This window comes from Strix aluco, chromosome W, assembly GCF_031877795.1.
Source record: "Strix aluco isolate bStrAlu1 chromosome W, bStrAlu1.hap1, whole genome shotgun sequence".
NCBI classification, from domain to species: domain Eukaryota; kingdom Metazoa; phylum Chordata; class Aves; order Strigiformes; family Strigidae; genus Strix; species Strix aluco.
In genome coordinates this window covers 27,532,042-27,820,399 of record NC_133970.1, presented here as the reverse complement: position 1 = coordinate 27,820,399, position 288,358 = coordinate 27,532,042, and the positions used below count along the sequence as shown (strand labels likewise).

Here is a 288,358-nt window from a genome sequence, read left to right as displayed (position 1 = left end):
AGCCAGGTGGAGGAAAGGGATAATTGGATTTACTGAATGGTGTGGATCCGATGGCCTGGCACATCAGACCCACAAGAATATAAGGCCTTGGTAGATACTGGCGCACAGTTCACCCTGATGCCATCAAGCCACAGTGGGGTTGAACCCATCTGTATCTCCGGAGTGACAGGGGGGTCCCAACAGCTGACCCTCTTAGAAGCTGAAGTGAGCTTAACTGGGAAGGACTGGCATAAGCACCCCATTGTGACTGGCCCAGATGCCCCGTGCATCCTAGGTATAGACTACCTCAGGAGAGGGTACTTTAAAGACTCAAAAGGGTATTGGTAGGTGTTGCGGGAGGATATCGGACTTGCACAACACTATGAGAGGTATATCCAGCAAAGCTGTTTATTTTTCTAACAGTACATACTTATGCTCTCGCCAAAGCTCTTACTTCATAATTAGCAAATCAGCAATTAGACAGCTATCAACCTTTTCTCCTATCAGCATAAGACCACTCTCACACGCACTGTGCAGACCAATCACCTTCTTGTTCACGCGCTGTTCACATGGCGGTAACTTCTCACAGTTCAGTACTTTTCCACAGTTCGGTGTTGCAGCTGCCCGTTGTTTTCCGCTGCCACCTTGGCACAACTCAGCAGTTTCTTATCTTTCTCCCAAGGCCTGTTTCTCATCAAAGCCTAGCTGTTGATTCAGAGGCTGTGCAGGGCTGACAGGCCAACGCCTCCCACATCTCCCCCTTCTTTGTTTTATATCTGCACCTGCAAGACTTGTTTCAGAGCTTTATCAATGAAGGTTTAGACAAACTCCAAAAAACACAGTATACCTAAAACAATTCTACAAAAGGCTAAAAATAAAACAGCAGTTACAGTTACTAGTTGAAAAGAGTAGGACAGTCTTTTCAACATCACATTTCCAGGACACTGGGATACACTGGGTTGACTGAGGACCACAGCTGATTTCATTTACCCGGCATGTTCTCATATGGCACAGTTCAGCACTCTCGTCAGACCCATCCTCGCAGTCCGGATCCCCATCACACTGCCATCTGTTAGGCACACACTGACCACTGATGCACACAAAATCAGATTCAGCACACGTCTTCTTCACACAAGCACTCTCATCACTGCCATAAAGCATATGACTGAGTATTACAAAATAAGGAAGATACAGAATAGTACACTTAGTTAATGGGGTACTAACAGTCAGATCCGCAATTGCTGGGGAACCCTGGATGCAGCGAGAATTTAGAGTGCCCTTCCTCGCAAACCGGAAATCCTACGCGATGCGTCCATCCGTAGGTGAGGCATCCAACATCGCTGCAAGCAGGTCCAGCCTCATATATCTAAATCAGCAGGCCAAAATAACTGGCACTTTTCTTTGAGCGGAAACATCTGATTTCATCCTCCTGTTGGGTTCCACCCAGAGCCTGGCCACCACTCAAGGGGGAAAACCAAGGGAGTTTCTAATAAGGTTAAACACTTGAGTTCTTAATTCTTAACATGGCTAAACAAAGAAAGTTGAATACACATTCTTATAGCATTTCATCCTTATTAATAACTACATTTTGTCTAAGCTGCATCTTTCACTAGTGACTAGTAAGCCTATATATTTCATTAAGGAGTTGCAAGTACTGTTAGCCTTTTCTCTTAAAAGAGTTGGCAACTGTAGTGTGATTAAGGACAGAGATAGTGTATTTTGTCCTATTGCAGTAGCAAGCATTACCCATACATTCTGCTTGAATGATCAGTTGAAGAGACCGCAAACTGTCGGCACAGGGGCATCCACAGCACCCACAGCCGGCTCCTGAGTGTCCACCAAAAGCTGCCTCTCACGCCTCAGGTATGGTCGCACACACCTTGCCAGTAACCACCGGGGACCGTGACCTGTGGAGACACAAGCATAACCTCTTCCCCAGGTTATTAAAGGATATGGTCCTTCCCAGTTACCACTCTCCAGGTTTTCTGCTAACACTTGAGCCTTGCCCTGGACTTCTTGTTGATCTGGTATCTGTGACGAGAAGTGACGCAATATTGGTGGCACCTGTGAGACAGGGGAAATGTTTAAAAAGTTCATGGCATATAATGCCTTATTTAGCCTTTCGTGAGGTGTAGATTGATACCCTCCATCTCCCCCTTTTTGTTGTTGCAATAGACACTTTAGCGTGCCATGCGTACGCTCCACAACGGCCTGTCCGGTCAGTGAGTGGGGAATGCCGGTCAGATGCTTGACTCCCCACTGTATGGCAGGACGCAAACACTGCTCCAGAAAAGGTATCAACAGACACATGAACATATTTTAACGTTCCAAATGCAGCAAAGTGAGTGACGTCAGATTGCCATAATTCTGAGGAGGTGAGTCCCCGAGGGTTGACACCACTAGCTGTTGAAGAGAGGGAGTCCTTCTGGCATTCAGGGCAAGTCGCAGTGATGTCTTTAGCCTGATGCCTTGATAAAGAAAACTGGTTTTGTATTGCCCTGGCATTTTGGTGGAAAAAATGCATGTGAAAGCCGAGCTTGCTCAAAGACATTTGTATTAGCCACTGTAACATGTGCATAGTAACCGGAACAATGATACACACAGGTTCCTGACCAGCAAGTAATAGTAGGCGCTGCCTACCTTTCATGATCAGTTTGCCAAACATTTCTGGACGAGTAGTGACCGTCTTGTGCATTTGGTGTGACAAAAAAATCCATTCAATAATAACAAGAGGGTCACTAAGTGTTTCATCCCACTGAAACAGCAGAGCATAGGGCTGCCCTGGAGGGTTAAATAATACCAGTTGATACGGATGGCCGGGCACACATCGCGATGCTTGTGTTTCTGAGATGGCGTTAGCCACACGGTGGAGATCTTGTTTCGCTTTCTCTGTAAGTACTCTGGGTGATGTCAGTGAAGGATCTCCTCACAAAATATCAATCAAGCTATGCAGATCATCATTAGTTAGGCCCAACAACAGCCTTATCCAATTTATGGCTCCCAACAGTTTCTGTAAATCATTTAAAGTCTTAACATCAGTTTTAAGTTTAACCTGTTGCGGGACAATGGTCTGTTCACAAATTCTCCACCCCAGGTACTGCCACGGTGATGATCTCTGTACCTTTTCAGGTGCTATTTGTAACCCCATTTGAGATACTGAGTCTTTGGTTAAAGCAAGAGCCTTTTCCATGATCTCCTGTGTTTCTGCTGCTATGAGGATGTCATCCATATAATGATATATAACAGCCTGGGGGACCTGCATTCTAACAGGGCTCAAAGCCTTTGCAACAAACCACTGACACATCGTGGGACTATTTTTCATGCCTTGTGGTAAAACAACCCAGTGGTACCGTCTTGCAGGTTCACTGACATTAATACTGGGAACAGAGAAGGCAAATTTAGGTGCATCATCCGGATGCAAGGGAATGGTTAAAAAAAAATCAATCCTTTAGATCAATTATTACAAGATGCCAGTTTCGGGGAATCATTGTTGGGGAGGGCATTCCTGGCTGTAACGTACCCATATCCTCACAACTTTTCCATTGGCAAGGGCCACTGACCCACCCACACAGGTGATTCTGTTTTCCAGGTTAGTTTCAGGGTTAGTTTCAGGGTGGGCTGTGCTGCAGTGGCGATTAAGACAAATTTGATCCAATTTGAGTTCCCCATTGAGCCATACAGTCACGACCCCATGATGTAATAGGGGTTTCCAATATAAATGGACGAATATTTTCTCCCCTGTTTTCTGGGCCCCTTACATGAATGAGACCTTTGCTTTGAAATGTTACAGCATGACCACCAACCCCAACAAACGCTTGAGTTACCCGAGCTAACGGCCAATCTGCTTACAGATATTACCGTCACATCCACACCAGTATCTAAAATGCCTGTCAGTTCAACAGATCCTTCTGCTTTAGTGAGGGCACATTTTACCAGAGGTCGACCTTGTGTCACTTTCTGAGCCCAAAATACTTGAGGAGTACCTGTTCATCCAAATCCTGAGTCACCCCGGCTTCTCGGCATACTATTAGGGGGAGCCGCAGTAAAATAAACAAGCTGAGCAATTGTTGACCCTTTTGTTACTGAACACGGGGGTCCAGGGGTCCAGGCCACAATTCTGATTTCCCCTTCATAATTGGCATCTATGACCCCTGGTAAAATGAACAACCCCTGTAAGGTTGTAGATGATCTTCCCAGTAATAATGCACTTTTTCCATTTCCCAATGGTCCATATGCTCCTGTTGGTATCAAGGCTACCGTGGTATCTAATGATGTTACTGACTCGGAGGCTGCTAGGTCCACGCCTGATCAGTATCGACTAAATTATTACAAATCACCACTGATTGCAATATGTTATTAGTGTCTTTTTGTTCACACTTGAGCCTGGAGGTCCCCCTGTCTTCTTCCAGTGTTTTAACATACAGCCTAGGGGACTCTTTTTGACTATTCCCCCACTCTGGCCGCTTCCCATCTCGTCTACTTTACCTTAAAACGCTACCTGATTAAGCTGACAATATCCCCCTCAGGCAGATGGTACAAAGGTGCACTCTCCCCACAGAGTATGCACCTAAATTCAAGACAACAATTATCACAGAATTACTGCCTCCCGCTAGAGGAGATATTTCACCTATGACACTTCAAACACTGAGCCCGAACAAACAGGAAGCTCCGATGACCCAGCGGGCGGGCACTAGGGCGCTCTGTACTAAGGAATGTTCACTGGTCCTGCACTACCCCCCCACTGGTACAGAGTCTGCCCTGCGCTTCGTTCCTCTCCAGCCGCTTCCATCATGGGATAACGGAACTGCGGGTCAGAGAACTCCGCACTCCGCAGCTGCAGCTGGGCTGCGTCTCACACCCGCAGAACAGTCACACACCCACACAAAGGGGCCCTTACACTTATTACTCACACAACATAAAATGACAAATACTACAAACATCAAAACACCATTAAGAATATATAAAGCCATTGCTAGTTGATTATGTGGTGTGCCCCAAAAATTCCCCCTTCTTTGTTTTTAAATCAAGGCCTTTAGTGCACTGACCATCAGAAAGGTTTAAAGTTAGTCCTTTTAGAATGGACAAGGGACGCCGCATCACAGTGTCAGCATCTTCTGTAAAAACTGCCGCTTTTGGTGTTTGGGGGAGGTGGGACGGACGATCGTGCGGTGCCAGATGGCCGCAGACAGTTGCTCCGCGACAGGAGGGCTCAGGGAGGCCCGGGGCCGCTGCTGCCAACTCCGTGCTTTAACAGAATCACCTGTGTGGGTGGATCAGTGGTCCTTGCCAATGGAAATTTTGCGCCACCTTAATATATCATTATATGGATAACTTCCTTATATCAGCAGAAACACAGGAGATCATGGAAAAGGCTCTTGCTTTAACCAAAGACTCAGTATCTCAAATGGGGTTACAAATAGCACCTGAAAAGGTACAGAGATCATCACCGTGGCAGTACCTGGGGTGGAGAATTTGTGAACAGACCATTGTCCCCCAACACCTTAAACTTAAAACTGATGTTAAGACTTTAAATGATTTACAGAAACTGTTGGGAGCCATAAATTGGATAAGGCTGTTGTTGGGCCTAACTAATGATGATCTGCATAGCTTGATTGATATTTTGTGAGGAGATCCTTCACTGACATCACCCAGAGTACTTACAGAGAAAGCGAAACAAGATCTCCACCGTGTGGCTAACGCCATCTCAGAAACACAAGCATCGCGATGTGTGCCCGGCCATCCGTATCAACTGGTATTATTTAACCCTCCAGGGCAGCCCTATGCTCTGCTGTTTCAGTGGGATGAAACACTTAGTGACCCTCTTGTTATTATTGAATGGATTTTTTTGTCACACCAAATGCACAAGACAGTCACTACTCGTCCAGAAATGTTTGGCAAACTGATCATGAAAGGTAGGCAGCGCCTACTATTACTTGCTGGTCAGGAACCTGTGTGTATCATTGTTCCGGTTACTATGCACATGTTACAGTGGCTAATACAAATGTCTTTGAGCAAGCTCGGCTTTCACATGCATTTTTTCCACCAAAATGCCAGGGCAATACAAAACCAGTTTTCTTTATCAAGGCATCAGGCTAAAGACATCACTGCGACTTGCCCTGAATGCCAGAAGGACTCCCTCTCTTCAACAGCTAGTGGTGTCAACCCTCGGGGACTCACCTCCTCAGAATTATGGCAATCTGATGTCACTCCCTTTGCTGCATTTGGAACGTTAAAATATGTACATGTGTCTGTTGATACCTTTTCTGGAGCAGTGTTTGCGTCCTGCCATACAGTGGGGAGTGTCCTGATCCAGTGTCGGGGGAGGTTTCGATACGATCTCAAGAGCGACATTAAGACACAAACGAGGTCAAATGCCGTATACCCAAAAGAGGTTTTTTATTATTAAAGAAGTGAAGAGGGGTAGCGATAGTACAGAATGGAAGGAAAAGGCAGAAATAAAGCAAGGATGCAGGATAGGGCTGCAAGAATTGTCACCACCATGGATCCAGCGGCGTCCCGTTGGTCCTCAGTCTTCAGTTCTTCGGTGGTGGTGCGCACGGATCTGGCTTCGATGGTGGATGCACACTGAGAAAATTTTCTGCTGTCTTTTTAAGTTTATCGTATCTGCTGATTAACATATCTGCCCACCTTTAGTTTTTTTCTCTCTGATCCAACAAGTTTTGTTGCATCTGGCTTCAGAGCAGGAACATTTGCCTCTTGTCAGTTCGTTAGCAATGCATGCATGGGGTCTGGCCTACACAATAGATCCACAAACGGCTACAGGATGCCGCAACTCAGCACAGGTCTGCCCCTTTGAGGCTTGTCTAAAGAGTCCGGACAATGCAACCGCAAAGAAGTGGGGGGGTCCATCCTTCAATACACTCTCCCTTCTCTGGGCGACATCCCCCAGAACAATTCACAGGCCGCAGCAGCTTCTCTTGGAGGTTTGCACAGACACAAGCAAGCTTTGAGACAGTCATAGGCCATTTCAATCTCTCACAGGGAGTCAAGCATCTGACCGGCATTCCCCACTCACCGACCGGACAGGCCATTGTGGAGCGTACTGTGGCAGGTGCATCCGCCCAGTGAAAACAGAGCTTCCTGGTTGTTGAAACGTGGCAGCTTTTGGCTGTCTTTGTTTTCAGGGTCTCGCGGTAGTTGAGACCTTTGACCAATGGGAGCCGCTATTGACTACAGGTCAGATTCGGTCTGGGTATAAACGGAGTCCCCTGGGGGAGCCATTTTGAGCTCGTCCCCTGGAGCTGCACGCTGCGGTCAGGACTCTTCCCTTGGGTCAGGACGCTGCCCAAGGAAACTCGTCGAGGTGCCTTGGGTTGGGACGCTGCCCTGAGCAGGTCCTCGAGGTTGAGAGTCCTCATTTTCCAGGTGAGTGATAGCGCGTTCTGGGTTGTTGTTAAACCCTAGGTAGTGAGGTTTTGTTTACGTTTTGGGTTCTCGTTAAACCCACGAAGTGAAGTTTGCGTTCGGGGTTCCCGTTAAACCCCTGGGGTGTGAGGTTTTGTTTACGTTTCAGGTTCCCGTTAAACCCCAGGAAGTGGAGTTTGCGTTTGGGGTTCTCGTTAAACCCCTGGGGAGTGGGGTTTTGTAAAGTCTTTGGGGTTATTGTTAAACCCCAGAAAGTTATTCTGTCCTCCTCTTGCGGACATCCGGATCTGTAATATACGGAGGGCTGATTGGTGGTTTTAGAAAAAATAAATTTATTTATTTTTTTAAATTGGTGGTGGGTTGCTTATTTAGAAGGCTCCGTAACACGTACGCATGGCACACTAATGCATCTATTACAACAACAAAAAGGGGGAGATGGAGGGTATCAATCTACACCTCACGAAAGGCTAAATAAGGCATTATATGTCATGAACTTTTTAAACATTTCCCCTGTCTCACAGGTGCCACCAATATTGCGTCACTTCTCATCACAGATACCAGATCAACAAGAAGTCCAGGGCAAGGCTCAAGTGTTAGCAAAAAACCTGGAGAGTGGTAAGTGGGAAGGACCATATCCTTTAATAACCTGGGGAAGAGGTTATGCTTGTGTCTCCACAGGTCACGGTCCCTGGTGGTTACCGGCAAGGTGTGTGCGACCATTCCTGAGGCGTGAGAGGCAGCTTTTGGTGGACGCTCAGGAGCCGGCTGTGGGTGCTGTGGGTGCCCCTGTGCCGACAGTTTGCGGTCTCTTCGACTGATCATTTAAGCAGAATGGATGGGTAATGCTTGCTGCTGCAATAGGACAAAATACACTATCTCTGTCCTTAATCACACTACGGTTGCCAACTCTTTTAAGAGAAAAGGCTAACAGTAATTGCAACTCCTTAATGAAATATATAGGCTTACTAGTGTAATAAAACATTGTAACCAATTTGCCAAGTTAAACAAGACAGGTACGTTACACTTGAATGGTTTGTAAATGTCAAACCCTAATATCCTGCTGCCTGAAATATTGTAAAAAATAGAATATGGTACCCTGTATGGATCTGAAATGATTTGTGATCACTATAACCTATATTATAATTATGATGAATGTTTGAATATATACGGGTAAAATATAAAGTGTGCTATTCGCTTGGAACAATGTAACCACCTCCTAGAAACCCCCACCCGGAGATAACATGTAACTGTTCTTTGAAAAAGCCCGCCGAAAGACGGGATCATGAGGCTTCCAAAAGATCCAATAGGAGAAAAGCGTGCCAAGAGACCAAGGCTTCGAGACTTTCAAAAGACCCAACAGGAGGAGGACACGTACCCCAGCAACTCAAATGACCCTATGGAAGAAGAGCAGGACAACTATCTGACGAAAAGGGATTGGTTAAGACGGCGGCAGAAGAATACAAAAGATTCTGGTTTTTTTGAACTCGGGGTGCGTGTGGCAGAGTTACGGCTCTCCGCGCACCCAGCGCTGCTTTGCCTATTGCTTCCTACCCAAAATTGATTGAACCCAAATAAAATTATATTTTTATAAGAATTGGCTTTCCGTGATTATAACACTAGTCACTAGTGAAAGATGTAGCTTAGACAAAATGTAGTTATTAATAAGGATGAAATGCTATAAGAATGTGTGTATTCAACTTTCTTTGTTTAGCAATATTAAGAATTAAGAACTCAAGTGTTTAACCTTATTAGAAACCCCCTTGGTTTTCCCCCTTGAGTGGTGGCCAGGCTCTGGGTGGAACCCAACAGGAGGATGAAATCAGATGTTTCCGCTCAAAGAAAATTGCCAGTTATTTTGGCCTGCTGATTTAGAGGCTGGACCTGCTTGCAGCGATGTTGGATGCCTCACCTACGGATGGACGCATCGCGTAGGATTTCCGGTTTGCGAGGAAGGGCACTCTAAATTCTCGCTGCATCCAGGGTTCCCCAGCAATTGCGGATCTGACTGTTAGTACCCCATTAAGTAAATGTGCTATTCTGTATCTTCCTTATTTTGTAATACCCAGTCAAAGACTGTCCTAGTCTTTTCAACTAGTAACTGTAACTGCTGTTTTATTTTTAGCCTTTTGTAGAATTGTTTTAGGTATACTGTGTTTTTTGAAGTTTTTCTAAACCTTAATTGATAAAGCCTTGAAACAAGTCTTGCAGGTGCAACTGTAAAACAAAGAAGGGGGAGATGTGGGAGGCGTTGGCCTGTCAGCCCTGCACAGCCTCTGAATCAACAGCTAGGCTTTGATGAGAAACAGGCCTTGGGAGAAAGATAAGAAACTGCTGAGTTGTGCCAAGGTGACAGCGGAAAACAACGGGCAGCTGCAACACTGAACTGTGGAAAAGTACCGAACTGTGAGAAGTTACCGCCGCGTGAACAGCGCGTGAACAAGAAGGTGATTGGTCTGCACAGTGCGTGTGAGAGTGGTCTTATGCTGATAGGAGAAAAGGTTGAGAGCTGTCTAATTGCTGATTTGCTAATTATGAAGTAAGAGCTTTGGCGAGAGCATAAGTATGTACTATTGGAAAAATAAACGGATTTGCTTGTTATAACTCTCATAGAGTTGTGCAGGTCCGATATCCTCCCTCAACAATCATGGGCAAAACAGACTCGACTTGGGGAAGATTAATTTAATTTCTTGCCAATTAAAAATAGAGTAGGATGTTGAGAAACAAAGATAAAACTGAAAACACACACCCCCCCTTCTTCCCAAGGTCAACTTCACTCCTTCATTCCTGACTTTTCTGTCTCCTCCTCCCCATCTTCAAGAACTACTCCAGTATGGTTACTTTCCATGGGTGCAGTCTTTCAGGAACAGATTGCTCCAGTGTGGGTCCCCCATGGGCTGCAGTTCCTGCCAGAAAAACCTGCTCCTGCATGGGCTCCTCTCCATGCGCTGCAGTTCCTGCCAGGAGCCTACTCCAGCGTGGGCTCTCCACAGGCTGCAACTTCCTTCTGGGCACATGCACCTGCTCCGGCGTGGGGTCCTCCACGGGCCGCAGTGTGGATATCTGCTCTGAGGTGGCCCTCCGTAGACTGCAGGGGGACAACCTGCTTCACCATGGTCTTCTCCATGGGCTGCAGGGGAATCTCTGCTCTGGAGCCTGGAGCACCTCCTCCTTCTCGTTCTCTGACCTTGATGTCTTCAGGGTTGTTTTCTCACTCCTCTCTCCCAGCTGTTGTTGCGCAGCACTTTTTACCCTTTCTTAAATATGCTTTCACAGAGGTGCCACCAGCTGCACTGATTGGCTCATCTTTGGCCAGCTGGCTAGAAACAGAGGCCACCCCTGCACCTCCCCCCCCCCCCCCCCGCTACCAAAACCTTGCCACATAAACCCAATACACCAACGCTCACCTGAACTTTAGACTTGCAAGGGACATCAAGGGCAAAATGAATAACTTCTACTGTAGGAAATATCGTAGCAACATTGTATCAACAGTGTAGCAAATATCAATGTGAAACCTTATAGGAGGGGAAGGTGATTTTATTTAAAATAAAAAATGAAACAGAACAAGTGTCAGTCACAGTCTCACACTCACAAGCAGCACAGTAAGTGTCCAAGAAGTCTGTCCAGCAGTCAGGTACCTGTCAGGGTCCTGAATGCACTAGTAGGCCTTAATAGCCCTGACCGGCCTTAATAGCCCTGACCAGCCTCAACTGAGGTTTCCACCCACACCACCTACCCATGGGCCCAGAGCTCCATTTAAGCTCAGTCATGAGCCATGGGTCTTCTGTCCCTGCCTGAGCTACATTGTAGAAGTGCCTGTCTCCAGCTCAGACACAGCCATGGCTGTGCCAGGTTATGGCCCCCCATTGAACTGGACCCTGAAACATGTGTCACCAAAATGGGATAAAAGAACTTATCGACACCAATGTGATGTAGATAAGCAGACACTCCTTTATTAACGGCCGGGTGCACAGGGGAGTCGTCTCACCAACAGCGCACACCTAACTCGTGTAGCATGCTGATTATATTGGATAGAGTAATGCATATTAATCAAGTTCTCATACATAAACATGCTAATTCGGTAACTCATTTTCATAGTCCCACCTCTTTCCGGTCATGTGCACTTGAGTCCTGAAATGAGTCGGGGGGCTGCTTTTGCGACCACCACGGAATACTGACTCAAAAGAAAGACCCCCCAATGTCCTTGACTCAAGGACTTTGGCTCACATTGCAATTTTAACATGCTTCGAGGCCCTTTCACAATACAGCTTTTAAAACACCTGGTCTACAGGGCAATAAATCATGCTTACTAAACAGTCTAACAATGGTACCTCGTCTAGCAGCGTAACTGGTTGTATGGTTACTTTAAAGTAAATGCAACATCTCTATGACTACTTAAAACATTACACCACTATCTTTTATAAAAACCGATATTTCTGTGAGATTCCATTTAATTGATTAGTCCTAACCATTCCTTATCAAAATCACCAAAAATCATCAACTCAAATTAATAACAAATCAGTAACAATCAGTAACACATGGACTGACTTCCTGGCTTGACCTCGGACCTGCCTCATCATCATGAACTTGCCCGATGATCTAGACTCTTGGTTGACTCTTCTTGGGTCTGCCTTGGTTGGGTATTGTGGGACTGGGCCCTGGCTGGTGAAACAAAGTAATTGACTCAACAGTGAAGTTTTTTTTACTGTTAAGCAGGTATTCTTTATTAGCAGCGCTGGGGTCGCCCTGGGGATTCTCCACCATAAGGGCTCCTCCGAACTAGCAAGGGACATCAGTTTACATACACACAAATCATACATATTCATTAGATTTCCTGGAAAGGGGTGTCTTATGATAATGAGCTCCCAGAATTCATTTACATAGTCCAAGCATGCGTAGTAAAAATAGAGTGAGGGTCTTTGGTGGTCGAGGGAAGAAGTAAGTAGTCTTCTTCACGGTGTTCGCTAGTTGACCTTCTTTCCAGAGCATGTGCTGTGAAGTAAAGTCCAGGTGCCTTCTTCCTAAATCAGCAAAATCATCCTCCCTATGATAGGATCTCTGTGTCCTTCTGTTCGAGTCCCCCTTATCTTGGTTTGCCCATTCTAGGAGTTGCCCAAGTGTCCGTTGAAGGCTTTGAGTCTGCTATCAGTGATTTACATAGGGAGCATTTTAATCTTGTCTAAACAGACAAAGAGGCCTAGGGAAACAGTTAAGGAGTCCTTGGGAAACAAACAAAGCAAAACACAAGCAAAGCTTTCATGCATCATAGTTTAGTCTTAATCAATGATTGTCAGAAATTCATTTGTTTGAGCCCTTTCACTGGCAAGGCCTCTATCCTGCTGGCCTTGTTATCATGCCTAGCTCCTTGCTCCCCATCCCTTAGGGAGCAGCTAGCCCTCCTTGCTCCCTGACAGCACCAGGGCTATGCATGTTCAAGCCATCTGTCCAGCAGTCAGGCAGCAAGATGCCAGATGTTAGGTGATGACATGGAGGACAAGGAATTCCAGCTGTCAAGTCCTTCTAATGCATCCTGGGTTATTCTTAGGTTAGTGACCGTGTGCAGGTTTTGGATGTGCCTTTTTGTACCCTTTTGGAGCTGACCATGATCAGTGTCTCCAGCCTATCCCAGCCCTGTGATTGCCACAGGTGAGCAAACAACAACCTGTGCTGGATCTGGATACTGGGATTTATTTAAGGAACAACGAAATTAGAGCTTTTTACCCTACTTGGTTATCTTACTCACTCACTCACTCACTCACTCACTCTTTCCCCCCCGCCCCCCCCCGCCCCAGCAGTACATTCACTATGACTCTACTTCCCTTCTCATCTGGAAGATCACTGCTGGTCCAGAAGGGTTGAGCAGAAAGTCATGTCGGTTTTGTGCTGTGCAGCTGCCCCCAGTTACCAGTCTCAGACATTACTGGCCAAGGCTCCTGCATGTCCCTCTGCATTTGTCTCCACGCATCTCCCTGATCTCCCCCACTTCCAGGTTCTTTCCTCCAGCCAGGATCTTGACTTTCTTCTTTCCAGGCCCCTGATTTGTGGAAACAGACTCTACAACTCGAATAGAGTTATAAAGCAGGTATGTTTACTCCAGTGCCGGGGTGCAAGGGGATTTCTCCACAAAGAAGCTTGCACACCAACAGCACATTTTACCAAAAACTTATAGAGTGTGGATATACATACTCGTTGGATTACATAACACAAACATACATATGCATAAGTAAGGCTGGGTTAGTTCGAAAGGCTGGTGTCAGCAGTTTATGTTCTCTTTGCACCTGCGCATTGCCTCCTGGTGGTCATCTTCGGGGGTCTTTTGGAGGAAGGCTCACAGTCTTTCTCACCTTGTACTTTTCCTCGGAGCATGCGCAGATTGTCTTAGCCAATTTCTTGAATAAAAAGAGTGGTTCCCGCTGGTTTACCACCTCTATCTTATCTAAAAGCACCAGTATATCGATTTCTACCGCCCATATATGGCTATCTATCCATTACAAAGACTAAACTAGTTAGAGCACATCTGCTTTCCAAGGACAAGAAACATATTTTTGCCGAACATAGTAATTCTTGGTAAGTTTCCACAGAAAACTGCTTTGTTTTGATGAACACAGTAGCAGTAGCCCTTGGTAAGCTTCCACAGAACAGTCAGGGCAAGCAGGATTATTAAGCAATGTTCAGAAATCATTATAAGTTGCTATAAGTAAATAAGCTGCAAAGCAGGTGATCATTTCCTTGTATCAATTCCCCCCTTTTCTTTTTCCTAAGCAAATTCTTTTGCTATATCAAAGCAGGTATTTGAGTACATATCTAACAATTGATCTTACCTAGAATTAGGGAGATATTCTGTGTTAATGTATAATGTGTGTTAGAGTCCCACGTACTTACGATCCCTCCCCATGGTTTGATCATGTTGATAACTAACGTCCATCCTTTTGTTGGATTCGGAGCCTCAGGGGTCCAGTCGATTTTGATTCCCATTGCTGTTTGGGGGCTCCTTTAACTTGAGTGTGATGTTTCCACGATGATCGTTCTTTAATCTTGATGGCTGTATGTGAAGTTAGTAGCACCTGAAACAGACCTTCCCATTTTGGTTCCAGAGGTGAATCTGAAAAAGATCTTATATATACATAATCACCAGGTTTAATGTTGTGTACAGGCCTGTCCAGACCTCGAGCCCTGGTCCCTAGGACCAATTTCTATATTTCTCGCAGCTTCTTTTGTAGACTTATAATCCGTTACTATTTCATCTCCAACCTGGGTTGATGTTCCTGCCCGTATCATATACGGTCTGCTATATACTATTTCAAAAGGACTTAATCCCTCCTTAGTTCTAGGTTTGGTTCTGAACCTTAGAAGGACTAAGGGCAATTCTTGGGGCCAGGATAAGCTAGCTTCCTGGCCTAGTTTTACTATGTGTAATTTAATTAAAGGATTCATTTTTTCTACTTGACCACTTGCTTGTGGATTATATGGGGTATGTAATTGCTAATTTATTCCTAAAAGTTTACTGCTGGATAATTTTTGCCACAAAATGTGATTCCCGATCTGATGACATTGTTGCTGGAACTCTAAACCTTGGTATTATTTCTCGTAACAATACCTTAGTTACTTCTCTGGCTTTATTAGTTCGGCAAGGGAATGCTTCTGGCCACCTGGAAAAGGTATCTGTCAGGACCAAAAGGTACCGAAACCCCCCTTTTCTTGGGAGTTCAGAAAAATCAATCTGCCATTGTTGTCCTGGGTAATTTCCTTTCCTTATCCACCCGGGTTGGGTCTTCAGTCCTGTTTTAGGATTATTTTGTAAACAGATTTCACATTGCTCTGTCACCTGCTTGGGCAACTATACGTTCCTCTACCCCTCCCCCCTCCCCCATGGGATTTTCTGTGTTCTGCCATCACTATAGCCCATAATAATGCAGATGGTACTGTTATTTTACAGTAGGTAATGGCCTCAAATTGCACCAGGGAAGGTTTAGACTGGATATTAGGAAGCATTTCTTTACAGAACGGGTGGTTAGGCGTTGGAATGGGCTGCCCAGGGAGGTGGTGGAGTCCCCATCCCTGGAGGTGTTTAAGAGTAAAGTTGACTTAGCACTTAGGGATATGCTGTAGTTGGGAACTGTCAGTGTTAGGTCAATGGTTGGACTGGAGGATCTTTAAGGTCTTTTCCAACCTAGACAATTCTGTGATTCTGTGATTCTGTGATTTTAATAGTTCATAAAGGGGTTTTACCATGAGTCCGTAGTTATATATCCACAGGTGACACCATCCAGTCATTCCTAGGAACGTGCGGAGCTCTTTAGCTGTCTGTGGTCGAGGGCTCTGACAGATGGCCTCCTTCCTCGCAGTTCTAGGGTCCGTTGACCAGCCGTGACCTCGTATCCAAGGTAAGTTACTTGCCGCAGAGCTACTTGAGCTTTCTGTGGAGAGACTTGATAACCATTAAGTCCCAAAAAATTGAATATATCATCTACATACTGCAGAACTTTCCCGATTCCATGCGACCGCTCCCATTGCTCCAGGTCTTTAGGTAGTTGGTTTCCAAAAAGAGTGGGGCGGGCTATTTTTAAATCCTTGGGGTAGCACAGTCCATTTTAATTGCATCTTCCTTCTGGATTCCGTGTTTTCTTATTCAAATGCAAACAATAACTGACTTTCGGAGCTCAAAGGCAAGCAAAAGAAGGCGTCTTTTAAGTCCAGTACAGTAAACCAAGCCAATTCAGGTACTAATCTGATTAATAGTGTATATGGGTTTGTTACAACAGGATGCAGATCTCCTCCTCTCTTATTGCTGTATACTCTCCATGCTACGTCCAACAAGGTCTCCAAATTCCTACTCTGTTGGGGTCACCATTAGCCGGGGTCCTTATTTCTCCATGCGGGAACAGGAATGACACAACACCAATGCGATGATCAGTTCGTCCATCTTTATTTTTCCATCCTGGTTACATTTATATCCTACTAAGTTCCGTACACGCACTCATCTATCTTCTAATAGGCTACAGGTCATCTACACGCGCTGTTCACGCGCCTCTACAAGCATTTGCATTGGTTAATTGCAATTAGCACGTAAAGCCCAAAACTTGCCAAAACTCCCTTATCTCATACCCTGTTTTGCTCAGACTTGTGTGCTTTTGCTGACCACAGGTGTTTCTCACTTATCTGCTATCTTGTGTGTTTTTGCCAGCCTTATTTTGCTGGCCTTGTCTTCGTCCTTGCATTCTTCTGCCTGCACTAACTTCCCTCCAGTGCGGCCCAGACTCCTACACTACTCTCTGGCAGTTTCAGCTTCTGCAACTTCTTTCCAATGTCACGTGCTGATTGCCCTATAAATAATGACACTAACTGTTGTATTCCCACCTCTGATCCTGGATCTAAGGGTGTGTGTCGCCTCATGGTATCCCGCAGCTTATCCAGGAATTCTGATGGAGTATCTTTAGGTCCCTGTCGAACAGCGTATAGGGCCGAACAGATAATTGCTTTCGGTATAGCCCGTTCCATGCCCCTTAAAATCCAATCTCTATATGCATTTAGCAATCTCATATGGGCTCCTTTCTTGGGGTCCCAACGTGAGTCCTGTAAGGGGAAGTGATCTTTTATATCTTCTCCTGTACTTCTGAGGTGATCAGTAGCCAGATCCTGGGCTGTTTTTAATATTAATTGTTTTTCAGTTTCTGTCGTGTGATCCAATAATAATTGTATATCACTCCAATCTGGATCATGTTGTTTTATTAGAAACTGAAAATGCTTGGTCACCCCAACAGAGTCGCTTCGATAACCCTTCGCTACACTTTTCCAAGTTTCGAGATCAAAGCAAGTGAACAGGACTTTTATTCTGACAGGGCCCCCATCTGGCCCTATGGCCTCTCTCAAGGGAGCTGGCACCACTGCTCATTTCTCCGGTTTCTCCCGTCTCCGAGTGTGAGAGGATATGGGGCTATGAGGCAGGGAGCCTGATTCCGAACTTTCACTCTCCTCCTGCCGGCTTCCTAACGGTGGTTTATAGTACTCTGGTAAATCCTTTATTTCGGCCCCTTTCTCTTTCCCCAGTTTTGTGCATCTCTGTCCTATACTGCATGATGAACAACATCTTTTCAACTTCCCTTTCCCTTCCTTCTTATTTTCTTTTTCCAGTGCCAGCAGTAGTGGATCTCGTGGGGGTGCCAGGCCACACTCTGTTTGATATTCAGGATGGTCTCAGAGGGTGAAAAACATGTCTGCATAGGAGACTTCATCCCACTTCCCTTCCCTCCTTAAAACCAGCATCAGTTGTAGCAGGGGGTTATAATTCAAGGACACATTAAGGGGCCATTTTCCCTCTCATCCAATTTATATAGGGGCCACCACTGATTGCAATATTTTATTAGTGTCTTTTTATTCACACTTGCACCTGGAGGTCCCCCTATCTTCTTCCAGTGTGTTAAAATACAGCCTAGGGGACTCTTTTTGACTATTCCCCCACTCTGGCCGCTTCCCATCTCGTCTGCTTTACCTTAAAACGCTACCCAAGTAAGCTGACAATATCCCCCGCAGGCAGATGGTACAAGGGTGCACTCTCCCCACAGAGTATGCACCTAAATTCAAGACAACAATTAACACAGAATTACTGCCTCCCACTAGAGGAGATATTTCACCTGTGACACTTCAAACACTGAGCCCGAACAAACAGGCAGCACCGATGACCCAGCGGGCGGGCACTAGGGCGCTCTGTACTAAGGAATGTTCACTGGTCCTGCACTACCCCCCCACTGGTACAGAGTCTGCCCTGCGCTTCATCTATCATCTCTGAAAAGTCATGGTTGTGTCATTGGAAAGGGGGAGGTTCCTGATGACTAGATGAAGGCAAATGATGCATCCATCTTCAAAAATGGCCAAAAGAACAATCTGGGGAACTACAGACTTGTCAGCCTCACTTCAGTCCTTGAGAAAGTCATGGAGCAAGTCCTCTTGGAAAACAGTTCTGGGCACATGAACAAGGCGGCTATTGGAAACAGTCATCATGGATTTACCAAAGATAAATCATGCCTGACCAGCCTGATTGACTACTTCGATTAAAATAGTTCAGGTCATGGACATTTACCTCGACTTTATCAAGGTTTTTGACATTGTCTCCCACCCTATTCTTGTATCCAGGTTAGTATGTTATGGTCTGGATGGCGGGGAAGGGGGGGCAACTAGATTGGTGAAAAACTAGTTGGATGGTCGAGCTCAAAGGATAGTGGTTAATGGGTCATATTCTACCTGGAGGGCAGTGACAAGTGGAGTACTGCAGGGGTCTACCCTGGAACCTGTCCCGTTGAACATCTTTATCAATTACCTGGAGGTGGCAACAGAGTGCACTCTTGTCAAGTTTGCAGATGATGCTCTTAAGGACAGGGCCGCCATTCAGAGAGACACAGACAGGCTGGAGGAATGGGCCCATGGAAACCTCATATAATTCAACAAGAATGAGCACCTAGTCTTGCACCTGGGAAGGAAGAACCCCTTGCAAAGATACAGGCTTGGGACTGCCTGGCTGGGGAGCAGCTTTGCTGAAAAGGACCTGGGAGCTCTTGATAGACAGCAATCTGAACATGAGCCAGCAGTGTGCCTTGGCAGCAAAGGTGGCCAACAGCATCCTGGGCTGCATTAACAGTAGCATAGCCATTAGATCAAGGAAAGTGATTATCCCCCTTTACTTAGCACTCATTAGACCACATCTGGAATACTGTGTCCAGTTTTGGGCCCCGTACAATACAGGAAAGACATTGATCAACTGGAGCATGTCTAGTGGAAGGCCACTGAGATCATCAGGGGCCTGGAGCACATGCTCTATGAGGAGAGACTGAGGGAACTGGTCTTTTTCTGCCTGAAGAAGAGAAGGCTTGGGGGGGGGGAGCTAACAGTAGCCTTCCAGTACCTACAAGGAGGCTATCAAGAAGGCGGAGCCAGGCTCTTCACAGTAGTGCATGGTGGGAGAACAGGAGACAACGGGCATAAGTGGAAACAAGAGAGGCCCTGACTGGATAGAACGAGAAACTTTTTCACTATGAGGATGGTCAAGCATGGGATCAAGGTGCCCAGAGAGGTTGTGTGGTCCCCATCCTTGAAGGCTTTCAAGACCAGACTGAATAAAGTCCTGAGCAATCCGGTCTAACCCCATAGCTGACCCTACTTTGATCAGGAGATTGGACTAGAGACCTCCTGAGGTCCCTTCCAACTGGAATTTTACTACGATCCTATATTAAGGAGAGTTAAGTCCTGTTGTGTTCTCTTCCTCTCTGGAATGCCTGTGAAATACTTAACTGGGTTCAGTAGTAGAGAAATATATTTTGCTATCTGCAGTTTGCAGCTGGACAGCTGTTGCTTTTGCAGATGTAGGGAAAACACATAAGATATTTTTTATCACAAGGAACTAGTGGCCTTGGACAAAGGTCCGACAACATGTTTAGTGCTAGTTTGCTCTGTATAAGGAAGAGACATAAAAACAGCACATGATGGAATAAAAGTGGGGAAGCTCCTGTCAGCTTGAGCCTTGATACAGACAGGACTATGCAGCATGCTGTACACCAGAAGAGAGATCCATCTGATGCCATCACCTCGGGGCTCCCGGTATCAGAAGTGACATAAGACACCATCTAATTCAATTACTCTCATCAGTTCCATATAGATTCTGTTTTTGTGTCAATAAACAACCTCTTGCTCACATTCTGGATGTGGTGTGCTGTTTCCTTGAAGCCTCATTGTCTGCCCAATAGCTAGACAGAACAGCAGATAACCTGAGAATAAAACGCAAGTGTTCCAGACAGTAGTATTAGGGCCAAGAAAGGAGCTTCCGTCAGCTGATCTATTGCTCATTTTTTACTAATACTTATCCCACTGTATACTACAACAGACTTAGACTTCACTATATCATAATTAGAGCATACAAGAAAAAATAGCTAGTGTTGCATAACAGCTAGTTTGCCTGTGTCAGCAACTGCAGGTAGGCTCTATGAGAACTAGTTATACCAACTCATTTACTTGGTGTGGGAGGCATTGGCCTGCCAGCCTTGCACAGCCTGTGAGAAAGTGCTAGGCTTTGATGAAAAACAGGCCTTGGAAGAAAGATAAGAGGCTGCTGAGCTATGCCAAGGTGGCAGGGAAAAACAACGGACAGCTGCAACACTGAACTGTGGAAAAGTACCGAACTGTGAGAAGTTACTACCACGTGAACGAGAGAGTGATTGGTCTGCACAGCGCGTGTGAGAGTGGTCTTATGCTGATAGGAGAAAAGGTTGAGAGCTGTCTAATTGCTGATTTGTTAACTATGAAGTAAGAGCTTTACCGACAGCATCCGAGAGCATAAGTATGTACCATTGTAACAATAAACTCTCTTTCTTTCTGGATTTCATGGAGAGTCCGTGCCTCAGTTGCCACAACTTGGTTTAGTCAAACTATTATTCTAAAATGCATTCCAAACCCTGTGTGTGATCAGAGCAATGCAGCAGAGGGCCAAGTAAACAATAGAAGATCTGGCTCAAGGAGCATACAAATAATAGACTCCTGTAAAAACATGTGAAGCAAACATTTATACTGATATTTGAGGTACAGACTCTCCCTTGAAATAGCTCAGCTACAGGGTACATGTTTATGGACAGAGCTGCTATAAAAGCAGCAAGTTTGAAAAGTTTGGTAGAAATTTTGGATTGCAGAGGCTCTGACACCAGGCTTGTTCTAGGAATAGCATTTGGACCTAAGATTCTAAACCAGAAGGCTTTTAAAGATCTTCCTGTTTCTCAGTACTTAAGTTGATAATATCAGAAATCATTCACTTCATAAAAAGAGCTTCAGTTTAGCAGTGTATTAAATACCTGCCAAAACCTGACTTACAGGTGCTTGGCTCTTAACTGTGATCAAGCTTTTTGTTGAAAGCAGAGTCTCATCCCACCCACTATACCTGAAGGTCCCCTTTTGTTCTCTTCATCTAATACAAAGGAGGAGGGCTTTGAGATCGGCTGATGGAGGGATATGCTAAGCAGTGGCCCGATCCCGCAAATGAAATAACCCCATGGAGGGCCTGGGAAGAAGGGAATAATCAATTGAAGTTGCTTGGGCTGCTGGAGTGTATTCACAGGTGAGAAGGGAGGGACCCTGAAAAGGTGGTCATCACTGACACCATGGCCCAAAAGCTCTGATGGCTAGACACAGTTACTAACACCCCTCTGGTATCACCTGATAACCTGGTGGGATGCCTTGCTGATCAAGGAGTGACCTATATGTACCATACTGGAGGGAGCATGCCAGATTAGCAGCATGGCCAAGGATAATACCGAGGATCTGGTAGTATGTTTGTTGGAAGACCCAGTTGTCATTCCCTTGGTAACCCAAGTAATTTGCTGAAAGCAGAAGTAATTTGCTGTATGCAGTGTATGTAGAGTTTATAATGTATGCATATTAAGATTGTGATTGTTACTGACTGTTACTGATTTGTTATTGAGTTGATGATTTTTGGTGATTTTGATAAGGAATGATTAGGACTAATCAATTAAATGGAATCTCACAGAAATATCGGTTTTTATAAAAGATAGTGGTGTAATGTTTTAAGTAGTCATAGAGATGTTGCATTTACTTTAAAGTAACCATACAACCAGTTACGCTGCTAGACGAGGTACCATTGTTAGACTGTTTAGTAAGCATGATTTATAGTCCTGGAGACCAGGTGTTTTAAAAGCTGTATTGTGAAAGGGCCTCGAAGCATGTTAAAATTGCAATGTGAGCCAAAGTCCTTGAGTCAAGGGCATTGGGGGGTCTTTCTTTTGAGTCAGTATTCCGTGGTGGTTGCAAAAGCAGCCCCCCGACTCATTTCAGGACTCAAGTGCGCATGACCGGAAAGAGGTGGGAATATGAAAATGAGTTACCGAATTAGCATGTTTGAGAACTTGATTAATATATATTACTGTATCCAATATAATCAGTATTGTACACGACTCAGGTGTGCGTTGTTGGTGAGATGACTCCCCTGTGCACCCGGCCGTTAATAAAGGAGTGTCTGCTTATCTACATCACATTGGTGTCGATAAGTTCTTTTATCCCGTTTTGGTGACAGTTTCTGGTGACCCAGATGGGACCTCGCTGAGAGAGATCGGAGGAGTCGGGGACCTGATCGGTTCCAGCCGGCACCGAGGAATTCTCGGGGATACCCATCGATCCCCGATCCATAAGGCTCTTTGCGACATCCCCTGGAATTGGTAAGACACTTCTTATTTCGCTTGGTTTGGGAAGTCTGCCTGTCAGACGCGGTGAAAGCTGCGCAGGGTTGGACAAAGGGTTTGGAAGCCTAGGCGTCTGCCCATAAGACATAAGCGAAAGCTATTGCAGAGCTGGAAAAATTTGGGTATTGGAAAAGCCTATATGCTATAGGCTTTTATTGGTATTTGTATTTTGGTATTAAAAAAAAAATCGGAAAAAAAAATATAAAAAATATTGGTGGTGTTTGTGTGAGTTTGAGACGTACAAATAAGTATGAAGTGAGTGCAGAGTTCTGATCCACGGTTCTGCTATCCCGCGAGGGGTGCAGCCGGAGAAGAACGAAGAGAAAGATTGAGTGATTGTGTGTATGTGAATTTTAAAATATTTTGAAATGACATCTAAACTAACACAATTGTTCGAGAGTAAGAGTTTTGGTAATTTGGCTTTTGATGAAAAGGTACCGAAGATTTCCCCATTAGGATGTCTGTTAACACACTGGGGAGAATTACATGATGACTTATATAAAAATCAAATGATAAGAGTATTGTAATTATTGGTGGCCTTTATATGTTTTGGAAGATCAGGAAAAGTGGCCTGCCACTGGAACTTTAGAGGAGGGTTTGTGAATTCTGGGAACCGAGATTTTAATGCACCCCTAGGAATAAATCAGTGTGCTTACTGTAGAGAAGAAGGGCATTGGAAACGAGAATGTTGAAAGATGAGGGGCGGTCAGCAAGAGGCATCAGGAATAATGATGAATGAAGGGGACTGGAGGGGAACCCAGCTGAACCTCTGGTTGTAATTAAACTGGGAGAAAAAGAGGTTAAATTTTTTAGTAGATACAGGAGCAACATTTTCAGTATTGAATACCTGTAAAGGAAAATTGGGAATGAAAACAGCACGCATAAGGAAAGCAACAAGGAAAGAAAAACCAGGCCATTTCTACAACCCCTGTATTTAAAATTTTGGGAACAAAATAATTACGCATAAATTCTTGTATGCAACAGAACATCCGATACCCTTGTTAAGAAGGGATTTGTTGTCCAAATTAAATGCACAAATTGTTTTTGAGGAAGGGGAACTCTTCCTAAAAATACCTGAGTCAAAGACAAGAGAAATCCTAATGATACAAGAAAGAATAAAAGAACAAGAAATTCCACAGCAAATAGGTCTAGCAGTAATCCCTATAGTATAGGAAACAGATAAACCTGGCAAATCAAAATTAACACTACCTGTGAAAATACAATTGAAGGAGGGTGCAAGACCAGTAAGGATTAAACAGTACCCGATTAAACCAGAAGTTAGACGGAGAATTAAGAAATGATTGACAAGTTTTTGGAATATAAAATCCTTGAAGAATGTGAATCTAAATATAATACTCCAGTTTTACCAGTTAGGAAACCTTCAGGTGAATATAGGTTAGTAACAAGATTTAAGAGCAGTGAATCAGATAGTTAAGGGCATTTATTCTGTAGTGGCAAATCTATATATATTGTTGACAGCATTAAAAGAGACCCATCAGTGGTTTACAGTGCTTGATTCAAAGAATGCTTCCTTTTGCATACCTCTGGAGAAAGGAAGCAGAAAATTGTTTGCCTTTGAGTAGGAAAATCCACAAATGGGACACAAAAAAAAAAAAAAATGCAATTGACATGGACAAGACTACCCCAAGGATTTAAAAAATAGCCTGACCATTTTTGGAAATCATCTGTAAAAGGAACTTGAAGTATAGAAACAGGATGATTCACAGCAATATGTGGATGACATACTGATTGCTACAGAAGAAAGATCCACCTCCATAAAGGTAACAATAGAACTTTTAAATTTTCTTGGACTAAATGGGTACAAGGTATCCAGAAATAAAGCCCAAACAGCAAGCCAGCCTGTAATATATCTGGGCTTTGAGATATCAAAAGGACAGCGGCAATTGGGAACAGACTGTAAGGAAGCCATTTGTGGCATACTGGAGGCAAAAAATGTTCATGAACTAAGGGCCTTTCTGGGAATGGCTGGGTGGTGTCACCTTTGGATAATGAATTACGGTCTAATAAGTAAGCTGTAGCGGCCAAAAAAAAAAAATGAGTCAGAGTGTTCTTCTTTCTTTCTGCAGGGCAGGAGCCGTTTTCTTTCTTTATTCTCTTTTTTTCCTCTTCTTACAACAATACATACTTATGCTCTCGTTAAAGCTCTTACTTCATAATTAGCAAATCAGCAATTAGACAGCTCTCAACCTTTTCTCCTATCAGCATAAGACTACTCTAACACGCGCTGTGCAGCCCAATCAGCTTCTTGTTCATGTGTCGGTAACTTCTCACAGTTCGGTACTTTTCCACAGTTCAGTGTTGCAGCTGCCCGTTGTTTTTCCCTGCCACCTTGGCATAGCTCAACAGCCTCTTATCTTTCTCCCAAGGCCTGTTTTTCATCAAAGCCTTGCTGCTTCTCAGAGGCTGTGCAGGGCTGACAGGCCGATGTCAACTTGCCTTTCTCCCACATCTCCCCCTTCTTTCTTTTACAGCTGCACCAGCAAGACTTGTTTCAAAGCTTTATCAATTAAGGTTTAGACAAACTTCAAAAAACACAGTATACATAAAATAATTCTACAACATCACTGCCATAAAGCATATGACTAGGTATTACAAAATAAGGAAGATACAGACTAGCACACTTACTTAATGGGGTACTAATATTCAGATCCGCAATTGCTGGGGAACCCTGGATGCAGCGAGAATTTAGAGTGCCCTTCCTCGCAAACCGGAAATCCTACGCGATGCGTCCATCCGTAGGTGAGGCATCCAACATCGCTGCAAGCAGGTTGTGGAGGTTTGAACTCAGCTGGCAGCCAGACGCCACGTGGCCGGCTGTTCACCTCCCCCTCCCCCCTCTGGTAAGATAGGGGAGGGACAAAAAAAAGAAGAGAATTCGTGGGTTGAATAAAAAGAAAGAATTTACTAAATATAACAAGAGAACAACAGTAACAATAGTGAGTGCAAAAAGAAACGGGTAAAACGCAGCAGTGGCTTACCGAGCGCGGCGACCTCCCCCCCCCGCCCCCCCCCACCCCCAGCAACAACACGGGCCCGACGAGCAGACGGTGCGCACGAGAGAGAGCGAGAGAGAGAGCCTACTCACTTCAATCCCTGGGCATGACATCACATGGTATGAAATAATCCAATGAAAATTAATTCCATCCTGGTCGAAACCAGGACAGTCTCCACCCCTTATTCCATACCATTGACGTTATGCTCAGGTTTCCAAATACATCTTAAGGAATCTCAACCTCCTTTTTTTCCCAGGTCTCACAGATATCATTCCCTCAGTCTATGGGCCATTCTTCCACAATGTTTGCTGAGTTCATTTAGTCCATAACGTTGGGTTCCATCTGTTATGACAGTCTATAAGGCTGAGGAATGAGGTGGAGTTGGCTCAGTCGGTGGAGCAGGAGGCTTTGGATGTGGCACGGGGATGTTGCAAGGCACCAATTGCCATAACAGGGTTATTTGACAGTTTGATTCATTGCCTATTCTCACCTAAAATCAAATCTCCCTGAGGCACACATCGGACCTCTCCATCCTTCTGCATTACCCACCAAGTGCACCCGGGTCCTTGGGCAAAAGTAATCCCATGCATGGATTTACCTTTACCCAATGCAGGAGTAACCCAGACGGCCTTCCCCAACATATTCCTAATGCGCACTACGGGGGCTTTATCCCCATCCACGGTATGTAGGAGGTTTGATTGAGCCGGGCCAGCTTGCTTGGCAGATCCTCTGGTATTGACTAACCAGGTGGCTTTTGCTAAATGCGTGTCCCAGTGTTTGAAAGTTCCACCACCCATTGCTCTCAGTGTAGTTTTCAGCAATCCATTGTATTGCTCAATTTTCCCAGAGGCTGGTGCATGGTAGGGAATGTGATATATCCACTCAATGCCATGTTCTGTGGCCCAGGTGTCTATGAGGTTGTTTCGGAAATGTGTCCCATTATCTGACTCAATCCTTTCTGGCGTGCCATGCCGCCATAAGGCTTTCTTCTCAAGGCCTAAAATGGTGTTTCGGGCAGTGGCATGGGGCACGGCATAAGTCTCCAACCAACCAGTGGCTGCTTCCACCATTGTAAGCACATAGTGTTTGCCTTGCCGAGTTTGTGGGAGCGTGATATAATCAATCTGGCAGGCCACCCCATACCTATATTTTGACCATCATCCTCCATACCAAATGGGCTTTAACCGTTTGGCTTGCTTGATCGTAGCACATGTCTCACATTCATGGATTACCTGTGCAATAGCATCCATGGTTAAGTCCACCCCTCGGTCACGAGCCCATCTATATGTTGCATCTCTTCCCTGATGGCCTGAGGAGTCATGGGCCCAGAGAGCCATGAATTGTTCACCCTTATGTTGCCAGTCCAGATGTACTTGAGACACCTTAATCTTGGCAGCCTGATCCACCTGTTGGTTGTTCTGATGTTCTTCAGTGGCCCGGCTCTTGGGTACATGAGCGTCTACACGGCGTACTTTCACAACCAGATTCTCTACAAGCAGCAATATCTTGCCATAATTCAGCAGCCCAGACGGGTTTGCCTCTGCGCTGCCAGTTGCTCCATTTCCACTGCTGTAACCACCCCCACAGCGCATTTGCCACCATCCATGAGTCAGTATAGAGGTAGAGCACTGGCCACTTTTCTCACTCAGCGATATCCAAGGCCAACTGGATGGCTTTCACCTCTGCGAACTGACTCGATTCACCTTCTCCTTCAGCAGCTTCAGTAACCCGTCATGTGGGGCTCCACACAGCTGATTTCCACCTTCGATGTTTTCCCACAATGCGACAGGACCCGTCGGTAAACAGGGCATATTGCTTCTCATTATCCGGTAGCTCAGTATATGGTAGGGCCTCTTCAGCACGTGCTACCTCTTCCTCTGGCGCCATTCCAAAATCTTTGCCTTCTGGCCAATTTGTGATCACTTCCAATATTGCCGGACGGCTGGGGCTCCCTATTCGAGCTTGTTCTGTGATTAATGTGACCCATTTACTCAACGTGGCATCAGTTGCTAGGTGTGTAGAGGAGACACTCCCTTTGAACATCCAGCCCAACACTGGCAGTCGGGGAGCCAGGAGGAGCTGTGCTTCAGTCCCGATCACCTCTGAAGCAGCTCAGACCCCTTCATATGTTGCCAGTATCTCTTTTTCAGTTGGAGTATAGTGGTCTTCTGATCCTCTGTATCCCTGACTCCAAAACCCCAGAGGTCGACCCCGAGTGTCCCCTGGTGCTCTCTGCCAGAGACTCCAGGTAGGGCCATTCTTCCCGGCTGCAGTGTAGAGCACATTTTTAACATCTTGCCCTGTCCGAACTGGCCCAAGGCCTACTGCATGAACTATTTCCTGCTTAATTGCTCAAAAGCCTGTCGCTGCTCCGGGCCCCATACAAAATCATTCTTTTTCCGAGTCACTTGATAGAGAGGGCTTATATCTGACTGTAATTTGGAATGTGCAGTCTCCGGAAACCCACAACACCCAAGAAAGCTTGCGTTTCCTTTCTGTTAGTTGGTGGGGACATAGCTGTTATTTTATTAATCACCTCCATTGGAATCTGACGACGTCCATCTTGCCATTTTACTCCTGAAAACTGGATCTTTTGTGCAGGTCCCTTGACTTTACTACGCTTTATGGCAAAACCAGCTCTCAGAAGGGTTTGGATTATTTTCTCCCCTGTCTCAAAAACTTCTTCTGCTGTATTACCCCATATAATGATGTCATCAACGTACTGTAAATGTTCTGGGGCTTCACCTTGTTCCAGTGCAGCATGGATCAGTCCATGGCAAATGCTGGGGCTGTGTTTCCACCCCTGGGGCAGTCGATTCCAGGTGCATTGGACACCCCTCCAGGTGAAAGCAAACTGTGGCCTGCATTCTGCTGCCAGAGGGATGGAGAAAAGTGCATTGGCAATATCAATCGTGGCGTACCACTTGGCTGCCTTCGACTCTAGTTCATACTGAAGTTCTAACATGTCTGGCACGGCAGCACTCAGTGGTGGCATGACTTCATTCAGGCCACGATAGTCCACTGTCAATCTCCACTCTCCATTAGACTTTTGCACTGGCCATATGGGGCTGTTAAAAGGGGAGTGCGTCTTGCTGATGACTCCTTGGATCTCTAGCTGACAAATCAGTTTATGGATAGGGATTACAGCGTCTCGATTGGTGCGGTATTGCCGTCGGTGCACGGCTGTAGTGGCAGTTGGCACCTGTTGTTCTTCAACCCTCAGCAATCCCACAACAGAAGGATCCTCTGATAGACCAGGCAACACAGACAGCTGTTTAATTCCTTCTGTTTCCAAGGCAGCTATACCAAAAGCCCACCAATACTCTCTTGGGTCCTTAAAATACCCTCTTCTGAGAAAATCTATGCCAAGAATGCATGGAGCGTCTGGGCCAGTCACAATGGGGTGTTTTTCCCACTCTTTTCCACTTAGGCTCACCTCAGCCTCCAATACAGTCAGCTGTTGAGACCCCCCTGTCACTCCTGAAATACAAACGGGTTCTGCTCCTTTAAAATTTGATGGCATTAGGGTGCATTGCGCACCAGTGTCCACTAGAGCCTTATACTGCTGGGGGTCAGATGTGCCAGGCCATCAAATCCACACAGTCCAGTAAACTCGGTTGTCTCTGTCCTCCGCCTGGCTGGAGGCAGGGCCCCTCTAATGTTGATCATAATACTCACTAACCACAAATGGGTTAGTGTGGTGTGCATGGATTTCAGCCTCATCTTGATCACTCACTTCTTGTGAATACAAGTCAGGAGTTCTTCTCATAGGATCATGAACAAAGTCGACCTTTCTGCTCCATTTGGGCACTTGATTACTGGAAACCGGAGCAGCATTTCTCCTGAAAGGACCACGTTCTGTACTTGTTCTTCCTTCCAGCTCACACACCTGCTTTTCTAGGAGGTAGGTAGGTTTTCCATCCCATTTCTTCATGTCTTCTCCATGGTCACTCAGGCAATGCCACAGCTTCCCCTGTGGTGTGTACCGGTTCTCTCGAGTAGAGAAACGATTGCTCCTGATAGCTGAGATTCTGGTCCATGCAGGTGGGGAGTAGGACATGTTCTCCTTAAGTTGCTGGACATCTTGAGATAATTTGTTCACAGCCGCGATGATGGGGGAATAGAGACTTTCTTCATATTGTCGTAGTCGGTGAGCCAGTTCATTCACTGTTGGTCCCTCTTCGTCTGTCCAGTCCATTAGTGCTAACGCATTGGCATATGATGAGGGTGTGCTCCGTACAAAAGTCCTCCACATGGGCCGGGTGCATCAGACTTCATCTGGATCTGTGGGTAGCCGTGCATTATCTGGGTCATAGTAAACTACCTCCCGCACAGCTAGCTCCCTCATGTATTGAATGCCTCTTTCCATAGTGGTCCGCTTACTTGGTTGACATGTCAAGTCGTCCTTGAAGGGATACCTCTTCGTCACACTTGACAGAAGTCGCTTCCAAAGACTGAGATTTTGTGTTTCCTTTCCAATGGCTTTGTCAATGCCCCCTTCCTTAGACAGGGATCCCAGCTGCCTCGCCTCCCTGCCCTCTAGTTCCATGCTACTGGCCCCACTATCCCAGCACCGCAGCAACCAGGTAGCGAGTCGCTCAGCTGGCTGGTGGCTGTAATCTTCTCTTATGTCTCACAACTCACTCAAGGACAAGGATTGGGTGACTATCACTGGCTCTGCCTCCTCCTGTTCTCGTGATGTACACTGCGAGGAGATTTTCTCATGTATTTCTTCTTCTGTATGGGAGCAACTGACACTGTCGTGGGTTGGTTCTCTGGTTCAGCTGCAGCGCCTGTCCTCAGGCTTGTAGTGGCTGCAGTTTCTGTTACTTGGTTACTCTTAAATAGTAGCTTAACCATAAACAAAACCTGAACCACATGCAGGAAAACACTAAGTCCTAACAGCACGGTGACCATGTTTATGTCAACATTCCACAGATATTTGAACCCCCCAAATTTCTCAAACACAACTGTAAATAGCCCCAGGGCTGATGACTGCACGCTATCATAGATTAGCATCACATAGAACAACAGAAACAAAACCTTAACCCACCTCTCATGGAAGGTGAGCAACAGCATGGGAAACAGTATTGCAAATGAGGTGATAAGATATTAAGGAGCCAAGCAATCCACATTTTACCCGTTTTGTTGCTATCTCAAACAAAAAGAAAAGCCTCCGTGTACCAGTTGGGCACCAAAAACTGTGGAGGTTTGAACTCAGCTGGCAGCCAGATGCCACGTGGCCGGCCATTCACCTCCCCCTCCCCCCTCTGGTAAGATAGGGGAGGGACAAAAGAAGAGAATTCGTGGGTTGAATAAAAAGAAAGAATTTACTAAATCTAACAGGAGAACAACAGTAACAATAGTGAGTTCAAAAAGAAAACAGGTAAAATGCAACAATGGCTTACCGAGCGCAGCGACCGCCCCCCCAGCAACAACATGGTCCCGACGAGAAGACGGAGTGCGGCCTGCGGGCCAGCGAGAGGGGTAGAGAGCGAGAGCACGAGTGAGAGAGCCCGCCCACCTGGGCATGACATCACATGGTATGAAATACTCCAATGAAAATTAACTCCATCCTGGTCAAAACCGGGACATTACCGTAAAAGCCGGCAGAGGAACTCTCGGAGTTTTAGCAAGCAGGCATTCTTTATCGCAGCGCTGGGCGCACACGCGAATAGCTTTGCAAAAAGTGAGTGCACCCCAGATCTATAAGCAGCAGCTAATATACAGTGAGATCATACATATTCATAACTTTTCTGAGAAATGATTTACATATGCATTAGAGTTCCTGGAACTAATTACAATATCTGCATCCTAATGACACATGCACTTTCATGCTGGGTGGTGGTCTCGTGGGGTCCCTGGGGGTCGTTGGTAGTCTTCCTCACCGTGTCTGCTGGTTGACCTCAGTGCTCACGCATGCTCACAAAGGTCTGTTTAGGAGGTGTTGTGCAGCTGTGTTGTGTCGTGAGTTGGTTTGTTTTAATTTGTCCCGTCCTTGTTCCTGTTATCTTCAAGAATAAGCCCTGACTGTCTTATTTATTACTGTCTTATCTTCAAACCCTTTTCTTCTTCACAAAAGCTCCAACCTTCAGCTGTGTCTGCACATACCAGAAGCTACATTGACACTGACCTACTTTATTCTCAGTAAAAAAAATGTTTAGCAAGACGAAAAAGCAAGACAAAAAAAAATGTTAGCAAGTTGTTTTGGCTTACATTTCGGGATGTCATCAACTCTTTTTTCTGCCTAAATGCAATAGCAAACTACGCATACCACTGTTAAGATGGTAGCAGTAAGCTTGTCCTTAAAGAGCTATATTTTATCTCGCCATGATGCCTGCTAGCTGATGCCTGCAAGCAGTTGGTGCTAACTGCTGTAAGGGGCCTCAGACAAGAATGCACCCAAGGACATAATTTTTGCAACTGTGATGGGTACATCCTGGGGAGGGCAGAGAAACCAACAGACACCTGTGGGAGCCAAAGATAAGAAAGCTGAGAAACTTTACAGACAGAGCAATGAGCCAAGACGAGGCCATATATGAAAAAACCTCAGAGTTCATGGAAAGGACACTAAGAGACACCTCTTCAACAACCACTAGGGACCACCACAGACCACCAAAAACCCCCATGGAAGCCCCTCAGAGACCCTTCCCCAAATGTTAGCATGCTTGCGCAATGTATTAACATATGCATGAGATCCTCTGGAAATAGGTGTGTACTTTTTGGAAATTACATGCATATTCATTTCTTTTATTGTATATAATAAGTGTGCCTTTGTCTTTCGGCATGCACGTTAGGTGGAATGATCCCCCGTGCATCCAGCGCTGCAATAAGGAATGCCTGCCTTCTAAAACTTCCAACTAAGTCTTAGAGGGTTCATTTGAGACCAAATTTACAGTAATGGGCAGACCCAAATTCTGTTAGCAGACAGATAAAACTCACTTTGAAACCAACAAAAACTATGAGCACGAGTCCTTTGGTAATTTGAAACTCCTTTTTAATACCAAACTCTAACAGCTTTCAGATTTTTAGTTCTTCCTTCTCACTTTCTCTCCATCTTTCTCTTGATTGTGTCTTTTAGGTAAAGGAGTCCACAGTACATACTTGTAGGTCAAGTCCTCTGTCTGTAGTGGTCTCTCCTTGACTTGACCTCTCTGTAGGTCAGCAGTCAAGCCGTTTGTCTCTTTGCTTGTCCCAAAACTAATAGTGACTAACCTCTGATTCCAGAGTTCTTAAATAAAGCACGTTCATTTGACACACATAAAGAGAAAACTTAGCACTCAATGTAAGTTTTTCTTTAAAGTTTTAAAACTTAGAATTCTGTGATAAATCTAGTGAGCTAGGGCCAAACTAGCACACACTGTAGGTGCATTTTTATTTTGGCATAACAAATGCAGACAGGCTACTGTGAAATGAGACAACAGTGAAGATGCAGCACTTTACCACAGGTGAACAAGGCAAAGTCTGTCCTTCCACTTTTGCCTGGGTGTATCCTTCATTGGCTTATCTGGGTGTATAACTATAAGGTGCTGTGATTCACCTTGACTGTTTTTACCTCAGGGAAACTCCCACTGGTACAGAGATGAAAAATTTAAGAGACAGAAAGTCCTTGTTTGCCCTGCACTGACAGAGGAAGGAAGCAATTGTCCACACAGAAGCTTCACTTTTCCACTGTTTACACAATGCTCTTAGTTCCTGAGGCACAAGAGGGAATCACCAAGTATGTTGCTACTGAAGGTAGAGAATGGGGCTTACTGCCAGGGGTTCACTGTTTCTGAAGCTGTGGGAACTACTTATAGGAGGCAGGTGAAAGACAGCCACAATGGGAAGAAATTTTCACTTTGGAGCTCAGAGAGGTTTGTAGAGTGAACACAGGCAGAGGAAAGCCTGCTGGAGCTTAATCCTCTGTGTCCCCTCCTGTTCTTTTTTCTATAACAAGGAGATACCTAGCCGTCCAAGGCTAAGTCTTGAAGCAGGGGCACAGGCAGAGAAAGGGCCTCTCCTCCCAGTAAGGTATGGAGCTAGAAGGATCAGTCTAGAGTGGAAAAAAGACGAGCAAACCCCCATCGCCTTTGGCGGAGTAGGAAGGAAAGGAAGGAAAACAACACCCACTGCAACCATTAACTCTGCCTTCCGCTGAATTAATTGCTAGCCGCTGCATGATGATGTCACTGCAATTAGCAGGAGATCGATATGAAGGCCCTAAGGCATAGGTCTATCGAGCCACGTGCTTTGTTCTGGCTCTGAGCTGGAACGGGAAATCGGGAAATTGTCATTCCCGGTGTCCGTCCCTCTCCCCCCACCGCAGTCTAGGGTAGGTGGGGCTACGATTAAGCCGTTGGGTAGAGGGAGGGTCGTATTGTCCTGCAGTTCTGCGCATAAAGACTGGAAAAGGAGGAGGAACTTGTCTGGGTGCACACATCTAAGGAGCCGTTGCGGGGTGAGTTACCAGCTCTGCACGTACCCTCTGGCTGCTGCAGTCGCAACAAGCAAAGGAAAGGAGGCAGTAGTCGGGTTTGTTTTTACTCATTATTTCTTGCCCTTTTTTCTTCCCTATTTTTTTTAATTAATTAAGTCTGGTGATAAGGAGCTTTACTCATGCCCCTGGCTGGATGTCTTGAGGTGTTGAGTGAGTAGCGGGTATCCAGGCAGGACTGACCCAATGAACTACTGATACAGGTGGGATACATCTCCGGTGTTATAAGTAAATTCTCAAATTGATGTGAGACAGGGCCAATAAAAATTCCAATTGTTTATTTAGCAAGCGGCAACAAGCAAAACAGCGCTGGGCGGCCGGGGGGTTCAACTCCACCAACGGCGCGCACTTTCGAAGTTTTTTCGTCTTGCTTATGTGTTACAAAGTGATGTATATTAATGAGACTCTCATATATATTCATAATCTATCCCCGCCTACCCCCGCTTCATATTTTAATGAGGTTTCCTCCTACTTGCGTCTGCGCAGTAAACTTCAACAGTTCTGGGCGGTAGTCGCAGAGTCCTGAGTAGTGGTCGTAGAGATGAAGTATCTCCTCTTCCTCGCCGTTGAACTTTTCACCCCAAGGTTCTGCGCAGCCTCCGTAGTTCTCTGACATGTCTCTGCATGCCTCTTGTCTCTACATGTCTCTGTTAAAGCTCTGATAAGGACGCACCACTATATCTTCTACCTACCCCCTACACAGCCTTGATTTATTATGTTAGTTCAGCTAAGCGCTTGCTGTTAGTCGGTTAGTTTTATACAATGTAGCAATATTAGCTTTACATAGCTCATGTGGTGATTTACTTCTCCATTGTTTTAACTGAATTTGATGAATAAATAGTTTACTATCTATCACAATCCCCCCTTTTTCTTTTTATCATTTTGTTCATCAAATCGTCGTAATTCTTGTTGGCTTAAAATGAAGGTTCCTTCTAATTCAGGGCTGTTGTCTAATGGTTCATATTTGGCTTTGATAAGCATTAGATGGGTCGCTTCTAACCTGTTCTTTACAATCTCTAATATCTTATTGAAAATACAAGGGCCAAAAGTCAAACCTAAAATTACCAAGATTAGGGGTCCAGCTATCGTAGATAGCAGGGTGGTGAGCCATGGTGAATAGTTAAACCAGGATTCATACCAACTCTGTTGCATTTCCCGTTCTTTCTTTCTTTTCTCTAGTCCTTCCCGTAACTTGGTCATGGTATCTCTCACTATTCCAGTGTGGTCTGCATATACACAACATTCTTCTCGGAGTGTGGCACACAATCCTCCCTGTTGTAAAAACATTAAGTCTAACCCCCTTCTGTTTTGTAGTACTACTTCTGATAAGGATCTGACTGATTTTTCTAAAGCAGTTATTGATTGTTCAATTCTTAGTAGGTCCTCATCTACAGCTATTCTTAATGCTTTAAATTCTTTGCTTTGTTGTACTAATGAGGCTACTCCAGTGCCTACTCCCGCACCTCCCAAAATCATTAGAGTAGCTACTGTTAGTGCTGTAAAGGGTTCTAGTTTAGACAGATGGTGTTCCTGGGTGATTTGTGAATTGAAGACAAACTCTTCGGGGTGGTAAAAGATTTTAGGGACAATAGCTACCTGAATACAATAGTCTGAGGATTCATTGAAATATTCTAATGACAGGCAAGGTGTAACTCCTATAGTAGAACAGACCCACTTGGTGCCGTTAGCAGGTAATAACCACCTTGCAGGTCTTTCAGGTCCCTTCGATTTATTCCTATCATTATTGGTACATAATTGTTTCTTGTTTTCTGGAACTTTTCCTACACACAGGCCCTTTCCTGTTACTTGGGTCAATGTAATTCCTTGTTTCTCTGTGCCCCATATACACTGCGCTGGGTTAGTGCCATTCACACGTCTGGGTTTTTTCGTTACTCCTACAGCTTCATAAAAGGGTGGTTTTATTCCATAACACAGCCAACAATGTTCAGTGAGGTTTGGGTTAGTTTTGTTCAATACTAGATAGCTAGCCTGCATCAATTTCCAGAGGGAAGTATCCCCAAGATTTTCGTTAGGAATTTGGGTGATTAGGTTACTATTCATCTTTGGAATTGGGCTATTATTTATCTTTGGAATTGTTGTTGTGATTTCCTCTATTCTCTTAGTCAATTCATCAGTTAATATCAGATTGGGCCCCACCTGTATTGGATCATTCGGGACTGGTTTCTTTTTTATTTGAATAAAACTGCCCCTATCCCGTCCTGACTCATAAAGTCGAATTCCCCAACTTTTTCCCACAAGCCAACTAGGATCTCGAGGATTGGTTACATTTAAATAAATGTCTGTGCAGTGTTCAGGGAGCGCGGAAACTCCAACTCGATTACCTCTCGCTACTGTTCTCTTTTTATTGCGTTTTGGACATGGTACCCATCCTGATTTCAAAAATTTGTCCTTAATTTGTGGTTCCCAGTCTGAGGCTATAGTTTCACATCCCCAATGGCCACAATAATAGTGGTCAGGATAGCTACAATAGTTTCTTCCTGGATTGGAACCGGGGCAGATATAAAATCCTGTGTCCTGTATACAAGGTATTACGGGTATTAGGGTACACAGGGGACTCGTAAATGATGGTGCCCCTGATGTTATTATAGTCTGTATTTGTTTCTGGTTCCCCCCTTCAATAGTTAAGGTCCATTCAAAAGGTTGATGGGGCTGGTGGTTCAGTCCAGTCCATGCTTGTGGCATATGTGTTATGAGTAGTACGCTCAGAATGTATCGAGAAGGGTGGAAACTCCATTTCTTTGTTATCCAGATAGTCCAATAAATCCAATAGAAGGTTGGTAGGACTCTGAAAGTTTTCATAGTTTCTATATAAGGGGGACTTTGTATCTTTGGTGTCAATGTGCTCTGCACTCTTTTCTGGCCTTTATTTCTCAGGAGCCTCTTTCCCTTTAGAGTAGGGTAGAGAATCTTTTCCCACCTTTGTACGTCTCTGCCTCCTCTGCCTACTCTGTTGCTTAGAGCAGCAGGGTGTTCCATCTTCTCGGCAGCAGTCGTATTCTTCAGGGGTACGTTTACCTCTACTCCGGGATATATATAGGCCTCCCAATTCTTAGCTTTAACCTCAGGTCCCTGACAGGGAATCCAAGGGATCTGCTTTCTGCAGACTGCCCCTAGAATCCGAGGTTGGTATTTTGTGAGCCAGTTAGGGTGAGTGCACTCCCCTTCGGGATTTATTCCCCTCGTAAATATTTCCTACCAAGTTTTGGAGTCTTCAATTATTTTCCCTGTTCTTACTCCAATTTTTAAGGTCTGATTGGTTAGTCTCCGTTCCTGTTGGTAACACTGGTTACAACTAGATCGGAGATTTACCCCAAATGTGTTGTGGACCCACCAACCTTCTTTACATATGTTACACTCTATGTATACAAACGGGAAACAAATACAGGTTTCAATTGGGTAAAATATTAGGGCCTCACTCATCGAGTCCTTTTGGGAAATCCTGTACTGTGATGTTTACAGTGTTCATTCAAGTCTTTCGAAGGGTGACTCGTAGATCTCCGGGAGAGCTGGTCACCTTCCAGGAAGGATCTTGTATGGGTCCTTTCACACGGCTTGCATGTGTCCACCCTTTCTCAGCAGTCCGAACAGCAGTCTCTGTAGTGATAAGAACGACATAGGGTCCTTCCCAGCGGGGAGTCAAAGAGGATTCTTTCCATGATTTAATTAATACTTTATCTCCTGGTTGAATTCAATGCATTGCTATATCTAAGGGAGGCCTTTGTACTACCATCCCCCGGGCCTGCAATTGTTTTCCCCTTGCCATTAGTTGTATCAGGTAGGATTTTATTCTTAATTCTTCGAGCTGGGGGTGATCCAGGGGCATCTCCAAATCATAGGGCATCCCATATAGCATTTCAAAGGGAGAGATCCCTACATCAGTCCGGGGCTGGGTTCTGATGTTTAACAAGGCTAAGGGGAGACATTTTACCCATGACATTTTGGTTTCCAACATTAACTTGGTAAGCTGCTTTTTTATTTCTCCATTCATACGTTCAACTTTCCCTGAGCTCTGCGGGTGCCATGGGGTGTGGTATTGCCACTGTGTACCCAGGGCAGCCAAAGTCTCTCTGGCTACTCTGGATACAAAGTGTGGACCCCTATCTGAGTCTATTGTTTCTATTGCTCCATACCGAGGTATAATTTCTTCAAGTAATATCTTTGTTACCGTGTGAGCTGTGGCTCGAGCTGTGGGAAAGGCTTCTACAAATTGAGTTAAATGATCTATAATTACTAATAAGTATTTATACCTCCCCACCTTTGGTAATTCGGTGAAGTCTATTTGTATTCTTGCAAAAGGTCTATGAGCCAATTCTCGCCCCCCATATACTTGTTTTCTCATTTGATGTTTATTTACTTTTTGGCAAACGAGACATTCTCCTATCACTCATTTGGCTATATCATATATCCCAATGCACATGTATTTAGTTGCAAATTGATCCACTAATGCCTGAGTTCCCCAATGAGTGTTCTTGTGGAATTTCTGTATTATCTTGGTAGCTATGGGTTTTGGGAGAACTTCTCGGCCGTCTGGGAGTTCCCATTTTCCATTAGCTTTCTGTTTAATCCCCATTTGATTTAATTTTGCTTGTTCTTGAACAGTAAAGCTTAAAATTTCATAGGATTTTCCATGGAAAAAGCACCACTTAAACCCTGGTCTTTCACATACACATTCTATGCCGTCTACTCCGAATTCTTTCCAGCAACCATAACAGGGGAGGTAATTATCTCCACAATTAACACACCGCTGTCTGGCCTCTATCGGATCATCCAAGTGCAGTGCTAATAGCGCTGCTCTCTTTGCCTCTTGATCAGCAAGGTTATTCCCCCGTACTAAAGGATTTAGCCCCCTCTGGTGTCCCTTTAAGTGTACTACCGCAATTTCGCTGGGCCCTCGTATAGCTTGTAAAATTTGTGATATTAACTCCTGATGTACTAGGTCCTTCCCCCGAGAACTGATTAGGCCTCTCTCTTCCCATATTTTCCCAAAGGTATGTACTACTCTGAAGGCATATCTGGAATCGGTGTATATAGTTCCCACTTTTCCTTTTAGTAATTGCAAAGCCTTTAATACTGCATATAATTCACATGCCTGTGCTGACCAGCTGGGACTCAAGGGTCCTGATTCTATCACCTTAAAAGTTTTTCCATCAATTATGGCATACCCTGATTTTCTTTTTCCTTCTACCACCCGAGAGGATCCATCTACAAATAACTTCTCTCCTTTCCCTAATTCCTCTTCTTCCAAATCTGGTCTTATCTTAGTTTGTTCCTCAATGTTACGGAGGCAATCATGAAAAAGATTTTGACTAGGTTCTCCATACAAAAATTGGGCTGGATTTTGTAACGATGTTGTTTCAAGGGTCAGGTGGGGAGATGCAATAAGGATTGCCTCATATTTTACCAGTCTAGCATCGGTTATCCATTTTTCTGCTTTTTGTTGTAACACACCTCTGATATTATGGGGTGATAGTACCTTTAACTCACTACCAAAAGTTATTTTATGCGCTTCCTCAATTAACAAAGCGGCTGCCACCACGACTTGTAGGCACGTAGGCCATCCTCGACTTACGGGGTCCAGTAATTTTGAAATATATGCTACTGGTTTCTTTTTTCCTGCCCATTCCTGGGCTAATACTCCAAATGCAGTTCCTTCCTCTGTGTTGACAAATAAGAAAAATGGTCTTTTTAGGTCGGGCAAGCTCAGAACGGGAGCATTTACTAATTCAGTTTTTAATTCTTTTAACCGTTGATCATCTTCCTGAGTCCATTTTAATAATCCATCTTTAGTTATTTTGGTGTATAAAAACTTTACCTTTCCACTATACCCTTCAATCCACTGACTACAATATCCAAATAGCCCTAATAGCTGCCGGACTTGTTTCTTGGTTTTTGGACTTGGTAGGGAAAGGATCCCTTTAACTCTTTCCAGATCCAATTTCTTAGTTCCTTGACTTAATCGATGTCCTAAGTATTTAACTTCCTTTTCAACAAATTGCAATTTGGATTTTGACACTTTTAGTCCCTTCAAGCTCAGGAAATTTAACAATTTGATACTTTCTTCCCGTACTATTTCCTCATCTTCCCCTGCTATTAAAAGATCATCTACATACTGAACTAGGGTAAGGGTATCTCCTATCTGGTAATCCTGTAAAATTTGTTCTAAAGCTTGCCCGAACAGGTTTGGGGATTCGGTGAAACCTTGGGGTAGGACCGTCCACCGGAGTTGAGTTTTCCTGTGGGTATCTGGGTCCTCCCACTCAAAAGCAAAATAGTTTCTGCATTCCTCTTTTAGGGGGCATGCCCAGAAAGCGTCCTTCAAGTCTATTACACTGTACCACCGGTCATTCGGGCCTAATTGACTTAAGAGAGTGTGTGGGTTAGCTACTACAGGGAATCTAGTTACAGTCCTTTTGTTAATTTCCCTTAGGTCATGGACTAATCTGTACCCCCCATCCGCCTTCTTGACAGGTAAAATGGGAGTATTAAAAGGGGACATGCAGGATTCCAATAATCCCTGCTTTATTAATCTCTGAATTTCTGGTTTTAATCCTTGCCTTCCCTCCAGAGGTATGGGATATTGCTTAATCCTCACCGGTACCTCAGGATCCCGGATGGTTACCATAAAAGGTTCAACATTCAATTTTCCCACCGTATCTGGAGTGTACCATACTTCAGGGTTGATTCTAGTCTCATCTTCAACCTGTAGGGGGCACAGTTTGATTTCAAGTTTGTGTTCTGTTACTTCTAAACTAATTCCTAATTCAATCATTAGATCTCTCCCCAGTAGATTATAATCTGCCTCAGGTACTAACAATAAGGATCCCACCCCCACTTTAAAATCTGTTTCAAGGAGTACATCTTTAATTACCGGTACTCCGAATGGTTCTCCTTTCGCCCCAACTACTTGTACTTTTTCTGATGAAATCTTACATCCTTGGGGCAATGATTGAACGGTAGATCTCTCCGCTCCTGAATCTACTAAAAATTCTACCTCCTGTTGCTGAGGACCTACTTTTAACTTTATCAAGGGCTCAGTTTGTTCTCGGGTCCCCAGCAAATAGAGCCCCTGACACCCCTAATCTTCTTTAAACATTCTCTCATCCATCATTCTCCTTCTGCAGCTTTTCTTTGTGTGACCTTTTCCTCCGCAATAAAAGCAGACAATACTCCCTCTCTCTCTCCCCCTCTCCGGTCCCTGTGATTCATAGCCTGGTCTTTGACCTTCCTGTTTTCTCCCAGCACCGGTCACTCTCTGTCCTTCCCTTATCGCAGCTACCATCATTTTGGTATGTCTTTTTTGAGTCTCGTCCTCTCTTCGGATGTATACTTTCTGTGCTTCCCTCAGTAATTCATCCAATCCCCGATCCTGCCAATCTATTTTTTCTAACTTCTTTCTAATATCTGTCCATGCTTTTGCCACAAATTGTGTCTTTAACAATGCCTGTCCCACTGGTGTATTAGGATCCAGTCCTGAGTAAAGCTGAAGATTTTTTCTCAGTCTCTCTAACCACTCAGTAGGTGTTTCATCCTTTTTTTGATGTTCACTAAAGGCTTTGTTTATATTTTGTCCTCTAGGGACTGATTCTCTTATACCCTGGATTACAATCATCCTCAGGTCTTGCATATGGCCTCTATCAATTTCATTTTGATTATTCCAGTTAGGTCGATTTAGAGGCCATTTTACATCTGCTGCCGGACCCTGCTGATGCTGTTGGTCCCAAATTCTCATTCCTGCTCTCCTGATCATGTCCCTTTCTTCGGCAGTGAATAGTATAGCCATTATGGCTTGTATTTCATCCCAGGTATAGGTGTTTGGTCCTAAAAACTGATCCACCCGCTCTGCCACACCCAGAGGATCCTCCAATAGACTCCCCATCTCTTTTTTAAATTCTCTGACGTCCCCTGAATTAAGAGGGACAGTCACATATCCCATGCCAGGCTGGGGTCCTCCCATCGCAACCTCCCTTAGGGGGTACAAACTGCTGTCACCCCGCCCCATTCTAGTTCGGCTACGGGTTATTCGTTTTGGATCTTTCGGGGATTCAGGTGGGGAGTCTGAATTCTCTGGGTCCTCCGGCGCAGTCGGAGGAGGTGAAGGCACCGGAGGTGGGGGTGGAGGTATGTAAGGAGGAGGAGAGGTAGGAGGTTCGTCCTCATCACGTACCTTCTTTCTCTTAACTTTTGCTTTTAGAGGATATAGATTTACTCGGGTATCTGATACTATCCATACCTGTGCATATTTACTCTCCTCCAAATTAAAGGGTTCCTTTGAGTTGACATAAATGTTTAGGGCTTGGCAGACCCATTCTTCAAAGGACCCAAAAATAGGCCAATAGAGATGGTTGCCCCTGATTTGTTTCCCTCCCCAAACCTCCATACAATAATAAATCATTTTTACTTTGTCCTTACCCCGCCTAGAGGGGTAATCTTCCCAATAGTTTAACATCAAGCCTAAAGGGCTATCTGGTGGTATTTGGGGGTACCTCACCTCGGGTCCCAAACCACCCATGGGATCAGAAGGCTTGCTCTTCTTCTGTCCCATCTTCCGGAGCGCCTTCACACACTCACACAATTCTTTTTCCCCCTTTTCGTGACCCAGTCCCTCGCGGGATATGGGAAATGCACTACCGAGGGGTCCGCACTCGCTTCGCCCTGCTGGGCGTCTCACACACCACGCTCCGGGAAACCCAACCCCAACCGAACAGATAACCGGCCTATACTCACGCAACCCTGCGTCTTCGTCCGGGGCTTCGTGCACAAAGATTATGGGGTTACCGGTATTCTTTTGCTTATTGCCGAGTTTTGAAGTTCGTCGGTAGAGGTGTGATGTGATAGCACTCAGCTGGGGCCGATGAATTCAGCGGGGCGCCTCCCCGTATGAGGCTTCCCACCAGATTGCCTCTATCCGAGTCACGGCACCAATTTGTTATAAGTAAATTCTCAAATTGATGTGAGACAGGGCCAATAAAAATTCCAATTGTTTATTTAGCAAGCGGCAACAAGCAAAACAGCGCTGGGCGGCCGGGGAGTTCAACTCCATCAACGGCGCGCACTTTCGAAGTTTTTTCGTCTTGCTTATGTGTTACAAAGTGATGTATATTAATGAGACTCTCATATATATTCATAATCTATCCCCGCCTACCCCCGCTTCATATTTTAATGAGGTTTCCTCCTACTTGCGTCTGCGCAGTAAACTTCAACAGTTCTGGGCGGTAGTCGCAGAGTCCTGAGTAGTGGTCGTAGAGATGAAGTATCTCCTCTTCCTCGCCGTTGAACTTTTCACCCCAAGGTTCTGCGCAGCCTCCGTAGTTCTCTGACATGTCTCTGCATGCCTCTTGTCTCTACATGTCTCTGTTAAAGCTCTGATAAGGACGCACCACTATATCTTCTACCTACCCCCTACACAGCCTTGATTTATTATGTTAGTTCAGCTAAGCGCTTGCTGTTAGTCGGTTAGTTTTATACAATGTAGCAATATTAGCTTTACATAGCTCATGTGGTGATTTACTTCTCCATTGTTTTAACTGAATTTGATGAATAAATAGTTTACTATCTATCACACCTAAACTATGTTGTGGCCGAACAGTTTTGTAATTCTCTTATGTAAATAAGAAATAAGATATATGTATATAGTTTCTATTGTTAAAATCAGTTGTTAGAAGGGAGCTAAAATGGCCCCCATCTTCAAGCCACTACAAAAACCCCTGTGCTGAGTCATCCCCCCTTCTGTGACGGAAACCTGAGAAAAGCCCGCAAAAACAGGAGAAAAGCCCGGGAAACTTGTTTACACCTTTGCAGACCCCTCAGGGTACGCCCATCATGAATATGGATGAAGCCTACACTATAAAGGGACTCAGTTCTGTCCTGTAAGGTGTGTGTCCTGGTAGAGCAGAGACTCCCGGCACACCCAGCGCTGTTTTGCTCACTCGCCGCTTGCTAATAAAATTTTATTCATCACTAGAAATTGAAAAGTGGTTATATCCCACTAAATTACAATTAATCAATAACACCCCCAGTGCCAACGCCTTCCGCCAAAGATGATTCCTTCCTGAATCGTAAAATCGACCTGACTTATCCCGGGGCGGTTTAAACTCTGTACGAGGAGGCTGCTCAGGGGGGAGTTTCCGACTGACTTGCCCAACCCTCCGGCTTCTGTCTTCACCCCCACCTGGGTCAGTCCAGCCCATTTCTCGCCCATAAGTAACCAAATCATGTAACACTTCTGCCCACGTTAACACGTGCATGGGAGGGGCAGGGGAGTTTCGCTGGTCGCATTCAATAGCTCTTTGCACCCTTTCTCTGAGGGACTGGACATGGATCTTTAAGGCACCCGGGAGCCCTCTGATGAGAGGTCTAAGGTGGCTGGGATCCACCGGCGCCGCAAGCGGGATTCCACACCGCCCCCTCTCACCCATCGCCTGAATGCCAGCCGCCTTTTGTACTCCCTCCGACAGCTCCGACAGTCCCTTCACCTTAATGGTAACAGGTTCTCCCCTCTCCTTCGGGTCCACCCCCCCAGCCCAGTAAGCCACTCGAGATGTTATCGACTGGTTACCCGCTGGTCCGTCACTTAAAAACACTCCGGGACCCCAGAAACCACCCGCCTTGTCATCACTCAACAAAATTCAATCCCCCCCCGGTCAAAGAAACTCTCCACAAATACTCAGTTTCAGTTTCACCCCGTTTACACAAATATTTAACCTGAAGCTCACCAAGCTCAGGTCCCGTCCAGGGGGTTGTATGGACAGAGGGTCAGGGGTTCCCACCTTGTAGACCTGTATGCCTTTCTGTTTTAATGAGAGGTCGCACATGTCTTTCCTCCAACTCCTTTATTTCCTCTGAGCCACTTTCATCAGACTCTCCCCAAATATCTCCATCCCACTCCTCGAGATCTACACTTGTAATTAACTTTCGAATCTGAGCACACTAGGGGGCTTTTTTGCTCATGCCAGCATAATTTCATTTTTTTTTTTTCTAATAACCACCTTCTCTCTCTTTCTCATAATAATTCTGTCTTTAAACAATCAATTTCCAGCCGCTCCTCTAAGGCATCTCTCTCCACTGCTACAAAATAATCCTGCGCCTGAATCAAGCAGGCACCTAATATGGCGCACAGTTTTCCTTCATTTCCACTATTCCACCAACTTCCCTGGCTTTGTTCCAACTTTCTCATAACTTCCACCGGATCAAACCACCTCTCTTTCACCCATTGTATCTCTGGGGGAGAAGGGACACAGCTATATTTCTGTAATAACTCCTCTCTCAACATCCTGCCAACTACACCAATTGTTACAGATGCTCTCAAATAAACAACCAACCACCAAAAATAAAAAATTAGTTATTATCACAGTTAACTAGCTCTCCGTAAATTACAGGTTCAAATGTCTGTGAGAGGAGAACAGAGCAACTTTCTAGGGTTTAAAGACAACCCAAAACACTCTATCACTCACCTGATAAGTGAGGGCTCTCAACCTCGAGGACCTGCTCAGGGCAGCGTCCCGACCCAAGGCACCTCAAGGAGTTTCCTTGGGCAACATCCTGACCCAAGGGGAGAGTCCTCAACCACAGCATGCAGCTCCAGGGGACAAGCTCAAAATGGCTCCTCCGGGGGACTCCATTTATACCCAGGCCCAATCTGACCTGTAGTCAATAGCGGCTCCCATTGGCCAAAGGCCCCAATTACCGCGAAGCCCTGAGAACAAAGGCAGCCAGGAGCTGCTACACTTCAGCAGCCAAGAAGCTCTGCTTTCATTGGGCGGATGCACCTGCCACACCCTTCCATTTTTCTCCTACATCCTGCTGGAGGGGGAGTGAGTGAGCAGCTGTGTGGTGCTTAGCTGCCTACCAGAGTTAAACCATGACTAATAAAATCCCTTGAATGACAGCAACAAACAAATGCTTGCAGCTTATCTGCTGTCAGACAACTGCCTGTTGCTAACACTATTTATAGGATGCTATTGATGTAACTCAGCATCCAGTATCAGCTCAGAAAGGTATTTTGTTTTCTTTTAAGTTATTTTAAAGAAGAAAGAATAAGAATGTTTGGAGTTTAAAAAGTCATGAACATACTTTTACTGACTCTCAAAAAAACTTTCTAAAAAAGCCATGACCCCTTGGGGACATGCAGCTAGTCCTTCCAGTTTTAGTAAAGATTTGATTTACATACAGTCTTTTCTTGGGACCCAATCCTGTGCCCCTTGCCTTGGCTGGCTGACCTGTTGATGTCAGTGGAACTTGGCTGCATAAGTGTTAGTTGTGCTGACATTACTTTGCATAGGTAATATATACAGAATGCTTTACAAACCAACGAAAGTGACAAAGGATTTGGTTCATCCTTGCTCCAGGCAGCAGACGTGGAAGGCAAAAAAGCTGATTACTCAGTTTTTCTTTCCTCCCTACCCCAAACCAAGAATATGAAACTTAGATTATCATCTATGGCATTTATTATTCTTGACTCACCATTCATGCTATTTCCATCCTGTCTTTACAATGATTTTAGTAGAATTACTCCTGGTTTACTTCAGTGCAAATGAGACCTGAATTAAGCTCAATGTTTTCATAAAGTCAGAATGAACAGCAAGACCTGCACTTTTCTGTTATCTCCCACTCCAGCAAAAACCTAGAAGACATGAAATCAATGGAAGGTTTTCCTGACTAGGGGGTGAGATATGCCCTCCTTCCCATGTAGAGCAAGTTCTACAGTGAAACTCAGAGTATCCATAAGTAGCCAACGTAGTACCCAGAAAGGTCACATACTTAGCTCTAGGTTCTCTAAATAAATATGAGATAAGGAAAAGGAAGGAATAAGGGAATAGGAACTAAATGAATGCACAGTTGCTTCTCTTCTGCTGTATATTCTGTGCAGTCAGTTTAGCCAGGGTAAAGTGGATATACAACTCTGTCCAGCCAAAGTGGTAGTACTTTGTATCTTGCTGTATGTGTGTGCATATGGCCTTTTGATCATGATTTTTTTCTAGTAGAGAACTAGATTATGACAACTTCTTCCATGCCCTCTCTGTGGTGGTGCAACCCCCCCTCTCTTAGGCTGTTCCGTGCTAAGTGCAATTTTCACCCCCGTGGGTCACATCCCAAACCAAGATGAATAGGGAAAGGTAGGGAACAAGAGCATAAAGTCACTCCCTTAATGTTCCTCATTCCTACCTCCCCTGTTGCTTGGGAATGGACCACATGTCAACTAGTCTCTTCATCCACCTCTTTACTTATCTATGTGCTTAAATACGCACAATTGCCTTTGCGTGCGGATGTCTATACATTTCACTGAATACCCAAATATTTCCATGCTGTCTGTGTGTGGTGTATGTTTTGAGTATTTGTATATATATATTTTGATTTAGAATACCCTGTAGCAACTTAGTGCAAATCTTGCCATTCTCAAATTTGTAATCAAGTTGCTATTTTAATCATAACATATTTTACTGAATCACTTTGCTAACTTTACATCGATCAACCATTAAGTGCTGCTAAAATTTAACCTTTGATCTACCTCACACCATGAATAAATCATAACCTTGTGAGATACTTTCATCCGCGACATTCTCCTATACTTTTTGATTCTTTAGAAGCATAGATGCTTAAGAACCAGTGCATCCTTGACAGAGCACTGATACCTCCTGTGGTAGGTTAACCTTAGCTGGCTGCCAGGTGCCCACCAATCCACTCTACCTCTCCCCCTCCACAACAGGATGGGAGAGAAAATAAGATGAAAAAGCTCATGGGTTGAGATAAGGACAGGGAGATCATTCACCAATTACCATCACGGGCAACAGAGACTTGATTTGGGGAAATTAATTTAATTTATTGCCATTTAATAACAGAGTAGGAGAGTGAGAAATAAAAACAAAACTAAAACCACCTTCCCCCCACTCTCCTTTTTTCCAGTCTCAACTGCATTCATAAATCTTCTGCCTCCTCCCCCTGAGTGGCACAGGGATGATGGGGAATGGTTGCAGTCAGTTCATAACAATTAATCTCTTCCACTCCTTCCTCCTCATATTCTTCCCCTGCTCTGGCATGGGGTCCTCCACTGGGTGCAGGGTGGATATCTGTTCCACCATGGTCCTCCATGGGCCGCAGGGGGACAACCTGCTTCAACACGGTCCTCTCCAGGGGCTTCAGGGGAATGTCTGCTCTAGCACCTCCTCCCCCTCTTTCTTGTCTGACCTCGGTGTCTGCAGGGTTGTTTCTTTCACATATTCTCACTCCTCTCTCTCACAGCTGCTGCACAGCATTTTTTGCCTTTTCCTAAATATGTGTCATAGTTTAAACCTGGCTGGAATCCAAACACCATGCAGCTGCTCGCTCACCCTCTCCCATCCTGGGGAATGGGGAAGAGAATTGGAGGGGTAAAGGTAAGGAGACTCATAGATTGAGATAAAAACAATTTAATAATTGAAATAAAATTAAAATAATAATGATAATAGTAATAACAGAAAATACAAATGAGTAATGCACAATTCAATTGCTCACCACCCGCTGACTGATGCCCAGACTGTTCCCAGTTAGCGATCCCAGAAAAAGCCAAGATCCCAAAACCACAGTCCAGGAAACAAGAGAGAGCTTCCTGATCAATCCTCCTCTATATACTGCGCATGATGTTATATGATATAGAATATGGCCAATTTGGGTCTGTTGCTCTGACTATGCTCCCTCCCAGCTTCTTGTGTACCTGCACACTAGCAGGACAAGGGAAGTTGGAAAGTCCTTGATTTCTTAGCAACAACTAAAAACATCAGTACATTATCAGCATTCTTCTCATACCAAATCCCATACTGAATCCAAAACACAGCACTAGTCTAGCTACTAAGAAGGAAAAATAAAAAAATAGCTCTATCCCAGCTGAAACCAGGACAATATGTTATCACAGAAGTGTGACCAGCTTTGCTGATTGGCTCAGCTTTGGTCATCAGTGGGTCCATTGGGTGTGTCCCAATACACCTCCTATGATACAATAGACAAGAGACAATACATCACATAGTTCACAACAAAGGAGATGGATTTTTCCAGTCCAAAGACCACTCTTTTCCAGTGGATTGTTAGGAAGAACAGCTTAACAATGCTCATACTGTTAGTAAAGTCTAACAGCACCCTCAACTTAATTCCATATTTAAACTGTATGCAGAAGATTGGATAGAAATTTTGTTTCTACCTTCTAGGGATTTTGTTTTAGCATGTTTTGAGCAAAGCTGACAAAGAGGATCTGAATGAATTGATGAAAAGCTTTCTTTTAGGTTAAAACTTAAACTTTGGTCCAAATTTAGGTTTGAGTGTGCTTACACAGATATAAAACATAGGGCAACATCACTTATCTTACTTACTTTCTGCAAACAGAGAAGGGCAAATCCGTTCTCAGTCGTGTTTGTGCAGCCTCCAAACAGGTAAAGAATTTTGTCTGCTTTGTCCCAGTTAGTTTAATGAGTTAAATTCTGATTCTATCACACTTTTGTAAATCTGCATCAACTCTACTGAAGTAAATCAAATAACAGCACATACACAACTAGCAGAGAAAAGTCTGGCCTATTATCTTCAGGAAGCCTTCCTGAACAAGAAAAGATGAATGGAAAAATCCTGTATCAGGTCCTTTATTTGCGCAGGCCTTGGCACCATGGAGTATCCTAAAGACATTAAATAATACTGGATAATACTGAATAAATAAAATGACTGGACATTAGGAAAAAAATTTTCACAGAAAGAGTGGTCAGAGAGTGGAATAGGCTGCCCAGGGAGGTGGTGGAGTCACCATCCCTGGATGTGTTTAAGGGTCATTTGGATGAGATGTTGGGGGATATGGTGTAGGTGAGAACTTTGTAGAGTAGGGCTGATGGTTGGACTCGATGATCCCAAGGGCCTTTTCCAACCTGAACGATTCTGTGATTCTGTGATTCTGTGATTCTGTAATACATAATAGCAATAATGAATAAATTTTAGATTGCAGAACAAGAATGTATTTGATGCAACGTATTTACTAAGCAAAACCCAGATGCTGATTTTCTCTTTCAGTTTGTCTCTAGTACAGCTGGTCAGGATTATGTTCAGTACACTGGCTTGCCTCAACTGGTTTAGCTTTGCAAAATAAACATGGCTCCATAAACCCAGTGTAAATTCAGATTAATCATCTTCTTGAGGATCTCTGGTGGAATTCTCAGGTGGTACAGAGCCAGTAAAGCAGGTAGCATCCTCAAGAAGAGCAGAGTGACTATGGTCAACTCTGGTCCACATTGATCTCTACTTGTCATAGCAACCGTTCAGCCTTCAGAATGCTCTAATTTGTGTGACTAGTAGGCCCAATTGTTGCAAGCCTCAGGTTCAAAAGAACATGAAGATGACTTCTAGTCATAGTTTAAATCCTTGTTTCTCTGCCTTCATCCTGTGTTTTAACTTGAACAATGCTTTTTCATAGAGCCATAATTCAGACAGGGAAAGTACAAGACATCACAACTTCATTCAGAAAGGCAAGAAAAACTGACTAGAGCAAGTAGTTTGGCTTCATCTTGTTCCTGTGTAATAAATGTCCTGCTGGAATTCACATAATGATGTGAAAGCAAAATGAGGACTAATGAAATTGGCATGCTCAAATCTTTTTGCCCTTTGAACCTGTGCTGGTTTTGGCTGGGATAGAGTTAATTTTCTTCATAGTAGCTAGTATGGGGCTATGTTTTGGATTTGTGCTGGAAACAGTGTTGATAATACAGGGGTGTTTTTGTTATTGCTGAGCAGTGTTTACACAGAGTCAAGGCCTTTTCTGCTTCTCACACTGTCCCACCAGTGAGTAGATTGGAGGTGCACAAAGAGTTGGGAGGGGACACAGCTGGGACAGCTGACCCCTACTGACCAAAGGGATATTCCGTACCATATGACGTCATGCTCAGTGATAAAAATAGGGGGGAGGTTGGCGGGGGGGGCGCTGCTCGAGGACTGGCTGGGCATCGGTCAGTTGGTGGTGAGCAATAGTTTTCATTTGCATCACTTGTCTTTCTTGGGTTTTATTTCTCTCTCTTTGCTATTTTCTTTTTCCTCACTTTTTAAAAAATGCTATTATTTTATTTTATTTCAATCATCAAACTGTTTTTATCTCAAGCCATGAGTTTTCTCACTTTTACACTTCCCATTCTCTCCCCCATCCCACTGGGGTGGGGGGAGTGAGCGAGCGGCTGTGGGATGCTTATTTGCCAGCTGGGGTTAAACCACGACAGTCCTTTTTGGCGCCCAATGTGGGGCTCGAAGTGTTTGAGATAATACCAGATTGACCAGAGTGTATTAGAAAGGATTTATATCTGTTAAAAGTTGCAGGTCCTGATATTGGTTCATCTGTTCTTGATATTAGTTTATCTTATTTGTGTCATGCTCTTTTTTTGCTGTACATGTTTAAGATTGGTGTTGGCTTTTGCAGTTTGCTGTGCTCTGCAGTGCTTAGTGATGTTTTGCCTGGGTGATTTATTATTAAAACACTGACCCTGAGCTTAGTCTGGTATTTGGGCTCTGTACTGAAGCCATTATTGAACTTTGGGTACCATCTCATGGAGACAATTAACAATTATACATCTTCCTCTGAGAGGTTTTTTGTGGAGAAAATACAGAATGGCACCTTTACCACCTTCTTCTGTGTTGTTTTTTCCCTCGTTACAATAACTTTTTAGTATCTAGAACTTCCTTGAGTAGTTAAAATACTTCTATTGGTATTTCTTAGGAATACTGCTTCATTTTTTTTCTAAGGTTAACAAGCAATTTAGGAATATGACCCAGGCTCCGCAAGAGCATGGTCATGGGTGGTAAGTCACCTGGGAGAATATGGGCAGGTATCTTGAGAACTTCTCACCTTCAGTGGTGTGGAACTTCACTCCCAAACGACTGCAGGATCCTGATGAAATGATAAAATGTTTGAAAAAATAAATGCTGTGGCTATTCCAAAGAGTCACAACTTACTGCACTGTGCTGGGCCCTGGCCAGCATCTACCAAACACTGCTCGATATTATGTAGCACCCTGAAGGAGAAGAGAGGGTCTCTGGATCTGAAATTATACTAATGTCACCAAAAAGACGGGATAGAGAACTTATCGACACCAATTTGATGCAGATAAGCAGACACTTCTTTATTGTCGGCTGGGTGCACGGGTGAGTGCTCTCACCAACGATGCACACTAATCACAAGAATCATACAACTTATATAGTATTCAATCATATATATTCATTAGTTCTCTATACATAAACATAATAATTCCTGGAAATCATTATCATACCCCCCTCCCATTTCGATTCTGCGCATTAAAGCTTAGAAATTTCTAGAAATGAGTCTGGGGTGTAATTTGGGTCGGTGGCCCATGAGTCGGTGGTCGCGATCTCCCCCTGCTGGAATTACCTTTTACCTAAGTTCACTGTTTCTTGGCAGATACCTGCAAATCGTTACAGTTCGTTTTCCCCAATTCCCATTAATTCTAAATTCTGACACCTCTAGATATTCTAACAATGTATTCCAGGTAATAAACTACTCTTTTGTTTAGATATTTCTATAGTAGGTTCAAACAAAATCATTTTAATAATAAATCTAATAATCTAAACAATACCTAGGTGTACCTAGTAAATGATTACTGGCCCATTCTTCGGCCCTGGTATGGGGCTGTACAGAGGAATTCATAGTAGCATTGGTTGCTGTATAATGTGCAAATGCAGGATAAATGTAAATATATAATTTCTATTAAATATCTCTCATAATTCTATATTCATATTAAAATTGAACAAAATAAGCAAAATTAATTCTGATCAATGGCAAATCAATAACACTAACAGACACTATGGCTAAACCAGACACTATATCAGTTGCCACTATAACTAAAAAGAAACAATGGAAGCGGAAGTCAACTCATTTAGTAAGGGACGAAGAAGTTTCTCCTAAGAGGGAGAAGGAGAAAGAATCAGAAGAGGCAGCCTGTTCTGCAGCAGAGCAGTCACAAGAACAGGAAGAGGAAGAGACTGAAATCATAAATGAGACAGAAACCACCCAATCCCTATCCCTAAGTGAGTTGCGAGATACGCGAAAATATTTCAGCCATCAACCAGGTGAGCTAATTCTCAGCTGGTTACTCCGATGCTGGGATATTGGGGCCAGTAGTCAGGAATCAGAGGGTAAGGAAGCCTGGCAGCTGAGATCCCTTGCTAAGGATAAAGCCATTGACAAAGGGATTGGAAAAAGGGCAGGAGTCCTCAGTCTTTGGCGATGACTCCTGTCAAGTGTGAAGGACAGTATCCCTTCAAGGAAGATCTTGCAAATTCCCGAAGCAAATGGACCACCATTGACAGAGGTATCCAGTATCTGAGGGAATTAGCCATGGTGGAAGTGATCTACAGCAACCTGGATGATGACCAGGTATCCAAAGATCTGGATGAAATCCGGTGCATGCGGTCCATGTGGCGAAAGTCTATATGAAATGCACCAGTGTCATATGCCCACACCCTGGTGATAATGAGCTGGACAGACATGGACAGACATGGATGCACGAACTATAGATGTACTGGCCAGACATCTCTGAGAATACAAAGGTAATCTCGCTTCCTCCATGTGGGCCTGTGTCTTGGCTGTGAAGGAACTGACCCCAAAAAAGTCTGAGCAAGCTGAGGATAAGTCTTCCTCACGTGCTCCAACCAAGGCCTCTATTAAGAGTCAGCCTTCTTCTGTTCAAGGGAGAGGGTACTGGTGGCACACACCACATGCAACTCTGTCGTTCTTCCTGCATGATCGGGGGAGGACATGAGGAAGTGGGATGGGGAACCTACCTGGAGAGTAGAAGCTAGAGTACAGGAACTGTAAGGAAAAACAACAGCCAAAAAGCATCCATCCAGGAAAATTACTGCTCCAGTGTCTGTTGGGCAGAGTAGAAGGGCTGATCATACTTTTGACCCTGGTGAAGGGACTTCTGTTTTTCAGTTACAGAAATCAAGTAATGAAGACTCCAACCAGGAATAGAGGGGCCCTGCCTTCGGCCAGGCAGAGGAAAGGGACAACCGGCTTTACTGGACTGTGTGGATTCGATAGCCTGGCACATCAGCCCCATGGGAGTATAAAGCGCTAGTGGACACTGGTGCACAGTGTACCCTAATACTATCTGTGTGAGCTGGCACAGGCAGGATGCAGGAACAACCACAAAACCACGGATGAAATGCAAAGAGTAAATTTATTCCCATTACCTTGCGATCCAAGGGATCTCCTCAGCAACACCCAGGCAGAGGCACACAAGCGGGGACACAGGCATCGTGGAGCTTGGTCCTTGCTAGTCAGGGAAAGGAGAAGGAAAAAGAAAAGATCTCGGGCCTGCTGCTTTTGCCTGTATATATCTGGGATTTTTGCAAGTGTACTTTTCCATTATGCTTTGATCTTTCCCACAGCAGGGCAGGAATCTCAAGGATGTTCGATAGGGTGCCTCTGAGTCTCTCACAGGCCTGTGTTATCTAAGCACAGACACTCCACCCGTCAAGCACAGAGAGCTAAGCAACAATTAGTGTGATATATGTGTTTTTCAGCACCCCAGATGCAAGTCACTTGAGTGTGTTTACAATCCCCCTCGCCAATCTTCCATTGTATTCCCATACCATCAAATTACAAAGGGGCAGAATCCATCTGCATTTCTGGATTGATGGGAAGATCCCAAGAACTGTCTGTGTTGGAGGCTGAGGTAAGCCTAACTGGGAATGAGTGGCAAAAGCATCCTATTGTGACTGGTCCAGAGGCTCCATGTATCCTTGGCATAGACTACCTCAGGCGAGGGTACTTCAAAGACCCAAAAGGGTACCGGTGAGCTTTTGGTATAGCTGCCTTGAGTACAGCTGTCCAGCTTGCCTGGTCTCTCAGAGGATCCCTCTGTTGTGGGGTTGCTGCAGGTTGAAGAACAGCAGGTGCCAATTGCTACCACGATAGTGCACCGGTGACAATATCGCACCAATCAAGACTTCCTGGTTCCCATCCATAAGTTGATCCGGCAACTGGAGAGTCATTCACCCTTTAATAGTCCCATATAGCCAGTGCAAAAAATCTAATGGAGAGTGGAGGTTAACAGTGTACTATTGAGGTCTGAAAAATGTCACACCACCACTGAGTGCTGTCGTACCAGACATGCTAGAACTCCAATATGTACTGGAGTCAAAGGCTGCCAAATGGTATGCAACAACTGATATTTCTAACATGTTTTTCTCGATCCCTTTGGCAGCAGAGGCAGGCTGCAGTTTGCTTTCATGTGGAGGGGTATCTAGTACACCTGGGATCGAGTGCGCCAGGGGTGGAAACACAGTCCTACCATTTGTCATGGATTGATACAGACTGCACTGGCACAAGGTGAAGTGCCCAAGCACCTGCATTATATTGATGTGGGGCAACACAGTGGAGGAAGTGTTTGAGAAGGGAAGAATAATCCAGAGTCTTTTGAAAGCTGGCTTTGCTATAAAACAAAGTAAGGTCAAAGGACCTGCACAGGAAATCTAGTTTTTAGCAATAAAATGGCAAGATAGGTGTCGTCATATCCCAATGGATGTGATCAATAAAACAACAGCTATGTCTCCACCAGCAAAAAAGAAACACAAGCTTTCTAAGGTGTCATGGGTTTTTCGAGAATGCATATTCCAGGTTATAGTCTGATCGTAAGCCCTCTCTATTGAGTGACCTGGAAGAAGAATGACTTTGAATGGGACCCTGAGCAGCAGCAAACCTTTGAACAAATTAAACAGGACATAGTTCATGCAGTAGCACTTGGGCCAGTCCAGGCAGGACAAGATGTGAAAAAGGTGCTTTACAGTGCAGCCAGGAATAACGGCCCCACCTGGAGCCTCTGGCAGAAAGCACCTGGAGAGACTCGAGGTTGACCTCTAGGGCTTTGGAGCTGGGGATATAGGGGATCTGAAGCCTGTTAAACTCCAACTGAAAAATAAATATTAGCAGCATATAAAGGAATTCAAGCCACTTCAGAAGTAGTTGATACTGAAGCACAGCTCCTTTTGGCACTTCAATTGCCTGTGCTGGGCTGGATGTTCAAAGGGAGGGTCCTCCCCTCTATGCATCACGCAACTGATGCTATGTGAGCAAGTGAGTTGCACTGATAATGCAACAGGCTCTAATGGGAAACCCTGAACACCCTGGAATTCTGGAAGTGATCATGAACTGGCCAGAAGGCTGAAACTTCAGAGTGTCACCAGAGGAGGTGACTCGTGCTGGATAATAAATTACCAGAAAATGAAAAGCCATATGCCCTGTTTACAGATGGATCCTGCCCTATTGTGGAAAAACACTGAAGGTGGAAAGCTGCTGTGTGGAGTCCCACATGATGGGTCGCAGTAACTCCTGAAGGAGAAGGTGAATCGAGTCAGTTTGTGGAAGTGAAAGCCATCCAGCTGGCTTTAGACATTGCTGATCGAGAAAAATGGCCAGTACTTTATCTCTATACTGACTCATGGATGGTGGCAACTGCTCTGTGGGGGTGGCTATAGCAATGGCAGCAGAGCAACTGGCAGTGCAGAGGAAAACCCATCTGGGCTGCTGAATTGTGGCAAGATATTGCTGCTCAGGTAGACAATCTGGTTGAAAAAGTACATCACATAGATGCTCATGTACCCAAGAGTCAGTCACACCACTGTAGAATATCAAAACAATGAGCAGGTGGACCAGGCTTCTAGAATTGAAGTGGCTCAAGGGTATCTGGATTGGTGAAGTGCTAAGGCTTGGACAATAAGCCCAAGCCAGAGTTGACCTATAGATGAATCCTGTATGTTTTATAATTGACAAGCATTGTATCAATAGGTTTTGTACTAAAATTATAACAGACCACCTGTCCGGATTTAACAGGTGGGAATATTGAAACCTGAACAATAAGTCTTGAACCGAAATTGCTAACTCCGTATGTAGTCATTAGTGAGATATGTATAGAAAATGTAACTTAAACATCATAAAACATGTATCCTTCTTTGTGTGTGTAAACAAGGTAACAAGGCCACAATAACAGGGCCACAGAGACAATTGTCTGGCCCTGTGACCTGGTGTGTGACCTTGCTCATAAATCACCTAGATAAGCTGGGAAAACTCCCTTAGTTTTTTCCCTGAGCCCCGGCCAGGCTCTGGGAAAATCTAACGTGAGACTGACTCCAGATATTTCCGCTTAAAACAAAGGTGCCAGCTATTCTGGCTTACTGATTTCAGGTATATAAGGCTGGGCCCGCTCACAGCGACTTTGGAAGCCTCACCTACGGGTGGACGCACCGCGTAGGATTTCCCACTTGCAGGGAAAGGTTCTCCAAATCCTCGCTGTAACCGGGGCTCCCCAGCGACTGCGGGTCTGGATGATGGTAACGTATGCAAGTGGTGATGGATCTTTCTTAATCACTATTCTCTCTCTCTTGTAGTAATGATTTGATGCATTACCCTGTATTTTCCTATTTGTTTAAGCGCGCTACTTTGTCTTTTCTTACTGTATGTTTTCTATATTATTCTGTTATATTATTTAGTTATTTCTAGTAAAATACGCCTGCTCTTTTCACTCTGGTGTCTGAGTTTAATTGATATCCCTGATCAGCAAAACAATTGGGAACATAAGGGTGAGCTATTTATAGCTCGATGGGCCCATGACACATCAGGACATTTAGGAAGAGATGCAACATACAAATGCGCTCGTGATTGAGGGGTTGACTTGACTATTGATGCCACTGCACTACACTAAGAGCAATGGGTGTTGGGACATTCAAGCACTGCAATACACATTTAGCACAAGCCACTTGGCTACTTAACACTAGAGGATCTGCCAGTTGATCTGTCCCTGCCCAATCAAAACCCCTGCACACTGTGGAAGGAGATAAGATCCCCGTAGTACATATAAGGAACTGTCTGGGAAAAACAGTCTGGATTATATCTTCCTCAGGAAAGGACAAACCTATTCGTGGGGATTGTTTCTGATCAATGACCTGGGTGCACTTGTTGGGTACTGCAGAAGGATAGGGGAGTCCAATGTGTACCTCAAGGTGATTTAATCCTGAGTGAAAATAATCCATGATTTGAGTTGTATGATGGCAGTATTACATGATGCTGTATGTCACCAGTGCTGTGGCTGTCATATGTCAAAGGTATTATAGCAGGAACCTCTCACTGTTAGCCAAGCTAGAGGCAAGAGGAGGAATTAATTGCAATGTTAAAACTTAAGGCCTAGTTCAAGGGGGCCGGAGTGAGGAATGAAATGGGTTGTGGTGAGTTGACCCTGGCTGGACACCAGGTGCCTGTCAAAGCTGCTCTATCACTCCCCTCCTCAGCTGGACAGGGGACAGAAAATATAACAAAAGGCTCGTGAGTTGAGATAAGCACAGGGAGATCACTCAGCAATTACAGTCACAGGCAAAACAGACTCAGGGAAATTAATTTATTACAAATAAAATCAGAGTAGGATAATGAGAAATAAAACCAAATCTTAAAAACACCTCCCCCCCACCTCTCCCTTCTTCTTGGGATCAACTTCTCTCCCGATTTTCTCTACCTCCTCCCCTTGAGCGGCACAAGGGGATGGGGAATGGGAGTTGCAGTAAGTTCATCACACATTGTTTCTGCTGCTCCTTTCTCCTCAAACTCTACCCCTGATCCAGTGTGGCTCCCTCCCACGGAGTGCAGTCCTTCAGGAACAGACTGCTCCAGCATGGCTCCCCCACAGGGTCACAAGTCCTGCCAGAAAACCTGTTCCAGTGTGGGCTCCTCTCTCCACAGGGCCACAGGTCCTGCCAGGAGCCTGCTCCAGTGTGGGCTTCCCACGGGGTCACAGCCTCCTTCAGGCACATCCACCTGCTCTGGCGTGGGGTCCTCCATGGGCTGCAGGGGACAGCTGCCTCACCATGGTCTGTACCACAGGCTGCAGGAGAATCTCTGCTCCAGTGCCTGGAGCACCTCCTCCCCCTCCTTCTTCACTGACTTTGGTGTCTGCGGAGTTGCTTCTCACATATTCTCACTCCTCTGGCTGCACTTTTCTCTTGTGCAGGTTCCCCCCCCCCCCTTCTTAAATATGTTATCACAGAGGCGCTACCACTGTCGCTGATTGGCTCGGCCATGGCCAGTGGCGGGTCCATCTTGGAGCCAGCTGGCATTGGCTCTGTTGGACATAGGGGAAGCTTCTGGTATCTTCTCACAGAAGCCACCCCTGTATCCCCCCCCGCTACCAAAACTTTGCCACACAAACCCAATACATGGATGTACCTCTAAATTGTTGTAACCTGTGATTTGAGTTGCATGTTATAGGAACCACCTGAATTAATGGAGGAGAAGCCTTCCAAGAAGCAGTGCAAGTGCATCAGTGACTAATCTGAGCTGGCTTTGGTGCCAAATAACTCCACACAACACACCACCTCTCCTGTCCTGAGTGACCACCATAATAGATGGAGCCCAAAGTCATAGACCAAATGAACTCAATGAACATTTTATGGATATTTATGGGCATTTCACAAACATTTCACAGGGGAAGGGGTGGTTAATGAGGATGTATTAGATAGTGTGGGACCCGAGCATGATGTAAATGGTATGGGATAAGGGGTAGAGAATGTGCTGGTTTTGGCTGGGATAGAGTTAATTTTCTTCGTAGTAGCTACTATGGGGCTATGTTTTGGATTTGTGCTGGAAGCAGTGTTGATAATACAGGGATGTTTTCATTACTGCTGAGCAGTGCTTACACAGAGTCAAGGCCTTTTCTGCTTCTCACCCCACCCCACCAGTGAGTAGGTTGGAGGTGCACAAAGAGTTGGGAGGGGACACAGCTGGGACAGCTGACCCCTACTGACCAAAGGGATATTCCATACCATATGATGTCTGCTCAGCAATAAAAGGTAAAGAGAAAGGAGGAGGGGGAGGCATTCTTTATTAAGGTATTTGTCTTCTCAAGCAACTGCTACACATATTGCAGCCCTACTTCCCGGGAAGTGGCTGGACATTGTCTGCTGATGGGAAGTAGAGAATATATCTTGTTTTCCTTTGTTTCCGCACACGGCCTTTGCTTTTGCTTTATTAAACTACCTTTATCCTGACCCATGAGTTTTTTTCCATCTTATTTCTCCCCCCTCCCCCCATCCTGCTGAGAAGGGGAGTGATAGAGCAGCTTGGTGGGCACCTGCTGTCCAGTCAAGGTCAACCCACCATAAGAACCTAGTGGAGAAGTTATTTGTTCAGCATCTCGGGATTAGATTCTATAACAGAAAGTAACAAGCTATATCTTCACCTCAAAAAATAGCATCATTTTACTAATTTAAGATTATTCTGTCTTGCTTTTAGCAGCAATTATGATAAGAACCCTTTCAAATTTAAACATTATTATATAAATTTTGTGGCCCTCTATGTGGACGGTGAACAAATGCCAGTGAAACCACTGCAGTCTAGTTTTGAGAATGTCTGTTATGTGAGAGAATACATGCAGCTCATTCAGACAGTCAGCAGCCATTCCCTGCTGGTTGACATAAGGATCATTGAGTCCAACTCCCTGCTCCTCACAGGACTACCTAAAACTAAATCATATGACTAAGAGCATCATCCAGACACTTCTTGAACTCTGACCGGCTTGGTGCCGTGACCACTTCACTGGGGAGCCTGTTCCAATGACTGACAACCCTCTCAGTGAAGAACCTTTTCCTAATGTCCAATCTGAACTTCCCCTGATGCAGCTTCATACCATTTACATGATCAACACCTCCCCCTCCGCTGTTCCCCTTGAGGAAGTTGTAGACTGCGATGAGGTCACCCCTCAGCCTTCTCTTCTCCAAGCTGAACAAGCCAAGTGACCTCAGCCACTCCTCATAAGTCTTGTACTCAAGACCTTTCAACATCTTGGTCACCCTCCTCTGGACACACTCTAATAGTTTGATGTCCTTCTTATATTGAGGCACACAAAACTGCACACAGTACTCGAGGTGGGGCCGCACCAGTGCAGTGTAGAGTGGGACAATCACCTCCCTCGACCAGCCAGCTATGCTGTGCTTGGTGCACCCCAGGACACTGTTGGCCCTTTTGGCTGCCAGGGCACACTGTTGACTCATATTCAACTTGCCATCAACCCAGACCCCCAGATCTCTTTCTGGGAAGCTGCTCTCCAGCCTCTCATCCCCCAATTTCCATGTTTAACCAGGATTACCTCATCCCAGGTGCAGGATCTAGCAAAGAATCTGTTAAATTTCATACAGTTGGTGATTGCCCAGCTCTCTAGTCTATCCAGATCTCTCTGTAAGGCCTCTCTACCCTCGAGGGAGTCCACAGCTCCTCCTAGTTTAGTATTGTCAGCAAAATTACTTAATGTACATTCAATTCCTGCATTCAGATAATTTATAAAAACATTAAAGCACACTGGCCCTAAAATTGAGCCCTGGGGAATCCCACTAGTGACTGGTCACCAGCCTGATGTAACCTCATTTACTATAACTCTTTGAACCCAGCCTGTCAGCCATTTGCTCACCCAACGTATTATGGACTTGTCTATCTGGTATGCTGGACATTTTGTCCAGAAGAATATGGTGAGGGACAGTATCAAAAGCTTTGCTAAAATAAAAAAACCAAAACACATCTATTGGCTTCCCTTGGTCAACTAGATGGGTGACCTTGTCATAAAAGGAAATTAACTTAGTTAAGCAGGAGCCCATGCTGGATATGACCAATATATGTATTACAATCAATTATTACTGGTTATGTAGATGGTAGAATGGGCTGCATACAACTATACAGTAATTTTATATGTTACAAAAGGTGCAAAAGAGCTGCAGGTTTGCATGTATTGGGGTTATAGGGATATATGGGATCATAGTGGCCATTGTTATTGATTAATTGTAATTTAGTGGGAAATAACCACTTCTCAATTTTTAGTGATCAACAAAATTTTATTAGCAAGCGGCGAGTGAGCAAAACAGCGCTGGGTGTGCCAGGAGTCTCTGCTCTACCAGGACACACACCTTACAGGACAGAACTGAGTCCCTTTATAGTGTAGGCTTCATCCATATTCATGATGGGCGTACCCTGAGGGGTCTGCAAAGGTGTAAACAAGTTTCCCGGGCTTTTCTCCTGTTTTTGCGGGCTTTTCTCAGGTTTCCGTCACAGAAGGGGGGATGACTCAGCACAGGGGTTTTTGTAGTGGCTTGAAGATGGGGGCCATTTTAGCTCCCTTCTAACAACTGATTTTAACAATAGAAACTATATACATATATCTTATTTCTTATTTACATAAGAGAATTACAAAACTGTTCGGCCACAACATCCTGACTACAACTTCTTTTTCCCCTTGAGATTTGAATAACAAATACCATATATGTTTTATTACAGCCATTAGATGTGAATGCATTGCAGAAAAATAGGTATGATTCTGTGTAAATTCTCACATTGTGTATTGCCTCCAATGCACAACATCCCTTATATCCCTAAAGCAAGCAGTCATCCTCAACACCTTGAAGCCTCATGACCCTAGAGGAGCAGAGAATCACTGGTGATATGGGAGATTAAGGAGAAATGGGATGAGGAAAGGAAATTGAAGAGCATTGCCCTGGTGGCAGCATGAAGTGTGTTCAAGGGAAGGAATAGAAGTGAAGCAGGTTGCATTCTAAGGAAGGGCATATGTGGGGAAGGGTAGGGGTCTATGAGGAACATTGCTGGAGGGAAAGGTTGGCACAAGGCAGCTGGGAACGCACATTTTGGTTTGCCAATGAGGGCAGTACAGCTGCTGCCACAGTCTCACCTACTTTAAATGGCAGCAGTTAACAAATACCCCATCCATCAGTGGCTCTTCACTGCCATTTTATGATGGAAAAAGGAGTGGAAAAGGTGACAAGCAGTGAGCACAAAGCAAAACTTCCTGTTCACTCTAAACTGCGCAAGCAGGGTGGAAAATCAAAGCCACGCACGCACGCACGCACGCACGCACGCACGCACGCACGCACGCACGCACGCACGCACGCACGCACGCACGCACGCACGCACGCACGCACGCACGCACGCACGCACGCACGCACGCACGCACGCACGCACGCTCCCCCCCCCTTTATCTTAGTCGCAAATCGGATGTGACGTCAGGATGTTGGTGAGCATGATCCACGCGGGAGACAGATATGCTGATATGACCACACCCCCTCTTCTCTCATTCTCCCTCCCATTCAGGTTTCGGCCTGGCAGTTACTATCCATTTGAACAATCAGCCACCACTACAGTTTCCCTCCCTGCCCGCTCCGATGTAGTGTAATCTTACATCCATTGTCATACTACTGCCACTTTGCTTGTTGGGGATAGAATGCGCCCTCGCACGCCCTTAACGAGGTGGAGGAGTTAATACATCCCTCCCAACCTTCTTTTCTTTCCCCCTTGAGGAAATGGATCCCACTCTCCTCCTGCCCTAGAAGCTGTCCGTCATAAGGAAGGCTCTGCCTCTTCCGGGTCTCTTCGGCTGGGCAATTGCCTCCTCCTCTTTTGCTTGCTCTCTCTCTTTTGTGAGTTATAGCAACTGTTGCCTTGTGAATCAAGCGCTATAGTCACCGTAGTCCTGGTGACTGTTTACTCATCAACAACAATCGCTCTTCTGCTGCTTTCCATCTCCTTCCTCATCGTCACTTACAACAGCCACCATCAGCAAGAACAACAACAACACAGCTTTCTACTGTTCAGGTGAATGTAACTGTTCTGGGCAGGCTTGCAATCCCACCTTTCTATCCCTTTCTTCTTCTCCCCCTCCACCCCAACCTTTACCTCTTCTCTCCTTGCAGCATCCAGGCTGGGACTGCTCCATTGGGTTTCACTATTGATTGAGGGGGAGGGGGGAGGGAGAAGCCTCGAGTGCATTCTCTTCCTCAGCCTTTCTTCCTTCTCATTTTATAATACGGGAAGAGACATCATTTCCAAAAGGGGAAAAATTATATAAATTGCCCTGTGGTTGTTTATTATGAAGGGTATTTATCTTTTTTTATTGGAAGTTGTTATCTGATATACTGCAGTACTTGTAATGTTCCAAAGGAAAGGCCAGTGGGTAGCACAGCAGAGGGATTAGAGATTCTTTAAAACTGCCTTGAAGGTGTGATTAGTAGTTAACAGTAGAGGTTGAAGGGCTAATTGGTACTATATACAATCCTTCAGTGCAATTAGCTGTCATTTCCATAAACCAAGCTATCTAATTGCAAATAAATTTAATTTTATAATTTCATTTTGTGGCTGTACTTCTGAATTCCCAACTTTCTGTTCTCATCAACTAACATTTTCATTTTATTTTAAAAAACATATTTGTTCTATATGGCATATTTGATTCTTATTTTTCATGCACTGATTCAGAGCCTTTTTGAATTCTTCAGCTCATACTACTTGTAGAATTTAACCTTCTAGTATAGAAACCACTGAGTTTTCAGTAAACTCAAAGGAGTTGTGCATATTTAGAGCACACAACGCTGTGTGTTTGTCTTGCTTGCTTAGAAACACATTTGTTTCTGAAGAGCTAAAGAAGTCTTTACTGTATAGTTCCGTAGGAATAAGAACCACCTACCTGGGTATGTTTTCTTAATTAAGGTGGTCCAACCATGACACACTGTTGATCCATATGGTTTCCTGTTGTCATTCAGTTTCTGTATGAAGTTGTATTATCTCAGTAGATGTTCTAAAATAGTTTCATAACTATTAACCCTAGCACATACTGCGTTAGGAAGTGCACCTCTTCTTACAAAAATTGTACGCTCTATCTTTCTTATGAACATAGTGTCTTTCTCCTATTTAATAGAAGTGCTATGTAGAACAGTGACAGAACATATCTACTATGGGTTTTAACCTATTTTTAAATTAATTTAAAAATCGAAAAACACTAATATCATGTAACTATCTAGTTCTTCACAACCCATTAGGCAGTGTTTTTTTCACTGATTCTTAACATAAATCCCATGTGTATTTCTTGTATAATTGCTTTACTTGGATTTACTTGTTTCTTTCTCTCTCTAACACTTAGTGCCATGATGAAACGTTTAGTTGCCTCTTACACCCATACTTACATGGCACAAAACAGGGATATTTTTATCTTCAGTGATTCCTTTTTGTTTTATCACATTATCAGTCCTTTTGAATTAAAACTAATCTTGATCTAACTATAAAGTAATATTGTATTAGGAAAATAATGATTCATTTTTTAGAATTACTGTTTACTAGCATGCTGATACAAGCCTGTGAAATGGAAGACAAAATGCTAGATTTTTAGAGGGATATTTGGAATTCAGATAATGGGGGAAGCTAAAGAACATCCTTGGAACATTTTGCTCATTTTGTTTCTAGATAATAAGTTAAACTAAATGTCAGTCTTTTAAAATTTTTTTTGTCAATATGTTCTTTGCTTTTGCAATTTATGTTTTAGTCCTACTTTGCTTTTTTTTAATTGCTGATAGTTTTGTCTGTTCATGTACATTTTATAATTCTGTTTTCTGTATTTGCTAACACTCAGTTTCAGTCTTTATTAATCTCGTCAATATTGTTACTTTTTTGCTGAATTGTTTCCTATCCACTGTTCTTTCCTTTTCTTTGTTAGATGCTTCGCTTCCACATGGTTTAATGTTTCACAGTTTACTTGAGGTAGTGGGATGTGGCAAGGCTGGGAAGCATTGTATATCAGACATCTCTGAAGTATATCCGGTTTAGCTGCAGGGATAGCCTACAGTTACTCTTTTGTTAATCTGCTTTCTTTTGGGGTGTAAAAGTTATCTGCTTCATCTCAATATACACAGAATTGACATTTAAAATTTATTTTGAAGACTCCTTCAGCCAATTGAAAATGACTAGAAAGAATGCTTATTCAGCAGTTCAGGATCTATTTTTCACGCTAGCAACCTGAAGATTGGTTAAAACATCTTCAAACATATTGTGAAAATAATCATGTTGAGAAATTTGCCTTTTGGTCAAGTAGGAGAATCTGAGGAAGTTTTTAAATTATTTTTTTAGATAATTTAGAAATTATTTGTAAGTGTGCTCGATTGACATCTGATTAGATTTTTGCAGAACATATTTATTAAAGCCTGCCACTTTAATATAGTAGTGCTTCTGGGCCTGGCTTGACATCTCTGTTGGTGTGATAACCCTTTACCACATTAAATTTACCATAAAAAAATCAGGGATTTACTAAAACTTAGAACTGGAGTAGCTGTTTTGTTTTTTTTTTTTAGTTTCTATGTTAAAATATATATGTTATATATTTTATATATATGTTATGTATACATTTAAATACAGGTGATTGAGTTTGGTTGGTTTGGTTTTGTTTTTTTTTTTTTTTTAACATGCCCTATTATTGGAATTGCAGAGAAGCTAATTTTCCTGAAAGTTCTGGGTGATTGACACTATGCCCAGCCAGAAAAAGAATAAATTTAGTAAAGATACATCAAAATGAAAACATATTTATGCTGGAAAATGTTCAAAAATCTTAAGTGTAGATCACAATATCCATTTCACTTTGGGTAGATCTTTATCGTGTACATGTGAAGCAGATGCTCATTCCCTCCAAACAGCTGTATGTGTCAAAGCCTGCTCTACTTACTTGCATCAAGTACTTAAAAGTTTGATGCCGAGGAGGAGTGAGGGAGGGAGAAGGAATTTGAGCGGAAAAGACTAAAGACAGCATTGAATTTGGACAGTTTGTACTGTAGAAGCATGCTAGTCTCACAGATGAGGGGGGTACTCCATAATAGTGGAGGGAGGAGTGCTGGTTTAATCTCAATAGGGTCTGGTTCTGGTTGAATTTCTTGATGTGAGCTTCAACCAAGCTGTCTCGCCAAATTTAACAGATTGAAGCTCTATCCTGTTTTATATAAAACAAACCTATATGTCTACAGAAGTTTCATTTACTTTACATTCAAAGGACTATTTTATGGTACTAATAAAGGGTTACTTATGGAACAATTGAAGTTGGACAGCATTGCAACTGCTCTTTGCTAAAGTCTCTCCTGTCTCTAGTATATCATTGAGCAACACAGAGGAAAACACTTGCTCTCAGTAGAAACTAGATCTAACAAAAATCAAGACTGTAAAATGTAGTTCAGATAATAATTAGCTAGTTTTTAAGTACAACTATTTCTGCAGTATAGTATATCTAGATGTCTTTAACTGTAGCTGTGTAGATATAATAATTTTAGACTGCTTTTCAAGATGTTTTCCATCACTTTTGAGATAACAATCAATAGGGTAGCTTTTAATGTTGCAGGGATCTGTTCTTGAAAGTAATTAAAAGTAGCAATTACTGTACTTAAAAAGTCTTTATATTTACCTTTTAGTCTGTGTTGATGGAAATGGGTGCTTGATTCTGGACTCTGAGTTGCTACTGTGTTCTTCACAAGGCTAAATCCTAAAAGTGCAGGAGATCATAGAATCATAGAATGGTTTGGGTTGGAAGGGACCTTAAAGATCATCTAGTTCTAACCCCCCTGCCATGGGCAGGGACACCTTCCACTAGACCAGGTTGCTCAAAGCCCCATCCAAACTGGCCTTGAACAATGCCAGGGAGAGGGCAGCCACAGCTTCTCTGGGCAACCTGTTCCAGTGTCACACCACCCTGATGATGCAACTTCTCTTTATGGTTTGTTTTATAAGTCCATTATCCTAATGTGGGCAAAAAAAATAGATTTGGTTTTGCTTTAGAAAAAACACTGCAAGCTTATGAATTCTGGAGAAGAAACAAAATACCAGTTACAAAACAGTTCTCATTCACGAATGCTCTTTTAGGAAGAAACTTGCTTCCCCACCCCCCTGCCCTTGACTTTTTGCTTTCAAAGCAGTCTTCATTTTGTTATACTTTTTTGAGGTCCCTGTAGAAAACCTCCACCAAGTAGTATGAAATGTTTTGAGGTGCACAAACTGGGTATTGTATAGACTTTAGCCTTTCTGATAACTTTTGAGATATCTTTTTATTCTTGTGTTCCTAAGGAAATAGTTTCTGTGATACTGCCCTCCATTTTATTTGAAAGAGGTGTAGAGGTTTCAAAAACACAGATTTCATCAGAATAATTATCAGGGGAAAGGTAAGACAAAATTTATGCTACTATTGAAGAAAAGGCAATCAGTGCTCAGGTGTTATATATTTCATTTGGTAATAGACATCTGGCCAATCAGCAAACATTCACACCCTATACTCCATCTATTGTAATATGGATACATTTAAAGAACAAAAGGCATAAGCCAGATTTCCTATTTCCTATAGATGTCATTAATCGTGCTACTATAGAACAACTTATAGGAGAAAAGGCATATTGTTCGCTTTCTCTGTGTACCGTTTCTTAGCCCTTCTCCAGTGGATTTGCTAAAATATTATTGAAAACAGTGATCCTGTGGAGGTGTTTGTAGATATCTAATTCGGTCTGCAGAATCTTTATGATTGAAAATAATAATGAGCAAAACCAGAACACCACAGTTTGACAAAAACAACTTAGAGTCAACTTGAAGATCCACTGGGCATATGTAGATATAAAAAGTAAATATGAAGCATCATGCTGCCATTTTTAAGGTGTCTTCTTAGGTTGTTAATTTATAGTCCAAAATATAGAACTTGATATCTTGTTCTTTGGGAGTGTAAAATAAAGTATCTCTACAGAGCATGTTGTGCAGCTATTTTAGCTGTTGAAACATTAACTTTGAGGTTTCTTGATGTTTAAGATTTTTAATTGCCCTCCTAAATGACAAATTAGAGGAAAACTTTGTTGTTTGCTTTCAGTTAGAATGCAGTGAAGATAATATATACTGCTTTTTCTGCTTTAATATTTATTAAATATTTGCTTGTGTGTACGAGCAGAGCAAAGTAAGGAATTCATTCACTACCTCCCATCTGCAGGCAGATGTTTAGCCATTCCCAGGAAAGCAGGGCTTCATCGCATGTAATGGTTCTGTCACGACCCAGACTGGAAGCCCAGAGAATCGCAAGGGTTCTGTGATCCCCTTGGGTTAAATTAAGGTGAAACGACACCAAACGACTGGTTAAAATGTTTTACTTGCGGTAGAGAACAATTTAAACTTGGAAAAGGATAATAATCAATGTGGTCTCTTATAAATATATAAGAAAGGAAAGGAAAGAAAAAGAAAGGAGAGAAAGAGAGTCAAAGAAATCCAGATCACCACCCCTGGATCCAGCGTTGTCTCAGGTCCGCTAATCTCGGGTGGTGGGTGCACACGGATCTAGCTTCGATGGTGGGTGCATACACAGCAAAGTTTTCTGTTGCCTTTTTAAGTTCATCATATCAGCTGATTAGCATATCTGCCCACTTTTAGTGTTGCCTCTGGTCCCACAGGTTTTTTCTGACTTCATGCTTCTTGAGCAGTCATCCGGCTCCTCTTATCGGTTCGTTAGCAATGCACGCATGGTGTCTGGCGTACACAGTAGAGTCACAAATGGCTACACGATGGAGCCAGTGATAAACATTTGGTTTTGCTCAGTCCATGTCTCCCCCTTTGAGGTTTATCTAAGGAGTTTGTCAATACAACTGCAAGGGAGTGGGGAGGTGCATCCTTTGATACACTCCTGCTTCCTTGGGTGACATTCCTTAGACTAATCCAAAGGCCACAGCTTGTCCTTGAGGTTTTCTGTGTCGATGAATGTTTGAGGCATTACTTCTTTCAGTTCCTTACAGGTTCCTTGGGAAGACAAGCACCATAACTCTGAACATTCCCCTCTTCCTTCTCCTTTCCTCAGCTTTTATTGCTGAGTGTGACATCATATGGTATGGAATATTCCTTTGGTCAGTTGGGGTCAGCTGTCCCAGCTGTGTCCCCTCCTAACTTCTTGAGCATCTCCAGCCTACTTGCTGGCAGAGCAGCATGAGAAATAGAAAAGGTCTTGATGCTGCATAAGCACTCTTCAACAGTAGCTAAAACATGGATGTGTTATCAACACTGTTTTGTTTACAAATCTAAAACACAGAACCGTACAAGCTGCTATGAAAAAAAATAATTCTATCCCAGCCAAAAAACAGTGCAATTGTTAAAATCTGTTAGTATAATCCTCTTAAAAAAGATATCTGGAGGTGTGTGGTGACTATTTGAGAAGAGTTTTAAGCTCTTTAAGCAAATTGGTCAGAAATGTATAAGGAGGCCTACAGATTTATTAATGCTTTTTAACCTGAAAGCACCGCATACCTTTTAGGTTGCACAGCAACTGACTCCTAGCAACAGTAGTAGATTGAATTTCTAAGAGCAACCATGTTAGATGTAATAATAAAGTGAGAGTACAAACAGTTGTCATGGTTTTCTTTTCATAATAAACTAGTTTGAATTTAAGGAACTTTTTGTCCCTCAAAAATAAGAAGCCCCTTGTAAAACAAAGGTACTTCAGAATGCTTCTGGTACCAAAACTAATAAAGCTGTTTGTTTAGAATGAGAGTGGATGTCATGTTTTGGAGTGTGTGTGGGTTGGGATTTTTTGCTAATTTTTTTTTTTTTTTTTTAAGCACAGTACTGTGAGACAAAACAGAAAATAAGTAATCATTAAGTAAGACATTTAATGCTTGCTTAAGGTGGTTTGTAAATTTCAACTTCTCTTGTAAATTAATCCATTGTAGGACTTCCTAAAAGTCACCAGCTAAACAAATAAACAAACAAATGTTTTTGAAGGAATATAAGTTCTTTTAGTTTGGGGTATAAGTCAAATTAATGGAGTTAGTTAGAAAGAGACTTCCCCTGAAGAGGTTATTCCATAACTGCCTACTGTAGGAGTTCTTGTGTCTATGTGAAGCTTGTTTCAAGTGATCTCATTTAGACAGTTTTTATGTTCCCAAAATATATATGGTCAGTGTTTGATTATTTTTAATTTTTCTGTTGTTTCTCTTGGTTCAGCTAACAAATATTCTGAGGCAGTTTTTCTAACTTTTTTGGAGATAAATGTCGATATGAATTTTTTTTTTAAATTTTATTTGCTAAACACAAGAAAATTGGCTATTCTAAATCAAGCTCTAACCTTTTTCAAAAAGGTTTATGAAATTCTTGTGAAGACTTGTATAAAACTGACCAACAGACAAATTTACTCTGTCATACCAGTCTGTCAGTGTTTTACCTTTTCAAATACTTTGTGTTAAAGGTGTGAAAAAGATAGAAAATATGTGGGCAGGTAAGTGGTATGGAGATGGAATGAGACACAGAAATTCTCTCACAAATAGTAAAATGCGTTACTTTGTGCAACTGCATTCAAATTTAAAATTTTTCACCTGGCTGACTGACTTAAGAACTAGAACATTGTTTTGGTTTTTAAACACTAGTAAAATCTAAGTCTAAATTAGATTAATACCCTTGTTCATTTCTTGTGTCTGCTTTTAGAACAGTTAAAGTGTAGTTCTGCTAAAGGCCAAAAACTATAATAAAAAGCCCAATTTAGTTCTTTGTGACGTGTTATATTTCATTAAAATAGCACCATTTTTTTCTGAATAGCAGAGAGCTGTCCTAACAGCTTAAAACATAGTTTCAGTTAATAAAAGCGATAGTTCTATCTTTGTAGCATAGAACAAGAACATTTTATGGAAATATAAACTAATGTTACTCATTTGACTTGGGATGTTTTAGTGTTGCATTCTGAAAAAGTCTTTGTTAAATGGGTGTCTCGAGTCAGAGTATGTGAATAGTACCTTCTAGCTCAAATAGTTCATTTCAGAATGTGTTGTTCTGTGATATCACTAACATTAGAATTCTCACTGCAAAGCATATTAGTAGGTGAAGATGATATATTCAGTAAAACAAATGTTTATGTTTATATTTGAATAATCATATTTATGTGGCATATTTTTCTAAACTGGGGACTTAAAAAGCATTTATAAAGCATATTTGAAGCATGTATTTAGGTCTGTCTATCTTTAGGGAAGTTGTTAAGCAAGCACTTAGTTTTAAGCGTGTGAATTCAGTTAATTTAAGTGGGAGATAAGCACTTCTGTGAACAACCTTTTGATTTAGTATGATGTCAATAGACTATCAATTCAGTTATTTTTGCAATAAGGAGGTATTAGTATAGTAAACTAGCAACTACCACTAAAACTGGAGAGTTTAGAGGAAAGATGATGAAGCAAAGACAGAAGAGAGAAGATCTGAGACTCTGAAATTGAAGGTTTGCAATTTGGAGGTTAAAATCTGATTTTTTATTTTTTTTTTTTAGTAATGGAAAGTAAGTAGAAAGCAGAAATTTTAAAAAGACAAACTACAGAAAATACCTTTTATAATGTAGCTGTTCATATTCATAGCCTATAATTTTTTTAAGGATGTTTTTACTATATAAGCAACAAACAACTTATAGTAGTGACCTTTTCAGAGATTTGGGAATTTTCATATGTCTTCCCTTATAAAAACTGATGGTAAGTATGTATTCTCAAATCAAGTAGATTACTTTGAGTTTGTTTCATTTGTTTTCCATGTCAGTCTTCATTATCTTCGTACAACTCCACCTTCTCCCAAGTAGCTGACTTATCATATATTGTATATATACTTATCTTCTTATAGAATATCTTCTAGAGTAGCCATTCCCTAATACAACTCTTATAGGACAAACCTGAGTAACTGGGTTTGCAGGTTAATGTTTCCACTGCATCCAGAACTAACTTCTTATGAATGCTTGTCATGGTTTAACCCCAGCTGGCAACTAAGCACCATGCAGCTGCTTGCTCACTCCTCCCTGCTCTCTGTGGGATGGGGAGGACAATAAAAAAAAAAAAAAAGTAAAACTCATGGGTGAAATAAGAACTTTTTAATAATTGAAAAAAATTTAAAATGTAAATAATAATTGTAATGAGAAGGAAGACAACAAAAAGAGAAATAAAACCCAAGAAAGACAGGTGATGCACAATGCATTGCTCACCACCCTCTGACTGATGCCCAGCAAGTCCCTGAGAAATGATCAGCCCCTGGCCAACTTCCCCCAGTTCATATACTGAGCATGACATTCTAAGGTATGGAATATCCCTTTGGCTACTTTGGGTTAGCTGTCCTGGCCATGCTCCCTCCCAACTTCTTGTGTACCTCCTTGCTGGCAGAGCATGGGAAACTGAAAAGTCCTTGACTTAGGATAAGCTCTACTTAGCAACAACTAAAACATCAGTGTGTTAGCAACATTATTCTCACACTAAATCCAAAATATAGCACTGTATCAGCTACTAGGAAAAAAATTAACTCTGTCCCAGCCGAAACCAGGACAATATCCACCCCTTATTCTATACCATTTATGTCATGCCCAGGTCCCACACTTGCAGTAAATCCCAATTAATCACCAGCTTTCCTGTCTCTTGATATATACACACAGATATAATTCCCTTAGTCTGTGGGCCATCCCTATAAAATGTCTGTTGAGTTAATTTAGTCCATGAATTTGGGCTCCGCCTGTCATAACAGTCTTTGAGAGAAAGAAAGATAGTGTGTGGTGTTGGATTGTTGCATGCTGAAGCCAGTTCTGGCTTTATCATCGCTGCACTTTGCTTGGTTTCATCAAAGTTCATTCTTCATTAATCTGGGTGATTTTATTGCAATACCCTTCATATGGCATACAGCCACCATAGAAGTGATAATATACAGCGTTATATAGCAGTCAATATCATACAATTTAATTCATTAACTATTCTCACCCAAAATCAAATTCCCTTGAGACACACATTGGAATTCTCCATCCTTCTGCATTACCCACCCAGGTGCAAAAGCAATCCCATGGATGAGATTACCTTTACCTAAGGCAGAAATAACCCAGACTGTCTTCCGCAGCATATTTTTAATGCACACTACAGGGAATTTATCCACTTCTACAGTATGTAGAAGGTTTGACTGGGCAGGGCCAGCCTGACTGGCAGATCTTCTAGTATTGACTAACCAGGTAGCTTTTGCTAAATGCGTGTCCCAGTGTTTGAAATTTCCACCACCCATTGCTCTAAGTGTAGTTTGTAGCAACCCATTGTACTGCTCAATTTTCCCAGAGGCTGGTGCATGATAGGGGATGTGATATACCCACTCAATGCCATGTTCTTTGGCCCAAGTGTCTATGAGATTATTCCAGAAATGAGTCCCATTGTCTGATTCAACTCTTTCTGGCATGCCATGTCGCCATAAGACTTGTTTTTCAAGGCCCAGGATAGTGTTCCGGGCAGTGACATGGAGGGTGGCATACGTTTCCAGCCATCCGGTGGTTGCTTCCACTGTTGCGAGCACATAGTTTGCCATGCCAAGTTTGTGGGAGCGTGATATAATCAATCTGCCAGGCCTCCCCATATTTATATTTTAACCATTGTCCTCCATACCAAAGGGGCTTTAACCATTTGGCTTGCTTGATTGCAGCATGTTTCACATTCACGGATAACCTGTGCAATAGTGTCCATGGTCAAGTCCACTCCTCGATCATGAGCCCATCTATATGTTGCATCTCTTCCTTGATGGCCTGAGGAATCATGGGCCCACTGAGCCATAAATTTCTCACCCTTATGTTGCCAGTCCAGATCCACTTGAGCCATGTTCATCTTAGCTGCTTGATCCACCTGTAGGTTGTTTTGATGTTCTTCAGTGGCCTGACTCTTGGGTACATGGGCATCTATGTGACGTACTTTCACAACCAAGTTCTCTCATAAATCAGCAGCCCAGATGGGTTTGCCTCTCCGCTGCTGTTGTGGTTTGAGCCCAGAGGACAACTGATCACCATGCAGCTGCTTGCTTACCCCTTCCACCTCAGGGATGGAGAGGAAAAAATAAAACAAAGGGCTTCGGAATCGAAACAAGGACCGAGAGGGATGACTCACCCAATATGGTCATGGGTAAAAGACAGACTCCTTAGGGGAATAAAAAAAAGAACATCAATTTAATTTAAACACCACCACTTAATTTTCCAGTCAAACAGAGTAGGACAGTGAGAAATACAACCACATCTTAAAAACACCTTCCCCCCACCCCTCCCTTCTTCCCGGGCTCAGCTTTGCTCCTGATTTCTCTACCTCCTCCCCCGCAGCGATGCAGGGAATGGGAGTTGTGGTCAGTTCATCACCTGTTCTCTCTGCTGCTCCTTCCTCCTCAGGGGGAGCACTCCTCACACTCTTCCCCTGCTCCAGCATGGGGTCTGTCTTACAGGAGACAGCCCTCCACAAACTTGTTCCGACATGAGTCCTTCCCACGGGCTGCAGCTCTTCATGAACTGCTGCAGTGTGGGTCCCTCCTGTGCATTGCAATCCTCCCAGCAATGGATTGCCCCAGCACAGGCTTCCCTCAGGGCCTCGGCCTTCTTCGGGTGCAGCCACATGCTCCGGTGTTGGGTCCTCCAGGGGCTGCAGGTGGGCATCTTCTCCAATGTGGACTCCCATGGGCTGCAGGGGGACAGCCTGCCCTCTCACCACAGGCTGCAGGGGAGTCTCTGTTCCAGCGCAACTTCCCCTGCCATTTTCTCCTCCTCCTTTTTTCCACTGACCTCTGTGTTTGCATAAGTGTCTCCCTCACAACTCCTCCTCATCTCAGGTTCTCAGGGAGTCTTGGTTGGTGCACTGTTGTAGTAGCAATCGGCACCTGTTTTTCTTCGACCCTCAGAATCCCACAACAGAAGGTCCTCTGCGAGACCAGACAAAGAAGACATCTGTTTGATTTCCTCTGTCTCCAAGGCAGCTATACCGAAAGCCCACCAGTACCCTTTTGGGTCCTTGAAATACCGTCTCCTGAGATAATCTATACCAACAATGCACAGAGCTTCTGGGCCAGTGACAATGGGGTGCTTTTGCCACTCATTAGCAGTTAGGCTCACTTCAGCCTCCAACACAGTCAGCTGTTGAGAACTCCCTGTCACTCCTGAAATGTAAATGGGTTCTGCCCCTTTAAAATTTGATGGCATTAGGGTGTCTTGGGCACTGGTGTCCACTAGAGCCTTATACTATTGTGGGTCTGCCATCGGATCCACACAGTCCTGTAAACTCGGTTGTCCCTGTCTTCCACCTGGCTGAGGCAGGACCCCTCAGGAGGTAGGTAGGTTTTCCATCCCATTTTCTCGTGCCTTCTACATGGTCACACAGGCAATACCACAGCTTTTCCCCCGTGGTGTATACTGTCTCTCTTGAGCAGGGGAATGCTTGCTCCTACTAGCTGAGATATCGGTCTGTACAGGTGGGGGGCAGAACTTACCCTCGAATCACTGGAATTCTCAAGACAGTTTCTCCATATGTTTCTCCAGGATGTCTGGCAGTTTCTCTACAGCTGAGACGCAAGCCCATAGGGAGGAAGAAAGACTCTCTTCAAATTGCCAGTGTCAGGTAGCCACTTTGTTCATGGTGCCTCATCATCTCCTAAATCTAGTACTGCCAATGAGTTGGCAGACAACGATGGTGCACTCCGTACAACCTTCCACCATATGGGTTGTCCACATGGGACGTCATCTGGGTCTTCAGGTAACTGTGTGTTGGTCGGGTCATACTAAATCAGCTCTTGCACAGTTAGTTTCCTTAGGTACTGGATACCTCTCGCTATATTGGCCCACTTACCTGGATTACATACAATTTCTTCCTTGTAGGAATACCTTTCCCTCACACCTGACAAGAGCCATCTCCAGAGGCTGTGGGTTTGTGCCCCTTTTCCAATTGCTTTATCAATGCCCCCTTTCCTAGCAAGGGACCCCAGCTGCCTGGCTTCTTTACCCTCTAAATCCAAGCTACTGGCTCCATTACACCAGTATCTGAGCAGCCAAGTGACAATGTGCTCGCCTGGATGATGGCTGAAATATTTTCGTATATCCTGCAGCTCCCTCAGGGATAGAGATCAGATGGAGGTGGTTACCATCTCATCTTCTCCTCCCTTGTCCTCCTCCTCTGCCTCCTTAAGAGGAGTGTCTTCATCCCTTTCTAAACGTGATTACTTCCGTGTCCATTTCTTCTTCCGTATGGGGGCAGCTGATACAGGCACAGGTTGGTCCTCTGGTTCAGCTGCAGTGTCTGTTGTTAGGGTCAGCTTAGCTGCAATACCTGTTGCCAGAGTTGGAGTAGCTGCAGCACTTGTCGCAGGGGTTGGAGTGGCTGTAGTTTCTGTTGTGGGCTTTGGAGTGGCTGCAATGTCTGTCATTTTGTTATCAGATCCAGAGCCCTTCTCTTCCCCTTGAGGGTACTGAATAGTGTTGAACAGGGCTCGGTAGGCATGGGCCAGGCCCCAGCATGTTGCAATGATTTGTGTCTCTCTGAAATTGCCAGGGTGACAGCATACATGTTCCAAATATTGTAGTAGTTTTTTGGGATTCTGCACTTGTTCAGGGGTGAAGTTCCAAAACATTGGAGGTGTCCACTGCCCATGCTATCCCACACCCCCAGCCACTCATAATTCTCCAGCCTTGGGGTAGATCTCTGGGTGATACTCTTAAACAGTTGCTTAACCCTGAACAAAATCTGAACCACATGCAGGAGCATGCTGGCTACTAGCAATAAGATGACCATGTCAGCTTCAACAGTCCAAGGAGTTTCAAAATTTTCAAAATTCTCAAATGCTATTGTAAGTAGCCTGGGGGAGAAAGGGAAGGTGAAGGGAGGTGTCTCCCCCATGGATTGGCTCTCTGAGGAGAAAAGGTTAAGGCTTTAATTATTAATATTTTCCGGTAGATGACCCCTGAAGTACAGGGGTAACAACAATGCTGAGTACAAATACCAGACTAGTCTTGGGACCGATAACTTTATCATGCTTTAAACCAGTGTTACATAGTACAGAAAAGTGAAAATATTAATCCACCTCCCATTAGTGATAAGCAGCAGCACAGGGACTATATATGGCAAGCAAGGTGATATATAACACAGCTCTAAGAATGAGCGCTATGACTCTAAGAGCCAATAAGCTGACATTATGACCAGCAACTATTAAACCAATATAATGAATGCTTATAACAAATTCATTATAACACACTCTGATCAGGTCTGTTGTTATCTTAACCCTTTGTGCACCTCGTTGGGCACCAAAAAGGACTGTTGTGGTATTAACCCAGTGTCACGACCCGGATTGGAAGCCCAGAGAGTCACAATGGTTCTGTCATCCCCTAGGGTTAAATTAAGGTGAAACAACACCAAACGACCAGTTAAAATGTTTTACTTGTGGTAGAAAACAATTTAAACTTGGAAAAGGATAATAAGCAATGTGGTCTCATAAATCTATAAGAAAGAAGGAGAGGGGCAGGTATTCTACAAACTCATTTCCATGAGAGATGAGGAAAAAGGTGGAGCATCGGTTCTGTGCATGCACTGAGGGAAATAGGGTGCACCACCCCTTGTCCAGTTAAGTCAGTGGTCATATTCACCCTGCCTACCTTTGGTTTTTCCTCTGTTCCCACAGATTTTTGCTGACTTTCTGCTTCTTGAGCAATCATCCGGCTTCTGGGGCAGAAATGCTTACCTCTTATCAGGCCTTGTCACCTCTTTCAGCTTACACAATGGAGCCAATGATTAGTGGTCCTTGTGCTTGATGAGAAACATTTGGTTTCACTCAGTCCACATTTCCCCCCTTTGAGGTTTATCTAAGGAGTTTGTCAATACAACTGCAAGGGAGTGGGGAGGTGCATCCTTTGATACACTCCTGCTTCCTTGGGTGACATTCCTTAGACTAATCATAAAGGCCACAGCTTGTCCTTGAGGTTTTCTGTGTTGATGAATATTTGAGGCATTACTTCCTTCAGTTCCTTACACCCAGCCAGCAGCCAAACACCACGCATCTGCTCCCTCACCCTACACCGCCCATGGGACAGAGGATAGAATTGGAGGGGTAAAAGTAAGGAAACTCATAGGTTGAGATAAAAACAGTTTAATAATTGAAATAAAATAAAACAATGATATAAAATACTAATGGGTAATGCACAATGCAATTGCTCACCACCTGCTGACTGATACCCAGCCCGTTCCCAGCTAGCGATCCCAGTGAAGCCAGGATCCTGAAACCACAATCCTGGAAGTGAGAGTGAGTCCCCCTTCCTGCCCGATCCTCCTCTATATGCTAAGCATGATGTTATATGATATAGAATATTTCATTGGCCAGTTTGGCTCTGTTACTCTGGCTATGGTCCCTCCCAGCATTTTGTAACACCTGCATACTGGCAGGACACAGGAAGTTGAAAAGTCCTTGATCTCTTAGCAACAACTGAAAACATCAGTACATTATCAACATTCTTCTCATACCAAATCCCATACTGAATCCAAAACACAGCACTATTCTAGCTACTAAGAAGGAAAATTAACTCTATCCCTGCTGAAACCAGGACATGTGGCCAGGCCATCAGATCCACACAGTCCAGTAAAACCGGTTGTCCTCTTCCTCCATCTGGTTAGAGGCAGGGCCCCTCTAGTACTGGTCATAGGATTCTCCACTCAGTTCTTGTAAAAACAAATTAGGATTCCTTCTCATAGGATCAAGTGTAAGATCAGCCTTTCTACTCTGTCTGGGGAACTGTCTGCTGGAAACTGGAGCAGCATTTTTTCCTGGAAGAACCCCCTTTTGTGTTTGTTTTTCCTTGCAATTTATGTACCTGTGCCTCCAGGGTCGAGGTAGGTTTTCCATCCCACTTCCTCATGTCCTCTCCATGGCCCCGCAGGTAAAACCACAGTGTACCCTGTGGTGTGTACCCTCTATATCCTCTCTCTTGAGCAGAGGAACACTTACTCCTAATAGCTGAGATAGTGGTCCATACAGGTGGGGAGTAGGACCTATCCTCTTTCTGTTGCTAGACCTCCCAGAACAGTTTTTTGTGCTTTTCGGACAATGTCTACAGTCAAGACTCGGGGCTGTAGGGAGGAAGAGAGATTTTCTTTATATTGCTGGAGTTTGCCAGCCACATCATCCACCATCAGTGCCTCTTTGTCTCTCCAGTTCATTACTGCCAATGAGTTGGCATACAACTTTCAGCCACGTGGGTTCTGTGCATCGGACTTCATCTGGATCTGTGGGTAATGTCCTGATCCAATGTTGGGGGAGGTTTCGATATGATCCCAAGAGCGAGATTAAGACACAAACGAGGTCAAATGCCGTACACCCAAACCAGTTTTCATTATTAAAAGTGAAGAGGAGTAGCGATAGGACAGAATGGAAGGAAAAGACAGAAATCAAGCAAGCATCTAGAATAGAGTTGCAAGAATAGTCACCACCATGGATCCAGCAGCGTCCCGTTGGTCCTCAGTCTTCAGTTCTTCGGTGGTGGATGCACACACAGCAAAGTTCTCTGTTGCCTTTTAAGTTCATCTTATCAGCTGATTTGCATACTAGACAAAGAGAGGAAGGTATTCCACAAACTCATTTCCATGAGAGATGAGGAAAAAGGTGGAGCACGGGTTCTGTGCATACATTGAGGGGGAATGGGGTGCAACACCCATTGTCCAATTGAGTCGGTGGTTGTGCTCGCCCTGCCCACCTTTGTTTTTGCCTCAGCTCCCACAGATCTGCTGACTTCATGCTTCTTGAGCAATCATCCGGCTTCTGGGGCAAAAATGATCACCTCTTATCACTTCTTATCACCTCCTCACTGGTGAAGTTGCAAAGTCAGTTGCAAGGCATGCATGGCATCTGGCGTACACAATAGAGCCACAAAGTATCTGGCTTACACAATGGAGCCAGTGATCAGTGGTCCTTGTGCTTGATGAGAAACACCTGGTTTTACTCAGTCCAGGTTTCCCCCTCTGAGGCTTATCTAAGGAGTTTGTCAATGCAACTGCAAGGGAGTGGGAGGGTGCATCCTTCCATACACTCCTGCTTCCTTGGGTGACATTCCTTAGACTAATTACAAAGGCCACAGCTGGTCCTTGATGAATGTTCGAGGCATTACTTACATCACCCTGTGACTCAAAGCGCACGCACAAGCAAGCTTTGAGACAATCATTTGACATTTCAGTCTCTCACAGGTAACTGTGTGTTTTCTGGGTCATAATAAATCATCTCTGACATGGCTAATTCCCTCAAGTACTGGATGCCTCTCTCCATGGTGGTCCACTTGCCTGGGTGACATGTAACATCTTCCTTGAAGGGATACCTTTCTTTCACGCTTGACAGGAGTTGTCTCTAGAGGCTGAGGACTTGTGTCCCTTTTCCAATTGCCTTGTCAACACCCCCTTCCCTAGAAAGTGGTCCCAACTGCTTGGCTTTTCTACCCTATATTTCCAGGCTACTAGCCCTGTTATCCCAGCATTGGAGCAGCCAGGTGATAATGTCCTCATCTGGACTACTGCTGAAATCTTTTTGCATGTGTTGCAGCTCACTGAGGTATAGGGATCGAGTGGTTACCTCTTGTTCTGCCTCTTCCTATTGTTCTTGTGATGGCCCTGCTTTATCCTCCTTTACTAAATGAGCTGACTTTCATGTCCATTTCTTTTTGTGTATATAGGGGTGACTGATACTGGCACTGGTTGATTCTGTGGTTCAGCCACAGTGCCTGTTGCGGGGGTTTGAGTAGCTACAGTGCCTGTTGCTTTGTTGTCAGATCCAGAGACCTTTCTTTCCCCTTGAGGGTACTGAATAGTGTTGAACAGGACTGCTCAGTGGGCATGGGTCAGGCCCTAGCACATTGCAGTGATTTCTGTCTCTCTGGAATTGTCAGGGTGACAGCATACATTTTCCAAATATTTTACTAGTTTTTTGGGATTCTGTACTTGTTCTGGGGTAAAGTTCCAAACCATTGGAGGTGCCCACTGTCCTAGCTAGTTACTTGCCCATACTATCCCACACACCCTGCCACTCATAATTATCCAGCCTTGGGGCAGGTCTCTGGGTCATATTCTTAAATCTTTCAGTTGAAAGCCATTATCCCTTGTCCTATCACTATGTGCCTTTGTAAAAAGTCCCTCTTCAGCTTTCTTGTAGGCCCCCTTTAGGTACTGGAAGGCTGCTATATGGACATTCTGAAATTATTTTAATCTTTAAATTAAAAAACCACAATTTTCCATTGTGATGTCTTGACCTTGAGAATTAGGGAAGTGTGAGCTTGTGGGAAATACTTCTTGTGTAATATGGATGAAGCTGGGTCATAAGTAGGTTCATGACTAGGTGTGGTGGTTTGACCTTGGCTAAATGCCAGGTACCCACCAAGTCGCTCTATCACTTCCCCCCCCTTCCCCTTTTTTTCTCAACAGGGCAAAGAGGGGAAAGAAAATAAGATAGGAAAACAAAACAACCCTTGTGGGTAAAACAACTGCAGTTTTAATATAAGCAAAGTGAAGCAAAGGTCCGTGCGCGGAAGCAAAAAAAAAGAAAACAGATTTATTCTCTACTTCCCATGAACAGGCGATGTCGGGCCTTCTCAGGAAGCAGGGCTCCAATACGCGCAGTGGTTGCCTCGGAGGACCAAGGGTGACCCCACCCCCTTCCTCCTTTCTCCCAGCTTTATACTGAGCAGACGTCAGATGGTCTGGAATATCCCTTTGGTCAGTTCGGGTCAGCTGTCCTGGTTGTGTCCCCTCCCAAGATCTTGCCCACCCCGTCCCACTGTGGGGGGGAAATGTCAGAAAGAGCCTTGGTGCTGTGTAAGCACTACTCGGCAGTAGCCACACCACCAGAGTGCTATCAACACCCTGCCAGCTCCCAACATCAAACACAGCACCATGAGGGCTGCAACAGGGGAAAACCAATTCTGGCTCAGCCAGACCCGGTACACTAGGACTATGTTTTCTGGTCAAAGAAATAAGTTACGTTTAATTACCTGTTGGATTCTGTAAAAAAAAGTATATAATTATTTCAGTAAGCCTTCCATTCTTCTGGCTTCACTGGATAGAGCAATATCTAGTTGTGCTGAGTTTTTATTTTATGTTATACTCTACCTGATGTGGTGGGAAAGTTTGCTCGCAAAGGGAGGCGTTAAGCTAGTGCTTAACTTGTCATTTACTAAATTTAGAGAAAACACCATCTTCTTTAATCCCTTACATTCTGCTCTAGCTTTTATAAATTGCACTGAATCAGAAGAATCTAGCTGCTTTGGTGGGGTGGGAATCTGACTGGTGATGCAGCTCCCATCTAAACCACTGAGCCTGGAATATCAACAGTAACACTTTAAGTTGAGAGGAAGCTAGTAAAAGGATAAGAGAACAAAAGTCATGTTCTGATAGTGGCCCTGACTTATTGTGCTGGTTTTGGCTGGGGTAGAGTTAATTTTCTTCATAGTAGCCTGTATGGGGCTATGTTTTGGATTTGTGACCAAAACAGTGTTGATAACACAGGGGTGTTTTACTTACTGCTGAGCAGTGCTTACACAGCATCAAGGCCTTTTCTGCTTCTCACACCGCCCCACCAGCAAATAGGCTGGGGGTGCACAAGAAGTTGGGAGGGGATACAGCCAGGACAGCTGACCCCAACTGACCAAAGGGATATTCCAGACCATATGACATCGTGCTCAGCAATAAAAGCTGTGGGGAAGGAGGAGGAAGGTGGGATGTTCAGAGTTATGGCTTTTTTCTTTACCTATTAAACTGTCTTTATCTCAAGCCATGACTTTTCTCACTTTTACCCTTCTGATTCTCTCTCCCGTCCCAGCAGGGGGAAGTGAGCGAGCAGATGTGTGGGACTTAGTTGCTGGCTGATGTTAAACTATGACATGATCAAAGTCAAACCCAACACTTTACAGATGTTACAGTGTCAATGTTGTAGGATAGGACCTGGGGCTGAAGATGGACACGATATCTAAATAATTCTCTGCAGAAGTAGTGTGAACATTATGGCCACCATGGTCAAATCAGGACGGAAAGTCAAAAGCTTCCTAACAAGCTGTCATGGTTTAAGCCCACCTGGCAACTAAATACCATGTGGCCACTCACTCACTCTAACCCCTCCCAGTCGGATGGGGAGGAGAGTTGGAAGAAAAAGGTAAAACCTCGTGGGTTGAGATAAGGGCAGTTTAATAGGACAACACAAGGAGAGAAGAAGTAACAATAACAGTAATACTAATGAAAGAACGTATAAAGCAAGTGATGCATAATGCAGTTGCTCACCACGTGGAAGCCAATGCTCAGCCCGTTCCTGAGCTGCAATCCCTCTTCCCCCTGGCCAGCTCCCCCAATTATATACTGAGCATAACATCATATGGTATCAAACATTCCCTTGGTTAGTTTGGGTCAGCTCTCCTGGCTGTGGCCCTCCCAGCTTCTTGTGAAAATTAACTCTATCCCAGCTGAACCCAGGACATTATCCACCCCTTATTCTATAACATCTACATCATGCACAGATCCTACATGTTCCAATTAATCACCACCGCTTTCCCTGTCTTTGAGATATATATATATATATATATATATATACACACCGAGATATAATTTCCTTAATCTATGGTCCATCCCTCTAAGGTGTCCATTGAGTTCATTTAATTCATGGCTTTGGGGCTCCATCTGTCATAACAGCCTTTCAGGGCAGGAGGGATGGTGTGTGGTAACCGGAGCTTCTGGCTGGTGTATTTGGTGTGGCCCATGCCCACGATCTGCAGGTTGAAGATGTCGATCTTGAGGAAATTGCTGGGTACCAGTTGCTAAAGCCAGCTTGAGTTCCATCACCACTGCACTTTGCTCAGTTTCATCAAAGTCCATCCTTCAGTGATTTGGGTGATTCTTACTGTAATATCATTGATGTGGCATATAGCAACTGTAGTAGTGATGACATACAGTGGCAGGGTTATTTAGTAATTAAATTAATACAATTTAATTCATTGGCTATTCTCACCCAAAATCAAATCCCCTTGAGATACACATCAGACTTCCCCATTGCTATACAAAAAAGATGTGGACAGGCTGGAGAGGGTCGAGAGAAGGGCCACAAAGATGATCAAAGGACTGGGGAGCCTGCCATATGAGGAAAGGCTGAGAAAATTGAATTTGTTCAGCCTTGAGAAGAGGAGACTTAGGGGACACCATGTTCCGGTATTTAAAGGATGGCTACAAAAAAGATGGAGTGTGGGGACGAGATCCCGTGCAGGCCACAGGAGACAAGACCACAGACAATCAATATTATTGGAAGTCAAGCTCAAAGCTTTATTAGCAAGCAAGCCCTTATATACTCTTGTGCCTTTTAAAATAGCAGCAAGCTCTTATATACTCTTTTGCCTTCTAAGAATAGGAGCAAGCCTTTATATACTGTTGTGCATTCTAAAAATAGCTCCCCTCAGTACTTTCCACAAACATTGCTACCTGCACATAGCCAGTAGATAAGTTCCTGCTTTTGCAATTCCAAAAGGTCCCTTCTTTATCAGTTTCTTCCTTAACGAGCACATTCTTTTCTTCTGGCCTTCTGGTAACTATTTCTTGTTTTCAGACGTCGTTAATCTTCTGACCCGAGTGCTGGTTGTACTTTTCCATTGTCAGTGTGGGCGGAAAGTTCAGCAAGCCAGCATGTGCACCCACATCTCCCCCCTTTCTTTTTATTAAAGCCTCCCTGCTATTTTGCACACAAGACAGACAACATCTCACTAAAATAGGAAGACAACATATCAATAATCCCACTATTATTATTGGTCCTGCTAACATTCTCAAAAGCTCTGTAATCCACTTTGGCTACCCTAGACTTCCTAAAAACTCATGCAAAGGAGAAGAAACTTGCTGAATCTTATGCATATTATCTTGCAGTTGCTGAAGCTGATTAGATATCGACTGAGAGTGATCAGAAAGGTTCATACAACACATGCCCTCAAATTCTTCACATCCATGTCCTTGTGCCAGTAACAAAAATCTATAGCCGCTCTATTCTGCAAAACAGCATGCCTTACACTATCTACATCCATCAACAAATTACTTATTATAGTAGATGTTAAATTAAATTGTTTTACACTCCAACAAGCCATTTTATTCAAGGTGGATAGGGCTTTTGCAACCCCTACTCCTGGGGCCAAGAGAGAGGCAGCAATAATCTCTCCAGGGCCCCATAATTCCACTTGGTCTCGGCAATCTGGGGTGAGTTCATGATGTGTTATGGCCCGTTTTGATCTTTGATGTTTTTTAAGATTTCTTATACTAGGTGCAAATAAAGTCAGCCTTCCCAGGTAGCACGGACCTCCAACTGCTTTGGCAGGAATCCCTCCCCATGCTCGATCCCCACATATTAAAAAATACCCAGGTGGTAACCTTTTAGCCGAACCATTATTCCATATTCCTCCTTCTTCAAGATGTAGGCCCATTTTAGAAGCGTGCTGACCACCACAAAACCAAGTTTAATTTATGGGTATCGCGACAGGAGTCACATTCTGCCAGCCTTCCCATTTCGATCGATTTTCCCAACCCCAGCGAGCCCACAGTGTATCCCTCCCCCCAAATCGTATACATCCCCAGGGCTGATTCTGTGTGTTATTTCCACTTACTGGGGGAAGAGAGCCTCTCAGCTCTAACTCTTGTAACGGAACAGGGGCTGTCTGATTGAGATAATTCACAATATGTCCCTGCAGCATAGGCAAACCTGCTTGTGGGCAACTCTGTTGTTATACAATGCCCAACACGTCCCATTAACGTCCTCTGTTCCCTTATTTATTCTTGCCATATTTTTAACAAACCCTTTAAAGCAGTCTTGAGCGCTAAAATATGGCATACCAATCAAACAGGTCCGAAATGGGTCGGTAGCAGTTGCTAAACCTAGGCAAAATGCCTCCTGTCCTGATTGATTTGCCCAGGTTACCCAGAAATTCTTCCATGGGTCAATTGAACTAATTCCCCATATTCCCTGGCCCATTCCGCCCTACCGCGATGGTAACTTCTCACAGCTTAGTGCTTTTCCACAGTTCAGTGTTGCAGCTGTCCGCTGTTTTTCCCTGCCCCCTTGGCACAACTCAGCAGTTTCTTATCTATCTTCCAAGGCCTGTTCTTCATCAAAGCCTAGCTATTGCTCAGAGGCTGTGTAAGGCTGACAGGCCGATGCCACCCAATCCCCTTTCTTTGTTTTGCAGCTGCACCTGTGAGGCTTGTTTCAAGACTTTATCAATTAAGGGTTAGGCAAACTTCAAAAACCACAGCATACTCAAAATAGTTCCACAGAATGCTAGAAACAATACAGCAGTTACAGTTACTACTTAAAAAGAGTAGGCTAATTTCAGTACCCATAACTAAGGGATATGACTAAATACTACAAAAATAAACAGTAAGGAAAATACGGAATAGCACACTTACTTAATGGGGTACTAACATTCAGATCCGCAATTGCTGGGGAACCCTGGGTGCAGCGAGAATTTAGAGTGCCCTTCCTCGCAAACCGGAAATCCTACGCGATGCGTCCATCCGTAGGTGAGGCATCCAACATCGCTGCAAGCAGGTCCAGCCTCTAAATCAACAGGCCAAAATAACTGGCAATTTTCTTTGAGCGGAAACATCTGATCTCATCCTCCTGTTGGGTTCCACCCAGAGCCTGGCCACCACTCAAGGGGGAAAACCAAGGGAGTTTCTAATAAGGTTAAACACTTGAGTTCTTAATTCTTAATATTGCTAAACAAAGAAAGTTGAATACACACATTCTTACAGCATTTCATCCTTATTAATAACTACATTTTGTCTAAGCTACATCTTTCACTAGTGACTAGTAAGCCTATATATTTCATTAAGGAGTTGCAATTACTGTCAGCATTTTCTCTTAAAAGAGTTGACAACTGTAGTGTGATTAAGGACAGAGATAGTGTATTTTGTCCTATTGCAGCAGCAAGCATTACCCATACATTCTGCTTGAATGATCAGTAGAAGAGACCGCAAACTGTCGGCACAGGGGCACCCACAGCACCCACAGCCGGCTCCTGAGTGTCCACCAAAAGCTGCCTCTCACGCCTCAGGTATGGTCGCACACACCTTGCCGGTAACCACCGGGGACTGTGACCTGTGGAGACACAAGCATAACCTCTTCCCCAGGTTATTAAAGGATATGGTCCTTCCCAGTTACCACTTTCCAGGTTTTCTGCTAACACTTCAGCCTTGCCCTGGACTTCTTGTTGATCTGGTATCTGTGACGAGAAGTGATGCAACATTGATGGCACCTGTGAGACAGGGGAAATGTTTAAAAAGTTCATGGCATATAATGCCTTATTTAGCCTTTCATGAGGTGTAGATTGATACCCTCCATCTCCCCCTTTTTGTTGTTGTAATAGACACTTTAGCGTGCCATGCGTACGCTCCACAATGGCCTGTCCGGTCGGTGAGTGGGGAATGCCGGTCAGATGCTTGACTCCCCACTGTATGGCAGGACGCAAACACTGCTCCAGAAAAGGTATCAACAGACACATGTACATATTTTAACGTTCCAAATGAAGCAAAGTGAGTGACGTCAGATTGCCATAATTCTGAGGAGGTGAGTCCCCGAGGGTTGACACCACTAGCTGTTGAAGAGAGGGAGTCCTTCTGGCATTCAGGGCAAGTCGCAGTGATGTCTTTAGCCTGAGACCTTGATAAAGAAAACTGGTTTTGTATTGCCCTGGCATTTTGGTGGAAAAAATGCATGTGAAAGCCGAGCTTGCTCAAAGACATTTGTATTAGCCACTGTAACATGTGCATAGTAACCGGAACAATGATACACACAGGTTCCTGACCAGCAAGGAATAGTAGGCGCTGCCTACCTTTCATGATCAGTTTGGCAAACATTTCTGGACGAGTAGTGACCGTCTTGTGCATTTGGTGTGACAAAACAAAAAAAACCAAAAAAATCCATTCAACAATAACAAGAGGGTCACTAAGTGTTTCATCCCACTGAAACAGCAGAGCATAGGGCTGCCCTGGAGGGTTAAATAATACCAGTTGATACGGATGGCCGGGCACACATCCCGATGCTTGTGTTTCTGACATGGCGTTAGCCACACGGTGGAGATCTTGTTTCGCTTTCTCTGTAAGTACTCTGGGTGATGTCAGTGAAGGATCCCCTCACGAAGTATCAAACAAGCTATGCAGATCATTATCAATTAGGCCCAACAACGGCTGTATCCAATTTATAGCTCCCAACAGTTTCTTTAAATCATTTAAAGTCTTAACATCAGTTTTAAGTTTAACCTGTTGCGGGACAATGGTCTGTTCACAAATTCTCCACCCCAGGTACTGCCACGGTGATGATCTCTGTACCTTTTCAGGTGCTATTTGTAACCCCATTTGAGATACTGAGTCTTTGGTTAAAGCAAGAGCCTTTTCCATGATCTCCTGTGTTTCTGCTGCTATAAGGATGTCATCCATATAATGATATATAACAGCCTGGGGGACCTGCATTCTAACAGGGCTCAAAGCCTTTGCAACAAACCACTGACACATCGTGGGACTATTTTTCATGCCTTGTGGTAAAACAACCCAGTGGTACCGTCTTGCAGGTTCACTGACATTAATACTGGGAACAGAAAAGGCAAATTTAGGTGCATCATCCGGATGCAAGGGAATGGTAAAAAACCAATCCTTTAGATCAATTATTACAAGATGCCAGTTTCGGGGAATCATTGTTGGGGAGGGCATTCCTGGCTGTAACGTACCCATATCCTCCATGGCATCATTAATGTGTCGGAGATCATGTAAAAGTCACCATTTACCACTTTTCTTTAAAATAACAAACACCAGGGAGTTCCAAGGACTGGTGGTAGGTACCATATGTCCTGCACTTAACTGTTCCTGAATTAAATCCTTAAGGTGGCACAACTGTTCCATTGGCAAGGGCCACTGACCCACCCACACAGGTGATTCTGTTTTCCAGGTTAGTTTCAGGGTGGGTTTAGGGGTGGGTTGTGCTGCAGTGGCCCTTAAGACAAATTTGATCCAATTTGAGTTCCCCATTGAGCCATACAGTCACGACCCCATGATGTAATAGGGGTTTCCAATATAAATGGATGAATATTTGCTACCCAGTTTACTGGGCCCCTTACATGAATGAGATCTTTGCTTTGAAATGTTACAGCATGACCACCAACCCCAAAAAGCACTTGAGTTACCCGAGCTAACGGCCAATCTGCTTACAGATATTAAGGTCACATCTGCACCAGTATCTAAAATGCCTGTCAGTTCAACAGATTCTTCTGCTTTAGTGAGGGCACATTTTACTAGAGGTCGACCTTGAGTCACTGTCTGAGCCCAAAATATTTGAGGAGTACCTGCTGATCCATATCCTGAGTCACCCCGGCTTCTCGGCATACTATTAGGGGGAGCCGCAGTAAAATAAACAAGCTGAGCAATTTTTGACCCTTTTGTTACTGAACACGGGGGTCCAGGGGTCCAGGCCATAATTCTGATTTCCCCTTCATAATCGGCATCTATGACCTCTGGTAAAACGAACAACCCCTGTAAGGTTGTAGATGATCTTCTGACAATATCCCCCTCAGGCAGATGGTACAAAGGTGCACTCTCCCCACAGAGTACGCACCTAAATTCAAGACAACAACTAACACAGAATTACTGCCTCCCGCTAGAGGAGATATTTCACCTGTGACACTTCAAACACTGAGCCCGAACAAACAGGCAGCACCACTGACCCAGCGGGCGGGCACTAGGGCGCTCTGTACTAAGGAATGTTCACTGGTCCTGCACTACCCCCCCACTGGTACAGAGTCTGCCCTGCGCTTCGTTCCTCTGCGGCTCTTCCCTCGCGGGATAACGGAACTGCGGGTCAGAGAACTCCGCACTCCGCAGCTGCAGCTGGGCTGCGCCTCACACCCGCAGAACAATCACACACCCACACAAAGGGGCCCCTCACACTTATTACTCACACAACATCAAATGACAAACACTACAAACATCAAACCACCATTAAGAATATATAAAGCCATTGCTTACTGATTATGTGGTGTTGGCAGACAAGAGACGCCGCATCCCAGTGTCAGCACCTTCTGTAAAAACTGCCGCTTCTGGCGTTGGGGCGGGGCGGGCCGAGGGCGCGGTGCCGGGCTCGGACGCAGGCGGTCACCCCATGGCGGGGGCGGCTCGGGGAGGCCCCGGGGCTGCCGCTGCCAACTCCGCGCTGGCAGGTGGGGGGGGGCGAATGCTGAGTACAGAGATCCACACACTCGGTTTCCAGATAGAATACTGTGCCGGCGTTAGTACCGTTTTTAAAAGTGCCAGCCAATCCCATGGGACCAATTGATAGCCATGAGCGATTGCCTCCAGTATACCTGTTGTAAAGGAGTTTTGAAGCCCGTCCTCATTAACGCTTTTCTGTCGTTCTTTAATAACAGAAAAATGCAGTCCTTCCCAACGTGGCTGACGTCCTGGCTCATAGATTACAGGAGCAACAATCTTTCTGGCCATGTCCATATCCCCTTGTGCCAAGGCTTCTTGCCTCACTTTTACCCACGGATCATCCCCAGCTAAGGGAGGACACAGGCCAGGTTCTCTTTTAGGATTTACAGTGTCAGGGTCTAAAAGATTATCACAGTCTACAGACTCAGCATATTCAGCGGCCCCAACTGGTAAAGCAACGGGTGGGGGCGATTCTGTCCAAGTAGTACCTAACTCTCTGCTCCCCACATCCTTCATTTCGGCAGCCGCATGAAAAATTTGAGCTACAGCAGCATCAGTAGCAGTGTCCGGGTACATAGTTTCCAACATCTTTTTAACTATTCCCCATGTCTGAGCTGCCTTTGGTGTTTGAGAATTTCTTATAGTGATCGCTTGCCATAGTTCTCCCCCCAAAGAGTCCCAAAGTCCTAGGTCAAACGTATTTCGTGGTCTGACAAAAAGTCCTGTCCGCTGTCCCCATTTTAATAATCTGGACAGCGCTTCTGGGTTTATTGATAAACCCTGCCGGTCCGCTAATCTCATTAAAAACCCCTGGACCAACTTTTCTTCCGCAGATACTGCGCTTCCCCTGGCTGCTCACCTTGTGCGCACTTTCGTCTCTTTTTCTTTGTTTCTTCACCCCGCAGCTGTTTCCTCCCTGCCTTGTGTTTACCTTCTTTAAGAAGGGCGTTGTCCCCACCCTTCACTGAGTCAGTAGTATATCACTTCGATCACGTTGATAGCAGATCATGTCGGAGTCACCATTTGTGGGGACGAAATCCCGTGCAGGCCACAGGAGACAAGACCACAGACAATCGATATGATTGGAAGTCAAGCTCAAACTTTATTAGCAAGCAAGCCCTTATAGACTCTTGTGCCTTCTAAGAATAGTAGCGAGCCCTTATATACTGTTGTGCATTCTAAAAGTAGCTCCCCTCGGTACTTTCCACAAACATTGCTACCTGCACACAGCCAGTAGATAAGTTCCTGCTTTTGCAATTCCAAAAGGTCCCTTCTTTATCAGTTTCTTACTTAAGGAGCACATTCTTTTCTTCTGGCCTTCTTGTAACTATTTCTTGTTTTCAGACGTCGTTAATCTTCTGACCCGAGTGCTGGTTGTACTTTTCCATTGTCAGTGTGGGCGGAAAGTTCAGTAAACCAGCATGCACACCCACAATGGAGACTCCCTTTTTACAAGGAGTCACATGGAAAAGACGAGGGGTAATGGGTACAAGTTACTCCTGGGAAGATTCCAATTGGACACGAGAGGAAAATTTTTCACAGTGAGAACAATCAGCCATTGGAATAATCTCCCCAGGGAAGTAGTGGATTCCCCAACATTGGACACTTTTAAGATTCAGCCAGACAGGGTGCTGCGCCATCTTGTCTAGACCATGCTTTTTCCAAGAAAGGTTGGACCAGATGATACTTGAGGTCCCTTCCAAACTGGTATTCTAGGATTCTATGATCCTTCTGCATCACCCACCAAGTGCACCCAGGTCCTTGAGCAAAAGCAGTCCTGCAGATAGGTTTGCCTTTGCCTGAGGCACAACTAACCCAGACTGTCTTCCCTAACATACTCTTCATGTGTACTATGGGGACTTTATCCACTTCTACAGTATGTGGCACTGCAGAGGCACCTGATTGGTAGATCCTCTAGCGTTAACTAACCTGGTGGCTTTTGCTAAATGCGTGTCTCAATGTTTGAAAGTCCCACTACCCATTGTTTTCAGTGTAGTCTTTAACAGTCCGTCGTATAGTTTGATTTTCCTGGAGGCTGGTGCATGATAGGGGATGTGATATACCCACTCAATGCCATGTTTTTGGCCCAAGTGTCTATGAGGTTTTTTTTGGAAATGAGTCGCATTGTCTGGCTCAACTCTTTCTGGGGTGCCATGTCACCACAAGACTTGCTTTTCAAGGCCCAGGATAGTGTTCTGGGCGGTGGCATGGGGCACAGGATACGTTTTCAGCCATCCAGTGGTTATTTCCACCCTTGTAAGCACATGGCACTTGCCTTGGCAGGTTTGTGAGAGTGTGACATAGTCAATCTGCCAAGCCTCCCCATATTTACATTTTAGCCATCATCCTCCATACCAGAGAGGCTTTAACTGCTTGGTTGCTTGATTGCAGCATGTTTCACATTCATGGATAACTTGTGCTGTAGTGTCCATGGTCAAGTCCACCCCTCAGTCACGAGCCCATCTATATGTTGCATCTCTTCCTTGATGGCCTAAGGTGCCATGGGCCCACCCAGCTATAAACAATGCACACTTATGTTGCCAGTCCAAATGCACCTGAGCCACTTCAATTTGAGCAGCCTGATCCTCATGCTGGTTGTTTTGATGTCCTTCAGTGGCCCAACTCTTGGGTACATGAGCAAGTACATGACGTGCTTTTATAACCAGGTTCTCTACCTGGGCATCAATATCTTGCCACAATGGGGCAGCCCAGGTGGGTTTGCCTCTGTGCTGCCAGTTGCTCTGCTGCCATTGCTGTAGCCACCCCCACAGGGCATTTGCTACCATCCATGAGTAAGTACAGAGATAGAGCGCTGGCCACTTTTCTTGATCAGCAATATCTAAATCCATCTGGATGGCTTTCACTTCCACAAACTGGCTCGATTCACCTTCTCCTTCAGGAGTTACTGTGACCCATCGTGTGAGACAGCAGCCTTCCACCTCCGATGCTTTCCCATAATGAGACAGGACCCATCAGTGAACAGGGCATATTGCCTCTCATTATCAGGCAGTTTATTATCCAGTGGGGCCTCTTCAGCACGCGTCACCTCCTTCTCTGGTGATATTCTGAAATCTTTGCCTTCTAGCCAGTCCATGATCACTTCCAAGATTCCTGGGCAAATGGGGCTTCCTATTGGACCCCGCTGTGTGATCAGCATGACTCACTTACTCCACATAGCATCAGTTACATGATGTGTAGAGGAGACCCTGCCTTTAAACATCCAGCCCAGCACCAGCAGCCGGGATGCCAGGAGGATCTGTGCTTCAGTACCAATCACTTCTGAAGCAGCTTTAAACCCCTTCATATGCTGCCAATATCTCTTTTTCAGTTGGAGTATAGCGGGCTTCAGATCCTCTGTATCCCCCACTCCAAAACCCTAGGGGTTGGCCTGGGGTCTCCCCTGGTGCTCTGTGCCAGAGACTCCAGGTAGGGCCATTCTTCCCAGCTGCAGTGTAGAGCACATTTCTAACATCTTGTCCTGTCCAGACTGGCCTGAGGGCTACTGCATGAACTATTTCCTGTTTAATTTGTTGAAAGGTTGTTCTTGCTCAGAGCTCCATTTGAAATAATTCTTCTTCTGGGTCGCTTGATAGAGAGGGCTTACAATTTGACTGTAATTTGGGATATGCATTCTCCAAAAACCCAGAATGCCTTAGAAAGCTTGTGTTTTCTTTTTGCGAGTTGATGGAGACATAGCAGTTATTTTGTTGATTACATCCATTGGGATCTGATGACGTCCATCTTGCCATTTTATTCCTAAAAACTGGATTTCCTGTGCAGGTGCCTTGATTTTGTTTTATGGCAAAACCGGCCTTCAGAAGGCTTTAGACTATTTTCTTTCCCTTTCTCAAAAACATCTTCTGCTGTGTTTCCCCATGTGATGATGTCATCAATGTACTGCAGATGTTCCGAAGATTCCCCCTGTTCCAGTGCAGTCTGGATCAGTCCATGGCAAATGGTGGGGCTGTGTTTCCACCCCTGGGGCAGTTGATTCCAGGTGTACTGGACACCACTGTAAGTGAAAGCAAACTGTGGCCTGCACTCTGCTGCCAAAGGGATTGAGAAAAACGCATTAGTGATATCAATTGTAGTGTACCTCTTGGCAGCCTTTTACTCCAGTTCATATTGTATTTCTAGCATATCCAGCATGGTAGCACTCAGAGGCGGTGTGACTTCATTCAGACCACGATAGCCTACTGTTAGTCTCCACTCTTCATTAGACATTTGCACTGGCCATATGGGGCTGTTAAAGGGTGAGTGAGTCCTGCTGATCACTCCCTGACTCTCCAGTCAACAAATCATCTTATGGATGGGAATCAGGGAGTCTCGGTTGGTGCAATATTTCCATCGGTGCACCATTGTGGTAGCGATGGGCACCTTTTCTTCAACCCTCAGCAACCCCGCAACAGAAAATCCTCTGAGAGACCAGGGAAGGTGGAAGCTGTTCAATTTCCTCTGTCTCCAAGACAGCTGTAAGAAAAGCCCATTGGTACCCTTTGGGTCCTTGAAATACCCTCTCCTGAGGTAGTCTATGTCGAAGATGCACGGGGCCTCTGGGCAATTCACAATAGGGTGCTTTTGTCACTCATTCCCCGTTAGATTCACTTCAGCTTCCAATACAGTTAGCTATTGGGATCCCCCTGTCACTCCAGAAATACAGATGGGCTCTGCTCCTTTATAGCTTGATGGTATTTACGGTATACTTTGCACTGGTGTCCACTAGAGCCTTACACTCCTGTGGGTCTAACGTGCCAGACCGTTAAATCCACACAGTACAATAAACCCGGTTGACCCTTTCCTCCACCTGGCCGGAGGCAGGGCCCCTCTAATCCTGGTCAGAGTATTCGTTTCTCACTTTTTGTAATCATGAATCAGAAATCCCTTCAAGAGGATCAGAAGTGAGATGAGCCCTTCTACTCTGTCTGGGGAACTGCCCGCTGGAGACTGGAGTGGCATTTTTTCCTGTAAGAATCCCCTTTTGTGATTATTTTTCCTTGCAACTCACATACCTGTGCCTCTAGTGTCGAGGCAGGTTTTCAATCCCACTTCCTCATGTCCTCTCTGTGGTCACACAGGTACGCTGTGGTGTGTACCTTCTACCTTCTCTCTCTTGAGCAGAGGAACGCTTATTCCTAATAGCTGAGATATGGGCCCGTACAGGTGGGGAGTAGGACATATCCTCTTTGAATTGCTGGAACTCCTGGAACAGTTTCTTCACAGCCGAGGCACAGGCCCATAGGGAGGAAGAGAGACTTCCTTCGTATTGCTGGAGTTGCCAGCCACTTCATCCACTGTTTGTCCCTTGCATTCTTTCTAGGACATTACTGCCAGTGAGTTGGCATACGATGATGGTGCACTTTGTAGAAGCTTACTCTACGTGGGTTGTGTGTATTGGACTTTGTCTGGATCTGTGGGTAGCTGCTCGTTATCTGGATCATTATAAATCATCTCTAGCACGGCTGGTTCCCTCAGGTACTGGATACCTCTCTCTATGGTGGTTCCCTTGCCTGGGTGACATATAACATCTTCCTTGAAGGGGTACCTTTCCTTCATGCATGAGAGAAGTTGCCTTCAGAGGCTGAGGGCTTGTGTCTTTTTTCCAATTGCCTTATCACTGCCCTCTTCCCTAGACAGGGATCCCAGCTGCTTGGCTTCCCTACTTTCTAATTCCAAACTACTGACCCTGTTATCCCAGCATCGGAGCAGCCAGGTAACAATGTGCTCACGTGGACTACGGCTGAAATCCTTTCGCATATCTCACAGCTCACCCAGGATAGGGACTGCCTCTTCCTCCTGTTCTCATGATGACCCTGGTTCATCTTCATCCCTCACTAAGCAAGCAAACTGATTTTTCAGTTTATTTCTTCTTCTGCATAGGGGCGACTGATACTGGCACAGGTTGGTTCTCTGGTTCAGCTGTAGTGCCTTTCGCCAGGGTTTGAGTAGCTACAGTGCCTGTTGCTGGGATTGGGGTAGCTGCAGTGCTTGTCACGAATGTTGGAATAGCTGCAGAGCCTGTGGTTCTGTTTTCCCTCCCTTTCCCCTGAGGGTGTTGCCTAATATTGAGTAGTGTTCAGTAGATGCAGGTCAGGGCCCAGCACAGTGCAGTAAGTTGTGCCTCTGGAATCACCACAGCATTTTCTTTTCAAATATTCTATCACTTCATCAGGGCCCTGTAGTTGTTCGGGAGTGAAGTTCCAAACCATTGGAGGTGAGAAGTTCTCTAGATACCTGCCCATATTCTCTCACACGCCATGCCACACATGACTGTCCAGCCTTGGGGCAAATCTCTCAGTGGTATTCTTAAAAAATTTTTGTGTAAACCTAAACAAGACCTGAGACACATTCAGGAGACATAGCGATAAGAGCATGCTGACTTGAACATCCCAAGGATATTCAAAATTCTCAAAAGTTGTTGTAATTAGCCTGAAGGAGAAAGGGGATGTGAAAGAAGGGGAGAAAGTACCTCCCCCTCCCGTCTTCCCCATAGATTGGGTGCGATTACTAATAAATTCTGAGAGAGGGCGCCCGAGATACAGCATAACAACAATGCCGCATACAAACACCAGCGAAGCTCATGAACAGTGATGTAATCATATCATAAGTCGACATTACCCACTACAGCAAAATGATACTCCTGATCCCTCTCCCAGAAGTGATAAACATCACTGCAGGGAATACATAGTGCATATAAGAACTTACATAACACCACAATGTGAACAAATGAACCCACATTGTGACCAGCAACTATTTAACCAATATAAGAAATTTGTATAACAAATTTGTTTTAACATGCTCTGGTCAGATCTGTTGTTATCTGAACCCTTCATGCCCCATGTTGGGCACCAAAAAGGACTGTCGTGGTTTAAGCCCAGCTGGTGACTAATAGGTTAATAGGACAACACAAGGAGAGAAGTAATATTAACAATAATACTAATAAAAGAATGTATAAAGCGAGTGATGCACAATGCAATTGCTCACCACCCGAAACCTGATGCTTGGCCTGTTCCTGAGCTGTAATCCCTCCTCCCCCAGGCTATCTCCCCCAATTATATACTGAGCATGATGTTATATGGTATTGAATATCTCCTTGGCTAGTTTGGGTCAACTGTCCTGACTGTTTCCCCTTCCCAGCTTCTTGTGAAAATTAACTTTATCCCAGCCAAACCCAGGACAATCAGTTATGTTGAAGCAGCACATGCCATCGAAATTGAAGCAACATTTATGGTGTCAAAAGGAGGAAATAGTCCACCACCAATTGATTTTGTAATGTTCATTGACATACAGCCATTACCTACTCAGAAAAAATAGCGATGAGAAACATTAATATCAAAGTCACTTAATATAATTAGTATAAAATCACATAGTATAATTCTGTAATACAGCTACTGGGGTTGGCATGCCAATTGTCCTGGTTTCGGTTGGGATAGAGTTAACTTTTCTTGAGCTGGGAGGGGGCACAGACAGAGTGCTGGGCCTGTATTGACCATTGGAGTATTCCATATCATGTGATGTTATGCTCAGTATATAAAGGAGGTGGGTTCTCTCTCGCTTGCAGACTGTGATGGTGGGATCTTTGTTCTGTTGGGATTGCTGGTCAGGAGTGGGCTGGGTATCAGTCGGCGGGTGGTGAGCAAGCACATTGTGCATTACCCATTTGTACTTTCCATTATTGTTATTGTTTCGTTTTATTACAATCATTAAACTGTTTTTTTTTTTAATTCAACCCACGCATTGTCCTTGTGTTCCTCCAATCTCCTTCCCCATTCACCGGATGGGGGAAGGGTGAGCAACTGGCTGCATGGTGTTTGGCTGCCAGCTGAGTTCAAACCACAACAGTCCTTTTTGGCGCCCAACATGGAGCTCGAGGGTTGAGATAATGACAGATCGGGTCATAATGTCAATTGCTTGGCTCCTTAAAATTTCATCACCACATTTGCTGTATATAGTCCCCATGCTGCTGCTTGCCACCCGTGAGAGTTGGATTAAGATTTTGGTTTTGCTGTACTATGTACCACTGATTTATGGCACGATGAAGTTGTCGGTCCTGAGGCTACTTACAATTGTGTTTTAGAATTTTGGGAATTTTTAATATCTTTGGAATGTTGACATTAACATGGTCGTTTTACTGCTAGGAGCCAGTGTGTTCTTGCATATGTTTCAGGTTTTGTTCAGGGTTAAGCAACTGTTTAAGAGTATCACCCAGAGATCTACCCCAAGGCTGGAGAATTATGAATGGCTGGGGGTGTGGGATAGCATGGGCAGTGGACACCTCCAATGTTTTGGAACTTCACCCCTGAACAAGTGCAGAATCCCAAAAAACTACTACAATATTTGGAACATGTATGCTGTCACCCTGGCAATTTCAGAGAGACACAAATCATTGCAACATGCTGGGGCCTGGCCCATGCCTACCGAGCCCTGTTCAACACTATTCAGTACCCTCAAGGGGAAGAGAAGGGCTCTGGATCTGATAACAAAATGACAGACATTGCAGCCACTCCAAAGCCCACAACAGAAACTGCAGCCACTCCAACCCCTGCGACAAGTGCTGCAGCCACTCCAACTCTGGCAACAGGTATTGCAGCTAAGCTGAACCAGAGGACCAACCTGTGACAGTGTCAGTTGCTCCTATACATGAGCAGAAATATACAAAAAAATCCCCTTGCATTGTAAACGATGACGATGTACCAGGGCCATCACCAGAACAGGAGGAGGAGGCAGAACCAGTGGTAATCACCCAGTCCTTATCCCTGAATGAGCTGTGAGACATGTGAAAGGATTTCAGCCACCATCCAGGTGAGCAACTCGTTACCTGGCTGCTCCGGTGCTGGGATAGTGTTGTGGGAGGATATCGGACCTGCACAACTCTATGAGAGTTGTATCAAGCAAAGCCATTTATTTTTCCAATAGTACATACTCTTGCTCTTGCCAAAGCTCTTACTTCATAATTAGCAAATCAGCAATTAGACAGCTATCAACCTTTTCTCCTATCAGCATAAGACCACTCTAACACGCGCTGTGCAGACCAATCACCTTCTCGTTCACGCGCTGTTCACGCGGCGGTAACTTCTCACAGTTCAGTACTTTTCCACAGTTCAGTGTTGCAGCTGCCCGTTGTTTTCCCTGCCACCTTGGCACAACTTGGCAGTTTCTTATCTTTCTCCCAAGGCCTGTTTCTCATCAAAGCCTTGATGCTTCTCAGGGGCTGTGCAGGGCTGACAGGCCAATGTTGGCTCGCCTGTCTCCCACAGGATAGTGGTGCCAGTAGTGTGGAATTAGAGGGTAGGGAGGCCAGGCAGCTGGGATCCCTGTCTAGGGATGGGAGCATTGACAAGGCATTTGGAAAAAGGACACAAAATCTCAGTCTCTGGAGGTGACTCCTGTCAAGCATGAGGGAGAGGTATCCCTTCAAGGAAGATGTTGTATGTCGGATTCCAAGTAAGTGGACCACTATGGAGAGAGGTATTCAATACTTGAGGGAACTAGCCCTGTGGGAGATGGTGTATTATGACCCAGATAATGCGCGGCTATTGGATGAAGTCCAATGCACCTGGCCCATGTGGCGGAAGTTTGTACGGAGCACACCCTCATCATATGCCAATGCATTAGCAGTAATGGACTGGAGAGATGAAGAGGGACCAACAGTGGATGAATTGGCTCGCCGGCTATGACAATATGAAGAAAGTCTCTCTTCCTCCCTCGTCGCAGCTGTGGGAAAACTATCTCAGGAATTTCATCAATTCAAAGAGGACATGTCCTACTCCCCACCTGCACGGACTAGGATCTCAGCTATTAGGAGCAAGCGTTTCCCTACTCAAGAGAACCGGTATACACCACGGGGGAAACCTGTGGTACCTCCTGTGTGACCATGGAGAAGACATGAGAAAATGGGATGAAAACCCTACCTACCTCCTAGAAGAGCGGGTACATGAGTTGAAAGGAAGAACAACACCAAATCAGGGTTCTTTTAGAATTGCTGCTCCGGTTTCCAGTAATCAGTTGCCCAAACAGAGCAGAAAGGTTGACTTTACTCCCAGTTCTATGAGAAGATCTTCTGATTTGTATTCACAAGAAGTGAGTGACCAAGATGAGACTGAGCCAACTCCGCCTCATCCTTCCAGCCTTAAAAGACTGTCATGACAAAGGGAACCTGAAGTTATGGACTAAATGAACTCAGTACACATTTTGGAAGGATGGCCCATAGACTAAGAGAATGATATCTGTGAGACCAGGGAAAGGGGTGGTGATTACTTAGAATGTATTGCGAACCTGAGCATAACGGAAATGGTATGGAATAGGGGCTGAAGAATGTCCTGAATCTCTCATCTAGAATTGCTGCTTCTAATTCAGAAGGATATCCTCGCCTAGGAGTGTATAATTGCACATCTCAATCAAAGCATTTCTGCAGGCATCAAAGGCTTCTTCTTGTTGCTTGGTCCACTGCCAAACAACCTTCTTAGTTAATTTCTGCAGAGGGCACATTAATACCACCAGATGTGGGATAAAAGTTCTCCAATACCCTAAAAGTCAAAAAAAGGTCTGTAGCTGTTTTACTGTGATTGGTACAGGAAATTGCTGAACTGTTTGCTGTACCTTTTTTCTCTAATTTGTCCATACCAAACTATTCCCCAAAATTGTACAGTAGTACTAGGGCCCTGTATTTTCTCTTGATTAATTGCCCAGCCTTGGTCCTGTAAATGCACTTTCAGCGATTCAGCAGCTGCTTCAATTTCTTGCTGTGACTCTGCCATAATCAATAGATCATCAATATAATGGTAAACAGTAACAGTACCCAACCATAGGGCTACATCAAGTGCTATCATTTGGTGGCAAAGGGAGGGACTGTGTTTGTATCCCTGAGGCAATGCTTGGAAAGTATATTGTTTTTGTTGCCAGGTAAAGGCAAACTGGCCTTGACTTTCTGAAGCAATGGCTATTGAAAAGAAAGCATTAGCAAGATCTATCACCACGTTCCAGAGTTGTAAATTTTTGCTGATTTTTCCTATAAGAGTAACCATGTCTGGTACTGTAACTGCAAGTGAGGGGGTGACTTTATTCACTTCTCTATAATCTACAGTCATAGTTTCCTTAATGATTCCCACTTGTTGAAGTGCCTGAATAGTTTGAGTATTTTCCTCTTCCCTCCCAGAATACGATATTGTTTTACAGTTACCACCTTGGCAGGCACAGGCAGCTCAACAGTTATAGATCAAATGGCAAATCCCGTTTGCGAAGTTCTGAAGCAGAAGCAACCATTTAAAGTTTCAGCTGTTCGTCCTGCCAAAGCATCCACACACAAGATATATTCTTTAATTGGGGCAATTAACACCATCACGGTAAATGGTGTGGTATTTCCTATTGTTAAGGTAATTTTAGCTTGGAGGTCAGGGGTCGAATTTCCCCCCCAATCCCCAGTTCTGTGATGTGGCTTCTTTATTATCAATATTACTATGTAATACAGTAACCTCAGCTCCTGTATCCACCAGAGATAATACATGTAAAATCCTCCCAGACCGCCAGTTTATAGTTAAAGGAATATAAGGGCATCAGTCCCCCTCATGGTAAGAGGCTACAGTAGCGATGATTTTGGGGGACCTGCCAAACCTTAATTTCTGCTGTTTTGGCATTTGCCAGGTAGTGTCTTGCCTTGAGGTGACAGGTGGGGCAGAGGGTGGGTGCAGAGTTTGCAGTGGGGCCAGGGGTGGTCAGCTTTTTTGCGTAAACTCTAAATTTTGCCATTGGCAAAAAACATTTCTGATGTCATGATCACATCTATTTCTGATCATGGGATACCGGCTCATACAAGATCATTCCACATTTGTTTCCTCATCACCCATGCTGTAACTCCTTCCGGTTTTGCTGGCTTTCCTTTATTCACCACCTGAACAGATAGCCCCGAAATTACAGCCTCCATTTCCCTCAAGGTATCTTCTAGGGTGCCTACATTACCCATAGCATTTGTCACTGCTGGTAAAATCAAGGGTTTTAGTGAGGCAGGCGCTCCTCTCAAAAACTGCATTTTGATATTTCTTGTTACTGTTACCCTGTCCAGATTAGATCCTGTTACCAACACATGACCCATCTGCCACACCAAATTAATACCTTCTTCCATTGTGCACCAGTTCCCGAGGGACGACACTAATTCGGTAGGTTCTGCATGTGCTGTTAAAACTGCTGTACGCAACCATTGATATAGCGTAGGTGCAGTGATATCTCACCCATCAGGACCTCTGATATTTTGCAGCTGAGCATATCCTTGTTGTATCTGATCAGCATTGGCTATAGGGCTTAATAAATCTTTTTCACCCAGTAATAAATGAATAGATGCAGCTCCACTATCCCAAGCTCGCAAAATCCATGCCAGTATGCCTTCCCTGCTCCTTTGCTGGTAGATCTCTAAAAACTCCCTTACCTCTTTTGGAGTGTAAGTAAGTATGCATGACCTGCAGTCCACCGTCCACTTGTTCCTGCTGCCCCATCATTTGTATGAGGGGTCATGTTTCCACCACCTCCCTGCCTTTTAAGTCCAGATCAAATTCAAACTCAGTCTGAGAGTCTGAAGACTAACTCTGAATATTTCCATCCCATTCCTCGGGATCTCATGACCCTTTTGCTGTGAGAGCACAGACTTGGGAAATTGAAACCTTACTCTTCCCATATTTGTCCCTTCATTTGTTAGCGATATGCACTACCAACCACTCTACATTATTGTGTAGCCTGTGGCACCGTTCTGCTTGAGTAGTAATTACTTCTTGCGCAATCGCCTTTGCATCTTGTAAAATCCTGATTTCCTTTCCCAAGTCTCTCATTTTACTCTGTAATGCAATGACTTCATGTTCAAGAGCTCTAAGACCAGTAACTAATAACCATCCCAATCTCCCTGCTAACTTGTGAGAAGAATCCAATGCTGCTTTCCACAGCAACCTGTGCATAGCCATTTCAGTTGTCTGGGGGGGTAACCACCACCCTGTCATCTATTTCAGTCCCTGCTTCTGGCAGAGCCCATGTAGCCAGGAAAGTGGCCAAGCGGCTCCAGCGCTCAGTACCGGGCCATCCCAGAATACAGGCAATCACTGTCGTGGCCTCCCCAGTCCCTGAATTTTTTGCCAGCCATGGCATGGCTGTTCCTGGATCCTGCTGACTATGCCAAAATGTGTGAACTGACACAGGCAGGACACAGGAACAACCACAAAACCACAGACAAAATGCAAAGAGTAAATTTATTTTTGTTACCTCGCCAATTGGGGGATCCCCAAAGCACCACCCTGGCAGAGGCACTGAAGCAGGAACGCAGGCACCACAGAGCTTGATCCTTGCTAGAGGATCGCTGAACCTGCTGCTTTAACCTGTATATCAGAGATTTTCACAGATGTAGTTTACCACTGTGCTTTGATCTTTCACAAAGCAGGACAGGAATCTCAAGCATGTTCAAGTTTCTTCCTTCAAAGCTGGATTTCTTTTCTTTTCTTTTCTTTTCTTTTCTTTTCTTTTCTTTTCTTTTCTTTTCTTTTCTTTTCTTTTCTTTTCTTTTCTTTTCTTTTCTTTTCTTTTCTTTTCTTTTCTTTTCTTTTCTTTTCTTTTCTTTTCTTTTCTTTTCTTTTCTTTTCTTTTCTTTTCTTTTCTTTTTTCTTTTCTTCTTTTCTCTTATCATCATGGTGTTGTGGTGGTTTGACCTTGGCTAAATGCCAGGTACCCACCAAGTTGCTCTATCACTTCCCCCCCTTCCCCCTTTTTTCTCAACAGGGCAAAGAGGGGAAAGAAAATAAGATAGGAAAAAAAAAACCCCAACACTTGTGGGTAAAACAAAAGCAGTTTTAATGTAAGCAAAGCGAAGCAAAGGTCCGCGCGCAGAAGCAAAAAAAAAGAAAGCAGATTTATTCTCTACTTCCCATGAACAGGCGATGTCGGGCCTTCTCAGGAAGCAGGGCTCTGATACGCGTAGCGGTTGCCTCGGAGGACCAAGGGTGACCCCAGCCCCTTCCTCCTTTCTCCCAGCTTTATACTGAGCAGACGTCATATGGTCTGGAATATCCCTTTGGTCAGTTCGGGTCAGCTGTCCTGGTTGTGTCCCCTCCCAAGATCTTGCCCACCCCGTCCCACTGTGGGGGGGAAATGTCGGAAAGAGCCTTGGTGCTGTGTAAGCACTACTCAGCAGTAGCCACAACACCAGTGTGCTATCAACACCCTGCCAGCTCCCAGCATAAAACACAGCACCATGAGGGCTGCTACAGGGGAAAACCAATTCTGGCTCAGCCAGACCCAGTACAGTCTCCACCCCTTATTCCATACCATTTACGTCATGCCCAGGTCCCACATAACACTCATTTATTCATTCCGTAAGCTTTCTTCACTCCTCCAGATGTTCAGTGACTTGGCTGCCATCTGTCAAGATGGATGTTCAGGACAGGAGCAGTATGTTTGATTGTTGGACTCCAGCACCGGCTAGGTTTGGGTCATCATCGCACGTATCTGGTTCACTCTTTGTTGTTCCTACTTCCTCCATCACTTCCTGCAACATACAACTCAACCCACAGATTATTTCCCCCCCAAGGTTAAATCTCCTTGAGGCACACACTGAGTAGCCCCATTCTCCCGCATTACCCACCAAATACATCCAGGTCCCTGAGCAAAAACAATCCCACGAGTGGGCTTGCCTTTTCCCAAGGGAGGAGCAATCCACACTGCCTTCCCCAGCCATTTCCCTGTGTGTACTACAGGGACCTTATCTCCTCCCACAGTATGAAGGGGTTTTGTTTGGGCAGGACCAGGACGGTTAACAGATCCTCTGGTGTTAATTAGCCAAGTGGCTTCTGCTAAATTTATATCCCAGTGCTTCCATCCCCCATTGTCCAATGCTCTCAACATAGTCTTCAACAGTCCATTGTATCTTTCAATCTTTCCAGACGCTTGTGGGTAATAAGGGATGTGATACACCCACTCAATGCCGTGTTTCTTTGCCCAGGAGTTTATGAGATTATTTCGAAAATGGGTCCCATTGTGTGATTCGATTCTTTCAGGAGTACCATGTCGCCATAAAATTTGCCTTTCAAGACCTAAGATGGTATTTCGGGCAGTGGCATGATTTACAGGGTACGTCTCAAGCCAACCAGTAGTTGCTTCCACCATGGTGAGTATGTAGCGCTTGCCTTGGCGTGTTCGTGGCAATGGTCCAATACAGTCAATTTGCCAGGCCTCACCATATTGAAAACTCAGCCATCGCCCTCTGTTCCAGGGAGACTTTACTCGTGTGGCTCGCTTGATTGCAGCACATGTTTCGCATTCATGAGTGACCTGTGAGATGGCCTCCATGGTCAGGTCCACCCCTCGATCACGAGCCCATCTGTACGTTGCATCTCTCCCGAGATGCCCGGATGTTTCATGGGCACATCGAGCTACAAATAGCTCACCCTTGCACTCCCAGTCCAGGTCCAGCTGAACTACTTCAATTTTGGCAGCCTTGTCTACTTGCTCATTGTTTTGATGTTCTTCGGTGGCACAGCTTTTGGGCACGTGGGCATCTACATGACGTACCTTTAGAGCCACGTTTTCCACTCGGGCAGCGATGTCCTGCCACAGTGCAGCAGCCCAGATGGGTTTACCTCTGCGCTGCCAATTGGTCTTCTTCCACTCCTGCAGCCACCCCCACAGGGCGTTAGCCACCATCCAGGAGTCAGTGTAGAGATACAGTACTGGCCACTTTTCTCATTCAGCAATCTTTAGGGCTGGTTGGATTGCTTTTACTTCTGCAAACTGACTTGACTCGCTCTCTCCTTCAGTGGCCTGAATGACTTGTCTTGTGGGACTCCACACAGCAGCTTTCCACTTTCAATGGTTTCCTACCACACGACAGGATCCATCAGTAAACAGAGCATACCGCCTTTCATCTTCTGGTAACTCGTTATATGGCGGTGCCTCTTGGGCACAAGCCACCTCCTCAGGCAGTGCTCCAAAATCTCTACCTTCTGGCCAGTCCATGATCTCTTCCAGGATCCCTGGACGGTTGGGTTTTCCCAGTCGAGCTCGTTGCGTGATTAATGCTACCCATTTACTCCAGGTAGCACTGGTTGCATGGTGCGTAGAAGGGATGTTTCCTTTGAACATCCAATGTAGTACAGGCAATCGCGGTGCCAAGAGGAGCTGTGCTTCTGTACCAACAACTTCGGAAGCGGCTCGAATCCCCTCATATGCTGCCAGTATCTCCTTTTCAGTTGGAGTGTAGTGGGCTTCTGATCCTCGATATCCCCGGCTCCAAAATCCTAATGGTCGACCCCGAGTTTCACCTGGTATCTTCTGCCAGAGGCTCCATGTGAGGCCATGCTCCCCAGTTGATGTGTAAAGTACATTTTGCACAGCTGGTCCTGTCCGAACAGGCCCAAGAGCTACCGCCTGAGCTCTCTCCTGTTTGATGTGCTCAAAGGCTTGTTGTTGCTCAAGACCCCACTCAAAATGGTTCTTCTTTCGGGTTACTTGATAGAGAGGGCTCACCAGCTGACTGTAACCTGGAATGTGCATCCTCCAAAATCCCACAAGTCCTAAGAAAGGTTGCGTTTCCTTCTTGTTGGTCGGTGGAGACATAGTTGCTATCTTGCTGACAACATCCATAGGCACATGACGGCGTCCATCTTGCCATTTTATTCCCAAGAACTGAATCTCCTGTGCTGGTCCCTTGACCTTGCTTTTCTTTATGGCAAACCCAGCTCTCAGAAGAATATCAATTACTCTTTGTCCTTTCTTGAACACTTCTTCTGCCTCGTTGCCCCACACAATGATGTCATCGATGTATTGTAGATGTTCAGGGGCATCACCCTTTTCCAGTGCAGTTTGAATTAGTCCATGACAAATAGTGGGGCTGTGCTTCCACCCCTGGGGCAGTCGATTCCAGGTATATTGGACACCCCTCCACGTGAAAGCAAACTGTGGCCTGCACTCTTCTGCCAAAGGAATTGAAAAGAATGCATTGGCAATGTCGATTGTGGCGTACCACTTGGCTGCCTTTGACTCCAGTTCATATTGGAGCTCTAACATATCTGGTACAGCAGCACTCAGTGGTGGCGTCACTTCGTTCAGGCCACGATAGTCTACTGTCAACCTCCACCCTCCGTCAGACTTTCGCACTGGCCATATTGGGCTATTAAAAGGCGAATGTGTCTTACTGATGACACCTTGGGTCTCCAGTTGACGGATCAGTTCTTGGATGGGAGCCAGAGAGTCTCGGTTCGTGCGATACTGCCGTTGGTGCACGGTCCTCGTAGCAATTGGCACCTGTTGTTCTTCAAATCGCAACAGTCCTACAACAAAAGGATCTCCTGAGAGGCCAGGCAGATTAGACAACTGTTTGACCTTCTCTGTGTTCACACTGGCCACACCAAAAGCCCATCGGTATCCTTTTGGGTCTTTGAAATACCCCCTCTTGAGGTAGTCAATGCCCAAGATACAAGGGGCTTCTGGGCCAGTTACAATGGGATGTTTTTCCCACTTGTCCCCGGTCAAGCTAACCTCGGCCTCCAGTACTGACAGTTCTTGACATCCGCCTGTCACTCCTGAGATCCAGATAGGTTCTGCCCCTCTATAACTTGATGGCATTAATGTACACTGTGCCCCGGTGTCGATTAAAGCCTGGTACTTCTGTGGATTTGATGTGCCAGGCCATCGAATCCACACTGTCCAATACACCCGATCATCCCTTTCCTCCTCCTGGCTGGAGGCAGGGGCCCTCTATTCCTGTTCTTGGTCAGAGTATTCACTGTCTGACCCTTGCCGTGCCAGGCCGGAGACTCCTTCATCAGGGCCAAGGGAGGTGATCTCAGTCTTCCTGTATCTGGGAGATCGCTGATTACTTTCTTGTGGTTTCACACCAGCTACATTAACAACCTTCTTGGATGTCTTCTTCTTGGCAGGGGTCTTTCCTCGCAATTCATGTACACGAGCTTCCAACTTGAAGGTGGGTTGACCATCCCACTTCCTCATGTCCTCCCCCTGGTCACGCAGGAAGAACCAAAGTTCGCCACGTGTCATGCGCCTAGGTTTCCCTTTCCCTCTGACTGGGGTGGAAGAGAACTGATTTCTTGGGGTGCTCCTGACATCTAAGGCACTCGCCCATAGAGATGAGGAGGGACCAAGACTCTCTTCAAAGTTCTGAAGCCAGGAAGAGACTGCCTCCACAGTTGGCGTACATCTTAGTCCTTCTCCCATATCCATTTCTGGATAGTCCATCGCAGCCAAGCCCACAGAATACGAGGATGGCGCACCTTTAATCACCTTCCTCCACATGGCCCGTGTGCACAGGACATCCTCTGGATTTTTAGGGGCTTCTTCATTATCTGGATCACTATAGATGACTTCCAGCACTGCTAGTTCTCTCAGGTACTGGACACCTTCATCCGCAGTAGCCCACTTCCCTGGGGAGTTGTCCGTAAGATCTTCCTTGAAAGGATATCTTGCTTTAACACTTGAAAGGAGCCGTCTCCACAGACTGCAAATTCCTGTTTCTTTTCCAATTCCCCTTTCAATTCCTCGATCTCTAGCAAGGGAACCCAGCTGTTGGGCTTCCTTACCTTCCAGCTGCTGAGCATCAGCCCCATTATCCCAGCATCGAAGCAGCCAGGCAGCAATCCGCTCACCTGACTGGCGGCTATAGTCTTTCCGCAGATCTCGCAGTTCTGATGACGTCAGGGACCGGGTAGTTTCTGCCTCCTGTTTGAATTCTGTTATTCCCTCTTCTGACCCCTTTGCTGAAGGACCCGCTTCTTCCTCTTCTTTCTCGTCCCTTATTAATCGAGGGTATGGACCTGTTGTTCTCCTTGTCCACTGTTTCTTTTTTACTACTGGGGCAATCTCTGCTGTTATTGTTTTTGTTTGAGTTCCCGTTTCCACCACAGTCCTTTGAGAGCACTGAACTGCAGCTCGATAAGCACAGGCCAGGCCCCAGTACAGCGCTAGGAGTTGCTGATTTTCATCGGGATAGACAAGGCACCCTTCTATCAGGTGTTGTGTCAATTTTGCGGGGTTGCTTGCCTGTTCAGGGGTAAGATCCCAGGCTACAGGAGGTGATAACCGTCCTAGGAATCTGCCCAAATCCTTCCACTCCCCCTGCCACCCAGGGACAGGCCGCCTCAGGGCACATTTTGGTATTGACTGACCCAAAATTTGCCTTCTCTTACACCAAAAACCTACCGAGCTCCACACAGCCCACAATAGGCGAACAGCATTAATGAACAGTATCAAAGAGCTAACATAAGGATGAATAAGTACTTCGGGAGCCTGCAGAATAAAACCACCCATGATGTTCCCAATTTCTTCCAGCATGTTCCCGAGCTTAGCAAAATAAAGATAAGCAGAGCAATAAACAAACCCGTGACCAGCACAAGAGCTTGTCGCTTACTAACTGCTATAGCTATAGCACAATTAATATAAAACTGCCGTTGTCTTTGCCCCACGTTGGGCGCCAAAAAAGACTGTGGTGGTTTGACCTTGGCTAAATGCCAGGTACCCACCAAGTCGCTCTATCACTTCCCCCCCTTCCCCCTTCATTCTCAACAGGGCAAAGAGGGGAAAGAAAATAAGATAGGAAAAAAAAACCCCAACCCTTGTGGGTAAAACAAAAGCAGTTTTAATGTAAGCAAAGCGAAGCAAAGGTCCGTGTGCAGAAGCAAAAAAAAAAGAAAACAGATTTATTCTCTACTTCCCATGAACAGGCGATGTCGGGCCTTCTCAGGAAGCAGGGCTCCAATACGCGTAGTGGTTGCCTTGGAGGACCAAGGGTGACCCCACCCCCTTCCTCCTTTCTCCCAGCTTTATACTGAGCAGACGTCATATGGTCTGGAATATCCCTTTGGTCAGTTCGGGTCAGCTGTCCTGGTTGTGTCCCCTCCCAAGATCTTGCCCACCCCGTCCCACTGTGGGGGGGAAATGTCGGAAAGAGCCTTGGTGCTGTGTAAGCACTACTCGGCAGTAGCCACACCACCAGAGTGCTATCAACACCCTGCCAGCTCCCAACATAAAACACAGCACCGTGAGGGCTGCTACAGGGGAAAACCAATTCTGGCTCAGCCAGACCCAGTACAGGTGTACATTAGTGGTTTTTGTATGGTTATCTCCAGTGTTTCTCACTTTTATTTTGAAAGGAAAGAAAGTCCAGAAGTGAGAGTGTTAATCTGGAGACCTACACTCAGTTCCCTGCTGTGTTACAGACTGTGTGTATGGTCTGCAGCAAATTATTTTAATGTTTCCAGGGATGCGGTATCTACATCTCTGGCCAACCTTTTCCAGTGTTTCACCACCCTCATCGTAAAGAATTTTTTTTTATATCTAGTCTAAATCTACCGTCTTTTACTTTAAATCCATTACCCCTTCTCCTATCACTGCCGGCCCTTCTAAAATGTCTGTCCCCATCTCTCTTATAAGCCCCTTTTAAGTACTGAAGGAAAGAAGAAATATGTCAGTTGAAATAGCTAGAAATATGAGAGTCCTACTGGTATTTGTGACCATTGTTTTCTAACCTATATCTGAGAAATTATTTATCTTAAATACTAATGGAAATTGTTGTTATAGATCTCTGAAATGCCACATAGATCTTTATCCAAACTCATTCTTAATCTGTTGCCTTCTAGCAGGTTCTCAAAAGTGCTTCTTGAGCCAACTTTTTCCAGAGAATTAGACCAAGTTTCCCTTTTATCTATGCAGTACTTGATTATATCATTACAATGTCTCTTAATAACATTGGTGAAACATTTACTATCTTTATTGCTGTTTTGTGAGAAAATCTATTTCAAAAAATACCTATTTTTCAGTAATGATGGCTATGCTACTTATATTTCAGTTCTCATATCAAGTTTCAGTAATTTAAGCAAAGTAGTTCCCTTCCTTCCATTCTTTTGTCCCAAATCCTTGACGTTTGTTGCACAAATATTGCATTTATTATCATCTCCATTGAGTTTTCTAACCAGATTAGAGATAGTCCTTTGATTACCTGTCATTTTTCTGACTTCTGTTCTCATCAGCAATAATACTTTACTATTTTTCATTCTACTCACCTGTTTTCCTGATTTTATTTACTTAAAATCAGGAGTGGAGATTACATGAATCTTTCCCAACCTTCTTTTCTCACTTCTTAGTTTAAAGCTCTTAAGAATGTTGGACTAAATAATGCAGCGCTGTTTTTCACATATTTGGTCCATAATTTAAAGAGTCCACTCTCAGTGAACTGATGGTAGTGATCAAACATCCTAGAAACTTGATCATAGAACCACTCCTGAAGCTATTATTTTACCGTGCTTTTGGCCTTCCCCTGTACAAATGAGAAAAATTCCAGGTTCACTTCTGTATCCAACTGGTAGTCTAGAACAGTGGCCTCCAAACTTTTTGATCGCGCACTGCTATCAGTACAAAAGTTTTTGAGCCTGCACCCCCACTATATGTGTATTTGTTTATTTATAAATTATATACATGTATTACTGTGCTAATATATTATGTGCATTATAAAACATACACAAAAAAAGAAATTAAAGAAGGATGAGAGAAAGATGAAAGGAACAATATTTTTTAAATATCTTTTATTTTATTTATTAATAGTACAAAAAACCTTTTTGCTCTTGCTAAACAAATATTGTTAATATTTTTTAGTGAAAGCAATGTGATTGAATATGCATCATTATTTTTTAAATCTTGGTTTAACACTTTGTGATACAGTGATTCAAAGGTCTGGTTCTAAGTTCAGTTTCTTTCAATACTTGGTTTTAATGGCTGTCATAGCTGGAGAAGATGCCTCACAAAGATACATGGATCCTAATGGAAGAAGTACATCGTTGCCTGCACTTGCTAAATCATGATACTCATTTTTCAATGCCATCCACCAATTATGCAAAGTTTTTTGTTGAAATTTGGTGTTGCGGTTTAACCCCGGTAGGCAGCTAAGCACCACACAGCCTCCAGTGGGATGGGGGAGAGAATCGAAAGGGTAAAAGTGAGAAAACTCATGGGTTGAAATAAGGACAGTTTAATAGGTAAAGCAAAACCTGCATGTGCAAGCAAAGCAAAACAAGGAATTCATTCACTACTTCCCATCATCAGGCAGATGTTTAGCCATTTTCCAGGAAGGCAGGGCTTCATCACACGCAACAGTTCCTTGGGAAGACAAGTGCTGTAACTCCAACTGTCCCCCCTTCCTCCTTCTTCCCCGCAGCTTTTATTGCTGAGCATGATGTCATATGGTATGGAATATCCCTTTGGTCAGTTGGGGTCAGCTGTCCCGTCTGTGTCCCCTCCCAACTTCTTGTGCACCCCCAGCCTACTTGCTGGTGGGGCAGTGTGAGAAGCAGAAAACACCTTGATGCTGCATAAGCACTGTTGAGCAATAGCTAAAGCATTGGTGTGCTATCAATACTGTTTTTGTCACAGATCCAAAACACAGCCCCATACCAGCTACTATGAAGAAAATTATCTCTATCCCAGCCAAAACCAGTACATTCAGCTAGTAAATTTCCATCTTCCCTGATGTCAATCAGGTGTTCTTGCAAATTCATAGGAAGGTGTTACAGTTTTATAGTTTTAACAAATGGGTTCAAAACCTACTGAAACTCTTCATTTGGAAGATTTTTAAACAGGTTAGAAAATTCTGTTTCCAAATTTTTTAAGCTCACAAATATGAGAATTTTTATAGGTAGCACACTTGCACTTACTAATTGATGATATGGACCCATCGACTTCCATGTCCAGTGTTTCTTTTTCACTACTGGGGTGTTTACTGTAGTTGGGGGTTGGGTCCCCTCAGCCATGGTGTCCTGAGATGTGGTTTGGGTTCCTGCCTCAACCATGCTCCTCTGATGGTGCTGAACAGAGGCTTGAGAGTCACAGGCCAAGACCCAATACTATGCTAAGAGCTTCTGGGTCTCACTGGGGTAGGCAAGGCATCCCTCTGTCAAGTGGTGCGCCAATTCATCCGGGCTACATGCCTGTTCAGGTGTAAAATCCCAGGCTATCAGAGGTGATAAACACCCTAGGCTTCTGCCCCAAGCCATCCACACACCCTGCCACCCAGGAACAGACCGCCTCAGGGCATGTTTCTCTGTGGCCTCACCAACAAGTAGTTTCCTCTTATGCCAGAGTGAAACCAGGTTCCACACACCTGGCAAAATGACAACGATATTAGATAACAGGATCAAACAGCTTACATAAGGATGTGCAAGAACCTTGGGATCCTGTGCAACAAAGCCAGCCACATCAGTCCCAGAGGAGAAGAGGGAGGTGTAATCTCTCATTCTCGTTGCAAGATAGCCCACCCAGAACAGGAATGGCATCAATGCCAGGGCCAAGTGCATGGCCACTGCTTTTATCAAAATGTTCCCAGGCACAGCAAAATAGAGATAAGCAGCGCAGCAAACAGCAAGAGCTGAAAGCAGACACTAACAAGCCCTAGACTCTGTTATACAGTAAAGCAATCAAACTCCATGATCTGCACAGAAGCCTGCCAATTAACAACTGCAACAGCTATAGCGTGCTCAGATTAAAACTATCATTATCTCAATCCCCACGTTGGGCACCAAAAAACAGCTGCGGTGGGTTGACCCTGGACAGCAGCCAAACTCTCTTTGGGAGAAAAAAATAGAAAAAGAGGCTCGTAGAGTGAGATACTGACAGTTTAGTAAGAAATGCAGAATCTACATGCTCAAGCAAAGGAAAAAGATGAATTCATTCACTATTTCTCATCATCAGGCAGATGTCCAGCCACTTCCTGGGAAGCAGGGCCTCAGCATGCATAACAGTTGCTTGGGAAAACAAATGCCATAACCACAACTGTCCCCCCCTTCTTCCTCCTTTCCCTGAGCTTTTTTTATTGCTGAGCATGACATCATATGGTATAGAATATCCCTTTGGTCAGTTTGGGTCAGTAGTTGTGGCTGTGTCCCCTCCCAACCTCTTGCCCATTCCTATCCTACTGAATTTTGTGAGGGGGGAGAGAGAGAAAGCCTTGATGCTATGCAAGCACTCTTCAGCAATAGTCAAAACATTGGTGTGTTATCAACACTGTTCTAGCCACAAATGCAAATCACAGAACTGCATGGGCTGCTATATAGAAAGTTAACTTCATAACTCCATCCTAGCCAGACCCAGTGCAGAGTCAGATGGATAACTGGGAGAAAAACAGTCCCCAATGAAGTGCTACAAGAAATCCAACTATTACCCAATCCTGAGAATAAAAATAAGTTACGTGCTGTGCTAGGGACTTTATGATTTTGGAGGACGCATGTTCCAGGATTTAGTGTAATAGCACACCCACTCTATAACTTGCTAAAGAAAAATGCAGTCTGGGAATGGAATCCACAACATGAAGAGGCCCTGGAGCTTTTAAAGGAACATGTGACTGTATATCAATCGCTGGGACCCATGCACCCTATGCGGCCCCTCTCACTACATATCCAGGTGAGAGAGAAGGGATATTGGTGGGGACTATGGCAACAAGGGCCTACCGGTTCCAAGGAACTCCCCATTACTTTTGGCTCCAAATCATGGCAGAATGCTCAGCACAGTCACTCAACTTTTAAAAAGGTGCTATTAGCAGCTTACAAAGAGCTAGTAGCAACTGAGTCCTTGACTCAGGGAAGAAGTGTAAAATTGCATGTGCTAATATCTATTCTTAAGCCTATTCTTGCTGGTAAACCACTGCCTTTATGTGTAGCACGAGACCACTCTACAAAGGTGGGCACTGTATATCCATAATTGTGTAACCACAGATGGCTTAACTAAGGAGAATAAAGTTACTGGAGTTGTGGAGCGTGTAGGAATGCCCACTGAATACACAGACCCTCTGTGCTCTCCTGTCCACCATGCCCCTGAATTCAATCCCCAACAACCAGATGGTGTCTGGTTTACTGATGGGAGCGCTTGCAAAATACAGGGTAAATGGCAAGGAATGGCTGCTGCTGTATCTGTAGCTGATGAACTTGCAGTAACTGAGCAAATAGAAGGTTCTGCTCAATTAGCAGAGCTCTCTGCCATAGTATTAGAAATGATGCACAGGCCATATACACTGATTCCTATGCTGTATGGGCTGGTGCTATGCAATGGCTAGGAAATTGGGCAAAGCACAACTGGCAGGTTGTCACGGTCCACTCGGTTTGCTACGATCTCGAAAGTGCAAAATTAAGGTGACCAACACCAAAGGGGATAGCAGTAATCAAACAGTGGAACCTTATTGTGTTGCCTGTGAAGCGGCACGCGATAGTTAGAGATGGGTAAGAGAAAGGAGAAAAGTAAAGTTAAGTTTAGAGAGAGGAGGGAGAGAGGTTATAGCTACCACCGCTGATCTCACGACGTCCTAACGGTCCCGGGTCCAGCTGATGCTGCGTCATCGATCATTGTGGTCCTTGGTGGGGAAGCTTCCAATTTTCGTTGTCCAGAAATCATCTTTTATGCTCAGTAACACACCTTGCTCCACCTCTGCCTCAGGGGTCTCCGCCCTTCTCAGAATTCAATTATCATATCTCCGCCCTTCTCGAGCAAGGCCATCGCGCGTGCGCAGGGGGGAGCGTCCGAGGTGTGGTCAGTCTTGGAGGCGGGTAACCTTCAACCAGGAGGTGTGTTTTGGTATTATAATGAAGCAAAGTTCATCTAAGGTTCATGATTTCTTCATCGATGTTATGGCAACAGTTGCGATCCATCTTTTTTGACAGTGGCTATGCAATTATCTCTAACAGCTCTGGCTAGGCCCAGGTACCGAACAATAGCACAGCACTCTTTGTACTGCACGGCTCAGGCACCGAAGAACAGCACTGCACTGCCTGCACCACATGGTTCAGTACTCAGGAGAACAGCCCAGCACTGGCTGTGCCACACAGTTCTGCATTCAGGAGCCTTTGTACCACATTCCACTCCAGGGATCGGCAACTGCGCTCCAAACAGGCCGTTGTTGGGTACCTCACTGTCCATGTCCCTGATGACAATGTTCAGACAATGCTGATCTTCTGACTGACTCTTACACAGGTAGGGAACTGAGATGTATGGGGAAGGGAATATTGGGAATAAATATACAATATCACTAACACCCATGCTATTGCTATAGGGCACATAGCCACACACCAGAAAAATACCACTCAGGTACTCAAATGGAACAGTATGGTTGACCACTTAGCGAGTATAAATGTGGCAGAATTTTCCTCTACCTTGAGTATTGAATGGCTGGGTAAATGGCTACATGAATGGTTGGGACACACTGGTGTATATGACCTCTATCAGCATGCAGCAAGGTGAGGTTGGCCAATTACTAAGCAACAACCAGTTCAACTAGTGACTACCTGTGGATTTTGTAATGAAACAAAGTATTATCTTGACAAAAGTCATCAACAATCAAACCTTAGGGAAGTCAAAGTCCTTTGGAGGACTTGGCAAGTAGACTATAGCAGACCCATGACACGTACCACTGAAGGATGGAAACTTATGAGAGAAGTTGAAATACTGAGCGGTTTGGGTAATGTTTACCTTATGCTCACTGCATTGACAGCCATGGCAGGATTAAACTGATGGCTTGCTGTGCACCCAGTGCCACAAGAGATGCAGTCAAATAATGAGTCACATTTTAAAAATAAAATAGTACAGGAATGGAGTTAAGTGGCCTTTCCCCTTACCCTGTTGACCTCAGAGTAATGGTATAGTAGAAAGATGGAACAGGTTGCTTAAACAACTCAAATGGCAAAATGGTGATATTAACTGGGGAAGAAACTTATAGAAGGCTATGCGAGCTTTGAACTCCTGTCAGACTCTTACTAGTAGTCCACTATACAGAGTTTTTTGTATTGGGTTTGTGTGGCAAGGTTTTGGTAGTGAGGGGGTTACAGGAGAGGCTTCTGTGAGAAGATACCAGAAGCTTCCCCCATGTCTGACAGAGCCAGTTCCAGTCGGCTTCAAGAGGGACCCACCGCTGGCTAAAGCTGAGCCAATCAGCGATGGTGGTAGCGCCTCTGTGATAACATATTTAAGAAGGGGGAAAATCTGCTGCGCAACAGCAGCTCGGAGAGAGGAGTGAGAATATGTGAGAGGAGCAACTCTGCAGACACCAAGGGCAGTGAAGACGGAACGGGAAGAGGTGCTCCAGGTGCTGGAGCAGAGATTCCCCTGCAGCCTGTGGTGAAGACCATGGTGAGGCAGGTTGTGCCCCTGCAGCCCATGGAGGTCCATGGTGGAGCAGATGCCCACCTGCAGCCCATGGAGGACCCCACGCTGGAGCAGGTGGATGTGCCTGAAGGAGGCTGTGACCCCGTGGAGAGCCCACACTGCAGCAGGCTGCTAGCAGGACTGGTGGTGCCATGGAGAGAGGAGCCCACGCAGGTTTTCTGGCAGGACTTGTGACCCTGTGGGGGACCTATGCTGGAGCAGTCTGTTCCTGAAGGACTGCACCCCGTGGAAGGGACCCATGCTGGAGCAGTTCTTGAAGAACTGCAGCCCATGGGAAGTACCCACGCTGGAGGAGTTCGTGGAGGACTGTGTCCTGTGGGTGGGACCCTATGCTGGAGCAGGGGAAGAGCATGAGGAGGAAGGAGCGGCAGAGACAACATGTGATTAATTGACCGCAACCCTCATTCCCCATCCCCCTTGCACTGCTCAGGGGGAGGAGGTAGAGAATTTGGGAGTGAAGTTGAGCCTGGGAAGAGGGAGGGGTGGGGGGAAAGTGTTTTTAGATTTGTTTTTATTTCTCATTACCCTACTCTGTCTTTTCATTGGCAATAAATTAATTCCCCCAAGTCGAGTCTGTTTTGCCTGTGACAGTAATTGCTGAATGATCTCCCTGTGCTTATCTCGACCCACGAGCCTTTTGTTATATTTTCTGTCCCCTGTCCAGTTGAGGGGGGAGTGATAGAGTGGCTTGGTGAGCACCTGGCATCCAGCCAAGGTCAGATCAGCCCACCACAGTTCTGAACAATACTCTGTGCTGAACCAAGACCAGCAAGATGCTTTGAACACCTCAGTGTGGCATCCAGGGGATCGGGTGAGAATTCAACACCCATCACTGGGTAACTGCTGGGTCACTTTGCAGCACTTTCAAGGCAAAGTAATATGGGAAACTAGAGACTGGGAGTGAACAAACCAATTGAGTCCATGATGGAAATCCTGCTGTGTTAGGGATCCTATTATTGGATCAATGCCAGGTTTTTAAATCCTGGTTTCTCAAAATTGTATACTCAGAGGTAGTAAGAAAAAGTAATCTGCTGAGTGGATCTGTTACCACATAGTGAATAAGAAAATTAAAGAAGAACCCATTAACCCATCCACCCTGCTTGCCATTATTGTAGCTAATACAATATGGGTTGCAGTTCAAGGAAGCAAATGGATGGATAGCCAAGATAATCTGATTGATACTCCTGGATGTGAACAATGGGGAAACCATGAATGGTACTGCCCTGAACATTTAGTTATGCAAGACTCGTGTTCAAGTACTGTATCCTCAGGTATCTGCTATTTAGACTCTGTGTATGATAATTGCACAGTTGTACTTAAGGGACTTCCTATTTGTTTTAAATAAACATAAACATAAATACAAATACAAATTCTAATATTTTCTTCCCCCAATCCAATGTATCTTATTGTGCAGCCCCTTGGGGTGCATGCACCCCACTTTTGAGACTACTGTTGTACAGGACATTTATCACAGCTGGTCCTGTCCGGAATGGCCCAAGGGCTACTGCGCAAACTATCTGCTCTTTGATCTGGTCTCAGGCTTGTATCTGCTCAGGGCCCCAGTTGAAACAGTTCTTCTTTTGGGTCACTTGACAGAGAGACCTCACAAGCTGACTGTAACCCAGAATATACATTCTCAAGAAACCCACAATGCCTGTAGTGTTGGGTTTGTGTGTGGCGGGGTTTTGGTAGCAGGGGAGGGGCTACAGGGGTAGCCCCTGTGAGAAGCTTCTCGAAGCTTCCCCAGCTCCACGTCAGACCTGCCTCTGACGAAGGCTGAGCCAATTAGCGATGGTGGCTGCACCTCTGTGATAACATATTTAAGAAGGGGAACCTGAGGAGGAGTGAGGGAAATACCTATGCAAACACCAAGGTCAGTTGAAGAAAGGAGGAGGAGTGGGAGGTGCGCTGGAACAGAGACTCCCCTGCAGCCTGTGGTGAGAGGGCAGACTGTCCCCCTGCAGCCCATGGAGGTCCCTGGTGGAGCAGATGCCCACCTGCAGCCCATGGAGAACCCCACACTGGAGAAGGTGGCTGCACCTGAGGAAGGCCATGACTCTGAGGGAAGTCCATGCTGGAGCAGTCTGTTGCTGGGAGGACTGCAGCCCGAGGAAGGGACCCACACTAGAGAAGTCCGTGAAGAGCTGTAGCCCTGTGGGAAGGACTCACATCGGAGGAGTTTGTGGAGGGCTCTTTCCCGTGAGAGGGACCCCACTCTGGAGCAGGTGAAGAGTGTGAGGAGTGCCCCCCCGAGGAGGAAAAGTGGCAGAAACAACAGGTGATGAACTGACTGCAACTCCCATCCCCTTCCCCACTGCGTCACTGTGGGGGAGGAGGTAGAGGAATCACAAGCAAAGCTGAGCCCGGGAAGAAGGGAGGGGTGGGAGGAAGGTGTTTTTAAGATGTGGTTGTATTTCTCACTATCCTACTCTTTTTGATTGGAAAAGTAGTGGTGGTGGTGTTCAAATTAAATTGATGTTCTGTTTTTATTCCCCTAAGGAGTCTGTCTTTTGCCCGTGATCATAATTGGTGAGTCATCCCTCACTGTCCTTGTCTCGATCCCCTAGCCCTTTGTTGTATTTTCTCTACTCCATCCCACCAGTGGGGAGGAGTGAGCAAGCATCCGTGTGGTGCTCAGTTGCCTGCTCTGGGCTTAAACCATGACACCTATGAATGCTTGGGTTTCCTTTTTGTTAGCTGGTGAGGATGTGGCTGTTATCTTATTGATCACATCCATAGGGATGTAACAACACCCGTCTTGACATTTTAGTCCTAAAAACTGGATCTCTTGTGCTTCTTCTTTGACTTTGCTTTGTTTTATGATGAAACCAGTTTCAGACGGATCTGGATTATCCTTTTCCCTTTTACAAACACTTCCTCTGCTTTGCTGCCCCACATGATATTGTCATTGATGTACTGCAGGTGTTGAGGGGCTGCACCCTGTTCCAGTGCAGTCTGGATCAGTCCATGACAAATGGCAAGGCTGGGCTTCCACTCCAGGGGCAACTAATTCTGGATGTACTGGACACCCCTCCATGTGAAAGCAAACTGTGTCCAGCATTCTGCTGCCAAAGGGATAGAGAAAGATTCATTGGCAATATCAGTTGTGGCATCCCACTTGGATGCCTTTGACTCCAGTTCATATTGGAGTTCTACCATGTCCGGTATGGCAGCAGTTAGTGGTGGCATGACTTCATTCAGGCCATGATAGTCCACTGTTAACCTCCACGCTCCATCAGACTTTTGCACTTGCCATATTGGACTACCAGAGGGTGATCAAGTCCTCCTGATCACTCCTTGCCTCTGCAGTTGACAAATCAGCTCATGGATGAGAACTAGGGAGTCTTGATCGGTTCAATATTGCTGCTGGTGCACCGTCATGGTAGCAGTTGGCACCTGCTCTCTCTTCTCCTTGCTCATCTCTCTTGCCTGCTCATTCTTGGCTCTTGCTCCTTCCTAGTCTCTGCCCCTACTCCTTGCTCTCGCTCCTCATTCCTGGCTCTCGCTCCTCACTCTCAGACTGCGTTCCTCTCAGCCCTTGCTTCTCTCTCCTTTCGCTCCCCTCGCTTGGCCCTTGCTCCTCTGGCTCATCTTGGCTCTCACACCCCTCTTCTCATGTGCCTCTCTCCTCATCCCCATCTCCCCCACGCTTGGATCTTGCTCCTCTCTCCCCTTAGCTTGCCTTTTCCCTTGGCTCTTGCTCCTTGCTCTTCTCTCTTGGACCTTGCTCTTGTCCCTCTCTTGTTTCTCACAGCTATGTGCTCCTCACTCTCATCCCTCACTCCTCTTGCTCCCCTCTCAGTCCTCCCTCTCTCGGCCCTCTCTCTGGCACTCCTCTCCCCACCCCACCCCACCTTCAGCCCTCACTTCTTGCTCTTCTTGTTCCACTCTCAGACAGCATCCTTTGCTCCTCTTGCTCTCCTCTCTCAGCCCTCTTGCCGCTTGTTCTTCTCTGTCTTGCCCTGTCTCTCCTTACTCCTTGTGCACTCCTCTTGGCCCTCGCCCCTCTAGCTCTCCTCTCTCTCAGAGCCCTTGGTCCTCTTGTTCTCCCTGCTCTCATTTCTTCTCCACAATGCTCCCCTCTCGCTCTCCTCTCTCTTGTCCTATGGTCCCATCATGTGCACCTCTTGCTTCTTTCTCTCTCATCCCTAGGTCCTCTTGCTTCTTCCTCTCTCAGCCCCTGCCCCCCTCTCTCTCTGCCCTCACTCTTCTCATTTCCCCCCCCTTCTCTTGGCCCTCATGCCCCTCTCGCTCCTGTCTTATCTCGAGCCTTGCTCCTCTCTTCTTGGCCCTCACACGTCACGCACCCCTCTCTCTCCCTCTCCTTGGCCCTCACCCCTCTTGCTCTCCCACTTCTTGGCCCTTGCTCCTTTCACTTCCCTCTCTCTTGGCCCTTGCCCCTCCCCCCCGCCCCCCCCCCCTCGCCTCACTCACCTCACTTCCCCTTTGCTCTACTCCCTCTCAGCCCTTGCTCCTCTTGGTCTCTTATCTCATAGTCCTTGCTCTTCCCTCTCCCCTCTTGCCCCCCCCTCTATTGGCCCTTGTGCCTCTGGCTCTCCTCCCTCTCTCAGCTCTTGGTCATTTGGCTCATCTCACTCTCCTCTCTCTCAGCCCTCAATCCCCAGGCTCTCCTTTCTCGGCCCTTGCTTCTTGCTCCCCCTCTCTCTTGGCCCTTGCTCATCTTGCTCTACTCTCCATTGGCCCCCACTCCTTTTGCTCTCCTCTTGTTCCCCTCTCACTACTTGCTGCTCTCTCCTCCCTCTCAGCCCTCACGACTCATGCTCGCCTCTCTTGTCCCTTGCTCCTCTTGCTCCCCGCCCCTGTCCCTCTCTTCTCATACCCCCCCTCTGGGCTCTCTCCCTCTACTGTCTCTCATCCCTCGCCCCCCCTGGCTCCCCTCTCTCTCACCCCTTGCTCTCTCCTCACACCCCTTGCACCTCGCTCCCCTCCATCTCAGCTCTCACTTCTCTTTCTCCCCCTCCTCTCAGCCATAGACTCTGTCTCCCCTCTGCCAGTTGTTGCCACTTGCTCCCCCATCTCAGCTCTTGCTCCACACCCCCTCATGGTTCTCACTCCCCTCACACCCCTTAATCCTTCTCTGGGTTCTCAACCCTTGCTTCCCCCGCTCTTTCCCCTTGCTCACCTCTCTCTCAGCTGTTGCCCCGTGCTCCTTGCTCCCCTCTGTCTTGGCCCTCACACCCCATTCCCCTCTGTCTCGTCTCTTGCTCCCCTTCCTATCAGCCATAGGCTCTTGCTCCCCTCTGTCAACTCTCACTCCTCACTCCCCTCTTTTGGCTCTTGTTCTCTTGTCCTCTTTGCTCATGGCTCTTGCTCCCCTTGCTCTCAGCTCTCGCTCATCTCGCACTCCTCACTCCAGGCCCTTGCTCATCTTGCTCTTGGCTCTTGTGCCCCTTGCTCGCACCTCTCCCTCCCCTACATCGTTCACCTCCCTCATGCCTTGCTGTTGGCTTCCTCCCCTTATTCCTCATGATCCCATCTCTTCCCATCGTTCCCCTCTTCCATACCCCTCACTCCTGGCTCCTGCCCCTCCCCCAAGCTCTCGCCCCTCACTGCCCTCACTCACCCCATGCTTTTGTCCCTCATTCCCTTCTTTCTCCCCCCACCCCCTTGCTCCTTCCTTTCCTCTCTTGCCTTTTGCTCCTTTCACCCCTTCCTCTGGTCCTTCCCTCTTTGCGCCCCCCGGTCTTCCCCCTTGCCCCTCGCTGCCCTCTCACAACCCTCCCATCTCTCTCGCTCCTCCCTCTGTCAGCTTTTGTACCCTTCACTTGCAGATCTTGCTCCCCTTGTTCCTTTCTCACCCCCCTACTCTGGGCTCTTGCTCTCATATCTCACTCCCCTTGTTCTCGATCCTCGCTCTTGTTCTTGGCCTTCTCTTCCTTCACTCTTGCCTCTTGCTCTCCCCCCTCTCAGCTGTCACCCCTTGCTCCTCACTCCCCTCTCTCTTGGCTCTCACACCTTGCTCCTCTCGCCTCCCTTTATCTTGTCTCTCACACCTCTTGCTCCCCTTCTTCTCAGCCATAGTCTCTCACTCCTCTCTGTCGGCTCTCGCTTCTTGCTCCCCTCTGTAGGCTTGTCACCCAGCACTATGGGGGGAGACAGGTTCTTTTGGGGATCCTTGGCAGAATGATGATGGCACTAATATGTAGTTACAGTTAAAGCTTTATTTTTTTTTAACAGAATTTTATGATGAGCATAGCATAGGATTTTATGATCGAAGTAGCACAGGAGTTTTATAAGTATCAGTGTAGCACAATTTTATAAGTAGCATGCCAAGGAATTTTATAGCACAGCTTATCTTATAGTTCCTAATCACCTGGACCCTCTACAGGTTGGGTCAAATCTTAATACTTGGCTTGCTGTATCAATATAACAATCATAATCCAAACTCAAAAATACGTAAAAGAATATGAGTCACTCAGTCCTTGGAGTAAGCAGATGACGGTGGAGGGGTGTCCCTGACCACTGAAGGATCATGGGTTTCACTGTCCAGCGGCACTTCAAGTCCAAGTTCCCCCTTAGGACTTGTAACTGCTTGATTTTATAGACAGTGCTCTGTGTACTGTTACGCTTCCCTGTTCTGTGGCGGGGTCATCACTGTCACCTGGTTGGCCAGGTGCCTGGGACCTTCAAGGCTGGTAAGGAGTGAAGAAGTCGGCCTGGCACCCAGGAACCTTGAGGCTGATCGGGAGGGAAAGAAAAAATCTGCCTGATGCGCAGGACCTTCAGGGCTTGATGAGGAGGAAAAAGGAGACTGATACGTGACTAGCTCAGTGACAGAGAATGGCCGTTTGCCTTCTAAAATGGTGTTAGTAATTGTTTTGCTGATTAGGGATACCAATTAAACTCAGACACCAGAGTGAAAAAGAGTAGGCGTATTTTACTGGAATTAACTAAATAATGTAACAGAATAATACAGAAAACATACAGTAAGAAAAGACAGAATAGTGCACTTAAACAAATAGGAAAATACAGGGTAATGCATCAAATCATTACTACCTGAGAGAGAGAGAGAATAGTGATTAAGAAAGATCCATCACCACTTGCATACTTTACCATCATCCAGATCCGCAGTCGCTGGGCAGCCCCGGTTACAGCGAGGATTTGGAGAGCCTGTCCCGGCAAGTGGGAAATCCTACGCGGTGCGTCCACCCATAGGTGAGGCTTCCAAAGTTGCTGCAAGCAGGTCCAGACTTATATACCTAAAATCAGCAAGCCAGAATAACGCACCTTTGTTTTGAGTGGAACATCTGGTTTCACTCTCACATTAGATTCCCCCAGAGCCTGACCAGGGCTCAAGGGAGAAGCTAAGGGAGTTTCCCTGCTTATCTAATTTATTTATGTTCTTTTTAGAACAAGGCCACACGTCTGGTCCCAAGGCCGGGCAGCTGGCTTCATGGCCTTGTTAACTTGCCTCTACGCAAAGAAGAAAGATACATTCAGGATAGACGTGTTTTTATTACATTCATCATCAGTAATGAGTAAATGATATCTAAACTAATCTAAGCTACATCTTTCATTAATGAGCATACATATTTCGTTAATGACTACATACTAAGTTAGCAGCTTCAGCTCGGGGCCTGCTGTTCAGGCTTCAATACTTCAACACTTTAGCACTTTTTACATCAGTATAGGTGGTTTGTTATAACCTAGTACAATACCTATTAGCACAATGGTTATCAGTTATAAAATATACAGGATTCATCTATAGGTCAACTCTGGCTTGGGCCTATTGTTCAAGTCCTAGCACTTCAATAATGCTAACCATATTATCATGGGTTAGTAGCAGGAGGTACTGGTCACAAGCCTCCTGCTCCCTTTATGGACAGTTCTTTCTCCCCTCACTCTCACTCCCCTCATTCCCCTGTCTCTTGCTCCTCACACACGCCTTGCTCTCAGCTCTTGCTCCTCTCATACCCCTTGCTCTGGGCTCTCACTCATCTTGCCTTTGTTCCCTGCTCCCCTTCCTCTCAACGTGTTGTGTGTTAATCCCAGTAAGCAGCTCAGCCCCACACAGCCACTTGCTCACTCCCCCCTCAGTGGGATGGGGAAGACAATTAGAAAGGTGAAAGTGAGAGAACTCATGGGTTCAGATAAAGACCGTTTATTAAGTGAAGCAAAGCTGCATGCACAAGCAAAGCAAAATAAGGAATTCATTCACTATTTCCCATCATCAAGCAGATGTTTAGCCATTTGCAGGAAAGCAGGGCTTCATCACATGTAATGGTTCCTTGGGAAGACAAGCACTGTAACTCCAAACATCCCCCCATCCGCCTTTTTCCCTGCAGCTTTTATTGCTGAGTGTGATGTCATATGGTATGGAATATCCCTTTGGTCAGTTGTGGTCAGCTGTCCCAGCTGTGTCCCCTCCCAACTTCTTACATACTCTCAGTCTACTTGCTGTGGGGGCAGCATGAGAAACAGAGAAGGCCTCAACACTGTGTAATCACTGTTCAGGAATACCTAAAGCATTGGTGTGTTATTACAGAATCACAGAATCATCTAGGTTGGAAAGGACCTTGAAGATCATCTAGTCCAACCAGTAACCTAACATTGACAGTTCTCAACTATACCTTATCCCTAAGCACTATGTCGACCCTACTCTTAAAAAAATCCAGGGATGGGGACTCCACCACCCCCCTGGGCAGCCCATTCCAACGCCAAACAACCCGTTCTGTAAAGAAATGCTTCCTAATATCTAGTCTAAACCTTCCCTGGTACAACTTGAGGCCATTACCTCTTGTCCTATCACTTGTTACTTGGTTAAAGAGACTCATCCCCAGCTCTCTGCAACCTCCTTTCAGGTAGTTGTAGAGGGCGATGAGGTCTCCCCTCAGCCTCCTCTTCTCCAGACTAAACAACCCCAGTTCCCTCAGCCGCTCCTCGTACGACATGTGCTCCAGACCCTTCACCAGCTTCGTTGCCCTTCTCTGGACACACTCGAGTCATTCAATGTCCTTTTTGTAGTGAGGGGTCCAAGACTGAACACAGTAATCAAGGTGTGGCCTCACCAGCGCCGAGTACAGGGGTAAGATCACTTCCCTGTCCCTGCTGGCCATGCTATTTCTGATGCAAGCCAGGATGCCATTGGCCTTCTTGGCCACCTGGGCACACTGCTGGCTCATGTTCATCCGGCTGTCAATCAACACCCCCAGGTCCCTCTCTGACTGGCAGCTCTCCAGCCACTCTTCCCCAAGCCTGTAGCGCTGCTGGGGGTTGTTGTGGCCAAAGTGCAGCACCTGGCATTTGGCCTTATTGAAGCTCATGCAGTTGGCCTTAGCCCATCGCTCCAGCCTGTCCAGGTCTCTCTGCAGAGCCTCCCTACCCTCGAGCAGATCAACACTCCCACCCAACTTGGTGTTGCCTGCAAACTTACTGAGGGTGCACTTGATTCCCTCATCTAGATCATCAATAAAGATGTTAAACAGGAGTGGCCCCAAAACCGAGCCCTGGGGGACACCACTCGTGACTGGCCGCCAACCGGATTTAACTCCATTCACCACAACTCTTTGGGCCCGGCCATCCAGCCAGTTTTTTACCCAGCAAAGTGTGTGCCCATCCAAGCCACGAGCAGCCAGTTTTGCCAGGAGAATGCTGTGGGAAACAGTGTCAAAGGCCTTACTGAAGTCGAGGTAAACTACATCCACAGCCTTTCCCTCATCCAATAAGCAGGTTGCCCTGTCGTAGAAGGAGATCAGGTTTGTCAAGCAGGACCTGCCTTTCATAACCCATGCTGACTGGGCCTGATCATCTGGTTGTCCTGCATGTGTTGTGTGATGGTACTCTGGATGAGCTGCTGCATCAGCTTCCCGGGCACCGACGTCAAGCTGACAGGCCTGTAATTTCCCAGATCATCCTTCCGACCCTTCTTATAGATGGGCGTCACATTGGCCAGTTTCCAATCTGTCGGGACCTCCCCGGTCAGCCAGGACTGCTGGTAAATGATGGAAAGCGGCTTGGCGAGCACCCCAGCCAGCTCCTTCAGCACCCTCGGGTGTATCCCATCAGGTCCCATAGACTTGTGTGTGTCTATGTGATGCAGTAGGTCACTGACTGTCTCCTCCTGGATTGCGGGGGAGTCGTTCTCCCAGTCTCTGTCTTCTGGCTGAGGAGGCTGGATTCCCTCAGTACAACTAGTCTTGCTATTAAAGACTGAGGCAAAGAAGGCATTAAGCACCTCAGCCTTTTCCTCATCACTTGTTACCATGTTTCCTCCTGCGTCTAGCAGGGGATAGAGGCTCCTCCTGATCTTTCTTTTGCTGTTGACATACTTATAGAAACATTTCTTGTTATCCTTGATTGCTGAAGCCAGAGTAATTTCTAGCTGGGCTTTAGACCTCCTGATTTCCACCCTGCATAGCCTCACAGCCTCTTTGTAATCACTGTGAGTGGCTAGCCCCTTCCTCCAAAGGCTGTAAACTCTCCTTTTCTCCCTGAGTTCCAGCCAAAGCTCCCTGTTCAGCCAGGGTGGTCTTCTCTGCCGCCGGCTTCTCTTACAGCACCTGGGGACTGCCTGTTCCTGAGCCATTAACACTTCCTTCTTAAAGAGTGCCCAGCCTTCCTGGACCCCTATACCCTTCAGGATCGTCTCCCAAGGGATCCTTTCAAGCAGGTGCCTAAACAAGACAAAGTCAGCCCTTTTGAAGTCCAGGATGTCAGTTCTGCTTAGCCCTCTCCTGGCCTCTCTAAGAATAGAAAACTCTATTATTTCATGATCGCTGTGCCCTAGTCGTCCTCCGACCGCCACATCCTCCACCAGTCCTTCTCTGTTCACAAAGAGGAGATCCAGCAGGGCACCTTCTCTGGTTGGTTCTCTCACCAGTTGCGTCAGGAAGTTGTCTCCCACACATTCCAGGAATCTCCGGGACTGGTCCCGCTCTGCTGTGTTGTATTTCCAGCAGATGTCTGGGAAGTTAAAGTCTCCCACAAGAACAAGGGCAAGCGATCGTGAGATTTCTCCTAAATGCCTACAGAATATTTCATCCACCTCTCTGTCCTGGGTGAGTGGCCTATGGTAGATTCCTACAACATCTGCCCTGTTGGCCTTCCCCCTGATTCTAACGCAAAGACACTCCACCCTGTCTTTGCTACACTTGTGCTCGAAGCAATCATAACAGTCCCTAACATACAGCACCACCCCACCACCTCTCCTTCCTTGTCTGTCCCTCTTAAAGAGCTTGTAGCCATCAACAGGCGCACTCCAGTCATGGGAGACATCCCACCATGTTTCTGTAATAGACACAACATCATAATTTTCCTGTTTCATCATGGCTTCAAGCTCCTCCTGTTTGTTACCCATGCTGTGTGTGCATTGGTATACATGCACTTCAGATGGGCTGATGTTTTGCCCCCTTTCCCCTTCAAATCTGGTTTAAAGCTCTGTCAATGAGCCCAGCTAACTCCTGCCCCAAGATCCTCTTCCCCCTCTGGGACAGGTGCATTCCATCTAATGCCAAAAGGTCTGGTGCCCTGTATACCAACCCATGATTGAAAAATCCAAAGCCCTGACTGTTAACACCAGTCTTGGATTCACAAGTTCATCTGTTGAGTTCTCCGGTATTCTTCTTCATCCATCCCCACAACTGAAGGGATGGAGGAGAGCACAATTTGTGCCCCTGACCCCTTAATCAGTTTCCCCAAGGACCTGAAATCTCTCTTCATTGCTTTAGGACTTCTCCTAGTAATGTCGTCACTACCTACCTGAAAAACCAGGAGAGGGTAGTAGTCCTTGGGTCTCACTAGAGAGGGGAGTTTTGCCTTGAGGTCCTTGACGCGAGCCCCAGGGAGGCAGCAGACTTCCCTATGAAACAGGTCCAGTCTGCATATGGGGCCTTTGACACCCCTCAGAACGGAGTCACCCACTACAATGACTCTTCTGGGGTTCTTTTTAGAACCGGTTTTAATACCTGGTCTAGAATGACCTGGCCTTGGTGGACCTTGGTCTTCCTCCTTGTTTGTCTCATTTCCTTCCTCCTTCTCTTCTTCATTCAAAAGTTCCAGGACCCTAAATCTATTGTGAAGGGATACCATAGAGGGTGAGGGAGGTCGGGAGAGGATTTTCCTGCGTCCCTGAGCAGGAAACCTGTTTCCCACCTCCCCCATCATATTAACGCTGTTTTGGTTATAAATCCAAAGCACAGCACCATAGGGACTGATATGAAGAAAATTAACTTTGTTGCAGCCAAAGCCAGTACACAGCTGTAGATTCTCATCCCCCTCTGTCAGCTCTCACCCCCTTTGCTCATGGATCTCGCTTCCCTTTCTCTCATGCACCTTCCTCTTGGATCTTGCTGTTCTCACTCTTGCTCATGGCTTTTGCCACCTTGCCCTTGCTCCTTATTCCTGGTTCTTTTCCCCCTCACTCCATTCTCCCCTCACTACCCCTGCTCTTGCCCTTCACTCCTTGTTCCCCTTTCTTGGCTCTTGCCCCTTGCTCCCCTTTGTCTTGGCTCTCCCCTCTTGTTCCCCCCTTTTGACTCTCACCCCTCCCTCTTGCTCCCCTGTCTCTTAGCTCTCATCCCTCGCTCCCCTCTCTCTCAGCTGTTGTACTTTTCTTCTCACTCCCCTCCCTGGCCCTTCTCCCCTTTCCCAGAACTCCCTTGTCTCTCTCCTGGCTCTCTCTTAGGCCTTGCCTCTATCTTGGCCCTCGCTCCTCTCAGCCCTTGCTCCTTTCTTGGTTTTCTCTAAGCCTTTGTGCAGCTCTCGGCCCTCCTTTTCCTCTCAACCTTTGCTCCTCTCTGGCCTCTCTCTTGACTCTCTTGTGACTCTTTTCTCCCTCCCCCCTCTTCCGGCTCTTTTGGCTCTCTAGGCCCTCGCCCTTCTCCCAGCTCTAACCCGTCTCTCATTATTCGCTCCTCTGTCGTCCCTTGCTCCTCTCTCAGGTCTCTCTCAGTCTTTGTCCCCCTCCCATCTCTTTCACAGCTATCTCTTGGGCCTCACCCCTCTGTTGCCCATCTCTACCCCCTCTCTCACCCCTTGCTTCCCTCTTGCCTCCCACCCCTGCTCTCATCCCTTGCTCCTGTTGCTCTCCTCTCTCTTTGCTCCCCTCCCCCACCTCGGTGAGCTCTCACTCCTTGCTCCCTTCTCCTTTGTTCCTTGCTCTTCTCATTCCTTTCTCATGCTCTTCAGTCCTCTCTCTCATGCCTCACTCCTCTATCTCACTCCTGTTGGCTCCTTGCACTTTGGTCCTTGCTCCTTTCTCTCAGCTCTTGCCCCCCACTCTGCTCTTGAAATGTGCTCTTCTTTCCACCCTGTCTTTGTTCTCCCCCCTCTCACCCCTCCCTCTTTTCTCTCTCAACCCACACTCTGCTCTTGACACTCGATCCTTTCTCAGCCCTCCCCTCTCTTTGCTCTCAAACCTCTTACCTCTCCCATCTCTCTCAGCTTGCCCCTCTCCCAGCTCTGTCGACCCTCATCATGTTTCTGTCTCTCTCTTTGCCTTAGCTCCTCTCTTGACTCTCAGCCCTTGCTTCTCTCTTGACCCTCACTTCTCTCAGGGCCCTTGCTCCTCTCGGCCTTGTCTCACCCCTCGCCCCTGTCCTGGGTCTCTCCTACCTTTCCCCTCTCCAGACTCTCTCTCAGCTCTCTAGGCCCTTGCCCCTCTCAACCCTCTCCCAGTACAACCCTCTCCTAGTTCTCTCTCAGCCCATGCTCCTCTCTTAGTCCTCTTTCCTCTGTTGACTCTCTCTCTAGTCCCTCTTACCTCTGTCTCAACATTCTCTTAGTCCTTGACCCTCTCCTGGCTCTGTTAGCCCTCGCTCCCCTCTTGGCTTGCTCTCAGCACTTGTTCCTCTTCCAGATCTCTCCTGGTTTTCAGCCCTTGGCCCTCTATCATCTTTCTCTCAGCCCTCTCACCTCTATCAGTTCTCTCACCTCCCTCTCCTCTCTCGGTGCTTGCTCCTTTCAGTTTTCTCTCGGCCCTTACCTCTTTCCCGGCTCTTACTCGGCTCTCCCCTCCCTCTCCCCTCTTTGGGTTCTCTCTTGACTCTCTAGGCCCTTACCCCTCTCACAGCTCTCTCCTGGCCTTTGCTCTTCTCAGCCCTTTGCACTCTCTCGGCCCTTACTCCTCTCTCATCTCTCTCTTGGCTCTTTAGGCCCTCACCACTGTTCCATCTCCCTCTTGGCTCTCTCTTGCCTCATGGTTCACCGTCCACTTTCTCTCAGCCCTTGACCTTCTCCTGTCTCTCTCTTGGCCCTTGCTCCTCTCTTGGCACTCACCCCTCTTGGCTTTCTCACAGCCCTCTCCCTTTATTGGCTTGCTCTCGGCCCTTGTCACATACTCGGCGGTCTCTCTCAGCTCTCCTCCCGTCTCTCATCTCTCTATGCCCTTGCCCTTCACATGGCTCTCTCCCAGCTCTCTCTTGCCCCTTGCTCCTCCCTCAGCCCTTGCTCCTCTCTAGGCTCTCTCTAGGCCCTTGCTCCTCTCCTGACTTTCTCTTGGCCCTTGTCCCTCTCCTGGCTCTGTCTCAGCTTTCTTCTCCCTCTCCCCTCCTGAGGACGTCTTGTGTCCCTTTCTCAGCCCTCTACCCTTTCTTGGCTTGCTTTCAGCCCTCACCCCTTTCCTGGCTCTTTCTTGCCCCTGCCCTGTCTCTGTCCTCCCTCTCCCCTCTCTGGGCTCCCTCTTGGCTCTCTAGGCCGTCCCCCCCCTCACCCCCCCTGCCCCCGCTCTCTCTTGGCCCTTGCTCCTCCCAGCCCTCTCACCCCTCTCTCAGAGATCTTGACCCCCTCTTGGCTCTTTCAGCCCTCACGCCTCTCCTGGTTGTCTCTTGACCCTCTCTTGCATTTCAGCTCTCTCAGCCCCCACTCCTCTCTCAGCCCCCACTCCTCTCTCAGTGACCTCTCTCGGTCCTTGCCTCACTCCCAGTTCTTGCTCTCTTTTGACCCTGGCTCCCCTTTCAGCTCTCTCTTGGCCCTTGCTCCTCTTGGCCCTCACTTAGCTATTGGCTCTCCCTCGGCTCTGCCTCACTCCCATTTGGAATTTCTCAGCTTACTCTCTGTTCATTCAGAGGTCTCTTGCACCTTTCTCATGCACGTTCTCACCCCTCATGTCTCTCTGAGCCCTTGCTCCTCTCAGTTCTCTCTTGCCCCTCACTCCTCTCTTTACCCTCACTTCTCTCTAGGCTCTTGCTCCTTCGTATATGCAGGGAGAAGACACAAAAGGCCAAAGCTCAGAGTTGAAACTGGCCAGTGTTGTGCCAGACAATAAGAAGGACTTTTTGAAGTATGTTAATAACAAGAGGAAGTATAAAGAAAACATTGGACGGATACTTGTTGAAGATGGTCACCTGACTAAAAGGATGAAGAAAAAGCAGAGGCATTCAATGCATTGGAGCATTGGGCAATCATTAATGGCATGAAATTTAGCAAGAACAAATGTCTGATTCTGCACCTGGGACAGAGTAATGCCAGGCACAAGTATAAATTGGGAGAGAAGTGGATGGAGAGCAGCCCTGCAGAAAGGGATCTGGGGGTGCTGGTTGACAGCAGGCTCAATGAGTCAGCAGTGCCCTGGCAGCCAAGAGGGCAAACAGCATCCTGGGGTGCATCAAACACAGTATAACAGTTGGTCAAAAGAGGGGATTATCCCACTGTATTCAGCATTGGTGTGGCCTCACCTTGAGTACTGTGTGCAGTTCTGGGCCCCACAAATTAAGAAGGACATGAAGGTCCTTGAATGCATCCATTAGGAGGGCAACAAAGCTGGTGAAAGGGCTGGAAGGCGTGTCCCGGGAGGAGCAGCTAAGGACTCTGGGCTTGTCTAGTTTGGAGAAAAGGAGGCTGAGGGGTGACCTCATTGGTCTCTACAGCTTCCTGAGGAAAGGAAGTGGAGAGGGAGGTTCTGATCTCTTCTCCCCAGTATCCAGTGACAGAACACGTGGGAATGGTTCAAAGCTGCACCAGGGGAGGTTTGGACTTGACATTAGGAAGCATTTCTGTGGTCAAGCACTGGAACAGGCTTCCTAGAGAGGTGATCGATGTCCCAGTCCTGTCAGAGTTTGAGGCATTTGGACAATGCCCATTAGTAATATGCTTTATCTTTTGGTCAGCCCTGAATTGTTCAGGCAGTTGGACTAGATGATCATTGTAGGTCCCTTCCAACTGAACTATTCTATTCTATTCTATTCTATTCTATTCTATTCTATTCTATTCTATTCTATTCTATTCTATTCTATTCTATTCTATTCTATTCTATTCTATTCTATTCTATTCTATTCTATTGTCAGCTCTCTCTTGGCCCTGGTCCCTCTCTCAGCTTGCTCTCAGCCCTCATTCCTCTCTCACCTTTCTCTTGGCTCTCTCCTCCCTCGTCTCTATCCTGGCTCTTTAGGCTCTTGCCACTCTCTTGGGTCTCTCCCAGCTCTCTCTCTGCCCTTATTTCTCTCCCTGACCTCTATTGACTCTCTCCTCCCTCACCTGTCTCCCAGCTCTCCCAGCCCTCTCCCAGATCTCTCTTGGCTTTCTAGGCTCTCACCCATCTCTCATCCCTTGCTCCTCTCTCAGCATTTTCTCAGCCCTCCCCCCTCTCCCTTCTCTGTTTTGACCCTCGGCTCTCAGCTCTCTCCTCCCTTGCCCCTCTCCTGGCTCTCTCACATCTCTGTAGGCCCTCACTGTTCTCTTGGTGCTCTCTTGGCCCTCTTTCATCTTGGCCCTTGCACCTAGGCTCTCCCTCAGCTCTCCCTCACTTCCAGGTGTCTCTCTTGCTTTTATCTCTCTCTCCCAGCCCTTGTTTCTTTCTTGGTCCTTGCTCATCTCTTGGTTCTCTGCTCTCTGCTCCTCTCTCAGCAATCTCCCTTGGCTCTCTCTTGCCCCTCTCCCCTCTTAACTCTCAGCTCTCTTTTGCCTCCCCCTCCCCCTCATCTGTCTCTCAGTCCTCACTTGGCCCTTGCTACTCTTTTGGCATCCTTGCAGCCCTTGCTCCCCTCTCAGCCCTTGCTCCTCTCTCAGTCCTGTCTCTGTTCTCTCTCACCCCTCATGTCTTTCTCGGCCCTTGCTCCACTCTCGTCTCTTTCCAGCTCCTCTTCAGGTTTTGTAGATTTGCTCTTGGATCACTCTAAGGTGTCTTGCACCCTTCCCCTTACTCCTCAGATCTTCTCCTTCCCTTGCCCCTTGTTCCTTCATTGTCTCTTTCAGCCCTTCTTTTTTTCTTAGCACTTTTCTCTTTCAGCCCTCTCAGGACTCTGTCCTCAGTTGCTGCTCTCCCCCCCCCCCCCTCTCCTCTCACAGCTCTCTCAGAGTCCTCACTCCTCTCTTTCCCCTCCTTTTCCTCTCAGTCCCCCTTTTCCTCGTGGCCCTCATTTTTTCTCTCTTGGCCCTCTCTTGGCTGTCTCCTCCCCTGTCCCTCTTCTGGCTCTCTCCAGTCTCTCTCACATCCTTGCACCTATCCCAGCTCTCTCCTGACTCCCTCTCAGACCTCAGCCCTTGGTCACCTCTTGCCTCTTTCATGTCTCTCTTGGTCTTTGCCCCTCTCCTGGCCCTATCTCCTTTCTTGCTCCTCTCAGGCTCTCTTTTGGCCCCCTTCCCTCTCCCGGCTCTCTGCTCCCTTGCCTCTCTTTTGTCTATCTCCCAGTCATCTATCAGGCATTGTGCCCCTCTCAGCCATCGCTCCTCTCTCAGCTCGCTCTTGGCCCTGGATACTCTCTCCTATGTCTCTCTGTCACCCCTCTCCCACTCTCCCCTCTAGCTCCCATCCTTCCCCTCCTCCCCCCTCCCTCCCTTGTCTTATCTCTCCTTAATCTCTCCCCTCCCCCTCCTTTCCCTCTTCCCTCCCTCTCCACTCCCTCTCTCATCTCAGCCCCTCACTCTCCCCTCTTCCCCTCTCCCTCTTTCTTGAACCTATCTCATCCCTCTCCAGCTGCCCCCTCCTCTCTCATCCACCTATCTCGTGTGCATATTCTCTCCATCCCTCTCTTGCCTCCCTGTCATCTCCCCTCCCCTTTCACTCCCCTCTCCCGCCCCCTCCTCTCTTCCACCCTCCCTCTCTTGCCCCCATTCCCTCCTAGCTCTTGTCCCCTCTCTGCCTCTCTCTCATCTCCCCCCCTTATCTTCCCCCTCACCCCCCCTTTGCCCCCTTGTCCCCCTGTCTTGCCCCCATGACCCTCTCTCCCTCCTTTCCTTCACCTCTTCTCTCCCCTGTTCTCCCCTACCTCTCCCCTGCCTCCCTATGCACTCTAGTCTCCCTTGTCTTTCTCCTCTCCTCTCCTCTCCTCTCCTCTCCTCTCCTCTCCTCTCCTCTCCTCTCCTCTCCTCTCCTCTCCTCTCCTCTCCTCTCCTCTCCTCTCCTCTCCTCTCCTCTCCTCTCCTCTCCTCTCCTCTCCTCTCCTCTCCTCTCCTCTCCTCTCCTCTCCTCTCCTCTCCTCTCCTCTCCTCTCCTTTTTTTCTCTCCTCTTGTCTTGCTTTGTCTCATCTTTTGTCTCATATCATCTTGTCTTGATTCTCTTCTTGTCCCTCCTCTTGACTCTTGTCTTATCCCTCATCTTGTCTCATCCCTCATCTTGTCTCGTCTCTCTCATCTCTCTTCTCTCCTGTCTATCTCATCTTTCCCATCCCTTGCAACTCTCATCCCTCTCTTTCAGCCCCCTTCCCTCTCAGCCCCCTCCCCTCTACTCTTGTCCTATCTGGACTTTCTTGTCTCTTTCATCCTGTCTGACCATTCTCATCTCTCCTTTCCGCTCCTGCCATCTCGTCTTGTCTGTCTCATCTCTCACCTCATCTCTTACCTCTCCTTTCCTCTCTCATCTCGTCTTGTCTCATGCCTCATCTCCCCATCTCTCTCTCTCTTCTTCCTCCCTCCTGCCACCCTATTATCTCCCTCTATTGTCTCATCTCATGTCTCATTCATTGTCTCAACCCTCTTGTCTCTTTTCTCTTCTGTTTCTCCCATCTTTCCTGTCCCTTGCAACTATTGTCTCTCTCATTACTCATCCCTCTTAGCCTCCCCTCTACTCTTGCACTGTCTGGCCTATCTTGTCTCACTCCGTGCTCTCATTTAATCTCTCTCATAGTCTCATGCCCATCTCTCCTCTCCCATCTCTCTCATCTAAACTTTCTAATCTCTCATGTCTTTCATCTGTTGTTGCTCTCTTGCCCCCCTCCCCAATGTACCTCTTTTATCCCGTCTCTCCATCCACATCTGGGCGCTCTCATCTTGCCTCAGCTCCCTCTAGTCTGTATCTCGCCTGTATGCTTTCTCTCTCATCTGCCCCATCTCTATCTGCCTCCTCTGTCTCTTGTCTCGATCATCCACCTAGTCTGTCTCTCGTCTGTCGCCTGTCTTTATCTCCCCCATCTCTCATCTCTCCCCCTTCTGTTTATTGTCTTTCAGCTCATCTGCCTTCTCTCTCCCCCTCCCCATCTCTCTCCTCTGTTTCTTGTCTTTTCTCTCACCTCTAACCTCTCATCGCTCTTGCCTGCCCCTCGCACCCCCCCTCTCTTGCCCCTCATCTTTCTTTAGCCTCTCTAGTCTGTCTCCCATCTTACTTCTTGGCTCTGCCTCATCTCTCTCGCCTCTCTCCTCTCATTTATCTCTCCACTCATCTCGCCTCAACCTTATTGGCCTCCTTCCTCACCTCGCCTCAAATCTCCTCTCTCGCCTCCCTCGTCTCACCTCTGTCTCTCCCCTCTCACCTGTGTCTCATGTCTTTCATCTCATGCCCCTCTTATCTCTTGCCTATCATCTCCCCTCTCATTTCTCTCACCTCTCATCTCTCCACTCACCACTTGTCTCGTCTGTCTTGTGCCTCATCTCATCTCATCTCTCTCATCTCTGTCTCCCATCTCTCCACTCATCTCTTGGTTCATCTTGTCTATCTCGTGTCTTGTCTTGTCTTGTCTCTCCCATCTTCCCCCCTGTTGCATGTCTATTTCCTCTTGACTGTCTCTTGGCACTCTCTCTCTCTCAGCCCTCTTGGGTCTCACATCTCTTGGCTTTCTCGGCCTTCACTCTTGTCTCTTGGTCTTGACTGTCTTGAATTCTGTAATCAGCTTTCTCTCTCATGTCTTGCAACTCATTTATCTCATCATGCTATCATCTGTCCCACTCCTGAGTATTCTCTCTCTTTCTCACTCTATTTTGTTTATGCTCCATCTCTTTTCTCTCCAGTCAGTTGGGACTTTCTTTTTCTTCTGTTATAAAATCCTTTTGACAGTATAAACTTTTAGCATAGCCCCCAAAGCCAACAAAAAGCAAGTGTTGCTTTCTCCCAGAAATAACAAATAGGCATTTTTCTAGGGTTGGTGTGGTCAGTGTCTACCTCTCAATTATACTTGATTAAATGTGTCATGGGTTGACCCTGAGCAGCAGCCAAACATCCACCCTCCTTCTTGCTCACTACCTTCTCCCATGGGATGGGGGAAAAACAGAAGTAAGGTGAAAAGAGTTGTGGATCAAGACAATGACAGTTTAAGAAGAAAAACAAAAGCTGTGTGTGCAAACAAATCAAAAAGGATTTAATTCACTACTCCCCATTGGCTAGCCATGAGATGTCTAGCCACTTCCTGGAAAGCAGAGCCTCAGCATGCTTAACAGTTGCTTGCTGAGGCAAATGCCATAACCATGAGTGCCCCCCCTTCCTCCTCCTTTCCGTGAGCGTTTTTTGCTGAGCACAATGTCATATGGTATGGAATATCCCTTTGGTCAGTTGGGGTCAGCTCTTGCTCACTCCCAGCTTACTGGCCGGGGTGGGGGGGGGGAGGCGGGGAGTTAGAGAGAAAGTCTTGATGCTATGCAAGCACTGCTCAGCAATAGCCAAAACATTGGTCTATTATCAATGCTGTTCTAGCCACAAATGCAAAGCACAGAACCATATAGGCAGCTATGAGGAAAGTTAACTCTGTCCCAGGCAGGCCCAGTACAAAATGTGATGCTGATTGATAGATGCATTGGCAACAAAAAAGTATGCTACCAGTACAGAAACAGCAAAAGGAAGACTAGGGAAAATGTCGTCTGCTGCTGAATGGGTCAGGGGAACTGGTGATAAATGACATGGATAAGGTTGAGGTACTCAGTGCCTTCTTTGCCTCAGTCTTTACTGGTAATACCAGCCTTGAGGATTCCCAGGCCCCTGAGACCAGAGGGAAAGTCTGGAGCAAGGAAGATTTACCCTCCGTGGAGGAGGACCATGTATAAGAGCACTTATACAAACTGAACATATGTAAGTCCATGGGGCCTGATTTGTTGCACCCACAAGTGCTGAGTGACCCAGCTGATGTCATTGCAAGGCCACTCTTGATTATCTTTGAATAGTCATGGTGATTGGAAGAGGTTCCTGACAAGCAGAAGAGAGCAAATATCACTCCAGTCTTCGAGAAAGGCAAGAAGGAAGATCTGGGGAACTACAGGCTGGTCAGCTTCACCTCTATTCCTGGGAAGATGATGGAGAACATAATCCTGGAAACTGAAGGGCATGAAGGTGCTTGGTAGGAGTCAGTATGGATCTATGAATGGGAAATCATGCCTGACCAACCTGATAAGCCTTCTACAATGAGTCAACTAGCTTGATGGATGAGGGGAGAGCAGTGGATGTTGTTTAATGGACAGTGAGATGGACTGAAACTGGCTGAATAGCCAGGTCCAGAGGGTTGTGATCAGTGGCACAAATTTCAATTGGAAGCAAGTCACTAATGGTGTCCCCCGGAGTCTATACTGGAGCCAATACTTTTTGATATCTTCATTAGTGACCTGGAAAATAGGACAGAGTGCACCCTCAGCAAGTTTTCAGATGATACAGAATTGGGAGGACTGGTTGCTAGACCAGATGGCTGTTGTGCCATTTAGAGGGACTTTGACAGGCTGGAGAACTGGGCATAGAAGAATCTCATGAAGTTCAACAAGTGGGAATGCGAAGTCCTGCATCTGGGGAGGACTTACCCCAGGCACCAGTGCAGGCTGCAGGCTGACTAGCTAGAAAGTAGCTTTGCAGAGAAGGAAATGTGTGTCCTGGTGGACAAGAAGCTGAACATGAGCCAGCAGTGCACCCTCATGGCAAAAAAGGCCAACAGTATCCCTGGCTGCATTAGGAAGAGCATTGCTAGGAGGTCAAGGTAGATCCTTCCTCTCTACTCAGTGCTAGTGAGGCTGCATCTGGAGTACTGTGTTCAATTCTGGGCTCCACAATATCAAGAAAGGTATGGACTTACTGGAGCAAGTCTAGCAAAAGATGATTAAGGGACTGGAGCATCTGCCATATGAGGAGAGGCTGAGAGAGCTGGAACTATTTAGCCTGGAGAAGAGAAGGCTCAGGGAGGATCTTATCTGTGTATAAATACCTGATGGGAGGGAGTGAAGATGAGGGAGCAAGACTCTTCTCAGTGGTGCTCATTGACAGGACAAGAGGCAAGGGACACAAATGGAAAAAAGCAGAAAATTCCATCTGAACTCTCAAAGACACTTTTTACTGTGAGGTTAGTCAAGGACTGTACCAGGTTGTCCAAAGATGTTGTGGAGTCTCTATCCTTGGAGATATTAAGAACCCAACTGGACATGGCCCTGAGCAACTTGCTGTACGTGACCCTGTTTTGAGCAGGGGGGTTGGACTAGATGATCTCAAGAGGTCCCTTCCAACCTAAACGATTCTGTGATTCTGTGAAAAATTGAGGAATTATCTAATTCCTAGTATGTATAAGTCACCCTCAGTCTTCTTTCTGATACTCTAAATAGGATTTCTTTGTAAGGCATTTTTCTTCATTGTTGGACCATTTCTGTGCTCTATCCAGATTTTGAATATTCCTCTTAAAAATATCAGTGCCACAACCTCATGTACTTTTCTAGTGTGTGCCTCACAATTTTAATAGGGGTAAAATCCCTGTTTATAACTCCAGTGATTACATTAACACTTTCTGCTAAAGCAAGCTTATTTGAGTCACTTTTTCACTATGACGTTTAAAATGCTTTTCAGGGTCTTCTTTTCAGGTTGCAGCCCCTCATTCTATCACCTGCTAGAGCTTTAACTCGGCATTTGAATATGAAGAATTTATAGTGCAACTCAGTAAACCAGAGGAAGGACAGCTTTGAAGAATGGGTAGTCATTTACAAGGTGATGGGAGGACTTTGACTTATTTATGGTTTTTATGAGTTTGTCGTGGTTTGAGCTCAGAGGGCAACTGAGTACCATGCATCTGCTCACTCACCCTCCCCTGCCCGGGGGATGGGGGAGAAAATTGGAGGGGTAAAGGTAAGGAAACTCATAGGTTGAGATAAAAACAGTTTAATAATTGAAATGAAATAAAATAAAACAATAACAATAATAGAAAGTACAAACAGATAATTCACAATGCAATTACTCACCACCTGCCAACTGATACCCAGCCCGTTCCTGACTAGTGATCCTGAAATACCAATATCCCACAATCGCAATCCTGGAAGCAAGAGAGAACCCCCTCCTTCCTGGACGTCCCTCCTTTATATACTGAGCATGACATTACATGATATGGAATATTCCATTGGCTAAATTGGGTCTGGTGCTCTGGCTGTGGTCCCTCCCAGCTTCTTGTACACCTGCGCATGGACAGGACATGGGGAGTTGGAAAGTCCTTAATCTCTTATTTTGATATTTTGATATTTTGAGTGCAAGTAAGGTAAGAGAAAACTTTGAATATTTCAGTACATAAGGTTTTGAACCGTTTCAGGGAAGAAAATGAAGAAAGAAATTTATTTATGGTATTGCATATTTTACCCATTGTGTTCTTACAGTACACTTTATTCAGTGTATGTTAGCTCTTTCTGAAAGCTGACAGTATTGGAGGTACTGTAATTTACTTGTGATTATTATAGAAATTACTCTTTTAGTTCTTTAGAATTGTGATGAGCTGGTATGAAATGTTTCCAGTGTTCAGTTTAATTGCATTGATTATTGCAAGTCTTTTTGTGAAGGCATGCTTAATTAAGAAGTAAACATTTATATGTGCAGCTTCTAGAATTAATTATTTTTGTGCATCTAGGTAGCTTAAAGTGCATTGTCTTAATATGGTATAAGGTTTTCAGTTTCCTCTGAAAATTTGACAATAGTTGCAGCTAACGTATACAAGTGTAGTTAGAGAAGAATAAGGTCTGTGACTGGATTTTTTTCTAAAAGTTCTTTACCTCAAAGCAGTAAGTAGGTTCGTGTGCACCTTGCTTCTGACTTGATAAACATATTTGCTGTTACAAAGCAGACTGTAAACTGTTAGAAAAAAATTCATGAAGTCCAAAGCTTATAGTGTTCTCTTCCTGATGTGCTGCAAGCTCTAAGCAGACCTTAATTAGACAAAACAATAATATATAATATAAATTTTCTAATATTTTAGGCCAAAGCAGCATTTTAAAAAAGGAAAAATAAATAAAGTATCTCTATATACTCATGTAATAGTATGTGAAACAATCTTTAGCTAATCCCCAGATTGGATTTTAGGTAAATATTCTTTTAAGATCTGAATAAGGATAAGTGACAAAAAGCAAAGAAGTTTGTGCTGAACTTTTAATTTTACATTTTAATTTTATTCAGAGACCACGATGCAGACATCAGAGACTGGGTCGGACACAGGTTCGACTGTGACTTTACAGGCATCTGTGGCTGGCCAGGCAGCAGTGCCCACACAGGTAGTACAGCAGGTACCGGTTCAGCAACAGGTAGGTGTCTGTTAATTTTGGGAAAACAAAAAACCCTGGCAAGACAGAATGATGCATTTCAACAGGTGTAGTGAAGATCTGATTTTGTACAAGGCTCCAAAAGCAACTCTTTTTCACTGTTTTATTCAATTTTATTTTGCTGGAACTAAAATAGCTACATAAGCAGACATGCAGTTTTCAGGGTTTATTTCCTGAACTAGAATATCTGACAACCACCAGAAATATGTATGCATGATTCTAAAAGTAGATTACTATAAAATGTGTGCAATATCTTATAAAAAATTACATTCATTTTTGTTATTGAATATTCACATTTATTCCTTTGAAAGGTTTATAAGGAATATGGAATTTTTGAAATAAATACAATATAGATGTAAAATACAAAAGAAATGTCATTTTGTACTTCTAAGCTGGACTCCCCGCAGGTTCCCTGCACAACTGCAGAAAGGTATTTGAAGTAAAACCATATGTAATACATAATTTGGATTTGCCAGAGAATTAAAGGGGCTTCTGAAGCAGCCAGCTCAGCACACACTTCTGTGACATGATTAATTACCTATGCAGCCCCACCAACGTTAGAGGGAGTGGTGCATGGGGAGATTGAGGAGGGAAGTGGAGTTGGAAAACAGAAACTGAATGTGAAAAGCCATGACTTTTGTCAAAGACTCCTTTAGTAAGTGTAATTTAGCTTTTTATTTTTTTAATTATTTGTTCCAGTTGGAAGGGACCTACAACGATCATCTAGTCCAACTGCCTGACCATTTCAGGGCTGACCAAAAGCATATTATTAAGGGCATTGTCCAAATGCCTCTTAAACACTGACAGGCATGGGGCATCGACCACCTCTCTAGGAAGCCTGTTCCAGTGTTTGACCACCCTCTCAGTAAAGAAATGTTTCCTAATATTGAGTCTGAACCTCCCCTGACGCAGCTTTGAACTATTCCCACTCGTCCTGTCACAGGATACCAGGAAGAAGAGATCAGCACCTCCCTCTCCACTTCCATTCAGCTGTCAGTATTTTAGGTTCTTTGGGTGAAATCTGATGTTCTTTTTCAACATAAGTTGGCTTTACTGTTTCAAAATCAACAATATTAAAACCAAGAATAACTTGTTAAATTATTTAAGTCTGTTTCTGTGCTAGTGAATCACTGTTGTCTAAACTAAAATTTCTAGCATTTTGTTAAATTTAGTTTTAAAATTTAAAGTGATGATTTTTTTCTGCATGTTCTTTGCAATGCTGTTTAACTGCCTCATACATTTCACTAATAATTTTTCCTGATATACAGATTCAATTAATAATATCTCATAATTCCATTAATATCACTTCTACTTATATTATAATGTACCTCAGAATACATTTTCTTTTTTTTTTAAACACCCCCTCCCAAAAAAACCCCACAACCACTAGCGTTTTAGCAAAACATTTAAGCATTGGCCACTTAACATGAATTTAAATGTTTATCTTTGTGTACTTGCTCAAAGTTCATCACTACTAAGTTAATAATTGGCTGAAATCACAGAATCACAAAATCACAGAATGGCAGAGGTTGGAAGGGACCTCTGTGGGTCATCTTGTCCAGCCCCCTGTTCAATCAGGGTGACCTAGAGCATGTTGCCCAGGAACATGTCCAGATGGTTTTTGAGTATCTCCAAGGAGGGAGACTCTACAATCTCTCTGGGTGACCTGCTCCAGTGCTCAGTCACTGTCACAGTATAAAATAGTGTTTCCTGATGTTCAGACAGAACCTCCTGTGTTTCAGTTTGTGCCCGTTGCCTCTTGTCCTCTCACTGGGCACCATTGAAAAAAAACCTGGCTCCATCTTCTATGCACCTTCCCTTCAGATATTTATATACATTGATAAGCCCCCCTCCCCCAAGCCTTGTCTTCTCCAGGCTAAACAGTCCCAGCTCTCTCAGCTGGGAGCCCAGAACTGGACACAGGACTCCAGGTACACAGTACTCAACTGGTGCTGAATAAAGGGGAAGGATCACCTACCTGGACCTATTGGCAATACTTTGCCTAATGCAGCCCAGGATACCATTAGCCCTTTTTGCAGCAAGGGCATGCTGCTGGATCATGTTCAACTTGGTGACCACTAGGACCCCCAGGTCTTTTTCTGCAAAGTTGCTTTCCAGCTGGCTGGCCCACCTGGCATGTACCAGTGCATGGGGCTGTTCCTCCCCAGGGGCAGGACTTGGCACTCCTTGTTGAAGTACATGATGTTTCTGTCAGCTCATTTCTACAGCCTGTCTGAATGGCCTTCTCCAAAAAGAGTTTTTACAAAATAACTTTTCCTGAAGTTGCTAGGCCCTGACGGAATAGCAGAAAAGGGGTGTTTCTAGCCCATGCCTATGATCAAAACCCATAGGGGAGGCTTTTAAAATTTTTAGTCAGTACCCTTTTGTCGTAAACCACCTTCTACGTCTTCTGGAGGGGCCTGGATTCTATTGCCCTTTTCTGCTTATTTCTGATGATTGAGCACTGCTCTATCACAGTCTTTTTAGGATCATCACTGTCTGGATTTGTGCTGTAATATAACACAAGATCGCTCACTGTGTCAAAATTGTTCTTTTCTCTGTTGCATTTAGAGTGATGCCTTTAACCCTTAAACAACACTTTTCTCCAAACTGCAGGTAGCAGGACCCCCAGGTACTTTTCTGCAAAGCTGCTTTCCAGCTGGTTGGCCCCCAGCCTGTACTTGTGCCTGGGGTTATTCTTCCCCAGGTTCAGGACTTGATGCTTCCTCTTTTTAAACTGCATGAGGTTTCTGTCAGCCCATTTCTCCATCTTGTCGAGGTCCCTCTGGATGGCAGCACAACCCTGTGATATATCAGCCACTCCTCCCAGTTTTGTGTCATCAGCAAATAGCTGGGGGTACACTCTGCCCCATCATCCAGATCATTAATGAAGATGCTGAACAGGACCGGACCCGGTATTGGCCCCTGGTGTACACTAGTAGTCACTGGTCTCCAACTAGACTTTGTGCCACTGAAAAGCTTTTGCTGAATTAGGACTTTTATATAGATCTCTCTAACTTAAATCTTTATTACAGAATCACAGAATGGTTGAGGTTGGAAGGGACCACTGGAGGTCATCCCCCCTACCCAAGCAGGGTCACCTAGAACTGGTTGCCTAATAACATGTCAAGAGAGTTTTTTAATATCTCCAAGGGGGGAGAATCCACAATCTCCTTTGGGAAACCTGTTCCAGTGCTCAGTCATCCTCACAGTGAAAAAGTGTTTCCTGCTGTTCAGATGGAACCTCTTTGTTCTTTGCTTTTTGTTTGTGCCTATTGCCTCTTGCGCTTTCACTGGGCACCACTGAAAAGAGCCTGGCTCCATCTTCTTTGCCGGTCTCAGACCAGCTGGGATCGGGGCGACGTGCTGAATCATGACAAACTCATTCAAGTATGTTGAAGGGGGAGCATTGCCAAGAGCAAATGCCGCCACACTGTATGCAAGCTCCCAATTTATTATCATTTGTTTACATAGGTTTGTTTTTACTTCTACATCCTACTGACCTTCAGGTTTTGTCTGTATACTGCTCACACGCTCACCATGAACTCTGCAGGCGGTGTTCTGACCTGCTGTTTCTCATGCTCGCAACACGGTGTTCCGTAATGTTGCCTCAGTTATTGACAATCATTCTTCTAACCTCAAGGTCAGTTTACATTTTGCTAACTACCAATTCTTAATTCCCACACTTCTTTGCACCTTTCCTTCAAGTATTTGTACACTATTGTGGTTTAAACCCAGCTGGCAGCCAAACACCATGCAGCTGCTCGCTCACTCTCCCCCACCCCCAGGGAATGCGGGAGAGAGTCAGAGGGGTAAGGGTAAGGAGACTTGTAGGTTGAGATAAAAACAATTTAATAATTGGGAAAAAAAAGATAATGATAATAATAATAGTAAGAATAGAAAATACAAACGAGTAATGCACAATGTGATTGCTCATCACCTGCTGACTGATGCCCAGCCCCTTCCCAGCTAGTGATCCCAGAGAAGAGTGAATCCTGAAACCACAATCCCAGAAGCGAGAGTGAGCTTCCTGATCAAACCTTATCAATATACTGAGCATGATATTAGATGATATGGAATATTCCATTGGCCAATTTGGATCTGTTGCTTTGGCTATGCTCCCTCCCAGTTTCTTGTGCACCTGCACACTAGCAGGACGTGAGAAGTTGAAAAGTCCCTGATTTCTTAGCAACAACTAAAGACATCAGTACATTATCAACATTCTTCTCATCAAATTCTACACTGAATCCAAAACACAGCACTATTCTAGCTACAAAGAAGGGGGAAAAAAAATAGCTCTATCCTAGCTGAAAACAGGACATACACACAATGAGATTCCCCCTGAGCCTCTGGGCTAAACAGCCCCAGCTCTCTTGGCCAACTAGACTTAGTGCCACTGATCACCACCCTCTGGGCCTGGCCATTCAGCCAGTTTTCGATCCACCTCAGTGTCTGCTCATCCAGCCCATATTTCAACAGCTTCTCTATGAGAACCTTATGGGAGACAGTGTCGAAGGCCTTCCTGAAGTCTGGGTAGACAATATCCACTGCTCTCCCCTGGTCTACCAGGCCAGTTATTTCATTGTAGAAGGTTATTAAGTTTGTCAAGCATGACTTTCCCTTAGTGAATCCATGCTGACTGCTCCTGATTATTTTCTTGTCATTCATGGGCTGGGAAATGGTTCCCAGGATTAGTTGCTCCATGACATTCCAAAGGACTGAGGTGAAGCTGACCGGCCTGTAGTTCCCCAGGTCCTCCTTCTTGAATACAGGAGTGATTTCTGCTTTCCTCCAGTCCTTGGGCACCACTCCTAATCGCCATGATCATTTAAAGATTATTGAGAGTGGCCTCACAATGGCATCAGATAGCTCCCTCAGCACTCATGGGTGCATACTATCAGGGCACATTAGGATAAGGTCTTTTTAATATTATACTAACTTTGTAAATGAAGCTTCTTTGATGCTTGGACTTAGTTAAGCTTTCTAGGAGGCTTAGTGTGGTTAACTTTTTAAGCTTTGCTTAAACTTTAAAAAACTAGATATAGTTTCTATCAGCATATATTTTCAAGAAGTTATTACTTTTCAGTTTTACTATTTCCAATAATTCTGTTTCACTTAATATTTCATCTGTATTTTGGACTATTTTGTGTTTATATTGGATTGTATTTTTTCAGTTGAGTCTTATTTTGAAACTAGAAGTCATGTAAGGTTTTAGAAAGGAAAGTTAGGGGATCAGCCTGGCCAAGGAAGAGGAGTTTGCTGCAGTATTATGTAGAGACTGAAGATGTGATTCATATGTTGTGAAAGTCAATGCAGATTATTCTGCAGTGATTGAGACAGAATATGAAGGAGATTCTGGTTTAGAGAGAAAAGGATCGATGATGAAAGTGTTGAGAAAAAGTCAGGAATTTTAAAGGAATTGAATGTGTAGGGTAAGGAAAAGGAAGAATAAAGATGTGAATCTAGTATACCACTAGGAAATGTGATGAAGAATGTGGGTAAGATAGGTGCTTTTCCACTGTAGGAAAAGAAAGGGCTATCAATCTCTTTGATGAAGAAGAGTCATTTTGCTCTGAAAAATTAACTGTATATATCATATATTTGCTTAAATTTGAAATTTGAATTTATGTACATATGCTTTAGGAGCAGACTACTTTAGGTAAAGATGAAAAATTCAGAAGAAATAATTTATTTTTTAAAATCCTTTCCTGTAGTTGTGGGGGGAATAATTTCTCAAAGTCTAAATTATTTTCTGCTAAAATAAATCTTTTCTTTGCACACTGACAATATAACTGTGTCTTTCATGACAGTCTGATATGGTGCTCCAAATGAAGAAAATAAAACGTCCTTAATGAAAAACTAAGATTCCCTTCAGAGTGTAGTGGCAGTGGTTTCACAGGTGTTTTCAAGAAACACAGCAATTGTTGTTTTTGACACCCTGAATGATGGTGCAAGTAAAAAGTAGCAAAAGTAAGGCCAAAAAGTGAGGAGCGTAATTAAATGCTATTTAACATCTTGCAGAATTTTTCTTAGTCTTATGTTTTCTCAAATATGATTTTCCACTCATATATCATTCCTGTTTTAACATGCACTCTTAAGCATGAGGTAGCAAGCTTATAAGGATTTTAAATTAATCTCACTGACCTTATGGTTTATGTCATGTAATACTGAAGAATTTGAAGAGTAAAATTAAAAACAAGTGTCTAATCAATTTTAGAAGGTGTATCCATGCATCAAAAGTTACACAAAACCAATCTTCCTATTCAGCATAGACTGGACATGCACACTTTTGCTAATCAAAACTAGAGCTTAATGCAAAATCAGATTTAACATATGAAAACCAGTCATGAACATATATTGGTCACTTATCTAAATATAAACATTACAGCATGCGCTGCTTTTCAAAAGTATTCCAGACTAATTAATGTATTCAGATAATATTTTTTCTCTGAGAACAAAAAGCTTTGCATGTTCAGCTCTTTTTTTTTTTTTAGGCACTGCACTTGATTATATGTTTTTATTTTAAACAGGGTTTATAAATCCTTACTTATTTTACCCTGCTATTTTTCTCTTAACTTTATTAGTACTTTTAATGCAAACACTTTTATGTAAAATCAAAATTCTGTACACATTTTTATCTCGCCTTAATGATAAGAGATGTATTTTTTGAATTTTGGAAATTATAGTTCAGGAACACTGTTAAGGGATGGCAGGCTAATGTCAATTTATGTAATGGTTCACACGGAAAATCAGCAAACTGCTGATTTTCTATTTAACCATCAAAAAGAGTACATCTCATTACTGCTGACTGACAGAAACATCTGTTTTTCTGTCACACTTGAACAGGCTTATTCAAAGTAATGTGGGTTTTTTCACAATTAATGTTTTCATATAAATTTTTCCTTAGGTACTGTGGTTTAACCCGAGCCGGCAACTAAGCACCACACAGACACTCACTCCCCTCACCCCGATGGTAGAGAATCGGTAGAGTAAAAGGGAGAAAACTCATGGGTTGAGATAAAAACAGTTTAATAATTAAAAAGTAATAATGATATTTATTATTACTGTAAGGAAAAGAGGAAAAAAATAACAGAGAGAAAAATAAAACCCAAGAAAGACAAGTGATACAAATGAAAACAATTGCTCGCCAACAACCAACCAATGCCCAGACAGTCCCTGAGAAGTTGCCCCCCTGTCAACCTTCTCCCTAGTTTTATTACTGAGCATGATGTCATATGGTATGGAATATCCTTTGGTCAGTTGGGGTCAGCTGTCCCAGCTGTGTCCCCAACCAACTTCTTGTGCATCCCCACCCTATTTGATGGCAGGGTGATGTGAGAAGCAGAAAAGGCCTTGACTCTGTGTAAGCACTGCTCAGCAATAATGAAAACATCCCTGTATTATCAACACTGTTTCCAGCACAAATCCAAAACATAGCCCCATACTAGTTATTATGAAGAAAATTAACTCTATCCCAGCCAAAACCAGTACATTAGATTAACAATGAAGTTTAGAATCTCACTTCAAAGTATATGAGTTAATGGTGGAAAAGGAGGAATAGGAATTTTATAGAATGTAGTGAGGATGATGGAGGTGTTCTAACTAAAATGTTCTTAAAGAGCTCTTGTAGATGATGCATCACATGCATGAGAACCAGACTCTTCTAGGATTACACTGAATTGTTTTAGGACCTACTCTGACAGGTCAAAGGTTGCCTGTTAACAGCATGTGTAAGGTGTGATTTAGAGGCTTGTATTGTATAGAGTTAAATTGGAGTAAAAAACCCCAGAAAAGCAGCATATAGATGACCAAATGAAGTTTTCTTCCTTACTAAATGTATTTCCTAAGCTTCGTGTGAAGCATACAGTTCTTGTTCTTGTGCTTTCCAAATGGTTCAGTCTTTGACATTGAAAATACCCATACTCTTAAGGGCACGCATCTCCAGTGTTAGTACTCCACTTAGCATATTACAGACTTGCAGCACAATATTACATTCTGTGTTATTTAGTAACTGTGAGAACAGGGATGTCCCATGAGTGAGAGTATTGTTTAGAAACCATTAGATGCACTGAAGCACTAGTCATTCTTTTTATAAGGTAAACTATCCTATATTTCTGGTGTTCTTGTTTACAGGTACAGCAAGTACAGACTGTGCAACAGGTACAGCATGTCTACCCAGCCCAGGTTCAGTACGTGGAGGGAAGTGACGCAGTCTACACAAATGGAACTATGTAAGTTGGTTATTGATCAAAACTAGAATGTTTACTAAAATATGAAGTTAAATGCACATTCTTTTAGTGACATCATATGGGCTGCTGTATTTTAAGTAGCAAAGAAAAATGTTTGAACAAAAACTTTATTTTTTGACATTTTAAATCATTATTTGGGTGAAAACAAGTTGAATTCATATCACTTGAATTAATCTAAAATGAATTTGGGTAAGTTACAGTTGGACATAGTGTGAAGCTATATATGCAGCATTTTGTTGTTTGGGGAAAAAGCTTAAGTTTATGGACAAGTTTTAAGTTATGCTGATAGGAAGGATTATCTAAATTTATCATAATATGATCATCTGTGTAATAAAGAAGTCTTCATGTGGGCCTCCTATTCTTCTAGTTGAAATTCTACTGGCAATTTCCTAAATTGCTGAGGCAGCTGCAGTCATTACTTAAAGAAAACAATTATGTAATTTCTTTACTGTGTTTAGTGCAATGAGATACATATTTAATTTTTTTCCAAAGGAAGGAAGGGAGAGGAATGAGAATATGTCCTTTTGCTTCTCTCTTAGACTCTTCTATTTCCTGTGCTTTTCTTGCTTCAATGAACATGCTTTTCTCTCATCAAGTTCCTTTCTCCCATGTGCAAACTTAAAATCATAGAATAATTTAGGTCAAAAGGGACCTCTGGAGGTTTTATGGTACAACCCCCACACACACTCAGAGTAGGGCTAACTTTGAAGTTGCTCAGGGAGGACCCTCCCTCCCTCTTTTTCCAATTACCTCTAAATATATTCCCTTGACACTTTTGATGTGTTATAAGGTTAAGGAAGAAGCAAAAGGCATGTAGAAAACTTGTTTGGTGCCAGCAAATATGCATTTATTGATGATAATCTGGCATTGACACAAAAAAATCAACAACACTACTGGGTTCAGAGACTGATGTTAACACTTGCAGCATCTTCTCCACTGGCATATTTTGCCAAGTTCATTCTTCAGTTAACCTTTTCCCACACACCCTCTTGTTGCCTGATTTTCTTTGCTCTTATAATATCTAATCAATCTTCTGTCCTAAATGGGTCTGTTAAGACATGCTTATTATTAAGAATGACCAATGCGCTCTTGTTTAAGGTACTGTGAAAACTGAAAGTCACTCATAACATTGTTAAACCGTAATCAAAGATTGAAAGTTTCTGTATAGAATGCCTTATCAGGCTAACTTGTTTTTGAAAAATGTCAGCCAAAGACATTGAACTGTTAAGACAAAAGAAAACATATTTCTTCATCCACGCTTGTATAAGTTTTTCTTTTAAAAGCTCTAGTACTTCTACTCTTTCAATTGTGGACTTGAAACTGAGCAGTGATGGGGGGGGGGGGGGGTGAGGAGGGTGGTTTATTGCAGTTTGTGAAATTTTGCCTGAGCTTAAAGCTCAAATATATTAAGCAGAGAATTATGTTTGGTTTACCCTATTTATATGTTAAATGCTCCAAAGACCAATGGATGTGCTCCAGGTGGTCCTAAATGGGGCATCTCCTTGCATCTGCTGCTTCTGCTATTAATTATATAAACTCTGGGTTCTAGTACCTAATCTAAGAACTGTCTATTCTATTCCATATACAGGACCTAGGATATATGGTTGAAGGAAGACTATCCTATTAAAACAGAGAAAGGAGCAAGTACTAAACCTGTGGTGGGAATGGAAAATGTTCTATGACTATTAACATGGATATTCTTTCATTCTCCTTTTATGGCCATGTGCTAGCCTGATTCTAACACAACCCTCAAGTCCTCCCAAGAGATCGTTTACACATGAAAACAGCAACTAGGGCCAGTCAGTGAGGAGGAAAGGAAAACATGAGTTGGATGGTTAAGAAGACTGGGACTCTGATCCAGTAAGCGGGAAAGGGTTCTGGGCTTAGATAAAGAGCTAATGGAAGTGACTGGAAAGGCAAGAGCCAAGAACTAGCGGGTGGAAAGAAAAAAGTATGGTGGCAGACATACAAATCTAACAAGAAACAACCCATGCATGGTTGTCTGGGAAAAGGAGCTTTAAAAACCAAAACAAAACAAAAATAAAACCACTGACTGGATAAACAGCCCAGAAAAGTTGTCTCCATACAGGAGATGATGCCTATATGATTTTCCTGATATAACTGCTAATTATTTCATTTGTTGATAGTACCTTAAAAGAAGATGGAAGGACGAGCCGGCTGACACAACATAACTTGTAGTGCTATTTCATCCACCAATAAACTGTATTTTAGTATGGTTGATAATTTTCCAAAGAAAAATTTAGGTTGTAAGGGACCTCCAGAGGTGATCTAGTCCAACCCTCTGCTCAAAGCAGGTCTAATTAGATCAGGTTGCTCGGGAAATTGTCCCATCCAGTCGTGTACACTTCCAAGGATAGAGGTTCCACACCATTTCTGGGCAACCTGTTCCTGTATTTGACCACCCTCATGGAAAAAAGTATTTTCCCAATATCTAATCAGAACTTCCCATATTACAATTTGCATTCATTGCCTCCTGTCCTATTGCTGTACACCTCTGAGAAGTGTCTGGCTCTATCTTCTCTGTATCCTCCCATCAGGTAGTTGTAGAGAGCAAAAAGATATCCCCTGAACCTTCTCTTCTCCAAGTTGAACAGGCCTAGTTCAGCCTCTCCTCATATGTCACGTCCTCCAGCCCCCTGACCATCTTGGTGGCCCTCTGCTGGACTTGCTCCAGTATTTCCATGTCTCTCTTGTACCAGGGAGCCCCAAACCGGACACAGGACTCCAGATACAGTCTCACCTGTGCTAAACAGAGAGTAAGGATCACTTCCCTCAACCTGCTGGCTACACTCTTGGCAATACAGCCCAGGATGCATTTGTCCTTCTTTGCTGCAAGGACCAGTGGATGGAAAGAAGAAAGTACAGTGGTAGACACACAAATCTAACAAAGAGCCAAAATGCTTCTGGCTCATATTCAACTTGCTTTCCACCAGGACCCCCAGGTCCTTCTCTGCAAAGTTGCTTTGTAGACAGTCAGCCCCCCAGTCTATATTGTTGCATGGGGTTATTCCATCCCAGATGCAAGACTTGGCATTTATCCATGTTAAACTTCACGTCTATTTCTCTGGCCTTTCCAGGTCCCTCTGACCTCCAGCATATTGAACACCCCCACACCCCCCCATTTGGTGTCATCTGCAAACTTGCCGAGAGTGCATTCTGTCCCATCATCCGGATCACTAATAAAGACCTTAAACAGCATTGGTCCCAGTACTGATCCCTGAGAGACCCCACTAATTACTGGCCCACAGCTGGACTTTGTACCACAGATCACAACTCCTTGAGCCCAGCAGTCTAGTCAATTTTCCACCCACCTGATTGTTCACTTATCCAGCCCATATCTCAACAATTTGGTGATAAGGAGATTATGGGAGACTGTATCAAAGGCCTTTCTTCAGTCAAGGTATACAACATCCACTGCCTCCCCTTGTCCACAGTGCCAGTCACCTCATCATAGAAAGCAATGAGTTTGGTCAGGCATGATTTGCCCTTGGTAAATCCCTGTTGGCTGCTCCCAATCACTTTCTTGTCCTTCATGTATTTACAAATAGCTTCCAGGAGGATTTGTTCCATAACCTTTCTAGGGACTGAGGTGAGGCTGACTAGCCCGTAGTTCCCAGTATCCTCCTTTTTGTCCTTGAAGATGGGTGTGATATGACTTTTTCTAGTCATCATGAACTTCCCCCAGTTGCTGTGACCTTTTGAGGATGATAGAGAGCTGCCTTGCAGTGACATCAGTCAGCTCCTTCAGCACCCTTGGATGCATCCCACCTGGTCCCATGGGCTTGTGTACATCTAAAAGGCTTAAGTGCTCCTTAACTGCATCTTCCTAGCTACAGGAGACTGTGATTTCTATCAAGCTTTAGCAGTTCTAACAGGCTCTGTCAGTTGTTCTTGATTAAAGAGGGCATTGGGCTTTTGTTCCAGCTGACTCCTGATTAGGGACATTCAAGCACCCTTTCAGCAAATACTGGGGGGTGGGGGTGTGTGGGGGGGTGGGTGTGTGTCTAGTAACTCTACTCAGGACAGTGTCTGTATCCTCAACAATGGTGGGGACTTGTTACAGGACACGGTCCCCAGCAGCTGTTAGAGCAACTGTCCCTGGAATGGCAGAGGCCTTGGCCTAGATGGAGCTCCAGAAGGAGGATACAGTTCTGTAGGTCTCAGGCTGTAGGATGTGCCTGAGGTTTTGCTGATGCTGAGGCAGCAGAAGGTAGTCTTATAGTCTGCAGGTGGTGTGCACTTGTTGAGGATCTGCATTATCAAGTAAAGGAGCTATGGGAGGAGGTCAGTAGACTTCACAGCATCAGAGATGATGAGAAAGAGATCAACCGGTTCTCCTCTGAAATCCTGTAGCTTCAAGAGCCTGAACCCCCAACTGTACTGAAGGAGGAGCAGGAGCAGTTTGTGCTTACTGGGTTGGGAAGTGGAGACTCCCATGATGGTGGAGGGTGGAAGCTTGTGACTTCCGGCACCAGGAGGAAGGCTCCTTTTCCACCTGAAGATTTGCAACTGCAAAATAGAATCAGTGCCCTCATAGTAGATGAGGAGCTAGGTCAAACAAAGTATCCATGCTGGTGGAACCCGAGTCATGCAGTAGTGAATAACTCACTGCTGAGGGGGATGGAGACTCCCATGTGCTGAAGTGACCAATTGTTTAGGGAGGTTTGTTTGCTGGGGACTTGGATGTGGGACACCGTTGAAAACCTGCTAAGGTTTTTCTCCAGCCCTCAGGCTATTAATCTCTGCTGCTCTTCCATGTGGGCACCAATGATACTGCCAAGTGAGATCTACCTGGAAAGTCTCAAGTGCGACTATATGACTCTGGGGGCAATGGTCAAGGACATGGGGGCCTCGGTGATGTTCTTCTTGATCTTACTGGTGAGGGGAAAGAGCTTGAGGATGAGTGGATGGATCCTGAAGGTCAACAATTGGGTGTGTGGCTGGTGTTGGCAGCAAGGTTTTAATTTTTTACAGAGTCTCAGAATGGTTGAGGTTGGGAGAGACCTCTGGACATCATCTTGTCCAATCCCCTGCTCAAGCAGGGCCACCTAGAGCTGGTTGCCCAGAAGCATGTCCAGATGACTTTTGAATATCTCCAAGGAGGGAGACTCCACAACCACTCTGGGCAACCTGCTCCAGTGCTCAGTCACTGTCACAGTATAAAATAGTGTTTCCTGATGTTCAGATGGAACGTCCTGTGTTTCAGTTTGTGCCCGTTGCCTCTTGTCCTCTCACTGGGCACCGCTGAAAGGAGCCTGACTCCATCTTCTATGCACCTTCCCTTCAGGTATTTATATACATTGATAAGATCCCTCCTGTCCCAAGCCTTGTCTTCTCCAGGCTAAAGAGTCCCAGCTCTCTCAGCCTTTCCTCATAGGAGAGATGCTCCAGTCCCTTAATCATCTTCATGGCCCTTCATTGGACTCTCTCCAGTATGTCCATGTCTCTCTTGTACTGGGGAACCCAGAACTGGACACAGGACTCCAGGTACACAGTACTCAACCGGTGCTGAATAAAGGGGAAGGATCACCTACCTGGACCTACTGGCAATACTTTGCCTAATGCAGCCCAGGATACCATTAGCCCTCTTTGCTGCAAGGTCACACTGCTGGCTCATGTTCAACTCGGTGTCCACCAGGAGCCAGGACCCCCAGGGCCTTTTCTGCAAAGCTGCTTTCCAGCTCGCTACCCCTCTGGCATATACCGGTGCATGGGGTTGTTCCTCCCCAGGGGCAGGACTTGGCACTTCCCCTTGTTGAACTGCATGAGGTTCCTGTCAGCCCATTTCTCCATCTTGTTGAGGTCCCTCTGGATGGCAGCACAACCCTGTGATGTATCAGACACTCTTCCCAGTTTTGTGTCATCAGCCAACTTGCTGTGAGGGTAAGCTCTGCCCCATCATCCAGAACACTAATGAAGATGTTGAACAGTATTGGACCCTGGGGTACACCGCTATTTACTGGCCTCCAACTAGACTTTGTGCCACTATGACCATGGGATCCTCTTTGAGGATGGAGGACTGCTAGGGAGAGACAGGATCCGCATGACCGAGTGGGGCACAAACAGCTTTGCCAACAGGCTGGCCAACCTGGTAAGGAGAGCTCTACACTAGGAATGATGGGGAAGGGATGACAAACAGTGAAGTGAGGAAGTCATAGACTGGATGGGCAAGCAAGGATGTGGGGTAAACAGGAGGGACCTCATAATCACCAAAAACGGGTTGAAAGTGGACCACTTCAAGCATATGCACAGAACTAAGGAAGTGTCGGGAGATCAGCATTATGGGAAAACTTTCATGCCCTTTTGGGGAAATTGGTACGACTGGGTGCCTCTCTGAAGTGCCTGCACACTTATCCACACAACATGGGGGAAAACAGGAGGAATTAGACGTCTGTGAGCATTTGCAGGGCTACGATCTCAGGGATCACAGAGATATTGTGGGATGGCTCATACAAATGGAGTGCTGCAATGGATGGATACAGAATCCTTAGGGAAAACAAGCCAAGAAGGCGCTCTATATGAGAAAAAGGAGCTGGAATCCATGGAGCTTTGCCTAGGGATGGATGATAAGCCAGCTGAGAGCTTAAGGGTCTGGGTTAGATGACATGCCAATGTGGGTGACGTTGTGGGTATCCGATACAGACTGCCTGATCAGGAAGAAGTGGATGAAGTCTTGTGGTGGGTTGACCTTGTCTGGCCACCAGGTGCCCACCAAGCCGCTCTATCACTCCCCCTTCTCAACAGAACGGGGGAGAAAAAATGCGATGAAAAGTTCATGGGTCGAGATAAGGACAGGGAGATGACTCAGCAATTACTGTCACAGGCAAAACGGACTTGGCTTGGGGAAGATTAATTTAATTTATTGCCAATCAAACAGAGTTGGATAATGAGGAATAGGAACAAATCTAAAAACACCTTCCTCCCCACTCCCCCCTTCTTCCCAGGCACAACTTCACTCCCAGCTCTTCTACCTCCTCCCCCTGAGCGGTGCAGGGGGATGGGAAATGGGGGTTGCAGTCAGTTCATAACGCTTTGTCTCTGCCTCTCCTTCCTCCTCACGCTCTTCCCCTGCTCCAGTGTGGGGTCCCACCCACGGGAGACAGTTCTTCACGACCTTCTCCAACGTGGGTCCTTCCCACGGGCTGCAGTTCTTCATGAACTGCTCCAGCATGGATCCTTTCCACAGGGTGCAGTCCTACATGAACGGACTGCTCCAGTGTGGGTCACCCCTCTCGGCCACAGGTTCTGCCAGAAAACCTGCTCCATCATGGGCTCCTCTCCACGGGGCCACCGTTCCTGCCATGAGCCTGCTCTAGCATGGGCTCTCTGTGGGCTGCAGCTTCCTTCAGGGCACACCCGCCTGCTCTCGCGTGGGCTCCTCCATGGTCTTCACCACAGGCTGCAGGGGAATCTCTGCTCTGGTGCCTGGAGCACCTCCTCCCCCTCCTTCTTCACTGACCTTGGTGTCTGCAGAGTTGTTGCTCTCACATATTCTCTCTCCTCTCCCTGCTGCTGTTGTGCAGCAGTTTTTACCCTTTCTTAAACATGTTATCACAGAGGCGCTACCAATGTCTCTGTTTGGCTCAGACTTTGGCCAGCGGTGGGTCCATCTTGGAGCCGGCTGAAACTGGCTCTTTCCGATATGGGGACAGCTTCTGATGTCTTCTCATAAAAGCCATCCCTGCACTCCCCGCCTCTACCCAAACCTTGCCACCTAAAACCAATACAGGTCTTCTTCAGGCAACTGGAATAAGCCTCATGTTCACAGGCTCTGGTTCTCATGAGAGACTTGAACAACCCCAATATCTGCTAGAGGAACAACAAAGCAGGTCACAAGCAACCCAGGAGGACAGTTAAGCAGTGCAACTGGTTGCCCAGAGAGGTTTGTGTAGTTTTTGTCCTTAGATGTTTTCAAGACCCAACTGGGTAAAGCCCTGAGAAAACTGGTCTGAATTCAGCATTGACCATGCTTTGATCAGGAGGTTGGTCTAGAGATCTCCTGAGGTCTCTTCCAACCTGAATTATTCTTTGATTCTATATTATGTGACAATTATTTAGTTTCTGATTTAACAAACAGAACTGACCACTTCACCTAAGACCCTTTCAGGAAACTTATGATCAGCACTGAAAATTCTTTTTGGCATTCCTACAGGTACATCAGTAATTGCAACAATTGTTTCCTGTCTCCTGAAAACTTCCATCATGAATTTTCCGCCTTCAATTTTTGCCAAAGTGCTTTTGTTTTTAAAGAGCAAAACCCTGCAGGAAATGGCAATTATTGCAATATTGCAGTTTCCTCGAGTAAGCTCAAAGTACCCTGAACCATTGCCAACATGCTGTTTATTTTAGTTCTGAAGAACAAAATGCAATGTGCAGTGTTCAAAGACGGTATCAATAAGCAATATATAAGAATGTGTTTAACTAACAGAAGGTAGGATTACTCTTACTGCCATGAAATCTTGGTGGTGGAGAATGAATGCTGCTACAGTAATGAAGAAGAAAAAACTAGAAAAGGGAAATCATATTATCTTTAAGTGATTTTTTTTTTCCCACTACATCTAAGAAGAAACAGTCTGAGTAAAGACTGGATTTTGTTTATGAGGCAAAACACCATGTTTGGTAGAGTAAGAATTAATGGTTAATGGAAGTCAGCTGATATGAGAAATGCCCCTTTTCAACTTGAGTGATCAATGAATCCTGTAATTAAGAACTTCCGCTAGCAAAGTCAGCCAATTTGCTTAAAAAGAAAGAAATCTTTTATTTTTCACAGCATCTTTTTTCTTCAAATTTGTAGTGATAACTAGTTTATGTAACTGCCCCCAAATGTGAATGCTTGTCTGAAATTTAATTTGGATTTATAAAACTTCTGTATTAGCTCTATGGAACAGGCTTTTTTGTCTTTTTTTTTTTGTTTTTCTTTCTTGAGGTTTCCAGGCAAAGAACAAACTCTCTTTTGCACTGTCAATCATCTAACTCACTTATGCTTCTACATAAACATTTTTTTATATGCACTTAATAATTAACTAAGCATTCACTCATGTTCATTTATTACCCGCAGAATAAGAAAAAGTCAAAAGTATAAGGAACACTATAAATAATGTCAACGATATTTAGTTCTTTAAGGAATTTTATTTTTTTTCCTGGAAAAATGCTATGTAAAACATCTAACATAAGATCTTTTTCACCCCACTGTATTACAGGATGATCTGTTTTAAAAAATAAGTGTGGAAAGAAGCAGCTCAGTGTCATCCTGAGTTAAAAAAAAAAAAAGTCTTTAGTTATGAAGAAAGAGGAATTCTAAATTCTAAATAAATAATATTTCCTCTTTCTAGCTAAACACTATATTATTAGAAGACAGTGATGTATAGAGTGATCACAAATTTTTAATGACCTCTGAAAATGATACATTAAATTAAAAAATTTTGTTTTCCTCTGTCCTGTAAATAGTGGTTAACATACCCAGCCATTACCAAAAGCCTAAGCACCTACATGCTCCAAAGATTCTTCAAGTTGATCTGGCTATCATCAAAATTGCCAAAAAACTCTTCCAGAGAATCTTAAAAACAATCTGGTGCAAAATAAATGGCCTAAGTTCATTCTGATAGTTTGTAAAGTGTTACTAAACACACATTAAATGATGTAGCAAAAAAAGTTACGAGGAGAACATTTATTTTTGGATAAGTGTTCAAACAGCTTGGGTTCTCATCTGGAATCTCTCTCCTACACAAATCTCACAAATAGCAAGATTTTGCAGTCTTTCCAGTACTTGTAATTGCTGAAATTGAGAAATACAATGTGAAAAATATGTTGAACATAACTTCTCTGCCTGGAATAGGAACTCCCAAACAAGTTTGTTACTGTCCATCCTGTCACTTGTGAAGAGATAAAAAGGCCATTCTCAGGGGAAAGGATCTATTGCCAGTAACACACAGTGGCTCTGGTCTTTTGCTAGGATCATTAGATAATAACTAACTTTACTCCCGACTCAAGTATAGAGTGTTTGACTTCTTTTTAAACAAATAAATTTGGCTTTTTCCTGCACAGTAGTTTTTCATTTGTTTTGTGGGCACTAAAAAGTTTTCACAAAAATATTTCAACTGACCAAATTTTACTTAGAGCTTGTTTTTCAAAAAGTTTTTCCTCACTGTTAATTTCTTTTATGGTAATATTTTTTAGGAAGTTATGTGACAGGGTAGGTTTTGGGGACTATATCCCCCTCTCCCCTCCCCCCCCCCCATAATACTGAAAATCGGGAAAAGAAAAAAAGATGAAACTCATAAAAATAGAATTATCAGTTTACATCCTTAGTAAATTAAACACATTTTCCCATTTTTTTGGCCAGCTGCTGTTGGTACCTTTCTGATTATCCAGAAAAAAAGAAACCTGCCTATGATGGGGTATTTCTACAAAGCAGTACTTGCAAATATTTTCCTGAGTTGCTTCTTACAGCATAGCTAACAGAAGCAGCACTTTGCTCAGAAGGGGGCCAGAAACTTTGCAGAGAACAGCATTCATGTCCCGAGCAATGGTGTTAATGAGTCACAGGGCACCACCTCCAGCCATCGGCACAACTATCCCTATAATGTTAGAGGCCTCAATCCAGACCGAACTCCCAAGGGAGGATGCAGCTCTCAGAGTACAGTGAGTGCCTGGGGTCTCTCACTGAGGCTGGGGCAGAGAGAGACAGTTTCCTTGCCTGCAGAAGGTGTGCAGTGGTATAGGATCTGTGTTGCCAAGGAGGTGCAGGAAGAGGTCAGCAGACTGCATGGTATCGGAGATGGTGAGAAAGAGATCAACCGGATCTTTTTCAAGACTCTGCAGCCTGAACTCTCAGCTGTATTGAAGGAGGATCAGGTGGTCTGTGCATATTGGGTTAGGAAATGGTGAAGACTGGAAGCTTGTGACTTCTGGCAACAGGAAGAAGGGTCCTGCTCCACCTGCCTATCTCCAGCTAAAGAACAGGTTCAGTACCCTCGCAGCAGATGAGGGTCTGGGAACTCTGTCCAGTGAAGCATCTGAGCTAGCTAAGCCTGAGCCATGCAGCAGCACCAGAAGGAAGTGGCAAGTGATAATAGTGGGAGACTCCATGCTGTAGGGGATGGGGGCCCACATCTGCTGACCTGACCTACCGTGCTGGGAGGTTTACTGCTTGCTGGGGGTTGGATCCGGGATGCTGTGGAGATACTGCCATGGTTTGTCCGACCCTCAGACTATTACTCCTTGCGAATCTTCTCGTGGGCACCAACGATACAAAAAGGACATTGAATTACTCGAGCGTGTCCAAAGAAGGGCAACGAAGCTGGTGAAGGGTCTGGAGCACATGTCGTACGAGGAGCGGCTGAGGGAACTGGGGTTGTTTAGTCTGGAGAAGAGGAGGCTGAGGGGAGACCTCATCGCCCTCTACAACTACCTGAAAGGAGGATGCAGAGAGCTGGGGATGAGTCTCTTGAAGCAAGTAACAAGCGATAGGACAAGAGGGAATGGCCTCAAGTTGCGCCAGAGAAGGTTTAGACTAGATATTAGGAAGCATTTCTTTACAGAACGGGTGGTTAGGCGTTGGAATGGGCTGCCCAGGGAGGTGGTGGAGTCCCCATCCCTGGAGGTGTTCAAGAGGCGGGTCGACATAGCGCTGAGGGATATGGTGTAGTTGGGAACTGTCAGTGCTAGGTTAACGGTTGGACTAGATGATCTTCAAGGTCCTTTCCAACCTAGATGATTCTGTGATTCTGTGATACTGCCAGAGGAGACCTGGAGCATATCAAGTGTGACTACATGCATCTGGAGGCAATGGTCAAGGGCATGGAGGCCCAGGTAGTGTTCTCCTTGATATTTCCAGTGAGAAGCAAGGGCTTGAGGAGGAATGGAAGGATCCTGTGGGTCAACAGTTGGTTGCCCAGCTGGCGATGACAATCGATATCTGTATTTTATGACCATGGGGATCCTTCCTTAAGGATTGAAGACTGCTAGAGAGAGATGGGATCCACCTGACCAAGTGGGGCAAAACCATTTTTACCAGCAGGCTGGCCAACCTGGTGAGGAGAACTTTAAACTAGAAATGACAGGGGAGGGAGACGATGACCCACAATCAAGCGAGGGAATGGTGAAATGGATTGGCAAGCAAAAGGTTGCTTGGAAGAATCCCATGGGAGACAGTCCTGGCGAGCAGAGGGCGTCTAGGAGACCTGTTTGATATTCAAGGATCACCTCCTCCACGCTCAAGAATGGTCCATCACAATGAGCAGGAAATCAAGCAAAGGTGACAGGTCTGCATGGACGAACAAGGAGCTCCCGACTAAACTCAAACATGAAAAGGAAGCATACAGGAGCTGGAAAAAGGGGCAAGTGATCCAGGAGGAATGCAGAGACACTGTCCAAGTGTGCAGAGATGGGGTTAGGAAAGCCAAAGCCCACCTGGAGTTGAAACTGGTGAGGGATGTGAAAGGCAACATTAAGGGTTTCTACAGGTACATCAGCAGCAAAATGAAGACCAGAGAAGAAGTGGGCCTGCTGCTGAATGGGGCAGGGAACCTGATGACAAAGGACATGGGAAAGGCCGAGGTACTGAATGCCTTCTACACGTGAGTCTTTACTGGTAAGGATTGCCTTCAGGAAGCCCAGGCCTCTGAGACCAGAGGGAAAGTCTGCAGCAAAGAAGAATTCTCCTCAATAGAGGAGGACCCAGTTAGGGAAACATTTAAACAAATTGGAGATGCACAAGTCCATGGGACCTGATGGGATGCACCCATAAGTGCTGAGGGAGCTGGCTGATGTCATTGCGAGGACACTCTCAATTATCTTTGAACAGTCATGGTGATCAGGGGAGGTTCCTGAGGACTGGAAGAAAGCAAATGACACTCCAATTTTCAAGAAGGGCAAAAAGGAAGATCTGGGGAACTACAGGCTGGTCAGCCTCACCTCTATTCCTGGGAAGATGATGGAGAAAATAATCCTGGAAGCCATTTCCAAAGAAGGTGCTTGGTAGGAATCAGCATGGATTTAGGAATGGGAAATCATGCCTGACCAATATGATAAGCCTTCTACAATGAGTCAACTAGCTTGGTGGACGAGGGGAGAGCAGTGGATGCTGTTTATGTTGACGTTAGCAAGGCTTTCGACACTGTGTCCCATAACATCCTCATAGACAAGCTGACAAAAGTACAGGTTAGATAAGTGGGTAGTGAGGTGGACTGAAAACTGGCTGAACTGCCGGGCCCAGACAGTTGTGATCAGAAGCATAAAGTCTAGCTGAAGGCCAGCCTCTAGTGGTGTCCCCCGGGGTTAATCCTCGGACCAATGCTGTTTAACAACTTCATTAATGACCTGGACAATGTGACAGAGTGCACCCTCAGCAAGTTTGCAGATGATACAGAATTTGGAGGAGCGGTTGCTAGACCAGATGGCTGTTGTGCCATTCAGAGGGACCTTGACAGGCTGGAGAAATGGGCAGACAGGAGCCTCATGCAGTCCAACAAAGGGAAATGCCAAGTCCTGCCCCTGGGGAGGAATAACACGATGCACCAGTACAGGCTAGGGGCTGACTGGCTGGAAAGCAGCTTTGCAGAGAAGGACGTGGGGGTCCTGGTGGACAACAAGCTGAACGTGAGCCAGTAATGTGCCCTTGCAGCAAAGGAGGCCAATGGTATCCTGAGCTGCATTAGGAACAGTGTTGACAGGAGTTTGAGGGAGGTGATCCTTTCTCTCTGCTCAGCACTGGTGAGGCCACACCTGGAGTACTGTATCCAGTTCTGGGCTCCCCAGTACAAGAAAGACATGGACATACTGTAGCAAGTTCAGCAAAGAGACACTGCAGTGATGAAGGGATCGGAGCGTCTCCCATAGGAGGAGATGCTGAGAGGGCTGGGATTGTTTAGCCTGAAAAAGAGAAGGCTCAGGAGGGATCTTATCAATGTGTCTAAATACCTGATGGGAGGGTGTATTGAAGATGGAGCCAAACTCTTCTCGGTGGTGCCCAGTGACAGGACAAGAGGGAATAGGCACAAATTGAAACATAGGAAATTCCATTTAAACTTAAGAAAAATATTTTTTACTCTAAGGGTGGTCAAACACTGGACCAGGTTGCCCAGAGAGGTTGTGGAGTCTCCACCCTTGAAGATACTCAAAACCTGACTGGACAATGTCCTGAGCGACTTGGTCTGGTTGATCCTGCTTTGAGCGGGGGTTGGGAGGGGGTTTGGACTAGACAGTCTCCAGAGAGCCCTTCCAACCTCAACTACTCTCCTATTCTATGCTTCTGTGATTACACTTGAAGTCACCATGGCAGAAGGTGTCATTTACAGTATCAAAACCAGCTTTGCTAGCTACAAGGATAGTTGAGGCTCTATGTCTTAAAATATTAATCCAACTTTATAAAGTGAATATCATTTGGTCCACAGAAAGGATATAAAACTTAGTAATTGCAAGGGTTATACTGGATTGTAAATAAGAATTTTTTTTTTTTTTTTTTTTTTTTGTATTTAACACAACATACAAAACATGCAATAAATGTTTTAGGAAAGAATTTAAACTACAGGCACCACTTCCAGGAAGATCAACCTGAACTTTGCGACTGATAAATTGTTAAACCAGCGGGGATCCCAGACACCAGACTGGGAGGGATGTGGGAATTGATAGAACTATACAAACCGATGAAAAGACTTGGGGGGGAAGGGGAAGCAGGGAGAAACAAAGAGGGGGGATAGACAGAAAGAGGGATAAAATGGGCCAGTCACGGGTAAAACAGGGTTGGTCAGTATGCTTGTCTGTCTGAGCCCCGCACCTGATCACTGCAGTCTGTCCTATTTTCTTATATTTTCATTTAAATCTTTTCTTAACTATTGCTCTGCTTAATCTCACTCTCTGTCCCCTGTGTATGTGTGCTGCAAGGAATAGGTGCCAGCTGCTGGTGAGACCTGTGTGTGTATGTGAGTGAAATTTGGTGCCCAGCTACTGGAGTCAGACTGGGGGCTGTAAGCACCCTGGGGCCTGTGGTGTCAGCTACAGGAGTGAGTGAGGGTCCTAGCATCAGTAGTTGGAGGGGCTGTAGCTCTCTGGATCATCATCATAGAATCATCATATGGTTTGGGTTGGAAGGGACCTTTAAAGGTCCAACTCCCCCTGCCATGGGCAGGGACACCTTTCATTAGATCAGGTTGCTCCTAATGGACCCCAGGATGCGGTTTGCCCTCTTGGCTGCCAGGGCACACTGATGACTCATACTGAGCTTGCTGTCAACCAGCATCCCCAGATCCCTTTCTGCAGGGCTGCTCTCCAGCCACTCCTCTCCCAATCTATACTTGTGTCCAGCCCAGGTGCAGAATCTGGCATTTGGACTTGTTAAATGTCATGCCATTGATGATTTCCCAATGCTCCAATCTATCTAGATCCCTCTGCAGGGCCTCTTGTCCCTCGAGAGAGTCAACAGCACCTCCCAGTTTGGTATCGTCAGCAAACTTGCTAATGGTGCATTCAACTCATGAATCTAGATCATTGATAAAAATATTGAACAGAACTGGCACTATAATTGAACCCTGAGGAACACCACTGGTGACCAGTTGCCAGCCAGATGTAGCCCCATTCACTACAACTCTGAGCCCTGCCGTTCAGGCAGTTCTTCACCCAGTGCACCGTGAACCTGCTCATCCCACACTTGGACAACTTGTTCAGAAGGATGCTGTGAGGGACAGTATCAAAAGCCTTACTAAAGTCCAGAAAAACTACATCCACCGCCTTCCCTTCATCCACTAGGTGCGTGACCTTATCATAGAAGGTTATCAAATTAGTTAGACAGGACTTTCCCTTTGTGAACCCGTGTTGACTGTGCCTGATGATTGCATTGTTCTTTAAATACCTTTCAGTAGCACCCAGTATGATCTCCTCCATAATTTTTCCAGGAACTGAGGTTAGACTAACAGGTCTGTAGGTCCCTGGGTCTTCCCTCATGCCCTTCTTGTAAATTGGAATAACGTTGGCTAGCTTCCAGTCAGCAGGGACCTCCCCAGACTCCCAAGGCCATTGGTAGATGATTGAGAGGGGTCCTGCTGTAACATCCTCTAGCTCCTTCAGTACTCTGGGTGAATCCCATCAGGCCCCATGGACTTGTGAACATTCAGCTGATACAGCTGGTCCCTTACAATGTCAGTGTCCACAAATGGAAAGACACTGTTCCCACACTCGTGGTCCTCTGACTCAGGGGACTGGGCAGCCCAAGGTCTATCCATATTATTAAAGACTGAGGCAAAAAAAGCATTGAATGCTTCTGCTTTTTCTTCATCCCTATTAGTCAGGTGACCATCTTCAACAAGTACCGGTCCAATGTTTTCCTTAGACCTCCTCTTGCTATTAACGTACTTAAAAAAGCCCTTCTTGTTGTTTGACGCAACACTGGCCAGTTTCAGCTCTAGTTCAGCTTTGGCATTTTGTGTCTTCTCCCTGTATATACGAACCACAGCTCTGTAATCTTCCTGCGAAACCTGACCTTGCTTCCAGAGATCATACAATTTCTTTTTCCTCTTGAGCTCCACGAGGAGTTCCCTGTTCAGCCAAGCTGGTCTTCTGCCCTGCTTGCTTGACTTTTGACACAGTGGAATTGCCTGCTCCTGTGCTTCTAAAAGATGGTTCTTAAAAACTGACCAGCACTCGTGGACTCCTAAGCCCTCAAAAGCAGATTCCCAGGGTACTCTGCTAAGCAGCTCCCTGAACAGCTTAAAGTTTGCTCTCCTGAAGTCCAGCATAGTAACTCTGCTGACCTTTTTTCTCATTACACTGAAAATTTCAAACTCAACCATTTCATGATCACTGTGGCCAAGACAGCCACCTACCATGACATCTTCCAGGAGTCCTTCTCTATTCACAAACAAGTCTAGGAGGGCATCTTTCCTAGTTGGCTCACAGAGTACTTGTGACAAGAAGTTATATCTCCCACAAACTTCAAGAATTTCCAAGACCTGCTTGTCACAGCAGTATGATATTCCCAGTTGATGCCTGGGAAGCTGAAAGCTCTTATAAGGACAAGGGCTACCGATCCAGAGATTTCTCCTAATTGCCTATAGAATAGCTCATCAGTTCTAACATCCTGGCTGGGGGATCGGTAGTAGACACCCACTACAACATCTCCTTTGTTTTCCATCCCCCTAATCCTCACCCAGAGGCTCTCCGCCACATCACCACTATCTGTAAGGGCTGTACAATCAAACCTCTCTCTTACATATAGTGCGACACCTCCATCTCGCCTGCCCTGCCTATCCCTCCTGAGCAGCCTGTAGCCCTCCATCCCAGCACTCCAATTGTGGGACTCATTCCACCAAGTCTCACTACTACCAATGATATCATAGTTCTGGGAACTTCCAGTTCATCCTGTTTGTTTCTCATACTGCGTGCATTGGTGTACAAGCATTTCAGATGTGCTCCTGAGCCCTAAATCTAAATCTGAATCTACCCTCTTTCAGTTTAAAACCGTTGCCCTTTGTCCTGTCACTACAGGCCCTGGTAAAAAGTCTCTCTCTGTCCCCTTTATATATTGAAAGGCCTCAATAAGGTCTCCCCGGAGCCTTCTCTTCTCCAGGCCGGACAATCCCAACTCTCACAGCCTTTCCTCATAGGAGCGGTGTTTCAGCCCTCTGATCATCCTGGTGGCCCTCCTCTGGACCCTCTCTAACAGAACTGGATGCCCCAGAGCTAGATGCAGTACTCCAGGTGGGGTCTCACGAGAGCAGAGTAGAGGGGCAGAATTGGCCTGCTGGCCACGCTTCCTTTTATGCAGCCCGGGATGCGATTGGCTTTCTGGGCTGCAAGCGCATGTTGCCGGCTCATGTCCAATTTTTCGTCCACCAGCAGCCCCCATTCCTTCTCCACAGGGCTGCTCTCAATCCATTCATTCCCAGTCTGAATTGATACTGGGGATTGCCTCGACCCATGTGCAGGACCTTGCACTTGGCCTTGTTGAACTTCATGAGGTTTGCACAGGCCCACCTCTCAAGCCTGCCAAGGTCCCTCTGGGTGGCACATCCCTTCCCTCCAGCGTGTCGACCGCACCACACAGCTTGGTGTCATCGGCAAACTTGCTGAGGGTGCACTCGATCCCACTGTCCGTGTCGTTGATGAAGATATTAAACAGTACTGGTCCTAATACGGACCCCTGAGGGACGCCACTCGTCACTGGTCTCCACTTGGACATTGATCCACTGACCGCAATTCTTTCAGAACGACCATCCAGCCAATTCCTTATCCACTGAGTGGTCCATCCGTCAAATCCATGTCTCTCCATTTTAGAGACAAGGATGTCGTGTGGGGCAGCATCAAATGCTTTGCACAAGTCCAGGTAGATGATGTCAGTTGCTCTACCCTTATCCACCAACGCTGTAACCCCATCGTAGGAGGCCACACAATTCATCAGGCACGATTTGCCCTTAGTGAAGCCATGTTGGCTGTCACCAATCACCTCCTTATTTTCCATATGCCCTAGCATATCTTCCAGGAGGATCTGCTCCATGATCTTGCTGGGCACAGAGGTGAAACTGGCCTGTATTTCCCTGGGTCTTCCTTTTTTCCTTTTTTTAAAAATGGGGATTGTGTTTCCCCTTTTACAGTCAGTGGAAACTTCACTGGATTGCCATGGCTTCTCAGATATGATGGATAGTGGCTTAGCAACTACATCAGCCAATTCTCTCAGGACCCTGGGATGCATCTCATCAGGTCCCATGGACTTGTGCACCTTCAGGTTCCTTAGATGGTCTCAAACCTGATCTTGTCCTACAGTGGGCATTCTCACAGTCCCTGCCTTTGACAGTGTAGCTGGAGCACTTGCTGCTGAAGACTGAGGCAAAAAAATTAGTTGATTACATAGGCTTCTCCATATCCTAGGCAACCAGGTCTTCCATGTCCTTCTGGAGAGTGCCCACATATAGTCACTCTATGGCCTATTGTCAGCATAGAAGTGATGAAATACAGTATTATATAACAATGAACATCATACAATTTAATTAATTAACTATTCTCATCGAAAATCAAATCCCTTGAGGTACACATTGGACTTTCCCATCTTTCCACATTACCCACCAAGTGCACCCAGGTCCTTGAGCAAAAGCAGTCCTGCAGATGGGTTTGCCTTTGCCTGAGGCAGGAATAACCCAGACTGTTTTCCCTAACATTATCTTTATGTGCACTACGGGCACTTTATCCACTTCTACAGTACGCAACAGTTTTGACTGGGCAAAGCCAGCTTGATTGGTAGATCCTCTAGTGTTTAGTAACCAGGTGGCTTTTGCTAAATGTGTATCCCAGTGCTTGAAGGTCCCACAATCCATTGTTCTCAGTGTAGTCTTTAACAGTCCGTTGTATAGTTTGATTTTCCTGGAGGCTGGTGCATGATAGGGGATGTGATATACCCACTCAATGCCATGTTCTTTGGCCCAAGTGTCTATGGGATTATTTCAGAAATTAGTCCTATTATCTGACTCAATTATTTCTGGGGTGCCATGTCACCACAAGACTTGCTTTTCAAGGCCCAGGATAGTGTTCCAGGCAGTGGCATAGGGCATGGGATATGTTTCCAGCCATCCAGTAGTTTCTTCCACCATTGTTAGCACATGGCACTTGCCTTGGTGGGTTTGTGGGAGCGTGATATAATCAATCTACCAGGCCTCTCCATATTTATATTTCAGCCATCATCCTCCATACCAGAGAGGCTTTAACCACTTGGCTTGCTTGACTGCACCGTGTTTCACATCCACGGATAACTTGTGCAGTAATGTCCATGGTCAAGTCCACCCCTCAGTCATTATGTTGCATCTCTTCCTTGATGGCCTAAGGTGCCATGGGCCCACCGAGCTATAAACAATGCACACTTATGTTGCCAGTCCAAATGCACCTGAGCCACTTCAATTTGAGCAGCCTGATCCTCATGCTGGTTGTTTTGATGTCCTTCAGTGGCCCAACTCTTGGGTACATGAGCAAGTACGTGACGTACTTTTCACAGAATCACAGAATCATCTAGCTTGGAAGGGACCTTGAAGATCATCTAGTCCAAACTTTAACCTAGCACTGACAGGTCCCAACTACACCATATCCCTAAGTGCTATGTCAACCCGACTCTTGAACACCTCCAGGGATGGGGACTCCACCCCCAGCCCATTCCAACGCCCAACTACCCGTTCTGTAAAGAAATACTTCCTAATATCTAGTCTAAACCCTCCCTGGTGCAACTTGAAGCCATTACCTCTTGTCCTATCACTTGTTACTTGGTTCAAGAGGCTCATCCCCAGCTTTCTGCAACCACCCTTCAGGTAGTTGCAGAGGGCGATGAGGTCTCCCCTCAGCCTCCTCTTCTCCAGACTAAACAACCCCAGTTCCCTCAGCCGCTCCTCGTACGACATGTGCTCCAGACCCTTCACCAGCTTCGTTGCCCTTCTCTGGACACGCTCGAGTCATTCAATGTCCTTTTCGTAGTGAGGCGCCCAAAACTGAACACAGTAATTGAGGTGCGGCCTCACCAGTGCCGAGTACAGGGGCAAGATCACTTCCCTGTCCCTGCTGGCCACGCTATTTCTGATGCAAGCCAGGATGCCATTGGCCTTCTTGGCCACCTGGGCACACTGCTGGCTCATGTTCATCCGGCTGTCAATCAACACCCCCAGGTCCCTCTCTGACTGGCAGCTCTCCAGCCACTCCTCCCCAAGCCTGTAGCGCTGCTGGGGGTTGTTGTGGCCAAAGTGCAGCACCCGGCATTTGGCCTTATTGAAACTCCTCCAGTTGGCCTTAGCCCATCGCTCCAGCCTGTCCAGATCTCTCTGCAGAGCCTCCCTACCCTCGAGCAGATCAACACTCCCACCCAACTTGGTGTCGTCTGCAAACTTACTGAGGGTGCACTCGATCCCCTCGTCTAGATCATCAATAAAGATGTTAAACAGGAGTGGCCCCAAAACCGAGCCCTAGGGGACACCACTCGTGACTGGCCGCCAACCGGATTTAACTCCATTCACCACAACTCTTTGGGCCCGGCCCTCCAGCCAGTTTTTTACCCAGCAGAGCGTGCGATCATCCAAGCCTCGAGCAGCCAGTTTTGCCAGGAGAATGCTGTGGGAAACGGTGTCAAAGGCCTTACTGAAGTCGAGGTAAACTACATCTACAGCCTTTCCCTCATCCAAGAAGCTGGTCCCCCTGTCGTAGAAGGAGATCAGGTTTGTCGAGCAGGACCTGCCTTTCATAACCCATGCTGACTGGGCCTGATCATCTGGTTGTCCCGCATGTGTTGTATGATGGTACTCTGGATGAGCTGCTCCATCAGCTTCCCGGGCACCAACGTCAAGCTGACAGGCCTGTAATTTCCTGGATCATCCTTCCGATCCTTCTTATAGATGGGCGTCACATTGGCCAGTTTCCAATCTGTCAGGACCTCCCCGGTCAGCCAGGACTGCTGGTAAATGATGGAAAGCGGCTTGGCGAGCACCCCAGCCAGCTCCTTCAGCACCCTCGGGTGTATCCCATCAGGTCCCATAGACTTGTGTGTGTCTATGTGATGCAGTAGGTCACTGACTGTCTCCTGGATTGCGGGGGGGTCGTTCTCCCAGTCTCTGTCTTCTGGCTGAGGAGGCTGGATTCCCTCAATACAACTGGTCTTGTTATTAAAGACTGAGGCAAAGAAGGCATTAAGGACTTCAGCCTTCTCATCACTTGTTACCATATTTCCTCTTGCATCTAGCAGGGGATGGATATTCTCCCTGATCTTTCTTTTGCTACTGACATACTTATAGAAACATTTCTTGTTATCCTTGATTGCTGAAGCCAGATTAATTTCTAGCTGGGCTTTAGACCTCCTGATTTCCACCCTGCATAGCCTCACAGCCTCTTTGTAATCACTGTGAGTGGCTAGTCCCTTCTTCCAAAGGCTGTAAACTTTCCTTTTCTCCCTGAGTTCCAGCCAAAGCTCCCTGTTCAGCCAGGGTGGTCTTCTCTGCCGCCGGCTTCTCTTACAGCACCTGGGGACTGCCTGTTCCTGAGCCATTAACACTTCCTTCTTAAAGAGTGTCCAGCCTTCCTGGACCCCTATACCCTTCAGGATCGTCTCCCAAGGGATCCTTTCAAGCAGGTGCCTAAACAAGACAAAGTCAGCCCTTTTGAAGTCCAGGATGTCAGTTCTGCTTAGCCCTCTCCTGGCCTCTCTAAGAATAGAAAACTCTATTATTTCATGATCGCTGTGCCCTAGTCGTCCTCCGACCGCCACATCCTCCACCAGTCCTTCTCTGTTCACAAAGAGGAGATCCAGCAGGGCACCTTCTCTGGTTGGTTCTCTCACCAGTTGCGTCAGGAAGTTGTCTCCCACACATTCCAGGAATCTCCGGGACTGGTCCCGCTCTGCTGTGTTGTATTTCCAGCAGATGTCTGGGAAGTTAAAGTCTCCCACAAGAACAAGGGCAAGCGATCGTGAGATTTCTCCTAAATGCCTACAGAATATTTCATCCACCTCTCTGTCCTGGGTGAGTGGCCTATGGTAGATTCCTACAACATCTGCCCTGTTGGCCTTCCCCCTGATTCTAACGCAAAGACACTCCACCCTGTCTTTGCTACACTTGTGCTCGAAGCAATCATAACAGTCCCTAACATACAGCACCACCCCACCACCTCTCCTTCCTTGTCTGTCCCTCTTAAAGAGCTTGTAGCCATCAACAGGCGCACTCCAGTCATGGGAGACATCCCACCATGTTTCTGTAATAGACACAACATCATAATTTTCCTGTTTCATCATGGCTTCAAGCTCCTCCTGTTTGTTACCCATGCTGTGTGTGCATTGGTATACATGCACTTCAGATGGGCTGATGTTTTGCCCCCTTTCCCCTTCAAATCTGGTTTAAAGCTCTGTCAATGAGCCCAGCTAACTCCTGCCCCAAGATCCTCTTCCCCCTCTGGGACAGGTGCATTCCATCTAATGCCAAAAGGTCTGGTGCCCTGTGTACCAACCCATGATTGAAAAATCCAAAGCCCTGACTGTTAACACCAGTCTTGGATTCACAAGTTCATCTGTTGAGTTCTCCGGTATTCTTCTTCATCCATCCCCACAACTGAAGGGATGGAGGAGAGCACAATTTGTGCCCCTGACCCCTTAATCAGTTTCCCCAAGGACCTGAAATCTCTCTTCATTGCTTTAGGACTTCTCCTAGTAATGTCGTCACTACCTACCTGAAAAACCAGGAGAGGGTAGTAGTCCTTGGGTCTCACTAGAGAGGGGAGTTTTGCCTTGAGGTCCTTGACGCGAGCCCCAGGGAGGCAGCAGACTTCCCTATGAAACAGGTCCAGTCTGCATATGGGGCCTTCGACACCCCTCAGAACGGAGTCACCCACTACAATGACTCTTCTGGGGTTCTTTTTAGAACCGGTTTTAATACCTGGTCTAGAATGACCTGGCCTTGGTGGACCTTGGTCTTCCTCCTTGTTTGTCTCATTTCCTTCCTCCTTCTCTTCTTCATTCAAAAGTTCCAGGACCCTGAATCTATTGTGAAGGGACACCATGGAGGGTGAGGGAGGTCGGGAGAGGATTTTCCTGTGTCCCTGAGCAGGGACCTGTTTCCAGCCTCCCCCATCTCTTAGGTCCCCTCCTTCTGCCTGGTGGCAAGAGGATGAGGGATTACCTACCTCCTTTGGAGCCTCCATTTGCTCCTGTTGCTTTAGGGGTGCTAGGGTGTTTCTCCACCAATCAATTTCCCTTTCACACTCCCTAATACTTCTTAATGTCTCGAGCTCTTCTTTGAGTTCCGCCACCAGACTGAGCAGGTCATCCAGCTGATCACAGCGCACACAGGTGTTATCACTGGTGCCTTCCGACAGGACTGACAGGCTCAGACACTGAGATAACCAGGTTCTCTACCTGGGCATCAATATCTTGCCACAATGGGGCAGCCCAGGTGGGTTTGCCTCTGTGCTGCCAGTTGCTCTGCTGCCATTGCTGTAGCCACCCCCACAGGGCATTTGCTACCATCCATGAGTAAGTACAGAGATAGAGCGCTGGCCACTTTTCTTGATCAGCAATATCTAAATCCATCTGGATGGCTTTCACTTCCACAAACTGGCTCGATTCACCTTCTCCTTCAGGAGTTACTGTGACCCATCGTGTGAGACAGCAGCCTTCCACCTCCGATGCTTTCCCATAATGAGACAGGACCCATCAGTGAACAGGGCATATTGCCTCTCATTATCAGGCAGTTTATTATCCAGTGGGGCCTCTTCAGCACGCGTCACCTCCTTCTCTGGTGATATTCTGAAATCTTTGCCTTCTAGCCAGTCCATGATCACTTCCAAGATTCCTGGGCAAATGGGGCTTCCTATTGGACCCCGCTGTGTGATCAGCATGACTCACTTACTCCACATAGCATCAGTTACATGATGTGTAGAGGAGACCCTGCCTTTAAACATCCAGCCCAGCACCAGCAGCCGGGATGCCAGGAGGATCTGTGCTTCAGTACCAATCACTTCTGAAGCAGCTTTAAACCCCTTCATATGCTGCCAATATCTCTTTTTCAGTTGGAGTATAGCGGGCTTCAGATCCTCTGTATCCCCCACTCCAAAACCCTAGGGGTTGGCCTGGGGTCTCCCCTGGTGCTCTGTGCCAGAGACTCCAGGTAGGGCCATTCTTCCCAGCTGCAGTGTAGAGCACATTTCTAACATCTTGTCCTGTCCAGACTGGCCTGAGGGCTACTGCATGAACTATTTCCTGTTTAATTTGTTGAAAGGTTGTTCTTGCTCAGAGCTCCATTTGAAATAATTCTTCTTCTGGGTCGCTTGATAGAGAGGGCTTACAATTTGACTGTAATTTGGGATATGCATTCTCCAAAAACCCAGAATGCCTTAGAAAGCTTGTGTTTTCTTTTTGCGAGTTGATGGAGACATAGCAGTTATTTTGTTGATTACATCCATTGGGATCTGATGACGTACATCTTGCCATTTTATTCCTAAAAACTGGATTTCCTGTGCAGGTGCCTTGATTTTGTTTTATGGCAAAACCAGCTTCCAGAAGGCTTTGGATTTTTTTCTTCTCTTTCTCAAAAACTTATTCTGCTGATTTGCCCCATATGATGATGTCATCAATGTATTTCAGGTGTTCCAGAGATTCCCCCTGTTCCAGTGCAGCATGGATCAGTCCATGGCAAATGGTGGGGCTGTGTTTCCACCCCTGGGGCAGTTGATTCCAGGTATGCTGGATGCCACTGGCCCTGTTATCCCAACATCGGAGCAGCCAGGTGATAATATGCTCGCCTGGACGACAGCTGAAATCTTTTTGCATGTGTTTCAGCTCACTCATGGATAGGGATTGAGTTGTTACTGCCTCATTTATGAGTTCTTTCTTTTCCTCCTCCCCGAGCAGTGCCTGCCTCTCTTCCTCCTCCTGTTCTCGTGATGGCCTTGCTCTGGAGTAGTCTGCCTAGTCCACTTTGTCCTCCTGCTCCCTCTTAGAAGAAGCTTCTTTGTTCCTTACTGAATGAGCTGACATTCGCTTCCATGTTTCTTCTTGTGTATAGGGGTGGCTCATACTGGTACGGGTTGGTTCTCTGTTTCAGCTGCAGTGTCTGTCACCGGGGTTTGAGTAACCACAGTGCCTTTTGCAGGGGTTGTAGTGGCTTCAGTGCCTGTTGTTTTATCATCAGAGTCAATGACCTTCTCTTCCCCTTGAGGGTACTGAATAGTGTTGAACAGGGCTCAGTAGGCATGGGCCAGGCTCCAGCACGTTGCAGTGATTTCTGTCTCCCTGGAATTGCCAGGGTGACAGCATACTTTTTCAAATATTTTACTAGTTTTTCAGGATTCTGCACTTGTTCATGGGTGAAATTCCAAAATACTGGAGGTGACCAACATCCTAGGCACTTGCCAATACTATCCGTCCCGCCCTGACACTCATAACTCTCCGGCCTTGGGGTAGATCTCTGGGTGGTACTCTTAAATAGCTGTTTAACCCTAAAGAAGTTCTGAACCACATTCAGGAGACATAGCAATAGAAACACACTGGCTTGAACATCCCGAGAATATTCAAAATTCTCAAGATCTATTGTAATTAGCCTGGAGGAGAAGGGGAAGATGAAGGAAGTTATCATCTCCCCCATGGATTGGCTTTCCAAGGAGAAAGGCAAAAGTGTAATTATTAATAGTTTCCGATAGATGGTTCCCAAGGTACGGATATGAAGGTAATGCTGAGTATAAATATCAGATCGTTACCATAAAAGTCAGCAGAGGATCTCTCTAAGACTCGTTTTGAAGTTTTAAAAAAGCACCCATTCTTTATTGCAGCGCTGGGCACACACGTGAATAGCTTTGCAAAAGTGAGTGCGCCCCAGATCTATAAGTGGCAGCTAATATACAGTGAGATTATGCATATTCATAACTTTTATGAGAAATGAGTTACATATGCATTAGATTTCCTGGAACTAATTACAATATCTGCATCCTAATTACGCATGCGCTTTCTTGCTGGGTGGTGGTCTCGTGGGGTCCCTGGGGGTCGTTGGTAGTCTTCCTCACCGTGTCTGCTGGTTGACCTCAGTGCTCACACATGCTCACAAAGGTCTGTTTAGGAGGTGGTGTGCAGCTGTGTTGTGTCTTGAGATGGTTTGGTTTAGTTTGTCCTGACCTTGTTCCTGTTATCTTCAAGAATAGGCCCCAACTGTCTTATATATTATTGTCTTATCTTCAAACCCCTTTCTTCTTCACAAAAGCACCAACCTTTAGCTGAACATTCCAGAAGCTACATTGACATTGACCTACTTCATTCTCAGTAAAAAATATTTAGCAAGATGAAAAGCAAGATGAAGAGAAAAAAAAAAAATTGTTAGCAAGACTTTTTGGCTTACAGGATTGGTCTCACGACCAGTAATTTTATCATACCATAAGACAGTGTTACACAATACAGCAAAAGAATAATCTTAATCCAACTCCCAGAGGTGATAAACAGCACCACAGGGAATATATACAGCAAGGAAGGTGTTACATAACACAGCTCTGAGAACAAGTAAAACAACATTGTGACCAGCGGCTATTAAACTAATATAATGAATTATTATAACAAATTTGTTTTAACATGCTCTGGTCAGATCTGTTGTAATCTCAACCCTTCGAGCCCCACATTGGGCACCAAAAAGGACTGTTGTGGTTTAACCTCAGCCAGCAACTAAGCACCACACAGGCATTTGTTCACTCACTCCTCCCCTTGCCAAGTGGGATGGGGAAGAGAATCAAGAAAAAAAGTAAACCTCATGAGCTGAGATAAAGATAGTTTAATGGGACAGCAAAGGAAGTAAATATAATAATAATGATGATAAAAGTATATACAAAACAAGTGATGCACAGTGCAATTGCTCACCACCCACTGACCGATGTCCAGCCCATCCCTGATCAGCAATTCCCATCTCCCAGCCAACTCCCCCCAATTTATATACTGAGCATGACATCATATGGTATGGAATATCCCTTTGGCCATTTTGGGTCAGCTGTCCTATCTGTGGCCCCTCCCAGTTTCTTATGCACTTCCAGCCTTCTTGCTGGCAGGGCACAAGAAGCTGAAAAGTCCTTGACTTAGTATAAGCACGACAGAGCAACAACTAAAACATCAGTGTGTTATCAATGTTATTCTCATCCTAAATCCAAAACACAGCAATGTACCAGCTACTAGGAAGAAAATTAACTCTATCTCAGCCAAAACCTGGACAACAGTATATAAAATAAATGGCATATAAATAAAAATCCAGCTTTGACTGCAGGATTAAAAAAGCTACAACAGTTTTATAAATTACTATATAATGTGTTCATACTTGAATGAGATCTTCCTCTCATCTCTTCAATTCTTGTCATACTTTTCTCCACCCATCTTCAGATGCAACTGAAAACATTTTCTGTGAATTTTAATGAATACTTATTTTAACAGTGAGTCCAAGTTAATTATTCAGTACTTTGACATAATGAAATATTATTTTGTATGGAGGCAGGGATTGTTTGCCAATCCTCTTAAGTTTGGTTTTACCAACTGTACACTGTTGTCTACAGTGATGTTTCCCTCACTTAAACAATCAAAATAAATAACTACTACTTCTTTTATTTTTTTTTTCCTGAAGTCGAACAACTTATCCTTACACGGAAACCCAGATGTATAGCCAAAACACTGGGGGAAATTACTTCGATACTCAAGGAAGTTCTACACAGGCAACAACAGTGGTCTCCTCTCATAGTATGGTGGGCACCGGAGGGCTTCAGATGGATGTTGCAGGAGGACAGCTCATTAGCAGCTCAGGAGGGACCTATCTGATTGGCAATTCAATGGAAAATTCTGGTCATTCAGTGACTCATACAACACGGGCCTCCCCAGCTACAGTAAGTACTTCAGAACTACATTAAATCTTTGGGGATAGTTTCTTAGTCACTATGATGGTCCTGCGTGCTGACATGCTTCTGTAACAAAATGCATATTATGTTGGCAGAATCAGTAATACATGGCTTTGTCTTGCAAATAATTACATTTACTTTAATTTTGTGCATGTGAATAGTATTAAGTGAGTGCTGTCATGGTTTAATCCCAGAGGGGAACTAAGCACCATGCAGCCTCTTGCTCACTCCCTCCCGGTGGAATGGAGGAGAGAATCAGTAGAGTAAAAGAGTAAAAGGGAGAAAACCCGTGGGTTGAGATAAAGACAGCTTAATAATTTTTAAAAAGAAATAATGATAATAATAATAATATAATGATGATGATGATGTCATCATTTGAGCCCAGAGGGCAACTGAGCACCACGCAGCCGCTCACTCACTCCTCTCCCCTCAGGAACGGGAAGGAAAAAATAAAACAAAAGGCTGGGGAATTGAGATAAGGACAGGGAGGAATGATTCACCCATTATGGGTACAGGCAAAAGACAAACTCCTTAGGGGAAGAAAAAGAACATCAATTTAATTCAAACATCAACAACAACACTTAACAGAATAGGACAGTGAGAAGTATAACCACATCTTAAAAACACCTTCCCCCCACCCCTCCCTTCTTCCCAGGCTTAGCTTTGCTCCTGATTTATCTACCTCCTCCCCTCAAGCAGCATAGGGGGGCAGGGGATGGGGACTGTGGTCAGTTCATCTCTCTCACAGGACACAGTCTTCCATGAACTTGCTCCGACATGAGTCCTCCCCACCAGCTGCAGCTCTTCCTGAACTGCTCCAGCGTGGGTCCCTCCCATGCATTGTAGTCCTCCCAGCAACAAACTACAACAGTGGGGGCTTCCCAGAGTCCTGGCCTTCTTTGGGTGCAGCCACCTGCTCCAGTGTGGGGTCCTCTATGGGCTGCAGGTGGGCATCTGCTCCACCGTGGACCTCCATGGGCTGCAGGGGGACAGCCTGCCGTCTCACCACAAGCTACAGGGGAGGCTCTGCTCTGGCACACCTTCCCCCCTCCTCCTCCTCCTTTTTTCCACTGACCTCGGTATTTGCATAAATATCTCCCTCACAACTCCTCCTCCTCTCTGGTTCCCCTTCTTAAATATGTGATCACAGAGGCGCAGCCACCATTGCTATTTGGCTTGGCCTTGGCCAGAGTCAGGTCCGACTTGGAGCTGGGGGAGCTTTGAGAAGCTTCTCAGAGGGGCCACAGCTGTAGCCCCCTCCCCTGCTACCAACCCCCCCCCCCCCCCCAATCCAACACATTCCACCCCTCACCTCTGTGGATCACATATTTAAGAATTATCATTAAAATCCACATTCATTATACAAGACAATATTCACAGACTTCACTCACATAAACAGAAAAACAAAAAACAAAACAAAACAAAAACTTCCCCACACCAAAATAAAAATAGCATCATCACAATACCAAAACACAATCCACAGAAAAATTGTAAAGAAAAAGGAAAAAAATATCAAAGAGAGAGAAAAATAAAACCTAAGAAAGACAAGTGATGCAAATGAAAACAATTGCTCGCCACCAACCAATGCCCAGACAGTCCCTGAGAAGTTGCCCCCCTGTCAACCTTCTCCCTAGTTTTATTACTGAGCATGATGTCATATGGTATGGAATATCCTTTGGTCAGTTGGGGTCAGCTGTCCCAGCTGTGTCCCCAACCAACTTTTTTGTGCACCTCCAACCTACTTGTTGGCAGGGTGATGTGAGCAACAGAAAAGGCCTTCACTCTGTGTAAGCACTGCTCAGCAATAACTAAAACATCCCTGTATTATCAACACTGTTTCCAGCACAAATACAAAACACAGTCCCATAGTAGCTACTACGAAGAAATTTAACTCTATCCCAGCCAAAACCAGCACAGTACACTGGGGATGCTCGCATTCATAAGAATGTGGATGAGACTGAAAATTTGTAGGATTGGGGCCTGAAATACCTTCTTTAGACACTTCATCTTTCTTTCTGAAAAAGAAAAAATTATTACTAAGATGATTTAAATCTAATATAAACTTTAAATAAAATAGCTCATCATAGAGATTTTTGACTTTTATGTTTTGACTCCATATTATTGTTGGGTTTGTAGCTTATTTCAAGATATTTATTACTTGTTCAGAATACTAAGAATATATTATCTTAGTTCATTGTCATTATTTACTTATGGTAGTTCTCAATTTCATTTCAAAATCAGCTCATTGTGGAAATGTCTTAAGGGATGGAAAAGTGCCTTCTGTTACAACCATGATAGTTAATACTATAAAAACCTAACCATGAAGACAAACATGTTCCTTTCCCTTAAGGAATTCCAGGGGTGTAAATGGGTTTAAGCTTATTCTAGCTTTGCTGGATAGCCTTAATGAACACTTACTAAACATTTGATGATATTCTGACCTGGTTGTAGAGATTTGGAAATAATGTGCAAGAAAATTTGTGACACTTGCAGTAACAAGAGTTGACAATTGTCATGAAGGGATTGATAGCAAGGTATAGGATGATTAAATAGCATTACTTTTTTAGTAGAGTTTTTTTGGTCAAAAGGCTACTAAAATTAAATAATTTTACTTTGGAAAACCAGTGCAATGAGTATAAACTCATTACAGAAATATCAAATAACAAAAGCAACATTTAATCTTATTTCTTGACTTTGCATAATCAGGTAAAAAATGCTTTCACTCATTTGAAAAATATTTCATGGAACATGATTACAAAGTGCAGGCAGAATGAGAGTGGGTTTATCTAAGCAAAAGCAATGAATCTTCTAAAGTGACATAAATTTGAAATGTAATGTTTCTTTAAAATATTTAAATGGCAAAAATATTCCCATGTCATCTTAGTTAGCATGAATTGTTTTATATTAGAATAAAAAATACCACTTTAGACATTATAAACTTTCTTATCAATTGAATCAGAACATGACATCTGTAGATGACAGCCTTCTGTTGTCAAGAAAAATATCATGTCATAAGTTTAGTATTATAAACTGATAATAGAATTCAATAAGTGGAAACAATTAATTTAGTGTATGATCAAAGTGTACATGACATACAGTCAGTAAACAAAAGCAAATTCCAAGCAATCCAGAAAGAGTAGTAGACTTTGAAATTCGTTATTCTAGAATCATTTTAATGGTATCAAAACTCCATATCAATTTTTGCAAATGAAAAGATGATTAATATTTTTGGCCAAAATTAGAAGCTAGAATTTAATTTTCCAAAACTAAATATTTCTATGTTTACAAGGAATTGTATCCTAATATGTACTCTGAAATTCAACAGAGTAATTACTAACTTTTACCTCACACTAACACATAAGTCCATTTTGTGCTCATTCTAAAAATAATGTCTTATGCAAACAAAATTTAAGGTACATACCTTTCACTATCCTGCACTCGCTTCATGTGTTAAAGAAAAACTGTTAATTAGGATGTTCTGAATTATTTTTATTTTGCTATATCTAGTCCTTAAGGAATAAAAATTAAATTACAAATCCAAAATTGTATTTCTACCATTAAATAGTTTTCCTCTCAGTTTTAAGGTATTATATATACTATATAGTTACATAAATGAGGCATTAGAATACATTAAAGTGCAATTCTTGTTGATAAATTATTAAGCAGGAAACTACAAAACTACTTTCATTATTATTATTATATAGAATTATACAATGGTTTGGGTCAGAAAAGATCATATAGTCTAACCCTCTTGCCATGGGCAGGGACAGCTTTCATTTGATCAGGTTGCTCAAAGACCTGACCAACCTGACCTTGAACACTTCCAATGATGGGGCATCCTCAACTTCTCTGGTCAACCTGTTCCACTGTCTCACCACCTCCATTGTAAAGAATTTCTTCCTTATGTCCAATCTAAACCTACCCTCTTTCACTTTTCAGCCATTGCCCCTTGTCCTCTCACTATAGGCCCTGGTACAAAGGCTTTCTTCATCTTTCTTACAAGCCCCCTTTATATATTTAAAGGCCACAATAAGGTCTCCCTGGATGGAGCCTTCTCTTCTCCAGGCTGAACAACCCCAACTCTCAGCCTTTCTTCATAGGAGAGCTGTTCCAGCCCTCTGATCATTTTTGTGGCCCTCCTCTGGACCTGTTCTGACATGTCTATGTCTTTCTTGTGCTGGGGACCACAGAGCTGGATGCAGTACTCTGGGTGGGGTCTCACAAGAGCAGAGTAGAGGGGGAGAATCACCTCTCTCGACCTGCTGGCCACGCTTCTTTTGATGCAGCCCAGGATGCAATTGGCTTTCTGGGCTGCAAGCGTACATTGCCAGCTCATGTCCAATTGTTCATGCACCAGTATCCCCAATTCCTCCTCCGCAGGGCTGCTCTCAATCCATTCATCCCCGGTCTGAATTGATACTAGGGATTGCCCTGACCCAGGTGCAGGACCTTGCACTTGGCCTTGTTGAACTTCATGAGGTTGCCATGGGCCCACTCCTCAAGCTTGTCAAGGTCCCTCTGGATGGCACATCCCTTCCCTCTAGCAAATCAACTGCATCACTCTGGTGTCATCGGCAAACTTGCTGAGGGTGCACTCAGTCCCACTGTCTGTGTTGTTGATGAAGATATTAAACAGTACTGGTCCCAATACAGAACCCCGAGGAACACCACTTGTCACTGCTCTCCTCTTGGACATCGAGCCATTGACCGCAATTCTTTGAGTGCAACCATTCAGACAATTCCTTATCCACTGAGTGGTCCATCCGTCAAATCCATGTCTCTCCAATTTAGAGACAAGGATGTCGCGTGGGGCAGTGTCAAATGCTTTGCACAAGTTGTCACGTCCCGCTCAGACAAGGGGGACAAGTGACTCAGATTCGCAAATCCCCAATGGAGCGGACAACAAGTCTCCAAGTCTAAACATTTATTAACTACTCACAATGTACTAATTGAACACACGATAGTTGGCTAAGTATATAGCAAGTTGTGGCAAGCAATATAATATGCCTTGCATTGCTTAATAGGAAAGGGAAAAGAGGGAGATAGAGGGAATGGGGAAATACAGATCACCGGTCTGGGTTTCTGCGCTGCTCCTGCCGACGAGGGTTCCGGGAGGCACAGGAGGCATCCATGTTTTTCGCTGGCATCCGTCTTCTTCGCTTCACTGCACTCTCTCTCTCGGGCCGCGCCCCCCCCCTTCCCTTCTTGATTTATACCCACTTTCCTTGGGTCCATCCCCTAGGTCGACCCCCATACCTACGTATCCCATGTACGGGGAGGGGTGAGGTGTTTCATGGGATGATGTAATTAGCATGATCATGTTAGCCCTCGTTAGCATATTGAGGGGTGTTAACTTTAATATGCATTTCGTGGATAATGAATCAAAGGTCATTCACCGGACAGATGGCCCTTGAAGTTTTGGCCAGGTGCACCAGAGCAGAGCCGTCCTGTCTTCACAGGGCTCCCTCCTCCAGTCCCATCTTGTGTTATTCGGGCAGCCTTATCAGCTTCGACCTCCACAGAATGCACCCTGTGACTCATAGTTTTGTCTTGCGAGTGTTTGAGGCATTTCTTCGATCAGCCTCAACTTTTGCTTTCTCAGGCTGTTTTTCTCAGTTTCTCACAGGCCTGGTTTCTCGTCTCTCACATCCCACCCCGTGACTCAAACACTCCAAGTTCTTCTTTGACCATTGTGATCCCAAAAGGTATAGGGAAAAGGAAGACAGAAGGTGAGAGAGCATATAGCTAATTGCTGCAAGGCATACTATTAAAAGCAAAAATTTGCATAATATCACAATACTAATATTTACAAGCCATCTTCCCCACCCCGTGAGTCCTGAGGATCCCAGTGATGTGACCCATGACCCAGGGTTCCATCCATCAAACTAGTCCATCAGTCAATAAAAAGGTTCTCACTTCCCGTTGTTGATCATCTTCATCATGGCACGGTCTCCTCTATAGAGGTGGTGGCATTGTGGATGGTGATGCAGCATTCTCCCTCAGTTAGATTCAGCACACCGCACAGTCCATGTTCCTTCAGCAATGCTAGCCAGATTCTGCAACGTCATCTTAGATGCTTGTTGGGTCTGCAACTTTAATTCCTTAAAGGCATACCTTGTTAGTACATATAATTGCTAAGTTAAATTTTCTAAAACTATTTGAGGTTACACAATGACATTATCAGGTCTATAAGGATTTAAATGGGAATACAATTTAATATTCAGGTACAATTCATTAATGCTTAATTTGTGGGATCAGACCCCTTCAACTAGTCTTTGATGACTGCATCTTGCTGTTGATGGATGTGGTGTTGTAAGGACCACATACAGTTATATGAGCTAGCACTGTGATCTGTTTGGTATTTGCAAGCACCAGTGTGCAGTCACAGGTGGCTCACAGGCTTCCTTTATTTTGGAGGTGATTCCCAATAAGGTAACTTAAGGCACAACTCCAGGTTAGCCTTCTAATAAGTGAATTCATTAAATGTACCTGTAAAATTTCCTGGATTGTTGATTGTAATTGATTGGCAATGATTTATTCCACACTCAGCAGGTATGATTCCACAAAGTATATAACAATGTAAGCAGATTACAAATAATAACTAGCCAATAATGCCTACAACCATTGAAAGTGCTAAAAGTAACATAGGTCTCCTGTTGTCCAGGATCAATGCTCTGTAAAACACATATATACATGACAAAACAATGATGGTTAGAAAGAAGGGACAATCCACCTGGTATTGATGCGGGATTCTTTCCCATGGGCATCAGTAGCCACCCATGAACAAATATTGATGGGAGTTTTTAGGGTTAGGGGTACTTGCCCCACAGTGGGCAAGTCTACTAGAACAGGTTGTCCAGGATAATGGAGCGGGTTTGCAGGGTCTTTAGTCTCTTTTTTCCTGGCGAGTATGGACAGAGGCTTAGGACAGAACGCGGTAAGTCGTGGGCACCCATTAATTCCCCACCGGCTGTTTGTCTTCATTACTGCGTCTGACACCCGTTGCGGCCATCCTGGTTCGAGGGGTTTTAGGACCTGCTTTAACAGTCCATTGGTGCGTTCCACAATTCCATTTGCTTGGGGATAGTATGGAATATGGAAAATCCACTGAATTCCTTCATCTTGAGCCCACTCCTGAACCACCCCGGCAGTAAAGTGACTACTATTGTCTGATTGGATCGATTTGAGTTTAGGTAAGCAGCTAAACCAACGTTTTAACCCCTTCACCGTATTTTCTGCAGTTGCTCGAGATACAGCTTCTGCTTGAGTTAGGCCTGATACTATTTCCACCCCTATCAATACATAACGTTTTCCCTCAGAGAGCCGGAAAGGGCCAATATAATCCACCTGCCAGGTGTCCCATAGTCCCTTGTTGTCCCTTAGGTGTAGGGGTTGGTCCTTAAGAGGGTTGTGCTCTCCCAGCCGAGTACGACATAGACTACACGCTGAAATAATGGTATTGCACAATTCCCTGGTTACGGACCATCCCCTGCTTATCGCTTCTTTAAACAAATCTTTGCTTCCTGAATGACCCCGCTTTACATGCAGCCATTCCAGTAAGTGTTCCCATTTCTCCTCCTCACCTTCTGTAGCAGTTCTCATCAAACGAGTCATTGAATCCACCTGGTTGTTTAGCAGGTGGGCAGGGTGATTTCCTGACTGGTGTGCAGCAACCCATCCTACTAAAAAGGACTTCCGTTTTGCAATGTTTAAGATTTCCTCCCACTTTTCACGCTGCCACACTGGTACCCGATTTACTTCCCAGTGGTTTTGTTCCCAAAATGTAAGCCATTCGGTACATCCCTTGAATACGGCATAGGAGTCTGTGTAAATAAATACTGGTTTGTAGTCTCAGCTTCTTTAACAATCACGCTCCATACCGCTGTTAACTCTCCCACCTGAGCACTTCCCTCACCCTCTGTTATGATTCGGTCCCCCGAGTCAACATGCAGTGCTACTGCTCGGTATTTCCATACCTTTCCCTCTCTTCTAGAAGATGCATCGGTGAACCATACATTCTTCAGATGGGTTTCAAATGGGGGAGCAGGTTTTATGTATGAGGGAGGAGGTTCAGGGTGGTCAGAAGGTGGATCTTGTATTTTGAGCACTTTGGGTGCCCCCTCCTCTATCTGATATGTGTGGCAGTAATGATCTAATTGTGCATACCACTTCCTCACTGTGTCTCGCTGCGCAACCCCCACAGGAGGGGGGGTTCCGGCCAGTACTGGTTTCAGGACCTTAAAGGGTCCTCGTAGAATGATTAGTTGCTGCCTTATGATTTTTTCAGCTTCCTGCAAAGCTAGGGTAACCACAAAAAGACCCTTCTCCCAGATCGAGTAACGCTTTTCTGCATCTTTGAAACTGCGCGAATGAAACCCTATAGGGCGAGTGGTACCCTCCGGCCCACGTTGCCACATATGTATGGATAGTCCATGAATTGCAAAACCCCACTCAATTTGGAATGGATCTGTTGGATGATCGGCCCTAAAGCCTGATATACTCCAGCCTCAAAGATTAACAGCTTTAAGGCTTCTTCATGGACAGGAGTCCAGTCCCAAGTAGCCCTTTTGCGTGTCAAATCATATAAAGGACGAGCTCTGATGGAAAAATCGGGAATATGTTTCCTCCAAAATACCAGCAAGCCTAAGGCATGTTGCAGCTCCTTCTTATTTTCAGGGCTCTTTACTTCTTCCAGGGTAGTTAAAGTTTCTGGGGGAATACACACTGTTCCTCCCCGCCACCAAATACCCAGAAACTTTACCTCAGAGGATGGGAGTTGTACCTTTTCAGCTGGAATTTGGAGCCCTAAATTTTCTAGGTGGGTGATTATCTCTGTCTGGGTCTGTCCCACTGCAGCAGCATCAGAGCCACCAATCAGAACATCGTCAATATATTGATATATCCTGACCCCTTCCCTTGGAGGGATTTGAGCAAGCTCCTGTGCTAGTGCATAATGAGCGATGGTCGGCGAATGGCAGTATCCCTGGGGGAGACGTGTAAAAGTAAATTGCACGCCTTCCCATGTAAAGGCAAAGCGATCTCTGTCTGCCTCCTGTATGGGGACCATAAAGAACATATCTTTCACATCAATAGTTGCTAAGATCTGGTGGGCTTGTTCCTGTATGGTTGCAATCAGTTCAGCTATGTTAGGCACTGCAGCTGTTAGAGGACCTGTATTGGCATTTAATCGCCGATAGTCAATTGTCAGACGCCACTTTCCGTTAGGTTTACGGACTGGCCACACTGGGGAATTATAGGGTGAGTGAGTTGGAACGATTATCCCTTGCTCCCGCAGCTCTGCTATTACCGGAGTGATCCCCTCCCTTGCACCTAGTGGTAAGGCGTAAGGTTTCACATTAACAGTTTTAGAAGGAGGAAGCGCAGGCGCTTGCTGTAGAAGTCTTATAGAGGCAGTTGGGGACCCAAATTTCCATTCCCTTCCTTTTGAATCCACCCAGGCTTGTCCCTTCAATAGGTCAAGTCCCAGGATATTTGTGGGGAAATTTCCCAGGATCATAACAGCCTCTGTTGCAGTTTCATTCCCAGGTAACCAGCATTTCACCCGAGCAGTCGACTGTGGCTTAGAGTCCCCGAAAACATCTGTAACCCAGATCTGCTTTTTGTCAGCAATTATGCCATTGTGCTTGGGAACCTCAGTTTGGAGTGCTGAAATCTGAGCACCTGTATCTACTAGAAATGTAACTGGAGTTTTAAAGGGACTGAGCAGAAAGGTAATCAACAAGTCTCCTTTAGTATTCTCTGTGAGCCTCCTTAAGTGGACCCACCCGCCATCCCCCGGCTCACTTACTGGGGATGGCGCATCCAGTTTCCCGACCCTAAATCAATCAAGTCTTCTTCAGGGGCAGTTGGTGTTTGAGAAGCAATTACCACCATCTCGTTAGTTTCCAGCTCTGTCCCTCCCTTTGCCCGAAAGGTCCGCTCGGTTGGGGGGGGCAGCTTTCTTTTGTCTTTCCAGGCTCGAATGAGCTTTTCTAAAACTGTAGTACGCATACCATCCATTAACTCTCGGGGAATCCCCTGTCTAATTCCCTCAGTCCACAAGAGGTTTCTCTTTGCTCTTAAAACTTGCAGAGGGGAAGGAGGCGGATTTTCCTGCTGTTCCACTCTGCGTACCGAGGGCTTAGGTTTACCCGTTCCCCTGGTAAGGCCCATTCTCCGGCCATAATTTATTAAGTCCTGAGCTATCTCTCCCCAGGTCATGGCTTCTCCCCCCGCCCGTCTCCCCCCTCGAGGGGCTAATGCATTCCGCAAACGATCTTGTAATTGTACTGCATGTGATTTCAAAGAGTCTGGCAAACCCCGAATCAGGGGAGTCATTTGATCAGGGTTAGCAATTAATAGCATTGGGGAAGGCTGCTGCGGAACCAAACGCCTGTCATGCATTAATTGGAGACAAGCAGCCTTCTGCAGACTTTCAGTCAAATGATTTACGGTTGGGGTCTCAATACATACTGGATCCCCCCTTTCCAAGGGGTCCAGACCCCCAGCCCAATAAGCAGCTCGTTGAGTTAACGACCACGGCTCTCTCTGGTCGTCAGTAACTAAGAAAACCCCTGGCCCCCAGTACCCCTGGGCCTCATCTTCTGATAACAAAATTCGGTCGCCACCAGTCAAAGATACCCTCCACACGTATTCAGTCTCAGTTTCCTGAGCTCGTCTGGTATATTTCTCCTGAATTTTTGCAAGCTCAGTCGCTGGATATGGTGTAGTTCGAATGGTGACCTGCGGAGCTCTTCCACCCTGACCCTCGGTGGTCTCCGTTTTAATTAATGGTCTTAAATTTGCCCCCTCATTTTCAGGGTAAAAAATTTCTCGGCTTATCTCTAAATCCTTTGTTAGATACAAGGGTCTGGCTGCTGCTTTTGCCAGACTCGTAACTCCCTGTTCACTATCCGGAACAGAGCCGAGATCTGTCCGGTTGCAGGTTTCTTGTTCATTCCCCTCTTTTTCAGACTGTGAGATTTTTTTTCTCGGTCCAAGGCATCTAACAGAGCCGTGTGAAATCGCTGAGAGGTGTTACGCTCATCAGCTAATTGGCTTTTCAGAACTTCAGTTTGCTCTTGCCAGAGTTTAGCTTTTTGTTCAGTAACTTTACGTTCCTCAACCAATTGATCCTGGAGAGCTTTTACCAGATCTTGTAAGGATTTGATCATTTCCCCTTCTAATTGTTTCTTAACATGTTTATCTTTTTGGGCTGCAGTCAGTGCTGCCCCTAATACAGCGCACACTACAGCTTTTCCTTTGCCTGGTCGCAACCCTTGCACCCCCGCAAGTGCACTGATATAGCTTGCCACTGCTTCTGGATTATGCCAATTATCGTGGGTCCAAACCTCTACTAAATGAGGAGGACAAGCCTTATACTCCTTCAGTTTCTCAAAAATAGGGGAGCAGTCAAGCACCGACATTTCCTGGCCAGTCATGGCTTGCCACTGCTCGAACCTCTCCTGGCTTAGAGCTGAGAGGTCACTTCCCGATTCTCCCTGTCCTTATCGGATAGAGAATCGGTATCCCTCCGACCCTTTCCCAGCGTAGAGCTGAGGGGCCAATTCCCAGTTCTCCCTGTCCGAGTTGGTCGGATAGAGAACCAGTATCTCATAAGACTTTCCGACACCGAAGGGGATCCTGCCGACTACGCCAATTTTAATGTCACGTCCTGCTCAGACGAGGGGGAACAAGTGACTCAGATTCGCAAATCCCCAATGGAGCGGACAACAAGTCTCCAAGTCTAAACATTTATTAACTACTCACAATGTACTAATTGAACACACGATAGTTGGCTAAGTATATAGCAAGTTGTGGCAAGCAATATAATATGCCTTGCATTGCTTAATAGGAAAGGGAAAAGAGGGAGATAGAGGGAATGGGGAAATACAGATCACCGGTCTGGGTTTCTGCGCTGCTCCTGCCGACGAGGGTTCCGGGAGGCACAGGAGGCATCCATCTTTTTCGCTGGCATCCGTCTTCTTCGCTTCACTGCACTCTCTCTCCTCGGGCCGCGCCCCTCCCCCACTTCCCTTCTTGATTTATACCCACTTTCCTTGGGTCCATCCCCTAGGTCGACCCCCATACCTACGTATCCCATGTACGGGGAGGGGTGAGGTGTTTCATGGGATGATGTAATTAGCATGATCATGTTAGCCCTCGTTAGCATATTGAGGGGTGTTAACTTTAATATGCATTTCGTGGATAATGAAGCAAAGGTCATTCACCGGACAGATGGCCCTTGAAGTTTTGGCCAGGTGCACCAGAGCAGAGCCGTCCTGTCTTCACAGGGCTCCCTCCTCCAGTCCCATCTTGTGTTATTCGGGCAGCCTTATCAGCTTCGACCTCCACAGAATGCACCCTGTGACTCATAGTTTTGTCTTGCGAGTGTTTGAGGCATTTCTTCGATCAGTCTCAACTTTTGCTTTCTCAGGCTGTTTTTCTTAGTTTCTCACAGGCCTGGTTTCTCGTCTCTCACACAAGTCCAGGTAGATTATGTCAGTTGTGTATATAGCTATTAAATTAAAAAATCTATTATGCTTGTCAGCCAGGGAGGAGCTTCCATCCATTAGGTCTGTTTTCTCTAACAAGCATTAGGATTAATCTGCAATCACTGTTATTCATCAGTCATGAATAACCTTAGGAACTCTTGACTCAGAAATTTATCCTATTTCAGTCATGCTTGTGCAGATCAAAAGGTACATGAAAATAAAACCAAAGTCAATATAAATGAATTAACTAATACTTACGAATGAATGAATTAATACTTCTGGTACTAAGTTCAGTGTGCTAAGCATTCTCCTGATGTAAAAGAAAGCATGGTACTGTCACGTCCCGCTCAGACGAGGGGGACAAGTGACTCAGATTCGCAAATCCCCAATGGAGCGGACAACAAGTCTCCAAGTCTAAACATTTATTAACTACTCACAATGTACTAATTGAACACACGATAGTTGGCTAAGTATATAGCAAGTTGTGGCAAGCAATACAATATGCCTTGCATTTCTTAATGGGAAAGGGAAAAGAAGGAGATAGAGGGAATGGGGAAATACAGATCACCGGTCTGGGTTTCTGCGCTGATCCTGTCGATGAGGGTTCCAGGAGGGGCTTTTCCGCTGGCATCCGTCTTCTTCGCTTCACTGCACTCTCTCTCGGGCCCTGCCCCCCCCCGCCCTCTTGATTTATACCCACTTTCCTTGAGTCCGTCCCTTAGGTCGACCCACATCCCTACGTATCCCATGTACGGGGAGGGGTGAGGTGTTTCATGGGATGATGTAATTAGCATGATCATGTTAGCCCTCGTTAGCATATTGAGGGGTGTTAACTTTAATATGCATTTTGTGGATAATGAAGCAAAGGTCATTCACCGGACAGATGGCCCTTAAAGTTTTGTCCAGGTGCACCAGAGCAGAGCCGTCCTGTCTTCACAGGGCTCCCTCCTCCAGCCCCATCTTGTGTTATTCGGGCAGCCTTATCAGCTTCGACCTCCACAGAATGCACCTTGTGACTCATCGTTTTGTCTTGTGAGTGTTTGAGGCATTTATTTGATCAGCCTCAAGTTTTGCTTTCTCAGGCTGTTTTTCTTAGTTTCTCGGAGGCCTGGTGTCTTGTCTCTCACAGGTACCTTTCTAAAATAAACCATCTGATAATCAAGTGGGAGAAAAAGACTAACAGCCTCAAATAAGGGGGCTCAATAGTAATGTTGTATCCTGATAATATATTTTTGGTGTATTATAGTTATTTTAAGAGCCAAAAAATATATAAAAATATGTAAACTTCCATAGCCTTATTTTAAGCTGGAGTGGCTGTGATTTGGAAAGTAGTTTGAGATAAGATTTTATTTATTCAAACAGTCAATCTCTTTCCAGGTACAGGAATTTTTTTCCTTTTCTATTCCCTCACCCCTCTGGTAATTGGCAGCACAGTTTTTATGTAGCTTGATTCATCCTAAGATGAACAAACTGATTCAGATAAAAAAATTAAAGAAATATTCTAAAAATGTTGGTCAGTTATGAATTAACTAGCGGGGTGGTAAGATTAGAGTATTTGGGGGTCTTGTACTCTCATTGACCTCTGTTCCCCAAGAGTCTGCCTCCTGCTTCTTTCTGCTCCATAGCTGTGAAGAATCATGGCTTCTCCCTAGCCCTTCCAGAAAGAGAGATAAGTTTCAGTGTTGCACAGTAGATAGAAGTACATATATGTCCTACTCTGCCGCTGTGAACCCCATACCGCCTGCACTGTATGTCCAGAAAATCCCCATGAGACTAAGGTCAACCACACTTGCACCATTTACATTTTGGCCTCAGCTCCTTATGTTGCTTATTTCTCTCTAGCTTTCAGCCATTAGCTTTTGCTGTATTAAAAAAATTAAATTGTGTTCAAAAAATTAAATTTAAGAAGCCCTGTAGCACCTAGTGTTTTGTTTCTAGCTTTGCCTCGATATATTTATTCAGTAGATCACATACCTATATTAACTATCAGTATGTTATGTTTAGTGTATTAATTATAAACAAATTGTTTCTGAAATAACTCTTTGTGTTGGGTTGACCTAGCCACCAGATGCCCACCAAACCGCTCTCACTCCCATGCCTCAACAGTCTGATTTGCCTGTGATGATCATTGGTGAGTGATCTCCCTGTTCGTATCTGAACCCACAAGCTTTTGGTCATATTTTTTTCTCCCCCTGTCCAGCTAAGGAGGGGGAGTGCTTGGTGGGCACCTGGAGGCCAGCCAAGGTCAACACATCATACTTTCACAGGCAAAACAGACTCGACTTGGGGAAATTATTGCAATTTATTGCCAATTAAACAGAGTAGGATAATGAGAAATAAAAATAAATCTCAAAACACCTTCCCACCACCCTTCCCTTCTTCTCAGGCTCAACTTCACTCCCAACTCCTCTACTTCTTCCCCCTGAATGGTGCAGGGGGACAGGGGATTGGTGTTGTGGTCAGTTCATAACACTTTGTCTCTGCCTCTCCTTCCTCCACATGCTCTTCCCCTGCTCCAGTGTGGGGTCCCACCCATGGGAGACAGTTCTTCATGACCTTCTCCAATGTGGGTCCTTCTCACGGGCTGCAGTTCTTCAAGAACTGCTCCAGCATCAGCCTTTTCCATACGGTGCAGTCCTTCAGGAACAGACTGTTCCAGCGTGGGTCCCCCACAAGGTTACAGGTCCTTCCAGAAAACCTGGTCCAGTGTGGGGTCCTCTCCACGGGCCACGGCTTCCTTCAGGGCACATCCACCTGCTCCAGTGTGGGGTCCTCCATGGGCTGCAGGGTGGATATCTGCTCCACTGTAGATCTCCATAGGCTGCAGGGGAACAACCTGCATCACCATGGTTTTCTCCACAGGTTGCAAGGGAATCTCTGCTCCGGCATCTGGAGCACCTCCTCTACACTTTCTTTACCAACCTTAGCGTCTGCATAGTTGTTTCTCTCACATATTCTCACTCCTCTCTCCTAGCTGCCATTGTGCAGCGTTTTTTACCCTTTCTTAAATATGTTATCAGACAGGCACAAGCAGCATCACTGATTGGCTCAGCTTTGACCAGCTGGAACTGGCTCTGTCTGAAATGGGGGCAGTTTCTGGTGTCTCCTCTCAGAAGCCATTCCTGCACCTCTCACATCTACTAAAACCTTGCCACATGTGTGAGCTGACAGAGGCAGGATGCAGGAACAACCACAAACCACAGACAAAATACAAGGAGTAAATTTATTCTTGTTACCTCGCAACCTGGGGGATCTCTGCAGGAGCACCTGGGCAGAGGCATGCAAGCGGGGACGCAGGCACACAAGAGCTCTGTTCTTGTTAGTCAGGAAAGAGAAGAAGAAAAAGATCTCGAACCTGCTGCTTTTGCCTGTATATCAGGGATTTTCACAGACGTAGTTTTCCACTGTGCTTTTATCTTTCCCACAGCAGAGCAGGAATCTCAAGGATGTTCGATAAGGTGCCTCTATCACAGGCCTGTGTTATCTAAACGCGGACATTCTACCCATCAAGCACACAAAGCTAAACAACAAGTAGTATGATATATGTGTTTTTCAACCCCCTAGCTGCAAGCGTGTTTACAATCCTCCTCCCCGATCTTCCATTGTCTTCCCACAACACGTGAAACCAATACACTCTTATGGAAAACTCCAATGCAATTGATTTAATAATTTTCAATAGAGAAATATAACAGAAATCAAGTTGAAATGTTATTGGAATTAAGATACATTCTAGTATATTGTTCTCATTATTAAAAATTGGCCAAATGAACACAATGACTTTTTTGTTTCTGAGGTATTCAAAATTTGATATTTGAGATGCTTTTGAATCCCTGAGGTGAATTTCTGTCTATGCCTTTTCTTTTTTTCTGTGAAAATGTGTAAAGTAGGTCAAACGTGACTAGCCACTGACTGCTATAACAGTCCAATTCTCAGTGGCATGGTGTTAGCACTTTTCTAGAGGAATGGATTCCTATGTGTCTAATTATCCAGTTTGTTCGAAAAGTGGCAGTTCACCTCTTTCTAATTCTGTCTTATCATATTTTTTTCTGAATTTTAAAAAATAATTATCTGAACTTTCTGTTTTGTTTCTCAATCCTGATTTCCTTATGGGACTAACTCTTGTGGAAGTGTATGGCTCTTGCTATGTGTTTTTTAGGAGTTCAGTGGAGTGTGCCTGTTTTAGAAATCCTAAGTAAGCTTGACAAGGTTTTGGGAAGATTTTTGAGTCTGTACCATATCTGGCAGATCAACTACAGGGCAGCTCAGTGGTTTAGAATCTCAGGTGTATGAGAAAGGTGAGGTATACAAACTACTGATTGATTCATAAAAAGGAGTTGGATCCAAGAAAAAGAGTGGAATTGATAATTTGACCAGCCATTTGAATCATCCAGCAAGGAAGCTAAAAATGGACAGTGAATTGTCATTTGAGAACTTAGGGAGGAGGAAGTCATCTGATATAAACTCCAAACATTTTGAATTTTTACCAAGTCATGGATGTTATGTATGCTTCTACTCCATATGTTGGCCCCATATGTTGTTTTCTGATCATAAGAAAGATTTATATTTATCAGTCAATATACATACCCTATGCACATGCAGACTACTGGAGATAACTATGATGTGTTTGTTTTATAATGAAACGTAATGGATGCTCATAGCATCTGAAATGCCCTCACATCGACATCAGAAATCAAACAAAATAATTAGGGCCCCGGTTCATTTCTCCCAGCTTTCCTATCTGATTAGGGACAGACAAGAAGTCCTCAGCCTAACTAAACATTCCAGCTGCAAAAAGTGAATTTTGGAGGCCATTATTTTCTTGAACTTGTCTGCCTCCTCCTTAATTATTATAAATATATTAGTTACAGTATTTTGTTTTGGAAGATAAACAGAAATAAAACATTATGAAAAGTGATACAGTAGCAGAGACCAAAACTATGTCTAACTCTGTGGATTCCCATAAATGTCAATATTTTCATTAGATGACTGGTGTTCTTACTGAAGCGGCCAGCACTGTTCCAGTAATTCATTATTTTCTTCCTTGTTCTTTGAATATGAGCTTCCACCTGCTGTTTGTGCATCTAGTCCAATACAAACACTTCTAAAGCTTTTCTGAGTTCTTTTAAAGTTGGCATATATAAAACATCAGATATATTTTACATCTTTTTATGATCTTTTTGTGTATATGTACAAAACTTTTTTCCCCAAAATATTGAAACAATTGCTTTTTTTTTTCTTCTGTCTTTCAATTACTTTTTAATTCTCTTGAGTAAAATTCACTATAACCTAGTAAAAGTTCTACTACAGTTGCTTAGTCTGTGAGGACTTTCAAGAGAATCTTTCACATTCTTCTGGGTGTAAAAGTTGGACCTGTGAGTTCTCTTTATATGGTCACTGATCCTTCATTTTCAAGTGTCTGCTTCTTTGTCTGCCCAGTTCAACCCTCTAGAATGACTACCTCTTCAGAGGACAGTAGCATTTGTATGAATGCACTGTTTTGAAATATAAGTGAAAAGCACTCGAGTTCTCATTCATTTATCATATAATCTTATAGTGGCCTTCCAGTACTTAAAGGGGGCCTACAGGAAACATGGGGAGGGACTTTTTATCAGGGAGTGTGGTGACAGGACAAGAGGTAATGGTTTTAAACTGAAAGAGGGTAGATTTAGATTGGACATAAGGAAGAAATTCTTTACTGTGAGGGTGGTGAGACACTGGAACAGGTTGCCCAGAGAAGTTGTGGATGCCCCCTCCCTGGAAGGGTTCAAGGCCAGGTTGGACGGGGCTTTGAGCAACCTGGTCTAGTGGAAGATGTCCCTGCCCATGGCAGGGGGGTTGGTACTAGATGATCTTTAAGGTCCCTTCCAACCCAAACCATTCTGTGATTCTATGATAGCACTTGATTATTATAGTGATGTGTATAGACTTCGTTTTAGGATTGTCAATGAAAAAGTAACAATTGTTACAAGGAAAATCTATAACAGCAAACACAGTTATCACTAGTACCCAAGGCTTAATTAGTTGCGCTGACTTTAATTTTTCTAATATATATTTTATGGATTAGTAATTTCTTCACAATGATGAAGAATTTCTTCACTTGATGAATACTTCTTTAGTATTTCACTTGGTTTAAACTCTATAATGGCAAAATATTTTAAGCAGATAAAGTTAAAAGGTGCTAAATATATAGCAGATAAAAATAAAAGGAAGAAGTTCAAAATAGATGCCTGTGTAGATAGACATGGACTTCTGTTGGACATGAAGCACCAAATGTCTTAAAGTTTAAGATACCACCAAAAGCATCCTGTTTTACTGTCAGTGAAGAGGGGTTTAGAAATGCAAACATAATGAATTGGAGGATGTCCATGTTAATTTCAGTACCTCAGCACTTAAACTTCTGAGGAATTTGTTTTCCTTATGTCCTGACCTCCTCAGAACAACTTAAGTATTTTGTGTCAGTTACTTGAATCATGAAGAAAATAATATTTCTTTGCCATTGACTTTTAGGAAGGCAGTTTTTCAAAGTGAATTTGGGATCGTTAAGTGTTGCTCTAGGTATATACTATAAAGGCATCTGAGATTAATGTATATGTTCATCTGATAAAATGTTAATGGACAATAAGACTTAAACTAACAGGAACAGTTAATAAGATTACATAAAGGCTGAACATTGTAGGATTTAGTTGACATGTATAATACAGTTTTGAATTTATTATCCACAGAGAAGTTATACCCTTCTTAACCATTAACGACTATGGCAGATAATAAATTAGCATTTTAGGTGGCAAACTGAGTGAACTGATGAAAAAGTCTAAAATCACAATTCACATAATTATCATGCTGTAATTTTGCCCACCATGTTTATATTAATATGTACACTGATAATTATATGCATTAGTAATTAGTAATGCAGATATGTTTAACATGGCTTGGTTGGGGTTGCTGTGGGAATGATAAATTTTCAGTTATGAGTCAGAACATGTTAATAAATACTGTCTTTCCATATTGAATTAGTCTTTTAAAAAGAGGAAATGTATGATTGATCACACATTCAAACAGATGGATGTGTTATTTTTTTGTCATTTAGCACTCCAGTTGTAAATATGCCTGTAACTTCTGACTGTTTGTTCTTCGAAATATAAGGAATGCAATTGATTCTTCTCTATATGTGTAGAATATAATTTAAAATGTTAAATTTTTCATATTTTTTCCCAAAATGTCAAGGCTACAATTTTTTAAAAAAACACTACTCAAGATAATCCCTATTTAATTTGGGATATATGCTTAAATGCTACTCTGAATAAAGGTGAACTTAAATTCATGCTCATTTTTTCCTAGAACCAAAGTCTAAGTTCGTGGCCCTAACTTTGAACTTACAAGCTCAAAGGAACAGATTCTGCACCTGAATAACTTGCCATTAAGTTAGCTAGCACTTCCCACACATGCAGGGGCCTGTTTCACATAGAACATTTTGAAAGCCTGAGGACCCAAGCCTACTGGAAGCTTAAGATTTTTAAAAATAAAATACATTGGAATGAGAGACAACCCAGAAGTAGCTGGAAGTTTTCAAAATTATCAAGACAAATGATTCACTGTTTGGAAAATCTGCCTTCAAGTTAAGCCTATGTCATGGTTTAACCTCAGCCAGCAATTAAACACCACACAGCCACTCACTCAATCCCCTGCCAGCGGGCTGGGGAAGAGAATCAGAAAAAAAAAAGTAACACTCATGGGTTGAGATAAAGACAGTTTAATAGGATAGAAAAAGAAGGGAAAATTATTGTTATTACTATTAATAATAATAGTAATAATAATAATAGAATATACAACTGATGCACAATACAATTGCTCACCACCTGCTGACTGATGCCCAGGCAATTCCCAAGCCACAGTGTCCGCTGGCCAGCTCCACCAGTTTACATACTGGGCATGATGTCATATAGTAGGGAATACCCCTTTGGCTCATTTGGGTCAGCTGTCTTTGCTGTCCTTGTTTCCCCTCCCAGCTTCTTGTGCACTCCCACCCTCTGCTGACAAGGCAGTATGAGAAGCTGAAAAGTCCTTGGCTTAGTATAAAGTGCTTTGCAACAACAAAACATCAGTGTGTTATCAACATTATTCTCATCCTAAATCCAAAACACAGCACTATACCAGCTATTAGGAAGAAAATTAACTCTATCCCAGTCGAAACCAGGACAGTATCCACCCTTTATTCTATACCATCTACATCATGCCCAGGTCCCATACTTTCCAATACATTTCCAATCACCACCACTTTTCCTGTCTTTTGATACATATACACGCAGATATCATTCCCTTAGTCTATGGGCCTTTAAAATGTCCGTTTAAATGTCCCTTTATGTTCATTAAAATGACCCATTAAAACATCTGTTGAGTTCATTTAGTCCAAGACTTTGGGCTCCATCTGTCATAATAGTCATTCTGGGCAGGAGGGATAGTGTGAAGTCCACTCAGTCGACAGAGCAGGATCGGGTTTCGGTGCGGTGTGGCAGGCAGGTGACATTGGGTGCAGCAGGAGGATGGTGTGTAGTGTTGGACTGTTGCATGCTGAACTCAGTTCTGGTTCCATCACTACCGCGCTTCGCTCAGTTTTATCAAAGTTCATTCTTCATTAATCTGGGTGATTCTTACTGTAATACCATTGATATAGCATATAACAACTATAGTAGTGATGACATACAGTGGCAGGGTTATATAGCAATTAACATCATACGATTTAATTCATTGGCTATTATCACTGAAAATCAAATCCCCTTGAGGTACACATTGGACTTTCCCATCTTTCCACATTACCCACCAAGTGCACCCAGGTCCTTGAGCAAAAGCAGTCCTGCAGATGGGTTTGCCTTTGCCTGAGGCAGGAATAACCCAGACTGTTTTCCCTAACATTATCTTTATGTGCACTACGGGCACTTTATCCACTTCTACAGTACGCAACAGTTTTGACTGGGCAAAGCCAGCTTGATTGGTAGATCCTCTAGTGTTTAGTAACCAGGTGGCTTTTGCTAAATGTGTATCCCAGTGCTTGAAGGTCCCACAATCCATTGTTCTCAGTGTAGTCTTTAACAGTCCGTTGTATAGTTTGATTTTCCTGGAGGCTGGTGCATGATAGGGGATGTGATATACCCACTCAATGCCATGTTCTTTGGCCCAAGTGTCTATGGGATTATTTCAGAAATTAGTCCTATTATCTGACTCAATTATTTCTGGGGTGCCATGTCACCACAAGACTTGCTTTTCAAGGCCCAGGATAGTGTTCCAGGCAGTGGCATAGGGCATGGGATATGTTTCCAGCCATCCAGTAGTTTCTTCCACCATTGTTAGCACATGGCACTTGCCTTGGTGGGTTTGTGGGAGTGTGATATAGTCAATCTGCCAGGCCTCCCCATATTTATATTTCAGCCATCGTCCTTGTCACGTCCCGCTCAGATGAGGCATATAGCTGAGGGGCCACTTCCTGGTTCTCCCTGACTGAGTTTATCGGATAGAGAATCAGTATCTCTTAGGTCTTTCCAACACTGAAGGGGATCCTGCTGACTACACCAATTTTAATGTCACATCCCGCTCAGATGAGGGAGACAAGTGACTTAGATTCATAAATCCCCAACGGAGTGGACAACGGTGAGACAAGTCTCAAAGTCCAGACATTTATTAACTTCCCACAATGTACTAATTGGATACATGATAATTGGCTAAGTATATAACGAGTTGTGGCAAGCAATACAGTATGCCTTGCATTACTTAATGGTAGTGAAGGAAAAGGGGGAAAAGGAAAGGAGGGTGGTGGAGAGAACAGAGGAATAGAGATCACCAGTCTGGGTTCCTGTGTTGATCCTGGCAGCGAAGGTTCAAGGAGGCATCAGTCTTCTTTACTTCACTCTCTGAACCCCTCCCTCCTTGCCCTCCCTCAATTTATACACGCTTTCCTTGGGTCCATCCCCTAGGTTGACCCACATACCTACGTATCCCATGTACGGGAGGGGTAAGGTGTTTCATGGGATGATGTAATTAGCATGATCTTGCTAATCTTTATTAGCATATTGTTTTGCTGATTAAGGATACCAATTAAACTCAGACACCAGAGTGAAAAGAGTAGGCATACTTTACTAGTGATAACCAAGTAATGTAACAGTGTAATACAGAGAACATGCAGTAAGAAGCAGCAGAATAGTGCACTTAAAGCAACAAACAGGAAAATACAGGGTAATGCATCAAATCATTACTACACGAGAGAGAGAGAGAATAGTGATTAAGAGAAATACATCACCACTTGCATATATTATCATCATCATCCAGATCCACAGACGCTGGGGAGCCCCGGTTACAGCGAGGATTTGGAGAGCCTGTCCCGGCAAGTGGGAAATCCTACGCGGTGCGTCCACCCATAGGTGAGGCTTCCAAAGTCGCTGTGAGCGGGCCCAGCCTTATATACCAGAGATCGACAAGCCAGAACAGCTGGCACCTTTGTTTTTAGTGGAAAATTTCTGGTTTCATTCTCCTGTTGGATTCCACCCAAAGCCTGGCCAGGGTTCGGGGGGGAGACCAAGGGAGTTTCTAACAAGGCCAAACACTTGGGTTCTCAGCCTTGAAAAAGGCTAAACAAGGAAAGTTGGATACATTCTCTCAGCATTTCGTCCTCACTACTGATTTATATTCTAAGCTGCATCTTTCACTAGTGAGCTTACATGCTTTGTTAATGATTACATACTAAGTTAGCAGCTTCAGCTTGGGGCCTGTTGTTCAGGCTTCAATATTTCAATGCTTTAGCACTTTTTACATCACCATAAGTGGGTTGTTATAACTTAGTACAATACCTACTAGCACAATGGTTATCAGTTATAAAATATACAGGATTCATCTATAGGTCAACTCTGGCTTGGGCCTGTTGTCCAAGCCTTAGCACTTCACATATCCAGGGGTGTTAACTTTAATATGCATTTCATGGATAATGAAGCAAAGGTCATTCACCGGACAGATGGCCCTTGAAACTTGACCAGGTGCACCAGAGCAGAACCATCCTGTCTCCACAGGGCTCCCCCCTCCAGCTTCATCCTGTGTTATTTGGGCAGCCTTATCAGCTCCAGCCTCCACACTATCCACTCTGTGCCTCTAGTTTCATTACTTGCGAGTGTTTGAAACAGTCCTTGGCTCAGAGGGCCTCCACTCCCCCCGCTATCCTTTATCTCTTTCTCAGGCTGTTTTTCTCAGTCTTTGTTTCTTGCAGGCCTGTTTCTTTCAGGACCTGTTTTTACAAGTCATCTCTCACAATCCCCCATACCAAAGAGGCTTTAACTGCTTGGCTTGCTTAACTGCAGCATGTTTCACATTCATGGATAACCTGTGCAATAGTGTCCATAGTCAAGTCCACCCCTCAGTCACGAGCCCATCAATATGTTGCATCTCTTCCTTGATGGCCTAAGGTGCCATGGGGCATGCTGAGCTATGAATAATTCACCTTATGTTGCGAATCCAGATCCACCTGAGCCACTTCAATTTTAGCAGCCTGATCCACCTGCTGGGTTTTTTGATGCAGTTCAGTGGCCTGTCTCAGGTATATGAGCATGTAAAAAGTACATGACGTACTTTTATAACCAGGTTCTCTAGCCAAGCAGCAATATCTTGCCATAATGGAGTAGCCCAGGTGGGTTTGCCTCTGTGATGCCTGTTGCTCTGCTGCCACCCCCACAGGGCATTTGCCACCATCCATGGGTCAGTATGAAGTACTGGCCACTTTTCTTGATCAGCAATATCTAAATCCATCTGGATGGCTTTGACCTCTGCAAACTGGATCGATTCACCTTGTCGTTCAGCAGTTTCTGCAACTTGTCATATAGGATTCCACACAGCAGCCTTCCACCTCCGATGCTTTCCCATAATGAGACAGGACCCATCAGTGAACAGGGCATATTGCCTCTCATTATCAGGCAGTTTATTATCCAGTGGGGCCTCTTCAGCACGCGTCACCTCCTTCTCTGGTGATATTCTGAAATCTTTGCCTTCTAGCCAGTCCATGATCACTTCCAAGATTCCTGGGCAAATGGGGCTTCCTATTGGACCCCGCTGTGTGATCAGCATGACTCACTTACTCCACATAGCATCAGTTACATGATGTGTAGAGGAGACCCTGCCTTTAAACATCCAGCCCAGCACCAGCAGCCGGGATGCCAGGAGGATCTGTGCTTCAGTACCAATCACTTCTGAAGCAGCTTTAAACCCCTTCATATGCTGCCAATATCTCTTTTTCAGTTGGAGTATAGCGGGCTTCAGATCCTCTGTATCCCCCACTCCAAAACCCTAGGGGTTGGCCTGGGGTCTCCCCTGGTGCTCTGTGCCAGAGACTCCAGGTAGGGCCATTCTTCCCAGCTGCAGTGTAGAGCACATTTCTAACATCTTGTCCTGTCCAGACTGGCCTGAGGGCTACTGCATGAACTATTTCCTGTTTAATTTGTTGAAAGGTTGTTCTTGCTCAGAGCTCCATTTGAAATAATTCTTCTTCTGGGTCGCTTGATAGAGAGGGCTTACAATTTGACTGTAATTTGGGATATGCATTCTCCAAAAACCCAGAATGCCTTAGAAAGCTTGTGTTTTCTTTTTGCGAGTTGATGGAGACATAGCAGTTATTTTGTTGATTACATCCATTGGGATCTGATGACGTACATCTTGCCATTTTATTCCTAAAAACTGGATTTCCTGTGCAGGTGCCTTGATTTTGTTTTATGGCAAAACCAGCTTCCAGAAGGCTTTGGATTTTTTTCTTCTCTTTCTCAAAAACTTATTCTGCTGATTTGCCCCATATGATGATGTCATCAATGTATTTCAGGTGTTCCAGAGATTCCCCCTGTTCCAGTGCAGCATGGATCAGTCCATGGCAAATGGTGGGGCTGTGTTTCCACCCCTGGGGCAGTTGATTCCAGGTGTACTGGACACCACTGTAAGTGAAAGCAAACTGTGGCCTGCACTCTGCTGCCAAAGGGATTGAGAAAAACGCATTAGTGATATCAATTGTAGCGTACCACTTGGCTGCCTTTTACTCCAGTTCATATTGAAGTTCTGTCATGTCCGGCACGTCAGCACTCTGCGGTGGCGTGACTTCATTCAGACCACGATAGCCTACTGTTAGTCTCCATTTTTCATTAGACATTTGCACTGGCCATATGGGGCTGTTAAAGGGTGAGTGAGTCCTGCTGATCACTCCCTGACTCTCCAGTCGACAAATCATCTTATAGATGGGAATCAGGGAGTCTCAGTTGGTGTGATATTGCCACTGGTGCACTGTTGTGGTAGAAATTGGCACCTGTTGTTCTTCGACCCTCAGCAATCCCACAAAAGAACAGTCCTAGGAGAGACCAGGCAAGGTAGACAGCCTGCCACTCATAACTCTCCATCCTTGGGGCAGATCTCTGGGTGATACTCTTAAATAGTTGTTTAACCCTAAGCAAAACCTGAACCACAATCAGAAACGTTCTGCTTCCTAGCAATAAGATGACCATGCTGGTTTCAACATCCCAAGGGTATTCAAAATTCTGAAGAGCTATTGTAAGGAGCCTGGAGGAAGAGATGGTGAAGGAAAGTGTCTCCCCCTTAGATTGGCTCTCTGAGGAGAGATGGCTCCTGAAGTATGCAGACGATGACAATGCTGAGTACAAATACCAGACTAGTCCTATGACCAATAATTTTATCATACTATAAGCCAGTGCTACATAGTACAGCAAAGCAATAACCTTAATACAACTCCCAGGGATGATAATCAGCACCACAGGGAATATATACAGCAAGTAAGGTGTTACATAACACGACCCTAAGAATGAGAGAAATAACTCTAAGCCAAATACATCAATGTTGTGACCATCAACTATTAAACTAATGTAATGAATGCTTATAACAAATTTGTTTTAACACGCTTTGGTCAGATCTGTCGTTATGTCAAATCTTTGTGCCCCATGTTGGGTGCCAAAAATGACTGTCATGGTTTAATCCCAGCCAGCAATTAAGCACCATGCAGCAGCTCACTCACTCTCCGCCCCCCCAATGGGATGGGGGAGAGAATCGAAAAAAAAAGTAAAGTTCGTGGGTTGAAATGAAGACACTTTAATAGGACAGAAAAGGAAGAGAAAATAATAATAATGATAGAATATACAAAACAAGTGATGCACAATACAATTGCTCACCACCTGTTGACCGATGCCCAGCCAATCCCCGAGCTGCAGTGTCTGCTGGCCAACTCCACCAGTTTATATACTGGGCATGACATCATATGGTATGGAATACCCCTTTGGCTCATTTGGGTCAGCTGTCCTTGCTGTGTCCCCTCCCAACCTCTTGTGCACCCCCAGCCTCTGCTGGCAGGGTAGTATGAGAAGCTGAAAAGTCCTTGGCTTAGTATAAACACTGCTTTGCAACAACTAAAACATCAGTGTGTTATCAACATTATTTTCATCCTAAATATAAGCCACAGCACTATACCAGGTACTAGGAAGAAAATTAACTTTATTCCAGCCAAAATCAGAACAGCTTATTTTATTTACATGCTAGAGAAAGTTAAGAGATGCTTTGTCTATGTTTAGGTGCCTGCATGGGAAAAAGTTTTCTGATAGTAAAGAGATATTTCAGTAGCAAGTAAAGCTCAAAATGCAACTCATAAAAAGATAGACAAGGAATACTGTACAAAATGTTTAATAATGAAAATAATTCCTATTGGAACAGGTTACACTAGAATATGGTGAATACTTATCACTTTAAATATACATCAGATATCTTTCTGAAAGACCTGTTCTAGTTCAGTAATACTTTATGAGACTGATGAAATAATTAATGGTGAATTTTAGTGGTAATGAATACTTCTTTGATGTACATTGTTCAAAAAATAAGACAAGCTGATCATAATGATCATTAAGTTATCTGGTATTAAAATCTATGGATCTGTGCCCATAGATATATTGTCTTCAGTAGCAATATTGGTGACATATATTCACATATATTTCCCCAGTGCCTTTTTTCTCAGCTGCTTGTAGTGCTATGCTATTGCCAAAGCAGGGAAGTGGTTTAAACCCGGTTGGCAGCCAAACACCATGCAGCCACTCGCTCATCCTCCCCTGCCCAGGGGTTGGGGGAGGATATTGGAGGGGTGAAGGTAGGGAGAGTTGTAGGTTGAGATAAAAACAGTTTAATAATTGAAATAAAATAAAACAATAGCAATAACAGAAAGAACAAATGGGTAATGCACAATGTGATTGCATATCACCCGCCAACTGATACCCAGCCTGTTCCCAGCTAGTGACCCTGGAGAAGCCAAGATCCCGAAACCACAATCCCAGAAGAGAGAGAGAGCCCCCGCTTCCCAGCTGACCCTCCTCTATATACTGAGCATGACGTTACATGATAGGGAATATTTCATTGGCCAATTTGGGTCTGATCATCTGGCTGTGCTCCCTCCCAGCTTCCTGTGCACCTGAACACTGGTAGGACATGGGAAGTTGGAAAGTCCTTGATTTCTCAGCAACAACTAAAAACACCAGTGTATTATCAACATTCTTCTCATACCAAATCCCATACTGAATCCAAAGCACAGCACTATTCTATCTACTAAGAAGAAAAATTAACTCTATCCCAGCCGAAACCAGGACATTTACATATATACACACATATAGATGTATAAAACTTCTTAATTTACAATTTTAAAGGATTGGTTCTTTGAACAGGCCACAAAAACTTGTCTCAGTGAAGTGAGAGTGTAGTGCAGTAGCTGGAACGAGCAGCAGGCATCAGGACTTCAGTCCTGTAGTACTGCTGTAGACAAGGTATTGTCAAACAGTGGAGTAAGATTCAGAATTATGATTCAAATCATGTTATTTCATGTTAAGATGGGAGAGTCTATGGTTGCAATATATAGTAAATTGATTTTAATATGATGAAATCTTAACCTTTTAATTTTTAGCATATTGTATCCTTTTGTGCTAGGTTTGTGTGGTGGGGGTTTTGGTAGCAGGGGAGGGGGCTACAGTGGTGGCCCCTGTGAGAAGCTTCTTGAAGCTCCCCTGGCTCCAAGTTGGACCTGCCTCTGGCCAAGGCCGAGCTAATTAGTGATGGTGGCCTCACCTCTGCGATCACGTATTTAAGAGGGGGAACCTGAGAGAGGGTTGGGGGCCTTGTGAGGAGGAGTTACAAGAAGGACACCTATGCGAGCACCGAATCACAGAATCGTCTAGGTTGGAAAAGACCTTGAAGATCATCTAGTCCAACCGTTAACCTAACATTGACAGTTCTCAACTACACCATATCCCTAAGCGCTATGTCAGCCCAACTCTTAAACACCTCCAGGGATGGGGACTCCACCACCTCCCTGGGCAGCCCATTCCAACGCCTAACAACCCGTTCTGTAAAGAAATGCTTCCTAATATCTAGTCTAAACCTTCCCTGGTGCAACTTAAGGCCATTACCTTTTGTTCTATCTCTTGTTACTTGGTTAAAGAGACTCATCCCCATCTCCCTGCAACCTCCTTTCAGGTAGCTGTAGAGGGCGATGAGGTGTCCCCTCAGCCTCCTCTTCTCCAGACTAAACAACCCCAGTTCCCTCAGCCGCTCTTCATAAGAAATGTGCTCCAGACCCACCCAGGTCAGTGGAAGGAAGGAGGAGAAAGGGGGACACGTACCCATCCTGTATCCCCTGGTGAGACGGCAGGGCCACCCCCCCTGCTACCCATGGAGGTCACTGGTGAAGCAGAGATTTGCCTGCGGAGGACCCCACACTGGAACAGGCAGTTGCACCCGAAAAAGGCCAGGACTCTATGGGAAGAAGCAGCTCCCCTGTTGTAATTTGGCGTTGGGAGGACTGCAGTACGTGGGGTGGACTCACAATGGAGAAAGTTTGTGGAGGACTGTCTCCTGTGAGAGACACCACGTGGAGCAGGGGAGTGCTTCCCCCTGCCCTTGGAGAAAGAAGCAGCGAACTGACTGCACCCCCCATTCCCTGCCCCCTGTGCCACTCAGAGGCAGGAGATAGAGATATAGGGAGCAAAGCTGAGCTGGGAAGAAGGGAGGAGTGGCAGGAGGTGTTTTTAAGATGTGGCAATGCTTCTTACTGTCCCATTCTGGCTGTTATGTGTTGTCGTTGTTAGTGTGTTGAATTAAAGTGATGTTCGTTTTCTTCCCCTAATGAGTCTGTCTTTTGCCCCTGACCATAATGGGTGAGCCACCCCTCTCTGTCCTTATCTCAATTACTGAGCCTTTTGATTAATTTCTCCTTCGCTGCGCTGGGGGGGAAGGGATGAGTGAACAGCTGCATGGTGCTCATTTACCCTCTGGGCTCAAACCACAACACCTTTTAATTTTGAAGTTTTCTGTCTGATTGAATAGTTTGACATAACAGTATTTTCCACTGAAGCAAGAAAAAAAATATGGATTTAAACATTTTTTTTGTAATACTGAAGTATATTTTCTTACATACTAATCCGATACTTGCTTTTATAAAACTGCATATATTTCTAATATTAGACAGTTGTAATGTTATCCAAAAAACGGATTCGTGCCCGGCATGCAATAAACCAATCTTAATGTGCTCAGGAGAGATATTGTATTTATTCAGGCCTGGGTGCTTGGTGGACTTTTCCACAAATCAAGCACACCAACAGCAGGTTTCCATGCTCCTTTTATACACAAAAATCAGAAGTTAGTACTTTTCCATAACACGCCTATTAGATACTGATTGGTTAGTGATTAACATACAATTATAATAGGGCTTACCTAATGCTTCTACTACTACGCATGCTCAGGGGAAGGGTCTTAACCTGGGCAGGGGTATTTTTGACCTGTGGGTGTGGTTTTTAGTATTATAATGAAGGTAGTTCACTTTCAGGACACTCAAAAGTTATTTTCATTGCCAAGTTAATTAATTGAATAGTCACTTTGCCAGGTTGTCAAATAACTCATCCTCAACACAATCCCAGACATTGTCTTTATGGTCCAGGATGTTCTACCTATTTTCTAGGGTTTGGAGATCAAAGCCTATTCTTTATGAATTTCTTTTTTCCTCTCCATATGTACGGTAACTATAGCTACTAGCATAATCATTAACCATGGCTACTACTAAATGTGAAGTATACTATATCAATAAAAAAGACTTCCTTTTTCACTGAGAATTACTACAGTAAAAATACTATTTGATTAGCTTATAAAAAGGCAAAAGCAAATTGTATTTATGAACTAATTGAAATATAATCTGAAATATTTCCCATTTTTGTGCTACATATCGAGTGAACTCATTTTAGTAGTGTAATTTACCAGCATAAATTCTTTGGATAATCCTGTATCAGAATCACAGAATCACAGAATCATTAGGTTGGAAAGGACCTTGAAGATCATCTAGTCCAACCGTTAACCTAGCACTGACAGATCCCAGCTACACCATATCCCCAAGCGCCATGTCAACCCGCCTCTTGAACACCTCCAGGGATGGGGACTCCACCACCTCCCTGGGCAGCCCATTCCAACGCCTAACCACCCGTTCTGTAAAGAAATACTTCCTAATATTCAGTCTAAACCTTCCCTGGCGCAACTTGAGGCCATTCCCTCTTGTCCTATCACTTGTTACTTGGTTCAAGAGGCTCATCCCCAGCTCTCTGCAACCTCCTTTCAGGTAGTTGTAGAGGGCGATGAGGTCTCCCCTCAGCCTCCTCTTCTCCAGACTAAACAACTCCAGTTCCCTCAGGCACTCCTCATAAGAAATGTGCTCCAGACCCTTCACCAGCTTCGTTGCCCTTCTCTGGACACGCTCGAGTCATTCAATGTCTTTTTTGTAGTGAGGGGCCCAAAACTGAACACAGTAATTGAGGTGCAGCCTTACCAGTGCCGAGTACAGGGGCAAGATCACTTCCCTGTCCCTGCTGGCCACGCTATTTCTGATGCAAGCCAGGATACCATTGGCCTTCTTGGCCACCTGGGCACACTGCTGGCTCATGTTCATCCGGCTGTCAATCAACACCCCCAGGTCCCTCTCTGACTGGCAGCTCTCCAGCCACTCCTCCCCAAGCCTGTAGCGCTGCTGGGGGTTGTTGTGGCCCAAGTGCAGCACCCGGCATTTGGCCTTATTGAAACTCCTCCAGTTGACCTTAACCCATCGCTCCAGCCTGTCCAGGTCTCTCTGCAGAGCCTCCCTACCCTCGAGCCGATCAACACTCCCACCCAACTTGGTGTCGCCTGCAAACTTACTGAGGGTGCACTCGATCCCCTCATCTAGATCATCAATAAAGATGTAATAATTAAAGAAGGATAGGGAAGACTTATTTAAAAACTGTCTACAGGGGGAATAAGTGGTTTTAAATGTACAGATGGTTTTCCATTGCTTTTGTGTTTTTTCCATTTAATGTGGCTAATTATGTGCTGCCTTTTACCGTACATCCCATTGTCTTTATCACTTTCAATGTTTTTGCTATTCTAGCTCTGCAGCTAAACTACAGATAGATTGTAATTTTATTTTTAATGCTGTCATTATAGAATTAATCAAAAGATGCATTAATATAGGGGGGAAGAATGGGAATGGGTATGGTTGTCTACACATTTGTATTAGGAGTAATACTACTGTATAATTAGTGGCATATAATACTTTTTCTTTTAAAAGTATTATTCTGAACCCATCTGATTTTTGTTTCTTTTTTAAGGATGGATCTTGCTGTCTGTGTAAACCTCCAGTTTTCATTCACTTTGAGAGCTCTGGATATTCAAAGAATGCTCTGACAGGCTTTAGGTGTGATATCCTGTCCACTGAAACTAATGGCAGAAAACCTACTGAATGATTGGGATTTTACTCCATGATTGCAGATAGCAGAAATTTTGTTTCTAATTCACATTCAGAGTGTGCACAGTTCTTTCTCAAATACTTGGAGGAAGAAATGATGAGGTCTTTATTAGGATTTTATTCTGGGATTTTTTTTCTTTTATTGAAAACATTGATTGTTCAGTAAAAATCTGTTTGCACTGTAGCTCACTGGTAAATCCACTTCTCTTATTTCATGAGCAGGAAGGAAGGTAAATTGGACTTTGAAAGTGGGATCCTGCAGTATATATGCCAGCAAAATGCCTCCCTGACTTCACTGGGGAGGTTTACATTCATAGGGACTTCAGGATGAAGCCTTTAAGTAGAAAATATCCCTTAGCCATGACTGAACTATTTCTGTTGAACTTAAGGCAATCAGAATTTTTCTGATCAGCCTTTTTTACTGTCTTGTCTTGAGTCATTTTTTAATGACATCTATTATCAGATTGAAATGGCGATTGAGACACTGCAAAAGTCTGATGGTCTTTCTACTCATAGAAGCTCTCTTCTCAACAGCCATGTAAGTTGTCTCTTTTTTCATGAAAGCTAATCTCTTGCTTGTTCTGCATGCTTAGCCTGCCTCTAAATGTTTGTTTTAATTTATTGCTACTTTTTGCTTTTAATCTTTCCATTTTAGTTGCTTGTAATCTACATCTTCTGTCACTATATTTTGTCAGGTGTCATGACATATTGTAGAGTGCATTTCTTTTCTAGGTTCTGCATTGTGTTAACACAGCTTAATCAAACAATTATTAAGTAGTCCGCGTTTGACATTTTAAAATAATTTTCTACAATTTTTGTACCCAATATAATAATTTAGGAGCAGGTGAAGGGGGAAAGAAGCAGCACACACTTTAAATAAAAAATATTCTTTAGATTTATTTTTAAATATTTCTATTATTCTGAATAAGTTTATTATAAGATAAGAATTCTAAATATCCATTTGATGAGATAAAAAGAATTAAAACAATCTGTTAGTCTCTAACATGTTATATTCTTTTGCGTCTTGCTTTGTTCTGTCTTTGCAAATCCTGTAGTTAGGAATTTTCCATAAGAGAAAGCTGAAGATTGTTGCATAAAAAGATGGTTGCAAATATAGTGGTAAAGCCATTAAATATAACTTTTAGGTAAAGGAGAAAGGCTCAAAGTTTAATCTTCAAGGTTTTTTTTAAACAGTGCTAGTCTGTCTTGAAATATTATGTAAACAACATGGTTTTTTCTTCATTTGGTATAAATAGTTTTGTATTTTTTAATGCTGCTAAATTTCTATACATACTGTATAGAAATTCTCAGCCTTACTAACCAACATAAACTTACATATTTTTTCAGATTCTTGTATTCCTTTACCACACAAATGTAAATATTGACTGTGTTATGAATGTATGAGTATATTGGGTAGAGGCTATACACTTATTTTGATTTTTTGACATCCCCCCTTCCTCTAAGAATGTGGTAATATGGAGGTGAAAACCCAGACTGTTTTGTCAAAGTTTATCATCGTGGTAGAAAAAGACATCAGGAGCCAGTACAATTTCTTGGAAGAGAATTTACTTTTCTTAGAAAATGCTAAAATTCGGTGAGGGAAATTGAATTCTGTAAAATGTGAAGAAGGAATTTTAGATCATTTTGGATGTTTTAAAAATAATTGTTTTGATGTTAAGACAACCTAGAAATATGCTAAAATTATTTTAATATCATAATTAAATCAATTATATATTTTTTTGCAAAATGCCCAAAATCTGTCTTAAAACTTAGATATACAAAGAATTGAGAAGTCTGTCTTGAATCTGACAAGGAAGTCTAGAATCTTCACACTGAAAACAATAAGAGTTAAAGGACAAGCTTTTCTACATCAGAAAACTGTATTCCCCTATTTCCTGTGTCATACACTAGTTAAAAGATCATGGAACAGATCCTCCTGGAAGATATGTCAAAACGTATGGAAGACAGGGAGGTGATTAGAGACAGCCAACATGGCTTCACCAAGGGCAAATCGTGCCTGACTAATCTAGTGGCCTTCTACAATTGAGTGACTGCAGTGATGGACAAGGGAAGAGCTACAAATGTCATCTACCTAGACCTCTGTAAGACCTTTGATACAGTCCCCCACACCATTCTTGCTGCTAAATTGGAGAGATATGGGTTTGATGGATGGACTGTTAGATGGATAAGGAACTGACTGGATGGCCACATCCAAAGAGTTACAGTCAACGGCTCAATATCCAAATGCAGATCAGTAATGAGTAGTGTCCCCAAAGGGTCTGTATTGGGACCAATACTATTTAATGTCTTCATCAATGACATAGATAGTGGGATACAGTGGGTCTGAGGAGGGTCACAAGAATGATCAGAGGGCTTTAACACCTCTCTTATGAAGAAAGGCTGGCAGAGTTGAGGTTGTTCAGCCTGGAGAAGAGAAGGCTCCAGGGAGACCTTATAGCAGCCTTTCAATACTTAAAGGGAGCTTATGAGAAAGACGGAGAGAGACTTTTTACCAGGGCCTATAGTGACAGGACAAGGGGCAATGGTTTAAAACTGGAAGAGGGTAAATTTAAATTGGACATAAAGAAGAAAGTTCTTTACAATGAGGGTGGTGAGACACTGGAAGAGGTTGCCCATAGAAGTTGAGGATGCCCCATCATTGGAAGTGTTCATGGTCAGGTTGGATGGGGCTTTGAGCAACCTGATCTAGTGAAAGGTGTCCTTGCCCATGGCAGGTGGGTGGGACTAGATGAGACCTTTAAAGGTCCCTTCCAACCTAAACCATTCTATGATTCTATGAAAATATCTTCCTAATAATGAGATTTGCATCTGTCTGTTATGGTAGTCTTATCCTGATGCTTCTTAACTGATTTGAGGAATTTTCAAAACTACCAAAAGACAATTAGAAGGATCTACTGTTGATTCTGTAAAAAAAAAAAAAAAGATCTCCATGCATCTTGTAATAACTGTTCTTTCCTAGCCTCAGTCATTTTTGAAGAAATTAATGGGATCCAGATCAAACTTACTGGATGTTTTCTCTATTTTGAAAACATTTATTGCATTATGACTCAAATAAGGACAGTAAATATGGTTTTAGTACTATCTTCTTCCTTAAGCTGGCATTTTGTTGCCGAAGTTATTACCTGTTCATTTTAATGATTTGTTCATTTTCCTCTATTTCGTTTCCTTTCCTGATTTCTTTCTGCATGCTATTGACTTAACTAATTTATCATCTAATGTTTTCTAAATATTGAAGTTTAATTGAAGTTGGAGTCAATTTACCTATTCTGTGTAGACCATTTCATACCATTCCAATGTTATTAATATTATAAATCAACAAGTCAGAAATCAAAGTCTGGACATTTCAATTTTAGAATTAGATTTCTGCAAATACAAAAATACATTTAAGGTTGTTTGCAATGACTTTATCATGTCTGCAGATTATTTACCTTTTTACATGGTATTCAGCTATTGGCACTCTTCTTTCCAGGATATAACCTACCAAGTAATCACTTCAAGTTTTTGTTATTGAAATATCTTCACCCTAGAGCAAAAATCCTTATTTTATATTTATCTTGGGTTTTGCTTTCCCATTGTTGGCTAATGCCAAGCTGTGATTGAAAGAATATCTGTCAAATAGAGATCATTAGTAAAATGCACTTAAATGAATCCTAATAAATTATAATTCATCTGGAAAAAAGTCTAATGCCATATTTAGAAGTAAAATGGGAAATAATTTTCTTTGTTTGCCAATAATTTTTTTCTTTGTGAGGTAAAACAGAAATAGCTCATATTTTATAATCTAATTAGTATAGGTTAAATGGAAAGGTTGAACAATATAATTAAGATATACTTAGGTGATTATTGAAATGGTTTTGTTAATACACTCAAGTAAAGGTAAAGGTTTACAATAATATTTTTCCTAAGCTTTGTTTCAGAATTGTAAATGCTCAAGATAAAATACATCTGTGAATGATAAGATTTTTTTAATAATGTGTTTATATCTACAAGTCAATATAAGGATGATGAACTGCACTTCTTTGTTATGTTTATTTAAAGTACAACATTATCTGCATCCATCTTGGAAGCAGTTAGATCTTGCTTCTCCTGCATCTTTATATAGAGCTCTTGTTTAGAAACCTAAACATGATAACTGGTGATGTTTTCTGTAAGAAAGTAAACATGAATATGGTCTTTGAAAGGTCTGGAGTAAATGTTTTCCTAATTTTTTTTTTGGGGTTTTTTTTGCATTTTTCATATATTGTGCTTGGTAAATTGCTCACAACTGACTTAAACAGAACTGTATGTCCAGTATATTCATTATAATATAAATTTTACTAGTAGTTCTGCAATATAGAAGGGTCAGAGTGGAAACATATTTCATGAGTAATGGGCATTAAAATATTGGTATTGATGTTCTTTAAATGACAAGTTATATTGAACATTAGTAGAGCAAAATTTGTTCAGTTATTTATTAGTAAATAACCCTGCGGAGTAGTGTATGTCACATAAACTTTGTATATCTTTTACTGTACTTTAAACATATATCTTGGTCATATTAATTGGTGGACTAAATTGAAATGGATTATACAACTGTGTGAGGCTCCAGCATATTGGAATAAAATTTTGTTCCAAATGCCAAAAACAAATCCATGGCTTGGGGATTTATTGGATACTCAAACTAAGCCCAAAGTTTTGGTAAGATCTGTGAACCTGGAAAATTTGGATGTTCATGCTGATTTGTTTTGATATAGTTACTTTCGTAAGTAATTAAGCAATAAATGCAAGCAGAAAACAAAATTTGGGAATTATTCAAGCTGAAATTAAAGGGAAATTCCAAAGATATGAAATCATGGGGGGAGGGGGTGTAGACTAAGTAAAATGTTAACATATAAAAAAACCTGAAACCACAGAATTTACATAAGACCACCATAAAAATATTTCCATTTTATTCTGTTGTTCTCCTGTACTGTTAGATGTCATTAAAGTGACCATTTTACTTGTGTTTTGTGTGTATGTTAGTTATTATCTGTTCTATATAAAGGTACAATAACGTATTAGAAACTGTTTGCCTACATGCTTCCAAAATTGCTCACCAAAATTCTATGTTAAATTACATGGGGAAAAAAAATAATATTAATTCTGTTCTTCTTTGAAGTCAAAGGCAAACAGGCTACAACAGAAAGGGATTGGGCCCATAATATTTTATAGATGTACCAGTTATTTTTCATGTTATCTAGATTGCTTGTTATCTTATATTTAATTGTTTCTTCTTTGTATTTGGAAGAAAATAAACCCTATTCAATTCAATAAAGTACTGGGTTTTTTTCATTTGTATTTTTTTTAAATTCAGGTGAAGAGAAATAGTATAACATTCCAAAATTAAAAATGTATTAACTTACTCCTTTTATTTTTTTCCTGCAACTAATGTAAATTACATCGGTTATTTTATTTCCTTGGAGTTCCAACAATTTGTCTCCAAAGCACAAATAACTTAATGAAATTGTTAATGCATGGTACTGAATCTGCAAGATTTTTAGAAGTGGAGTTATCTGAGGTCATAAGTGCAATGAGTTTTGTTATTTCCTTATAATTCTAAAAGATACTAAGGCATCATGCATATCTAGCATTGAAAGAGATTTAAAGAGATTATATTTGCTCGAAGAACAAAGTCACTGTATGAAACAGGCCTTAAGAGTGGTCTAAAAAATATAAGAGGTCTGTGTTGTACAATTAAGATTTTTTTTTTTAGTAAAGTAATACTGAATTTACATATGTTCACTTTTTCATATTTGATATAGCTCCAATGGCTTTTAGACAACTATGAAACTGCAGAAGGAGTGAGTCTCCCCAGAAGTACCCTTTACAACCATTACTTACGTCATTGTCAGGAGCACAAATTAGATCCAGTCAATGCTGCCTCCTTTGGAAAACTCATACGGTCAATCTTCATGGGATTACGGACCAGAAGACTGGGAACCAGGTTTGCATTAATGAAATCTTAAAGTATAGAAAGTATCTATAATAACAAGCAAGCAAACAAACAAATAAAAAATATTTAAAACCTTACTGTTAAGGGAGTTGCCAAATCCAGTGGACTTCAGGACCCAGGGGACGCCTGGTCTTCTATAGCCAGATTCTGTGTACTCTGAAGACCCAGATATCTTCCATCTCAGTCCAATGGATGCAGCTACTGCTGTTCCCATTTGCAGGTCCAGCTAGTAGTAAGACTGAACATGTGTTCCAAAGATGCAGATAAACACACACATGACACTAACACAGCTAACCACACAAGATAACACAGAGCAATGCCTTTACCAGCACTCACATAGACACCAATAGCACTCACATAAACATGAACACAGCCCAATTCTGTTCTTCCTCTCCAGCTGATCAGATCTGAAATTGACTAGTGAAACATACACAAACACTCACTCACAAGCATAACCCATTTATGGAACTGTTTTATTCACCATGACTGCATAAGTCATTTATTTGGTTTTTACTTTCTTTATTCTATTTAAATGAAGTCCAACAGTAAAGTGCTAGAAAATATAGTTTAAGTGAACTGATTTCCAGAAGCTGGTGGAGTTATACCATTTTTATACTAGAGTGAGAAGAAAGTCAAGCCTAACTTTTATGTACTGTTTTCCAGTCAATGCAAATTGTGAAGTTAGTATATGTATATGCAGAAAACTAATGTTATTTTTGTTCTTTCATAAAGGGGGAACTCCAAATACCATTATTATGGGATTCGTGTCAAACCAGATTCTCCCCTTAATCGGCTACAAGAGGACATGCAATATATGGCTATGAGACAGCAACCCATGCAGCAGAAACAGAGGTACGGTGCCAACTTGGAAGTTTTTGACCTAAAATTTTTTGATTGGAAACTAGACATTTTAAAAGCAAGAGTAGATGTTTTCATAATATCTTTATCACATTGGAATACGCTTATCATAATAGTAATTTTAAACAAAAGTTTAAATATATATATAAACGAACAGTATTTCTTATTCTAGCATGTTTAATACAATTTTGCTGTTCTCTAGCATGCAGAAATGTTTACTTTTACTTTTTATTTCTGTTGATATCCTTATTTTGCAATTTTTAGGATACAGTTTGATCAGATTTTCCCCTGAAATGTGTATGAGGGGGAAAGCTTGAAAATATCCATATATTTGCTTGTTTATTTTAATGCAAATCAAGATTATCATGTATGCACTAGATGTCAGAAGTTAGGGGTTGAGAGCTGGGGGAGAGGATAAAAGAGCCATGTCTAAGAAAAACAAACAAACAAACAAAAGCATGCAGTAAGCTGCATTGCATTTTTTTAAATACTGTGTATTTCCAAACTAAGACTTCTGCCACAGTTATGAAGAATGCTTAGTATATATTTGAGAAGCTTGGTATGTATCTGTATATTTGTATAAAATTTATCTTACAGTTTTCAGAACTCTAGCATGTTTTAACATCAGATAAAGGACTTATTTGAATCATTAGGAGTAATCTTTATTATTTTCCAGTTTTATTAATGTTTCTAATTTTATTTAAAAACTAAAGAAAATGTTTTAACATCTGTGAAATAATTCTCTTATATGAAGACATTCAGAGCAAAGAGAATCTAAGAATCACAAATGATTCCTTCTCCCTTCTGATTACTCAAATTGGGAAATGTTATTTTTGTCCTTTAGAATCATGTCAACTGTGTTAGATGTTTCTGTTCAGTTGTATCAATTTTAACCCCTCTCCATCAACCACATCTAATTGGATAGACACTTCTAGTTCTTGACTTCTCGACAAACAGTGTAGGCTGAATTTATGCTACAGACCACTTCTTTCTTAGTTTGAAAGGTCACGCAACATTCCTACTTGTGTCACATTGTATTGGGTATATGTAGCAAGGTTTTGGTAGTGGGTAAGGGGCTGCCCTGTGCTGGACACAGCTGGTTCCAGCTGGCTCAGCAACGGATCTAATGCAGGCCAAAGCTGAGCCAATCAACAAAGTTGGTGGTGCCTCTGTGAAAACATACTTAAGACAGGGAAAAAAATACCAGACACGCAGAGGAGGAGGGGAAAAAAAAGAGTGAGAAACAGCAGTACAAACACCAAGGTCAGAGAAGAAGGAGGGGGAGGAGATGATCCATGGCGCCAGAACCAGTTTTCACATAGCAGCTTGTGGAACAGACCACAGTGGAGCAGTTGGATATTCATGAAGGAACTGCAGCCTGTGGAGAACCCATGCCAGAGCAGAGAGGTGTGAGAAGGAAGGAGTGGCAGAGAGATACTGTTATGTACTGACCTGTCCTGGTTTTGGCTGGGATAGAGTTAATTTTTCTTCTTAGTAGCTAGAATAGTGCTGTGTTTTGAATTCAGTATGGGATTTGGTTTGAGAAGAATGTTGATAATACACTGGTGTTTTCAGTTGTTGCTAAGAAACCAAGGACTCTCCAACTCCCCATGTCCTGCCCGTGCGCAGGTGTACAAGAAGCTGGGAGGGAGCACAGCCAGAGCAGTGGACCCAAATTGGCCAATGAAATATTCCATATCATGTAACATCATGCTCAGTATATAAAGGAGGGTAGGCCGGGAAGGAGGGGGTTCTCTCTCGCTTCCAGGATTGTGATTGTGGGATCTTGGTATGTCACGATTGTTAGCCAGGAATGGGCTGGGTATTAGTTGGCGGGTGGTGAGCAATTGCATTGTGCATTACCCATTTATACTTTCTATTATTGTTATTGTTTTATTTTATTTCAATTATTAAACTGTTTTTATCTCAACCTACGAGTCTCACTACCTTCACCCCTCCAATATCCTCCCCCATCCCCTGGGTGAGGGAGGGCGAGTGAGCGAGCGACTGTGTGGTGTTTGGCTGACAGACGGGTTTAAACGATGCGATGACCATAACACCCTCCCACCCTCCCTCTTGAGCTGCTCATTGCCTCACTGAAGGGACTGCATGTAACCTGTGGCAATAACAAGGTGTGGAGAAGGGGAGTCTGGAATGAAGGCATGAAACTGAGCCTGGGAAAGGAGGGAGGGTGTTTTAATATTTGTCTTTTTGTTTCCTGCTACCCGAATTAGTAATTACATTTTTATTTTAATTGGTGATAAATTAACTTAATTTTACCTAAGTTGAGTCTGGTTTGCCCACAACGGTAATTGTTAAGCAATCTCCTGTCATTATCTTGACCCAGGAACTTTCTTGCTCCTGTTCTTCCTATTTTCTCCACCTGACCCACTGGGGGGGGGGGGGGGGGGGGGGGGAGGGGGCAGTGACGGGGGGGGGGGGGGGTGTGTGTGTGTGTGTGAGTGGCTGAGTGGGAGTTTCACTGTTAGCCAAGGCTAACCCACCACAAACATGAATATATCCAAAGACCTGCTAGAGGTATGCTTGTGTTTGGTGTTTGACATGGGCCTGAATTCAGGGTCTGAGATTTCAGGCATGAATTTCAGTTCAGTGGCAACAATCATTGAGCTAATTCAAAGGTGGTGCTCCTAGTTGCTGAGTCCCAGTTGCGGTCAACATGAGCTATGGGAGTACTACTTCTCTGTTCCAATAAGAAATAAAAAAATAGTAAATATAAACTACACATGACTGTTGATAACAGTCCCATCTCCTAGCTGAGACAGTAGCTTGGACACAACAGACACAGATCAAGAGATTTAAAGCACCTTTGTGCTAGAATAGAAGAGAAGAAATGCACAGGTAGGGACTTGCCTCACCTATATAGGTAATAGCCCTGCCTTTCAACTGGAACTACTGTATGGCTCAGACTTCCAACTGGAACTGCCTTTGACATACTGCTGCTAGATGGTTTATGGCAAGGAAATGCCAGGATATTTAAATAATTGAATTCACAGAATCACAAAATCACAGATTGGTTGAGGTTGGAAGGGACCTCTGGAGGTCATCTTGTCCAACCCCCTTTTAAATATCTCCAAGGAGGGAGACTCCACCACCTCCCTGGGAAACTTGTTCCAGTGCTCAGTCACTGTTACAGTGAAAAAGTGTTTCCTGATGTTCAGAGGGAACCTCCTGTGTTTCAGCTTGTGCCTATTGCCTCTTCTACTTTCACTGGGCACCACTGAAAAGAGCCTGGCTCCGTATTCTTTGCACCTTCCCTTCAGGTATTCATATACATTCATGAGATCCCCCTGAACCTTCTCTTCTCCAGGCTAAACAGTCCCAGCTCTCAGTCTTTCCTCATAGGAGAGATGCTCCAGTCTCTTAATCATCTTTATGGCCCTTCATTGGACTCTCTCCAGTATGTCTATGTCTCTCTTGTACTGGGGAGCCCAGAACTGGACACAATACACCAGGTGTGGCCTCACCAGTGCTGAGTAGAGAGGAAGGCTCATGTCTCTCCACCTGTTGGCAATGCTTTGCCTAATGCAGCCAAAGATACCATTCACCTTCTTTGCAGCAAGGGCACACTGCTGGCTCATGTTCAACTTGCTGTCCGCGAGGACTCCCAGGTCCTTTTCAGAAAGCAGCACAACCCTCTGGAGTATCAGCCACTTCTCCCAGTTTTGGTGCTGTCTGCAAAGTTGGTGAGGGTACACTCTGCCCCATCATCCAGGTCATTAATGAAGATGTTAAATAGGACTGGACCCGGTAGTGACCCCTGGGGTACACTGCTAGTCACTAGACTTTTTGCCACTGATCACCACCGTCTGGGCCTGGCTATTGTGGTGGGTAGACCTTGTCTGCCTGCCAAGTGCCCACCAAGGTGCTCAGCAGGACAGGGGGAGAAAAGTATGATGAAATGCTCATGGGTCAAGATAAGGACAGGGAGATGACTCAGCAATTACCATCACAGGAAAAACAGACTCAACTGGGGGAAATTAATTTATTGCCAATCAAACAGAGTTGGATAATGAGAGATAAGAACAAATCTAAAAAATGGGGTCCCACACATGGGAGACATGAGTAGTGAATGAACTTGTCTTTTTGCTTTGCTTGCATATGCAGCTTTTGCTTTCCATATTAAACTGTCACTATCTCGATCCACGAGTCTTCTTGCCTTCCTTCTGTTTTCTCCCTGTCCTTATATTGACCCGTGAGCTTTTAAACCATATTTTCTCCACTCATCCTTCTGAGGAGGGGGAGTGTTAGAGATGCTTGGTCAGCCCACCACAGAAGCAAAGAGTGCAGACAAGAAACTGATTTTTTTTGATTGTGGTGGGTTGACCCTGGCTAGATGCCATGTGCCCACCAATGCCGCTCCAGGAGCCTCCCCCTCCTTCTTCACTGTCCCTGGTGTCTGCAGAGTTGCTTCTCTCGCATATTCTCACTCCTCTCTCTGGCTGCAGTTTTCTCTTGGGCAGTTTTTTACCCCTCCTTCTTAAATAGGTTATCATAGAGGCGCTACCACTGTCACTGATTGGCTCGGCCATGGCCAGTGGTGGGTCCATCTTAGAGCTGGCTGGCATTGGCTCTATCTGCCATCAGGGAAACTTCTGGCAGCTTCTCACAGAAGCCACCCCTGTAGCGGCCCCCCCCCCCCCCCCCCCCCCCCCCCCAAAACCTTGCCACGCAAACCCAATACAGCTTCCCAACCCAGTCTATCACTTCCTCACTTGATCGTTCCTCCCTCATCATTCCTTGTTTAAAGCTCTCCTCACCAGGTTGGCCAGACTATTGCCAAAGATGTTTTTTTGCCCCACTTCATCAGATAAATAACATCTCTTCCAAGCAATCCTTGATGTCCCCATGGTCATAAAATCCAGAGTCCTGTTGTCAACACCAGCTGCATAAACAGATTTTGACCCATCTAGTCCTCTTCAAACCTTTTCACTAGCAGAATTGAGGAGATCACCACCTGGGTCCCCATGCCCTGACCATTTCCCCCGGAGCCATGTAGTCACACTTGATATGCTCCAGATCTCCCTTGGAAGTATTGCTGGTGCCCACAAGTATAAGCAGCAGGGGATCATAGTCTGAGGGCCAGACAAACCTCAGCAGTCTCTTCATGGTGCCCTGGATCTGAGTGCATGGCAAGCAGCAAATCTCCCTAGACAGCAGGTCAAGTTGGCAGATGGGGACTTCTGTCTCCTGCAGCAGGGAGTCAATCACTACTATCTCTTACAGCTCCTCCTGCTGATGCTCTAGAGTAGTTCAGGCTCAACTGCTTCATTGGACAGAGCTTCCAGATGCTCATCTGCTACCAAAGCACTAAAACCATTCTACAGATGCGAATCTGCAGTTGGAGGAAGAGCCATCCTCCTGCTGCCAGAAATCACAAACTTCCAACCCTCACCATCATTGGAGCCTCTATTTCCCAACCCAATAAGCACAGAGTCTGACTGCCCCTTCTTCAGTGCAGTTGGAGGTTCATGCTCCTATCTGCAGGGTCTTGAAGAAGGTCCAGTTCATCTCTTCCTTATCATCTTTCATGTTGTGCAGTTTATTGACTTCTTCCCACAGCACCTTTAATTGACAATACAGTCCCTCCACCAGCACACATCTTCTGCAGTCAGGGACACCATCTTCCATTGCCCCAGCCCCAGCAAGAGGGTCCAGTCTCTCCCTGAAACCCAAGACCTAGAGAGCTGTATTCTTCCTCTGGAGCTTGATATGAGTTAAGGCCTCTAATGCTCCAGAAATAGTTGCTGTAGTAGGTGCTGGGGATCTAGCCCTGTGGCACATCATCACCTGTGGTGGGTTGACCTTGACGGGCCACCAGGTGCCCACCAAGCCACTCTGTCATTCCCCCTCCTCAGCAGGACAGGGTGGGGGGGAGAAAATGAGATGGAAAAAACCCCTTATGGGTCAAGATAAAGGCAGTTTAATAAAGAAAAGCAAAGGCCACGTGCGGAAGCAAAGGAAAACAAAAGATTTATTCTCTACTTTCCATCAGCAGGCAATGTCCAGCCACTTCCTGGGAAGTAGGGCCTCAGTATGCATAGCAGTTGCTTTGGAAGACAAACACCTTAATAACGAATGCTTCCCCCCGCCTTTCTCTTCGCTTTTATTGCTGAGCATGACATCATATTGAAGGGAAGTTGCTACAAGTATACTTGCAATTGCTAATGTACAGGGACCTGTAATATAAGACATTTATTTTTAACGTTAGACATCACTTGTATTTTACTAGCTTTTATTTTTTCCTGTATTTCTCCTGTATTTTACTGTAATGTATATAATTTCATTTATACTTTTTCCTAACTGCCCTCCGTAGTCGTTACCCACTTGTAAGATGTTTTGAAACCTTTAACTCCTTGCCTAGTAAAGATAAGACAGACCTTGGACAGTCTGAAAAGCTCCCTGAGTACATCCCTAATAGCAGGAACCTAAAGAAAACAAGGGCCTAAGAAGACGCCAGTGTCAAGATAAGTGCTGAAAGCTGGAACAAACAGGAGCTGAAGGACGGATGAAGTAACTCTGTAACCATATATGGACACCAGAAACCTAAAGTTCACTAGCGGACAGTGTGAGAAAGGCTGTGTGGACCCCGAAGGAGGGGAGAAGACCCTCACTCTATTTTTACTACGCATGCTCAGACTGTGTAAATGAATTCTGAGAACCCATTAGCATAAGACTGCCTTTTCTAAGAAATCTAATGCATATGTATGCTTTTTGTGTATATTACTCAGAGAGTTTTGTTAGTAAGTGCAGCACTTGTGGTGGAGCGATCCCCGGTGCTGCCCAGCACTGCGAATAAAGAATACCTGCTTAACAGTTATACTGAATACTGACTGTTGAGTGAAGCTCTTTGTTTCAATATGGTATGGAATAGCTCTTTGGTCAGCTTGGGTCAGTTGTTCTGGCTATGTCCCCTCCCAACCTCTTGCCCACCCCCAGCCTATTGGCATTTGGGTGAGGGGGGGATGTTGGCGAGACAGCCTTGATGCTGCGCAAGCACTGCTCAGAGGTAACTAAAACACTGGTGCGATATCAACACCTTTCTAGATACAAAGCACAGCACTATGAGGGCTGCTATGGGGAAAGTTTACTCCATCCCACACAGACCCAATACATTAATGAGCATACGTACACTGCTTTAAGCACAGTTTCTGGAACCCTTCTGTGTTAAGTTCTGCACAAACTACTGTCTTCATTGCATTCTAGGCCCAGCACTTAATCCTCCCTAGCACCATACCAAAAGTGTGTTTGACCCTCCCTAATCAGGAGTCATCTAGAAACAAAAAGCACAAAGTACCCTTTGATCAAGAACAGCTGACAAAGCTTGTTAGCAGCTGTTAGAGCTTGCTGGAATTCAGTCTCCTGTTACACAGGACCCAGGCCAAATAACTGCCAACAAAATTTAAATTGTGGCTCAATATTTCCTTCCTTTCTTGAATTTTGCTAACAGCTCAAATTCCATCTTTCTCTCAGTTCCCTTTCTCAGTCTACTTTCCCTTCTCCACAGACATCTCTTAAGGCACTGATGTGACTTGATTCCGTGAAATGCATGTGAGAAGACTTCTCACGTTGCGCTTCTGAAATGAATATCATAGAAACCACAGAATGAGGAAAAGGGTTAAGGTACCTTTGTACTTGGTCTATCTGGGATGGTGTTAACTTTCTTCATAGCAGCCTATATGGTGCTGTGTTTTGCATTTGTAGCTAACCAATGTTTTGGCTGTTGCTGAATAGTGCTTGCACAGTGTCAGTGCTTTTTCTCTTCCCCCCTGCCTCCCTGCATTGAGTAGGCTGGGGGTGGGCAAGAGGTTGGGAAGGGACATAGTAAAGACAGCTGACCCAAAATGACCAAAAGGATATTCCGTACCATACCATGCTCAGCAATAAAAGCTTGGGGAAAGCAGGAGGAAGGGTGGATGTTCATGGTAATGGCATTTGTCTTCCTAAGCAACCGTTATGCGTGCTGAGGCCCTGCTTTCCAGGAAGTGGCTAGGCATCTGCCTGCCAATGAGTAGTGAATGAACTTGTCTTTTTGCTTTGCTTGCATATGCAGCTTTTGCTTTCCATATTAAACTGTCATTATCTCAATCCACGAGTCTTCTTGCCTTCCTTCTGTTTTCTCCCCATGCAGCGAGAGAGGGGAGTCCCTGGACCTGGTAAAAATCAAAATGGTGCTGAAGACCCCTCTGCACCAGTTCCATTTTACTTAACGTAGAGGAAAAAAGGAAGGGTGCTATCTTATCCCAACTGAATAGGAATTAATAAAAATCAACCGCCAGCATTCTCAGCTGATCAAGTTATCCAATCATTCATTTAATGCAAATACAGTCTACTTCCAAGACTGACACTGAGATTAAAAAATATATGCCTTGCGGCAATTTCCCAAGATCCCAGGTATAACTCTGTTATCAGGATAATGAAAAGTTTAATAGGTATCTTTAAGTCCACAGTCATCAACTTCCAGATAACATAAATGAAATGGCATGGAGGGAAGACTACTACAAATTCCTTGTGATGAAAGGGTTATCCAGATGTTAAATCATGGCCTGAAGCCTCCTGCTGAGTCTTGAACCCTCAAATGTTTTCCCCCATTGTTACAACATCATAAAAACCCTTTCACTATCATTACTTTTTTCAAAATGAGATACGTAGGTCTAAACCAAGATGATAATGCCCCTTTAGGATTAATTAATTTTGCATTATTGGGTCAGTGCTAATTGTATAAAAGGAAGAGATTATGTTGACTACATCTAAGAAGAAAATAGCTTTAAAGAAAGAACTCAAGTACAACAGAGGAAGTCAGACAATATCACTAACTGAATGATCTTATACCTTTTTACATTTGCTGTATTGTGTGAATGGAACTCTTTTATCATTGATGAAAGACAGACAGGAAAAATCACACTGGTTTTAACCACTTGCTGTATATTTATGCTTTATTTTTATCTTTGTAGTGCTCTTCACAACTGAAAAAGTGGTCTGTTCTTGTAAAGTAGGCTGTATATAATCACATTTTCAGGAATTAATATTGGTAAAGATAAGTTAATGCACATCTCTGAAACACTATGATAAGCCAACCTAGAAACCTGGAGAGAATCAACAATTTCATAGTTGTTATTATTATTGTACAGATCCAAGACAATAATCTAGAGTGTATGAGAAATGTTTTCCTCTTCTACTGTGCAGTAAACAATCTTGGCTAGCTGCTGCATCTATTGACAAAACATATGTCAAAATTCCTGGATGGGCTTTTGTAGCCTTTTCAGAGTCCTGCTGTCTTTATCACAGGCAAGTTAAAATAACAATTAGAGATATTTCTTTCATCTTTTCTTTTAAATAATATTAGACAAAGCAGTAGTTCAAAAAATATTTAATATTTTCCTCTTAAGACACTTAAGGGCCCTACCTTTTCTAGAAACAGTAAGGTATATAGAAAAGAGTTCTCTTACACACAAAAGAAAACTTATTTTCTGAGTAACAAACCTGAACAATAAATGCAAAGGGCTTTCTGAGGCCTGGAATTCACTGTTTAGAAAGGTGTTGGCTGTCACCTACTTGTACAAGATGGTACATTTTTAATGGTGGATCAGGAATGACTACAGAGCTCTGGGTGTGAAGGTGAAGTTATAGTTATATTGAACATTGTTATACTGAAATTATATTATTATAGTTTAAAGATGTTGTGAAATATCACAGTAATTTAGTGGGTGTTTTACTTTTCTGCACATTATAGTTCAGTATTTTGCTCCCCATCAAGTTATTTCTCTTGAGATCATAGTTCGGTGCAGTCTCTTATAGACTCCCATGTCATAAGGATCTTCATCCTGATCAGCCAGAGAGAGGAAACAGGATGAAACCACTGGTCTTGTTTGTCTTTGCATGACTGATGAGTGGTTTTGTCTGTGTTGATCTGTGTGGCTGGCCATATATATATATGTATATATATGTTGTATATGTGTGTTTGTGTGTGTGCCTAATGGGACTACATGTTCAGCCTCACTACTGGTTGGACCTAGGGGCATGGTGCTGCAGCAGCCTTGCCTCCATTGAGCTACCAGATTTGGCAACCCCTAACACAAGTGACATCCTTCCCACTTGCTATGAACCTGAAACTAATTTGGTGTCATGCTGGGAACACTAGGTAAAAGTCTCTTTTCTGTGATTCTGAAGCTGGTAATAAGATCCATGACTGAGATACTGGAGAGCAGGCCATGCCACTCTAGCCCTGAACCCTTTTCACTGATGAAATATGGGCCTCCAGTTTAGGGCTCAAACCAATTCATTCTCTCTTAGCAGGTTGTTCAATGCACCTCTTAGTTTTGGCTGTTTGATTCTCTTGGCTGGAACCTGGGGAGGAAGGGAAGTCAATACCGTAGAAAGAAAAAAACAAACTTACTCTGAACTCCAGAAACTCTGCTGAAAGTCAGATGAATTAGCTGGGCAAAGTGGTTTCTAACAATCTGAACAGATGTGGTGAAATTATATATTTTGTCATTCACGTGGGCCACAAATTCACTGCCTGTGTTGAAGCCAATAAAAAACCCCACAATGTATCCCCTTCTTTGTGTCTGTCATTTGAATCAATGGGGTGTTATAGCAGCTGCTTGTGCAGACTTTCAACATCCATGAAAGGCAATACAACCTCAAATTGCAATTTCTGCAAAGAATCAGTTTATGAACCTCTCTTCTAAAGTGCATACGATATTCAGCTGTTCCCATTCACAACTGTTCTACTGGTAGCCCTCTCTTCTCTAACGACTCAAGGGTTATAAAAATGCTTCTGCCACCAGTACTTCATGAAAGAAGGTAAGGAGTACATCACTCCTCTGCTTTCACTAAAGATAATTTATTTTTAATAAATAGGTGCTTGGAAATGTTAGGTACAACCTATTAGCAGATCTAGATTCTGCCTAGAGAACACATTCTAATAGAGGGGGCCCAAATGCTTATACAGTATTTGTGCAATCTATTTGTAAACAGATGAGGCAGATATGAGCAGACCAAGCAGGGATGGGATTCTCAGGAGAAACATAGAGACATTGCTCAAGTGTGCAAGGATGAAGTTAGGAAAACCAAAGCTCAACTGGAGTTGGAACTAGCAAGGGATATGAAGGCCAAAAAGAAGAGCTTCTATAGGTATCATGGCAGCAAAAGGAAGGCTACAGAAAATGTGGGCCTGTTATTCCGTAGGGCAGAAGACCTAGTGACCAATGGCGTGGAAAAGGCTGAGATATTCAGTGCCTTTTTTTTTACTTCAATTTTCACCAGTAAGTACTTCCCTAAGACCTCTCAGTCCCCTGAGCCTCCTAGCAGTCTGTGGGAGTGAAGCATTACTCACAGTAGAGAACAATATAGTTAGAGAACACTTAAGCCAGTTGGACATATACAAGTCTATGGGACCAGACAGGATGCAAAAGGGGCTGAAGGAGCTGGCCGATGCCATTGTAAGGCCGTGCTCTATCAATGTTAAAAGGTCATGGTGGTCAAAAAAGTTTCCTGATGACTGGAAAATGCAAATGTTACACTCATCTTCAAGAAGTGCAAGGGGAAGGATCCAGGGACCTACAGGCTGGTCAGCCTCATCTCAGTCCCTGGGAAAGTTATGAAACAAACCCTCCTGGAAGCCATGACCAAGCACAGAAAGGACAAGAAGGTGGCTGGGAACAGCCATCATGGGTTTACCAAGGGCAAATTGTGCCTGACCAACCTTATTGCCTTCTATGATAGAATGACAGACTTTGAGCACTAGGGGAGAGCATTGGATGTTGTTTACCTCGACTTCAGCAAGGCCTTTGACATGGTCTTTCATAGTATCCTTATAGCCAAATCTGTGAAATATGGACTGGATAAGTGGACAATGAGGTGGGTGGAAATTTGGCTGGACCATCATGCTCAGTGTTGTGATCAGTGGTACAATTGACTGATTACCAGTGGCCTCTCAAGGACTGATAGTGGGGCTGATACTGTTTAACATCTTTATTAATTCCTTGCATGATGGGATGGAGTGCACACTCTGAAAGTTTCTGGACGATACCAAATTGGGGGTGCAGTTGATACACTGGAGGGCAGGGTTGCTACTCAGAGGGACCTCGACAGGCTGGAGAAATGGGCTGACAGGAACCTCATTGAGTTCAACAAAGGGAAATTTCCCAGATCTGGGATGGAACAACTCCATACACCAGTACAGGCTGGGGGCTGACTGGCTAGAGACCAGCTTTGCAGAAAAGGACCTGGGGTCCTTGTGGACAACTAGTATATGAGCCAGCAGTGTGCCTTTGTGGTCAAGGCCAACTGCATCCTGGGCTGTATTAGCAGAAGGTTGAGAAGTGATTTTTTCCCCCCCTCTATTCAATACTGATGAGACTACAACTGGAGTCCTGTGTCCACTTTTAGGCTCCCCCGTACAAGAAAGACATTGACATACTGGAGTGAGCCCAGCAGAGGGCCACCAAGATGGTCAGGGGGCTGGAGCATATGACATAAAAGGAGAGGCTGAGAGCTGGGATTGTTTAGCCTTCAGAAGAGAAGGAAGGACAAGAGTCAGTGGGCACAAGCTGAATCATGGGAAATTCCACTTAGATATTAGGAAGTTTTTTCCCCATGAGGATGTCAAACACAAATAGGGGCCATGCTTGGGGAGTGGGGTAGGTTGGACTAGAGACCTACAGATGTCCCTTCCAACCTCTATCTCTATAATTCTATATCTCTATTCTATTATAATATTCTATAATTCAATAAATGCCCATCATCATCCACTTGTTTTCTTGTTCCTCTAACTAAGCTACTACAACAGCTTAGGAAGCTTTAAGGACTTCCTAAGCTACGGAACAAAGATATTAGTACAAACTACTTTCAGCTAGTTTGAGCAAAGGTGGTTGGTTTTGTCTCAGAAATATGCTAGTTGTACTCATATCATCTGTACTCACATCCCACCCACTGTGGGGAACAGCAACTTCCATCTGGAAAGAGAGAAGAGCTTGGGACAGACAACATCTTTTTAAACACCACTCCAGCTAGATCTGTGAAAGTATGTCTGACTATGCCCAAAACTTTAGTAGTGAAGACAGCTACAGATTTTGGGTGCATAGTATTTCCTTGGGAAAACAGTTCTGTTCATAAAAATGTTCAGAATAAACTGTCAACAGCACTACATTGTAGTCAAGATTTTTTTTTGTTTTCTCTTTTAATACTGTTAGGCTAATCTAGTTACTGGGGAATAATACATACAGTGGTATTTAGTGAAATCTGGAATAAGATCAGGAATAACAGCATCAACACAGCAACTCTATTTGGCATACCAACAGTGCTAGAAATGGATAAAGGTTTGACTGCCTTGGTTCCTTTGTGGAATAAAAATTGGCTTTATATTTGTGATGGCTTTTGGCACAGTTTAGATTGTTGTGGGCTATATGCCTTTTTACACATTAGAAGTCATTGCCTGAGGTGAGGCAAATTAAGTACATTTAAAATAACTTGATATAGAATGTCACTTACTTGATAATATCAACACTGTGCAGAAAAATCACCTTGCTGAAGTAATAAAAATGGTAGTTGGATATGTAACCCATCTTATTCTGCTGTCTTCTTACAATACCTTGCATTTCCCTGAATCTCCACCATTTCTGCCGTATTGTATGCTATGGGATCTATATTACAGCACTGTGGGGAGGTTGAACTAAACTTCCATTTATTATTTAAATGATTAAGCTACTTTAATTCATATTAACAATAACAGAGGCTGAATCCTGAACATTCTTTCTGGTAACACTGTTGCTGAAAAAGAATCTATTACTATGACCAAATTCTGTCAGTCAGGATGAGAGAAGATGTCTTTTACAGCTCCTTCTCTACCAGATGTGTGCTGGAACTAAACCCACTCAGTCTCAACCAAAGAACCAGCTAGGACAGGAAGTCTCAGCCTTCAAACCAATTAGGAGGATTTTGTAAACATAAATCTGGCTTGTCATCAGGGTATAAAGATTTATAGTCTTGTCTGGTAGGATTCATTGCAGGAGCCACCACTGTATTTGTAATAAGCTTTTGAACCTTAGTTGAAATAAACTGTATGAGATAGGCGATTGTGGATTATAATGCTCATAAACTGAACTTCCCAAGCAAAATAAATTCAAGCTCTAGAAGGCATCGTTCCTATCTGTTTTTCTAAGCTTTATATGAAATACCTGTTTTTATCCTGGTTTTCCAAGCTCACTTTAATGTTCTAGCATTCTGTTACTTGGTGGGTCGTCCCCAATTAAAACATCATTCTACATTCTGCTTCCTCATACAAAGAGTGTACCAGAGATGGAAAAGCAGATGAATGCCCATTGAGAACTACAAGGGCATTGCCAGGGCGTGCAGAGATGCAGTTAGAAAAGCAAAAGCTCAGCTCAAATTGAAATTGGCCAGAGATGTCAAAAGCTACAAGGGTTCTTCAGGTACATAAACAGTAAGCAGAAACAGAAGGAAAATATTGGCCCGCTGTTAAACAGGAGAGGTGAATTAGTCACCAACAACGCTGAAAAGACAGAGGTTCTCAACACTTTCTACATCTCTGTCTTTACAAGCACTGTTGAGCCCCAGGCCTTGGGAACAAAAATCCAGGTCGATGCAAACACAGACCCACTGTCAGTGAAGGAAGAGTTGGTATGTGAACTATTACAGGAGCTTGACCCCCTACAAATCAATGGGCCCTCATGTTATCCACTCGAGGGTGTTAAGAGAGCTGACTGATGTTGTTGCGAGGCTGCTCTCCATAATCTTTGAGAAGTCGTGGAGACTGGGGGATGTCCCATAAGACTGGAAGAAGGCTAATGTCACCCTCATCTACAAGAAGGGCTTAAAGGAGGATCCAGGAAATTATAGGCCCATCAGTCTTACTTCAGTCCCTGGGAAAGTTATGGAACAAATCCTCCTGGGAGCTATAACAAGTCAAATGAAGCACGTGATTGGGAAAAGCCAGCACGGATTCACCAAGGGCAAATCATGCTTGACAAACCTGATCACCTTCTATGACAAAGTAACCTGTTCCACTGACGTGAGGTAAGCGGTGGACATTGTGTACCTGGATTTCTCCAAGGCTTTTGATACGGTTCCCCACAGCCTCCTCCTAGAGAAACTGATGCGTTACGGTCTAGACAAGTGGTCTGTGCAGTGGGTGGGGATCTGACTGACAGGCCGCAGCCAGAGGGTGGTAGTAAATAGCTCTTTTTCAAACTGGCAACCTGTCACAAGTGGGGTCCCCCAGGGATTGATATTGGGCCCAATGCTGTTTAATATCTTCATAAGCAATCTCGATGATGGGATCAAGTGTACCCTGATGAAGGTTGCTGATGATACCAAACTGAGTGGGGAAGTGGACACTCCAGAAGGGAGAGGCACCCTGCAGGAACACCTGGATAGGCTGGAAGAGTAGGCTAAAAAGAACCTTATGAAGTTCAACAAGGACAAGTGTAAGGTCTTGCACCTGGGAAAACATAATCCACGAGTGCAGCACAGACTGGGATCTACCTGGCTGGGGAGCTGCTTTGTGGAAAGGGACCTGGGGGTCCTGGTGGACAACAAACTCAGTATGAGTGAACAGTGTGCTGCAGCAGCAAAGAAAGCCAACAGGATGCTGGGTTGCATCAACAAGGGCATCACCAACAGAGATAAAGAAGTCATTACCCCACTCTACCCAGCACTTGTCAGGCTACACCTGGAATACTGTGTTCAGTTTTGGTCCCCGCTATACAAAAAAGATGTGGACAGGCTGGAGAGGGTCCAGAGAAGGGCCACAAAGATGATCAAAGGACTGGGGAGCCTGCCATATGAGGAAAGACTCAGAGAATTGGGTTTGTTCAGCCTTGAGAAGAGAAGGCTTAGGGGATACCTTACCACCATGTTCTGGTATTTAAACGATAGCTACAAAGAAGATGGAGACTCCCTTTTTACAAGGAGTCACATGGAAAAGATGAGGGGTAATGGGTACAAGTTACTCCTGGGGAGATTCCAATTGGACACGAGAGGAAAATTTTTCACAATGAGAACAATCAGCCATTGGAATAATCTCCCCAGGGAAGTGGTGGATTCCCCAACATTGGACACTGGTAAGATTTGGCTGGACAGGGTGCTGCGCCATCTTGTCTAGACTGTGCTTTTGCCAAGAAAGGTTGGACCAGATGATCCTTGAGGTCCCTTCCAACCTGGTATTCTATGATTCTCTCTCCCAGCTGCTGTTGTGCAGCAATTTTTTACCCTTTCTTAAATGTTATTACAGAGGTGATATGAATGTCACTGATTGTCTCAGCTTTGGCCAGTGGTGGGTCCATCTTGGAGCCAGCTGGAACTGGCTCTGTCTGACTTGGGGGCAGCTTATGGTGTCTCCTCTCAGAAGCCACCCCTACAGCCCCCCCGCTACCAAAACCTTGTGGCGTAAACCCAATACAGCCATTCAGCCAGTTCTCAATCCATCTCACTGTCTGCTCATCCAGCCCATATTTCATGAGCTTCTCCCCTCATCTGCCAAGCCAGTCATTTCACTGTAGAAGTTTATCAAGTTGGTCAAGCAGGACTTCCCTTTGGTGAATTCATGCTGACTACTCCTAATCACTTTCTTGTCCTTCATGTGTTTGGAAATGGTTCCCAGGATTAGCTGCTCCATCACCTTTTCAGGACTGAGGTGAGGCTGACTGACCTGTAGTTCCCTGAAATTATCTATCAGTTCTGGGTCAAACACACGTGTGATGTTTAATAGTAAATGTATCTCACAAAAATAAATGATTAAGAATAAAATAAGGTAATATCAAAACCAAATATTATGGTGAATAAAAGTGAAAGAAAAAAACCCTAATACATTATTAGAGCTTAGTTTGTTTTCTGTTTCTAAAGCCCTTACAGTTTGTTTTCAGCAAGCCAGAACAGTATAAGCCCTTATTTTTAATGAAAACAGAGACTACCAATAAATTATATAAGTGCATTAATTGGATTTTTGAGGTAATACTAAATATTTAGACTCTCGGTAATGATTTGAATATTGTCAGCACGGTAACTACAAGGAAGCAACAAAATTTGCAGAAAAACTTAGGTTTTTTTCTTTGCCTTGTGTCTTAGTCAATCCATTTTGACTTCTTTCTTTTTTTAATAGTTTCTACTTTTTTCTTACTGCTTTGCTTATTTTTTTGTCCATATAATACCAAACAGGAAGTTTGGCATGTACTCTCCTATTCCTCCTATTTCTGCTTTATCTTATTGATGACTATTGAATGTTAGCTGTTTTCAAATTTTAGTCAAAATTTCTTAAACTTTTCTGAGGAGTGAGTGGGAAGTTTCAGTTTAATTACAGTGTGTAGGATTAGAAGGATCAATGGAGTTCTACTGTAAATTATCTTAATAATGAGAAAAGCACATCATTTTTAATTGGTTTTTGAATTAACTAATTTCACGTTCATATTTCAGTGATCTAGTTCTGTTCGATTTCCATAACTTTTCAAAACTTCAGAATGTTTGTTGTTAGCTAACGACTCTCCAAACTTTTATTGTGCTTACATTTAGCTATATAAAATTAAAGTTCTATTCTTCTTGAGTAAAGCTAAGCATCTTTTGAAAGCTGTTATATTTATAAAAGGTTAGGGGGTTTTTTCAGTGCCTCTTCTCTTAGTAGTTAAAAAATTTAAAAAAAATAATTGGAAAAACATTTATAAAAAATAATTGGAAAAATCAGAGTTGAAATAGGAAAAAGGGTCAGATAATTTTTGAAAAGCTAAATTCTTCCATTAAGTAGCTGTGTAAATCAGTTGTAGTAACATTTTACCCTGTCTGTAATTAAAAAAACCCAAAGAGTAACCTGGGTATAAACAGAGGATTTTGCCAAGAATTCTGGAAGCCTCTCATTGCCTGAACTGCAGAAATGTCACCCTCTACAGGACAGGAAATCTAAAACTGTTAACAGCTCTGCTCAAGTTTCATTTGAAACACCTGAAAAATAATATTTTCTTTTTTTCATTCCTCAGTTGCATTTTGCAAGTTATTTTCTAATGCTGTTGAAACTGATTTGACTTCTATAATGTCACATGTAATAATGCCAGAATTAAGACTTTTCCCCAACATTTTTTAGATAAAGGACATTGGAGCAAGTGGTAGGATAATCCTGACTCCTAGCAGCAGTGGATTAACTTGGCTTTTTTGTTTTGTTAAAGTTCTTCCTAAACTCTAAAAACTCAAAGGACTGTTACTTTTATGCATTCAAGGCACTTTGGATTCTACTCCAAGAGCAGAAAAGTTTGTGAAATAATACATTTTGTAGAAACTAGTGGAACTATGTGAACATACTGATTTTGATTTGCAAATATTTATAGAAGCTGATCTTCTGCCAGGTATTTTCAATGATAAAGTATAATGAGAAGAAAGTTAAAAACTCTTACAAAATGAGGTTTTTGGATTGCAAATAGATCTATCAAGTGATGAGAAGTTTATCCATAAGAGTTCATTGCTACCGTGATACTAGAGATTAAACTTTAGTCTTTAAGTTGCTTACAGTTGTGCTGTTGATTTCAGCAGGCCTGGGATTTTATCCTGGGCCTTTACAATAACCAAACTTCATATAAAAGTCCTAGAGATTAAGACGATGACAGAAGTTTTTGTTTCCAAGTATTAACATTCCTAAAGTTATCATACTTTATGTTAATTGGGCCAAGAGGCCTTCTCTGGAAAAGCATTCTTCTTGTATATCCCATGTCCTATGTTATTGTATAGTTAAATATATGTCTGGAATGATCTTGGATGCTTGCTTCTTATGGGACCTTTCTCATAAACTAAAACCTGAGTAGTTACACAGGGCATTCCTATTATCTGTTTAATAAGATCAAAATGAGAACATGCTCACAGCTGACTCAACTGCTTCCCAAGAGGAATGTTTTCAGAGTGGAATTTGTCGACGTTTCTAAAGTTAATATAAAGCTTTACAATCTGCACAGTGCAATTTCAGACTTGAGTGACAGTTCATATGCATTGCATACTGTACCAAGGTTTCTCTAGTTTTCTTCTGGCTACAAGGCTATTTCTGGACAAAGCCTCCAAGTTCTTATCACTAAGAGCTGGGGCAGAATTAATTTTCAGTTGTGTTTGAGATGGCAGGCCGAATCTTCATCCTGTCATTGTGATGGTCTTAACATCTGACCATCCAAACAAGGATTTGTATCTTTGACCTTTTTATCCTTTATAAAAGCTTTTGTGACTTGACTGATGAAGAGTTTAGAACAGAACAGAACAGAATAGAATAGAATAGAATAGAATAGAATAGAATAGAATAGAATAGAATAGAATAGAATAGTTTACTTCAGTTGGAAAGGACCTGCAATGATCATCTAGTCCAACTGCCTGACCACTTCAGGCCTGACCAAAAGATAAAGCATATTATTAAGGGCATTGCCCAAATGCCTCTTGAACACTGACAGGTTTGGGGCATCAACCACCTCTCTAGGAAGCCTGTTCCAGTGTTTGACCACTCTCTTGGTAAAGAAATGCTTCCTAATATCAAGTCTAAACCTCGCCTGGTTCAGATACTTAGTTTAAGTCCAAGTAGACTTCTCAGACCTTCTGAGCTCATGAGAAGTTTGTTACATTTTAAAATTATTTAAATTCCTTTGTCTCCAAACAGATGCATGGCCCTTCTTAAGGTGATTAAACCTTATTTTTGAGCTACTTGATTCCTGGGAAGGCAAGTCCTTTGGAAAAGGAAAGACTGTGTTTCTGTTTAGTGTAAATGAGCTTTAGGTCTTAGTGGTATAGTTTTTAAACTAAATTCCACAAGAAATTGGTAGTTGTGCTGTGATATCAGCTTTATGAATTTTATAATGCATTGTCAATGTTCTACCTTTCCTTACTACAATTATTCTGATGTTACTTCTTTCTTGTGTATGAACTAGCAAAACTGTATATTGAGACTGAGAAATCAGTAGTGATATTGCACTTACAAAAAAGTGAACATAAAGAATAATTTTGTACTTGATAATTTTGTAGGTACAAGCCTGTGCAGAAAGTGGATGGAGTTGCAGATGGTTTCACAGGAAGTGGTCAACAGACAGGCACATCTGCTGAACAAACTATGATTGCCCAAAGTCAACATCATCAACAGTTTTTAGGTATGAAAAGATGTGTTATACCATTGTATAAATAAAATAAACCCCATTATCGCCATGAACATCGTCATACAAATATAATAATTATTTTAGTTATGTTGCCCTGTTTAAAACTCTGATAACAGAACAAAAAGATACTCATAGAAGCTATATGTTCTATATTATAAGACTTCTGCAATATTTAATATGCATCATGCAAATATAAAAGAAAAAAATGTGCAAAATCTATTTGCATGGTAGATTTAAAATATATTGCAATGCAATTGCAATGAAGCATTTTATACAAAAATGCATACTGAAATTCTTTCCGTAAAAGCTCATTAATTTCTACCAGCTTCCCAATTTTTTGAATATGCACATGAATTGGGATTATATTTTTGCACTGCAGTTGTGTTGACCATTGACAAGAAGGTGTATTGAGTTTGTGCTGCAACATTATAAATGGAAAGAGCCAAATAGTTAAAACCAGAAACCTGAGGTTCGTGTTTAAAAATGTGCATTTTGTGAATTCATTGATGTAGCTAAGCATATCAATTTCTCAGTTGTGGAAGCAAATGGTAATTTAGTAATTTGCTAATGTAAACAAGCTTATTAAATGTGTTATTGCAATAATTGTACACTTAGCTTTGAGTTCATATATCGGGAATTTGAAGCACCACATCCTTTGGCCTAACCTTGCTGTTACTGAAATCATTGGGCACCTTAGGCTATAGTTTGCATTTTTTTGAATTTTCCCTTCCACTGTCCCCCTGGTTGAGGCTGCATTTTTCCCCCCCATACCAGTGTATCTCTTGGAAACATTAATGAAAATAGTAAAAGCTCATGTTGGCTACAGTTGAAAGTCTTGTAAATTTCAAATAAGTATATTCACTGCTGAGTCTACTAAACCCTAACACGCATGACAATGCAAAAACTATTCAGTTGATCAAAACAAAAACTATTAAATTATATTAATCTCTTATGTACTGACATGAATATTCTGCTTCATTCTGTCATATTCTGAAAACGTGTCTTAGCTTTTTTTATATACAGGTACAATACGTATGCAAAATTATTTTTATCTGCTATGTGTCAAGAATAATTTAACATCTCCTTTTGCTTAAAAATTAGCTAGCTGGTTTGTTCACAATTTTATTGCAACTTCAGAATATATTAAATATGAAAGACATTCCTCTTTGGGCATTATGACCTTCTAGACTTTATTTCTTTACATCATACTTAAATGTTTTCTAATAGAACTGTAGTTGGCACCATTCACAATAGCTTTCTTCTGTTATGTTGTCATGGAAACAGATGCATCTCGAGTACTTCCAGAGTTTAGAGAAGTTGAAATATCTTCTCTGCCAGATGGTACTACCCTTGAGGACATAAAATCACTGCAAAGTCTTTATCGAGAGCACTGTGAGGTAAGAGAAAAGAGGCAGTTCACACAAATCATTCTTTGAAAATTCATGCCTTATAGTGATAACCAATAGAATGGGATGACCGACACAAAACATATTACAGCCAGCTAACTTGTATCTGATGTGCTACTCAAATATTTTGCTTATTCCAGTAGAAAGGACATTTGCAAAAAGACTTCTCTGGAATTTCTCTCTTTACAGGGAAAGAAAATAACATGTAATAGAATACCAATACTGGAATATAATCATGTGTGGGTTTTGAGAATTTTAGATAAATTGAACTTTAAATAATATATATACAGAGTTTTGCTTTTGTTTATAGGAGTTGAAATCAGATTAAATTATTATTTCTAATGTTTATGTTAAAAACAAACTCACTTTTTTCTTCAAGTTTTAAAGAAGCAGGTTGTTAAGCAGAACTTAAGGCTACATTTCATATTGAATAATGTGTTTTAAAAGTATTGTTGGAGGTGCTTTACAACATGTAATGAAGTAACAAAATTCATTAAATTGCAGGTTTCCTTTGTGTTTGTAATAGTGTTAAAAGCTCTGTTTAGGTGAATTCACCCTTAGGCTCTTTTCTGGAGGCTTCCTTGTATTTGCACTTGGCCTGATCTGAGTCTCTGTCCGCTCTAGTATGGAAAGTTGGAAAATTTGTTGCTAAAAAGTTATTAAAAAGGATATTATATGTTTATTTATAAACATACATTTTACTATTTTTTCTAAAAAATGACTGGGGGAAGCTATACCCCTGGGAGGAGTTGAGGCAGAGGGGGATGAGGTAGAAGACTACCTGCACTTGTTTTATATTTTTACAGAATCACAGAATCATCTAGGTTGGAAAGAACCTTGAAGATAATCTAGTCCAACCATTAATTAACCGTTATTTTTTTAGGCAATAGTGGATGTTGTTGTGAATCTTCAGTTTAGCCTGATAGAAAAATTGTGGCAAACTTTCTGGCGCTATTCTCCCTCTGCTCCAGCTGACGACACAGCTATTATTGAACTGAGGTCAGTATATGTCTCTTTTTGTTTACTGTTCACCATCATAATATAACAGCAGGAGTCAAATCAAAGGAAGTATTAGTTTTACATATAGGCTAAGAACCTTTTCTGATACCAGTAGTTTTTCAGGTTAAATTTGTGTTGTCTGCTATTTGACATATAGGCTGTTGGTATATGTCAAACTGCAGCCTTGAAATGATTGTATACTACTTCTATTTTTTCCTTTGTTTGGATGACTAAAGTCAAAGTATCTTTTCACAATATACTGTCCGGTTCGTTTAAATTGCAAGGACCATTTTTATCATACATCTGCATAATTTATGGGCTGGAGCAGAAATTTTGAAACCATTTTTCCCCAGTTTCATATGAAGAAGTTAAAGAGTTTCAATTGGATGTAGCAGAGACATTTCTAAAGTTTTTATTAAATAATCAATTTCAAAGTCCATTGTACTTACCTGTATGTAAATGCATTTTCATTTGTTACATTTATTCACACCAGCAATCTGAGTGAAATAGAAAGTCGACTTCCAAAAGGAAAACTGATTGCTCTGTGCAAAAATGAGTCTATTCTGAAATGGATGGGTAATTGTGACCATGTGATGTACCAGGCTTTGGTGGAGATTCTCATTCCGGATGTCCTTAGACCTATTCCTAGTAAGTTAAAAACAGATAACATCTTGTAAAATTGTGTTCTGTTTTGTTTTGTTTTGTTTTGGATTGGTTTGGTTTGGTTTGGTTTATGTGGTGATTTTTTTGTGCCTCACATGACACTTCTGGGAATGATTTGGAAGGATGTAAATGTAGTATGCATCATCTTTATTCTATTGAGTAGGAAGATATACTGGAGTTGATGTAAGCATTACATTTAAGGAAAAGGAGAGTGAATATTTCACTGCATTTAGGAAAGTCTCTAGAAGTTTCTATTAATTTTAAGAAAAAAATGGGTCCCTAGGCTCTAGTCTACCTGACAGCTGTGAATGCACTATGGCCCTGAGACTGAATCCATTAATGTCAGATAGTTTTCTGCTGACTACAGTAGTTTTAGTTGTTAAAAAAGCAAAATGTATATGCTTTGTCATTTCATTTTTGGATAATTAAGCATTTATGTATTATCAGTGGCTGCTAAAACCTTATCAGTTTTGATACCTATTAAACCAACATAACACTGTCAAACATTTTAAGTCTTGTTTATTATTCCAGTCTACCAGAATTTCAGTTCTATTTCCGTATGAAGGACTCGTCAACCAATTCTAGTATTATAGCCAACTGACATTGCACCCATTTTTAAAAAGGAGGACCCTGGGAACCAGTCGGCATCACCTCCATGCCCAGTAAGATCATGGAGCAGATCCTCCTGGAAGATATGCTAGGGCATATGGAAAATAAGGAGGTGATTGGTGACAGCCAACATGGCTTCACTAAGGGCAAATCGTGCCTGATGAATTGTGTGGCCTCCTACGATGGGGTTACAGCGTTGGTGGATAAGGGTAGAGCAACTGACATCATCTACCTGGACTTGTGCAAAGCATTTGATGCTGCCCCACACGACATCCTTGTCTCTAAAATGGAGAGACATGGATTTGACGGATGGACCACTCAGTGGATAAGGAATTGGCTGGATGGTCGTTCTGAAAGAATTGCGGTCAGTGGATCAATGTCCAAGTGGAGACCAGTGACGAGTGGCGTCCCTCAGGGGTCCGTATTAGGACCAGTACTGTTTAATATCTTCATCAACGACACGGACAGTGGGATCGAGTGCACCCTCAGCAAGTTTGCCGATGACACCAAGCTGTGTGGTGCGGTCGACACGCTGGAGGGAAGGGATGTGCCACCCAGAGGGACCTTGGCAGGCTTGAGAGGTGGGCCTGTGCAAACCTCATGAAGTTCAACAAGGCCAAGTGCAAGGTCCTGCACATGGGTCGAGGCAATCCCCAGTATCAATTCAGACTGGGAATGAATGGATTGAGAGCAGCCCTGTGGAGAAGGAATGGGGGCTGCTGGTGGACGAAAAATTGGACATGAGCCGGCAACATGCGCTTGCAGCCCAGAAAGCCAATCGCATCCCGGGCTGCATAAAAGGAAGCGTGGCCAGCAGGCCAATTCTGCCCCTCTACTCTGCTCTCGTGAGACCCCACCTGGAGTACTGCATCTAGCTCTGGGGCATCCAGTTCTGTTAGAGAGGGTCCAGAGGAGGGCCACCAGGATGATCAGAGGGCTGAAACACCGCTCCTATGAGGAAAGGCTGTGAGAGTTGGGATTGTCCGGCCTGGAGAAGAGAAGGCTCCGGGGAGACCTTATTGAGGCCTTTCAATATATAAAGGGGACAGAGAGAGACTTTTTACCAGGGCCTGTAGTGACAGGACAAAGGGCAACGGTTTTAAACTGAAAGAGGGTAGATTCAGATTTAGATTTAGGGCTCAGGAGCACATCTGAAATGCTTGTACACCAATGCACGCAGTATGAGAAACAAACAGGATGAACTGGAAGTTCCCAGAACTATGATATCATTGGTAGTAGTGAGACTTGGTGGAATGAGTCCCACAATTGGAGTGCTGGGATGGAGGGCTACAGGCTGCTCAGGAGGGATAGGCAGGGCAGGCGAGATGGAGGTGTCGCACTATATGTAAGAGAGAGGTTTGATTGTACAGCCCTTACAGATAGTGGTGATGTGGCGGAGAGCCTCTGGGTGAGGATTAGGGGGATGGAAAACAAAGGAGATGTTGTAGTGGGTGTCTACTACCGATCCCCCAGCCAGGATGTTAGAACTGATGAGCTATTCTATAGGCAATTAGGAGAAATCTCTGGATCGGTAGCCCTTGTCCTTATAAGAGCTTTCAGCTTCCCAGGCATCAACTGGGAATATCATACTGCTGTGACAAGCAGGTCTTGGAAATTCTTGAAGTTTGTGGGAGATATAACTTCTTGTCACAAGTACTCTGTGAGCCAACTAGGAAAGATGCCCTCCTAGACTTGTTTGTGAATAGAGAAGGACTCCTGGAAGATGTCATGGTAGGTGGCTGTCTTGGCCACAGTGATCATGAAATGGTTGAGTTTGAAATTTTCAGTGTAATGAGAAAAAAGGTCAGCAGAGTTACTATGCTGGACTTCAGGAGAGCAAACTTTAAGCTGTTCAGGGAGCTGCTTAGCAGAGTACCCTGGGAATCTGCTTTTGAGGGCTTAGGAGTCCACGAGTGCTGGTCAGTTTTTAAGAACCATCTTTTAGAAGCACAGGAGCAGGCAATTCCACTGTGTCAAAAGTCAAGCAAGCAGGGCAGAAGACCAGCTTGGCTGAACAGGGAACTCCTCGTGGAGCTCAAGAGGAAAAAGAAATTGTATGATCTCTGGAAGCAAGGTCAGGTTTCGCAGGAAGATTACAGAGCTGTGGTTCGTATATACAGGGAGAAGACACAAAATGCCAAAGCTGAACTAGAGCTGAAACTGGCCAGTGTTGCGTCAAACAACAAGAAGGGCTTTTTTAAGTACGTTAATAGCAAGAGGAGGTCTAAGGAAAACATTGGACCGGTACTTGTTGAAGATGGTCACCTGACTAATAGGGATGAAGAAAAAGCAGAAGCATTCAATGCTTTTTTTGCCTCAGTCTTTAATAATATGGATAGACCTTGGGCTGCCCAGTCCCCTGAGTCAGAGGACCACGAGTGTGGGAACAGTGTCTTTCCATTTGTGGACACTGACATTGTAAGGGACCAGCTGTATCAGCTGAATGTTCACAAGTCCATGGGGCCTGATGGGATTCACCCAGAGTACTGAAGGAGCTAGAGGATGTTACAGCAGGACCCCTCTCAATCATCTACCAATGGCCTTGGGAGTCTGGGGAGGTCCCTGCTGACTGGAAGCTAGCCAACGTTATTCCAATTTACAAGAAGGGCATGAGGGAAGACCCAGGGACCTACAGACCTGTTAGTCTAACCTCAGTTCCTGGAAAAATTATGGAGGAGATCATACTGGGTGCTACTGAAAGGTATTTAAAGAACAATGCAATCATCAGGCACAGTCAACACGGGTTCACAAAGGGAAAGTCCTGTCTAACTAATTTGATAACCTTCTATGATAAGGTCACGCACCTAGTGGATGAAGGGAAGGCGGTGGATGTAGTTTTTCTGGACTTTAGTAAGGCTTTTGATACTGTCCCTCACAGCATCCTTCTGAACAAGTTGTCCAAGTGTGGGATGAGCAGGTTCACGGTGCACTGGGTGAAGAACTGCCTGAACGGCAGGGCTCAGAGTTGTAGTGAATGGGGCTACATCTGGCTGGCAACTGGTCACCAGTGGTGTTCCTCAGGGTTCAATTATAGTGCCAGTTCTGTTCAATATTTTTATCAATGATCTAGATTCATGAGTTGAATGCACCATTAGCAAGTTTGCTGACGATACCAAACTGGGAGGTGCTGTTGACTCTCTCGAGGGACAAGAGGCCCTGCAGAGGGATCTAGATAGATTGGAGCATTGGGAAATCATCAATGGCATGACATTTAACAAGTCCAAATGCCAGATTCTGCACCTGGGCTGGACACAAGTATAGATTGGGAGAGGAGTGGCTGGAGAGCAGCCCTGCAGAAAGGGATCTGGGGATGCTGGTTGACAGCAAGCTCAGTATGAGTCATCAGTGTGCCCTGGCAGCCAAGAGGGCAAACCGCATCCTGGGGTCCATTAGGAGCAACCTGATCTAATGAAAGGTGTCCCTGCCCATGGCAGGGGGAGTTGGACCTTTAAAGGTCCCTTCCAACCCAAACCATATGATGATTCTATGATGATGATCCAGAGAGCTACAGCCCCTCCAACTACTGATGCTAGGACCCTCACTCACTCCTGTAGCTGACACCACAGGCCCCAGGGTGCTTACAGCCCCCAGTCTGACTCCAGTAGCTGGGCACCAAATTTCACTCACATACACACACAGGTCTCACCAGCAGCTGGCACCTATTCCTTGCAGCACACATACACAGGGGACAGAGAGTGAGATTAAGCAGAGCAATAGTTAAGAAAAGATTTAAATGAAAATATAAGAAAATAGGACAGACTGCAGTGATCAGGTGCGGGGCTCAGACAGACAAGCATACTGACCAACCCTGTTTTACCCGTGACTGGCCCATTTTATCCCTCTTTCTGTCTATCCCCCCTCTTTGTTTCTCCCTGCTTCCCCTTCCCCCCCAAGTCTTTTCATCGGTTTGTATAGTTCTATCAATTCCCACATCCCTCCCAGTCTGGTGTCTGGGATCCCCGCTGGTTTAACAATTTATCAGTCGCAAAGTTCAGGTTGATCTTCCTGGAAGTGGTGCCTGTAGTTTAAATTCTTTCCTAAAACATTTATTGCATGTTTTGTATGTTGTGTTAAATACAAAAAAAAAAAAAAAAAAAAAAAAATTCTTATTTACAATCCAGTATAACCCTTGCAATTACTAAGTTTTATATCCTTTCTGTGGACCAAATGATATTCACTTTATAAAGTTGGATTAATATTTTAAGACATAGAGCCTCAACTATCCTTGTAGCTAGCAAAGCTGGTTTTGATACTGTAAATGACACCTTCTGCCATGGTGACTTCAAGTGTAATCACAGAAGCATAGAATAGGAGAGTAGTTGAGGTTGGAAGGGCTCTCTGGAGACTGTCTAGTCCAAACCCCCTCCCAACCCCCGCTCAAAGCAGGATCAACCAGACCAAGTCGCTCAGGACATTGTCCAGTCAGGTTTTGAGTATCTTCAAGGGTGGAGACTCCACAACCTCTCTGGGCAACCTGGTCCAGTGTTTGACCACCCTTAGAGTAAAAAATATTTTTCTTAAGTTTAAATGGAATTTCCTATGTTTCAATTTGTGCCTATTCCCTCTTGTCCTGTCACTGGGCACCACCGAGAAGAGTTTGGCTCCATCTTCAATACACCCTCCCATCAGGTATTTAGACACATTGATAAGATCCCTCCTGAGCCTTCTCTTTTTCAGGCTAAACAATCCCAGCCCTCTCAGCATCTCCTCCTATGGGAGACGCTCCGATCCCTTCATCACTGCAGTGTCTCTTTGCTGAACTTGCTACAGTATGTCCATGTCTTTCTTGTACTGGGGAGCCCAGAACTGGATACAGTACTCCAGGTGTGGCCTCACCAGTGCTGAGCAGAGAGAAAGGATCACCTCCCTCAAACTCCTGTCAACACTGTTCCTAATGCAGCTCAGGATACCATTGGCCTCCTTTGCTGCAAGGGCACATTACTGGCTCACGTTCAGCTTGTTGTCCACCAGGACCCCCACGTCCTTCTCTGCAAAGCTGCTTTCCAGCCAGTCAGCCCCTAGCCTGTACTGGTGCATCGTGTTATTCCTCCCCAGGGGCAGGACTTGGCATTTCCCTTTGTTGGACTGCATGAGGCTCCTGTCTGCCCATTTCTCCAGCCTGTCAAGGTCCCTCTGAATGGCACAACAGCCATCTGGTCTAGCAACCGCTCCTCCAAATTCTGTATCATCTGCAAACTTGCTGAGGGTGCACTCTGTCACATTGTCCAGGTCATTAATGAAGTTGTTAAACAGCATTGGTCCGAGGATTAACCCCGGGGGACACCACTAGAGGCTGGCCTTCAGCTAGACTTTATGCTTCTGATCACAACTGTCTGGGCCCGGCAGTTCAGCCAGTTTTCAGTCCACCTCACTACCCACTTATCTAACCTGTACTTTTGTCAGCTTGTCTATGAGGATGTTATGGGACACAGTGTCGAAAGCCTTGCTAACGTCAACATAAACAGCATCCACTGCTCTCCCCTCGTCCACCAAGCTAGTTGACTCATTGTAGAAGGCTTATCATATTGGTCAGGCATGATTTCCCATTCCTAAATCCATGCTGATTCCTACCAAGCACCTTCTTTGGAAATGGCTTCCAGGATTATTTTCTCCATCATCTTCCCAGGAATAGAGGTGAGGCTGACCAGCCTGTAGTTCCCCAGATCTTCCTTTTTGCCCTTCTTGAAAATTGGAGTGTCATTTGCTTTCTTCCAGTCCTCAGGAACCTCCCCTGATCACCATGACTGTTCAAAGATAATTGAGAGTGTCCTCGCAATGACATCAGCCAGCTCCCTCAGCACTTATGGGTGCATCCCATCAGGTCCCATGGACTTGTGCATCTCCAATTTGTTTAAATGTTTCCCTAACTGGGTCCTCCTCTATTGAGGAGAATTCTTCTTTGCTGCAGACTTTCCCTCTGGTCTCAGAGGCCTGGGCTTCCTGAAGGCAATCCTTACCAGTAAAGACTCACGTGTAGAAGGCATTCAGTACCTCGGCCTTTCCCATGTCCTTTGTCATCAGGTTCCCTGCCCCATTCAGCAGCAGGCCCACTTCTTCTCTGGTCTTCATTTTGCTGCTGATGTACCTGTAGAAACCCTTAATGTTGCCTTTCACATCCCTCACCAGTTTCAACTCCAGGTGGGCTTTGGCTTTCCTAACCCCATCTCTGCACACTTGGACAGTGTCTCTGCATTCCTCCTGGATCACTTGCCCCTTTTTCCAGCTCCTGTATGCTTCCTTTTCATGTTTGAGTTTAGTCGGGAGCTCCTTGTTCGTCCATGCAGACCTGTCACCTTTGCTTGATTTCCTGCTCATTGTGATGGACCATTCTTGAGCGTGGAGGAGGTGATCCTTGAATATCAAACAGGTCTCCTAGACGCCCTCTGCTCGCCAGGACTGTCTCCCATGGGATTCTTCCAAGCAACCTTTTGCTTGCCAATCCATTTCACCATTCCCTCGCTTGATTGTGGGTCATCGTCTCCCTCCCCTGTCATTTCTAGTTTAAAGTTCTCCTCACCAGGTTGGCCAGCCTGCTGGTAAAAATGGTTTTGCCCCACTTGGTCAGGTGGATCCCATCTCTCTCTAGCAGTCTTCAATCCTTAAGGAAGGATCCCCATGGTCATAAAATACAGATATCGATTGTCATCGCCAGCTGGGCAACCAACTGTTGACCCACAGGATCCTTCCATTCCTCCTCAAGCCCTTGCTTCTCACTGGAAATATCAAGGAGAACACTACCTGGGCCTCCATGCCCTTGACCATTGCCTCCAGATGCATGTAGTCACACTTGATATGCTCCAGGTCTCCTCTGGCAGTATCACAGAATCACAGAATCATCTAGGTTGGAAAGGACCTTGAAGATCATCTAGTCCAACCGTTAACCTAGCACTGACAGTTCCCAACTACACCATATCCCTCAGCGCTATGTCGACCCGCCTCTTGAACACCTCCAGGGATGGGGACTCCACCACCTCCCTGGGCAGCCCATTCCAACGCCTAACCACCCGTTCTGTAAAGAAATGCTTCCTAATATCTAGTCTAAACCTTCTCTGGCGCAACTTGAGGCCATTCCCTCTTGTCCTATCGCTTGTTACTTGCTTCAAGAGACTCATCCCCAGCTCTCTGCATCCTCCTTTCAGGTAGTTGTAGAGGGCGATGAGGTCTCCCCTCAGCCTCCTCTTCTCCAGACTAAACAACCCCAGTTCCCTCAGCCGCTCCTCGTACGACATGTGCTCCAGACCCTTCACCAGCTTCGTTGCCCTTCTTTGGACACGCTCGAGTAATTCAATGTCCTTTTTGTATCGTTGGTGCCCACGAGAAGATTCGCAAGGAGTAATAGTCTGAGGGTCGGACAAACCATGGCAGTATCTCCACAGCATCCCGGATCCAACCCCCAGCAAGCAGTAAACCTCCCAGCACGGTAGGTCAGGTCAGCAGATGTGGGCCCCCATCCCCTACAGCATGGAGTCTCCCACTATTATCACTTGCCACTTCCTTCTGGTGCTGCTGCATGGCTCAGGCTTAGCTAGCTCAGATGCTTCACTGGACAGAGTTCCCAGACCCTCATCTGCTGCGAGGGTACTGAACCTGTTCTTTAGCTGGAGATAGGCAGGTGGAGCAGGACCCTTCTTCCTGTTGCCAGAAGTCACAAGCTTCCAGTCTTCACCATTTCCTAACCCAATATGCACAGACCACCTGATCCTCCTTCAATACAGCTGAGAGTTCAGGCTGCAGAGTCTTGAAAAAGATCCGGTTGATCTCTTTCTCACCATCTCCGATACCATGCAGTCTGCTGACCTCTTCCTGCACCTCCTTGGCAACACAGATCCTATACCACTGCACACCTTCTGCAGGCAAGGAAACTGTCTCTCTCTGCCCCAGCCTCAGTGAGAGACCCCAGGCACTCACTGTACTCTGAGAGCTGCATCCTCCCTTGGGAGTTCGGTCTGGATTGAGGCCTCTAACATTATAGGGATAGTTGTGCCGATGGCTGGAGGTGGTGCCCTGTGACTCATTAACACCATTGCTCGGGACATGAATGCTGTTCTCTGCAAAGTTTCTGGCCCCCTTCTGAGCAAAGTGCTGCTTCTGTTAGCTATGCTGTAAGAAGCAACTCAGGAAAATATTTGCAAGTACTGCTTTGTAGAAATACCCCATCATAGGCAGGTTTCTTTTTTTCTGGATAATCAGAAAGGTACCAACAGCAGCTGGCCAAAAAAATGGGAAAATGTGTTTAATTTACTAAGGATGTAAACTGATAATTCTATTTTTATGAGTTTCATCTTTTTTTCTTTTCCCGATTTTCAGTATTATGGGGGGGGGGGAGGGGAGAGGGGGATATAGTCCCCAAAACCTACCCTGTCACATAACTTCCTAAAAAATATTACCATAAAAGAAATTAACAGTGAGGAAAAACTTTTTGAAAAACAAGCTCTAAGTAAAATTTGGTCAGTTGAAATATTTTTGTGAAAACTTTTTAGTGCCCACAAAACAAATGAAAAACTACTGTGCAGGAAAAAGCCAAATTTATTTGTTTAAAAAGAAGTCAAACACTCTATACTTGAGTCGGGAGTAAAGTTAGTTATTATCTAATGATCCTAGCAAAAGACCAGAGCCACTGTGTGTTACTGGCAATAGATCCTTTCCCCTGAGAATGGCCTTTTTATCTCTTCACAAGTGACAGGATGGACAGTAACAAACTTGTTTGGGAGTTCCTATTCCAGGCAGAGAAGTTATGTTCAACATATTTTTCACATTGTATTTCTCAATTTCAGCAATTACAAGTACTGGAAAGACTGCAAAATCTTGCTATTTGTGAGATTTGTGTAGGAGAGAGATTCCAGATGAGAACCCAAGCTGTTTGAACACTTATCCAAAAATAAATGTTCTCCTCGTAACTTTTTTTGCTACATCATTTAATGTGTGTTTAGTAACACTTTACAAACTATCAGAATGAACTTAGGCCATTTATTTTGCACCAGATTGTTTTTAAGATTCTCTGGAAGAGTTTTTTGGCAATTTTGATGATAGCCAGATCAACTTGAAGAATCTTTGGAGCATGTAGGTGCTTAGGCTTTTGGTAATGGCTGGGTATGTTAACCACTATTTACAGGACAGAGGAAAACAAAATTTTTTAATTTAATGTATCATTTTCAGAGGTCATTAAAAATTTGTGATCACTCTATACATCACTGTCTTCTAATAATATAGTGTTTAGCTAGAAAGAGGAAATATTATTTATTTAGAATTTAGAATTCCTCTTTCTTCATAGCTAAAGACTTTTTTTTTTTTTAACTCAGGATGACACTGAGCTGCTTCTTTCCACACTTATTTTTTAAAACAGATCATCCTGTAATACAGTGGGGTGAAAAAGATCTTATGTTAGATGTTTTACATAGCATTTTTCCAGGAAAAAAAATAAAATTCCTTAAAGAACTAAATATCGTTGACATTATTTATAGTGTTCCTTATACTTTTGACTTTTTCTTATTCTGCGGGTAATAAATGAACATGAGTGAATGCTTAGTTAATTATTAAGTGCATATAAAAAAATGTTTATGTAGAAGCATAAGTGAGTTAGATGATTGACAGTGCAAAAGAGAGTTTGTTCTTTGCCTGGAAACCTCAAGAAAGAAAAACAAAAAAAAAAAGACAAAAAAGCCTGTTCCATAGAGCTAATACAGAAGTTTTATAAATCCAAATTAAATTTCAGACAAGCATTCACATTTGGGGGCAGTTACATAAACTAGTTATCACTACAAATTTGAAGAAAAAAGATGCTGTGAAAAATAAAAGATTTCTTTCTTTTTAAGCAAATTGGCTGACTTTGCTAGCGGAAGTTCTTAATTACAGGATTCATTGATCACTCAAGTTGAAAAGGGGCATTTCTCATATCAGCTGACTTCCATTAACCATTAATTCTTACTCTACCAAACATGGTGTTTTGCCTCATAAACAAAATCCAGTCTTTACTCAGACTGTTTCTTCTTAGATGTAGTGGGAAAAAAAAAATCACTTAAAGATAATATGATTTCCCTTTTCTAGTTTTTTCTTCTTCATTACTGTAGCAGCATTCATTCTCCACCACCAAGATTTCATGGCAGTAAGAGTAATCCTACCTTCTGTTAGTTAAACACATTCTTATATATTGCTTATTGATACCGTCTTTGAACACTGCACATTGCATTTTGTTCTTCAGAACTAAAATAAACAGCATGTTGGCAATGGTTCAGGGTACTTTGAGCTTACTCGAGGAAACTGCAATATTGCAATAATTGCCATTTCCTGCAGGGTTTTGCTCTTTAAAAACAAAAGCACTTTGGCAAAAATTGAAGGCGGAAAATTCATGATGGAAGTTTTCAGGAGACAGGAAACAATTGTTGCAATTACTGATGTACCTGTAGGAATGCCAAAAAGAATTTTCAGTGCTGATCATAAGTTTCCTGAAAGGGTCTTAGGTGAAGTGGTCAGTTCTGTTTGTTAAATCAGAAACTAAATAATTGTCACATAATATAGAATCAAAGAATAATTCAGGTTGGAAGAGACCTCAGGAGATCTCTAGACCAACCTCCTGATCAAAGCATGGTCAATGCTGAATTCAGACCAGTTTTCTCAGGGCTTTACCCAGTTGGGTCTTGAAAACATCTAAGGACAAAAACTACACAAACCTCTCTGGGCAACCAGTTGCACTGCTTAACTGTCCTCCTGGGTTGCTTGTGACCTGCTTTGTTGTTCCTCTAGCAGATATTGGGGTTGTTCAAGTCTCTCATGAGAACCAGAGCCTGTGAACATGAGGCTTATTCCAGTTGCCTGAAGAAGACCTGTATTGGTTTTAGGTGGCAAGGTTTGGGTAGAGGCGGGGAGTGCAGGGATGGCTTTTATGAGAAGACATCAGAAGCTGTCCCCATATCGGAAAGAGCCAGTTTCAGCCGGCTCCAAGATGGACCCACCGCTGGCCAAAGTCTGAGCCAAACAGAGACATTGGTAGCGCCTCTGTGATAACATGTTTAAGAAAGGGTAAAAACTGCTGCACAACAGCAGCAGGGAGAGGAGAGAGAATATGTGAGAGCAACAACTCTGCAGACACCAAGGTCAGTGAAGAAGGAGGGGGAGGAGGTGCTCCAGGCACCAGAGCAGAGATTCCCCTGCAGCCTGTGGTGAAGACCATGGAGGAGCCCACGCGAGAGCAGGCGGGTGTGCCCTGAAGGAAGCTGCAGCCCACAGAGAGCCCATGCTAGAGCAGGCTCATGGCAGGAACGGTGGCCCCGTGGAGAGGAGCCCATGATGGAGCAGGTTTTCTGGCAGAACCTGTGGCCGAGAGGGGTGACCCACACTGGAGCAGTCCGTTCATGTAGGACTGCACCCTGTGGAAAGGATCCATGCTGGAGCAGTTCATGAAGAACTGCAGCCCGTGGGAAGGACCCACGTTGGAGAAGGTCGTGAAGAACTGTCTCCCGTGGGTGGGACCCCACACTGGAGCAGGGGAAGAGCGTGAGGAGGAAGGAGAGGCAGAGACAAAGCGTTATGAACTGACTGCAACCCCCATTTCCCATCCCCCTGCACCGCTCAGGGGGAGGAGGTAGAAGAGCTGGGAGTGAAGTTGTGCCTGGGAAGAAGGGGGGAGTGGGGAGGAAGGTGTTTTTAGATTTGTTCCTATTCCTCATTATCCAACTCTGTTTGATTGGCAATAAATTAAATTAATCTTCCCCAAGCCAAGTCCGTTTTGCCTGTGACAGTAATTGCTGAGTCATCTCCCTGTCCTTATCTCGACCCATGAACTTTTCATCGCATTTTTTCTCCCCCGTTCTGTTGAGAAGGGGGAGTGATAGAGCGGCTTGGTGGGCACCTGGTGGCCAGACAAGGTCAACCCACCACAAGACTTCATCCACTTCTTCCTGATCAGGCAGTCTGTATCGGATACCCACAACGTCACCCACATTGGCATGTCATCTAACCCAGACCCTTAAGCTCTCAGCTGGCTTATCATCCATCCCTAGGCAAAGCTCCATGGATTCCAGCTCCTTTTTCTCATATAGAGCGCCTTCTTGGCTTGTTTTCCCTAAGGATTCTGTATCCATCCATTGCAGCACTCCATTTGTATGAGCCATCCCACAATATCTCTGTGATCCCTGAGATCGTAGCCCTGCAAATGCTCACAGACGTCTAATTCCTCCTGTTTTCCCCCATGTTGTGTGGATAAGTGTGCAGGCACTTCAGAGAGGCACCCAGTCGTACCAATTTCCCCAAAAGGGCATGAAAGTTTTCCCATAATGCTGATCTCCCGACACTTCCTTAGTTCTGTGCATATGCTTGAAGTGGTCCACTTTCAACCCGTTTTTGGTGATTATGAGGTCCCTCCTGTTTACCCCACATCCTTGCTTGCCCATCCAGTCTATGACTTCCTCACTTCACTGTTTGTCATCCCTTCCCCATCATTCCTAGTGTAGAGCTCTCCTTACCAGGTTGGCCAGCCTGTTGGCAAAGCTGTTTGTGCCCCACTCGGTCATGCGGATCCTGTCTCTCCCTAGCAGTCCTCCATCCTCAAAGAGGATCCCATGGTCATAGTGGCACAAAGTCTAGTTGGAGGCCAGTAAATAGCGGTGTACCCCAGGGTCCAATACTGTTCAACATCTTCATTAGTGTTCTGGATGATGGGGCAGAGCTTACCCTCACAGCAAGTTGGCTGATGACACAAAACTGGGAAGAGTGTCTGATACATCACAGGGTTGTGCTGCCATCCAGAGGGACCTCAACAAGATGGAGAAATGGGCTGACAGGAACCTCATGCAGTTCAACAAGGGGAAGTGCCAAGTCCTGCCCCTGGGGAGGAACAACCCCATGCACCGGTATATGCCAGAGGGGTAGCGAGCTGGAAAGCAGCTTTGCAGAAAAGGCCCTGGGGGTCCTGGCTCCTGGTGGACACCGAGTTGAACATGAGCCAGCAGTGTGACCTTGCAGCAAAGAGGGCTAATGGTATCCTGGGCTGCATTAGGCAAAGTATTGCCAGTAGGTCCAGGTAGGTGATCCTTCCCCTTTATTCAGCACCGGTTGAGTACTGTGTACCTGGAGTCCTGTGTCCAGTTCTGGGTTCCCCAGTACAAGAGAGACATGGACATACTGGAGAGAGTCCAATGAAGGGCCATGAAGATGATTAAGGGACTGGAGCATCTCTCCTATGAGGAAAGGCTGAGAGAGCTGGGACTCTTTAGCCTGGAGAAGACAAGGCTTGGGACAGGAGGGATCTTATCAATGTATATAAATACCTGAAGGGAAGGTGCATAGAAGATGGAGTCAGGCTCCTTTCAGCGGTGCCCAGTGAGAGGACAAGAGGCAACGGGCACAAACTGAAACACAGGACGTTCCATCTGAACATCAGGAAACACTATTTTATACTGTGACAGTGACTGAGCACTGGAGCAGGTTGCCCAGAGTGGTTGTGGAGTCTCCCTCCTTGGAGATATTCAAAAGTCATCTGGACATGCTTCTGGGCAACCAGCTCTAGGTGGCCCTGCTTGAGCAGGGGATTGGACAAGATGATGTCCAGAGGTCTCTCCCAACCTCAACCATTCTGAGACTCTGTAAAAAATTAAAACCTTGCTGCCAACACCAGCCACACACCCAATTGTTGACCTTCAGGATCCATCCACTCATCCTCAAGCTCTTTCCCCTCACCAGTAAGATCAAGAAGAACATCACCGAGGCCCCCATGTCCTTGACCATTGCCCCCAGAGTCATATAGTCGCACTTGAGACTTTCCAGGTAGATCTCACTTGGCAGTATCATTGGTGCCCACATGGAAGAGCAGCAGAGATTAATAGCCTGAGGGCTGGAGAAAAACCTTAGCAGGTTTTCAACGGTGTCCCACATCCAAGTCCCCAGCAAACAAACCTCCCTAAACAATTGGTCACTTCAGCACATGGGAGTCTCCATCCCCCTCAGCAGTGAGTTATTCACTACTGCATGACTCGGGTTCCACCAGCATGGATACTTTGTTTGACCTAGCTCCTCATCTACTATGAGGGCACTGATTCTATTTTGCAGTTGCAAATCTTCAGGTGGAAAAGGAGCCTTCCTCCTGGTGCCGGAAGTCACAAGCTTCCACCCTCCACCATCATGGGAGTCTCCACTTCCCAACCCAGTAAGCACAAACTGCTCCTGCTCCTCCTTCAGTACAGTTGGGGGTTCAGGCTCTTGAAGCTACAGGATTTCAGAGGAGAACCGGTTGATCTCTTTCTCATCATCTCTGATGCTGTGAAGTCTACTGACCTCCTCCCATAGCTCCTTTACTTGATAATGCAGATCCTCAACAAGTGCACACCACCTGCAGACTATAAGACTACCTTCTGCTGCCTCAGCATCAGCAAAACCTCAGGCACATCCTACAGCCTGAGACCTACAGAACTGTATCCTCCTTCTGGAGCTCCATCTAGGCCAAGGCCTCTGCCATTCCAGGGACAGTTGCTCTAACAGCTGCTGGGGACCGTGTCCTGTAACAAGTCCCCACCATTGTTGAGGATACAGACACTGTCCTGAGTAGAGTTACTAGACACACACCCACCCCCCCACACACCCCCACCCCCCAGTATTTGCTGAAAGGGTGCTTGAATGTCCCTAATCAGGAGTCAGCTGGAACAAAAGCCCAATGCCCTCTTTAATCAAGAACAACTGACAGAGCCTGTTAGAACTGCTAAAGCTTGATAGAAATCACAGTCTCCTGTAGCTAGGAAGATGCAGTTAAGGAGCACTTAAGCCTTTTAGATGTACACAAGCCCATGGGACCAGGTGGGATGCATCCAAGGGTGCTGAAGGAGCTGACTGATGTCACTGCAAGGCAGCTCTCTATCATCCTCAAAAGGTCACAGCAACTGGGGGAAGTTCATGATGACTAGAAAAAGTCATATCACACCCATCTTCAAGGACAAAAAGGAGGATACTGGGAACTACGGGCTAGTCAGCCTCACCTCAGTCCCTAGAAAGGTTATGGAACAAATCCTCCTGGAAGCTATTTGTAAATACATGAAGGACAAGAAAGTGATTGGGAGCAGCCAACAGGGATTTACCAAGGGCAAATCATGCCTGACCAAACTCATTGCTTTCTATGATGAGGTGACTGGCACTGTGGACAAGGGGAGGCAGTGGATGTTGTATACCTTGACTGAAGAAAGGCCTTTGATACAGTCTCCCATAATCTCCTTATCACCAAATTGTTGAGATATGGGCTGGATAAGTGAACAATCAGGTGGGTGGAAAATTGACTAGACTGCTGGGCTCAAGGAGTTGTGATCTGTGGTACAAAGTCCAGCTGTGGGCCAGTAATTAGTGGGGTCTCTCAGGGATCAGTACTGGGACCAATGCTGTTTAAGGTCTTTATTAGTGATCCGGATGATGGGACAGAATGCACTCTCGGCAAGTTTGCAGATGACACCAAATGGGGGGGTGTGGGGGTGTTCAATATGCTGGAGGTCAGAGGGACCTGGAAAGGCCAGAGAAATAGACGTGAAGTTTAACATGGATAAATGCCAAGTCTTGCATCTGGGATGGAATAACCCCATGCAACAATATAGACTGGGGGGCTGACTGTCTACAAAGCAACTTTGCAGAGAAGGACCTGGGGGTCCTGGTGGAAAGCAAGTTGAATATGAGCCAGAAGCATTTTGGCTCTTTGTTAGATTTGTGTGTCTACCACTGTACTTTCTTCTTTCCATCCACTGGTCCTTGCAGCAAAGAAGGACAAATGCATCCTGGGCTGTATTGCCAAGAGTGTAGCCAGCAGGTTGAGGGAAGTGATCCTTACTCTCTGTTTAGCACAGGTGAGACTGTATCTGGAGTCCTGTGTCCGGTTTGGGGCTCCCTGGTACAAGAGAGACATGGAAATACTGGAGCAAGTCCAGCAGAGGGCCACCAAGATGGTCAGGGGGCTGGAGGACGTGACATATGAGGAGAGGCTGAACTAGGCCTGTTCAACTTGGAGAAGAGAAGGTTCAGGGGATATCTTTTTGCTCTCTACAACTACCTGATGGGAGGATACAGAGAAGATAGAGCCAGACACTTCTCAGAGGTGTACAGCAATAGGACAGGAGGCAATGAATGCAAATTGTAATATGGGAAGTTCTGATTAGATATTGGGAAAATACTTTTTTCCATGAGGGTGGTCAAATACAGGAACAGGTTGCCCAGAAATGGTGTGGAACCTCTATCCTTGGAAGTGTACACGACTGGATGGGACAATTTCCCGAGCAACCTGATCTAATTAGACCTGCTTTGAGCAGAGGGTTGGACTAGATCACCTCTGGAGGTCCCTTACAACCTAAATTTTTCTTTGGAAAATTATCAACCATACTAAAATACAGTTTATTGGTGGATGAAATAGCACTACAAGTTATGTTGTGTCAGCCGGCTCGTCCTTCCATCTTCTTTTAAGGTACTATCAACAAATGAAATAATTAGCAGTTATATCAGGAAAATCATATAGGCATCATCTCCTGTATGGAGACAACTTTTCTGGGCTGTTTATCCAGTCAGTGGTTTTATTTTTGTTTTGTTTTGGTTTTTAAAGCTCCTTTTCCCAGACAACCATGCATGGGTTGTTTCTTGTTAGATTTGTATGTCTGCCACCATACTTTTTTCTTTCCACCCGCTAGTTCTTGGCTCTTGCCTTTCCAGTCACTTCCATTAGCTCTTTATCTAAGCCCAGAACCCTTTCCCGCTTACTGGATCAGAGTCCCAGTCTTCTTAACCATCCAACTCATGTTTTCCTTTCCTCCTCACTGACTGGCCCTAGTTGCTGTTTTCATGTGTAAACGATCTCTTGGGAGGACTTGAGGGTTGTGTTAGAATCAGGCTAGCACATGGCCATAAAAGGAGAATGAAAGAATATCCATGTTAATAGTCATAGAACATTTTCCATTCCCACCACAGGTTTAGTACTTGCTCCTTTCTCTGTTTTAATAGGATAGTCTTCCTTCAACCATATATCCTAGGTCCTGTATATGGAATAGAATAGACAGTTCTTAGATTAGGTACTAGAACCCAGAGTTTATATAATTAATAGCAGAAGCAGCAGATGCAAGGAGATGCCCCATTTAGGACCACCTGGAGCACATCCATTGGTCTTTGGAGCATTTAACATATAAATAGGGTAAACCAAACATAATTCTCTGCTTAATATATTTGAGCTTTAAGCTCAGGCAAAATTTCACAAACTGCAATAAACCACCCTCCTCACCCCCCCCCCCCCCCATCACTGCTCAGTTTCAAGTCCACAATTGAAAGAGTAGAAGTACTAGAGCTTTTAAAAGAAAAACTTATACAAGCGTGGATGAAGAAATATGTTTTCTTTTGTCTTAACAGTTCAATGTCTTTGGCTGACATTTTTCAAAAACAAGTTAGCCTGATAAGGCATTCTATACAGAAACTTTCAATCTTTGATTACGGTTTAACAATGTTATGAGTGACTTTCAGTTTTCACAGTACCTTAAACAAGAGCGCATTGGTCATTCTTAATAATAAGCATGTCTTAACAGACCCATTTAGGACAGAAGATTGATTAGATATTATAAGAGCAAAGAAAATCAGGCAACAAGAGGGTGTGTGGGAAAAGGTTAACTGAAGAATGAACTTGGCAAAATATGCCAGTGGAGAAGATGCTGCAAGTGTTAACATCAGTCTCTGAACCCAGTAGTGTTGTTGATTTTTTTGTGTCAATGCCAGATTATCATCAATAAATGCATATTTGCTGGCACCAAACAAGTTTTCTACATGCCTTTTGCTTCTTCCTTAACCTTATAACACATCAAAAGTGTCAAGGGAATATATTTAGAGGTAATTGGAAAAAGAGGGAGGGAGGGTCCTCCCTGAGCAACTTCAAAGTTAGCCCTACTCTGAGTGTGTGTGGGGGTTGTACCATAAAACCTCCAGAGGTCCCTTTTGACCTAAATTATTCTATGATTTTAAGTTTGCACATGGGAGAAAGGAACTTGATGAGAGAAAAGCATGTTCATTGAAGCAAGAAAAGCACAGGAAATAGAAGAGTCTAAGAGAGAAGCAAAAGGACATATTCTCATTCCTCTCCCTTCCTTCCTTTGGAAAAAAATTAAATATGTATCTCATTGCACTAAACACAGTAAAGAAATTACATAATTGTTTTCTTTAAGTAATGACTGCAGCTGCCTCAGCAATTTAGGAAATTGCCAGTAGAATTTCAACTAGAAGAATAGGAGGCCCACATGAAGACTTCTTTATTACACAGATGATCATATTATGATAAATTTAGATAATCCTTCCTATCAGCATAACTTAAAACTTGTCCATAAACTTAAGCTTTTTCCCCAAACAACAAAATGCTGCATATATAGCTTCACACTATGTCCAACTGTAACTTACCCAAATTCATTTTAGATTAATTCAAGTGATATGAATTCAACTTGTTTTCACCCAAATAATGATTTAAAATGTCAAAAAATAAAGTTTTTGTTCAAACATTTTTCTTTGCTACTTAAAATACAGCAGCCCATATGATGTCACTAAAAGAATGTGCATTTAACTTCATATTTTAGTAAACATTCTAGTTTTGATCAATAACCAACTTACATAGTTCCATTTGTGTAGACTGCGTCACTTCCCTCCACGTACTGAACCTGGGCTGGGTAGACATGCTGTACCTGTTGCACAGTCTGTACTTGCTGTACCTGTAAACAAGAACACCAGAAATATAGGATAGTTTACCTTATAAAAAGAATGACTAGTGCTTCAGTGCATCTAATGGTTTCTAAACAATACTCTCACTCATGGGACATCCCTGTTCTCACAGTTACTAAATAACACAGAATGTAATATTGTGCTGCAAGTCTGTAATATGCTAAGTGGAGTACTAACACTGGAGATGCGTGCCCTTAAGAGTATGGGTATTTTCAATGTCAAAGACTGAACCATTTGGAAAGCACAAGAACAAGAACTGTATGCTTCACACGAAGCTTAGGAAATACATTTAGTAAGGAAGAAAACTTCATTTGGTCATCTATATGCTGCTTTTCTGGGGTTTTTTACTCCAATTTAACTCTATACAATACAAGCCTCTAAATCACACCTTACACATGCTGTTAACAGGCAACCTTTGACCTGTCAGAGTAGGTCCTAAAACAATTCAGTGTAATCCTAGAAGAGTCTGGTTCTCATGCATGTGATGCATCATCTACAAGAGCTCTTTAAGAACATTTTAGTTAGAACACCTCCATCATCCTCACTACATTCTATAAAATTCCTATTCCTCCTTTTCCACCATTAACTCATATACTTTGAAGTGAGATTCTAAACTTCATTGTTAATCTAATGTACTGGTTTTGGCTGGGATAGAGTTAATTTTCTTCATAATAACTAGTATGGGGCTATGTTTTGGATTTGTGCTGGAAACAGTGTTGATAATACAGGGATGTTTTCGTTATTGCTGAGCAGTGCTCAGTTAGTGCTTAGTGATGCATTAGGCAAAGTATTGCCAGTGCATCCAGGTAGGTGATCCTTCTCCTTTATTCAGCACTAGTTGAGTACTGTGTACCTGGAGTCCTGTGTCCAGTTTTGGGTCCTCGGTACAAGAGAGACATGGACATACTGGGGAGAGTCCAATGAAGGGCCATGAATTCTTAACTGTCTTCAAGGTGAAGAAATTTCTCATGTTAAGTAGGACCTCTGTTTTTTCAGTTTATGCCCGGAGTCTATCACCCTCCTTCCATGCATCATTGTGAAAAGCCTGACTCCCTCTTCTTGATACCTTGTAGGTATTGAAAGGCTTCTGCTAGATCCCCCCTAAACTTTCTCTTTTCCAGGCTGAATAAACCTAGTTCCTTCAGCCTCTCCTCATAAGGTATGCGCTCCAGCCCCCTGACAATGTCAGTAGCCCTCTACTGAACCTCCTCCAGTTTATCAATGTCCTTCTTGTATTGGAGGGATCCGAACCTAGACTGGATAAATCTGATCCATTAAATGCAGCAGATCTCAATGTGGAATATTTAAATACTGAAGATCCAAAAGGTTTCAAGAGAGGTACCTTGCCATCTTTTTCATTTTATTTTTTTTCTTTAATATTTAGGTGCCTTGACCCAAGCTATTCGCAATTTTGCAAAAAGCCTTGAAGGTTGGCTTTCCAGTGCCATGAACAATATTCCACAGAGAACGATACAAACCAAGGTAAACAAAGTTTACTGCGATTTTGCTTCACTGTATGCAATTGTACACTAGATGTCATTTAAGATCTAAAAGTAGCAGCATTTAAACTTTTATGCTAAATGTCATATTTTGGTTGAACTTCAAACATGAAACATGGCATTGGAAATAACTTTGCTTTGCCAAAAAAAAATAATAGGAAAAACTGTATTTGTTTCATTATATGTGAATTGCAATATCTGAGGGCTCATAAATTAATACAGCAATTTAAAAATTAAAATAGATGAAACAGAAGACCTGTTGATAATACAATGTGTTAAGATAAATGGATTTCTTCATAGGTTGCTGCTGTAAGTGCCTTTGCCCAGACTTTGAGAAGATACACATCTCTTAATCACCTGGCTCAGGCAGCTCGGGCTGTGCTTCAGAACACTTCTCAGATCAACCAGATGCTCAGTGATCTCAACCGTGTTGATTTTGCCAATGTACAGGTACCTGTGGCTTTAAAAACCAGACTTTTAAAAAAATTGTTATTTCCCAAAAAATTTTATATTTTTATTTTTAGTTCTTATTATTTCATCAAGAAAGCAAAGCAGGAACATTTTACTGAGTTTTATATATGCAGTGATTCAGTTGGAACTTTCCAGCTTACACTTTGGCTGTAAGGAAAATAAAACCTCAGAGCCAGTATCTATTTCCATTTTCTCTGAAGGCTTCTTATCTTTCAGAACATGCATTCTGCCAATTTTTATTTAATGAAGATGAAAGTGTAGAGTACATGTGTTCTTAGAATGAACAGTATGAACAATGCCTGAAGATGAAATCTTGGATAGTAGCATAGCTTCTGATCTTCCATAAAAAAATATTGATCATACAGCGTTATTTCTAGTACAGATTGTTTCATTACATTTATTTTTCTTTCAAAGACAATATCATTAGTATGTTTTCTTTAATTGTTTGTCTTTACGTTTTCAACCTTTCCTAAGTAACCGGTTAGAACTAGTTTCCAGTTATCTGTAAAACATCAATTTATTATTTTTCATTAGGTTTAGAAAAAGGTTTCCCTTTTACCTTTTTCTTCTCCTTAGAAGAAACAACATTTTTCTTCTCCTGTTGCTCAACTAACTGACATGGCCCAGATGATTACTGGTAGTCATACATTTGTCTTCTTTCATGAACAAACATTTTAACACATTTTATCTTAACAGAAGTTCAGAAGTTCACTGGCAGCAGTTAAATTCTTTTTGCTTGTTGCAAAGACCTTTGAATAAATAAAATTTAACACAGATATAGTTATATTGTGTAATGTTGTGTAAACTACCTAAGATTTAGTATGTGACCAAATATATGGCATATTAAATATTGTTCTGTGGTAAGATATAGGGTCTATGGATGTTGAGATGTTAATTTGGCATGTGATACCCAGAGTTTAAGAATATGGCCTATATTAAAGCAATATTGGTTTTCTCTAACTTCCATTTAACATAAGTGTCCTATTGGTCTTATTTAAACTTAAAAATGTAATATAATCACATTTCATGATAATGCTGCAAATTGCTCATTATTGAACGTGGACTGTTTGTCCAATTGTGTGCTATTTATATTACTCATTAAGCAATGTGTAATATATTGCAAACTATGGATAGACACAACAATCCTTTTTTGCCTATAAAACAAAGTTCTTTTTAAGTGAGATGATTAAAAAATGTAACGGAAATTGTATTTGGTCTTAACTCCTTCAAAGCAATAGGAACCATGGTACTTTGGTTTCTTGGTTCCTCTTTATTTCTTACTCTCTCAACTTCCATTTAACTGCCCTTTCCACTCCTTGTTCCCATAGTCCCAAGCCTGACAATTCCTGCAAGTTTTACTAGAAAAATTATGAATGAGGGAAGTTGAAAATTCTTTCATGAAAATTAGTATGGAACAATGCAATGTACTTGGGTTTTTTCCATTGTATTTGTGTGTGTGTGTGTGCTTTATTTGATGACTGTTTTTATACTTTGGGTTCCTTACTCTCATTTTCTTCCAACAAAATTGAAAGACACATGAAAATAAAAATACTCATTAGTTTGCCTAATTAGTGTATTTCATCCTTTTCATTTAATTGTTCAGTCTTTAAGAATAATTTAAATTTTGTGGTTTGCTTTCATGTTTTCCATGTGTCGTAACAGGAACAGGCTTCCTGGGTGTGTCAATGTGATGACAATATGGTTCAAAGACTAGAAACAGATTTCAAGATGACTCTTCAGCAGCAGAGCACTCTGGAGCAGTGGGCTGCCTGGCTTGATAATGTAATGATGCAAGCACTGAAACCATATGAAGGAAGACCCAGCTTTCCTAAAGCAGCACGGCAATTTCTTTTAAAATGGTCTTTCTACAGGTATTTCTTAATAGTCTTCTAAATTATTTTAGCTATTTTATTATTTGCTAAACTGTATGCTGTAATAATGTTGACAAAATTAATATCAGACAATAGTTCCCAAGAAATTAAGAGCATCCCCCCACGAAAGATTAGTGTTAATGTTAAACACAGGGCTATGTGCAATTCAGCAGTGGATGAAATGATCCTTGTATATTATTTTAAAGGCCTTGTGACTTTAAAATAATGAAGTTAGAATTTTATCCTGATTTGGAAACATGCTATGAAACATTTTGGATTGAATAGATATACAATTTTAAAGCCAGTGTTCTTAATACCATTTATTAAAATACCATGGCTTCTATTTTTATTATGTAGGTAAACCAAAATATTTTTCATGTGTAAAAAAACATCAAGACAAATATTCCATGTCATCTGCTACTATATCAGTTATCATAGTAAAGCTAGGGTTTTTTTCAAAATGGTACATTGTAGCATCTTTCTAAGGGTATCATATGAATGTTTTCATCTACAATCTGCAGTTTTCTATTATAAGGTATACACAAACTTATTTAAATTTTACAAGTTTGAAAACCATACCAATTAAAACCTTTGAACTAGGAATGTGAGCACAACAGACACAATATTTTGAAGGACTACTTTGTTTAAAATTAAATAATCTTAATACAATTTTATTATTTAAAATTTTAACAAAGAACTTCCACTAAGGTCAGTTTTTACATGCACTCACATATCGGTAATTGTGCATATACCAAAACAAAAACCTTCCTGTCTTTTTGAAAATTTAGCTTCTAGTTGTGTAATGTGGTCTCCAACCATGCTTTCAGGAAAAGGGGAGAGTCAAATAATTGTCTTTCCCAGACATTTCTTTCTGAAGACACCATAAATCAGCTGTTTGTGGATAGCATTACTTTAAAAGATTCTTGAAGTGCATATTCCTTATGAATAAATTATTAAAGAATTGTGATATTTCTTTCATTATTTTTTTCCCCCATATTTAAATAGCTCAATGGTGATTCGAGATTTAACCTTACGCAGTGCTGCTAGCTTTGGCTCTTTTCATCTGATCCGATTGCTTTATGATGAGTACATGTTTTACTTAGTAGAACATCGTGTTGCTCAGGCAACAGGAGAGACACCTATCGCAGTTATGGGAGAGGTAAGATAATATGCAAGACAATGTATTGGTGAATTTAGTGATCAATTTAGATAAGCATCTACAGTATTTTTTTAATGTTTACATGGAGCTATGGGATATTTTGTAAATACATTGGTATCTTCAAATTTGGGTTATATACTTTAATCCATGTTTCCTTGGCTGGTTGTTTTTCAGAGTACTAAAACCACAATGACTTCTAACACTGATTCTCTGCAAACGAGCTTGCTCAAAAAAGAAAAAAAAAAAGTAGATCAACCTAGTAGGTAGAAACCTACTTTTTTGAGTTCTGAAAAACCAGTTTATATGAAAATATTAAAGGAACAGAATAATAGGAAAATGTTTTTCAGGAATCTGTTTACACATATTTACACATACTTACACATACTTAAAATTCCAATACAAATATTTACACAAGTGAGCAGTCTCATTGACTTCAGAAGGGTGGGTCACGTGCAGAAGTGGCAAGAGGGGGGGGCCTCTGTGAGAAGAGGTAAGGGACTGCCCATAGCCAGTTCTAGCCGGCTTGGCAACGGAGCCACCACAGGCCAAAGCTGAGCCAATCAGCAAAGTTTTGGGTGCCTCTGTGAAAACATATTTAAGAAAGGGCAGAAAACACCAGACGGGCACAGGAGGAGGGAATAAAAGAGAGTGAGAAACAGCAGAGGGAACACCAAGGTCAGAGCAGTAGGAGATGATCCATGGTGGAGCAGATATTTCCTGCAGACTGTGGAGAACGTCCAGAGCAGAGGGATATTCCTGTACTGACCACAAGCCCCCTTGCACCACCCATTGCCTCACTGAAGGGACTGAGTGTAATTTACGACAATAACACAAGAGGAAGAGAGGTGCCTGGAGTGAAGTTGAGCCTGGGAAAGGGGGAAGAAAGATGTTTTCCTTAAGTGTTCCTTAAATGTTTTGTTCTTTTCTGCTTTTGTTTCACACTACTCAAATCAGTAATTAAATATTTATTTTGTCAATAAATTAAGTTAAACTCCCCAAGTCGAGTCTGTTTTGCCCATGACAGTAAGTGGTAAGTGATCTTCCTGCTTTTATCTTCAGCCATGAGCTTTCTTGCTCCAGTTCTTCCTATTTTCTCCCCCATCCCTCTGGATGGGGGGTGGGGAAGTAAGCAAATGGCTGGATGAGTGCTTGACTGTTAACCAGGGCCAACCAACAACATGCATGAAATTAAAGTAGCACAGAAGTACTTGCAGGATTGGCACATGACATATTTTCATGACTATATTTCAGTTTATTTTGTTTAAAACAGAGCAAATAGTTCAGAACCACTGTGTCTTATATGTGTCTATGGTATTTGCAAATTGAAGTTTACCTCAGACCTCTTTTTTTCAGTAGCTCACCTAACTTAATTTTGTGTGAGTTGCTTGAGAATTCACATTATCTGAGGAGCTATCATCAAGGAATTTTACTTTTAAAGTGATAGAAAATGGATAGATGTGGATATACAATGGATGGTTTACCAGACTGAAGCTTAATGTTTTTATACTTGATGATCATTATATCATGTTTTATCTTACTGATAAGTTGTAAGTCACCTTGCATGACTTGATATATCATTCTTCCCTCAGGATATATTAAATAGTATCATTAAATATTATAAAAATATGTACTTTTTCATAGAGATGGGGAGTCTTGGCTTAATTTGTAGTTGCTTGATATTTAGAAAAAATAAATTACTGTTTCTGATTAGATATTTGATTAAACTCTGCCATTACATTTATAGCAAAGTATTGCAAAAGTGTAGTATTGTTATGTTCTTGTTTTCTTGACAGACATGGTATATGTTAAATGTAATGTTTTTGGTGTACTGTGGGACTTCCTATAATGTTTTGGTAAACTTAAGATGGATATGATCTTAGAGAGAAAATATGTAATCTAAAGCTTTTAGAGGTAAGAGGGGAACAGGGAAACTGATGTAAACATTAAATGCATGGCGGCTTGTGTTTCTCTGAATTTACTGACTATGGTTGAAATAAAATGGGAAGGACTAAGGTTAGTTTGACAAACACTTGAAACCAGTATAAACTGGCTTTATAGCTGAGAAAAACACTCTGTCTCCTCCTCTCCTGTCCCCTTAGCTTTGGACACTGATGCTGACACAAGTACTCCAGCAGTCCTGTGGTTAACTGGATCAGAGAATTCATCCTGTGCAAAATAACCCCATTAAAATTGTGTGGTTTTTTCTTGGATCAGTTCTGTCATGTGGTTTTTTGCATGGCCATGTTAACACTTAAGGTGAAAGGATGGGTATGGAGAGGTGAGAAGGGAGTATGTGTGAGAGAACCTGGAAGGATAGGGCTGCTGCTGCTTATGCTAGTTTAATGTTCACTGAAGTTTTATCTTTCTGTATTTCTGAAAAGGACTGAATCAGGTATGGTTAGAAATATATTTATCTAATTATTGTACTCCTTTCATTTGAGACTGGCTCATCAAATTATGCTCTTCTGCTTCTCATTTAAGAGAAGGGTGGATGACTCAGACAAGGAAAGGGAAGAAGGAAGGTGGTATTTTTTACTTTTCAATTTGTTTTTTGTATAAGTAAACTAGTTATCAGAATATGCTGTAATAATCATAAGCCCTATTTTCAGCGGTGCCATTTATTTACCTTACATATAGTTTTGCTACACTATAACTGCCTTTAGTGACAAACCTAGTGGAACTTTTAAAAGAGCTTTTGGTTAAAATATTGCAGTTTAAAAATGGACACCAGTCATATTTTCCAGCATTCTACATCAGAAATATCTCACTCAAAACAATGAAGGCCTTGACATGTCACACTAAAAAAAGCAAAAACATATGCTTAAGTTTATATTCCATTGTTTTAATTGCTGAGGATTTTTTATTTTAATGTTAATTTCCTTAATATGAACACAAATATGATGGAATGGAAAATAAACTGGTATACTATGGACGTGACTGCAGTCACATGCATGCACTTTCATACTAGCCTCAAGCCATTGGAGCACAGTACTAGCTTCATCATAGATAATCTAAAGTTATGTTTGTGTAGGACTGTGTCCACACTTTTTATTGTTTATTTTGCAGTTTGGTGATTTAAATCCTATATCCCCTGGAAATATGGATAAAGGTAAGCAGTCAAATCTCTCAAGTGTATAATTTTATATAGAACTAATGTGTTTCTTGGAGAAAAACAGGTTTTTATTTTTTGAAAATATAGTAAAGTGGAATCTAAAGCTGTATCATAATTTAAATTATGTGTATAAGTGTATATTACTATTATATGGGTACAATATGCTATACATGATATATAGTATATAATAATGACTAGAATACTCTAGGTTCTTAATAGGAAAATCTTTTTTAAACTGTTTATTATTTATACAAAAATTTTCAAAATTTCACCCAGAATTTAGCTATATATTCTGGTGAGAGAGTTGAAGGGGATGGACAGCTGGAAAAAGGAAGATATGATTAGCATGTACATATATCTACATTTGTAGTGAATGATGGGTTTGATAAGTGAAGATGGCGAAATTGGGTCCAAACACTTGCCAAATAACTTGCTAATTGTTACTGAAGGATATAGTAAGAAATGAGTTTATGTTCTCTTTGTAGATTGAAGGCTTAGTTTGGTCTCCATTCTTACACTGGTTATATGATTTGGAACAAGTCAACCTCTCTTCAGTTCAGTTTCCTTATCAGTAAAATGAGATAAATTTAGAGTTCATTACCCTATTTAACTGTAGTATTTATTGACTTTTCCCAATGAAATGTTGAGCTTTCAGTTTCTACTTTATCAGGTTGCTACACTTTGTTTTCTGTTTTGAAAACTTTGGTTTTGTTTTGAAAACTGTTTTCATATTTCATGTTATTTGCAAAATAAAGGCACTTGTATTTAGATTTTTTCCCTTGGTGCTATTTTTTTCTTGGTCATTTTTTTGTGCAGATGAGGGCAGCGAAGTTGAAAGTGAAATAGAAGAAGAGCTGGATGAAAATGGAGAGCCACAAGCCAAGAGAGAGAAAACAGAACTAAACCAGGCATTTCGGGTGGGCTGCATGCAGCAGCCAGTGCTTGAGAGTGGAGTAGAGCAGAGCCTCCTGAACCCACTTCATAATGAGCACATTGTTACAAACACTCAGACTGTCAGACAATGCAGCGCTACTGGAAATACATATACTGCAGTCTAATATTGAAGTGTTCCCCCAACTATATTAGCCCTGTTGATGCTGGACTTAATGGTGGGTGCAGGGGGAGAGAATAGGTCTGAAAGTTGACTTATAAAATTTTAGCTGTGCTGAACATTACCTTTTACTGGACTTGTGAAATGAAATGGGTGTATGCATTTTGCCAGATGTTTAAAAAATTTTGTAAGGAGAATCATTTTACATTGTTTACTTGATATTATGAGTTTTCCTAGTTTCAAGTGTCAAAGAAGATTTTTGCCAAGCTTTTAATGTTAATGTTTTTGTCCTCTTAAAATTAACTTATTTTTTTCATAGTTTAAAAATATTTTAATGTTAAGTATTTGTCATAATGATTTAATATACATAGATTTTTAATTAGATGCACTTCCATGAAATATTAAAAGAAATAGTTTCTTTGACTTATGCTGGAGGCATACTCATTTGGCAGCAGATGCATCAAATTTGTTATAAAAGGTGCTTTTCATTGAACAGAATGAGAAGACACTATTTTGATGAAATTGTGAGCATTCAGGAGGTATTTTTATCATAATGTTGGAGGGTTGGGAAGATCTATCGTTTTCTTTCTGTAAGGAAAAAGCGGTTTTGCTGCATTTACAAATGCAGAATGAGTGATAGAATTGTAACAATGTGGTAATGTGTACGCTATAGGCATACCCAATTGTCTGATTACCATGTAAACAATACAAGCTTCCTTTAAAATCAACAGCTCCAGATTTTATTTGCATGCCAGTTCCTCTGGCTTTGGAGACTACTGATTCTATATTTGAGACCACTGCACAGATGGTTTTGGTTGTTGAGTGGTACTGTAGTTGATAGAAACTGAACCAGAAAAGAAGGGATTTGATTTTTTTTTTAAGTGTACATGCTACTTATGCTGAACTGGACATACAGGAAAACATTCCTTTTGGATAACTTTCTTCTATTCCAGGTCTTTTCCTACTACTAGTTCAATCTGCTGCTTTCATAAATAATAATTTATAGAATGTAAGGAATGTAGCAACCTGCATAATTTTCTTTTCTAAATATATTTCCTGATTATTAAAGTGAATTTAAATTTTTACAAAAATTTAATAAGGTAGTGTAACTGGCACACCCCACATTCCCAATTGCATTGAATTTGAGTAGGTGGCTAGATGGACCATTGCCATTTAAGAATGTACATCAGGGATCATTGTACCTCGGCTATTACATGGTGCCTTAAACAGAACTGAAGCTAAGATTTAGTATTTTTTGTTATTCTTAATAACTCTTAAAATTTATTCAACAAGGTGTGCCTGTCACTTTCAAATTTCCTAAGTATTAAGGGCAGGTTACATAGTCTTCAAAGAAATAAAAGGGGGTTTTATTATTAAGTGATTTTAATATCCCTCTTAAAATTGATAATAAAACTATTTTTTCTTGTTTCTAGCTGAATTTCACTGTATTACAAATAAAATTTGCTTGGGAACTTGAAAAGCAAAACTAGCTTTAATACCAACTTCAAATGCTGTTAAAGTAAATGGACCCTAGTCATAAGCACGGTTACATATTTTTAACCCCTTGTCAGATTTTAATTTTAAAAAGTCAGACTAAATAAATGAGCAGGTACATAATGCAGCACATATTTTCAATTTGTATATGTGGTAGGGTGTCAGCCTGATGCTATGTTTTAATGATTACATCTTATAGTGATAGTTTATACAGTCCATATTAATTGACATTAAACATCTCTGATTTTTTATTATTATTTTAAGCATTTTCATTATTTTTAAAGCAGACACATGTGAAAATAAATACATAAAAGCAAAAAAGTGAAGGAGAGAATCAATTTTATAGAAAGAACTGTATAAAAACTTTAGGGAGTCTCTTGTTTTATCTAATGTGACTATGGATTGATTTTATTTTTTAAAAAGTCATATATACCAAATGGGTGAACAGCATGTGAAATGAACAGTGTATTTTTAGCAAAGAAATTTGTTGCTAGAGCTTTCATATGCTCCAAGAACAGCTACAGATCAACTAAGATGTACTAACATTTTTGTGGGTACAAAATTATTTGTAAATTGCTCAGCAGAATTTGGAGGCCAACCCATCCTGCTCCATTCTATGTAGGCAAAATTCCTACTGATGTCAGTAGATGTTTTTTGTCTTGACAAAAAGTGCAAATGAGGTTTATATTCATTTATCTCTAAATTCACCTGTGCACTGAATCCTCATAGATTTTGTTCTCCCAAATATCACTGCATCCTGGTTTTTTCCCTTAGAAATCAGCACCCTTCAAAAATCCTAAAAACTAACCTATGATAAATATTTACTCCCTTTTATTTTGCATTATAAGATTTTAACAAGTAAAATAAAATAAAATATTCAGCATTTTTCATTTTTAACATAGGGTGTTCTATGATGTACTGATGGTCTGTATTGCCTGGTTTGAAATTTTGTGTTGACAAACCTTAAATGTTTTCTTATCATTGTCCTTTATTGGTAGAATGTTGGATATGTTGTTGCTGAGAGAAAAGTATAGTTGTAACATATAAGTCTAGATTGCTAAGAAGAGGTGGGACCTGAATATCTTTTGATTGATATTTTGAACAGTTGATCACTGTTCATGTAGTGCAAAATGAAAACAAAATATATGCATACAAAGATAGAATGTATATCATGGATTCTAATAGCACTTATCAGAACAAATTGGAACTATCCCTGATTCAGATAACTGAATGGAGTTTGTATTTCTATGCTTATCAACTGATTATTCTCTCAAATTTTTAAGTAATATTTTCCCCACCTTAACAAATATTTAAAAGAATTAAGTTGCTGCAAGCTGCTGTGTATACTTACGGGTTTGAGATTTTTGTGCTTTGCTTTTAAATTTACTGCAATTTTGATCAAACATACACATATGAAACAATTTACACACTTCTGATATTTGTTAATAGATGAGTATTGTTAATGATCTAAGAACAGAAATATGGATACCTCAGTCCAAATTATGTAGTGTGTAGCATGTGGCTGAATTGCCATTCTGAAGCCTGCTTAACTTATTTAGAGCTCTGAAGAGCTGTAGCAAGCATCTACTGGCTAGGCATTATAAGATAAGGGCTCATATGATTTGTGGATTTTACCTGATCTTGATGCAAAATTCGAAATAATTATTTTAGAGACACTTTCCCTATTAGCACAAATAACTCAGTGAACACTGTGGCAGAATGGGTATTGTTGAATTACTTTTTCAAAACACAGGGCCCAATTTTCAAAAGTTTTATATTTATGAAAAGTTGTTGGTACGTTTTCATATTTCTCATTGTAAATCAGTTTTTAAAAAACCCTCTTTGCAGTTATCTATTTCTGTGTTTTCTTATTGTACTGTAGCATGCTTTGTGCACCTTTTTTTTAATGTTCCATTAAAAAATTTGGAGAATATTTTTTAAATTGTTTACTTACAAAATGATGATGTACAGCATTTCCGCCTTTAGTTCACAAATGTGTAAAACAATGTGCTGGTGTACTGTCACTGAGGAATGTCACCTTATATGTCTATAAAATGTTTTTGTTTAAACTGAAGCATTTTTAAATGCCTGAAACACTGCTTCTGTGCAAACTATTTTCCACAGGGGAAGACCCGACCTGATATATCTGTGGTTCTCACCAAATGATATCAACATTGTTTAGAAAAACATTTATATTAGTTAGAGCTACATTGCAATCTAACTTAATTTATAGAGTGGTTTTACAAAATAAAATAACCTTTTATACTCATGAAAAAAATTGGTGAAAAATTAACTTTTTTAATAATGTAAGTATTTTTGGTACTTCATGTGACAGTGATTTCAGAATTTAAAACATTAATTTGAGAGATCAGTATAAATTTCTGAAAATTGCATCCTTGTCTCTAGAACAGGAAAACTATCATGTCTGTGGTTTAAAAACAGGTCAATAAATGGTATTTGATAAAAAGAAAAAAAACAGGAATAGAAGCATAAATACAAAGTGCTTAGTTTTAGCCTTAGAAAATTAATTTAATGTAATGCCTTGCATTAACCCTTTGAGCATTGTAAGGATACACTTCTTAGGCAATTTAATTAGACCACTGAAGATATTCTATACATTTAAGTAACTGATGGTCTTGTAGAAATTTTTTTTTTTTTAATTTCTAAATTAAATACTTGCATACTAGACAGAAATTATTTTGTTACAGAAGGCTCAATAGATTTAGGCTAAATTATTCACTGCCATGAACATGTGCTGTCTGGTGCAAAACACTACTTCTGTTATTTTATTTTCATAATTGCATAAATATCTGGAGAAATCAAATATCTGACTCTAGACACATAAGTTGTTTACTTTAAGATGCCTTTACAAGATGGAGGTTTAGAAAAAAATATATATACTTGTACTATTTTGAAAATCTCTTTAGGGTAATATTAGAATACCCTAATACTGTAAATGAAAATCTTTAAAAATACAACCAAAACTGCTTAGTTAACAAGAGAATTAATTTTACAGAACCCTTGGTATGTTTGCAGTCAAATTTTCTGCAGTCTATCTGATAAATAGACAAAAACAACATTGTTGTATTCATATTACTTTTAACATTCAGTCACTGTGATATGAACTAATGGAAAGACAGAGATACTAGATTTGGCTTCCTCTACAGGGATGCAGTTTGGATGACTCTTATTGAATGTCAGATTTTAGAAAGAAAAAGAAAACACCTAGAAATTGTATCTGCTTTCTGCTGTGTTGAAAAAGTCCTTTGTTCTTCCAAGTAGTACTCACCAGAACAAGGGAACAAGTTCAGAAGTGAGTAAAGAGTTGTTGAAAATTATAGATAGAATACCACCTTACTGAGCTTTTCTACTGGTTCCTTGGCAGTAGCAATCAGCAACACTAGGTGCAGATGTATTTATTCAAATCTAGCTGAGTGAAAAAAAAAGTCTTATTACATTGTTTAATGGAATTACATCAATAGTATATTGCAAGTAAGCTGTAAAGATTTTTAGTTGGTTAATACAAATTCATGCATAATTAAAATGCAATACTCAAAGGGTTTTAATTTAACAATATTTTATTCATAATTTATTGTAAATGCTTCTCAGTTTGCATGCCTTGAACATTGCTGCTAGTGATTTTATATGCCAGCAGACCTGAGTTTAATTTACCCATTTTACTTAAGAAATAGTAAAAGCCACTTACAAAGTGACTGCCTAGTTTTTGTTTGAGGAAAATATGCCTTAGTTTGATCATTTAAACTCTCTTGGTTTATTCTGATTTTTTTTCTTATAAAAAAAGAAACCCAGCAATTAAAATGTTGGGATTGGAAGCCCTGAGTAATTAAACGTTTGGTAAAAATTGTTCTTGTAAATTGATCATTAAGGCTGAAATTCATTGTAGAGAAGAAAGTCCATAACAAGACTATGAACATCAAAATGACCCTCACTTAAATCCAAATCAGAGAAATGCTCTTATGTTCTTAAGTGCTTCCTTGATTGTGGCACAATTGTCTTGAAAGAATTTTCAGCACTGGGTGAACTTTACTCTAAAATAATAAATATTTTAAAAGAATTAAGACTGTGGAGAGACAACCTCACCTTGGTTGGTGTTTACCGGGGACCTAATCCAGTATCTTTTGACTTGCTGGTGTCAACAAGAGGGGTTTTTTTCTTTTGGTTTGTTTTTGGTTTTTTTTTTTTACACAAACACTTCCCAAATACATTGCTAAAGTGATTGCTTTGTATTTAAACATTAAATATCATATTAAATTAACCCAATAAAGCAATTGAAAATGTCAGAAAAATATAATTTTGTACCAAAGCAAGTTTCTCATCTTCAGTGGAAATTTGGATTTACAGTAATAACCAATGAGGCTATTGAATAAACTTTGAGTGCCTTTCAAACACTTGGGAAATTTTGCCTCAGGTGGTAAACTGTAATTAGGTTAATTCTAGAGCTTGCCAATCAATAATTCTATCATCACTCAGGGCTTTCTTACCTTCTAGGAAACTTACTTGGTTTCATTTATTTTCTACTGTATTTTTTTAAAGTGCCATCATTTAAATTTCACTTAGTAAGTGGCAGATTACATTATTCAGTCCCACAGGCACAGAAATATAATAACACTAGGAGAAATTGAACTTTTGTTTTCCTATTTACTGCATACATTATGTAAATTAAGAAAGCAACTTTTTTGTAGACTGTACATGTGACATAATGTAATGTCGTTTTGCAGTTTTTGAATTAGTTGAACACACTTTTTAATTATTTAAGGAAAACATCTTTACAGAATAATTTGATAGTTTTTTTTGTATAATGTATTTGATTTTGTAAATATGTATTTCCTGCTGTGATTTTTTTTGGTGAGAAATGCTAAATCTTTTAGTATATCTTGTCCTCTAAAAATTGGAAGGAGCTAAATAATAGTTTGTGGGCAATTTGTATTGTGTACTGTACAATAACTAGGAAAATTTTATAATTATAAAAATATATATTAACTTTTAGTGTGTTGTTTAAAAATAATGACTGGAACATACTAAAGACAGTAGGATGTTTCTGAATATTTCAGACATGATCTCAGGCTAGTTTTCTTGTGTTTTTCAAAACAAAATTGTGTATTGTCTTCTGAAATAAATAAATTTGTTTTCCTGTTACAAACATTTGACATTTGCATTGTTTTGGAGTTTATATAATTAAATATTTTAGATTGTAATACTATTGATTTTGAATGAAAAATTATTGCAACTTCTGCCTTTTAAACAAGACAGTTAATATTTATGTAGAAGTATTAGGAGCAAAATCTAACACTGAGTGTTTCTCAGACTGCAAAAGAAATTATTATTTGAGGTGTCAACTTGATTAAATAACTGTTCATGCTTCCAAGAACTGCAGAATATATGTTAATTTAAATATCGAGAATAATTTTCCATTCTAAATTTAGCTAGCTAAAATAGGGTTGTTAGGAGCAAGAAGACTTTGGCATCTGGACTTCATTGCTGTTAATGTATGACCACCAATGCCTACTACTGCAAGTTTTGCTTTAGTAAAATTGTGAAAGTATTTGTAGCATTAACTGATTTCAGCATACTTCATCTGAAAAAAAAGAATAAAGTCTCTATGGTATCAAGCCATGTTTTTCATGGATCTCTAATGTGTCTTCTAAACAGTGTGTTTTGCATCTAAAAATCATAGAATCATCAAAGAATCATAGAATATCAGGTTGGAAGGGACCTCAAGGATCATCTGGTCCAACATTTCTTGGCAAAAGCACAGTGAATGGTGCCAACTACAGTTCTATTAGAAAACATTTAAGTATGATGTAAAGAAATAAAGTCTAGAAGGTCATAATGCCCAAAGAGGAATGTCTTTCATATTTAATATATTCTGAAGTTGCAATAAAATTGTGAACAAACCAGCTAGCTAATTTTTAAGCAAAAGGAGATGTTAAATTATTCTTGACACATAGCAGATAAAAATAATTTTGCATACGTATTGTACCTGTATATAAAAAAAGCTAAGACACGTTTTCAGAATATGACAGAATGAAGCAGAATATTCATGTCAGTACATAAGAGATTAATATAATTTAATAGTTTTTGTTTTGATCAACTGAATAGTTTTTGCATTGTCATGCGTGTTAGGGTTTAGTAGACTCAGCAGTGAATATACTTATTTGAAATTTACAAGACTTTCAACTGTAGCCAACATGAGCTTTTACTATTTTCATTAATGTTTCCAAGAGATACACTGGTATGGGGGGGAAAAATGCAGCCTCAACCAGGGGGACAGTGGAAGGGAAAATTCAAAAAAATGCAAACTATAGCCTAAGGTGCCCAATGATTTCAGTAACAGCAAGGTTAGGCCAAAGGATGTGGTGCTTCAAATTCCCGATATATGAACTCAAAGCTAAGTGTACAATTATTGCAATAACACATTTAATAAGCTTGTTTACATTAGCAAATTACTAAATTACCATTTGCTTCCACAACTGAGAAATTGATATGCTTAGCTACATCAATGAATTCACAAAATGCACATTTTTAAACACGAACCTCAGGTTTCTGGTTTTAACTATTTGGCTCTTTCCATTTATAATGTTGCAGCACAAACTCAATACACCTTCTTGTCAATGGTCAACACAACTGCAGTGCAAAAATATAATCCCAATTCATGTGCATATTCAAAAAATTGGGAAGCTGGTAGAAATTAATGAGCTTTTACGGAAAGAATTTCAGTATGCATTTTTGTATAAAATGCTTCATTGCAATTGCATTGCAATATATTTTAAATCTACCATGCAAATAGATTTTGCACATTTTTTTCTTTTATATTTGCATGATGCATATTAAATATTGCAGAAGTCTTATAATATAGAACATATAGCTTCTATGAGTATCTTTTTGTTCTGTTATCAGAGTTTTAAACAGGGCAACATAACTAAAATAATTATTATATTTGTATGACGATGTTCATGGCGATAATGGGGTTTATTTTATTTATACAATGGTATAACACATCTTTTCATACCTAAAAACTGTTGATGATGTTGACTTTGGGCAATCATAGTTTGTTCAGCAGATGTGCCTGTCTGTTGACCACTTCCTGTGAAACCATCTGCAACTCCATCCACTTTCTGCACAGGCTTGTACCTACAAAATTATCAAGTACAAAATTATTCTTTATGTTCACTTTTTTGTAAGTGCAATATCACTACTGATTTCTCAGTCTCAATATACAGTTTTGCTAGTTCATACACAAGAAAGAAGTAACATCAGAATAATTGTAGTAAGGAAAGGTAGAACATTGACAATGCATTATAAAATTCATAAAGCTGATATCACAGCACAACTACCAATTTCTTGTGGAATTTAGTTTAAAAACTATACCACTAAGACCTAAAGCTCATTTACACTAAACAGAAACACAGTCTTTCCTTTTCCAAAGGACTTGCCTTCCCAGGAATCAAGTAGCTCAAAAATAAGGTTTAATCACCTTAAGAAGGGCCATGCATCTGTTTGGAGACAAAGGAATTTAAATAATTTTAAAATGTAACAAACTTCTCATGAGCTCAGAAGGTCTGAGAAGTCTACTTGGACTTAAACTAAGTATCTGAACCAGGCGAGGTTTAGACTTGATATTAGGAAGCATTTCTTTACCAAGAGAGTGGTCAAACACTGGAACAGGCTTCCTAGAGAGGTGGTTGATGCCCCAAACCTGTCAGTGTTCAAGAGGCATTTGGGCAATGCCCTTAATAATATGCTTTATCTTTTGGTCAGGCCTGAAGTGGTCAGGCAGTTGGACTAGATGATCATTGCAGGTCCTTTCCAACTGAAGTAAACTATTCTATTCTATTCTATTCTATTCTATTCTATTCTATTCTATTCTATTCTATTCTATTCTATTCTGTTCTGTTCTGTTCTGTTCTAAACTCTTCATCAGTCAAGTCACAAAAGCTTTTATAAAGGATAAAAAGGTCAAAGATACAAATCCTTGTTTGGATGGTCAGATGTTAAGACCATCACAATAACAGGATGAAGATTCGGCCTGCCATCTCAAACACAACTGAAAATTAATTCTGCCCCAGCTCTTAGTGATAAGAACTTGGAGGCTTTGTCCAGAAATAGCCTTGTAGCCAGAAGAAAACTAGAGAAACCTTGGTACAGTATGCAATGCATATGAACTGTCACTCAAGTCTGAAATTGCACTGTGCAGATTGTAAAGCTTTATATTAACTTTAGAAACGTCGACAAATTCCACTCTGAAAACATTCCTCTTGGGAAGCAGTTGAGTCAGCTGTGAGCATGTTCTCATTTTGATCTTATTAAACAGATAATAGGAATGCCCTGTGTAACTACTCAGGTTTTAGTTTATGAGAAAGGTCCCATAAGAAGCAAGCATCCAAGATCATTCCAGACATATATTTAACTATACAATAACATAGGACATGGGATATACAAGAAGAATGCTTTTCCAGAGAAGGCCTCTTGGCCCAATTAACATAAAGTATGATAACTTTAGGAATGTTAATACTTGGAAACAAAAACTTCTGTCATCGTCTTAATCTCTAGGACTTTTATATGAAGTTTGGTTATTGTAAAGGCCCAGGATAAAATCCCAGGCCTGCTGAAATCAACAGCACAACTGTAAGCAACTTAAAGACTAAAGTTTAATCTCTAGTATCACGGTAGCAATGAACTCTTATGGATAAACTTCTCATCACTTGATAGATCTATTTGCAATCCAAAAACCTCATTTTGTAAGAGTTTTTAACTTTCTTCTCATTATACTTTATCATTGAAAATACCTGGCAGAAGATCAGCTTCTATAAATATTTGCAAATCAAAATCAGTATGTTCACATAGTTCCACTAGTTTCTACAAAATGTATTATTTCACAAACTTTTCTGCTCTTGGAGTAGAATCCAAAGTGCCTTGAATGCATAAAAGTAACAGTCCTTTGAGTTTTTAGAGTTTAGGAAGAACTTTAACAAAACAAAAAAGCCAAGTTAATCCACTGCTGCTAGGAGTCAGGATTATCCTACCACTTGCTCCAATGTCCTTTATCTAAAAAATGTTGGGGAAAAGTCTTAATTCTGGCATTATTACATGTGACATTATAGAAGTCAAATCAGTTTCAACAGCATTAGAAAATAACTTGCAAAATGCAACTGAGGAATGAAAAAAAGAAAATATTATTTTTCAGGTGTTTCAAATGAAACTTGAGCAGAGCTGTTAACAGTTTTAGATTTCCTGTCCTGTAGAGGGTGACATTTCTGCAGTTCAGGCAATGAGAGGCTTCCAGAATTCTTGGCAAAATCCTCTGTTTATACCCAGGTTACTCTTTGGGTTTTTTTAATTACAGACAGGGTAAAATGTTACTACAACTGATTTACACAGCTACTTAATGGAAGAATTTAGCTTTTCAAAAATTATCTGACCCTTTTTCCTATTTCAACTCTGATTTTTCCAATTATTTTTTATAAATGTTTTTCCAATTATTTTTTTTAAATTTTTTAACTACTAAGAGAAGAGGCACTGAAAAAACCCCCTAACCTTTTATAAATATAACAGCTTTCAAAAGATGCTTAGCTTTACTCAAGAAGAATAGAACTTTAATTTTATATAGCTAAATGTAAGCACAATAAAAGTTTGGAGAGTCGTTAGCTAACAACAAACATTCTGAAGTTTTGAAAAGTTATGGAAATCGAACAGAACTAGATCACTGAAATATGAACGTGAAATTAGTTAATTCAAAAACCAATTAAAAATGATGTGCTTTTCTCATTATTAAGATAATTTACAGTAGAACTCCATTGATCCTTCTAATCCTACACACTGTAATTAAACTGAAACTTCCCACTCACTCCTCAGAAAAGTTTAAGAAATTTTGACTAAAATTTGAAAACAGCTAACATTCAATAGTCATCAATAAGATAAAGCAGAAATAGGAGGAATAGGAGAGTACATGCCAAACTTCCTGTTTGGTATTATATGGACAAAAAAATAAGCAAAGCAGTAAGAAAAAAGTAGAAACTATTAAAAAAAGAAAGAAGTCAAAATGGATTGACTAAGACACAAGGCAAAGAAAAAAACCTAAGTTTTTCTGCAAATTTTGTTGCTTCCTTGTAGTTACCGTGCTGACAATATTCAAATCATTACCGAGAGTCTAAATATTTAGTATTACCTCAAAAATCCAATTAATGCACTTATATAATTTATTGGTAGTCTCTGTTTTCATTAAAAATAAGGGCTTATACTGTTCTGGCTTGCTGAAAACAAACTGTAAGGGCTTTAGAAACAGAAAACAAACTAAGCTCTAATAATGTATTAGGGTTTTTTTCTTTCACTTTTATTCACCATAATATTTGGTTTTGATATTACCTTATTTTATTCTTAATCATTTATTTTTGTGAGATACATTTACTATTAAACATCACACGTGTGTTTGACCCAGAACTGATAGATAATTTCAGGGAACTACAGGTCAGTCAGCCTCACCTCAGTCCTGAAAAGGTGATGGAGCAGCTAATCCTGGGAACCATTTCCAAACACATGAAGGACAAGAAAGTGATTAGGAGTAGTCAGCATGAATTCACCAAAGGGAAGTCCTGCTTGACCAACTTGATAAACTTCTACAGTGAAATGACTGGCTTGGCAGATGAGGGGAGAAGCTCATGAAATATGGGCTGGATGAGCAGACAGTGAGATGGATTGAGAACTGGCTGAATGGCTGTATTGGGTTTACGCCACAAGGTTTTGGTAGCGGGGGGGCTGTAGGGGTGGCTTCTGAGAGGAGACACCATAAGCTGCCCCCAAGTCAGACAGAGCCAGTTCCAGCTGGCTCCAAGATGGACCCACCACTGGCCAAAGCTGAGACAATCAGTGACATTCATATCACCTCTGTAATAACATTTAAGAAAGGGTAAAAAATTGCTGCACAACAGCAGCTGGGAGAGAGAATCATAGAATACCAGGTTGGAAGGGACCTCAAGGATCATCTGGTCCAACCTTTCTTGGCAAAAGCACAGTCTAGACAAGATGGCGCAGCACCCTGTCCAGCCAAATCTTACCAGTGTCCAATGTTGGGGAATCCACCACTTCCCTGGGGAGATTATTCCAATGGCTGATTGTTCTCATTGTGAAAAATTTTCCTCTTGTGTCCAATTGGAATCTCCCCAGGAGTAACTTGTACCCATTACCCCTCATCTTTTCCATGTGACTCCTTGTAAAAAGGGAGTCTCCATCTTCTTTGTAGCTATCGTTTAAATACCAGAACATGGTGGTAAGGTATCCCCTAAGCCTTCTCTTCTCAAGGCTGAACAAACCCAATTCTCTGAGTCTTTCCTCATATGGCAGGCTCCCCAGTCCTTTGATCATCTTTGTGGCCCTTCTCTGGACCCTCTCCAGCCTGTCCACATCTTTTTTGTATAGCGGGGACCAAAACTGAACACAGTATTCCAGGTGTAGCCTGACAAGTGCTGGGTAGAGTGGGGTAATGACTTCTTTATCTCTGTTGGTGATGCCCTTGTTGATGCAACCCAGCATCCTGTTGGCTTTCTTTGCTGCTGCAGCACACTGTTCACTCATACTGAGTTTGTTGTCCACCAGGACCCCCAGGTCCCTTTCCACAAAGCAGCTCCCCAGCCAGGTAGATCCCAGTCTGTGCTGCACTCGTGGATTATGTTTTCCCAGGTGCAAGACCTTACACTTGTCCTTGTTGAACTTCATAAGGTTCTTTTTAGCCTACTCTTCCAGCCTATCCAGGTGTTCCTGCAGGGTGCCTCTCCCTTCTGGAGTGTCCACTTCCCCACTCAGTTTGGTATCATCAGCAACCTTCATCAGGGTACACTTGATCCCATCATCGAGATTGCTTATGAAGATATTAAACAGCATTGGGCCCAATATCAATCCCTGGGGGACCCCACTTGTGACAGGTTGCCAGTTTGAAAAAGAGCTATTTACTACCACCCTCTGGCTGCGGCCTGTCAGTCAGATCCCCACCCACTGCACAGACCACTTGTCTAGACCGTAACGCATCAGTTTCTCTAGGAGGAGGCTGTGGGGAACCGTATCAAAAGCCTTGGAGAAATCCAGGTACACAATGTCCACCGCTTACCTCACGTCAGTGGAACAGGTTACTTTGTCATAGAAGGTGATCAGGTTTGTCAAGCATGATTTGCCCTTGGTGAATCCGTGCTGGCTTTTCCCAATCACGTGCTTCATTTGACTTGTTATAGCTCCCAGGAGGATTTGTTCCATAACTTTCCCAGGGACTGAAGTAAGACTGATGGGCCTATAATTTCCTGGATCCTCCTTTAAGCCCTTCTTGTAGATGAGGGTGACATTAGCCTTCTTCCAGTCTTATGGGACATCCCCCAGTCTCCACGACTTCTCAAAGATTATGGAGAGCAGCCTCGCAACAACATCAGTCAGCTCTCTTAACACCCTCGAGTGGATAACATGAGGGCCCATTGATTTGTAGGGGGTCAAGCTCCTGTAATAGTTCACATACCAACTCTTCCTTCACTGACAGTGGGTCTGTGTTTGCATCGACCTGGATTTTTGTTCCCAAGGCCTGGGGCTCAACAGTGCTTGTAAAGACAGAGATGTAGAAAGTGTTGAGAACCTCTGTCTTTTCAGCGTTGTTGGTGACTAATTCACCTCTCCTGTTTAACAGCGGGCCAATATTTTCCTTCTGTTTCTGCTTACTGTTTATGTACCTGAAGAACCCTTGTAGCTTTTGACATCTCTGGCCAATTTCAATTTGAGCTGAGCTTTTGCTTTTCTAACTGCATCTCTGCACGCCCTGGCAATGCCCTTGTAGTTCTCAATGGGCATTCATCTGCTTTTCCATCTCTGGTACACTCTTTGTATGAGGAAGCAGAATGTAGAATGATGTTTTAATTGGGGACGACCCACCAAGTAACAGAATGCTAGAACATTAAAGTGAGCTTGGAAAACCAGGATAAAAACAGGTATTTCATATAAAGCTTAGAAAAACAGATAGGAACGATGCCTTCTAGAGCTTGAATTTATTTTGCTTGGGAAGTTCAGTTTATGAGCATTATAATCCACAATCGCCTATCTCATACAGTTTATTTCAACTAAGGTTCAAAAGCTTATTACAAATACAGTGGTGGCTCCTGCAATGAATCCTACCAGACAAGACTATAAATCTTTATACCCTGATGACAAGCCAGATTTATGTTTACAAAATCCTCCTAATTGGTTTGAAGGCTGAGACTTCCTGTCCTAGCTGGTTCTTTGGTTGAGACTGAGTGGGTTTAGTTCCAGCACACATCTGGTAGAGAAGGAGCTGTAAAAGACATCTTCTCTCATCCTGACTGACAGAATTTGGTCATAGTAATAGATTCTTTTTCAGCAACAGTGTTACCAGAAAGAATGTTCAGGATTCAGCCTCTGTTATTGTTAATATGAATTAAAGTAGCTTAATCATTTAAATAATAAATGGAAGTTTAGTTCAACCTCCCCACAGTGCTGTAATATAGATCCCATAGCATACAATACGGCAGAAATGGTGGAGATTCAGGGAAATGCAAGGTATTGTAAGAAGACAGCAGAATAAGATGGGTTACATATCCAACTACCATTTTTATTACTTCAGCAAGGTGATTTTTCTGCACAGTGTTGATATTATCAAGTAAGTGACATTCTATATCAAGTTATTTTAAATGTACTTAATTTGCCTCACCTCAGGCAATGACTTCTAATGTGTAAAAAGGCATATAGCCCACAACAATCTAAACTGTGCCAAAAGCCATCACAAATATAAAGCCAATTTTTATTCCACAAAGGAACCAAGGCAGTCAAACCTTTATCCATTTCTAGCACTGTTGGTATGCCAAATAGAGTTGCTGTGTTGATGCTGTTATTCCTGATCTTATTCCAGATTTCACTAAATACCACTGTATGTATTATTCCCCAGTAACTAGATTAGCCTAACAGTATTAAAAGAGAAAACAAAAAAAAATCTTGACTACAATGTAGTGCTGTTGACAGTTTATTCTGAACATTTTTATGAACAGAACTGTTTTCCCAAGGAAATACTATGCACCCAAAATCTGTAGCTGTCTTCACTACTAAAGTTTTGGGCATAGTCAGACATACTTTCACAGATCTAGCTGGAGTGGTGTTTAAAAAGATGTTGTCTGTCCCAAGCTCTTCTCTCTTTCCAGATGGAAGTTGCTGTTCCCCACAGTGGGTGGGATGTGAGTACAGATGATATGAGTACAACTAGCATATTTCTGAGACAAAACCAACCACCTTTGCTCAAACTAGCTGAAAGTAGTTTGTACTAATATCTTTGTTCCGTAGCTTAGGAAGTCCTTAAAGCTTCCTAAGCTGTTGTAGTAGCTTAGTTAGAGGAACAAGAAAACAAGTGGATGATGATGGGCATTTATTGAATTATAGAATATTATAATAGAATAGAGATATAGAATTATAGAGATAGAGGTTGGAAGGGACATCTGTAGGTCTCTAGTCCAACCTACCCCACTCCCCAAGCATGGCCCCTATTTGTGTTTGACATCCTCATGGGGAAAAAACTTCCTAATATCTAAGTGGAATTTCCCATGATTCAGCTTGTGCCCACTGACTCTTGTCCTTCCTTCTCTTCTGAAGGCTAAACAATCCCAGCTCTCAGCCTCTCCTTTTATGTCATATGCTCCAGCCCCCTGACCATCTTGGTGGCCCTCTGCTGGGCTCACTCCAGTATGTCAATGTCTTTCTTGTACGGGGGAGCCTAAAAGTGGACACAGGACTCCAGTTGTAGTCTCATCAGTATTGAATAGAGGGGGGGAAAAAATCACTTCTCAACCTTCTGCTAATACAGCCCAGGATGCAGTTGGCCTTGACCACAAAGGCACACTGCTGGCTCATATACTAGTTGTCCACAAGGACCCCAGGTCCTTTTCTGCAAAGCTGGTCTCTAGCCAGTCAGCCCCCAGCCTGTACTGGTGTATGGAGTTGTTCCATCCCAGATCTGGGAAATTTCCCTTTGTTGAACTCAATGAGGTTCCTGTCAGCCCATTTCTCCAGCCTGTCGAGGTCCCTCTGAGTAGCAACCCTGCCCTCCAGTGTATCAACTGCACCCCCAATTTGGTATCGTCCAGAAACTTTCAGAGTGTGCACTCCATCCCATCATGCAAGGAATTAATAAAGATGTTAAACAGTATCAGCCCCACTATCAGTCCTTGAGAGGCCACTGGTAATCAGTCAATTGTACCACTGATCACAACACTGAGCATGATGGTCCAGCCAAATTTCCACCCACCTCATTGTCCACTTATCCAGTCCATATTTCACAGATTTGGCTATAAGGATACTATGAAAGACCATGTCAAAGGCCTTGCTGAAGTCGAGGTAAACAACATCCAATGCTCTCCCCTAGTGCTCAAAGTCTGTCATTCTATCATAGAAGGCAATAAGGTTGGTCAGGCACAATTTGCCCTTGGTAAACCCATGATGGCTGTTCCCAGCCACCTTCTTGTCCTTTCTGTGCTTGGTCATGGCTTCCAGGAGGGTTTGTTTCATAACTTTCCCAGGGACTGAGATGAGGCTGACCAGCCTGTAGGTCCCTGGATCCTTCCCCTTGCACTTCTTGAAGATGAGTGTAACATTTGCATTTTCCAGTCATCAGGAAACTTTTTTGACCACCATGACCTTTTAACATTGATAGAGCACGGCCTTACAATGGCATCGGCCAGCTCCTTCAGCCCCTTTTGCATCCTGTCTGGTCCCATAGACTTGTATATGTCCAACTGGCTTAAGTGTTCTCTAACTATATTGTTCTCTACTGTGAGTAATGCTTCACTCCCACAGACTGCTAGGAGGCTCAGGGGACTGAGAGGTCTTAGGGAAGTACTTACTGGTGAAAATTGAAGTAAAAAAAAAGGCACTGAATATCTCAGCCTTTTCCACGCCATTGGTCACTAGGTCTTCTGCCCTACGGAATAACAGGCCCACATTTTCTGTAGCCTTCCTTTTGCTGCCATGATACCTATAGAAGCTCTTCTTTTTGGCCTTCATATCCCTTGCTAGTTCCAACTCCAGTTGAGCTTTGGTTTTCCTAACTTCATCCTTGCACACTTGAGCAATGTCTCTATGTTTCTCCTGAGAATCCCATCCCTGCTTGGTCTGCTCATATCTGCCTCATCTGTTTACAAATAGATTGCACAAATACTGTATAAGCATTTGGGCCCCCTCTATTAGAATGTGTTCTCTAGGCAGAATCTAGATCTGCTAATAGGTTGTACCTAACATTTCCAAGCACCTATTTATTAAAAATAAATTATCTTTAGTGAAAGCAGAGGAGTGATGTACTCCTTACCTTCTTTCATGAAGTACTGGTGGCAGAAGCATTTTTATAACCCTTGAGTCGTTAGAGAAGAGAGGGCTACCAGTAGAACAGTTGTGAATGGGAACAGCTGAATATCGTATGCACTTTAGAAGAGAGGTTCATAAACTGATTCTTTGCAGAAATTGCAATTTGAGGTTGTATTGCCTTTCATGGATGTTGAAAGTCTGCACAAGCAGCTGCTATAACACCCCATTGATTCAAATGACAGACACAAAGAAGGGGATACATTGTGGGGTTTTTTATTGGCTTCAACACAGGCAGTGAATTTGTGGCCCACGTGAATGACAAAATATATAATTTCACCACATCT

At 43.4% G+C, this 288,358-nt stretch overlaps 2 protein-coding genes and 1 long non-coding RNA gene across 3 annotated transcripts in view; 2 read left to right on the top strand and 1 right to left on the bottom strand.

The window, feature by feature from the left end:
* Positions 1–1,324, bottom strand: part of LOC141917722 (uncharacterized) — a 251,586-nt gene extending 250,262 nt beyond the window's left edge. The window contains exon 1 of the long non-coding RNA XR_012621417.1: positions 1,119–1,324. This is a non-coding gene — a long non-coding RNA (uncharacterized LOC141917722). The remainder of the gene's footprint in view (positions 1–1,118) is intronic.
* A 62,192-nt stretch (positions 1,325–63,516) lies between these two features.
* LOC141917719 (transcription factor RFX3-like) lies at positions 63,517–270,730 on the top strand. Its single transcript, XM_074811130.1, is given in 17 exon segments — positions 63,517–63,741; positions 142,580–142,704; positions 150,856–150,953; positions 179,075–179,330; positions 212,110–212,184; positions 217,448–217,629; positions 218,371–218,490; positions 238,510–238,631; positions 239,922–240,034; positions 240,927–241,042; positions 241,536–241,690; positions 262,395–262,492; positions 262,810–262,959; positions 264,643–264,851; positions 265,857–266,038; positions 269,042–269,119; positions 269,939–270,730. Coding segments are annotated over 16 exon segments (2,313 nt in total). The 5' UTR covers positions 63,517–63,741; positions 142,580–142,587; the 3' UTR covers positions 270,181–270,730.
* Positions 270,731–286,937: 16,207 nt separating this feature from the next.
* Positions 286,938–288,358, top strand: part of LOC141917602 (lens epithelium-derived growth factor-like) — a 37,653-nt gene continuing 36,232 nt past the window's right edge. Inside the window, exon 1 of the mRNA XM_074810941.1 lies at positions 286,938–287,051. Coding sequence (XP_074667042.1) covers positions 286,938–287,051 — 114 coding nt within the window. The remainder of the gene's footprint in view (positions 287,052–288,358) is intronic.